The 288,358-nt window shown below is 47.1% G+C and overlaps 1 protein-coding gene and 1 long non-coding RNA gene across 14 annotated transcripts; one reads left to right on the top strand and one right to left on the bottom strand.

Moving 5' to 3' along the window:
- Positions 1 to 16,931: 16,931 nt before the first annotated feature.
- LOC112441878 (uncharacterized) lies at positions 16,932 to 102,285 on the bottom strand. Of its 3 annotated transcripts, none has more exons than XR_009490935.1 (6): positions 100,925 to 102,285; positions 95,596 to 95,646; positions 59,509 to 59,701; positions 55,800 to 58,801; positions 29,354 to 33,257; positions 16,932 to 29,185 (listed from the first exon to the last, which is right to left on the bottom strand). It is a non-coding gene; the product is annotated as an uncharacterized lncRNA (long non-coding RNA). The 3 variants fall into 3 exon arrangements; XR_009490934.1 differs by lacking the exon at positions 16,932 to 29,185 and adding an exon at positions 98,206 to 98,295 and having other exon boundaries at positions 31,186 to 33,257; positions 100,925 to 102,282; XR_003029840.2 differs by lacking the exons at positions 16,932 to 29,185; positions 29,354 to 33,257; positions 55,800 to 58,801 and adding an exon at positions 34,153 to 43,014 and having other exon boundaries at positions 100,925 to 102,268.
- On the top strand, positions 94,287 to 222,573 carry NR5A2 (nuclear receptor subfamily 5 group A member 2). 11 transcript variants are annotated; one of them, NM_001206816.1, is made up of 8 exons: positions 94,530 to 94,593; positions 106,188 to 106,325; positions 110,289 to 110,407; positions 111,923 to 112,064; positions 114,266 to 114,912; positions 171,134 to 171,253; positions 177,421 to 177,568; positions 219,355 to 222,573. In NM_001206816.1, the coding sequence occupies exons 1-8, from the start codon at positions 94,530 to 94,532 to the stop codon at positions 219,600 to 219,602; spliced, it is 1,626 nt and encodes a 541-aa protein (NP_001193745.1). In that variant the 3' UTR covers positions 219,603 to 222,573. The 11 variants fall into 11 exon arrangements, with proteins under 11 accessions (XP_005217439.1, NP_001193745.1, XP_024832210.1 ...); XM_005217382.5 differs by lacking the exon at positions 106,188 to 106,325 and having other exon boundaries at positions 94,287 to 94,593; XM_024976442.1 differs by lacking the exons at positions 94,530 to 94,593; positions 106,188 to 106,325 and adding an exon at positions 102,338 to 102,450.
- The last annotated feature ends 65,785 nt before the right edge of the window (positions 222,574 to 288,358 follow it).

A 288,358-nucleotide genomic window follows, 5' to 3' on the forward strand; every position in this document is an offset into this window, starting at 1 on the left:
TTAATCTGGTGAAGTATGTGGTGTTTATAATCTTTGGGGGGCACAATTTGGCCCTAAAAGTTAGTATACAATAAAAATGAGTGGTCAGTGAAGCCTCCCAGCTTGACCAGTGGAGCAAGGCTCTGCTTAGAAATGATGAATGGGATTTTGCTGAACCTCAGATGGAAAAGGGGTGTCTGATCAGAAGGGACAGGGCACAGCATCAACGAGGCAGGAGCAGGCCCAGGCAGCATCTGCCTGCGAGTTCTCCCAGCCTGAGCTGCATGGGGACCTCAGCCATTGGGATCCCTCCACCAGTGTCCCTCAAGGCTTCCTCAGGTGGAAGGGGTAAGCTGGCCAGAGTCCCCTGGCTCAGAACCCCAGCCCACACATGTACCTTAGAGAATCTCAGCAAATGACAGTCAAAGAAAATCAGTAGTCAGTTAGCTTTCAAATGGATAGTGTGGGGTGGCATGTGGGAGAGGGTGAGTCTGTTCACCTCCCTCTCTCCAGAGCATGAGTCCTCAGAGGGCTGTCAGAGACCCTGCTGAACAGACAGACGTGGAGACGCACACAGCACCGCTTTCCTCTTAGGAAGCCCCTCACGCAAGTGGGGAAACGTCCAAAGTGGATAAGTCCTTCCTTTCAGGACAGGAAGTGCTCTCCAGAAATAATATGCCATTTCCTGCTGCAAACATTATCTGCCCGGGGCTGATCCTGCTTCTGTAGAAATGGAACTGCCTACTTCCTTCCCTCCACCCCGGCACATCCCAAACCTGCCCCCTTCTCCACCCCAGAGATCTATCAGAAGACACTTGCCCAGGGACCAAACCTCTGACTCCTCTCAACTCACTGGCTCTCGCCTGCTGCTTCTCTCCACAAAGGGCCAACAGGGTTCATCCGCCAGCAGCACCACAGGCTTTATTTTAGAGCAAATCATGGTTCTTTCCAAAAAGAGAGGACTTACTCCATGGGAACCTTCACAATGGAGCCTGAGCAGAACCTCGTCCCCAGCACTGTTCTAATTTGGAGGAGATAGTTACATAATAGTCCCTGGGGTGGAAACCCTCAAGGAGAACGCCAAAGAATTAAGAAGGAGATGAGCCAACACTGAGCTGGGAGAGAATGAGAAGCAGAAGTAATTGTCTATTTCCCTCTGCTATCTTTCATCATTTTGTCCTGTAATTTTTTTTCGTATTCACTTTTTTCACACTGATGTTATAGATAAACATTATGGTTAACAGCCAAAACTTGGGAGTCAGAGTATTGAGTTCAACCATGGTTCAAAAAGACACATGCACCCCAATATTCATAACAGCACTATTCACAATAGCCTGGAAATGGACATGGACATGGAAGCAGCCTAAATGTCCATCAACAAAGGAATGGATAAAGAAGATGTATATATATATATATCCAGTTCAGTTCAGTCGCTCAGTCATGTTTGACTCTGCGACCCCACAGACTGCAGCACGCCAGGCTTCCCTGTCTATCACCAACTCCCGGAGCCTGCTCAAACTCATGTCCATCAAGTCGGTGATGCCATCCAACCATCTCATCTCATCCCCTTCTCCTCCTGCGTTCCATCTTTCCCAGCATCAGGATCTTTTTAAATGAGTCAATTTCTTTGCATAAGGTGGCCAAAGGATTGGAATTTCACCTTCAGCATCAGTCCTTTCAATGAATATTCAGGACTGATTTCCTTTAGGATGGACTGCTTGGATCTCCTTGCTGTCCAAGGGACTCTGAAGAATCTTCTCCAACACCACAGTTCAAAAGCATATATATACACAATGGACTATTACTCAGCCATAAAAAAGAACAAAACGGAGTCATTTGCAGACATGGATAGACCTAGAGACTGTCAAACAGAGTGAAGTAAGAGAGATAAAAACAAGGTATTAATGTATTATTTATTATTATTATATTAATTATTGATGTATATTAATATACATTATACGTGTATATACATGATGCAAAAAATGAAGATCATGGCATATGGTCCCATCACTTCATGGCAAATAGATGAGGAAACAATGGAAACACTGACAGACTTTATTTTCTTGGGCTCCAAAATCACTGCAGACAGTGACTGCAGGCTTGAAATTAAAGACACTTGTTCCCTGGAAGAAAAGCTATGACAAACCTAGACAGTGTATTAAAAAGCAGAGACATTACTTTGCTGACAAAGGTCTAGATAGTCTAAGCTGTGGATTTTTCAGTAGTCATGTAAAGATGTGAGAATTAGACAATAAAAAAGGCTGAGCACAAAAGAATTGATGCCTTTGAACTGTGATGTTGAGGAAAACTCTTGACAGTCCCTTGGGCTTCAAGCAGATCAAACCAGTCCCTCCTAAAGGAAATCAACCCTGAATATTCATTGGAAGGACTGATGCTGAAGCTGAAGCTCCAAACCTTTGGCCACCTGATGCAAAGAACTGACTCACTGGAAAAGACCCTGATGCTGGGAAAGATTGAAGGTGGGAGGAGAAGGGGGTGACAGAGGACTAGATGGTTGGATGGCATCACTGACTCAATGGACATGAGTTTGAGTAAACTCCAGGAAATGGTGAAGGACAGGGAAGCCTGGCATGCTACAATTCATGGGGTTGCAAAAAGTCAGACATGACTGATGGAATGAACAACAAATGAATACATGTGAAATCTGAAAAAAAGTATATAGATGATCTTATTTGCAAAGCAGAAATAGAGACACAGAGGTAGCGCACAAGTGTATGAAACCAAGACGGAGATGGGGGAATGGGATGAGTTGGGAGATTGGGACTGACATATATACACGACTAGCAGATAACGGATGAGAACCTGCTGTGTAGCTCAGGGGATTCTCCTCAGTGCCCCGTGCTGACCTAAATGGGGAGGAAATCCAAAAAAGAGGGGTGTGTGCACACATACAGCTGATTCACTTTGCTGTGCAGCAGAAACTAGCACAACATTGTAAAGCAACTGAACTCAAAAAATATATATATGTTTGTTTGTTTGCTTTAATATCGGGTTCAATTCTAGATCCCCTATTGACCGGCTGGTAGCCTTTGGGTTTTCTTACCTGTAAAATGGGGGTAATCAGACCAAGTGCCTCATCGGGTAGGAGATTCAGAAACACAATTCACACAAGCACAGGAAGCGCACACTTACATAGTACATGCTCATTAAAGATTAGCAATAAACATTTGGCAAACCAATTTTGGCAGATAAAGTGGAAAAACTCCACCCAGACCCCCAGCTCACAATCAGACCCGTAATCTCTCTTTCCTTGGTCCTCAAGGACTAGACTTGAAGAAAGGTGTGGGTCCCTCACGTGTGAAAGAGAAACATCCATTACCTTCTATGCCCTGTTTCAATCTGTGCTTGTTTAAATATATATTTTTATTCATAATGAGTTCCAAAGGATGATTTGAAAAGTTAGACTCTTTTCCATGCATATTTGAGACTTGCTCATGACAAGCTCTCCACCACACACGATACATAATTTGCAGCCCAATTTATATCACCATAATCATGTTCCCACAAGGAAATCTAGGAGATTCATAGGAGGCATTTGCTAAAAATTCTCACCTTTACCATTAACTTATCCCACATGCCAAGTTAGAAAGTCATCTAGGAAAGCTGAAGCTATGACATCATATGGGCTGAATATAAAGCTGAATTTACTATTTGACAGATGACATCTGTGGTTAAAACATGGTCATCGCACCTGGTTGAGAGAAAACTCATGTTCTAAGTAACACTGTCAGTAAGAAGCAGAGCAAACCTCACTGCCATCACGTGAACAAGTTGTAGTTATAACTAAAAGGGTTTTTTCTGTAACAGGGTTTTTACTGCATGAATAACCCAATATTCCAGAGATATAACATAACATGGAAAGAAATAGGCTTGGTTTACTAAGCCAGTCGTATTTTTAAAGTATAGATCTGATGTCAGATCTAACGACCCATGCTCTGGACTGTTTTATTTGAAAGGTTAATCATCTATAGCACCCAATTTGTTTAAAAATATTAAAACTTGAAAATTAAAAATGTGAACCAAATTAAACCATGAGAACATTAAAATATGATTCCTATAAATTAGGAGGAAGATGAATCCAGTTGGCTGATAATGATAAAAGCTATGCTTAATTTTAAATGTGGGATGGGCAGACTGACTGTGTGTGTGTGTGTGTGTGTGTGTGTGTAGAAGGGAGAGAGGGGGAAGACAAGGAAAAGGAAGGTGGCAAGGAGGGAAGTGGGGGGAAAGGGAGGAAGAGGAGCAGAGGGTCCAGGCCCAGGTTGGAGTGGGTCAGGACCAGTGTACACATCCTGGTTCTGACCCGGTGCGGGTCACTGTAAACTCCCACACCTGAGTTTCCTCCTTTGTAATGGGAACCACTGTTCCCACTTAGTAAGGCTGCATGGAGATCCCTCGCCTCAGCACTTGGCACAGAGAAGATGCCCTCCTCTGGTCCTGCGCTCCTGAGAGCATCCTCCTCTGAACGCAGGAGCTGGGTCCCCACTCCCTCCCCAGAGAGCTGAAGACAGCCTTCCACACCGAAGGCACCTTCACAACATGGCTGTGATCCTCACCCAAAATATTTTGTAAATGCCTACATTGTAGAACCTCATATTTGTTTTGAACTTTATAATTTTTTCAGGTTTTTTTTTATTGTAGTTGCTTTACAATGTTGTGTTAGTTTCTGCTGTACATCAAAGTGAATCAGCTATATGTTTACATATGTCCCCTCTTTTTTGGATTTCCTTCCCACTTAGGTCACCACAGAGCACTGAACAGAGTTCTCTGTGCTACACAGTAGGTCCTCATTCGTTACCTATTTTATACATAGTATCAGGAGCGTATACATGTCAATCCCAGTCTCCCAATGCATCCCATCCCCTCTTTCCCCCCACCGGTATCCATATGTTTGTTCTCTACATCTGTGTCTCTATCTCTGCTTTGCAAATAAGATCAACTGTGCCATTTTTCTAGTGGATTAATGTATGATATTTGTTTTTCTCCTTCTTCGTATGACAGTCTCTAGGTCCATCCCTGGCTCTGCGAATGGCACGATGACTGTCCCCGCTGCACACCTGGAAAATGGGGGCTCCGAAGCCCAGAGGCTCACCTCTGCCCCTTTGTGGCCGGTGGTCTGGCCTCCAGCCCCTGAAACCTTGTCCTCCTTACTCAGTCTGCTTGTCCTGGAGGATATTTTACAGAAACCGGTGCTCGGAGGACCCAGTCCTGCACTCCGTGGAGAGGGAGAATGTGAGCCCAGTTATTACTATGGACAGTGTAATGGCGCATTTAAAAAAGAGGACACCATCTCACTCTAATGATCACCTTTCTGCCTGTGGTCAGATTAAAATCCACAGGAGAAAAACACAGGCTATTTCAGAAGATGAAGCACAAACAGCATCCCTGGTTCTCAGCATTTGATGCCATTTTATTTCTTCTCCCCAACGCTGTCTGAAATGAGCACCCGGAGAAGCAGTCATTGCAGGCATCGTGTAATTGTTGAGGAAGTAACTATGTTGAATCTGTCTCAGCTAATTTATTGTCACGTACTATGCTGGGCTGAATCGCCACAAAGAGTGACCTTGCCGGGGTTGCACAGAGTATGGGGTCCCCAGGACACCCCCCTTCTGGTGCAGATGTTGACTTTTACAGGGACTTGTTTGAATCAAAGATTTCCTGGTTTTAAAAAGATAGGAGGGACTTCTCTGGCAGTCCAGTGATTAAGAATTGGTTTTGAAATGCAGGGGTCTCAGGTTTGATCCCTGGTTGGGTAACTAATATCAATAACTTCAGATATGCAGATGACACCACCCTGATGGCAGAAAGCGAAGAGGAACTGAAGAACCTCTTGATGAAAGTGGAAAAAGAGAGTGAAAAAGCTGGCTTAAAATTCAACATTCAAAAAACTAAGATCATGGCATCTGGTCCCATCACTTCATGGGAAATAGATGGGGAAACAGTGGAAACAGTGGACAGACTTTATTTTTTTAGGCTCCAAAATCACTGCAGATGGTGACTGCAGCCATGATATTAAAAGACATTTACTCCTTGGAAGAAAAGCTATGACCAACCTAGACAGCATATTAAAAGGCAGAGCCATTACTTTACTGATAAATGTACCTCTTGTCAAAGCTATGGTTTTTTCAGTAGTCATGTATGGATGTGAGAGTTGGACTATAAAGAAAGCTGAGCGCTGAAGAATTGATGCTTTTGAACTGTGGTGTTGGAGAAGACTCTTCAGAGTCCCTTGTACTACCAGGAGATCAAACCAGTCAATTCTAAAGGAAATCAGTCCTGAATATTCATTGGAAGGACCGATGCTGAAGCTGAAGCTCCAATACTTTAGCCACCTGATGTGAAGAAGTGACTTACTGGAAAAGACCCTGATGCTGTGAAAGATTGAAGGCGGGAGGAGAATGGGACGACAGAGGATGAGATGGTTGGATGGCATCACCGACATGATGGACATGAGTTTGAGCAAACTCCAGGAGTTGGTGATGGACAAGGAGGCCTGGCGCGCTGCAGTCCATGGGGTCACAAAGAGTTGGACACAACTGAGCGACTGAACTGAACTGGGTAAACGAAGATCCCACCAACCCTGTGCACCGTGAAACTAGAGAGCCCTCGAGCCGCAACTCCTGAAGCCCGTGTGTTCTGGAGCCTGCTGGCCACAGAGAGTCCAGGCACTGCAACGAAAGATCCCACGTGATGTGAGGAAGAGCCCTAGTGCCGCTACTAAGACCTGATGTAGACAAACAAACACATACCTAATGGGGAGGAGGACCTACTGTAGAGCGCGGGGAACCATATGCAGTGTTTTGTAATAACCTGTAATACGAAGAGTCTGAAAAAGAAGAGATGTTTATGTATAACAGGATCACTGTTTACACCTGGAACCAACACAATATTGTAAATTTACTTCTAACAGGATCACTGTTTACACCTGGAACCAACACAATATTGTAAATTTACTTCAATAAAAACAAATGGCTAAAGTTTATCCTTTTTTTATGTGTTTGAAATATTTCATAACAACAGGTTACAAACAGAAGAAATATAATAATGATTTTTAAAATAAAAAATCCTAGTTTTTAAAGAAATAGTTTTAAAAAGTGGGTTAAAAACAATTGTTCTAGACAATTATGGGTTTGACTAAAAGAAAAATTGGAAAGCAAGAGATTCGGGGTTGGGGGTAAAAGAAGCAGATATTGGATAATAAGAATAAATTTTTTGCATTTCTAAATTCTCTACTATTCAGAGCAGCTCAGTAAACCTCACAGATACCAGTTTATTCCTACAGTTTCTTTTAGAGAACACAAAAGTATCATTTCTATATTAGAGTTGTGGAAACAGGCCAATGAATTGCTGTCAGCCTGCAGGCATGTCAGGGACAGCTGGGTGATTCCCGCAGGAGAGCACGCAGGAAGGAGCTGGGGGAAGCAGAGCAGGCTTCCTGGAGGCAGAGGCGCCCAGGGCAGGCAGGGAGCAGGCGGGGCCAAAGCCCCCTCACTCAAGGCTCCCTCACTCACCCGGCCTTAGACAAACCCTGACCACAGCTTGTCAGCCTGTACAGAGGGAGGCTGGACCAGCAGACCGAGCAGCCGTGAGCTCATCTCCAGTCACGACATGGGTGGAGGGAAGGGAAGGCTGGCATCCTGCTCCTGAAGCCTGCCTGCTGCCATTCCCCACCTTCCCCCTCAAATCAGGTACGCTGCATTCTTATCTTAAGGCAGCCTTCGAAGAAAAGTCAATAAAATATAAATTAAAATTTTGTGCACATTCAATTCAGTTATTTGCTCACTTAGCAAACACTCCCCGCCTCCCTGGCAGGTATGAGTGGTGCAGGATCAGGATGCAGTAATAAGCAAAACGCAGGCAGCCCTGACCTCCAGAGGAATGATGTGCTAGGAAGAAACGGGCTGCAAATACTCGACCTTGGTTCAATTTTGAAGGAACACTCATTTTTAAGCAAATTGATACATATCGATTCGAGACCTATGTTAATGGGGAAAACATCATGTCTGAAAGATAATGCTGAAGAGTTTACATTTTCACATGTACTCTAAGGAATTCAAAGTAGACAGGTTCCCTGAGTTTCCTGCTTTTTTTGGTGGAAGAAATCCACCAAAGCCAGGTACCATTATAAGGTCCTGACCACCTCCATTATCTTACTTTAAGCATCTCTGATACTCCAAGACAGGAGTATTCAAAGTGTGGTCCCCAGACACACATGGTCGGCATCACTTGAGAACTCGTTTTATTAAATCTAGTCAGCCCAGCCTAGACCCACACATCAGCCCTCCAGGGGCGGGACCCAGCAATCCATGTTTCGGTGATCCTGCGGGGTGACTGACGCACTGAAGAGTGTGAAGCCACTTTTGTAAGATAATGTTGATCAAAGCAACCCTCAATGGCAAGCCCCTCGAGTCCACAGATTCCCTCTTTCCTGTTCCCCATACTTGGAGCCCCTTAAACATCTTTATAGGCTGATCTAGTCCTTAGGCAAGAAATACACTGGGATAAACGTTTGATGGCTCAGCATAAAACAGGCTTTACCAGTGCTCCCCTCTGAGCTTTGAATTCTCCTCTGAGCACCTGGCTATTTCTGTGCTGTCTCAGCCAGACCAGTAACCTGACCATGGTGCCCTTTCTTGAGCCACTGCCGAAGGTCCCCTCCTAATATCTTGACATCCTCATTTCCTAAATACTCCCAGTGACAGACCTCTCTGCCCTGAAAACAGGCTCAGACTCTTCAATTCCTCCCCGGTTGCCAGGCTCTCATCTGACTGACCGTTGCTGCCTGAGCCTTTGCCTCCAGCCCACTATCCGCATGGCATCACTCTTACATCTCCCGCCTGCCAGACACGGCTCCCCACAGTGGGACTCTCCTGACCACCGATGGCCCTCGAAGCTAGGGGGGCATCACCTAACAGTGGACAAGAGACCTAACTCATGTTTTGCTTCCAGATCTCAAGGATTCGTGGACAAACACCTTCCTATCATCTAAGTTAACAATGAAACTATATTCCAGGTGATGGAAACAGAGAGAATCGTGTTGCATAGGAAATTCTGTATCAAATATCTAACAATCTGCAATACATAGAAATCTTACAGGTAAAATGTACGTTGACAATCTAATAACCTACATCTTGTTAAAGGAAAAAAAATCAGCTCCAAGTGCCACCTTGACTCAGTTCCCACAGGCTCTGGTGGGTCTCTCACCCCCACTGGTCTGAACACCGTCCCAGTATTCAGCACATCACATGACAAGAGATGGCACTCAGGAAACAGGTGTTGAATCAATGGAGACATGGTAAGTCCGCCTTCTCCTGCTCTCCAAACAGTGATAAACTAGCTTAATCATCATGGTCACAAGCCCATTACACGTCATCGGGAGAAGTGTTAGGACTGAGAGCCACCACAGAAGCACAAAGAGAACAGAGGAGGCAGTGGGTCCCCCACCACACGTGCGCACTGTCTTGGGGGCGAGATTCACCCCACAGCTCAACCTCCATGTAACGAAGTCACCTGATGTGTGATGTAAGCCAGATGTCTCAATTTCCTCCCCTAGCAAAGGATGAAGGTGGATTTAAAAGTCTCGAAATCCCTCTCTGGTCTGGCTCCATCGTTCTAGGATCTCACAGTGGACCAATTTGCCTGACTTTTGATTCAGTTCAGTTCAGTCACTCAGTCGTGTCCGACTCTTTGCAACCCCATGAATCGCAGCACACCAGGCCTCCCTATCCATCACCAACTCCCAGGGTTCACCCAAACTCATGTGCATCAAGTCAGTGATGCCATCCAGCCATCTCATCCTCTGTCATCCCCTTCTCCTCCTGCCCCCAATCCCTCCCAGCATCAGGGTCTTTTCCAATGAGTCAACCCTTCATGTGAGGTGGCCAAAATATTGGAGTTTCAGCGTAAGCATCAGTCCTTCCAATGAACACCCAGGACTGGTCTCCTTTAGGATGGACTGGTTGGATCTCCTTGCAGTCCAAGGGACTCTCAAGAGTCTTCTCCAACACCACAGTTCAAAAGCATCAATTCTTCAGCACTCAGCTTTCTTCACAGTCCAACTCTCACATCCATATATGACCACTGGAAAAACCATAGCCTTGACTAGATGGACCTTTGTTGTCAAAGTAATATCTCTGCTTTTGAATATGCTATCTAGGTTGGTCATAACTTTCCTTCCAATGAGTAAGCGTCTTTTAATTTCATGGCTGCAATCACCATCTACAGTGATTTTGGAGCCCCCAAAAATACAGTCAGACACTGTTTTCACTGTTTCCCCATCTATTTCCCATGAAGTGGTGGGACTGGATGCCATGATCTTCATTCTCTGAATGTTGAGCTTTAAGCCAGCTTTTTCATTCTCCTCTTTCACTTTCACCAAGAGGCTTTTTAGTTCCTCTTCACTTTCTGCCATAAGGGTGGTGTCATCTGCATGTCTGAGGTTATTGATATTTCTCCCAGCAACCTTGATTCCAGCTTGTGCTTCTTCCAGCCCAGCATTTCTCATGATGTACTCTGCATAGAAGTTAAATAAGCAGGGTGACAATATACAGCCTTGAAGTACCCCTTTTCCTATTTGGAAGCAGTCTGTTGTTCCATGTCCAGTTCTAACTGTTGCTTCCTGACCTGCATGCAGGTTTCTCAAGAGGCAGGTCAGGTGGTCTGGTATTCCCATCTCTTTCAGAATTTTCCACAGTCTATTGTGATCCACACAGTCAAAGGCTTTGGCATAGTCAATAAAGCAAAAATAGATGTTTTTCTGGAACTCTCTTGCTTTTTCCATGATCCAGCAGATGTTGGCAATTTGATCTCTGGTTCCTCTGCCTTTTCTAAAACCAGCTTGAACATCTGGAAGTTCACAGTTCACGTATTGTTGAAGCCATGCTTGGAGAATTTTGAGCATTACTTTACTAGCATGTCAGATGAGTGCAATCGTGCAGTAGTCTGAGCATTCTTTGGCATTGCCTTTCTTTGGGATTGGAATGAAAACTGACCTTTTCCAGTCCTGTGGCCACTGCTGAGTTTTCCAAATTTGCTGGCATGTTGAGTGCAGCACTTTCACAGCATCATCTTTCAGGATTTGAAATAGCTCACCTGGAATTCCATCACCTCCACTAGCTGTGTTCGTAGTGATGCTTTCTAAGACACACTTGACTTCATGTTCCAGGATGTCTGGCTCTAGGTCAGTGATCACACCATCGTGATTATCTTGGTTGTGAAGATCTTTTTTGTACAGTTCTTCTGTGTATTTTCTGGAGAAGGAAATGGCAATCCACTCCAGCACTCTTGCCTGGAAAATCCCATGGACGGAGGAGCCTGATAGGCTACAGTCCATGGGGTTGCAAAGCATCGGACACAACCGAGCGACTTCACTTTCACTTTCTGTGTATTCTTGCCACCTCTTCTTAATATCTTCTGCTTCTGTTAGGTCCATACCATTTCTGTCCTTTATGGAGCCCATCTTGCAATTTCAGTCGTAGGCATATACACTGTGGTCCATACTATATAGGAGCATTGCAGTCATAACCCCAAAATGAAAAACCCCAATGTTCACAAACTATAGACTAGTTAAAGAAATTGAAGCTTATTTGTACAATGGAATACAGCAATAAACATAAATGAACTACAACTGTACATATCCATATAGACTAATATTAGAAACATAATGTTGAAAATGTAAACTAGTTAGAATATGCATAGCCAGGATGTGGAAGCAACCTAAATATACATCGACAGAGGAATGCATAAAGATTGTATATTAATGCACATATGTGGAATCTAGAAAAATGGTAGATATGAGCCCATTTTCAGGGCAGGAATAGAGAAACAGATGTAGAGAATGGACATGTGGCCATGGGGGAGGATGGGATGAATTGGGAAATTGGGATTGATGTATGTACACTCCCATGTATAAAACACATGGATAAGGACTTCCCCAGTGGTCCAGTGGTTAAGAATCCACCTGCTAATGCAGGGGACATGGGTTTGATCCCCAGTCCAGGAAGATCCCACATGCCATGGAGTCAGTAAGCCCGCGTGCCCTGGAGCCCGTGCTCCACAACAAAAGAAGCCAGCACAATGAGAAGCCTGTGAACCACAACTAGAGAGAAGCCCCTGCCTTGCCCAAACTAGAGAAATGAAGCAGCGAAGACCCAGTGCAGCCAAAAATAAACAGATGACCAGTGGAAACCTGCAGTGTAGCACAGGGAGCTCTCTGGTGCACATCAAGCTCTCAGCTCCGTGCCCTGTGGTGACCTAGAGGGGTGGGGTGGTGGGATGGTGGGATAGGGGCTAGGCGGGAGGTTCAAGAGGGAGGGGATGTATGTGTTACAAAACACAAATCCAGGTGCCTGACGCACAGTGAGGCCAAACAATGCCAAAACGTCGGACTCTGCTGCAGAGAAAGGTGTACAGAGGGCCCTGCAAGAAGGGAGGCTCGTGCCTTAAAAACTTTCCCAAATCCCGAAAGCTCTCAGCAAAGCCCTTTTCTAGGAAAGGAGGGGAGCGGGTGTGGGGAGAGGTTGTAAACGTCTGGGTGTCAGATGTTTTGTTCTGGAGGGCAGGTCATGGTCCTGTAACCAAACAAATGTTATTCCCTGTTCTGACAAGAAAGGGCCAGGTTCCCAGGCACAGGCACAGCTGCCTCCCTCTGAGGTCCAGTGGTGGCTGAGAGGAAGCAGAGCTCCTCTGGCCGCCCCCTCAGGGCCGGGTCCCCAGACCCTGCACAGCGTCATCACTAAGGGAGCTGGGCGCCCAGGACCCAGCAGGCCCGCAGGCTCCTCAGGCCCCCCGACTACCGGGTGCTGGTCTTGCAGACCGTGTCCCGAGCAGACAGCTGCTGCCATGAGGTCGCAGAAGTGGGGATGCGGGAGAGAGTCACCAGCGCCTCAAGGCCTGGGCCCGGCCGCGCTCTGGAGCCATCAGGACACAGCCTTCAGGCACCTGCTGGATGAGCTGGAGAGCCCCAGGAAGAAGCCCTGATCCGCCCCTTACCTCACTCTCCGCGTGAGGACCGCTGCTCCACCGACCGTTGGCTGAACGGTACACTAACGGTCGCTCACCCACAGTTGGTCTTGGGGGAGGGGTCCAGCGCAGCGCTGACCAATGGCTGAGCGGGACCATTAACGGTCACTCATTGACAGTTGCTGGCTTGGGGGAGGGGCCCACTGCAGCCTCAGCCAATGGCTGAGCAGGACCACTAATGGTCCGCGGTAATGGCTGCCTAGTAACCAGGGTGTTGGGTAAAGGTGCACAGTAACAGACCTGTGCGAAAGGCACACTAGAAGTCAGCAGACGCACAAGAAGCCAAGACAAACCCACTGCGGCTGCTAAGTCGCTTCAGTCGTGTCCGACTCTGTGCGACCCCATGGACTGCAGCCCACCAGGCTCCTCCATCCATGACAAACCCACAGAAGACTTAAAACCTCCGCTCACATCATAGACGCTAAGATTGCACCGGGCGACACATGAAAAGATGTTCAACATCAATAACAAAAAGGGGAAGAAAATAAAAATCACAATAAGTTACAACTTCACACCCACTAGGATGGTCATGATCAAAATGAAAGACAATAGCAAGCGCTGGTGAGGATGTAGAGGAATTGAAAGCTTCATATGTGCTGATGGAAATATGACACTCTCAAGAGAATTCGAAAATATGCTTATCTAAAAGTTAGTGTATGACCATTCATAACAGATTGTCCACAATAGCCAAATAGTAGAAACAAATCAAATGTCCATTAACTAATGACTGGGTAAAGGAAATGGTCCATCTATACAGTGGAATGTTCATTGTTTAGTCACTAAGTCATGTCTGACTCTTCTGCAGCCCCATGGACTGTAGCCCACCACGCTCCTCCGTTCATGGAGTTTCCTAGGTAAGAATATTGGAGTTATTTCCTTCTCCAAGGGATATTCCTGATCCAGGGATTGAACCCACTCTTATGTCTCTTGCATTGGCAGGCAGGTTCTTTGACTAAAACACCACTAATTAAGGATGAGAAACACTTGGAATTTGTAAGGCACCTGAACTATAAACATTCTTGAAATACAGATTCATTCCTTTCAAGTACAGGCAACATAATTCATGTAGAGGTAAAAAATCACCTGGTAGAGATTTTTAGAAGACTTCAAATTGCAACTAGCACATCGATTATCCATACAGATATTCTGTTTCTGAAGTATTTAGTGGAATTTTTTCAGTGCCTCAAAACATGAGCGAATTAAAAATCTCCCACGCTCAGGTCTTGTTTACAGATTTAATGGGTGGCATCTATAACCTGCCTGCTTAGCAAAAGGAAGCTCAGCACTGCTCCAACTCAACCATCGGCAGCTGGAAATCACCCAAGTTCCAATTCCATTTAGTTTTACGCACAGGAGATCATGGTAAGGTGGTGAAATGGGAAGAAAAGAGGGTTTCTAAAGTCGGGTCTCAGAATTCAGGCGCCTGGGTGTTCTGATTCTGTGCACCTGCCTCGTGCTCTGTTCTATCCATCAGGCTGACGCTGGCCCATCTCAACATAGCCTGCAAACTATAAGCCCTCCCACATGGAAATTCCTCATGAAAGCTTGGCTTTATCCAAAACAGATCTGATCCTGTTACACTCTGGCTCCTATCATGCCTTTATCTTGCCGTGACCCGACTATCCTAGGTAATCAGAAGAAAAGGTCTGCAAGCCATCAACATGTTCCAAAGGAATCATTCTTTGCATCGAGATCCAGCGGAAACAGAGTCTAATCCCCACTCCAGCACACATACACACACGTGGCCCTACTAAATCGCAATGGGTCCTCTTCACTTTTGTGCTCACAACCCAGCTCTTCAGATGGGACTTACCATGGCCTAGAGAACCTTCCATTTCATGGGTTACAAGAGAAAAAGGAGAGAGACAGAGAAAATGAGCCATGAAGACCAGGCAGAGAAGGCAAGCAAGGATGAGAGGGTTCAAAGTCGATCTGAGACTAGCAGGAAACAGAACAACTATTATGTTAACCACCACCCCCACCTCCCGCCGCCCAAAAATAGAGGTGGTGGGGGAGAAATAAACTACAAGTTTGGGATAAGCAGTTATTATACTACCACCATGTATAAAATACTGATAAACAACAAGGTCCTGCTGCATAACTCAGGGAACTGTATTCAATACCTTGCAATAACTTACAATGGAAAAGAATATGAAAAAGAATATATGTATAGTTGAATCACTTTGTGGATACTTGAGACTAAACATTGTAAAACAGCCATGCTTTGATAAAAATTTCATTTAAAAAAAAAAGTAGCGTGAGAAAACGGTCATAAAGCCATTGCTCTAACAGTCAAGCAAAAGAAAAGGTAGCTAAAGGAAAGAAAAAGGGAAAGAAAATGAAAAATTCATAACAGGGAAAACAATATTTTACATCATAAGCAAAATCCTGACAAAGTAGCTGATATGACAAAAACTCAGTAATGTTTGTTGAATGAATAGGTAAACGAGTCACTAATTTTAAAGTCACTGCAATAAAACCAAACTCATCATTTTCTCTCCAAAACTCATTACTTCTTCTGTTGATAATAAAATCATTTTCTCAGTTGCCTGAGCTCAGAACCCGGGAATCACCTGTACTATCCATTTTTCTCTGCTGGTCAACTTCAGACATTCAGGTATAATTAATTCTTTCCACACCAGGCTTTTTAACCCAACCATCCCCGTCCACTATGACCCACTCAGCCTGCATCTTAATTATAGATTCAGCAAGTGTTTGGTGTGGACCCACTAGACATCCTTCCCTAGTGGCTCAGTTGGTAAAGCATCTGCCTGCAATGCAGGAAACCTGGGTTTGATCCCTGAGTTGGAAAGATCCCCTGGAGAAGGAAATGGCAACCCACTCCAGTATTCTTGCCTGGAGAATCCCATGGACAGAGGAGCCTGGTGGGTTACAGTCCATGGGGTCACAAACAGTCGGACATGACTGTGCGACTAACTTTCACTTTCTCTTTTCACTAGACATCCACTAGACACAAGCATCTTACCACACGAGACGCTCTGGCCTGCAAGGAGCTCAAATCAGAACTATGAACACATAACGTAACGTGACAAAAATAATCTGGGAGCTCTTTACTAGAGACTGACTGGTCAGCTCACAGCTGACTTATTATTATATTCTCACTCTCCAGAGCCTCTTCCCTTTTAAGTAGTATTTTCAGCTCCCCCATCCTGAGGGATTAGCGTGTCAGAGGCACTAGGGGAGGGACCAAGTGCTTCACATACTTCATCTCATTCATGCCTCAAAATAACGCTGCTGCTGCTGCTGCTGCTAAGTCGCTTCAGTCGTGTCCGACTCTGTGCGACCCCATAGGTGGCAGCCCACCAGGCTCCGCCGTCCCCAGGATTCTCCAGGCAAGAACACTAGAGTGGGTTGCCATTTCCTTCTCCAGTGCATGAAAGTGAAAAGTGAAAGTGAAGTCACTCAGTTCTGTCCAACTCTGAGCGACCCCATGGACTGCAGCCTACCAGGCTCCGCCGCCCATGGGATTTTCCAGGCAGAAGTACTGGAGTGGGGTGCCATTACTAGGGTTGTTTAAAAATGAGGAACTGGTGTTTTTCACCACAGTTAAAAGTAAGAAGTAATCAAGTTTCTTAATGAGGGAACTGAGGCCCAGAGGAGTTGAACCGCTTGCCAAAGTTTACACAGCAAGTAAACCAGTGTCTGACTCTGCACCCGTGCTCGCCTCCTCTGCGGGGACTGCACATGGTCACCAGACATACTACCTTAAAACTCTGTCACTACAGCACTGAAACATACACATTACCATATGCAAAATAGATAGCCAGAGTGAATTTGCTCTCTGACACAGAGAGCTCAAACCCAGGGCTCCGTGATAACCTAGAGGGGTGGGATTGGGTGGGAGTTGGGAGGGAGGTTCAAGAGTGGAGGGGGTGGTGTGTATACCTACGGCTGGTTCATGTTGATGTGTGGCAGAAACCAATACGATATTGTAAAGCAATGATCCTTCGATTAAAAATAAATTAATTAATTAAAAAAAAAACAACTCTCCATCAGTCGCTTCCAAACCCATCGCCCAAAGGAACCCAGCCCTAGGAATCTTCATGCTTCTTTTCACCTGATCATAGCTTGGTATACTAGCTTGATTCTCCCCAACGCAAACTGTGTTCCCTTTAGGATGAACTCCACCTTATTCCCCTCATGATTTTCAGCTCATTCTAAACCATTGCTTCCCCAAACCCAATGTGGCTTCCTCTTCTCCAGCTGTTTACATCTTGCCTGTGCTGCAAGACCCAACTGAGGTCACCGTCCTCCCTAAAAATACTGTCCACCAGCAGAAGCCCACCCTCGTGCTCTCTTCTCTAGAATCTCAAAGTCTTGATATGTAATTAACTTGATACATAATCAGACACTGACTGGAATTGCTATTTAACTTTTTTTTCAATTGAAGCATAGTTGGTCTATACTTCCCTGGTGGCTCAGGGGTAAGGAATTCACCTGCAATGCAGGAGCTGCAGGAGACTTGGGTTTGATCCCTGGGTCAAGAAGATCCCCTGGAGGAAGGCATGGCAATCCACTCCAGTATTCTTGCCTGGAGGATCCCATGGTCAGAGGAGCCTGGTGGGCTACAGCCCATGGGGTCATGAAGAGTCAGACACGCCTGAAGTGACTGCGTAGCACAAGCCCTTGTAGCTGAGCTGCAGTGCTCTCAGTTGTCCAGCAAAGTGACTCAGTTATACAAACACATATGTGTTTTTTCCAGATTATTTGCTATCATAAGTTATTACAAAATATTGAGTATAGTTCCCTGTGCTATACGGTAGGTCCTGTTGGCTGCTTACTGTATATCGTAGCAGGTAGGTGTTAATCCCATACTCCTAACTTAGCCCTCCTCCCTTTTCCCTTTTGGTAACCGTAAGATTATTTTCTGTGTCAGGTTGTTTTCTATGTCTGTGGGTTTATTTATGTTTTTTACATAAGTTCATTTGTATCATTTTTTAGATTCCACACAAAAGCAGTATCATATGACACTACATCACTGAATCACTATGTAATTAACAAGCATCTGCCCTTAACTGTGAGCTAGAAGAATCAAGGATCCTAATCCTTACATCTTTTACCTGTGCCTTTTTACAAAGAAGGGGCTTCACAAATAACTGAATACCTGGACATCAATAATGACTCATAACTCAGCTGACACTCTTTGGGGGGTTATGGGAATCAGAAATATAAGGATTAACGCTTGTCAAAATGATAAAATGTTTTCAGGAAGAAAAATGCCACAAATATTGGACTGAAGTGTATATACTAAGTTATAATTAATTTTCCAGTAGATATAAACAAGTGTATTTTTAATATGATATTAGCATAACTTCACTGATGAAAAAACATCCAGCCTTAAAATAATATATAGCCACAAAGTTACACGTTTAATAACATCAAAATGTTCTCCACAATGTGCTAATTAACCTAACTCAGATTTGTTGTCAGCATCTAGATATCAGAAGAAAAGGAAAATAGAGAATGACTTCCCCAAGATCCTTTGAATTCTGACTCCACTGAGGACAGAAGAAGAAGAGAGGGGCCAAAGTGAGATGTCAGGTAGAACCTCCTTACCCAACTTGGTGCTTCTGAGAATCTATATTAATAGAAACAATTACTTTGAAAGTATCTAAAAATAGGACTTTAAGAAAAATCCTTTGAAACATCTAGAACATGGGTTAAATGATTTCTCAAGGACCTTCCCAAATTATTTTTTCTCTTTTTTTCCCCCAAAGACAGCAGAGTTAGAAACTGTTAAGATGCTGTACACAGGAGTTCCCTGGTGGTCCAGCGGCTAGACTCCATGCTCCCAAAGCAGGGGACCCAGGTGAGGTCCCTGGTCACGGAAATAGATCCCTCGTGCTGAAACTAAGTGCAGCCAAATAAACAAGCACATATGTTTAAAAAAAAAAAAATGCTGTGCAGCACGTCACCCCTTGCCTCCCTTTCCTTCCTGCTGCTAGTTCTCTGTCCTCAGCACCAGGAGAGCTTGATACTTCTGACGATACACCCACCCGCATCACCCCACAAACAGCGTTAGCTGAGTCGTGGACCTCTCAAAGTCCCCTGCAGCGAAAAGGCAACTCCTGGTTCTGATGTCAGACCCTTAGCAATTCAAGCTGTCGTCGGACCATGAAATGTGTGCCCTGTATACAGAGCCAACTTCCCGTGTAATATCCGCGCACTCTATTTGCACTGAAAATACCTTATTTCATCTGCAGGATGTGTTGCTGTTCAGCCTCTCTTGGAAAGTTTGCTTTCTATTTCATTAAGCGGTTAAAGACAGAGCTCTCACGACACGAAGGATGGATGTGCGCCCTCAACTACATCCTGAGAGCCATGAGTATGAAAATTAGGACATTACGGCCAAACTCAACAGCACATTTTTTGCAGTCATTGTCAGCACTGTCAACCTGAGAGTCATTCACTGACACAGGAGAGACGACGGTGTGATGAGGTACAAAGGCATATGGTACTGAAGTCAGGACCAGTCATCCATTTAAAGTGGAATCAGCCAGCAGAGTCCTGTTGTTAATATCAGAGTCTTTGTTTTCAAATACGTCGGAATTCTAGAGGCTCGTTCTACAGAGATTTAAAGGACTCTCCATAGAATCTTAGTCTACTTTGTACAGGATGGCTATTACTATAAAAAATATCCAGTACCTTGTATATTAGACACCCGAACTTTTAAAAACACCCGGACGTCTTTTGTCTCCGTTTCAGAACCATGCGTTAATGATAACTTCAACTGAGTTTGGTTTTACTTTCATGTGAAGAAACGTCCCTCTCTTGAACACCAATCTTCCATATCAGGATAATAAAAGGAATTCCTGTAAAATGAGAAATCATGCCTTTGTCGTTGACAAGGGAACAAGCGAGGCTCTGAGAGGCCTTAGAACCACAGCCATTCGTCCTGTCCAGGCTCAGGAAGGGACCACAGTGGGGTGAAAAGGAACAGATACGCAGGCTGTGGGCAGCAACACGACGGCCGCATCCCTCATTCTCCTGTGGCCAAACACTTCAACACGGCAGGTAAGACCTTTTGGAAGTGCCTGACTGTCTACTGTCTACCCTTATGACGTGGCCAAGAATTGTAGCTACTGAATGTCTCTTAAAAACAGAGCAAAAAAAAAAAAAATTTTTTTAAACAGACTCCCAGAAGAAAGCCTCCACTTTGTACTTTGTAGCAACGAACATCCACAGCTCAGAACCCACCAACAGCCAGTGGTTCCTTGGAACAGAGGGCTTTGTCACCGGGAGCCAGTCCTGAGAGGGTAAGCATCCCGTGGGGAGGCCTGCTGTGACGAGCTTCAGGTCCTGCTGCTGCAAGAATGTGCGGAGAGAGCCGAGATGCAGGTGGAAATTCAAAGGCGATGTTGCTAAACTGAAAGGCAATTATTTTGCCCCCGTGGCTACATTTCTAGGTTCAAGACTTAAGAACAAATTTTGCCCAAATGATTATATAAAATATCATGTATATACAAAAATTTTAAACCAAAAATTCATATTATTCATTAAGTATTTTTTCCTCCAAAAGAAGGAGTCCTGCTCTGTGCGGCTTCTGCACACTGACCCCGTGTCCCGGCCACCTCACAGGCCCTCCCAGCCCGTGCTTGCATCCTCAACAGCTGGCAACTCCTGGGTCTTCTGCACACTGTGCTGTGTGTTGAATGAAGTCAATCTCCCAGGACACCTCTCTCTGCCAAGGGCATGCCTGTATCCCTACCATTAGCCCCAGTGTTGACAGGTGTAGTCGTGTGAGTGCGTGTGTGTCTGTGTGTGTCCGTGTGCGTGTCTCGGGTCCAGATCCACGTGCTGTCACCAATTCCGTGCTGGTCTCCAGCTGAGATGCCCTCCTGCTCATCCCTGGGGAGTAGCCCCTCTCTCCCCTACACCATCAGTGATGTCTGGTACCGTCAGCCTCCACTGGTGCATTCCAATGGTCTCGGGAACACCCAAATAAAGACGCCCAGGAGGCCGTGGAAATTCTGATTCAGAAAGTTTCTGGAAGGCTTCAAAGTGCACAGCAAATCTGATACTGATGGGAATGACCGAGATAATCCAAGGAGAAGAAAGCTGAACTCCTGTGCTCTTACAGCCCGCTCTGTGTAATGGGTCCCCATCCTGAGTGTGGAGTCCAAGAGGGTAAAGAACATTACCGATAGATGTCCAGTTCCCCTCGGACTGTGCTCAGCACAGTCTCAGGCTCAGTAGATACCCAGGAAATTGAGAGCATTAGTCACTCAGTCGTGTTCGACTTTGTGACCCCATGGACTGTAGCCCACCAGGCTCCTCTATCCATGGGATTCTCCAGCAAGAACACTGGAGTGGGTTGCCATTTCCTCCTCCAGGGGATCTTTACCCAGGACTGAGTAGCCAACTGCTTCCTTTCCTGGTGAGTGGTAAACAGCAAGAACCAGTGGTCCCTCCTTCCAGAGTGAAGGGTCTCCCTTTAGTAGAGACGGTTGCTGTCTTTGTTACCTTCCCTTAAGGTGCTCAGGGACTAGCAACCTTGAGTGGTGTGTGGGGGTGACCCCAGGTGTGCCCTGGCACTTGGCGGTCCAGAGTCATGTCCTGACCTCTCCGGAATGAGTCACTCACTGCTTTTTTTGCCTGAGCCCCCTCCCCACCTCAACACAAGCAAACAGAAGCAGAAAGCTTCTCCTTTGTCTCAGTTAATATGCTGTGAGTGCTTCAGTGGTGTGATTTATAAACCCTTGAGATACAACATAACCCACTGCATAATGGCGAGGGAAGCTGCTTTGGATCTCGGTTTGCTTAACTCTTCAGAAAGCAAGAGACAGGAGACACTCGAGGGTATCCCCAGGAATAAATTGTAAGCAGGAGTCAAGCCAAAGCAGTGACTTGCCTCTTGAATTTACTCCTGCAGAATAGTTTGCATTTCCCCCAAACCTCTCCCTGCCCAAACTTTCACATGCTGCTCCCTCTGCTGAAAGACACTTAGGTTTCTTCTCTGGAAATTGCAGCTCATCCTTCAAGGCCCAGATCAAAGTTTCTCCCTCCTGGGCAGGCTTCCCCAGGCAGTGACGGTGATCCGTGGCACAGCGCTTCAGACGACTTTCTAAAAACATTACATACGTGTGCACGTGCTAAGTTGCTTCTGTCGTGTCCAACTCTTTGCGATGCCATGGACCGTGGCCCACTAGGCTCCTCTGTCCATGGGATTCTCCAAGCAAGAGTACTGGAGTAGGTTGCCATTTCCTTCTCCAGGGATCTTCCCGACGCAGGGACCACACGCACGTCTCTTTATGTCTCCTGCAGTGGCAGGAGGGTTCTTTGCCACTAGTACCGCCTGGGAAGCCCATTATCACCTGTTTATAGGGCTCCCCGCCTACATTTCCCCCTACATATTCCCCCTACACTTTGAGCTTCTTCAGCACTGAGACCAGATCGTTTATTTCTTTAAACCCAGAACGTAAATCTGAAAGTTAACGCACATTGTTCACAGGAAGTACTCGAGAGTTTTAATTACACCTTTGGTCTGTAGTCAGATGCCCTGAAATATTCTCACACAGAAGGAAACAGTGAATCCAGGCATGAACTGTACAACTCACTGGCTGGAAGCCCCCTCTCCCTTTGTGGGAAGAAATTAAGATACCAGGCTAAACGACCATAATGTAAATTTTTGGCACGTTCAGAAGCATCTCTGATACTTTTTCATGATTAAATCTTCTGAGTATGTGAAGACTATAGAAGGATGTTTCTGGCTTTATGTGATCATAAAGTTGTCGTGATGCATTCCGACATTTTCTAAATGTACTCAAAGCTGATGAAATGGAGATGTTAGATTCTGGCATTGGAGCGGGGCCTTGAGTTTCAGCCAAAGGGCTCCCAAGAGAAACAAAAGTGGTTTGTGTTGAAATCTAGGTAGGAAAATGTATCGGACGTCCGAGACTGATTTCCAGGTCCGTAACCATTGGCATCCCTGTCAGGGACTGAAACGTCTTCCTAGGGGTCCGACAGCTCATGGCAGTGTCACGTAGAGTGACCACCCTCAGCCATTGTCTGCATCGGAACCCATGGGAAGTGGAAGAACTCATCACAAATAACATGCTAACATCTGTGACTGGTGTTTTATGTTCAATCACTGTTTAGGATGCTGTCAGAATGATTCTTTGGCATTTTTCTGAGTTACAGGGGAAAATTATAGTTTTTTGGAGAATTCTCAAAGAATCAATGTGAACTACCACCTACGTTGTGCATGCAGGGTCCATAGTTAATAAGATTTAAAGGGAATTATGAATTATTTCTGGGCTTCACTTCTCCACAAATTGGTGGTAAGAAGAAGACTTCTCAAAATGCAAATATGCTCAGGAGCAAATGGTATACCTATGAGTGTTATTTAACGTGTATTAGGATAGAAAAAAACACGTACTTCTAAATTCCAGAAAGTCCACCAGGTTAATGAGAGAAAGGACGTGAAGAATGAAAATCTGCGCCCCCGTGGGCCAACATCCTGGGCCCAGGTCTCTAGTGTTTTTCGACTGGGAAGGAGAACCATCTTGAAGGAAGGTGTCCTAACTCGGTTAAAGTCAAGATGAGGTCTGCGGACGCTGGGACTTTCCCGGCGCCCACCGGTTAAGACTCTGCACTTTCGACTGCGGGAGGCAAGGGTTCCGATCCCCAGTCAGAGAAGTGAGATCCCGCATGCTGCACGGTGTGGCCAAAAAGAAAACAAAAAGATCTGCCAATGCCGAACACTTCTCCTTTCTCCCAAAAGGAAAAGCGTGTTTGGCAGCCATGCTTCAGCAGTTCTACACGAGCAGCAGCTTCAGAGTTATTTATAGGGGTCCTTGATGGACTCCTGTCTCTCTAAATCTGTCCATTCTCCTGAAAAAGACCACAAAGGCAAACAAATTTGATATGCTGGGAAGATGCTGTTTTTATTTTTCATTAATGATACTTTGAAGTTACTCATGCACTGAATAGGTCCCAGGTATCACTGTAGAAATGTCCCTTCCTCACTCTTCCGGGCTCTGCCCTTCAGCCTCATCCATCTTCGTCATCTTTGCAGCAGTAACATCGCTGCTCTCATCACCACTCAGCCCTTGCCTTTTAGTCAGTCATGCATCCTTTTCCTTTTTGATACATCCTTCCTGCTCTTGGTCTGAAATTAACAACCTCAAGCCCAAGTTATACCTCGACTCTTCACTCTCAATCACCCTGCCTTCTTGCGTCTTTTTTGCCCTCTAAATCCTGTATCTTCTATAAAATCTCTGAGGTCAACATTGAGGCTCAAGTGGCAAGAGATGATGAGTTTTAAATGTCAGATGTTCCAAGAAAAAGAGCACTTTAAAGTTGTATTTTGACTCAAGCTCTTCTTTCCTTGCTATTTTTCTGCTGTTGTAAGAAGTTATATTTTCAGATCTATTTTAATCCATGAGGGATGTCTGATCCTGCAGGGGTGATCAAGCCTGGGTGACCTAAGCACTGGGAGATAAACATGTACTTTTGAGAACATAATATAGATATTCAGTTAAAATCTAATTTTTTACATTTTATTCTGATCTTTGTTTATGATTACTACTTAAAACGTATTGATATTTCAACTGAAATTCCACCATGCAACAATCAGCTTACTTATGAAAGCCATGCTACTGTATACTGGTATACTTGACTCTATCCCTACATGGGACAAAGCCCTAGGAGGTACAAACACACAAAAAAATATATGATCCCAGCACTCTCAGTCTAATAAGAAAGACAGACCTGGGACATCCCTGGCTGAGATCCATGCTTCTGATGCAGGGGGCCCAGGTTCAATCCCTGGTCAGGGAACTAGATCTCACATGAAGGCAACTAAGAGTTTGCATGTCACAGCTAAAGATCTGTATGCTGCAACTAAGACCCAGCATAGCCAAATAAATAAGCATTTAAAAACAAAAATGAAACAAAACGAAGACAGCCTACAAATACATAAGCAGTGCAATGTGATACGTGCATAACCTAATATCTGCCACAACAGTGAGAGGACCACGGCAGGTAGTTTTTGGAGGATTCAGAGACAAATCAGATGTGAACATTGCCCTTAGGGAATTTATAGTCTAGCAAAGAAGAAAAGGTAAGTACAAGATGGATATAAAACAGGTTAAGAAAATGAAAATCTTGGTGAACACCTAAAGCTAAGGAGCAATGAACATTTGGAAGGGAACATTTTCATCCAGGGAAACTCAAGATTTCATAAAGATCATGGTATGGGAGCTGGGCCTTGAAAACATAGCAATGGAAATGCTCTGTGTTTCCAACTCAATTTTGCGTGAACCTAAAACTGCTCTGAAGAAGAAAGCGGCTCTGCAACTTCTTTCCTTCTCATAATCTTTTAACACAAGATATGATGAGCCCCACTCCTCCCCGTTCATTCCTGTATACAGAACAAATACGTCACTTTTCTGCGTGTGGCGTGACAACAAAAAAGGCTGAGAGTCCCCTGATTCACACTGACACCAACTGAAGGTAAGATCTGCAGGAAAGACACGGAGGAGGAGCACTTGAGTCCCCATCGGAGCACTCCAGAGCACACCCTCCTCTCTCGGGGAAACGAAAGAGAACCCTGAGAGTTACAGGGGAGCCTCGGTTCTTACCTTCCTCCTCCTCCGAACTCCTAAATGACGCCCTCTCCTCTGAAGCTTTGTGGCCCTTGCCAGTACTACCAGGAAACTAAATTAACTTACAGGAAACCAAGTTAATGCAGTTTCTGCTCATTAAACACAGCATCAACTATGTGTCACAGGAAGAATGAAAAGGAAGTAACAACACAGACATATAGATGCTGAACCACCACGAGGGTTACGATGTCCCAAAGGGGGTTCAGAATCCTCTAAGATGGAAAAGGGCCACAGGAAGAGGTTGGTCAGTACCGGAAGCAGCGGTACCAGAGGGATGAGGGCGAGGTGGTCCAGAGCACAAAGAGAAGCCTCGGAGCTCAGCCTGGATAACCTTCGTGATTCCAAGGTCAGGCAGATACCTAATAGGCACCAACAGCCTCCTTTGGGGTCATTTAAGCTGATCTCCTCCATGAGAGCCTCGAAGATGCCCCAACACCGCTGGGACCCGAGGGCAGGCGTCTGAGAGGCAGGCCATGGGCAGGAGGGCGGGTCGGGGAGCCTTCGTCTGATCCCCAAAGCTTTCTCCGTGGACGTCTGTTTGAAAACGCCCCGAGCGTGTCTGTGGACGAGTAAGGGCCAGCAGTTCCCAAATGGCGCTGTTAAATCCACTGGGGCGTGCTTGCTGTAGCTCAGACTCACTGGGGCGTTGGAGTGGGGATGCCGTCAGAGGTTACCATCCGGAGCAATGTGGTCACTCGGACCCCAGCCAGTGAGAGGCGGAAGGCTCCTCCAGCCCATTCCTTTGAAAAGAAGAAAGGATTCATGGCTGTCATTTGCATCCGTAGCTCTACCCACGATTGGACATGGGGCAGTGAACCCACCTCGGGCTGGGGGCTGATGACTTGAGGGGCTGAAGCCAGTGATCTTCACCCCGGTCTGGGGATCTCTTGCATCCTGGAGTGTGCTCTGAAGTTGGGAAATTGTTCACGGCTGAGGACAAGTTCCTCACACAGGCAAGCGATGCTGGGTCTTATAATCCACATCTCGGGAACTTCACGTGCCACTTTGCTAATCTGCATGTTGCCAAATGTAGTACTTCTCTGGGTGAAATACTACTTAATCATGATTGGGCCCCCGCTGACTCAGGTGAAATACTACTTAATCATGACTGGACCCCCACTGACTCATTAAGGCTCTACCAAAGTATATGCATCACATACCATTTAAGTCTACTTTTCCTATTATCAGAAAAAAAAGATAGTGATAGATAATAACTAGATTCATGGTAGTGATCACTTTGAAGTGTACACAATTATTATATTTTACACCCGAAACTTTTACATTATATACCAATTATACCTCGATTTCTTTTTAAAAAGGAAAGAAAAAAAAAAAGACAAAAGCACCCTGCTCTCTGTAGAAAGACAATGATATTCTCAATATTCTGTGAGTGAGATTCTTACAATTTCCTCAAATCCTGTGATCTCAAGTTGTATGCTATTAGTCACTTCATAGGAATAGAACTTACTTTATACTCATGTTTTTTAAATTTCGGTTCTATGTTATATAAAGCAAATGGCCCAAAAGATAGCAGACTATATCAAGATGGAAAATTAAAAAGTAAAAAAAGAAAAAAAATCGACCAATCATTTAGAAAACTGGCAAAGGCCATGTGACTCATCAAGATATTTCAAAATATTAATTTTTTACCTCCTCCCATATGGAATTTTGGTTTAGACAGATTTCTCTTAGTTGTTGTTTTGAGTACTTCCTTTCATCAAACAAATTTCAATAATTGTTTAACCGACTGCAGCTTTGTTTCACGGATCCCAGCAAGACTTGGGAGAAAGAATTTGAACACACTGGGATTTTTGTTACCACTGGTAGGTGGGGATGGTTGCTTCTGTTTAATTTCATTCTTTAAGAGGGTTTTAACAGCCTCCTGCATTCTGTCCTTCCATCTCTCTCTCTTGCTTCCTTCCTCGCACCCTGGTCTTCTCACCTTTGCTGTTCCTTTATATCCTTACCAATAACTATAAGACCAAATGCCTAGTATCATACAGCCACTTATGAGACAAGTCATTTATCTCAAGTAACATAAATGATGACAACCAGAACAAGTTACGTAACGTGACCAAAGCCATTAGCTTCTGAGCTGTCTGCATACAGAATTTGAACCCAGGTCCCTTTTACTGTGGTGCCTGGGCCATTTCTGCTTCTCTGTTTTTTCTATTTCTTGCCCTAACTCAGACCAAATACAACTCACTTCATACACATGTTCTTCTCAAAGAGTTTGTGTGAGAGTCATTGGAAGTTGGGAGGCTTGAAACACTACTGAAGAAAGAGAAAAAAAAAATCTCCCCCGTCCTCCACACCAGCCTTTACGGTGGGCCTGTTAGGCTCTTGAGTGTTAGATATTAGAATCATGCTGTGTTGCTAATGCATAAAAACAAAATTTTTGTGCCCATATTTTTAGTTCACAAAGAATTTTTGCATGTATCATCTAACATGGGCCACTTTTGATGTCCCCAAAAAGAGAAATATTGTTTATAAATTGAATTTTGTAATAAGATACTTAATAAATACCTTAAGATTTTCTTCTACCCTGGTAAATTGCCAGATTTGGCAAATAAAAATACAACATCCACTTAAACTTGAATTTCAGACAAATAACCAATGCCTAGTTTAGTACAAATATGCTCATGTGACATTTGGGACATACTATACTAAAAATTATCTGTTGTTTATGTGAAATTCAAATGTAACTGGGCATTCTGTATTTTACCTGGCAACCCTACTGGTAAGAAATAACTTAAGCCGGCTCTTCTCGCCAGGCTTTCTAACAAGCCATTGTTTTGCACAGGCAACAGCAACAGACCTTCTTTTTAAAGGGAGTCTGGGTAAGTCTTTTAGTGAAGCAGACTCCCTCTCTATGACAAGCCTGCCCCAAAGTGACACTTTTGCATGTTTGAATTTTTGTTTAGTATATTTCTCAAAGTATCCTACAGCTCTGAAAGCACAATTTTAAAATAGGAAGAAAGACTCTTCTTGTCTGTTCAGACACAACACAGAAACGCATATTCATAAAAGGACTTAGGCAGCAAAGAAAGCAATGAACTTCAAGTATCATAAAGACAAAGACATTAAAACAAATGAGGAAGAAAAACTGCCAGACATCATTTTAATCAGCCAGGATATGATGGACTCCATGGTATTCTGCTCTTTAAATATGATATATTAAAGTTTTACTCTGTTCTTAGCAAAAGATATAATATGTACATGAGATAAGCTTAAAGACTGCAGAAGCCAGGTGGTTCAGAAATGACAACACTGTATTTCAGGGCAGATCACTAGACAGGTCTTGAGAGGAGATCCAGAGCAACGTGGAGGTCGAAATACTCAATATGAAGAGTGAGGAGCCACTAGCAGAGCATCCCTGACCTCTGTCTCCATCGAATCCTTCCTCACCGATGTCGTCAGAAAAACAGCTTGCTGTGTGACATGAGGCTGAGTTCACCCAGCTTGAGCGCCAGTGTCGGTCAGAGTCTTGTATTCAGGTTAAAAGTCACGTTCACCGAAATGATTATCCTAGAATTCTATAAGCAGAACTGATTTGAAGAAGGAAGAACTGAGGTCACATTCACCTCAGACCTGCACAGGGTTCAGAAAAGATAAGAGCAATGCTGCTCCCCCAATGCATCCTTGGGAAAGCCAGCCACCCCTGGGGTACAAGCAGGGCCATTCCCACCGCCCCCAGGACTCACAGAGCCAGGCTTCGCATTTAACGTGCCTGCGAGAAGCTGCAGTTGCGCTGCTTTGAGGCCGAAGGTCATCAGTTCTTCTTACCAAACTATCACAGTTGTGATTTGATTTTCCTAGAACTTGGTTGTTTAGAGAGGCTATTCCATAATAATTTACATGTGTTTAGGACATGGAGCTCATGTCTGACCAACACAAACAACCAAAGGGCAGGTCATTCGTTAGAGATAAAACCAGAATAGGGGAAAAACTCACAATATTTAGGATTAAGATATCTGCTCTGTGTAACAGTACGAGACAGAACGGGCACTTGTTATACCATCATGTCTCTCAGGAATTTAAATCGTGGCTATTTCTGATGGACTTAATTACTTAAGCAATTGAATATATATATATAACCTCTTCCTTTTCTTCTTCAACTGTCCTTCTCTTTTCCTTTTGTTTTTAATTCTTGAAAGTTCCAATATGCCTGTTTCTGACTTACTAGGAACAGATAATGATCATAAAACCAACCAAAAAGTACTTTCCATGAACTTGGCCACAGGTTGGACCCAATGAGGGAAGAAAAGATAAACAAGATATAGTCCTTGGCCTTGCAGAGCGTAAGCTTACATTCAAGTAAAGAGTTGGCCTACAAAACAGAAATAATGATGGTACAAATTAGAACTTGGTAAGTGCCCAAGGAGAGAAGACTGTTACCAGAACATACCTAGGAAGCTTTCATTTAGGTTTTCCAGAGAGACAGGTTCTGAGCCCTAGGAAGTAGGTCAAGGTCTCACTTGGCAGGTTTATAGAGGAAACAAAAATTGTTTGGGTTTATATATATATATATATACACACACACACATATACACACACTATTTATTTACTCATTTTTGGTTGTGTTGGGTCTTTGCTAGTGTGCGGGCTTTCCTCCAGTTGCGGCGAGCGGGGGCTACTTTTCGTTGCGATGCGTGGGCTTCTCATTGCGGTGGATTCTCTCGCGGTGAAGCGCGGGCTCTAGAACACACAGGCTTCAGTTGCTCTGCCCCATGTGGAATCTTCCCAGACCAGGGATTGAACCCTTGTCCCGTCCATCAGCAAGTGAATTCTTATCCACTGGACCACCAGGGAAGTCCAGAATCAAAAATTCTAAATGTGCACTGGTTGCAAAGCACAGAAGTAATAAATGGTGGGGATCGGATGTTGGATGTAGCAAGACTAATAAAGAACAGGAAGGATCATTCTGACGACAGACTGCAGGTACCAGATAGGTTGTCCATGGGGATAAACTTTAGTGTGTCTGTTTTGTGGCGGTGGCGGTAGTTTGCTTACCCAGCGTCTGTTTCCATTTTCCTTATTCTGGCAACAGCGTTTGATCTTTTAAGGAACGTCTTCTCCCCAACATTCAGCCACGGTCCCAGTCAGCCTAAGAGCCGCACAGCGTGGGAAGAGGAGTGGTCCAGGGGAGGCCCCGTGCACCCCCCCCGCCCCAGCAGCTAACAATCCAGGCAAGAAGGCGACTGGGCGAGCGGACGGGGCAGGCAGCGGCAGGATCAAGGGGGCTGGAACCCTGGAGGCCACAGCTAGGAAGTCAACAGTCACCGTGGGTGAGAATCCCAGTGTAGTGACCGGAAAATATTCATCAGGCATGCTGACAAGACAGTCCACTGATGACGTCAGAGAGAAGAGGGGAAAAGGTGGTTCTACATGCTGCTAAGGCGGGAAGCAGCGTCCAAGAGAGCTGTCCTCAGTGGAGGGGAGGACGGGAGACTTTCCCATCTTTAATGTAATTTCACCGCAAAAGAAAGATGGCTGACCCAGCAGGCCGCGGAGGGACATGGGAGTGGTGGTGGGTTTTTTTTTTTTTTTAACAACTTGTTTTTATTGTGGTAAGAAGTCATATCATACAAAACATACTACGTGAACCACATTAACTGTGCAGTTCAGGGGCGCTAGGTTCCTTCACATTGTTGTGCGGCTCTCAGCATCACCCATCTCCCGAGTTTTTCACTTTCCTAAACTGAAACTCTGTCCCCGATAAACACTAAGCCCCCATCCCCCCGCGCCCCCCGCCTGGTATCCACCAGCGTACTTTCTGACTCCGTGAATCTGACGCTCCAGGTGCCTCCTACAGCAGAATCACACAGTACTTCTCTGCACCTAATGGATTCCCTGTTGGCTCCGTGGTAAAGAATCCACCTGCCAATGCAGGAGATAAGGGTTCCACAGCTGGGTTGGGAAGACCCCCTGGAGAAGGAAATGGTGACCCACTCCAGGATTCTTGCCTGGAGAATCCCATGGACAGAGCAGCCCTGGCGGGCTACAGTCCACGGGGTCGCAAAAGAGTCAGACGCGACTTGATGACTAAACAACAAGGTGTGATTAAAAACAGACGGGAAGACTGATCAAGAGAAAGGGCAAAGATGTCTGAAAAAGAGGAAATCGCTGAACTAATCAGCAGTGTGAGGTTCCTGAAGGTGGGAGGGGGCGGGATTCCACGCGGAGGTTGGCAAGTCCTTTGACGGGAGGGGGACGAGAAATGGCGCAGAGGTAGAGAGCAGCATGGCTGGCGTCAAGAACAGGGCGTCCTCCAACAACAGGGCCCACTTGCTCTCCGCAGCAGGAGTGGTGTGGGATCGGGGGCCACGGTGGCCAAGGGAGAAAAGAAGGAAGTACGTCTGGAGGAAGGGGGCTTCCCAGGTGACTCAGCAGGAAAGAATCCCCTGCCCCTGCAGGAGACACAGGACATATGGGTTCAGTCCCTGGGTCTGGAAGATCCCCTGGAGAAGGAAATGGCAACCCACTCCAGTATTTTCGCCTGCAGAATCCCATGGACAGAGGAGCCTGGTGCACTATAGTCCATGGGGTTGCAAACAGTCGGACACGACTGAAGGACTGAGCACACACACATGCACACTTGGAAGAAAGGAGTACGCCTTCAGAGGCTGATATTTTAAAGTTCAAGTTTTTGTTTGCACATTGACTTGGGATACCCCTCAAAGCAGCTGAATGGAAGAAACATACTTGGGGGTACTTAAGTGTTTCTCAGTCTTTAAAACAGCACATGTAGGAATGCCCTAGTGGTCCAGTGGTTAGGACCACACTTTACTGCCAAGGCCATGGGTTCAGTCCCTGGCCTGGGAACTAAGATAACACATGCCACACGGCACAGCTTTAAAAAAAGAAAGAAAAAGAAAATAGTACATGTGCTGCCAGAGCCAGAGGAACCCACTCTTGACAGAGGTTGAGTAAAATTGCAAGTAAAATAATGTTCTTAATCCTCTAGCTTTAGACAATGCTCAGAGATCTGGGTAAATGCAGGTTTTAAATGACAAACTGAAAATGAGCTTTGAAACCAACAACTAAAGTTAGTGTTGCCCCTTGGTTAATATTCTCATGTGAGACACCTTCATTTTGGTAAGTTATATGAACGATAGCTCTCGACAACCATATCAAGCATTCAAATTTAATCAGCATAAGGGTAAGTGGACTGCTTAAATAAGTAAATAAATAAATGAATGAAAGAATGGCTTTGTCTTTGGTGTTTGGTTATAAAAGCCTTATTCCATCACAGATATTTTAAAAGCATCATAAATGACCATCCAGTAACATAAAGCAGAGCAGATACCTTGCAAAGCAGTATGACTGATGCCTGTTATCTGCCTGTGATTATCTGCTTACCCCAGACTCATCAAGTGACCATCCACACTGCACACTGACAGCAGGTCTGGGTCTAAATTTAGGGGAGAATTAAAAAAAAAAAACCAATGCTTTCACAGGATAGAATTTTTAATTACTCATCTTAGGAATACTCACCATCGGGAATAAAGGCAGTTGTTAGGTTGTAGCATCATGGTGGCCAGAGTAACGTGGGAGATGGCCAGGGTGTCTGCATGGCTCTCTGGAAGGAAGTTCCTGGGACCCGCTCTGAAAAGCAGCTTTATTAATCTGATATTCAGTAAAGACCAATAAAGGGGTCTATTCAATATGCCAAGTTCATCTTTATCTCACTGTGTATTAATTTCTCACCAAATCAATCATCTTATCTCTATTTTTTAATCTGTCAATGATTGTGCTATATTGAAATGTCCTAACTCTTACTGTTCTCTCATTTATGCTTTTTAATTAAAAAAATTTTTTTTAATATTTGGCTGTGTTGGTCTTAGTTGCAACATGCAGGATCTTTGTTTTTTCCTTCTTTCTTTCTTTTTTTTTTTTTTACCTTTTGGCTACGCCATGCAGCTTGTGGGATCTTCGTTACCTGGCCAGGGACTGAACCCAGGACCCTGCATTGGGAGCACAGAGTCTTAGCCACTGGACCACCAGGGATGACCTTCTCTCTTGTTTCAATTCTTTAATCTGTCTTCTCACTCATGATACCTTTTCATCACCTGTGAAAACCCGGTTTAAAATGTCACCTCCTCCATGAAGCCTGCCCTAGCTCCAGTTAGTAAGCTAACGCCACCTCCTCCTCCAATGCCGCTATATACAGTTACACACTTCCCTCTGCCCCTAGGCCTTTCTGAATCCCAGCACTGATACTGTAATCTCAGTAAAGGGAGGATTTTGAAAGTCACAAGAATATGCGTGGGCACTAAACTGGGGCATGACCTCTCAAGCAGTTACTGTCACTCCCTCCAGGTACCATCATCACGTTCTCCTCACACCCTAAATGCAAGCCCTGTCAACAGCTCTGTATGCTCAACCATGCCATCTCATGTTTTCACCCATGTATCTCCCTCGCTCTCTCTCCCCCACCTCCCTCCCTCCCCTCCCCTTCCCCTCCCCACCCCCCTCCCCCCTTCTGTCTCTACCTCCCCCACAGAATTCAGGTCTCTACATCAGCAGGGAAGAGCTCCATATCCTCTTTCCTGCTTCTTGCTACTCTCAGACCATCACTTGGACACTTCTACCCATGAAACCCTCTGACCTGAAGCTCATGCTTCTCCCTCTCCTGGTCAGTTTCAATTACCTGTTTCAAGTCACTCCCCGGGAAAGTCATAGATGCCTTTTGCATCCACTTCTTCCTTTTATCTCCTACCTGACTGCAAGAGACTTCAACAATGGTATGCAAACGTTAAAAAGCAGTGAACATCCTGGCTGATATTCTGCGTATCTTCTATGTGCCAAGTGCTGTGTAAGTGCGCTCCTAAATTACCTTGTTTAAGCCTTCCTCCAGTCCCATGTGGCCTGTGCTACAATTAAGCCCACTTTACAGAGGAGGGAATGGAGGCTTACATGCTCCATTTGACGCTTGGCTAAGGTCACACAGCTCGTGGGTAGCAGAGCCAGAGTGAAGCCCAGGCAGCCTGTCCCCAAGCTACAAAATGCAAGAGATGCAGGAGACCTGGGTTCAATCCCTGGTCCAGAAGATCCCCTGGAGAAGGAAATGGCAACCCACTCCAGTATTCCAGCCTGGAGGCTCCCATGGAGAGTGGAGCCTGGCAGGCTACCATCCATGGAGTCAAAAAAGTCAGACATGATTGAGTGACTAAACAAAAACAATGGCTTAGTGTAGTCCCTGGCCCGTCATAAACACTCTGCTGATTCATCGATAAACACTGTCATCCTTGCAATTAAAGAAAGACTACACAAGTTGGTGATGGACAGGGAAGCCTGGTGTGCTGCAGTCCATGGGGTCGAAAAAAGTCGGACACCACTGAGCGACTGAACTGAACTGATGTGATTTATGATCTTACGTGATCTGTCAAGAGTCAAAATAACTACCTAGAACTCCACAGGCAGCATGTGTGTATTCCTCCCCCATCGTAAGCCCTAGATCACAGGCGTCCGGGGTGCAGGCCGCCCTACGCACGCTGCCGCCCCAGCTTCAGTCTGTATTTGAGAATTCACGGGGATTTGTGTACATTATCCTCTCTCCGAGCAAATGGCACTTCAGCTTGACCAAGTTTAATGTCCATATAAAAATCAGAAACGCTGCACACTGAGGCACGTGGACACATTTCCCATCCCTCTTTCAGGCTCCGCCGGCCGTCTGCATCCCGCATCGCCGCCGCGGCTGAGCACTTTCCGGCCAGAAACCTCATTCTCCGTGGAATACTTGAATCAGAACAAATTACAGCAATAAGGAAAATGGGCCTCTGGATGCACGCGCCTCACAACAGGCACACTCGGCTGGACTACTTAGCCGAGGCGCGGGCTCTCCTAATGGGCTGCGCCTGGCCTCCCTGCACACAAACCTCAGACGATGGAAGCCTGCAGTTAAAGTCACAGGAGCCCACGGAAAGCTGGAGGAATGGATAGTCAAATTCGTCCCCTTGGGACGAGGCTTTAAAACACCCGGCTAATGGGAAGAAGAAATTGAAGAGGTGCGTTTCTGCTCAGACGTCACGCAGAGCGCTGGGCTGGGTTTGTAGTCTCTGCTCAGTACTTGGCTTTCTGATGCCACCATGGCACTGCAGCTTGCAAAAACAACCTGAGACGGCGTGCGAGTGAGAAGCTGAGCTGGGCCTTGCGACGGTCAAGCTCCCCTTCCCTGGAGCACCCCCCTAAAATGGAAGGGGCGGACAGGGGCTTTCTGTGGCTCACTCTCTCACTCAGCTTAATTGTCTGAAGAGAAAACGGCCCAGAAAAGCTTAAATCAGGATGGTGTTGCCAAAGCATAGAAGTAACCGGCTTAGTTTTTAGCCAATTCCAGCATTTCCCAGGGGGCACTGGCAGTAAAGAACCCGCCTGCCAGTGTGGGAGACTCAAGAGACACACACAGGTTTGATCCCTGGGTTTGAACGATCCCCTGGAGGAGGGCATGGCAACTCACTCCAGTTTTCTTGCCTAGAGAACCCCAGGACAGAGGAGCCTGGGGGACTCCCGTCCATGGGGCCTCAAAGAGTCGGATGCGACTGAGGAGACTGAGCAGGCACATAGTGTGGGCTGCGCACTTTTCATCAAGACTCCTCCGGAAGGGACTTCTCTGGTAGCCCAGTGGTTAAGAAGCCACCTTCTCAATAGATGCAGAGAAAGCCTTTGACAAAATTCAGTACCCATTTAGGACTAAAACTCTTCAAAAAATGTGCATAGAAGGAACCTACCTTAACGTAGTAAAGGCCATGTATGATAAGCCTAAACATTATTCTCAATGGTTAAAAACTGAAAGCATCCCCCTGAGATCAGGAACGAGACAGTGTCCACTTTCACCACTGTTATTCAACATAGTTCTGGAAGTCCTAGCTAAGGCAATCAGAGAAGAAAAAGAAATGAGTCCAGAATGGAAAAGAAGAAGTAAAGCTCTGTAGATGACATGATACTGTACACAGAAAACCCCAAAGATAATATCAGAAAATTACTAGAGCTAATCAGTGAACTTAGCAAAGTTTCAAGATACAAAATCAATACACAGAAGTCACTTGCCTTTCTATATACTAACAATGAAAACTCAGAAAGAGAAACTAAGGAATCAATCCCATTCATCATTGCAACAAAAAGAATTAAATGTCTAGGAATAAGCTTACCTAAAGAGACAAAATACGGAATGAAGCAGGGCAAAGACTAATAGAGTTTTGCCAAGAAAAGGCACTGGTCATAACAAACACCCTCTTCCAACAACACAAGAGAAGACTCTATACATGGACATCACCAGATGGTCAACACCGAAATCAGATTGATTATATTCTTTGCAGCCAAAGATGGAGAAGCTCTATACAGTCAGCAAAAACAAGACCAGGAGCTGACTGTGCCTCAGACCATGAACTCCTTATTGCCAAATTCAGACGTAAATTGAAGAAAGTAGGGAAAACCACTAGACCATTCAGGTAGGACCTAAATCAAATCCCTGATGATTATACAGTGGAAGGGAGAAATAGATTTAAGGGTCTAGATCTGATAGATAGAGTGCCTGATGAACTATGGACGGAGGTTCGTGACATTGTACAGGAGACAGGGATCAAGACCATCCTCATGGAAAAGAAATGCAAAAAAGCAAAATGGCTGTCTGGGGAGGCCTTACAAATAGCTGTGAAAAGAAGAGAAGCGAAAAGCAAAGGAGAAAAGGAAAGATATAAACATCTGAATGCAGAGTTCCAAAGAATAGCAAGAAGAGATAAGAAAGCCTTCCTCAGCGATCAATGCAAAGAAATAAAGGAAAACAACAGAATGGGAAAGACTGGAGATCGCTTCAAGAAAATCAGAGATACCAAAGGAACATTTCATGCAAAGATGGGCTCGATAAAGGACAGAAATGGTATGGACCTAACAGAAGCAGAAGATATTAAGAAGAGATGGCAAGAATACACAGAAGAACTGTACAAAAAAGATCTTCATGACCCAGATAATCACGATGGTGTGATCACTGACCTAGAGCCAGACATCCTGGAACGTGAAGTCAAGTGGGCCTTAGAAAGCATCACTACGAACAAAGCTAGTGGAGGTGATGGAATTCCAGGTGAGCTATTTCAAATCCTGAAAGATGATGCTGTGAAAGTGCTGCACTCAATATGCCAGCAAATGTGGAAAACCAGCAGTGACCACAGGACTGGAAAAGGTCAGTTTTCATTCCAATCCCAAAGAAAGGCAATCCCAAAGAATGCTCAAAGTACCGCACAATTGCACTCATCTCACACGCTAGTAAAGCAATGCTCAAAATTCTCCAAGCCAGGCTTCAGCAATATGTGAACCGTGAATTTCCAGATGTTCAAGCTGGTTTTAGAAAAGGCAGAGGAACCAGAGATCAAATTGCCAACATCCGCTGGATCATGGAAAAAGCAAGAGAGTTCCAGAAAAACATCTATTTCTGCTTTATTGACTATGCCAAAGCCTTTGCCTGTGTGGATCACAATAAACTGTGGAAAATTCTGAAACAGATGGGAATACCAGACCACCTGACCTGCCTCTTGAGAAATTTGTATGCAGGTCAGGAAGCAACAGTTAGAACTGGACATGGAACAACAGACTGCTTCCAAATAGGAAAAGGAGTATGTCAAGGCTGTATATTGTCACCCTGCTTATTTAACTTATATGCAGAGTACATCATGAGAAACGCTAGACTGGAAGAAACATAAGCTGGAATCAAGATTGCTGGGAGAAATATCAATAACCTCAGATATGCAGATGACACCACCCTTATGGCAGAAAGTGAAGAGGAACTAAAAAGCCTCTTGATGAAAGTGAAAGTGGAGAGTGAAAACGTTGGCTTAAAGTTCAACATCTAGAAAATGAAGATCATGGCATCGGGTCCCATCACTTCATGAGAAATAGATGGGGAAACAGTGGAAACAATGTCAGACTTTATTTTTCTGGGCTCCAAAATCACTGCAGATGGTGATTGCAGCCATGAAATTAAAAGACGCTTGCTCCTTGGAAGGAAAGTTATGACCAACCTAGATAGCATATTCAAAAGCAGAGACATTACTTTGCCAACAAATGTTCGTCTAGTCAAGGCTATTGTTTTTCTGTGGTCATGTATGGATGTGAGAGTTGGACTGTGAAGAAGGCTGAGCACCAAAGAATTGATGCTTTTGAACTGTGGTGTTGGAGAAGACTCTTGAGAGTCCCTTGGACTGCAAGGAGGTCCAACCAGTCCATCCTAAAGGAGATCAGCCTTGGGATTTCTTTGGAAGGAATGATGCTAAAGCTGAAACTCCAGTACTTTGGCCACCTCATGCGAAGAGTTGACTCATTGGAAAAGACTCTGATGCTGGGAGGGATTGGGGGCAAGAGGAGAAGGGGACGACAAAGGATGAGATGGCTGGATGGCATCACTGACTCGATGGATGTGAGTCTGAGTGAACCCCAGGAGTTGGTGATGGACAGGGAGGCCTGGAGTGCTGTGATTCATGAGGTCACAAAGAGTTGGACACGACTGAGCGACTGATCTGATCTGATCTGAAAGAGACAAAAGAACTATACACAGAAAATTATAAAATAGATAGGCAATGGGAATTTGCTGTATGGCTCAGGGAACTCAAACAGGGGCTCTGTATCAGCCTAGAGGGGTGGGGTGGGGAGGGAGATGGGTGGGAGGTTCAAAAGGGAGGGGACATATGTACACCTGTGGCTGATTCACGTTGACGTGAGACAGAAAACAGCATTCTGTAAAACAATTATCCTTCAATTAAAAAAGAAAGAGAAAAAAACAAAGAAGCCACCTTGCAATGCAGGGGACCTGGATTCAATCCCTGGTCCGGGAACAAAGATCCCTCCTGCCACGGGACAACTGGGCCCACGAGCCACAGCCGAGCCAGTACACAGCACCTAGAGGTCCACCCGCCGCAGAGAGACCCTTCGTGCTGCAACTAAGACCCGACACAGCCAAACAAATAAGTAAATTTAAAAAAATACAGAAGGAAACATGGAATAAACAGAACAATGTCTCAAGACAGAGGCACATTACATGGTAGTTAATACGCTGGACCATGAATCAAAACAGCACTGGGCTTAAACACAGCTCTTTCACTTAAAGCTGTAAGACCTGACCGCCGCAGAGCCCTGTGGGTCTCTGTCTACACAGAAAGAACGGATCGCTGTGTACCCGAAACTGACACGACCTTGTGCGCTCAGCTGCTCAGTCGTGTCTGAGTCTTTGCGACCCCATGGACTGTAGCTCGCCAGGCTCCTCTGTCCATGAATTCTCCAGGCAAGAATACTGGAGTGCGTGGCCATTTCCTTCTCCAGGGGATCTTCCCCACCCAGGGTTCAAACCTGTGTCTCCTTCATCTCCTGCATTGGCAGGTGGATCTTTACTACCACACCACCTGGAAATTCCTAACTAACTCCTAGGAGTGGGGTGTAAAATAAATAATAATAATAATAAAAGGAATGGAGCTTTTAATTACATTCCAAGGAAACATATTCATCAATGAATTCAGATGCTCTTAGCGTCTCTTCATTGCTGATACAAGGTATCAAGTAGCATGTGAACAACAGTAGGGGTCTCTTATTTCTTTCTTTGGTGAATAACATGCAAAAAAAACACAGCTTTATATAAATGTTGGCCACTTGGCTCAGTGACAAATGCAAATGCAACAAACACCTAAAGAGGTTGTCCGGGCACCGTGTACCTCTTTCTGACTCCTGATTTCACCTTCAGTGAACCCTCAGTAAATACAGTCTATGACAGCCTTTTTCAACTTAATGATAAAGATAATATACTTGAAATGCTATTTCCAAACTTGGGCAACATTTCTCTGATCTTCAAACGCAAATTTCTACCAAATTATCATCAACACTAAGCAAGGAGAAGGTTAAAGCATTTCAGCTATCAAAGTTGAAGTCAGGAACTCAAACCAAATTTAATTTAGCTCTGATGTGAAAACATTTTGCTGTTATGGTTTTGTGGTTTTTAGAAGGGAAAAAAAATGTACTCACAACCAGTTCTGGTTGAAACAGGTCGAGTAGGTTAAATCTGAAATAGTTCTCCATTGGTTTGTGGTTAACCAATTCGTTTATTGTTTCAGAAACTGAAATTGGTTCACCAGCCTCTGGTTTGGGTCTCTGGTTCAGTTCAGTTCAAGATCTTGGCAAATGAATACTCAGAAAAACGGACAATTCCCAAATGACCCTGTGCTAAATACGCCAGCTTTCTCAAAACCCACATGTGTTCCGCAAACCTCTCCTCTGCGGGTAGGATTACAGAGAACTGTCCTCGCCGGAGGCTGCCCAGTGTAACCCAGAGTAGAGCTGAAGCATCTCTCATCTGAGAGCAGAGACAGTCCTACAGTCCTGCTTCCAACAGAGGGTGGTGACGGAGCCAAAATGGGCACCTCTCTCCGGCATCGGAAATCTCGGCATCGGTGGCTCTCCACAGCGAAGTCTGGCCGCAAAGGTGCATCTGGTTTAGTCATGCAGCACGTGTCAAGTGCTTGTGCTTAGTCGCTCAGTCGTATCTGACTCTTTGCAATCCCACGGCCTGTAGGCCGCCAGGCTCCTCTGTCTATGGCGATTCTCCAGGCAAGAACACTGGAGTGGACTGCCATGCCCTGCTCCAGGGGATCTTCCCAACCCAGGGATCAAACCCAGGTCTTCTCCCGCATTGCTGGTGGATTCCTTACCAACTGAGCCACCAGGGAAGCCCCGTAAGTGTCGAGTAGTCACTTATAAATAATTGGTGGATTTTTTTCAAGAGGATATATTGATACACACATGAACGCAGTATTCATACAGATACTGATTGTATATAAGGATTCATGAACAAATTCTTCTCAGTTACCTGTGCTCTGAATGATGTTCTTGACTAGGAGAAAAATACACGGGGCAACAGGGTACACGGCTAGGAATGTGACCCCAAAGGGGCATAAAGTGCTGTATGTAGCAAAAGAAATTGTGACAGCAGATACTTTTGTGACATTCCCTTCGTCCTGTTCACAGCACAGATACACTTGGAAACGACGACCTGAAATCTGGACAAGGCTAAGGACTGGGGTGTGTCCCCAGGCTCCCCAGGTCGTGGACTCCCTGAAGTCTGGGTGTAGCCAGGAAAGCAGCCCTGCTCCTCAACCCAATTTGCCCTGCAAACAAGCAGCGCCAACAAGACCGTGGGGCCTTGGCATGACCACCTGAAAGTCAATAAATAGGTTCTTAGTTTGATTCTGCTTAAGAGAAATCATGCTTGAATATTCATTGGAAGGACTGATGCTGAAGCTGAAGCTCCAGTACTCTGGCCACTTGATGCGAAGAACTGACTCACTGGAAAAGACTCTGATGTTGGGAAAGATTGAAGGCAGGAGAAGGGGATGACAGAGGATGAGATGGTTGGATGGCATCACTGACTCAGTGGACACGAGTCTGAGTAAGTTCCAGGAGACAGTGAAGGACAGGGAAGCCTGGTGTGCTGCAGTCCATGGGGTTGCCAAGGGCAGGACACGGCTTAGCAACTTAGCAACGACAAAGAGAAAAAATGGCAATGCTCCTCAGTCAGGTCCCCGTCTGTGCTTTCAACCAGGTTTCAAGTTTTCACCCTTGAGACGGGCACAGTGCCCAGGGACCTTAGTTCATGCAGATTTGCAGAAGCTCAAGCAATAAATACTGAGGAAGGAATCTTCTCCAAGTTCCAAATGCGAACTCTGGATGGTGCAGACAAGAGGGAATTTAGAAATCTCCTCCTCTAGTGGCTTCTAGCTGACCAACAGAATGAGATGCGCAGCTTTATTTAAAAATAAATAAAACAGAGGGTTCAGGATGGGGAACCCATGTATACCTGTGGTGGATTCATTTTGATATTTGGCAAAACTAATACAATTATGTAAAGTTTAAAAATAAAATAAAATTTAAAAAAATAAATAAAACAGTTTGACAGAAAACAGCAAAATTCTGTAAAGCAATGATCCTTCAATAAAAAATAAATTAAATAAATAAATAAAATAAAATGCCTATTGACTTAGAATCACCGGTGCTGCAACCTGGTAATCTGGGAATTTAGGAAGCTCCTCCCAAAATTCTGATGATCAGTCGTATGTGGACCCCATTGATCTAGCCCAGTTTCCTCCTTCCATTCAGAAGGAAGCAAATGCAGACCATGCCTCAGTTGTAGGAATAACAGCTGACATTCGGGGGTGCCCACTGTGGACCAGACACTTTAACATGCGTCATCTCCAGTCTTTACAGCCCCTCTTAAATTCATGCCGTGAGCAGACAGCTTCTTACGACCTCCTCTCTCCAGACGTTCAGCGCTGTTCTTGAGTAGTTACTCCTCGATGGACATTATGGGGTTTCCACCTGTTGCTCCTGCAAAGTCCTGCCACCAAACCAAAGAAGAGAAAGCAATTGAGTTGCATTTCTCATCAGCAGCACGTTCTCAGGGATGTTTCCCAGGACCTTCAGGAATCTATGATACTGTTCTCAGGCTGGTGGCATGGCAGCTCCCCAATGATCAAGGAGATGAACAAACTCAGAGGAAACTCACGTGCTCATGATTCACAAGCTGGTATGAATAACCCAGTGCAAACCCTCGTGCTCAGCCACGAGGCAGTCAGAGAAGCCAGGGCTCCTGGAATTCAACCACCCTGTCCCACCTTCAGCCATTTCCATGTGGGGTCAACTCATGATCTGAATTGATGGGACCACCCAAAGCATTAAGACTCCTGGCTATATGACTGGTTTTCAGATGCAAAGTGGTTTGGCTCTCATTAAAAATATTCAAAAGTTTAACTTCAAGCAGTTTTCTTGCTGCTTTTTCTACTGCTGCTTGTTTCCGGAATTTCTAGCAAAAAAAAAAAAAAACCAAAACCAAAACACGCTAATCAAAATGAACATGAATATCTCACTTTTCAAACTATGCTCAAACTTATTAAGCGTCGTTTCCCAAAATGATAAAATGAAGCAGGTCAGCATCTGACACCACCCCTGGCAGCCCTGCCATGAGATCCTGCCACTTGCCCTCAGCTCCTTTACCTCATTTCTGAACCCCAATCAAAGCTTCCTAAGGGAAAATTTTGGCAGCCTGAAGACATAGCTAATCCCCTCATAAATAGTTGTTCTTCCAAACTGCCAGAAAATTGAACGGATTATAACACAATAGAGTTATAAAAGTTAGTGCCTCCATAATAAATGTCAACTACACTTCTTGTGATTATTTATCTCCTTCTGTCAATTATATAGGTAACGCAATTTATATAATGACATTGTATACACAGAAACTAATGCCTGAAACAGGAAGGAGATATAAAAGATTCTCCTGCAAATTAAAAACTTCCTGAGCTTTACAAGGCATTCCTTGGCCATATTGCTGGTTTGTTCCAGACCACCACCCACAATAAAGCAAGTTACATGAATTTTTTAGTTTTCCTGTACACATAATAATTATGTTTAGGGACTTCCTTGGTGGTTCAGCGGCTTCCCAGGTGGCACAGTGGTAAAAAACCCACCTGCTGTTGCAGGAGATGTGGGTTCGATCCCTGGGTCGGGAAGATCCCCTGGAGAAGGACACGGCAAACCACTCCAGTATTCTTGCCTAGAGAATCCCATAGACAGAGGAGCCTGGCGGGCTACAGTCCTTGGGGTTGCAAAGACTCAGACACGATTGAGTGGCTAACACACTGGTGGTCCAAGGACAAAGACTTGGCCTTTCAAAGCAGGGGTTCAATCCCCGGTTGGGGAACTAAGATCACACTTGCTTGAGACCAAAAGAAAAACAAAAACAAAAACATAAAACAGAAGCTAAATTGTAACAAATCCAATAAAGACTAAGAATGAACCACCTCCAAAAAAAAAAAAAACTTTAAAAAAATAAAAAGTTGTGTTTATCCTATGCTGTAGTCTGTTACATGTGCCTTAGCATTACATCTTTTAAAAAAGGTACATGCTTCGATTTAAAAATACTTTATTGCTAAAAACATGCTAAACATCACCTGAGCCTTCAGTGAGTCATAGTCATTTTGCGGTAGTAACATCAAAGATTACGTGTGTGTGCTAAGTTGCTTCAGTCGTGTCCGATTCTTTGAGACCCCATGGACTGCAGCCCGCCAGGCTCCTCTGTCCACGGGATTCTCCAGGCAAGCATCCTGGAGTGGGTTGCCATGCCCTCCTCCAGGGGATCTTCCCAACCCAGGAATCAAACTCGTGTCTCTTAAGTCTCCAGCATTGGCAGGTGGGTTCTTTACCATCACTGATTACAGATCAGCATGGCAAATATAATAATAATGAAAATTTCAAATTTTGTGAAAATTACCAAAGTATGACAGAGACACGAAACAAACAAACGCTGTTGGAAAAAATAGCACAGATATACTTCCTCAACACAGAGTTGCCACAAATCTTTAATTTGTAAAAAGCAAAATAAAGCAAAGCACAATAAAATGAGACATGCCTGTATTTACAGAAACGTGTGGGGACTCCAGCATCACCGAGTCTTAGCTCACATTGCCTCCCCAGGCCCATCGTGTGGGGACTCCAGCATCACCGAGTCTTATTTCACATTAACTCTCCAGGCCCATTCATGGACGTTGGCCTGCTTGAGCCTCAGGCGGTTATCAAGGAAGCATCTCTGGATGAGAGGAAGGGGAGGACTTCTAATAGGAACCCTAAATTGGAGCCCAGGCTCCCACCGTACTTGCTTCGAGATAAACAGTTACAGTATTTAACTACCTGTCCATGGCCCTCTGTATCCACATGGAAAATATTCAGAAAAAAAAAATCCTGCAAAGTTCCCCAAAGCAAAACTTGAATTTGCCACCTGCGGGCATATATTTACATCTATTTCCATAATATTTACATTGAATTAGGTATTGTAACTAATTTCAGTTCAGTTCCGTCTCTCAGTCATTGACTCTTTGCGACCCCATGGACTGCAGCACGCCAGGCTTCCCTGTCCATTACCAACTCCCGGAGCTTGCTCAAACTCATGTCCACTGAGTCAGTGATGCCATCCAACCATCTCATCCTCTGTCGTCCCCTTCTCCTCCTGCCTTCAAGGAGTTGCTGGTCTTCAAGGAGACCCAGCGTCAGAGTCTTTTCCAATGAGTCAGTTCTTCGCATCGGGTGGTCAAAGGATTGGAGTTTCAGCTTCAGCTTCAGTCTTTCCAAAAGATACTCAGGATTGATTTCCTTTAGGATTGACTGGTTTGGTCTCCTTGTAGTCCAAAGGACTCTCAAGAGTCTTCATATTGTTCATGGGTTTCTCAAGAATACTGAAGATACCAAAAGATGACTGCATTTAATCTGACTGAGCCTCAGTGTCACTACCTGTAAAATGGGGGTGGTAATAGCTACTTTCATTTACTGGAAAGACCAAATGCCATGAACATCTAAAAGCATCAAGCTCAGGAGTCAATATATACTTTCTGGTGGTGCAAATCCCGGTGGGCAACTTTTTATCTTGACAAAATGACTCCAAAACATAACAAGTTTTCAGGAAGAGTCAGTAAAAAGCCTTAAAGAAAATTAACAACAGGAGACATGTTGTTACGAGTTACATCGTGGCGGTGCATTAATTACCTTAATGGCCCCAATTTCTCCACCCCTCCCTGCCTGCACCTTCTGTGCAAGGTGCCTCTGCAGTCTCTTCTATCAAAAGGTAAAGTAGATTTCCCAGCCCCTCAGGGCTGAGTTCAGTCAGGTGACTTGTTTTGGCCAATGAGATGTTAGTGAGCTTGCAACAAACAGAGGTTTGAAAACACTGTATCTGCTTCCTGTCCTGCCCTCTGCCCCTTGAAGTAGAAGCATGTGGGCTGGTACCTAGAAGATAAAAGGTACGCAGCCTGGTTACATGCAGCTCCTCAGTCCACGGCCAGCAAACCACCAGGCTAAGAGTGAGCCCAGCTAAAACCAGCTTCAGTTCAGTTCAGTCACTCAGTCGTGTCCAACTCTTTGGGACCTCATGAATCACAGCACGCCAGGCCTCCCTGTCCATCACCAACTCCCGGAGTTCACTCAGACTCATGTCCATCGAGTCAGTGATGCCACCAGCCATCTCATCCTCTGTTGTCCCCTTCTCCTCCTGCCCCCAATCCCTCCCAGCATCAGAGTCTTTTCCAATGAGTCAACTCTTTGCATGAGGTGGCCAAACTACTGGAGTTTCAGCTTTAGCATCAGTCCTTCCAAAGAAATCCCAGGGTTGATCTCCTTCAGAATGGACTGGTTGGATCTCCTTGCAGTCCAAGGGACTCTCAAGAGTCTTCTCCAACACCACAGTTCAAAAGCATCAATTCTTCAGCACTCAGCTTTCTTCACAGTCCAACTCTCACATCCATACATGACCACAGGAAAAACCATAGCCTTGACTAGACGGACCTTTGTGTCAAAGTAATGTCTCTGCTTTTGAATATGCTATCTAGGTTGGTCATAACTTTCCTTCCAAGGAGTAAGCGTCTTTTAATTTCATGGCTGCAGTCACCATCTGCAATGATTTTGGAGCCCCCAAAAATAAAGTCTGACACTGTTTCCACTGTTTCCCCATCTATTTCCCATGAAGTGATGGGACCGGAGGCCATGATCTTCGTTTTCTGAATGTTGAGCTTTAAGCCAACGTTTTCACTCTCCACTTTCACTTTCATCAAGAGGCTTTTTAGTTCCTCTTCACTTTCTGCCATAAGGGTGGTGTCATCTGCATATCTGAGGTTATTGATATTTCTCCCAGCAATCTTGATTCCAGCTTGTGCTTCTTCCAGTCCAGCGTTTCTCATGATGTACTCTGCATAGAAGTTAAATAAGCAGAGTGACAATATACAGCCTTGACGTACTCCTTTTCCTATTTGGAACCAGTCTGTTGTTGACCTAAATCAAGCTGCAGATTCATGAGCTAAATAAATGTGTACTGTTTTAAGCCACCCTTTCTCAATGGAGTCTCCATGAGAAAATTAAGCCCTATAGAAAAAATATTTGAGTGACTATTTTTCTAATCTTCCCCCTGGAACATAGTTAATTAGTTACATATAATAAATGCCTTAGGGTATTAGGGTTTAAATGCTTCTTGAAACCCTGTTTAAAAGGGCTATTTTAAGCCCTTGCATTTTGGAGTTTTTTCTTGGGTGGGGGGTTCTTCTTTTTTTTTTTTTGCCCCTCATGTAGGATCTTTGTTCCCGGACCAGGGATTGAACCCATGCCGCCTGCAGTGGAAGCACAGAATCTCAACCACTGCAGGGAAGTCCCCAAGCCCTTGCATTTTGGATGGTTATTATACAGCATAGAGGCTTCCCAGGTGACTCAGGGGTAAAGAATCCACCAGCCAGTGCAGGAGATGCCAGAGACGCCAGTTCAATCCCTGGGTCGGGAAGATCCCCTGGAGGAGGAAATGGCAACCCACTCCAGCATTCTTGCCTGAGGATGCCACGGACAGAGGAGCCTGGTGAGCTATAGTCCACGGGGCACAAAGAGGAGGGCACAACCATGCGACTGAGCACGCGCGCACGTGTCCAGCATAAGTGCAGCAGCAGGCAACCACACAACCATGCCGTGAACATGTCTATGTATGAATTGTATTCCAACGCTTTATCAAGTCACCCTGCTGCTGAAATACAGTTGATCCTTCAACAGAGCAACACATGGGTTTGAACTTGCACAGGTTCACGTATATCCAGATTTTTTTCCATAGTAGACACTGCAGGACCCTGTGGTGTGCGGCTGGTGCGACGCGAGGAAGTGTTGGTGCCCCTAACGCTCTGCGTTGTCCAAAGGTGACGTCTCTCGTGTCACCAAAATGGCAGAGCAACCGACCAAAATTAAACCTCAAACAAGGCTGAAATACACACAAAATAGACACCACCACTGGCCTGGTAAGTCTTTGGGGAGGAGACGGAGCATTCGCTGAGGCCTCTTAGGAAAAGGAGGCGTTATACAGAGAACAGCGGTGTCACTGCCGGACATCTCGCCTTCAGCTCCACTCCACCCAGTTAGGATTTAATATTGTGATAAAGAAAGAGCTCTATCATAGAAAGTAGGTAAACATTTATGTCATCTTCTAGTGAAAGAGGTCTGTTCAAGCATAGTATTAATAAAAGGAGCCAAAGCAGAAAGACTGACAGTCAATGATGTAAAAAATTTAAACATCAGTATGTATTCTAAGTATTAAGTCTGGCACAAAATGCTTATATTTTGATACGTAGTTGAAAGGCAAAGAAAAAATGGAATTTGGTCATGAAAAATAAGGAAGTGAAGTGGTAGACACTCAGTCGTGTCCGACTCTTTGTGACCCTATGGACAGTAGCCCACCAGGCTCCCCTGTCCATGGGATTCTCCAGGCGACATTGCTGGAGTGGGTTGCCACTCCCTCCTCCAGGGGATCTCCATGACCCAGGGGTCAAACCCAGGTATCTCGTGTGTCTGACACTGGCAGGCAGGTTCTTTCCCACTAGCCGCACCTGGGAAGCCCCTTGTATGTATGGACCACATCTATATCCACTCACCTCTGGACACACATTTAGGGAGCTTCTGTGACTTTGCTATTGAGGTAAATTTAACTTAAATAGCTAAATGAAATAAGAGACATAAAGTTCTTAGTTCAGGGCCTGACACAAATCCCCATCGTCCTCTCTTTTCTCTTTTTATGAATAATACTAAAGTCTAACGACAGCTGAAAACGCTTGTGTGATCAATGCTGACTGTCCTGCCTTATCAACACTAATCTCAACTGGATACACTCTGCTTATTTTTCTTCTTTCATACTCTGTTAGTACTCATACGCTTGTATTATCATTTATTTTAACTAATAGAGATTTAATAACCAAATATGTTACAAGATACTATTCAATAGTTTTGACTGTGGTGTTTTTTTTAAAAAGAGACACTGGGGGACTTTCCCGGTGGTACAGTGGTTAAGACTCTGTGCTCCCAATGCAGGGAACACGGGTTCCATCCCTGGTTGGGGAACTAAGATCCTGCAAGTCACACACTGCCACCAAAAATCAGTAAAGGCAAAAGTCAATTCTTTGGAAAGATAAACAAAGTTAATTTTAAAATAAATAAGACATTCAGGGCACAATTTATGCATCGACATACATGAGTGGGAAAACAGATCCACAAAAATATTTAACCTATCTAAGATCAATAATTGCACTCATCTCACATGCTAGTAAAGTAATGCTCAAAATTCTCCAAGCCAGGCTTCAGCAATATGTGAATTGTGAACTTCCTGATGTTCAAGCTGGTTTTCAAAAAGGCAGAGGAACCAGAGATCAAATTGCCAACATCCACTGGATCGTGGAAAAAGCAAGAGAGTTCCAGAAAAACATCTACTTCTGCTTTATTGACTATGCCAAAGCCTTTGACTGTGTGGATCACAATAAACTGTGGAAAATTCTGAAACAGATGGGAATACCAGACCACCTGATCTGCCTCTTGAGAAACCTGTATGCAGGTCAGGAAGCACCAGTTAGAACTGGACATGGAACAACAGACTGGTTCCAAATAGGAAAAGGAGTATGTCAAGGCTGTATATTGTCACCCTGCTTATTTAACTTATATGCAGAGTACATCATGAGAAACGCTGGACTGGAAGAAACACAAGCTGGAATCAAGATTGCCGGGAGAAATATCAATAACCTCAGATATGCAGATGATATCACCCTTAAGGCAGAAAGTGAAGAGGAACTAAAAAGCCTCTTGATGAAAGTGAAAGTGGAGAGTGAAAACGTTGGCTTAAAGCTCAACATTCAGAAAACCAAGATCATGGCATCCAGTCCCATCACTTCATGGGAAATAGATGGGGAAACAGTGGAAACAGTGTCAGACTTTATTTTTCTGGGCTCCAAAATCACTACAGATGGTGACTGTAGCCATGAAATTAAGAGACGCTTACTCCTTGGAAGGAAAGTTATGACCAACTTAGATAGCATATTCAAAAGCAGAGACATTACTTTGCCAACAAGGCTATGGTTTTTCCAGTAGTCATGTATGGATGTGAGAGTTGGACTGTGAAGAAGGCTGAGCGCTGAAGAATTGATGCTTTTGAACTGTGGTGTTGGAGAAGACTCTTGAGAGTCCCTTGGACTGCAAGGAGATCCAACCAGTCCATTCTGAAGGAGATCAACCCTGGGATTTCTTTGGAAGGACTGATGCTAAAGCTGAAACTCCAGTACTTTGGCCACCTCATGGGAAGAGTTGACTCATTGGAAAAGACTCTGATGCTGGGAGGGATTGGGGGCAGGAGGAGAAGGGGACGACAGAGGATGAAATGGCTGGATGGCATCACTGACTCGATGGACATGAGTCTGAGTGAACTCCGGGAGTTGGTGATGGACAGGGAGGCCTGGCGTGCTACGATTCATGGGGTCGCAAAGAGTCAGACACGACTGAGCGACTGAACTGAACTGAACTGAAGGTCAATAATAAAATTAGAAGAAGTAGTAAATAAGTCCTTTTCTCCCTGAAAACCTGCCTCAGCCTAAAAAGCAACAGGCATCTGTGAGTCATTCAGCATCATGAATGCACTTCATCAGGGGCCTCAGGCACAAGGAAATTGGATGTTACCGCTTTGCTGGTGTGTGTGTGCGTGCTGAGTCGCTCAGACGTGTCTAACTGTGACCCCGTGGACTGTAGCCCGCAAGGCTCCTCTGTCCATGGGATTCTCCAGGCAAGAATACTGGACTATACTGGACACAAACCAACACCACACTGCAGCCAGGCCCCTACAGAAGGCATCTGTCTAACCCCTTCCAGAATATCCTAAATAAGAAAGTGCAATAGGTGGAATCAAAGCTGTCTGGAGCTAGGGCACATTTGTATTTCTGACAAGTATAGATTATTCAGTAAGACCTCTCAGTGCAGCAGCAAGCAGGAGAGCATGGAGAGCTGATAAAAGTAATGAAGTCTTTGCCGGACATGAACTCTCTGCCATTAAATCTCTTCTGAGAAATGGGATGAGCCTGTCAAGTCCGCAGGGGCATAGCTGGGTCCGTGGGCCACAGAAGTGCAAATACCAAGAGCCTTGTGGTCTGTGTGGCTGAGATCATGGGTGTTCAAGCTCAGGGATGGAGCACTTTATCTAGCCTTCAATTTCATGGAGAAGCGATGACGACATAAAGCCGGGCTCATCGTAGTTGTACATTTCAGCGGAATGGAGAGATAAGGACCCGAGTTTGATAACATCCTAAGCTGGGTGTATCGTGTGGTTTGCAACCCTGAGCTGCGTCATGTAAACTCTGCATTCTTCACCCAGGGACTGAGAGCATTCTTCTCCCCCGTTTAAGGCCCACTGGAGTCCCTGAAAAGCCCCTGATGCTAGGAAAGATTGAAGGCGGGAGGAGAAGGGGATGACAGAGGATGAGATGGTTGGATGGCATCACCGACTCAATGGACATGAGTTTGAGTGAACTCCAGGAGTTTGTGATGGACACGGAGGCCTGGCGTGCTGCAGTCCACGGGGTCGCAAAGCGTCGGACACGACTGAGGGCCTGAACTGGACTGAACTGGACTGGAGTCCCTGAAAAGCCAGGATGAGGTTCAGGTCTGTGGAAGGGGGTCTGTGGAACAATGGAGGGGGCAGGAAAGGGCACACAGCAACTTAGGGCGGCTTAGTCTGCAGACCCGCGGGCAGAGAGCGGGGACACCTCGGGACGTGGAGGACCCCGGGGTGGGGATGCCAGGCACCCCTGTGACAGAAGTGTCAAGGAAGGGAGAGGTCGCCGCAAACCAGGGATAAAAGTGGCTCTGTGGAAAAGAACTCCCTCTGGGAGCTGTGACTTCAGAAGAGGGACACAAGCTGCCTGCGGGGTCGGGGGCGGCGGTCCCCAGCCTGTCTTCCCTCTGCTGCCCAGCAGGTAGCACTGACAACCCCACCAACATGGAGGGGAGGCAGGGAGGAGGCAGGCCATCTCCTCCCAAAAGCCACCGAGCAGGACAGGGCAGCAGGGAGAGCGGATCAAAAGGGCAAGTGTACGTGGGAAGAGAGAATGTGAATAACCTCTGGGGGGACTTCCCGGGTGGGCCAGGGGTTAAGACTTCACCTACCAACGCAGGGGTTGCAGGTTCCATCCCTGGTTGGCCCACTTGCCTAGTGGCCAAAAAAACCTAACCATAAAACAGAAGCAGTATTGTAACACATTCAGTAAAGACTGGATTCTTAAGAAAAAAAGAAACAACCTTCAATAAATGAATAAATAAATAACCTCTGGCGTCGCCTAAGCCTTTCTCTCAGTAATTCCCAAGGTGACACACTTGCTTGGTTCAGGCTCCAGGAGGACCAGTTTGAACACAGGAGCGAGTGAAGGATGTTGCTCTCCCCCAGTCAGTTTCCTTAAGCTCTTCCAGGTCACAGGCACATCAACCCCTGCTTCCTCCTTCCTCCCCCTCTCACCACCCACCCTGCCCCAGAATCAAGCATCATCACTTCAATCCCCCGAAGAGTATTTATTTTCCTCCTACAAAGAGCACCCACAGTGGAGTGGTGACATTCTTTTGAAGAGAATAATCAGAGCCCTCAGTTTTCCCTTTAAAACAAATCAGGTGAGCAGTGTACTTCCTCCGAACGCTGGCAGCTTTTTGGCTGCTTGGGAACCCTGGAAATATTGATCAGTTACAAATACTCGGACGCTTGCATCTCCTGAATTTGCTTACTGCAGCCCTTCTTCCTGGTCCGTCAGGAGAGCTCCAGCAATTTTGTTATCATGATAAATTATCCTACCCGGTAGGTCACTCTTTTTTACCTAAAGTCACAATTTGCTCTCTCCTCTAGGTCACAACCTGATTTTTCAGGGTGACAGATTTATTGCTTGCTTTGTGCTCCAAAAAACAAATAGCCAACATTGCTCAAAATACAGTCCTGTCATAATAACTTTGGCTGTTTCCCAACGGGAATGAGACCCAGCATTCATGCCTCTGTTTGCATGCGGTGGAGAGAGAAGCCATTTCCACACGGCTATGGATCAGGGCTGAAGGGGCAGGATTAGGTCAGAGCCACACTGCTAGTTCAAGCAACTGATAAGCAAGTATTTGTTGGCAAGGTCTTGGAGGAGCTTTTCTTCTCTGAAGGAAGCTCGAAAGACAGAGCAAGCAGCCACCTGTGACCTCCCAAGCAAGCCTTTTTGCTGATGGCACATTTTCCTCAGCCCTTGTCCCCATGAAATGTCCCTAAAAGCCAAGAATGATACTCTGATGTTTCCAGGGTGAGGCCAGGTCACAGAGCAGAGCTCACACAGTGGAATGTGGACCGAAGTGATGAGCAGCACTTCCAGGTCTGTACATCACTCAGCAACACTGTCTCCCAGCTTCCTCCTCAGCCTGCAGCCTGGGTGTGCCCCCCAGCACCTCTAAATGCACTGCCTCCGTAGGAAGTCTGCCCACCGCCCATGCACACGGGGCTCCAACCTGGCTGGTCTCTGACCCAGACCCTGCATTCTGTTCTCCATCCATTAATCCAAGTTCATCCTCTCCCCCCGGAGAATTCATGCCTTTCTTCCAGTCCAGATCTCCCATGGGTCACCAGTAACCAGAAAAAACTCTAGAGCCTTCTGGCTTCTTTTGATCCATCCATCTGAGAAGTTATCAGATGTCCCAACTCTGCCTCAGATCCATAAGGGTGTAGTGTGTGCGTGCCCGGCCGCTCAGTCATGTCTGACTCTTTGTGACCGTGTGGACTGTAGCCCACCAGGCTCTTCTGTCCATGGGATTTTCCAGTCAAGAATACTGGAGTGGGTTGCCATGCCCTCCTCCAGGGGATCTTCCTGACCCAGGGATTGAACCCGCATCTCCTCTATCTCCTGCATTGGCAGGCGGGTTCTTTACCACTGAGCCACTTGGGAAGCTCTAAAAATAAAGACTAAAATAAGTGAAAAATAGCAGCCTGATTAAATTGTGGAGGAACCTCAATAGCATAATAGTGAAAGGGAAAAAGACACAATTCATATGCCTGTCAATGCGAGGAAACACAAGAGAGACAGATTCAATCCCTGGGTCAGGAAGATCCCCTGGAGGAGGAAATGGCAACACACTCCAGTATTCTCGTCTGGAGAATCCCTATGGACAGAGGAGCCTGGCAGGCTACAGTCCATGGAGTCACAAAGAGTTGGATGCAACTGAGCAGACACACACACACACACACATATACACATATATACACACACACACATATATACACATATACACATATATACACACACACACACATACACATATATACACACACACATATACACACACACATATATACACACACACACATACACATATACACACACACATATACACACACATATACACATATATACACACACACACATATACACACACACATATACACACACACATATACACACACACATATACACATACACAAATTTATAGTAGGATTCTGTTTATATACAGGGTGAAACAGGCAAGATGAAGCTGTTTTTTTACTCTATGGTATGCATAGAAGGTTGGGTGGCAAAACCAAATAGAGATGGCCATTATCTGTATCTTTTCTTTTTTATGTTATTTCTGGATTCTTAAAAAGAGAACATTCTCAGGGCTCCCCTGCTGGTCTGGGGGCTAAGACTTTGCCCTCCCAGTGGAGGGGACCCAGGTTCAAAACCTGGTCGGGGAACTAGATCCCATATGCGGCAACTAAGTGTTTTCATTCCACAAATAAAGATTCTGCACGCTGCAACTAAGAGCCAGGACAGCCAAATAAATAAATGTATGTAGATAGATATAAAAATTTAAAACAACATTCTCTCCATGTTTGACACTAGTGTCCACGTAGGTGGCACCCTGAAAATTTAGAAAGTGAAACACTGAAAAATCCAGATAAACTCTTTATGTGATGCCATAAAAAGGAAAAACAACTCAAATGATAAAGTGATTAAAAATGAGTTAAGCTCATGACATGGTGTGGATAGACAGAATTCACATTATTTGCATTCCCCATGCTGTTCTCGAGCATGCTTTCTGCATCATCTTTCTAAGTATGTATTAAACTCCAGCACTGTGTCAGCCACCATGCCAGCTCTGATAACACAAATATGGTTGAGACAAATTTTCTTTCTCAGGGATTTACTGCTTCCTGGAAGGTGATGAGAAAGAGGCAAAAATATTTAAGAGTCACAAAAACTGGTAGCAACTGATGTAATAGAAATGCAGAAGGGTTCCATGGGAATACAAAGGAAAAAATACCTGATTCTTCCTGGAAATAGAGCTGGGAAGAATTCATAAGTGAGGTTTTGTTTTGCTTCCAGTTTGAGGTTTTTTTTGTTTTCTGTTTTGGGGGAGTTTTTTGAGTGATTTTTTTCGTTTTTTGTTGGAAGAAGTTCATCTGTAAGGAAAAGTGGAGGGGGACATTTAGGAAGAAGAGTTTGCACGGGAGTGTGGAAGGAAAGCTTCACAGTGTGTTAGGGAAATGAAAATATAGGAGAATGAGATCAGAAGATGAAGGGGCTTGTAGGTCATGCCTTTTGCTACTGCAGACCACAGACGAGTTAAATAGAGCCTGTCCTATAAATAAAGCTTTATTGGCATCCAGCCCTGTCCCTTCGTTCACTGTATCACCTGTGGCTGTAACGCAGAACTGAGTGGTTGCTACAGAGACCCTATGACCATGGAGAAAACATGGGTCTTGCTGTGCAGCAATGAGGAACAGAATAGCTGTGGGAGTGGGTGCATCCCACATAGGCCACCTGCAGGGCCTGTGCACAGGTGTGCAGGGCCGGGCATGCAGGAGTGCTGCAGTTGGGATGCTTCTCATGACGGAAGAGAGACAAGAGCTGTCATTAAGCCCACGCTGTAAATGCTGTAGAGGAAGAAGCCTACAACGTGAACAGACTCCAGCCTACCCACCTTTTCTGCTCTGAATGGACATTTGGCTTGTTGCCAAGTTTTTCCCTCTCTTTTGGGATCACTGCCACCCTGAATCTTTTACTCCAAATCTCTTGAGTCCGCACATGCAATGATGAGTTAGTCTGCGGTGAAGATGGGAAGAACCGCCAGGTCACGTGGTCTGCACACAGTCCACTTTCCTAGGTCACATCAAACTGCCTCCCAAACCAGGTAAGCGTGAATCATGCGCACCTCTCCAGCCTCCACACCGTCAGGGGGAGAGGCGAGCAGAGGTGAAGATTGTGGACTCTGGAACCAGGACACAGACCGTCAGTCCCTGGCTCTGCCACTGCCTTGCTGTGTGACCTCACAAACCCACCTAACCACCCCGTGCCTCTGTTTCCTCATCTGCTCAGTCAGTTCAGTCGCTCAGTCGTGTCCGACTCTGTGACCCCATGGACCACAGCACGCCAGGCCTCCCTGTCCATCACCAACTCCCGCAGCTTGCTCAAACTCATGTCCATCGAGCCAGTGATGCCATCCAACCATCTCATCCTCTGTCTTCCCCTTCTCCTCCTGCCCTCAATCTTTCCCAGCATCAGGGTCTTTTCCAATGAGTCAGCTCTTCGCATGAGGTGGCCAAAGTATTGGAGTTTCAACTTCAGCATCAGTCCTTCCAATGAACACCCAGGACTGATCTCCTTTAGGATGGACTGGTTGGATCTCCTTGCAGTCCAAGGGACTCTCAAGAGTCTTCTCTAACACCCCAGTTCAAAGGCATCAATTCTTTGGCACACAGCTTTCTTTATGGTCCAACTCTCATAACCATACACGATTACTGGAAAATCCATAGCTTTGACTAGATGGACATTTGTTGGCCAAGTAATATCTCTGCTTTTTAATACATTATCTAGGTTTGTCATAGCTTTTCTTCCAAGGAGCAAGCATCTTTTAATTTCATCTGGTAAATGGAGATAATTACAGAACATTCCCTATAGGATTGTTGAGAGAATTAAATAGCTACTGTGTGTAAAGCCTATAAAATAATGCCTTCCTACACAAGTGTTAGATAACTTTTTATAAATTTCATTTAATGGAAATAAAGTGGTATCTTCCTTGTAGTTTTCATTTCCCAAAATGACAACTCAGATCTTTCCCCACGTCTCTCCTCCATTCATTAGGCTTTCTCCTGGTGACTCACTGAGATTCTCTGTGTGGTATTCTGGACTCATCATTTGTCATTTGTATGTGTTCCAAATAGCTTTTCCCAGCTGTGGCCTGTCTTGTCCACTCTTTTTATGACATACAGAGTATAGATGTTGATCTTAGAAAAGCATGAATTTTTGAAAAAGATACCATAAATATTGGAAAGTCAAGGCCCTGATGACCAGAGCAAAGTTTTCCAAACAGATATCTCTCAGCCTCCATCACACAATTGCCAAACTCCCCGCCCTGGTTTTTTACTAAGTCAAACTGGCCTAAACAACACACCAAACTCAAATCAAAGTAAATTTATAATCACTAATCCCCCATACTAACACAGTCAGGGACACACAGAAAATAAAGCATAGTTCCTGCCTTTATCAGGTTTCATGTCCAGCTCTGATGAAAGAGCAGATGTGTGAAAAAAACATCTCAAATCACAAGGTAATGATATCACTTCGGTAGTGTGCACCACTGTATCATGATCAGTCGCTTCAGTCATGTCTGACTCTTTGTGACACTATGAACTGTAGCCCGCCTGGCTCCTCTGTCCATGGGATCCTCCAGCAAAAATACTGGAGGGGGTTACCATTTCCTCCTCCAGGGGATCTTCCTGACCCAGGGATTGAACCCGCATCTCCTGCACTGCGGGTGGGTTCTTCACCACTAAGCCTCTGGGAAAGCCCGCACCACTGCATGTATCGCCATAATTCATTCCTATGTTCAGGAAACTTATTCTGTAAGTCACACCCACAAAGAGAACAAGAGGGTGAAAAAGTCATTTTCTGCCCTGTTGTGGGGACCCTTGAAATATCACAGTGTATAATGTCCAAACCACAAAAGAACAGACTCACTAAATTAGTGGTCCGCAGATGGGGACGTTGCCATGGATTCCGAGTCTGAGGACCGTCACGCTGCAGCTAAGCCCTGCTGTCTCACCCTTACCATCATCTATGGTTTACGACACATTGTGCCTGTTGAGCAACTCCTGGCCTTTAGAGAAACCTCATTATCTCATTTCTTGTGGACATCGTGGTTTCTCCACGAGAGTCACTTGGGTTGTTCAAGGATCTTCCCATAGGAGTCTTCAGTGATAAATGCAAGTTGGTCTTAATAATTTGTATTCATCATTTTGTGATCCAAATATTATCTCTGTAGACCTGAAATATTTAAAGTTGACGGTGTTTGATTTAATCAATTCAACTCTGATTCTGAGGTCAAATATCAGTGATCAGAGCACAAGAAATGTTTCCAAACACAGTTTTCACTGGACATTTAAAATATCATATTTTAGTAGTCAGTATTTGTCAATCCCAATGTCCCAATTTATCTCTCCCCCACTCCTCCTTAACCCCTGGTAACAATAAGTTTATTTTCTACATCTGTGACTCTATTTCTGTTTCATAGAACTCTACTCAAAAACTCTGTAATGGTCTATATGGGAAAAGAACCTAAAAAAAAGAGTGGATATATGTATATGTATAACTGATTCATTTGGCCATACACCTGAAAGTAATCCAACATTGTATATAAACTATACTCCAAAAATTTTTTTAAATACCATATTTTAATCATCAAAACTTACTCGAGTCCATATTATAATTATTAGAAGCCAAAAGACTAGTAGGCAAAACTATTTAAATTCTGATGCATTTCTTCAATTCAAGTAATGGTCACAATAATAATAAAGATAGCTAATATTAAACGAGTGTCTTTGTGCACAGCCCTGAGCAAAGCACTTTATATCAATTATTTTTCTTTATTGCAACAGTCACCCTCTATGCAAGGTATTAGTAGCATTCCTGTTTCATGGAATCTATCTGAATTAGGACTTATCTGTTCAAGTCAATAAACATTTCTCTTGTACCTGCTGTGCGTGAAGCAGTCCCAGGCAGTGTGGAGACTATAAAGACTGCAGCACCAGTGACTGTGCTCCCAGATAGCAGCATAATCCTGTAGGCATCATGAGGCTTGATGGCATGAGGCGGCATGAGGCGTCGTAGGAGAAGCATAGCTGCTTTGGTAGCTCAAGACAGCAGTAACCGTATCTGCAAAGCAATCTGGAAAGGTTTCATTGAGCAGATGTTAGCAGATTATGGCTTTAAAACCAAGGAAACCCCTCCCAGTCTTTCCCTCCCCACTCAGACCACAGGGGCTCTGCCCTGGGCCTTTAGCGAAGGCCACACAGCACAGAAGATGACCCCCGGCCCTCCGTCGGGACCCCTGGCACGGGAGTCCTAATCTCTCTTCCCTGCCTGGATCACCCCCTCTCGGCGACTCTGATTCTGGGTCTCCATCCTGCCTCTTGGAGGTGTCACCTGCTCAGGAGTTGGGTCATGGCCCACTCTGACTTCAGCCCATCCCCCGTTCCCAGAAAGATCTGTTAGGACCCAACAGATCATGTCCATATATTTAGCTCTTTACATAAGGAAATATATAGAGATTTAAAGGTATATCATTTTACCCCCAAAACTATGTAATAAAAACCACAGAGAGCAAAAACCCACTGGACTGTAGTTGTGACATGCAAGACACTTGGGGGAGATTGCTTGGGCACACAACGATACCCCTGACTCCAACCCACTCATATTTTTTCCATTTCCATTTTGTAGACAATCTATAATAACATGCCGTCAAAAAAAAAAAAAAAAGTATTTCCACAGGAATCAGCAGAATTTTCCAAGGTCCCATCCAAACCGCTCTGTACACATTGAGAATCTGAATCACAGAATTCCTTTTCTGCTGTCAATCACCATGTTTGTTTTCTTTTTGTGGCCACCAGAAGCTACCAGTGAGATAACCCAGAAATCTTCAAGCACCGAGGAGCTGATTGGAGTGGACTTTGTTACTCCCCAGCTGGTTGGAAGAAGCCTGCCCGGGGCAAGGCACTGCAGAGGATGGAGCGTGACTCAACCAGCGGTGGTGCAATTCACCTACCCTGGGGCGGATCAGCTCACGAGGAAGTTACCCTGATCCTAGTTGGTAGGTACCAGGGCTCTGTAATCACTGCTCGGGAAGACTTGTGGTCCAGGCAGAGATGGGTGTGGCCCGGGGCAAAACTCAGAGCAGAAAGACTTGACTCTGCCATAATTCATCATTAGTCTTTTGTTTTCTTCTGCTACAAATGAGTGGGTAGTTCACTAAATAATCTTTGAGATTCCCTATCATTTTAACATTTTCTGGCTAGATTACTTTCCCTTCTAGACATGGCTACTCTCCTGTGACACTCATCAGGCTGGTTTCCCAATATACAGAGCAAGGGGCTCTTAGGAGTAGCAGAAGTTAAATTTCAGGTCACTGTCATTATTAAAAACTAGGGTTTCTCTCTGTGCACCAAGATAAAGCACCACCTCTCAATCTAACCTCAGATATGCAGACGACACCACCACAATAGCAGAAAAGTGAAGAGAAACTAAAGAGCCTCTTGACAAAAGAGAAGAGTGAAAAAGCTGGATTAAAACTCAAGAGTCAAAAAACTAAGATCATGGCAAATAGAAGGGGCAAAAGTAGGAGCTGTGACAGATTTTATTTTCTCAGACTCCAAAATCACTGCGGACAGTGACTGCAGCCATGAAATTAAAGAACGCTTGCCCCTTGGAAGGAAAGCTATGACAAACCTAGAGAGCATATTAAAAAGCAGGGACATCACTTTGCCGACAAAAAAATAGTCAAAGCTATGATTTTTCCAGTAGTCATGTACGGATGTGAGAGTTGGACCATAAAGAAGGCTGAATGCCAAAGAATTGATGCTTTTGAACTGTGGTGTTGGAGAAGGCTCTTGAGAGTCCCTTGGACTGCAAGGAGATCCAACCAGTCCATCCTACAGGATATAAACCCTGAATATTCACTAGAAGGACTGATGCTGAAGCTGAAGCTGAAGCTCCAGTACTGCAGCCATCTGATGTGAAGAGCCCACTCACTGGAAAGACCCTGATGCTGGAAAGATTGAAGGCAGGAGGAGAAGGGGACGACAGGATGAGACGGTTGGATGGCATCACTGACTCAGTGGACATGAGTCTGAGCAAGCTCTGGGAGATGGTGAAGGACAGGGAGGCCTGGTGTGCTGCAGCCCATGGGGGTGCAAAGTGACTTCATGACTTAGCAACTGAACAACAACAACATAACTTACCAAATAAAGATCCCTCCTGCAAGACTGCCCGCCTCTCCTTCCTGCGGACTCCAGGGCAGGGGTGGGGGTATGGTCCCTGGCTGCCCTTCCCAACACCCCATCCCAGGCCCCATCTTCACCTTCTTTATTTTCCTCTTTAGCACTTATTAGGGCTTCCCCAGTAGCTCAGATGGTAAAGAATCTGCCTGCCATGCAGGAGACCCAGCTTCAATCCGAGTCAAGAAGATCCCCTGGAGAAGGGAATGGAAACCCACTCCAGTACTCTTGCCTGGAGAACCCCATGGACAAGGAGCCTGGCGGGCTACTACAGGCCATGGGGCCGCAAAGAGCTGGACATGACTGAGCCATTAACACTGTCAGTACTTATCAGCATCTAGCGTGGGATACATTCTATTCACCTCACTTATTCTCTGTCTCCTCTCTATGAAAGTATATTCTGCTTTATTCGCAGCTGAATTTTTAGCACCTAGAAAAATACCTGGCACATAATAGGCACTCAACAAGTATTGGCTGAATTCATAAATAAATATTATTTACTGTCATGATATGACAATAGCCATTTTTAAAAGAGGGACATGTGTCAGGCATATAACCAAAATAAAGGCAGCCCCTGCCTCCTGGAGGTCTTCCAGCTTCAGATTACAGGAAAGGCCCATTTACCTTCTACTGAAAACAGCAACAACAACAGGAACACATGGGCAATCACGGCACAATCTGGTTTCTGACATAAATCAGGGGATGTGGACTCAGGATGATAAGAGAATCAGATAGACGCGTTATTCTAGAAGGCTTCCAGTGTGGGCTCGGGGGACACACAGAGTGAACAGAGGCATCTTCAAGGCTTTCCTGCCGAGAAGTGTCAGGCCACTTGCAGCCCGGGCTTTGCTGCTTAAGCCCAAAGGGTAGTGAATCACCCCACAGCTCCATAACAGAAGAAAACCAGAATCTCTCCTCCTGAACGACTCCCAAACCCCAGCGCCCGATGCAGTCTGAAGCGGGCAGGTGGTGACAGGCCCACCCCGTGTTCCTCTTTACTCTCTGAAAGCCACGCTTTCTTGCCTCCTTGTCTGTCTACCACTTCTGGGCTCATCCTTTGGGTTGGCATAATTCAGTGCCCTGCAGCTATGGGACTGGGCACCCCGTTTCCAGGCGGGTTGCCAGGTAGGGCCTGTTTCAGCTAGGATAGGCTACCCACCCGTGTGCCTCACAGCCCTCTGCGTCTCCAAGCCAGCGAGAGGGTGTCTGGACCGTCTCAAGTGTCCTGGGATTGGGAAACAGCCACCCACCACAGTCGCTCAAGCTGAGAGTTTGGCCATCTTCCTTAATTCCTCCTCACCCACCCTGCAAGTGTGTTTATCTCCACGTATGTATCAAGTGTACCCATTCAGCCCCAGTTCAGCTTCACTGCTCTGGCCCCAGAAGCCATCATGGGCCACCTGATATTATGCAACAGCTTAACACACTCCTTGCCTCCCCACAATCCGATCTGACTTTTTTTTAACTGCCTTCCTAACTCTCTGTTATCCCCAAGATAAAGACCAAAGTCTCTAGCCTAGTTTACGAATGGCATTCCCAATCTAGCCCTGTTGCTCTCTCTGATTTCATCTCTGGCTTCCCCTTCTGCCCTGCGCTCCACATGGAGTAAAAATCCAGGGATTTCCCTGGAGGCCCAGTGGTTAAGACTTGGAGAACCTAAGCATGCTCTTTAAGGGCCAGCAGGTTTCAAACAACCTCGCCCCTCCCACTGCTCCTGGGTGAGATGGACAGGAACCAGGGCAGCAGAACCGAGCGCCCAGCCCCTTCCATCTACAAGGACTGCGGCTTGGATCGCCTCTTAGCGTCCCCTCCCCAGGTCATCAGAGACCACACCTGCCTGGATTCACACACAGAAGGCCGCGTGACGGGGACCCGCGTAAATCACACACAGCCAGCCCTTCTGGGGCTCAGACCCCTGTCCCCGGTGTTCCCTCCTCCTGAAACCCTATCCCCAGATGTTCACTTAACCGGCCGCTCCTCCCGGAAGCGTCTAAAGCCCTCACTTCCGTGACCACTGATCTAAAGCGGGGTCTGCCCCCAGCCTCCCCGCTCATTGCGGTGAGACTGCGGCCACCCTCCTCACTCAGTCCCAGTTTCTGGACACAGTGAGGTCAAACAAGTGGAAACATCGCAGTCTGGAGCAGAGAAATGTTTATTGCAGGGCCGCACAAGGAGAGGTGGTTCAGGCCGTAAAAATTCCCAAACTCCCCAAAGGGTGAAGTGTTTCAGCAAAGCTCTTTTAAAAGCCAGGTTGGGGGGCAGGGAGGAGTCACAGGGTGTGTGATCAGCTCGTGCACAACTCTCTGACTGGCTGATGGTGTGGGAACAGGGCAGGTCACAGGAGTTCAGCTGTCAGTCCCTAGGCTCCAGAAGCCCTAGGGCCATGGTTATCAAGTAGTTAACATCTTCTATTGGAGACAGGTTTTCACATCTGCAAAACAACTCAGGAAATGTGCATCAAACACTATTATCTAACTCAACATTCAAAAAACAAAGATCAAGTCATCCAGTCCCATCAGTTCAGTTCAGTTCAGTTCAGTCACTCAGTCATGTCCAACTCTTTGCGACCCCATGAATCGCAGCACACCAGGCCTCCCTGTCCATCACCAACTCCCGGAGTTCCCCCAGACTCACGTCCATCGAGCCAGTGATGCCATCCAGCCATCTCATCCTCTGTCGTCCCCTTCTCCTCCTGCCCCCAATCCCTCCCAGCATCAGAGTCTTTTCCAATGAGTCAACTCTTCGCATGAGGTGGCCAAAGTACTGGAGTTTCAGCTTTAGCATCAGTCCTTCCAAAGAAATGCCAGGGCTGATCTCCTTCAGAATGGACTGGTTGGATCTCCTTGCAGTCCAAGGGACTCTCAAGAGTCTTCTCCAACACCACAGTTCAAAAGCATCAATTCTTCAGCGCTCAGCCTTCTTCACAGTCCAACTCTCACATCCATACATGACCACAGGAAAAACCATAGTCCCATCACTTCATGGCAAATAGATGGGGAAACAATGGAAACGGTCACAGACTTTATTTTGGAGGGCTCCAAAATCACTGCAGATGGTGACCACAGCCATGAAATTAAAAAATGCTTGCTCCTTGGAAGAAAAGCCATGACTAACCTAGACATCATAGTAAAAAGCAGAGACATTGCCAACAAGTCCGTCTAATCCAAGCTATGTTTTTTCCAGTAGTCATGCATGGATGTGAGAGTTGGACCATAAAGAAAGCTGAGCGCCAAAGAATTGATGCTTTTGAACTGTGGTGTTGGAGAAGACTCTTCAGAGTTCCCTGGATTGCAAGGAGATCCAACTAGTCCATCCTAAAGGAAATCAGTCCTGAATATTCATTGGAAGGACTGATACTGAAGCTCAAACTCCAATACTTTGGCCACCTGATGTGAAGAACTGACTCATTTGAAAAGACCCAGATGCTGGGAAAGATTGAAGGCAGGAGGAGAAGGGAATGACAGAGGATGAGATGGTTGGATGGCATCACCGACGCGATGGACGTGAGTTTGAGCAAGCTCCAGGAGTTGGTGATGGACAGGGAGGCCTGGTGTGCTGCAGTCCGTGGGGTCAGACACGACTGAGTGACTGAACTGAACTGAGGTACTTTAGAGAGAAGCTAAAGCAGAGGATCTGGGGGAGGGGGTCTGTCCCAGGAAGACCCTATGGGGTCCTGCTGGGTTACAAAATGATCTTGGTCATTCGGTTTTGCTATCTTCCTCAAACACAGGCTCCATGAAGGCACACAGCCACTCGGTCTGTCCTCCACTGCAGGGCTGGGTCAGCACGGTGCCCAGGACAGGTTTATTATCCAAAGAGCAAAGGCTGGTCCGGCATTGCATGAGTGGTCAAAAGTCTGAAGGTCAGTTTTCCAATTGCTGCATTTCAATGGGTGAGACTGTGGCAATTATCCGGAGTTCAGATGCAAAAACCCCCCTGGACTTCAAATCTCCATTTCAAGAGACAGTGCTTGTTTCCAATTCTGGACCTGACTTTGTGTAAATCTCCGCATAAGCTCCTTTCCTACTGCCAGTGGGCAAGAGGACTTCCTCCTCCCTTTCCAAGTGGGGAGTTTCAAATGAGTGAGGTGCTGATATATTATAGACTTGTGTGCAGATGGTTTGGGCGTGGGGTTTTAGTTCTCATTTCCACTCTTAACTTAGAAAAGAGGGCTTCCCTGGTGACTCAGACAGTAAAGAATCTGCCTGCAATGCAGGAGACCTGAGTTCGATCCCTGGGTCGGGAAGATCCCATGGAGGAGGGCATGGCAACCGACTCCAGTATTCTGGCCTGGAGAATCCCATGGACAGAGGAGCCTGGTGGGCTGCAGTCCATGGGGTCACAGAGTTGGACTGACACTTCCACCTTCACACTATATGTATAATAGATAAATAACAGGAATCCAGACACGACTGAGCGACTGAACAAGAATCCACTGTATAGCACAGGCAACTATACTCAACATCTTGAAATAACCCATAATGGAAAAGAATCTGAGAAATAGTATACATATTATTATATATAATAACTATTACTGAATCCAAGTTCGCTCTGCTTGGCAAAGAGAGTCGCTGACCAAGAAGATGGCAGACTGATCTCTCAAATAACCATCTTCCCTGGGTCTGATGCCAGGTTCCTCTATGGGTAAGAGATGGGGGGGCGATGAGGAAACAAAGGAAAAAGGCTAATAATCTTGAAAATATCTCCTAGAACGGCAAGCCTCAGGCAGGGGGATATGTTAATTTCTTTCTTCCTGCCATCCCCAAGGAGAAGGCAATGGCACCCCACTCCAGTACTCTTGCCTGGGAAATCCCATGGACGGAGGAGCCTGGAAGGCTGCAGTCCATGGGGTCTCAAAGACTCGGACACGACTGAGCGACTTCACTTTCACTTTTCACTTTCATGCACTGGAGAAGGAAATGGCAACCCACTCCAGTGTTCTTGCCTGGAGAATCCCAGGGACGGGGGAGCCTGGTGGACTGCCGTCTCTGGGGTCGCACAGAGTTAGACGCAACAGAAGCGACTTAACAGCAGCAGCAGCCACCATCCCCAAGTGGATAGGGTTCTGAACAAAGGCATTTTAGTTTAACAGTGAGGCAGAGGGGCAGGATTCTCTGAGGCAGACCAACCCGTGTGATTATAATAACAACAGCAATGGAAAGTAAGTAAAAGCAAGGGTTCCAACACAGAATCAGAACTGGCTTTTTCCTGCAACAATACCATGTATGTAGTTATATAATATACGTATACAGAATATATTGTACATATATATTAATACATGTACAATATAACACTATATACAGTATTCTCATATATTGATATATAGCTGCAACAATACTATATGGAGTGTTATACAATATTTTCTGCAACAATACTATATATAACACTATGTATAGTATAATATTACATATTAATATATAGCTGAATCACTTTGCTTTATACCTGAAACTAATACAACATTGTAAACAAACTATACTTTAATAAAATATAGAAAAAGTTTTACCTTGGTTATCTCAATTTAAATCTTTAAAAGAAAGAAATCTGGACTTCCCTGGTGGTCCAGAGGTTACGAATCCGCCCGCCAGTGCCGGGGACGTGGACTGATGCCTGATCCAGGAAGATCCCACACGCTTCAGGGTAACTGAGCCCGTGCACCCTAGAGCCCAAGCGCCACACAAGAGAAGGCACCACAGAGAAGACCACACACTGCAAAGAATGGTCGCCCCAGATCGCCACACTGGAGAAAAACCCGCACCGCGCCAAAGACCCAGCACCGCCAAAACGGTAAATGGAAGAAACCTACGCAGGTCTACTACTCTCGTGCTTTTTAAATCTTCTTCTTCTTTTTTTAACAGCATTTATTCTTGGAGCAGTTTCAGGTTAACTGAGTGGAAGGTAGAGAGATTTCCAATATGCCCCCTATCTTCACGGGCGACTGCCTCCCTGAACATCATTGTTGTTCAGTCATTAAGTCATGTTTGACACTTTTGTAACCCCATGGACTGTAGCCCGCCAGGTGCCTCTGTCCACGGGATTTCCCGGGCAAGACTACTGGATTGGGTAGCCACTTCCTCCTCCAGGGGATCTTACCCACCCAGGGATCAAACTTCAGTCTCCCGTATTAGCAGGGGAATTTTTTCCCACTGAGCCCCCAGGGAAGAGTCCTAGTTCACATTAGGGTTCACTTAGGGTGTAACACATCCTGTGGGTTTAGAGAAACATAACCCACCGCAGGCATCTCAGACAGAGCAGTTTCACTGCCCTCAATGTCTTCTGTGGTTTGGGGATCTTTTTTTTCCACTCTCTTTCATTCTTAAAAATTCAAACGAACCCTTCACTGTTAACTGTATTCAAGAAAAATATAAAGACAACGTTCCAAATGATATACAGTGATGTTTGGCATTCAAATCCAGAAAGCTGTTGGATAAGATTAAGTAAGTGAATAAACTTAGCTTTCCTTTAGTTATTTAAGGGGGACAAAAAAGTCTGACATTCAAGGTTGTTCAGAATCAGACTTCAAGCGCCCCCTGGAATCTCTACCCCAACCTGCCTCATTTCGTCACTGCCGCTCCAGCAGGTTTTGTTCATTCAAGCCCCCGCGTCTTTGCTCAGGCTGCTCCTCCCCCGAGCATCCCCGTCCTCCACCTCGTCACCATCCATCCTTCAAGGCTCAGGGGTGTCCGAACCTGCCCAGGAAGCCACTGCGGGTGCCCCCGCCCCTCCCGATGGTCCCCTCTCTGACCTCCTGCTCAGCCACTGCACCATCATTTGGTTTTGATTCATATCCTGGTTTTTACTGCTAGTTAAAATTTTATACGTGTCAGTCTCGTCTTCCCAGCTGAACTGTAAACAACTAAAACACAAGGGCCCTGTTCTCTCCATGAGAGCGAGCCTGGGTCGAGCTTAGACACACGGCTCACCGTGTTCTTTGCGCATTTCACAAACTGTCCTCAACCCACGCCTGTGGTGTTTCCACCCTAAGAAAACGGATTTCCCACGCGGCGCTGGTGGTAAAGAACCTGCCTGCCAATGCAAGGAGACGTAAGAGACGCAGGTTTGATCCCTGGGTCGGGAAGACCCCCTGGAGAAGGGAATGGCTACCCACTCCAGTATTCTTGCCTGGAGAATCCCGTGCACAGAGGAGCCTGGCGGGCTACAGTCCATGGGGTTGCAAAGAGTCAGACACGACTAAAGCAACTGAGCACGCCATAAGAAAAGTAGGTACGATCAGATCATAAAGCCCATCTTTTTTGTGCCTCAGTTGAACTAGAACAGAACCATAAACCTGACCTGCTTTGGTTCACAATGACAAATCCAGATTTATCTCCCAGCAAAGCTTCCACAAGATGGAATCAAGATTGCCAGGAGCAATATCAATAGCCACAGATATGTAGATGATACCATTCTAATGTCAGAAAGTAAAGGGGAAGTAGAGAGCCTCTTGATGAGGGTGAAAAAGTAGAGTGGAAAAGCTGGCTTAAAACTCTACATTTTAAAAACCAAGATCATGGCATCCGGTCCCATCACTTCATGGCAAATACAAGGGGAAAAAGTGGAAGCAGTGACAGATATTATTTTCCTGGGCTCTGAAATCACTGCAGATGGTGACTGCAGCCATGAAATTAAAGACGAGTGCCCCTCGGAAGGAAAGCTATGACAAACCTAGACAGCGTACTAAACCAGGGACATCACTTTGCTGACAAAGGTCTGCAGAGCCAAAGCTATGGTTCTTCCAGTAGTCATGTATGGATGCGAGAGTTGGACCATAAAGAAGGCTGAGTGGCAAAGAACTGATGCTTTCAAATTGTGGTGCTGGTGAAGACTCTTGAGAGTCCCTTGGACAGCAGGGAGATCAAACCAGTCCATCCTAAAGGAAATCAGTCCTGAATATTCATTGGAAGGGCTGATGCTGAAGCTGAAGCTCCAACACTTTGGCCACCTGATGCACAGTTGACTCATTTGAAAAGACCCTGATGCTGGCAAAGATTGAAGGCAAAAAGAGAAGAGGGTGGCAGAGGATGAGATGGTTAGACAGCATCACCGACTCAATGAACATGAATTAGAGCAAACTCCGGGAGACAGTGAAGGACAGGGAAGTCTGGAGTGCTGCAGTCCATGGGATCTCAAAGAGTTGGACACGACTTAGCCACTGAACAACAACAACAATAGATTCCCAAACAAGAACCAAGCACAGTGATTCCACCTTCTCTGGATATTAACGAACCTACAGCCAACCAAACTGATGTTCCCCCAAACTCCACACCCAACTGGCTCTCCATGTTCCTTAGGGGTAACTGGAATTATACATGGCAGATAAATTGTTAGCCCTGGGGTATATTCCCTCTAAACCAACTTGCCCTGACATACCAGTTCCTGGTCCTTCCGGAAAATAAAGCACATAAAAATGTTTGTGTACGAGTGAAGTCTTTTGGGTCTAATCTCTCCTGGAGTTGTATAGCATGGAAACAATCACAGCACAAAAGGACAGAACTGAGAAAGGTGTGTTTGTGTAATGAGGATAAATCTCTTTGGTTGACATAAGGCTATTTTTTGCTTAAAAGCTGTTTTAGTGCTGCTGTAAGATACCAGTCCTCTTTTTCTTTTTCAAGCCCATCCCTTAGAAGAAAAGAAAACGCAGTCAGTGATCATTAGCCAGTTTTATTTTATTTACTAAGATAAGATTTACAGCTCTCAAGCACGGCTAAGTTCTTGTGTACGGCCCACAGGTACCTTTGTGACACAGAATATGGTGGCCAAGTTTCTTTGTAAATGCTGGACTCTCCCAAGACAGTGAAAATTCCTGCATACCACTTGCCCCGGAGACCTCAAAGAAATAGTCAAATCACAGCTCATTACTGATTAGAACAGTCATATAACAGAAGGTAATGTGTGGAAAATCAGTTATCACAGGACAACAGAAAAGCAAAGATTATTTTTAAATGGCATTAGGATAACTAGATAACGTTGTGGACAGGAAAAAGGATGCAAGACCATGATTTACATTAATGCACAAAATCAAAGTCTAAACTAGAGCACATTAGTTTTAAAATCATTACAATTTAGCGGAAAACCAAGTAGGTCTTTGGAAGAACAATCACATGTTCCTCAGACTTGACACAACTGAAGGAAGTCTGAAAGAAAACAGAACTCTATCAATAAAATAAAATACTTGAATTTCTATACAAAAAAAAATCTAGATTAGAGGAAAATTAGTATAAATGTCAGATAAGGAGTATCATAAATATCTCATCTTAAAGTTTAAGAATAACAGAACTCAAAAAGCCAAAAGACAAAAGATGGAAACAGCTAAGTCAACAAAAGAAAACGAAAATTATAAAATAGTGCCTGTTGGTAGTTAAGGAACTAAAAATAAATACTTATAATGACAGTAAAAATAATGAACACTTGCTATGTGCTGAGCAGTAGACAATTCGGCTATCAAGCCCGAGCCCCTGGCAGTGGAAGCTCATGTTCCTTAGCCCTGAACTGTCCGGGAAGCCTGAAAAACACTCTCAGAGCAGGAACACAGAACAACATAGGAAAGTGTTAAAATATAAGGTACCACTCGAAAATAAGTGTTACCTTGATTACAATGATCTAAAATGTAAAAACAGAGATGGAAAGGAAAAACAAAAAAGAAGGGACCATCCATAGTATTTGAGTGTTCCTACGCATCTTAGCTCAGCTGGTAAAGAATCTTGCAGAGCAGGAGACCCCGGTTTGATTCCTAGGTCAGGAAGATGCCCTGGAGAAGGAATAGGCTACCCACCCAGTATTCTGGCCTGGGAACTGTATAGTCCATGGGGTCGAAAAGAGTCGGACACGACTGAGCAACTTTCACTTTCAAGCGTGCCAAAGTGACTTTTAACAATCTACACTTAGAATCTTTATCCAAATTTTATAAAATGAAAAAATTCTAAAAGTTTTCATAGAAATACAGATAAGTATGACCTTATATCCTAGTCACCCGTCTTGTTTCGTTTGAGCCAATGAATTTAAAAGCTAATGGGGATGGAGTTGAAGATCCTTTAAAACGCCTTAGGGTTAGTAACAGCTGCACCATCGCAGGAGACTGGGGTCACACTGTCGTCCATTCTTGTAAGCCCAACGGATCTGCAAAGCGCTGCAATATTTTTCTTCCTCTGCTCACTGAGGGAAAACTTTTTTATTAATTAGTTTTGTGTTTATTTTGGGTGTGAAGGGGCTTCATTTCTGCTCAGGGCTTTCTCTCGTTGTGGCGGGCGGGCGGGGGCTACACCTCAGTGTGGTGTGGGGGCTTCTCGCTGCGGTGGCTTCTCTTGTTGCAAAGCAAGGACTTGGGCACTTGGGCTTCAGCAGTTGTGGCTCTGGGGCTACAGGCATAGCTACTCCATGGCACGTGGGATCTTCCTGGACCAGGGATCGAACCTGTGTCCCCTGCACTGACAGATGGATTTTTATCCACTGTACCGCCAGGGAAGTCCATGGGGAAATCCTTTTAATTTGCTACAAGGGAAGACAGGCTGTGTCTGAGATCACATGCTAGAGAGCTGGCCTCTGGAATCCACTGAGAACAAGAACGGCAGCAACAACACTTGTGTGGGGATGTGTGTTCAGTCGCCCGGCTGCGTCCGACCCAGCAGCAGTATAAGCACCAATATTTTCAGTCTCCCAGATGCCGCTGATGAATTTCTAGGACAGCAGCATTCAGCAGTCCAATCAAGACCAGTATGCGTTAGCTCTCCTGGTACTGGAAGAACCATTCTCATCAGACTTGAGTCCAGTTTTGGATCCTTAATGTGAGTATAATATACACGTGATCCAATATATTGATCCCCAACATGTGCCAGCGTTCACAGTGCGGTGTCTCGATTCTGATCCCTTCTTCTGGCATCTTCTTCCATCTTTGTCGTCAGAATCTATCCATTCCTCTAATATACGATGTTGGCCATCATATTAAGTGTGAAAGTGAAAGCGGTCCATTGTTTGACACTTCAGCTCGGTTCCCCCTTGGCGGGGAAGGGGGGGCGGGCGGGAAGCAGCACAGTCCCCCTGAGCTCCCTCGGAGGCTGGAAATGTTCTCTACACACACTGTCCGTTACTGCAGCCACCAGCCAATAGCAAGAAACTACACCCTCCACGTGACAACCGGTCAACCCAGGAGTTCAGTGGGGAGCTGGCGGGCTCTGACCTGCGGAGGTGACCGTCTCGGACTTTGCAGCCAAAGTCGCTACATCTCCAGGACACTGAGACCATCTCCACGGATGGGCGTGATCACAGCACTTGGTTTCACTTGACGTGCTATTTATTTACTGAGTTTAGACTAAAGCAGGAAGAAGAGAGAAATGAAAACAGAACTCACTCTTAGGTATGTCGAAAACAGCCACCTAAGGAATCAATTGGACATGAGATGTGATCAATCAAGATTAACACCAGTGTGTGCTCAGTCGCTTCAGTAGTGTCTGACTCTTTGCGACCCCGTGGACTGTAGCCCACCAGGCTCCTCTGTCCATGAGAACTCTCCAGGCAAGAATTGTGGAGCGGGTTGCCATGCCCCCCTCCAGGGGATCTTCCTGACCCAGGGGCTGAACCCGCATCTCCTGTGGCTCTTGCACAGGCAGGCAGATTCTTTACCACTGAGCCATCAGTAAAGTGACTATATTCATTCCCCATAAGGGTTACAAACTCCTAGATCTTACTCCCTTTCTTAAAAGTCACCAAAGGGAAGGGGAACGGAGGCACCAGAGGTAAAGACCCTGCCTGACAATGCAGGAACACAAGAGACTCGGGTTCGACCCCTGGTCGGGAAGATCCCCTGGAGGAGGGCATGGCAACCCTCTCTAGGGATGCTTGCCTGGAGCATCCCATGGACAGAGGAGCCTGGCAGGATACCCAGGGGTGCAAAGAGTCAGAGGTGACTGAGGCAACTTAGCACATAAGAAAAGAGGATTAGCACGTCACGTTCTCTTCTCTGACAACTCTCCAGGATGTACATACAAATTCACAGATCACATCTCAGCCAGAAAAGCCTGCCAGAATCTATAAGCTCAGTTATTAACGACAGCAACAACCACCGCTAGCGAGAATTCTGATAAGAGTCCCTGTGCTGGGGCTCTAAACACACCCATCTTCAGCCAATCTTAAATTCTGCATGGCATCCCCATTCTACAGATGAGGAAACAGAAGTTCAAGCGTGTTAAGAAATTTGCCCAAAATCAGGCAGCAGGGAACAGAGTTAGGATTTAAACCCAGATCAGTATGATTCAAAAACCCATGCTCTTCAGACGGAACTCTGCTCAATGTTGTGTGGCAGCTTGCACGGGAGAGGAGTCCGGGAGAGAAAGGACACACGTGTATGTATGGCCGAGTCCCTGTGCTGTTCACTTGAAACTGTCACAACATTGTTAATTGGCTGTGAAAGTGAAAGTCGCTCAGTCGTGTCTGACTCTTTGCGACCCCATGGTCCATACAGTCCCATGGAATTCTAGAGGCCAGAATACTGGAGTAGGTAGCCTTTCCCTTCTCCATTGGATCTTCCCAACTCAGGGATCGAACCCAGGTCTCCCGCGTTGCAGGCAGATTCTTTACGAGCTGAGCCACTAAGGAAGCCCTACGAAACAAAAAGTTTTTTTAAATAAAACTCAGATGAGACAAATAAACAGAAAGACGATAGGTTTAAATCTAACCATATCAATAATAGTAATAAATGTAAAGAGTCTAAACACCCCAATTAAAAGGTAGAAAACAAAACAAAAAACCCATTCTCGTTCCTCAGTTTCACTCCATAAAGTGAAACATGATAGACACACACGAATAGCAACTCACATCCATGCAGCTGCTGGAGTGGGTTTGCAAACATGGTAAGAACAACGTCCACCATCGCCTCTGCTTCATAGAACCTGTGTTCTCCTCCTAAACCCAGACTCCTGTCCTCTGTCCCTCCTCCCCTCTTCTCTCTCCATCACGCATGTGGGTCTCCCGGGAGCCTCCCGCCCTGAATAAACCCAAGCTCCTTGATGCAAAAGTGGTCACGTCCAGTTCATCTTGTACCCCGACAGCACTAAGCCCAGAGATGAACCCAGTGCACTCACAGAGGCTGCTCAGTCCTCGGCGTGTCCCAGGAAAAGAGTCAGACATGAATGGAACCCTTCAAACTCACGACTATGATCACATATGTCCTTACTTCCCATGCTGGTTTTATGCCAATGCCTACTGTTTCCAGGGCCTGAGGACAGCTAACATTCATTGAGCACCCACTGTGTAACTTGAGAAACCCGGCACATTATACAATGAGTTGCTAAATGAGAGCATACACATGAATTTGTCAAAGCATTGAGGAAGCAGATTAAGCACTTCCATCAAAAGCAGCCCGTATGTTTGTGGATCACAGAGCTGACTCTAAAGGGGCTACTCGGGAACTGCTCTGTGACTCCGAGGGTGAACTCGGGGCTGGAACCAGAGGCGGCTCTTGCTGACTCCTGCGCTGTGCTCAGCCCATCACCGGCTCTCGCCGTGCTTCCATCCGAAAATTGGAGCCAGTGGGTTAAAGCAGCCCCGAGACAGATTCTGAAAAATAATTAGTCTACTAGAAGGACAGAAAAAAGGGCTTTTCTAATGTTGTAGGGGAAGAAAATCCTACACGATGGAGTAAGTGCAATGGATCCTAAGGAGCATGTGCAAATTACACCCCATTGAAAAAGCAAAAACATAGAAACTCTGGGAGATCCCAAGAGGGGCTCCTGTTTCTGATGGTATTTCATCGCCATCTGTATTAGGTCGGTTTCCCCACCTCAGTGGGATGGTCCTTTGTCTTACCTGAAACAGCAGGCACTATTGCGTTGTATAGTTTTCTGAAATCCACCCTTTATTTGGATTGCTGCTCAATTAAAAATAGATGAGAAAATTCATAGACATAATTATGAATAGGAGAGGGCAGGATTTCAGTGTTTATTTCCCATCATTTGAGAAAACAATGTGTCCTTTCGAGTCTCACCAGGAAGGGCCCTGAAAATAGATGCCTGACATCAAATTGTGCCTTAATGGACACTAAGTATGCACATGGATCGCCAGGTTTAACTCAATGAACCTAGATACTGCCACAATTTATTTTATTCTCAGACAGACCAATTTTAGAATACCTTATGATTTTCAGGGACGTGGGAATGTCAGCCGAACAGTGTGATCTGACCTGGCAGGTCCAGGCAAGCTACCTGTCCGGTCTAGGGGCAGCCTTGCCATCAAGTCCTTAACAGCCCAGTTCAACCTGAATCCTTTTCTTTTTTCCTCTGAGCAGCCCGTGGAAGCCCGTATAGTTCCTCTTATAAAAGAATTCCCTTGGAGGTGGCCTCAAAGTTAATGCTTAATCCCATTGTTTGTGGTCCCATGAATACAGGTCACAATAGGAACAAGCCTTTAGACAGAAGGTACACAGAGAGAGGAGCAGTTCAGGACCTTATTACAACATGTCTATCAAACCCAGGGGAACAAACAATGTGTCGGATTGATTTTTAAAAAGTCTGGCAGACAGCTCTCTCATTGTGCCTGTAGCCTCAAACCTTGCCCCAAATTAAAACTGGAAGCTGAAAAAAAAAAAACAGCCTTCCTGACTTAACCACCAGGACTCACTCTCTCGGGGCAAAACCCCTCAGTTCCACTCGAGATTCTCATCTTTCCTCTCGTAGGTTCAGGTGTGGGTGACCCAGAGATGTCTCCCCATCGGCGACTGTGCCAAGGGTGGAGAGATTTCTCAAGAACAAGACCCACCCACCCTGCCCCTGACCGCAAACAGAAAAGCTCCTTTTCACTTTGCTTATGTCTGTCCCCATCAGTCTCTCCTTAAGGTAAATGCCAAATACTAACAGGACAAATGAGTAATATGCAAGAAAGGCCCCTGGAGAATAATTCAGGGAGAGGAAGATAACATCTGAGCAGTAAGTCACATCTCAAGTCTCCCAATGCCAGCTATGCAGAGCTTCTGAAGTCCACAGTAATATGATGGTGGCTCTGATCACAGTACATTTTTGTCTCCATGTGACCGTGAACTATCTCCTTGCCCTTCTCATAACGGCCAGCGAGCGTCATTCCAAAGGTGTCCAGTCCTGTGCGTTCAGTGAACAGCTCTGCAGGCTACACTGCCATAAACTCAGCTGGTGGGGATTTCAGATTAAAAGTGCAAAGCATGTAGCAGATTGTAAAACAATATTTAGACTCAAACAGATAAAGGAAATGCAGCTGGAAACTGTGGAGGATTAATTAAAAGACACATGGAGGGGCGGTTTTTCTGGGGGTTCAGCACTTAAGCCTCCAAGGTGCCAATGCAGGGGGCCTGGGTTCCACCCCTGGTCACGGAGACAGATCTCTCAGGCCACAGCTAGGATCTCTCATGTCGCAACTAAAGATATGCACTGCAGCAACTAAGACCCACGGCAGCCAAATCAACACATAAAGAAACATTGTTTTTAAAAAAGACTACATTTGGGTCCATTCTAACAATCACATTTAAGATTTATAAAACTCCGGCAAGTGAAGGATAACAGTTGGATGTGGGCATTATATAAGCTTTCATCAACATTTCCAGTGTCCATATGGTACGAAAGAGGTCTGCGTTCATGATGACTTTTACGGGAAGAATCATCTTTCTGGACTTCCAGAGCCAAGGGAACCAGAAAGCAGATATCTTAGAGTACGGAAGTAGTCTATTTGGATATTGTGCTTACATTTTTTTTTTCTCACTGACTGGGTCCTGACGACACGAAGACAGGAATTAACTAGCTTAGCAAAATACCAAGCCAAATTCCTCTCCCCTAAAAACCAAAAATGAACAAAGAAAACAGGTTGCTTGTTTTATGACAGGAGGTAGGAGAGGACCGGCGTTCACTGGTGGGAAACAAGGGAAGAGCGTCTACGTGAGCGGGTTTTTAAGGTAACACTGCGGCCGACGTCACGGCCGGGTTCTCAGGGAGGCGGTCCCCCTGTGAGTCGTGTCTCCCAGGACAGAGGGGTGCTGGGCAGGGCCCCCCACCGTGGGTCCCCACGTACAGGCCCCGCCCCGGCACTGGCGTGCGTGCTGGTGTCCACTCCGTGGAGGTAGCACTGTCCACGCTTCCCTCCTGGTGCAGAGGGGAGCGAATGGAGCAGAAGTGTAAAACCCTTGGCAACCTAAAGACACCCTCCAGGCTTCCCAGAACACACCTCGGAAAGAAGCATAATATATACACACACACACACGCGCCAAATGGAAAGTCATCCCAAGTGACATCGAGTGAGGTTTACACTCCATCATTTAAAACAGAAAAGCGATTGTAATAAAGACTCTATCCCGTGTTATCACCTCAAATGTGGAATGGGAAAAAATGATACAATAGACTCACAGACACAGAAAACAAATTTACGTTACCAAAGGGGAAAGGGCGAAGGAGTTTGGAATTAACATATATAGTCCTGAACATATACAGAGGACTCTATATAAAATAGATAACCAACAAGGACCTACTGTATAGCACAGGGAGCTCTACCCAACATCTTGTAATAATCTATAATGGAAAAGAATCTGAAAAAGAAGAGCTATACATACATATGCATATATAACCGAATCACTTTGCTGTACGCTCGAAACCAACACAACACTATAAACTAACTGTATTTCAATTTAAAAATTAAATAAAATCAAACACTAGCTAGCTGAGCATCGAAGAATTGATGCTTTCGAACTGTGGTGCTGGAGAAGACTCTTAAGAGTCCCTTGGACAGCAAGGAGATCAAACCAGTCAGTCCTAAAGGGAATCAATCCTGGATATTCACTGGAAGGACTGATGCTGAAGCTGAAGCTCCAATATTTTGGCCACCTGACTCGAAGAACTGACTCACTGGAAAAGACCCTGATGTTGGGAAAGACTGAAAGCAAAAGGAGAAGAGGGTAGCAGAGGATGAGATGGTTGGATGGCCTCACCGACTCACTGAATCAATGAATGACATGAATCTGAGCAAACTCTGGGAGATAGTGAAGGACAGGGAAGTCTGGAGTGCTGCAGTCTATAGGGTCACAAAGAGTGGGACACGACTTAGCAACTGAACAAGAAGCTTTCAAAGTGGTAAGATTTTTAAATTCCAAGATAGTGTTTTGGTTTTTTAATACATACACACACATGCACACGTGTCTCTAGCTATGGAATTATATTTTAAACTAAGCCAAGGAGAATAAAATATTTAATGTAGATTATAGGTTACAAAAGCTGTAAAGAAAATTCCCTAAAGTCATAAAGTGTAACTTCTATGCTGAATACAGAAAAGTAACTAAACATTGCCCAAAGGCTCTGGAATCATCTCTCTCCCCGCTTTCAGGCTCTGAGACAGATTTGTAACTGTAACCAGTGTGTACAGATGAGGTAACTTAGAGCTGAATTAAAACAAAAACATTATCACAAAAAAATACAAATTGAAGCTCTTGAAATCCAGTTCCCCAGTGTTTGGGTATAACAAAAAATTCTGTTTTCAGATTCACAGGTTTATTGTGAATTTAATTAAAGGTCTTTAGATATTTAAATCAGCATTCAGCAATGGTTTTGAACTCTATCTTTTTAAGAAACTGCACATTTGAAATGACATGATAGAACATTTAGGAGGAGTTAACAATGCAGCTCACAGAAAACTTCAAAAGTTATCAACACAATCCGTCTTTTGTATCTCTTAGTGATTTTAGGACTGAGGCAGATCCTTGCAGTCAGTCAAAACTGTCCTAACTCCTTCTAGAACAATGACAGTAATCCGGCTGAAGCTTAAAGAACTGTAGATTCCTAAATTGGGCCAGCTTCAGATAATGCTTTCACTGATGTCAAATAAGATAAAACCAGAAATACCTAATTTGCTATCAAACTGTTTGGAAATCCATTCTTAAAAAAAATGATAATTACCTAACTTGTTTCACGCATGCAAGCGTTTCTCAATTTTCTGCTTTTTGTTTGTTTGTCTTTTTCCGGCTGTGTCGGGTCTTAACTGCATCTCGGCACTTGAGAGCTTCGTTCCCTGACTGGGGATGGAACCTGGGTCTCCTGCGTTGGAAGGTGGATTCCTAACACACTGGACCACCAGCGAAGGCCCTCCGCTTTCCACGCTTTGTCTTTTGTCTTGAAACTTGAGCAAACCTCCCGTGCCTTCCTTTGTCAAATAATGAACGGACGGGGACTTGCTATAGAAAATATAACCCAAACGTGCCGCTTGTGTTTTGCAACTTCACCAAGTTCCCACAAGCTGAGGCCAAATGAGCAAAATCAGTGACACACCCTTCCCTTCCCCGACAACGGGAAAAAAAAAACTTGCGTGTACACTGCCCCACTTCACAGACTGGTTTCCATATTCCATTATGCCATATCGACTTTGAGATCAGAAGGTCTAGAAAGCAGCTTTCACCAATCACAGTGACAACTCCCAGTATTTGTCCCAAGGAGATATTGAGGGTTTTTCTTGTAATTAATTTACATGTAGGTTTAAGATGAATAAGTGACTGTTAGAATCAATTTCAATCAATAGTCAATAATTTTCTAACTCTAGCCAAAAACATCCACCTTGGAAGATCTGAGTGGTTTGCAAACAATGGGGAGAAAGTACTAACTGATACCCATTGTTACTGTGTGCCGGGTTTTTTATGTAATTAGCTCATTTAACCCTCACAACAGCCTTAGGACACAGGTAAACCCTTCTTTTACAGATGAGGAAACCGAGGCGTCAAGGCCAGAGGAGCTTGCCCAAGGGCACCCAGCACAGCACACCAATGCCACTGGTCTCGGGCACCAACTCCAGCACCTCCCTGCCTCTGGGCACACACGCACGCACACCCTCCGCTCACTCCAAGTGAGCACCCTCTTTCCTGTCTGGTACTAGGAATGTAGTCTCCCAGCAGACATGCAGGGGACATCGTGGTCTAATAACACGTCAAACACGAGTAGGGAACGAAACTGTGACGGTCCTTCAGGTCCGAGGCCCGCTGCTCTGTTGGTCTGCCTCTGGGTGTCCCCCACAAAGCCCAGGACAGCTCTGGGAGGACCTCGTCAGTTCTCAGGACTGCCTACGGACTTGATTTTGATAATCCTGAAGAATGGATGATGGAACTTAGAAACAAAGTCAGCCCGATTGCTGGCACTTTGTAGCGGCTGGGCGTCCAGCCAGCCAGTCTAGATAATGCCCATGGCGTGGACAGAACAACCAGAGGGAGGGGGGTGAGATGTGAACGAAGGACGGCTTTCATTATTGTTCTCGTTTTTCAGAAAGGTTGTCCAGTGATTAGAGTTACGGCTCTCACACTGAAGTAAGACACTGAGAGAGTTACTTTCTGTGACTGAGTGAGTGAGCAAGCAAAGAAGAAAGTGGAGAGAGATGGTACCTGGGAGAAGAGAAGGAGGAGACAGTGTCCACACAGACCCAACACCCAGCACTGTGAATGTCCCCACAGGTCAACTGGAAGGCAAACCTCAACACTGTAGAAGGTTTGCATTTTGAGAAGAGAATACCAATTGGCATCCAACAGAAGGACGCTGCGTTTTTAGGCTGCTTAATTTGATTTACATCTAATTTTTTCTTTTTTTTAAACAGACTGAGCTAGCTAGGTAATGCTCAAAATCCTTCAAGCTAGGCTTCAGCAGTACATGAACCAAGAACTTCCAGATGTTCCAGCTGGATTAAGAAAAGCAGAGGAACCAGAGATCAAATTGCCAACATCTGACTAGATCATCGGAGAAGGAAATGGCAACCCACTCCAGTATTCTTGCCTAGAGAATCCCGTGGACAGAGGAGCCTGGCGGGCTGCTGTCCATGGGGTCGCACAGAGTCAGACACGACTGAAGTGACTTAGCAGCAGCAGCAGCCGACTGGATCATAGAAAATTTCCCAAAAAAGAGAATTCCCAAAAAAATCTACTTCTGCCTCATTAACTATGCTAAACCCTTTGTGTGGATCACAACAAAGTGTGGAAAATTCTTAAAGAGGTGGGAATACCAGACCACCTTACCTGCCTCCTGTGAAACCTGTATGCAGGTGAAGAATCGACCATGGAACAATGGACCGGTTCCAAACTGGGAAAGGAGTCCATCAAGACTATATATTGTCACCCTGCTTGTTTTACTTATATGCAGAGTAGTGCATCATGAGAAATGCCAGGCTAGATGAATCACAAGCTGGAATCAAGACTGCCAGGAGAAATATCAACAACCTCAGACATGCAGATGACACCACTCTAATGGCAAAAAGTGAAGAGGAACTAAAGAGCTTCTTAATGAGGGTGAAAGAGGAGAGTAAAAAGGCTGGCTTAAATCTCAGCATTCAAAAAACTAAGATCATGGAATCTGGTCCCATCACTTCACGGCACACAGATGGGGGAAAGTGGAAATAGTGACAGATTTAATTTTCTTGGGCTCCAAAATCACTTCAGCCAGTGACTGCAGCCACAAAATTAAAAGATGCTTGCTCCTCAGAAGGAAAGCTATGATGAACTTAATGTATTAAAAAGCAGAGACATCACTTTGCTGACAAAGGTTTGCATAGTCAAAGCTATGGTTTTTCCAGTAGTCATGGACGGATGTGAGAGTTGGACCATAAAGAAGGCTGAAGAATTGACGCTTTGAAATTGTGGTGCTGGAGAAGAATCTTGCAAGTCCCTTGGACTGCAAGGAGATCAAACCAATCCATCCTAAAGGAAACCAACCCTGAATATTCATTGGAAGGACTGATGCTGAAGTCAAAGCTCCAGCACTTCAGCCACCTGCTGCAGGATCCCATCAAAACAGGCTGACCTGCAGCAGGAACTGGGTGCCCCCAGCTCTAGTCTTGTTTTTTCAAGTGATCTTTTCATTTCTGGCATCTCAACTATGTCTTTCTTGAGGCTCACGTGTTTGAGATTTTTAAAAATATATTCTCAAGTGTTCTGGCCTTTATTTTTTCAACTGGTGAAGGTTCCTGGGTTCACATCCATGTTTAAAAATAAAATAGGTTTTGGTTTTGCTATTAATGTCTCCCTTCCAATTGAACCAACATTGTGCTACCCTTCCACCACTAAGTACGGGAAAATACCATCTCCTGTCCTGTGTCTGCTCGTTGTCCTCAATTTCCTTGACTTTTCACTGATGACTCATGAGCCATGAGACGACAGCTGTGACCGTGCAGGCAGGCCAAGCCGCACGGCTACGGAAGGCAAGGGCGCGACCACTGTGTACCTTCTGCTCGGTCCGCGCAGACCAGGCTGTCTCTGGCATCTCTCGGGGGACATGCTGACCTTCCTCATTTGGCTTCTACTAGAGGCCTCTGTCTCTTCACGGGTCACCGGGGAGCACCGTGAGAATGTCAGTGACCATATGCCCAACTATTAACAGAGAGGAGTACTGAGAGCTGGGCGGGCTGTGTAATTCACCACGGCAACCGACAGGACACACTTGACCTTACTGGACAAGCCCGGAAGCCAGGTCTGGTCCGAGCTCCTTAAAGGATGGGGGAAAGCAGAGTGACAAGTGTCCAGACTCCAGGACCAGACAAAGGGGCCAATCACAGCTCCATTCCCGAGCTGACTGACTCCGGGAAAATACTTTAGCTTCACGAATCTCCACTTCCCTCTTCTTTTTTAAGTATAGGTGATTTACAATGTTGTTAGTTCCAGGTGTACAGCACAGGGATTCAGAATATATAGTCTTTTTTTTCAGATTCCTTTTCCTTATAGACTATTATGAAATATTTGGTAGACTTCCCTGCACTATGCAGTAGGTCCTTGATGATTATCTATTTTATATATAGTAGCGTGTATATGTTAATCCTAAACTTCTAATTTATCTTTCCCCCACCCTTTCCCACAGACTTATTCATAAATCTATTTTCTATGCCTGTGGGTTTATTTCTGAATGGCCAACAATAGGAGAATCGTAAGTCACAGAGGAGCCATCTAAAGGAACAGCAACCAGAAATTCAGAATTGTTTTAGAAAGAAACATATCGGATGGAAAAATACTGATCATATAATGTAAATGTCTCAAAGTGCAGACTGTAAGACAATACATACGACACCAATTTCGTCTGTATTTCAGAACTTAACGACACTGGAAAAAGACTAGAAGAAAATATTTCAAACTGTAGGATCAGATCCTTGGAAGGAAAGCTATGACAACCCAGACAGTGTATTAAAAAGCAGAGACATCACTTTGCTGACAAAGGTCTGTCTAGCCAAAGCTATGGTTTTTCCAGTAGTCGTGTATACATGTGAGAGTTGGACCGTAAGGAAGGCTGAGTGCTTAAGAACTGAGGCTCTCAAACTGTGGTGCTGGAGAACATTCTTGAGAGGCCCTTGGGCTACAAGGAGATGAAACCAGTCAATCCTAAAGGAAATCAACTCTGAATATTCACTGGGAGGACTGATGCTGAAGCTGAAGCTCCAATACTCTGGCCACCTGATACAAAGAGCCGACTCATAGGAAAAGACCCTAATGCTGGGAAAGACTGAAGGCAGGAGGAGAAGGGGATGACAGAGGACGAGATAGCATCACCAACTCAATGGACCTGAGTTTGAGCAAAACGCCGGGAGATGGTGAAGGACAGGGAAGCCTGGTGTGCTGCAGACCGTGGGGTTGCAAAGAGTCGGACAGGACTGAGCGACAGTAACAAGGAAAGATCTCAGGATGCCAGGATTTCAGGTGACTCCCTTCATACCTGGCTGCATTTTCTAAGTTGTCTTCATCTCTTTTTCTGTACACGTATCTACAGGTACCTAGATTTTTTACTTGAGTGAATAAATGTGATCACACGCCCCTACTTTTTCTTCTCTTTGGCTTGGTTCTCCCACTCACGCAATGACCTGGCTTTGCTCGTCTACTATAAATCTTCACGAGACCCCCTCCAAGCTTTCCTGAGAAGGCTCTGTGTAGCTTTTCTTTAATGGCCACATTATAGCCAACGAAGTGGAGATTCTGTGATTTATTCAGCTATTCCCCAGTCGGTGGTTGGTCTCTCTGCTTGTATACTTCCATGCTCCCAGGACAGATGCTAAACACAGGCCAGGCTCTGCTTGGGTGGAATGGGGTTAGGACCCCGAGACCTCCACAGCCCCTCAGAAACCCCCTGTTACTTGGCCCACTCTGGGGTGCCCTCAAGGATGCTCCAGCCCCACTTCCGGAATGCTGCCTCTCATCCCTCCCAAGATGCTCTAGGGATGCACGGTACCCCCAGCATCCTAAACTCTGATAAAGCTCTCCTCCTTTCTCCCTTCCACCAGACCGAACTTCACAAGGTCTACTCTTCATCCCCAGCACCTGGTACAGCCTCCTGCACATTTTAGCTGATGAAGCAAACGGATGGATAGATAAATGAACACATGAAGATGCGAGTGAACAGACAGAGGCATGAATGTTAGGATGTTTTGAGGAACTACAAGTAGTTCTTTACAGCCAGAATACAGAATGAACGAGAAGGCAGGGGAGAAGACAGGTCAGAGAGGTTAAAAAAGAAAAAGTCAGGGGACATACGTATACCCATGGCTGATTCATGTTGATGTATGGCAGAGACCAGCACAATATCATAAAGCAATTATCCTTCAATTAAAAATGAATAATTTTTTTAAAATGGTCAGATCCTAAAGGGTCTTGTGTGATAAACAGTAAGACTATTTTATTCTAAAGAGTAGGGCAAACCACTGAAGAATTTAAAGCAGCAGAATAATTAATCACTTTAAAAAAAGAAATGTGTTAAGCAGGAGTGTGCGGAAAGGCCTGGAGGAAGCCAGAGCAAAGGCAGAGAACCATCGGGAGAGGACAGAGGAATCGGAGGTGGAAAGGATGCGCCGGCCACGGAGCTAGACCTCCTGTGCTCCCACTCAGCCGTCCCGCCATCCCCGGAGCTGTGGTCCATGCTGCATCTATGCTGAGGCACCAGTGGGAGAGGGGACACAGAGCCCACCAAGGGTCACACTGGTGACCAGTGAGGTGCCAGCCCAGACCTCGAGTCCCTCTGGCCCCAGGCCAGTGAGCTGTCCTGTCTGGATGTTGGAAACCAAGGCAAGAGCAGGACCAGAAGACGGGATGCCACTGAGGGATGTCAGGGAACAGAAGGGGCTGAGCTGGGCAACTGAATGGACACAGCAAGTTAATCGGGGAGATTTTTAGAGGGATACTCACATTTCTGATTTAGCAGTTTGACGGTGTCCTTCATTCAAAAAATTTGGCATTTGAAATGAAAGATGATGAGTTCCATTTGGGACACGCTGAATTGGATCTGCACTTAGGATTAATTGATATTTATGTATATATTTATATTATGTAAGGACACTGTGCGTTACCAATTCTATGTTTCTATGTTTCCCCAGCTTAAATCTTCTAGCCATCAATACTAATAGTGTTAGTGGATATTTATGGAATGTGTGACAGGCATATAAACCATTTCATTCATAATAATTAGTTTTAGGGTTAGATGATAGCACGTATGTAAACAGATTCAAGGGCCTAGATCTGATAGATAGAGTGCCTGATGAACTATGGACTGAGGTTCGTGACATTGGACAGGAGACAGGGATCAAGACCATCCCCATGGAAAAGAAATGCAAAAAAGCAAAATGGCTGTCTGGGGAGGCCTTACAAATAGCTGTGAAAAGAAGAGAAGCGAAAAGCAAAGGAGAAAAGGAAAGATATAAACATCTGAATGCAGAGTTCCAAAGAATAGCAAGGAGAGATAAGAAAGCCTTCTTCAGTGATCAATGCAAAGAAATAGAGGAAAACAACAGAATGGGAAAGACTAGAGATCTCTTCAAGAAAATCAGAGATACCAAAGGAACATTTCATGCAAAGATGGGCTCGATAAAGGACAGAAATAGTATGGACCTAACAGAAGCAGAAGATATTAAGAAGAGATGGCAAGAATACACAGAAGAACTGTACAAAAAAGATCTTCATGACCCAGATAATCACAATGGTGTGATCACTGACCTAGAGCCAGACATCCTGGAACGTGAAGTAAAGTGGGCCTTAGAAAGCATCACTACGAACAAAGCTAGTGGAGGTGATGGAATTCCAGTTGAGCTATTCCGAATCCTGAAAGATGATGCTGTGAAAGTGCTGCACTCAATATGCCAGCAAATGTGGAAAACTCAGCAGTGGCCACAGGACTGGAAAAGGTCAGTTTTCATTCCAATCCCAAAGAAAGGCAATGCCAAAGAATGCTCAAACTACCGTACAATTGCAATCATCTCACACTCTAGTAAAGTAATGCTCAAAATTCTCCAAGCCAGGCTTCAGCAATACGTGAACCGTGAACTTCCTGATGTTCAAGCTGGTTTTAGAAAAGGCAGTGGAACCAGAGATCAAATTGCCAACATCCGCTGGATCATCGAAAAAGTAAGAGAGTTCCAGAAAAACATCTATTTCTGCTTTATTGACCATGCCAAAGCCTTTGACTGTGTGGATCAAAATAAACTGTGGAAAATTCTGAAAGAGATGAGAATACTAGACCACCTGATCTGCCTCTTGAGAAATCTGTATGCAGGTCAGGAAGCAGCAGTTAGAACTGGACATGGAACAACAGACTGGTTCCAAATAGGAAAAGGAGTTCGTCAAGGCTGTATATTATCATCCTGTTTATTTAACTTATACGCAGAGTACATCATGAGAAACGCTGGACTGGAAGAAACACAAGCTGGAATCAAGACTGCCGGGAGAAATCTCAATAACCTCAGATATGCAGATGACACCACCCTTATGGCAGAAAGTGAAGAGGAACTCAAAAGCCTCTTGATGAAAGTGAAAGTGGAGAGTGAAAAAGTTGGCTTAAAGCTCAACATTCAGAAAACGAAGATCATGGCATCAGGTCCCATCACTTCATGGGAAATAGATGGGGAAACAGTGGAAACAGTGTCAGACTTTATTTTTCTGGGCTCCAAAATCACTACAGATGGTGACTGCAGCCATGAAATTAAAAGACGCTTACTCATTGGAAGGAAAGTTATGACCAACCTAGACAGCATATTCAAAAGCAGAGACATTCCTTTGCCAACAAAGGTCCGTCTAGTCAAGGCTATAGTTTTTCCTGTGGTCATGTATGGATGTGAGAGTTGGACTTGAAGAAGGTTGAGCGCCAAAGAATTGATGCCTTTGAACTGTGGTGTTAGAGAAGACTCTTGAGAGTCCCTTGGACTGCAAGGAGATCCAACCAGTCCATTCTGAAGGAGATCAGCCCTGGGATTTCTTTGGAAGGACTGATGCTAAAGCTGAAACTCCAGCGCTTTGGCCACTTCATGCAAAGAGTTGACTCACTGGAAAAGACTCTGATGCTGGGAGGGATTGGGGGCAAGAGGAGAAGGGGACGACAGAGGATGAGATGGCTGGATGGCATCACTGACTCGATGAACGTGAGTCTCAGTGAACTCCGGGAGTTGGTGATGGAAAGGGAGGCCTGGCGTGCTGTGATTCATGGGGTCGCAAAGAGTCGGACACGACCGAGCGACTGAGTGCCTGGCTTATTGAATGTGTTCAACAAATGGAGAAATGACACATGAGGACATAAAAGGAAAGAGAAGTTGAAAACGTAGCAAAAAATCACATACCTAGTTACAACTATTCTACATCTCACATATATTCTAATATTAATGTCGTTGATCGGAATAAAACTTCAAGATCACAATAACGGCCCAAAAAAGACACTAGATTTACGCACAGTTAAGTTTGGTGGCATTCTACTGGGTGGTAATAGAAGTTAGTGAAAAAGAGAATGAATAATTGAAATCTCACAACAATTCCAAATTTTTTATTTACCTGAAAAATCAACTCTCTTTTCTCTTAATTATTAGCTAAAGATAAAGATGGTTTGTGGCTATCTGGGAAATACAAAAGAACTGGAAAGATCTAAAAATACATTAGTATCTAAATAAATAATGGTTGAGGATATAACTTGTTAGATTCATGGAAATAAAAATAGCAGGTAGAAAGCCTGCCTCACTCTTTGAAACTCATTTTTGTTTTTCACTATTTCATACAGTATAAGACAACCTTTTTAAGTACTGGGTTGACAAAAAGTTCATTTGTATTTTTCCATAAACCTTACAGAAAAACCAGAACAAACCTTTTGGCCAACGCAATATCTTCAATTAATCCTTTCTTTTTTTGGTTTTATCTTTTCTTTCCCAAAACGTAACATGCATTTATGCCCTTATTTTATTACTATCAGTAGATCAATGATTGATGTTTTGACTAATCACAGATTGTTGTGTGTTCAGAAACCCTTTAAGGATTGCTTACATGGGTGTGTGTGTGCACGCGTGTTCAGTCGCTAAGTCACGTCTGACTCTTTGCAACCCCAGGGACTGTAGTCCACCAGGCTTCTCTGTCCATGGGATTTTTTTCAAGCAAAAATACTGGAGTGGATTGCCATGATATTTTAAAATCCTTCCTCATTTACCATTTTTTATTAAATGCTCTGTTATTTCACAAAGGATTGAGAGGGCAAAAAAATAACAATACAACAGTGTGTATAGAATAACTTCAACACAATCAAGATTGAGTTGTATGGCCCTATGGAAGATTTAGCCATGTGAATATTTCATTCTAGAGGAACACTTATTACTTGAAAGATCATTTCACTCATGCAGCTTACCAGACGATGTCAGGTAACATACAACCTTCAGGTCCATGAATTAAAAATGTCTGAGATCTGTTTGTGGCTCCATATCCTTTAGAAAATAATCACTATGTAATTTCTAGAGAAATCACTTTGGATGTTCCACATATCCAGCTTTTAAAAATAGTTTAGATAATTTAGTTATTTGCCTAAATGTTTTAAAAGGCCTTGAATGGAAACAAAATGGCACTGAATTTATTTCATTTACTCTAAATAAAGATATGAACCAAAAGTCATCAGACCCAGATCACAGATTGTGATAAACGTGGGGAACTCAACACAAGCCTACAGAAGAATCAAGTCTGAGAGATTTCAATTGCTGGAAGATTGACTAAGGCTCTGTTTAATTATTAGTGCTATAAAAAGTGAGTAATATTTACCTGGCCATAATAGTACTGTGTAAAAGTAGCTTATCTTTCCTGCCAGGTGCCCCATTTCTCACAGTTATTAAAAAGAATGAAAAGAAATCTTTGCATAGTCATTATTTCTCCAGATCCGCCACCCCATCATCTTATATGATTGGGGGCTTGCGGGCTGTTAAAAAAGCTGATTTTTTCTTTTTTTAAGTGCCAGTGGTAGCCCAGGTCTTAAATGAAATCAGTGACAAGTGGCTTTGTTAGTGAAGGGCACCAGCAAAAACAGCCCAGTGAGCAATGGGGTAGTATGTGGTATGTATGACCGTGGTAAAATATCTGCCTGCCAATGCAGGAGATGCAAGAGATGTGGGCTTGATCCCTGGGTCAGGAAGATCCCCTGGAGAAGGAAATGGCAACCCACTCCAGGATTCTTGCCTGGAGAATCCCATGGACAGAGGAGCCTGGCGGGCTATAGTCCGTGGGGTTGCAAAGAGTTGGACGGGACTGAGTGTCTGAGCACACAAACTCCCCAGTAACTGGTACAATCAGTCCCATTGAGTGATGAGTCATGTAGGGTGCTTGTTCTTAGTAAATCCAAATACAAACAGACCCATGGGGCTTTCTGCTATGTGCTCATGCACAGTGCTGACCAGAAAACTGATTTTACAAGACTATCAGTTCCTAATGGATATGTCATAATGTCTTGGAAGAGCATATTCAGGAAGTTTACAGCGACTGTGATTCATTAACCCAACTTCAACATCATCATGCAATATGGGTTCAGATGACATTACTGAATGCTTTCTGGATTTTGGCAAAGATGTCCAGGAGTCATTAGTTATCTGTCAATCATTTACAAATCCTTTCTGAAATCAGTTAGCAAATAACGTTTTATCAGTATAAACAAGGGTCCTTGTACATGTGAGTCACTGCCGGTCTGCTCTATGGTGGTATCTGATGAGTTCGGTGGGATAGCGAAGGTGATTAAATGCCCACATCTGCCCAAAGGAGAGAGTTAGACTGTGCCTTGATTGGGAAAAATAATTACTAAAAACTGAGGTCGTAATTCCTCTTTTGCTGTTCCCCCAGCCTGGTTGGAACCTAAATTGTTCATTAACCATCTCTCGGGCTGAGTTCCGTGCACCTGTTATTTGTATCACATGTGAATGTTATTCCAGCCTTCTTTCACAAAAACATGTTCATTTCTCACAAAGTTCTGAGTGTCTATTCCTAGTCAATTAGCCTCCTAGATAAGCTTCAGAAGACCAAAGTAACTCATTAATGCGACATTTCCTCAGCATGCCAGTAAGTTCTGCAGGACATGAATAAGACAGGCAAATGGCAAATTGTATTTTTTAAAGGTTCTAGTGGGACTTAAGGGAACCCAGTACTACTATCATCTTTCAATATTTTTGGTATATTTTGTCAATAAGCCTGTCTAATCAGATGTATATAACAAAGCATGGAATCCAGTCTTTTTTATCGTTCCGTGTTTTATTAGCCACACACACGAAAGAAGAGGGCCAGAGCAAAGAACGCCGCGACGCTACTGAATTACAGACCGTGGGAGGTCTTCCACAGGGTGTCAGGTCGTACCTGTGACTAAGAATGGGCGCCAAGAACAAAACGCAGAAAAGAAACTTGCATATATCTTCCAAAATTCCATTTACGGAAGATGAGTCTCTCACCCAAGACCCTGAGTCACATAGTCCATCACGGTTTTTAATGACATCAAAATGTGTATTGGAGGGCTTCCCTGGTGGTCTAGTGGTTAAGAATCCACCTTGCTATGCAAGGGACATCGGTTCCATCCCTGGTCTGGGAAGATCCCACATACTGCAAGCAGCTAAGCGTACGTCACGACTGCGGAACCCAAGCTCCAGAGCCACAGCTGTATGCCCACGTGTCAAAACCACTACCAAAGCCTGCTCGCCTCGAACCCAGACTGCCGCAAGAGACACCCCTGCAGCAGGAAGCCCACACACCACGATGGGAGAAAGCCCAGGCAGCAACGGAGACCCAGCACAGCCAAAAGTTTAACAGGAAAGTAGTTTTAAAAAATAAAATTAAGACTTCTGGGACTTCCCTGGTCCAGTGCTTAAGAATCCACCTGCCAATGCAGGGGACACAGGCTCAGTCCCTGACGACCCCACATGCCACAGGGCAACTAAACCCACCTGTGGCAACTACTCACGTCTGCACACGTAGAGCCCGTGCCCCCAGCAGGAGAAGCCCTCACACTGCAAAGGGGAGCGGCCCCCACTCAGCACAGCTAGAGAAAGCTGGCGCAAAAGCAAGACCCAGTGCAGCCAAAACACAAGTAAACAAATGAATCTTTTTAACTGGTGAAGATTGAAATTAAAAAAAAACAGTATATTACTACAGACTGAATGCAGCAGTGCAGGTGAGAAGGCAGCTTTCTATTAAGCTAGACATTAAAAAGGCTTCTGAAAATGCTGCTTTTTAAAGATTCTTTTCCTTTGGAAAATAGCTCTTTTCAATCCTCAATGCGTTATCATAATACACCTTGAAAACAATAAATTAATATACTTATAACTAATAATTTTTACTTTCTCAATTTTAATTCCAAATGCAATAAACACTAATTGATGTAATTTACATGAGCAAAAACCTTTTGGAGTCCTCATAAGTTTTAAGAGAATAGCTGCTTCTCAGGGTCACACGTCACATCCCTTAACATTTACACGGGTACATTTCAGGTACTGCACCACATTATTGTCTGATTGCTTAAAGAAATAACAACAAAGAACTGACATGGATAATTAATAATCACCCAATCCTTTGTAGCTTGAAATATATATTTACTTGTCCAGCTAAAGACTTCACTTCCAGCCTCCCTTGAAGCTAAGTGTGAAAGGAAAAAGTGAAAGTGAAAGTTGCTCAGTTGTGTCTGAATTTTTTGTAACCCCATGGACTGTACACTCCATGGAATTCTCCAGGCCAGAATACTGGAGTGGTAAGCCTTTCCCTTCTTCACGGGATCTTCCCAACCCAAGGATACAACCCAGGTCTCCCACATTGAGGGCGGATTCTTTACCAGCTGAGCCATAAGGGAAGCCCAAGACTACTGGAGTGGGTAGCCTATCCCTTTTCCAGCAGATCTTCCCAACCTAGGAATCGAACCAGGGTCTCCTGCATTGCAGGCGGATTCTTTACCAATGGAGCTATCAGGGAAGCAGCTAAGTGTGCGTATGTGTCAAATTTCTGCCTAGTGAAATATAAGCAAAGTGTTTACACAGTACTTTCAGGAGATGTACTGAAGAAGGAACCCATGTTTTCTCCCTTCATCTGTTCTGCTCCCCAGTAGTGATGGCTCCTAGTAGTGATGGCCGGCCCCTAGCAGCTGTTTTGGAACATGGGGACAAGAGACAGAGGACAGAGAAAGGGAAGGAGTGAGGTCCTGCGTAACTTCATAGGGCACGGTACCATCCCTACCTCTGAATCGCTTTCATAGGAGAAAAATAAATGTCTTATTTAAACCACTGTCTTTCTGGTTTTTCTATTATATGCAGTCAAATTTAATCCAAAAAATATATAATTTTGATGGGGAAAATGCTGTACATAAACACTCTGGGTTTTCCAATGGAATCTTAGGCCAAACACACACACACACACACACACAAAAACTGCTCCATTAGCAAAATCAAAACATACAAGAAAATGACTAACTGTTCCACAACATAGGAAGAGACATGCATTGTTCTAAGAATCCAGATTTTATTACTTTGGAAAACAATTGAGATATTCTACAAGAGCCTAAAACTAACCTTGGTCATTTGAATAATATGTCTTTCATGTGAGGAGTAACCCTTTTTTTCCCCCATGGATTCAAGGAAAGAATGATAATTTTTAAATTATGGCAAATGTATTTGCCAGCATTAACCTCAAAGTATGAAGTGTTACTTTTGGGGGGCAAAGAAATAGTCTGCCCTTTTAATCAACTGACCAATCTACAAACAAGCTAAGGTTAACTCCTCAGCTAATGAACAGGCAGGATAAAAAAAAAAAAAAAAAAGCTGGTTGACAAAACAAGAAGAGATAAATGAGCACAGGCTCAGCAAGCCTGCCTGAAGGGTTCCGAAGTGTCAATCATATGCCCGGTCATCACTTGGAGAATGAATGTCTGCCCACGTTATCATCTAAAATATATTTACAGAGGTCAGAAGAGCTACGTCCTCTTCTATGCAGAGAGGTGATGACATCCAGGGAGTATGTCACAAGCCTAAGTTTAGTTAGTGGATTTAAGCTGGTTTGCAGTTTTCCCCACTAAGTGTGATCTTCTGACCCCTCAGTTTTACAACCTTCTACTCTCTGCGCTGCACACCAACTCTCCACTTCTGAGTTAATCATTTCTGTGCCATTATCTGCCAAGAGTTCTTATCTCCTTTGCTGTCACTTTATAACAGGGTCCTCTTATCAACCTGCCTGGAGTCACATGATTCGTCCAAGCCTATCAAAAGTTTCCATGCCTCTGATTAGAAACCATCACGAAACTGGATACAAGGTTTACAGCAGATCACTAATGCTGGAAAAGTACAGAGTCCAGGGAAAGACGAGCTTGTAACTTTCTGGATTCTTGGAGGTTTTTTTTTTTTTTTTTCCTCTCTTTTTCTTAACTTTCACTCAGGGTTGTTGTAGTCTGATGTGTCCTGCCCAAGGCTTCAAAACTTGACAAGCTGCACTTCCTTCTTACACTCAATGATATCTGCTTTAAACCCAAGGACTGCCTATAGTTTCATTAAGAATGTCTTCTAATTCGGATACTGGGGATTTACAAGAATCTCTAAAGCACGGACTTACACCTATTGGTAAGTAGGAGTTGCTCTATTTATTATCTATTTATTATCCTGCTATGACACTAATACATGTAATTCAATGCCATTGATGTATTTACTATTATCAGTCACTGCTTTTCCAGTTGTGTTTATTAAAAGCACGTAAGTCCACGTATATATCACACATTTATCTTTCTTGAAGTTAAAGAGGCAAATGAATATTTCAAATATTCTTATAGCCTTTGTTTTTGGATGTCATTCCACCAGCCTAAAATAGCCAGAAAACAAAAAGTACAATATATTCATTTCATCCCTAATATTTTCTGATACTTTTAAATGAGAAATAATAAACTAAAAGTTGAACCAGTTGAAACAAGTTAGCCATATGGAGTCATCCCTGATCCAACCTTAGCAAAGGCTTTCAACTGTCTGTGGAGTTCGAAGCCACACCACCGTGCATCTCATTCATTGTAGGCACTACAGAAAATTTTGCTTTTCGTTCCAAAAGACAAAATCAAAACCCAAAATCATACCATCACTAGTTAAGAAGTTAAGGGTTACAGGTTTTCAAAATAATGAGTCTATCTTCTTTTTATAAACAGAATAAGTACACAAAGCTAATTTTCATTTTTAAAAAGTACAAGCAATGCCAAGTCACAAACGTTAATGTTACAGCAAGAACACTTTGAATTAACCCTAAAGGGTGAAAAAGAAAAGACTCCCAGACATCTGTCATTACTGCTTTGTGGGAAATCTTGCCTTTATTCCTCCGCACTCGTTTTTGAAGGCCCTAAGCCCTTTCTGCAGCACATTTCTTAGGCTTTGGAATGAATTGGAATGTCCCTGTAATTTGCAAAGGCCTGAGTTCCAGCTCTGCTGAGAAGGAAAACCAAGGTCTGGGTTTTTCCTCGTTCTCCCTTCATAACCAGCTGACTCCACTGAACGCAGTGATTGCTTTTTTATGGGTCAACTACACCCTAAAGCATATCAATTGAGGAAATGGCAAAAAAAAAAAAAAAAAAGTTCTGTACTTACGAAAAGGAAAACGCTGGGAAGGCAGGCAGAGTGCAACAGAATTCAATTGCTCTGCAGATAAAAAGAAAATACGGGTACAGAAATGAGCTGGAAGAGAACACAGGGGCGATTTCACATCTTTGCCCAGGGAGCAGCAGCCGGGCTCCTGGGCAAAGGGTCCCTGAAGGCGGAGGCCGCTGGGGCGGGGGCGCGGGGACGCGCGGCGAGGCCCGGAGATGCGGGGGCGCGCGGCGAGGGCGTGCTCGGAGACGCACCCACCTGTGGATGCGAAGTCAGGGCGCGGAAATCCGGGACCGCGCTCGGGGACCCTCACTTGGCGGCGCCAGCCCGGGGTGAATGAACCGGGTGCGGCTCGGAAGGGACCGCCTTCGCGTTGCCTCGGCTCCCGCCCGGCGCTCAGGCCGCGCGGGGTCGGTGAGGCCGCGAGGCTGGACCCCCTTCACGTCTGGGGTCCGCAGGGTCCGGAGCCCCGGCGGCCGAGGGGTAGGGGTGGGGGCGGCCGTCTAATCCCGGAGGGACCGCTGGAGGCTGAGCCTCAAGAAGGTCCTGAAGAAGAGCCCAGGGGCCCACCCCGGCCCCCGAAACCTGTGCGGGCACTTTAGGGCGCCTCTAGATCACAGGCCGACCAAGAACAGTTTTGCGTTCAAAGAGACCTCTCCCCGGACCTCATTCGAGGGCACCGTCCACTCCGGGCCCAGGAACGCTCCCCACACCCTCCTTACCCCCCAGGTGCCCGGGCATGGCAGCCCCGCCGGTGGCTGTGAGACGCCCTCTTTGGAACCCCCTGGTCACCTCGGGGAGGCTGCTGGCTCTGAGCATCATCTGCTCCACAGCGTAGCCTCCCGGGATGCTGGGTGGGGGGTGTCATTCCCGGGGTGCTGGGGGCACTTTCCGGGATGCTTGGCCAGACGGTCACTCAGGGGGACAGTGCTGCATCAGCTCCTTCAGTGCGTCCCTGAAGGCCACTCGCCTCTAGAATGGGGGGGAGGGGTTCTGACAGCCCAGGGCAGGCCCACCGAGGAGAACCCCCTGGCGCAGCTCAGGGTGTCTGCAGTCCCTGGGGCTTTGATGGCAAATGGCACTTTGCGACCAGGGAGAGAAGCCCCCCAAACCGAGCCCATTGTATGTACAGTGCAGTCAGGGACTGAATTCTGCCTCAGTTTCTCTGTTCTGCTGGGAACGTGCCTGTTTATCTAAAAAGCAGTCTCTGTGGGTCCAAGCTGGCATGACAGTTTTATGTATTGGTGGTGCCATGACAACTGCATGTAGTCTGTGCTCATATAGAAAAGTGAAAATAAGACACCGATCGGTGTGTCTTCTGCCTGCAGGGCTGTCTGAGAGCATGAGAGCAGCAGACCTGGGCTATATCTAGATTGTTCCCTTCAAGGGAACTGGCCTCAGATGCCCTCCAGACTCTCGGTTTCTGGCTTAGGTTTTTTACATTCTCATAAATAGGGTGACATTACAGAGTGCTATGCAGTAATAGTTTGAGAGAGAGAATAAAGTATTTGTCTATATCAGCAAAAGAGCCAAATCCGTGTCGTAGGAAACATGTCATCTAAGGAGTAGGCAGCAACCCTCCAGCTATGTGCTCGACATTATGGTTGATTTGTGTTAAGTTTATGTAATTCTTCTAACTAAGTGCATTTCAAAGAATATTTACAGTCTATATAATGTTGCATATGAGCCACAGTAAGTTCTGTGTAGCTAGGGTATATAATAGGGGTTCCCTAGTGGCTCAGATGGTAAAGAATCCACCTTCAATGCAGGAAACCAAGGTTTGATCCGTGGGTCAGGAAGATCCCCCTGGAGAAAGGCATGGCAACCCACTCCAACATTCTTGCCTAGAGAATCCCATGAACCAAGGGGTCTGGCGAGCTACAGTCCACGGGGTTGCGAAGAGTCAGACAGGACTGAGTGACTAAGCACGCACACACAGGGTACCTAAGACACGCGAAAGTGCTGCCTGGAGGCTGTGATGCCAGCGCTACTCTCTGGGCCCCTTGGTGCTCTCGGAGACTGATTTTATTCGGGTGATAAGCTTCGGCGAGCTCTGTGCCCTTGAGGGTCTCTGGAGCAGCGTCTCACAGTGGGCAGTAGACAGCCGGCTGTGTCGCCCTAACCTCTAGCCAGCTCCGTTCACAGTGCAGTTGAGAACACAGTCACCCACGCCTGTGCTCTGGTCCTCGAGCTGGGCTCAGGCGGCCAGTTTCGTCTGGGAAGCTGAGCCCCGGAGCCTCCTCTCCTCCCTGGCTCCTGCCCGCCTCCCAAACACTGCTTCTGAGATGCTCTGTACTGGCCTGGATCCGCAACTGTGATGGGACTTAAAGGACTTCTTTAATGAACCAAGAGAGATATACAGAGAAAGCGAGAACAGAGGCTTGGTGATGCTTTTTTCCTTTACTTGACCCTTCCACCCAGACACAATGTCTAGGGTTATCTTGGCTTTAGCCTTGAACTTGAACTGAGCTAGAGAAGGGCTCTGGGACTGTCTCCCTCCATGGTCCAACCTCCCCAAACAGCTCCTGGCATGCTCTATGCAGGGCAAGAAGCAGACATCTCGACCCCCAGTCCAGAACCTCCCTTTGAGGGTTCGTTCTTACTCCTCACCTTGTTGGAACTTCTCCGAGAAATCCACTTGGCTTCAGGGAGCTTCAGGAATTTGGGGGGCACTGTATCCAGGGAGGGCCTAGGGGAGAGCTGAATATGAATGGTGTGAATATGAGAGATGGAGTCTGGAAAACCCAAGTGGACTGAAACTGACCAGGACACTCAATAAAGTCTGCCTCCTCCTCAGTCTTTCAGGAAGCTCTGTTATGTATGTTTACATGATTCATAAGAAAAGATATATTTAACTTTTACAACTCAAATAAGCAGAACATCTGCAGATAATGTGACTGAGTCCTGAAGACAGTGTCAAACACTGTAAGACAGTGCAGTTGGCAAGAACCTTCCACTAGAAGGACCCATTTTTCATGGTCCTTAGAATGACTGGGCTTCCCAGATGGCGCTAGTGGTAAAGAGCCAGCCTGCCAAAACAGGAGACTTAAGAGTTGTGGGTTCCATTCCTGGGGCAGGAAGATCCCCTGGAGGAGGGCATGGCAACCCACTCCAGTATTCTTGCCTGGAAAATCCCATGGACAGAGGAGCCTGGCAGGCTACTGTCCATAGGGTCCCAAAGAGTCGGACATGACTGAGCAACTTAGCATGCAGAATGGCTAGTGACTCCCTTCCTAAGTGTTTTCCTTACAGAGGATGCTTTGGGGGAAATTAGGGGGAAAGGGAAAAAGATTTAAAAAACCGATATTAATAACAATGTGGTGGGCTGCTCTCCTGACACGATCACCTGCATGGAAAATTTATTTTGTTTAAAAAAAGGTTTTCTTTGTGAACCTTATTTTGTTGTTTAGTCACTGAGTTGTGTCTGACTCTATGCGACCCCACAGACTGTAGCCCACCAGGCTCCTCTGTCCATGGGATTCTCCAGGCAAGAATACTGGAGTGGGTTGCCATTTCCTCCTCCAGGGGATCTTCCCAACCCAGGGATCAAACCTGGGTCTCCTGCATTGGCAGGCAGATTCTTTACCACTGAGCCACCAGCGAAGTCCAAGTCTTCTTTTACTGATGGAAAAAAAAAAAAAAAAGAACTTAGAAAGGTCAAGTGATTTAGCCAAGGTCATTCAGTTTGTCAGAAGAGTGGGCTGTAAGTGGAACCCATGGATGGGGCTCTGAAAACCGTGCATTTTCCTCAAGGTTATACCTTTCGCCCCTGTTGAAATAAAGAAGTGATGATCACAAGCAATGTTGATCTATTCAGACTTTCTTCCGAAAGGCATTTTGGACTTAAGAAAGACACTGGTCAATGGCCCTTTGTCTTCCTCCTCCATCCACAGTGCAGATCAGGTTTAGAACCCCCAAGAGTTTGAAAGGGTGGGCTTGGGCGGCATCTGGAGCCCTGAGGGCAGAGCAGCAATGGGGAGTGGGAGGCGGTTGGGGGGTGGGGTTGGGTAGAGGGCTGTATGGGGGTGTGGGGGGAGGGAGGCCCTGCTTGTCTCAGACTCTGGAATTTCCTGAAAGGATCTTTGACGTTGAGCTTGCAGCTCTGTGGCCTCTGGTGACAACGCATGGGGCCATTGAGCGGATGACCAGGAAATAGAAAATTCACAGCATCCACTTGTTATCATCAGAGGTATGAGGAAGGCAGGGAAATCCCTCAAAATGAGGGCGTTTATAGAGGACTTTTTATTCCTATATATAATAAAGAAAGTCGTTCAGTCATGTCCGACTCTTTATGACCCCCACGGACTATACAGTCCATGGAATTCTCCAGGCCAGAATACCAGAGTGGGTAGCCTTTCCCTTCTCCAGGGTATCTTCCCAACCCAGGGATCGAACCCAGGTTTCCCGCATTGCGGGTGGATTCTTTACCAGCTGAGCCACAAGGGAAGCCCAATAGATCAACATTTTACTCCTAACAAACAAGCAAATGTCTCCTGGGGGGGAGGGGACAGGGAAAGAGTTTAAACACCGCCCCCCGCCCTTTTTAAGCGCTTTGACAAAGCCGGGTGTGTCTCCCACGCCAGGCGCTAACGTGCTTTCACAGTAAAGGCAGCTTCTGGCTGAGGGTCTGGGCGTCTGCAGCCTCAGGGTCCCAAGGCTCCATCGCCTCCACTGGTCTCTGTGGGCCTGGAAAGAAAACTGCTCGGAACCCGCCCCCCGCCCATCCCGTCCCCGAGGCGACGCCCCACAGTATCCAGACGAGGAACCCAGGGGAAAGCGAAAGGATTCGCCCCAAGGCTCGGCGCACCCTGGCCACCACCTCTTAATTACGAAAGTTGTTTTCCAGTTGGATGCAGGTTGGAAAAGGACCCTCTGAATCGCACGACCCGCGACCCCTTGGGGGACCCTAACTTGCCCACGCGGCAAGTCCCGGGGGGACGGTCCCCCCGCGAGCCCCGCCTTTCCAAACCCACACTTTGCTGGGTAAGAGGCACCCACAATGCTCGACGGCCGCAGCTCAGCGGGTCCGGCACCCTTAGATTTTAAGAACCCCCTCCCCGGGGGGCTTCCCTAAGACACAGCCTCGCGGCGGTCCATCCCCGAACGGCCCCAGCCGGGGAAGGGGAAGCTGGGCAGCACGTCACCCCTTCTCTCGTGAAGCTTCCAGTCTGGCCAGAGTCAGTGGGACGTCAGTCTAGAGTTATCTAGTGCTGGGATCCGAGTTCCTGCTCCGGGGGGCTCTGGGGAGTGGGATCGCCTGGGGAGCAGCTCTCACCCAGGGCTTGGTGGTCTGCTCTGGGCCAGCAACGCCCTCGTGAATGCCACTTACCGTTCTGGTTTGTCCCCAACAACCTGGACGAGGTGGTTCCCAGAGCTGAGTTGCAGCTCACTCGTGCTTCCATTTCAATTACAGAGAGGAAAGCTAGATTACATTGGCGGATTCCCAGGTGGCGCTAGTGGTAAAGAGCCAATGCAGGAGACGTTAAGAGAGGCAGGTTCGATCCCTGGGTTGGGAAGATCCCCTGGAGGAGGGCATGGCAACCCACTCCAGTACTCTTGCCTGGAGAATCCCATGGACAGAGGAGACTGGCAGAACCCAGTTCTTAGGGTCGCAAAGAGTCAGGCAGGACTGAAGCGACTGAGCGCACAGATTAGGTTGGACCAGCACCTACCCAAGATTAGGTCCCAGCCAGCTCCTTTCGCAAGACTGGATGTCCCCGTTCACCTCGAGGGCCACCGGCTATACCAAGGTAGAACGCGCCTGGATCCCTGGGCTGGGGCAGTTCTCTGCAAAGTAGAAGTTCTGCAAGGACGCCTTCATACCAAGGGCGGTAGGTTCTGATACTCCAGGCCAAAGTCTCCCCAACCTCACCTTTCCCTCGGGACAAAGATGCGAGTCTGTCTGGGGAGGGCTCGAGGGGCCTTGGTTACCCAGGAGTTGTGTCATCTTGCGTTTTCCTCGCTGGTCAAGAGGGGCCGGAGATACACTGAGATGCTCCCATAGTGAGCCTGCTCGCATCGCTGTTGGCGGCCACCCCACCAGGCAGTCTTCCGGGGTGGACGGTCTAAACTGGCTGCCCTTCTACCTCCTGGACTGGAGGTTGTTTTCGAGGATGTCGGAAGTAGCTATTTACGCAGGCGTCAGAAAAAGATAAAAAAAAAAAAAAAAAAAACACGACTTTTCACCTATTTCAGTTTATTTTCTGAACGCTTTGGCCAATTCCACGCTCTTCGGTAACTTACGTGTCTGCAGGAAAACTTAACTCTTAAAAAAAGTGCTTCCAGCGCGGGGGTGGGACGCCTCCACCCCAGCCACCCCCCCCTCCAGCTCGGGAGCGCGACTCCAAAGTTCTTGCTAAATTTAATTTTCAGAGGAAAGCAAAAGTGACTTCTGATGGGCTTTTCGAGTAGCAGGGGCGGAGAAATGAAACAGAGCCCGCGCTTCAGCGGTGTGTTCTGTCTCCCCCCAGGCTGGCCTGGCCTGGCCTCGGAGACTTTCTGGGGAAAGGGCGGAGGGATGGGGTGGGAATCTAGATTTCTTCTGAAGAGTAGACACATGCTCCGAGAAAAGTATTCCGGTTTCTCCAAAGCACCAAAAAGTCGGAATGGAGGAGGTGCTAGACATGGTTTTCAAGGATGCGGATTTGCAAGTTTTTGACGGGTTGGGATGGGTCGTGGCGGGGGGGGGGGGGGGGGTGCTTCCCCCACCCAGGCGCGCGAGGACAAGAATCTTCCTTGCTGTTCCTCCGGGGACCCGTGTTGTCGAGTCCAAGAAACCAGTCCTGAAAATCTTGACATTTTACGCCTTTGCAGACTGCACGCGGGAAGTGCGCGCGGCCGGCAGGCACGCCTCAGGTCAGGTCAAGGGCAGGCGGTGCCCGGCGCGCCCGGGAACGCGACGCCGAGCTGCGGGCAGGGGGAGGCGGGAGGGCCGGGCAGTAGCCTCCTCGTGGGCCGGGGGCGCGAGACCCCCTCCGCTGCTGCCCGCGGGCGCAGGGGGCGCACGGCCCCATGACGCTGAGCCTGGATAAAATATGCCGGGACTGCGCTTCTCAAGCTCGTCAAGGCTGCGGGAGCCTCCCCGAGCCATCATCTTTCGTAATTGCAACCGTCAATCAAGGCTTTAAGACAAAGTCAGAACCGGGAAGGGCGAGCCTGGAGACCGGCCCCGTAGGACGGGAGATGGAGGCGTGGGGGACGCGGGGAGCGAAGTTTGCAGGGGAGCGGAGAGCAAGTTGAGTATGTTGGGGGTGGCTGGAGCCGGAGCCGTCTCACTGGGCCTCCGGTCCCCACCAGTTAACTGCCCCGCAGCAGGGGTGGCTTCCCCGGGGCTCTCTACCGGGAGGCCGCAGAGGCCAGACGTCCCGCGCTGAGGGTGGGAGGCGTCCGCCCGCGGGCCCCGGCTTTGTGATTCCAAGGCGGTGGGTGTATACTTAGAGCGCAGACCACCCCCAGGCCTGGACTAGTAGACCACCCCGGCCCTGCCCCTCAGCCCCACCTCCCCGCCCTTCCTGGCGTCCGCGCCTCCCCCGCACTGCCCCCGGCCCCAGCCGCGCGCTGCGGCCTCTGCCACCTGGAACCATACCCAGGTAACCTTCCCGGCACCGCGGACCGGCTGGGCGCCTCCTCCCGGCGCTCTGCTTCCTCCAGGGTGTTCGGGGAGACGCCCAGGCCCATCCCAGGTCACAGGGCGAGCGGCTCCGGCGGAGGCCCCCTGCCCCGCGGAACTGAAGCGGCAAGGACCGGAGGGAGTGCGGGGAGGGGGAGGGGTGCGCCCGGAGCCGGCCTGCTGCCCAGACCCCACGCGGAGCGCCCGGGGGGAAAGATGACCAGCCCTCGGGTCTCTCCCGCGGGAGGTTTCCCGCATCGTCCACTAAAGGCGGGGTTTCCACGTCCCCCGGAGGGGTCGGCATAGCTCTGGCCCTCGGGACAGCCCTCTCCCGCCCCGTTCCTGGAACGAGCCCTCGGGGCCGGGGGTTCTCGGGAAGGGAAGTTTTCTCCAGGTCTGAGGCCACCTTCGCATTCGGTGCCCGTTGGGCTCGCAGCCGACCCGGCAGAGCCGTGGCCTGGACTCGAGCTTCAAAGCAAGGCGAAACCTTTCCGCTGTTACACGCCTGCGCATTCTTTGAAGAGCCGATTTTAAAAAACCCTGACCCGGCCGCCTTTCTCACCCCGTCGCCGCTCCCGTTTGTGAGACAAATGGGTGCGGGTGGCTGTCTGTCACCCTCATGCCACGCCTTTGGGGAGCGAGGAGAGGGGAGAGTGGCCTCCACACTTGTGTGGCCTCAACAGGCCCTCTCTGGGCTGAGGCTGCGCTCTGAACCTGACCCCGACCTCTGCCTGCAGCCAGGTCAGGCACTCCTCATGTGCGGGCAGAAACGGGCCATACTGCAACCCGCGGTCCTGTTAGACGCTCTGCATCCTTCTCTCAACCCTCCCGACCTCTTCCTCCTGCTCCAGCAACCGGCGGGCCTTCCCTCCCTCACTGGGGGGAGCACTAGAGCCCCCCTCCCCCAGATGCCAGCCTGGTGTTGGTAAGGAGGGTCAAAGTGCCCCCAGATGCTCTCTGCAGTGGGAGGGCTTCGTAATAAACTTATTCTGAAAGTTCATGTGAATCCACACGCAAGGTGCTAGCATTGACTTGAGCCCTTTCTGAGCTTCATTCACAACGATGCTTACAGCAACCAGGCAATACTGAAAATGACTGACTGTGATATTGTCACCAAAATCTGAGCATCAGAATGATCACTGATGTCGGCAACTGCAACCCACTCCCCTTTACCACCTAAGGGGCGGCCTTCTCACCAAGTTGAAAGGTTTTCGTGAAACCTGCAGATGCTACTAAAACTGAGGTCTGAATAACTTCGACTCTGAGTACTGTATGTTAAGCAGCAAAGTGACAGGTCAGTTCTGAGAGGCAGCAGTGTGTGAATGGCCAGGCCTGGGATGTGGTGAGCAACCCATTTCATTCAAAAGTGTGGATTATGTATGGCAGTGATTGGAGTACTTTTCAATTCATCAGATACTGGACTGGCCAGTTTGAGTATGTGATCTCTATGCCATTCACACAGAATAAATTCAGAGCCTTTGAGATTCAAATTCACCCCCTTGTGGGTGGACTCTCAGCTGATACTGAATATGAGGCGTTTCACATGCAGTCAGGAGGCTGGGGATAGAGTGTTTTCATCTTGTTGAGATGAGATCTGAAAACTTTGAAGATGGGGCTGGGCTGGTGTGGAAGAGCTTGCATAACAGATGGTTCTTTAAAACTTTTTTTCAAGTGCTGGGCCTCTGGGCCTCAAGTGGCCCGTCCCACCCCAGAGACCTGCGGATGAAGAGGAAGCCGGCGCTGCTCTTTGCATTCTGTATGGAAACACGGCTCACTAACATTTTAGGAAGTCTGTCGCCAGCCTGATCTGGGGGCTCGAGGAGGCGGGTGGTGTTTATAAATGAGCGAAGGAGCTGGAGGAGAATGGGGGGCTGGGGAGGGCCGTTCGGATTCGAGGCAATTGCGCCAACTCTCGGCGACACGGCTGTTCGCTCCTGAGCAGGTGGACCGCGCCGCTGGGCCCCTCTGGGGGCGGGGTGGGGGGCTGTGGACTCGTTGCCGAGGGGAATGGGGCCCGGAGACCCTGGAGCGCAGACCAGCTCTTCTTTTCTCTCCTGGTTTGTTGAAACGCGTTCAACTCCCCCTCACCTAGCGCGCACGGCGGGCGCACCCCCGCGGGCTTCCCCCCTTCGCGCCGACACCTCCAACCAGCTTCTCCTCGGCCGCCGCGCTCAGGCAGAGGTCGCCTCTCAGCCGCTCTAAGACCCGCCGCGCGCACATCCCCCGCCCCGGGCGGTGTGGGAGGGGGCGAGGCGGGGTGAAGAGGTTGGGGCGGCGAGGGGCCGGGAAGCCTGGGCCTCGTCCTCATTGGCTGGCGCCTGGGGTCCGACCCGAGTCCGGAACCCGCGTCCCCATCCCCGGCCCTCACCCCTCATCCCGGCCTCCCCCGACCCGGTCCTCCTCCCCTCCCTCTCCCCCACCCCCAGCCTCGCCGCCCCGGGGCTGCAGAGGACCGCTCCCGGACGGGAGTGGACTAGGCGGCGGAGGGAGGCTGGAACTTCCAGCTCCACGCCTGAGAGTGAGCGAGAGGGAGGCAGACACGGGAGAGGGGCGGAGAGGAGACGGAGGCCAGAGACCGCGCGAGCGGGAGACCCTGCGGATCCCGAGCGGAGGGCAGCAGAGGGCGGGGTGCGGGTCGCCGAGCCGAGCCGTCCGGGAGCCGTGGCGGCAGCAGCAGCAGCAGCTCGGCCGCCGCCTCCGCTGCGCGCCCGGAGCTCGGCCGGACGCGCCCCCGCGCCCCCGGCAGCTGCGCCCTAGCCGAGCCGGGCCCCCCGGCCCGGACGCAGTCTTCGCTCGGTGCCCGCCGCTTCCTCCTCGCGGTTCAGGGGCGGCTGAGGAGCAGCGAACCTGGACGGGGCTCCGGGGTCCTGACGGCAGCCCCGGAGGCGACGGGGACGCGCTCCGGAGCGCCTGCGAGAGAGCAGCCGGCCGGCCGCCCCCTCCTTCTTCCCGGCGGAGTTGAAGCCGTGCCGCCCGCATTCAGGTGCAAGGCTTCCGGACGGACACGGACCCCTTGCCCCCGCCCGCGGCCGCCTTGTCATGCTGCCCAAAGTGGAGACGGAAGCCCTGGGACTGGCTCGGTCGCATGGGGACCAGGGGCAGATGCCGGAAAACATGCAAGGTAAGGAGGCGCTCGCGGCGCGCGGCTCCCGCGGCTCCCCCGCCCCCGGCTCGCCCCGCGGGCTGCAGCCGCCGGCCCCGCGCGGGCGCTGGACTGACCGCCCGGCGCTCGCCGCCGCGGGGCTGCTGGGCTGCGGGGCGGCGCGCGGGCGTCGGGCCCCGTCCCCAGGGAAGGCATAAAAGTTTATGGCTCTTGAACAATGCGGGGCGGGGATTTTCCGAGCAATGCCTAATTGGCCGCTTCTAATTAAGAAGAGAGGCTTCGAGCTCCGGCGACCGAAGCCGGGGCAGCCTCTGTCTAGAGATCTAATTATTCCAACTATCCTTCTAAGAAATGGAACTAATCTCGGGAAGCCCGAGCAGGTTCCCGGTCACTCGAATCGGGGGAACTTGAACCAGTGCTCTTGAGTGCAGAAGAACCCTCTGCCTGGGAAAGTCAGCTGCAGAAAGCGCAGGACCTCGGGGAGAGCTGGCTTAGCGGTGTCAGGACGCCAGGGCACCCTGCAGCCCCGGCGCACCCGGGGAGTCGGCTGGCATTGGAACAACTTCTTAAAACGGCAGGCAGAACTGGAAAGAACCAGTTGTCTCCAGCCGGGCACTGCGGAGTGAGTGCAGGGCGGGGGCGGCGGCTTAGCTTCCAGCCTCTTCGGTCGGATACCTGGGAATGTGGAAGTCCCGTTTGTTTCCCAAGCTTTTGATTGCTAACAACAAGCGCGAGGCCGAATGGCAAATCCCGTAGGCTGTATTTTCGCCACGTTCCAAAAGAAGCGATTCTAGACCCTGGCCGTGTTAAGCCCTTCAGAAGTTTATCGCAGTTGCTCGGGGCCAGGGAGGGAACAATGCTAGGAAAAGTCTCCGGTGCCCTTCCAACCTCGCCCCTGCCAGCGCGCAGGATGTGCGGGCCGGCGGGCCTGTGATTCCGAGCGCTTCCTGCCATCCCCTCGAGTGAACTTGAAAGGGCCGGGGACGCGCCGAGAGCAGAGGTCAGGGCTGGCGCCCGCGGCGGTGCGAGAGAGGCGGCGCGGGACCCGGGGCCTGAGGTCGCCCCGCTGTTTGGAGACGAGGGGACGGCGGGAGGGCGTGCGTCCCCGCCGGTGGGGTCGGTCATGGCTAGAGGATCCTGGGGTCTCGCCCAACCTCCAGGGAGGGCCGTGGAAGTCCCCGGGGGCCGAGCCCCTAGAGTCTAACCTGTAGGCTGGCTGCCCCGGGGAGGACCCGGTTGGCCCAAAGAGGCTTTCCCGCCGGGCACCTGGGATTCTGCGAAGCGGGCCCAGGGGAAGCAGCCCCGGGGCGCCGCATCGGGCCCCTCGGCCGCCACTGCCGAGGAATGTCCCTTGGGCGCCCTCGGAGCCGGCGAGATGCTGGCGTCCAAGGGAAAGTTTCGGCTTCTCCTTCCCGTGCGCGATTCTGAGCGCCTCGGGAAAAGAAGCGCAGGGAGAAGTTGGAGCAGGAAGTCGGGTGGGGGTAAGACGGGAGGAAGATAGCACTGTGGTATTTTCTTTGTAAAATTCGAGAGGGCCGTTCCTGACCCGATCCAGCGCCTGGGGCAGAGAGCCGGCCTTCCCTGGTGCCTGGGGCTCTGGGACGTCGCCGGCTGCTTGCTCAGCCCTGGGGTGGAAAGCTGGTGGAAAGCGCCCGGCGCGGCTTCCTCCAGGCGACGCGCGGCCTGCGGCCCGAGGGGAGCCCCTGGGGACGCGGACTCCACGCCCTGGCCTGGGCCGCGCCGCGGTCCGAACCGTGGCGGGTGGGGGAGAGGTGCAGCAAAGGGACCCCCTACCGGGTCCCGGGACGGTTCGGGGAACTCGTCCACGTGCCTGGGCGGTCTCTGCCGTCCCAGGCGCCGGCGTCCCCCGCTGCTTTCTCAAGACCGGGACTTCTTTGCTCGAATGCGTTGGATTCTCTGAAGACTCACTCGAGCTACAGCACGTGGGCGCCTCTGAAAGATGCCCGGGTCTCGCACCACGGCGTCGGTCTCCCCACGCGGCCTCGGTCTTGGAATTTTCCAAGAGGGTCCCCAGCCTCGGTCTTTAGGATGTCGGATCCCGAGGTGCGCACCGGGTCCCCTACCTCTTCGCACCTCTCTGGGGCTAAGTGAAGAGTTTACTTTGCTGGGGAAAGGGGGAAGGAGAAAGGCGAAAGGCATACACTTGGAAAAGTACACTTTTTCCCCTGTCCGAAAACACGCCTGGAGACAACAGTCACGACCTTTCAGGAGAGTGAGGCTATGAACAAACTTCTGGAAACCTCAGCCTCAGCCAAAGCCCAGGCTCCCCAAACCCGAGCGGGGACCTCCCTTGGCCCCCGCGAGAGGACTGCGCTCTGTGTCTCTATTTCTATTTCTCGGAGCTCAGACGCCTGCCTCGGCTTTTCCCATCTTTTCCTGGAACCCCCCCTCCCCAAACTCTGGTAACTCATCCCGATCTACGCCCCAACCCAGGACTCCATGTCTCGGGAGAGGCTCCCGGTAGGGGGGTCAGTCGAGAAGCGCGGCTAGGGACCCCCCCCACCCTAAAGGCCCTTTCCAGAAGCCCCCAGAATCCGTAAAGAAAACAGAACTGTATTTAAAACACACACACACACACACACACACACAACTCTTTGGCCAGGAGGCCAAAGTGGTGCTGGAGTGTCCTGGCACTTTGGGGACGGGTGGGGGGCCTGTTGTCTCCCTTTCCTTTTCGGTAAACAAATCAGAGGAAACTCCTGCCGGCTCTCAGTTCCCCCATCCCCCGCCCAGCCCCGCCCCGCCCCCTGAAAATGCCACTGATTAACTTAAAACAAACTTGACTGGGGCGTTCGTGCGCCTGTGTGTAGCCCCAAGTTGAGCAAGGGGCGAGAGGCAAGTGCGCCCCGGGGTTCGCAGGAGGTGCCCGGAGGCTTCGGCGGCGGCCGGGCCGCGCGGACCTGCCCTCGGCGTCCCCCGCCTTCCCCGGCCCGTGGCCCGCGCTGCGAGGCTCCCCCGGCGTGGACCGAGTCTCCGGGAGGGGCCGGATCAGGTATTACCTGGGTCTCCCGGCCTCCGCCCCTCCCGCGCAGTTTTTCTCGGTCTTAGAGCTGCGAAGACGCCTTCCCCGGACTGCGTCCGGAGCTGGACGGTTACCCGATCCCTGCAGGGAGCCGCGCGAAGCTGCCGCCTGATTTCTGTTTAACAGGGGAGCTCGAGGTGTTTATATTTTGCAGTGATGATCGGAAACATGTGAAGTTCATTAAAGGACTTCAGTACTTCGCGACGAAACCAAACTCTCGTGTGTATCTTTTGCTTTCCTTCTTTTCCTTCTTTTTTTCTTTCCCTTTACGTCCGTGCTCCCTCCCCTTTTTCTAGTAATTTTTACAGTAGATTTTCAAAAGTGCAGAGATCAAAGCCCAACCAGTACGTAACTGGGTGTTTGGATTAATCTAACAGCTCTGAACGCTGGGAGCCTCGGGCTGTGGCTGGAACAGAGCTGCTGACGAAGTGTCCGGGGCTCCCCGTTCCCGGTGGAGGTTGGGCGTTGCTTTCACTCAGACACCTAAGGCTCGGGGAACTGTGGGCAAACCCGGTTCCAGTGAGAGGATGACGCTGTGTGCTGCTTTCTCTTCCTTAGGAAAAGGTGACGTTTTGGAACTTATCAGCAAGGCGATTTAAAAGGAATTCTAAGTTGTTACTTTATGCAGTTCGTGTTTCTTTTCTGGATCTCTTTTGCAGAGTTAAGAGACTTGTGTTCAACAGTGGTCAGCTTAAGAATGTTTAACAAAAGAATTTAGAATTATTTTTAAATTAAAATAATGTGAAGTGCTTACTCATTGATGCCAAAAGAGGTTTTGCTTTGACTGTAAAAATAACTCTGCGGTACACCTGTAAGACATTTGTATTTTCTGTTTTACCTGGTGATGTCTGCCCTCCAGTCACCAACCGCTTCCTTTTGCAGGATTGAAACCTACCTAGTAAGTTAATCGGGTGTGTGCATCCCTCTTCTTGTTTCAGTGTCCCCGTTTAAAATGGTGAATTACTCCTATGATGAAGATCTTGAGGAGCTCTGTCCGGTGTGCGGAGACAAAGTGTCTGGGTACCATTACGGGCTCCTCACCTGTGAAAGCTGCAAGGTGTGCTTCTGCGTTGCTACCTGAGAAATGTAATGTTCAAACCAAAATAAACCACTGGACCACTTCTTCAGGCTAAATGTAGGCTGTCTTTTTTGGACTCAAAAATGAGAGAGGGAAAGAGTGAGTCTTAGTGAGATGATTCTTAGAAATATGTGTCTGATTTAATCCCCAAAGCAAAGAAATTTATGCTGTTTAGAAAACTTTGCCAGTATCACGACTTTAAAATAGTTTATTGCAGGAAAGTGATGTAGCTGTAGAAAGGCTTCTATTTCTAACAGTCCGGAATATTGATTTTGCTTGACTTATATATATTTAAAGCATCGTTGTTCTTGAGAGCCAACATGACAAAGTATTTCCCAAATACATTTTAACTTCAGAGTATTCTGTGCTACACATCCAAACATTTTTTATCCACAGATATAAAAGTCTAAATTCCCAGCTGCATGATTTCATCCTGATTTATTCTAAAAATAATTTTTAAGACTTTGGGAATTTATATCAGAAAGAATAGAAACCAGATCTTAAGTTTATAATATGAGTAGTTTTAAGTATATGGTGACTTATTTAAATGCAAGAGTTTTTAATATGTGAGATGTACTGTATTATTACTAATAACATCAACTATACAGTAAGGATTTATCTCAGACTTTTTTCATATATTCTCAGTAAATTTAATACTCCTTATTTTTCAACATTTTTAAAAGTAGAAAACTCAGTACAATTACTAAACCACTGCCAAGAAAATCTCTTCTCTTTTTTTATAACAAAGTAAGATGGTTTCACTTTGTGGTCAGTAGGGCAAACAGAGAATATACCATCTAAGCAGTTACTGTGTTATAAAGCTACAGATTTTATTTCTGATTAATTCTTTTGGGTGAAATATAAGGAAGGCATACACTCTGCTAAAACCCAGTTCTCTGCTCTACATGCTTTTTTCCCTCATAAGTTTCACCTTTTTCTTTGCAGTTCCCCAACTTCACGTATTCCAATGGAATTATGAACATTTTCCACATTTTTCCATTTTATTCTTTAAATGCTTTTGCTTTTAACTCTGTAGTGCTGACGTTTATAAAACATCTGAAGTGTTTTGTTATTTCATTTTTTCTATTGGTATTTTACTGTAGTTTGCCACCAAAATTATATCAGACTACGTAAAAATAATTCAGCTCTCTAAAAGTACCTTGTCTGGAACATGAAGGTTAATAAGGAAAAAAAAACAACAAAACTACTGATCAATATAGCATGTATTTTCCCCTGAATGTTGAGATAAAACTGTGTAGACAAAGCTCTCCAAGATTTGATGTGATTCTTGTGAAGAATAACTCTGATGTCAGAAAAATCTCCACCATAGCCTGGTTTTGAAGGGTTGATCTTGTTAAAACGTGAAACAAGCCACAGAACCACATAAGGACTCAAACGGTGCAATAAAAAGATTTACTGGTGATTTCCTTAAAATGAAACAATAGAAGAGACGGGTGTTAGCTTTATAATATGTCTTACTGTTTTCTCTTATAGGGCTTTTTTAAGCGAACAGTCCAAAATAATAAAAGGTACACGTGTATAGAAAACCAGAACTGCCAAATTGACAAAACACAGAGAAAGCGTTGTCCTTACTGTCGATTTCAAAAATGTCTAAGTGTTGGAATGAAGCTAGAAGGTAAGTTTTTTCTAAAGACTGCTGCCTGTTCAAATTCTCCAAGGACATAGGATTTAAAACAACATTGTACTTATAACATGGTAACAGTATTTTCTTAGTCTTTTAACACTATTGACAATAATATCTTTTTACATTTTGTCAGCAGTATAGTCTGAGTCTCATTTAAAGGCTGGTGAAATCTACTAGGAAAAAAGTTTTTAACATTGGCGTTTCGCCTCCCCACCTCATTTTTTAGTTTGAGAAGCAGATGCATTTCATAGGGTAGATGAAAGCAAGACCAATGTGATTCAGCTGAGAACAAGTAAAAATAATTTGCCAAAATATTTTTTAAAGTCCTTTAAAGGTTTCAGATCAGGATGCCCTAGTAAAAAAGTTTGATTTTAATCTTTTTAAATAGGTTAACTTGTCTTGATTGTTACTATTAGTTTCATGATTCCTGAATAAGAGTTAAAACCTTTAATTATAAAGAGATTTTTCTCATGGAGAGTATCATTTTTGATTGTGTAGGAAAGCACAGTTTTTTTAAGATGATGACTGAGCCTGCAAAATTAAAAAAAAATTTTTTTTTGAGAATCAGGAAACATGAAAATTAATGAACTGTCATGTCGGTAGCAGTGGTTTGACGAGAACAAGAGAGTGGCTCCCCCAAAGCCACATTAAGCTTTGTGTTGAAAAAGGAGGATCTGCGTTTATACTGTACAGACTGGAGGAAGTAAAGTTAATATGTGACTGCTATAAATAACCTGTAGTTCATGGATGTTATGGTGTGTTGCTGGTTTTCAGTCTCTGACCCACTGACTTTCCACAGATTGCATATACTGTAAATAAAGTAATAAGAAGGGATACAGACCCCAGAGATGTGCCGGATGCGGGGGCCCATTCCATTTGATCAGTGAGACACAGACTAGTTGTCTTTGGGGCTTTTCTGTTGCATGGCACTCAGACTTGATGGAAATACTCAAAAAATTTCAAATACTCTGCAGAAATTGCTAATAGATTCCTTCCCAATAGAAGAGGCCTCGTGGGTTATCTGGGGACTGTGATGAGATTGAGAAAGGATGTAACTGCTTGTCAGTTTCTTCATTACCAATCACTTTATTATTTTCCAAACAGCAAAACAGTGTGGTAGATGCTTATGATAGTATGAGACTCGGAAGATAAAATGTTAAAAATTAAACGTTGTGACCGTTGATTAAAAAAGAAAAAGGAACAGGTTGCCTTTCTCTAGCTTAAAAAGTGTGCTTTCTTAATAGGAAGTCACTTGTGGTGCGTGTTCATACTTTGTTCACAGTGAGAAGAAACAGTCGAATATTCAATAAATACCATCCAGATGAAAAACTCTTTATTATCTTGTGTGGTATTCTGGGTGCCCAGCATTCACAATAAATTTTTAATGCTGTACTAATCCGAAGATAAAAAGCTCCAGAACTTAACCTCCAGCAATTTCACCATGTCACAGGCTGTCAGAGGTGCTGTGTCTGGTCTAATTGCCAGTGGTCACTGTGAGCCAGCAGAGACCCACTACGGATATTGCTGGACGTGGCCCCGGACACCGCCCGGTACCGGGACGGTGGACCGTTCTGACAGCTTCGCAAATGAATCTGCGTTTCGTTAGGTCCGGTTCTGCTTAATTGAAAACAATGCCCGGTGGCTACCTGGTGTGTGCCCGTCAAGTCTGGGTGAGGATGGTTTCCCGAGAAGAGCGTGTACCTAGCGATTTTGCAGCAAATTAGCCAAAAAGAATTTGAGAGAGGAAGCTGTTCTCAGGAGAAATAGTCACAATTTGATCCAGTAATGGCCCCTTTGATTTGGGGGGGTGGTGCGCCCTCTGAGTAGTTTGTGTTTCCATAACGAGAAGCCCAGCCTTGCTGGCAGGACAGAATCCGATCCTCGTCCTTAGCAATACCCCAGGGGTAGCAAGCACTAGGAGTCTCTTCAGTCCACCAAAGGGTTAATGTGTCCCCACATAGCCGAAATATTTTTTTGATGACAAACACACTTGGAGGAAAGAATTCATAAATAAAGAGGACATGGCTTTTTTTGGGACTCTTTGAGAGCTATTGTGGTGAAAATAACCACATACAGACCACTTCTGGTCCATTTTGAGCCTAACTATCCGGAGATCGGGACAGTGCTCAGGACTTACATCTTATTTATACCCTTACTTCCTTTTTTTTGTTTTTTCATGCCCACACCAACAGCGGTAAGGGCAGACCGAATGCGCGGAGGAAGGAATAAGTTCGGGCCCATGTACAAGAGGGACAGGGCCCTGAAGCAGCAGAAGAAAGCCCTCATCCGGGCCAACGGACTGAAGCTGGAAGCCATGTCTCAGGTGATCCAAGCCATGCCCCCCGAGCTGAGCATCTCCTCTGCGATTCAGAACATCCACTCTGCCTCCAAAGGCCTACCTCTGAACCACGCTGCCTTGCCCCCTACAGACTACGACCGCAGCCCCTTTGTGACCTCCCCCATCAGCATGGCCATGCCCCCTCACGGCAGCCTGCCCGGGTACCAGACCTACAGCCACTTTCCCAGCCGCGCCATCAAGTCCGAGTACCCCGACCCCTACACCAGCTCCCCGGAGTCCATCATGGGCTACTCCTACGTGGATAGTTACCAGACCAGCTCCCCGGCCAGCATCCCCCACCTCATCCTGGAACTGCTCAAGTGTGAGCCCGACGAGCCCCAGGTGCAGGCCAAGATCATGGCCTACCTGCAGCAGGAGCAGGCCAACCGCGGCAAGCACGAGCGGCTCAGCACGTTCGGGCTCATGTGCAAGATGGCAGACCAGACGCTGTTCTCCATCGTGGAGTGGGCCCGCAGCAGCGTCTTCTTCAGGGAGCTCAAGGTACGTGCCGGCCGCCGGGGCGCAGGGCTCCGCTTCCCTCCGCACGGCCCGGCCTTGTGCCGCTGCACAGGGTCTGGGTGCCGCGCACACGTTGTCCTTCCTTCCTTGTAAAGCGGTGTTTCAGACCTTGACTTCAGAACTGCCGCGGCTTCCCTCTATGCGCCTGTATTTTCTGCAGCTCTCCGTTTAGGGGCGTGGCATTTAATGTCACACACGGTAAACTTAGTTGGGATTTTTTTTTGCTGAACAGGAAAAATGCTATTCCCTCTCCCTTATTTTTACCTTATTCCCTCTGCCTTGGTTTATGGCTGAAACATTGAGGCCGATGTGAAACAGTGAAACAGAGCGCAGTAAACTTTTGAAGAATTACCAAGTAAGGGGCTCTATTATAATGGTGCCAATTGAGAAGGAAAAAATGCCAACATTTCGTTGTGTTTAGACGCTAGAGAAGCCAAATGGTACCGCTGGTTAAGACTATCAAGTAGGTATTTCCTGCCTGTTTACCTTGACATTAGGTTGGTAAACCTTTTGTTTTCAGAGCAGATTCCAATAGGATGTTTACTGCCTTTGGCTGCGGAATGAGCCCCGTGTGAGTGCTAGTCTGCTTGGCTGGGCTTTGGTTCTCATAATCTGTGTCTGTCGTTGATTTTAATGGATTGGTACATTGTAAACACAGTCCTTGTTTGTACAAGGATCTCTGTTTAACTACATAATTATTTTATTTCCTGAAACTGAAGACTGAATTAATATGGGAAAGTTGTAATGAAGTTTGGGATCATGGAGCAACTGCAGGACCGCCAGTAGCAGCGTTGGGTGGTCAGTGGTTTCATTCTCTGCGTTAAAGACAGAACTGAACTCTGGGCTTGATTTCTAGTCTCTCTGTTATAAAATCAATTTCTCCCTGTTACCGTGGCGGCTTCAGCCTTTAGGAGGAGATTTTAAAATCTCTGCAAGGAGGAGAGTATAAAGCAGACTTTTCATTTAAAGGTTCTGTCTAAAGCTGTGTGCATGTGGATGGGCTGGAGTGTGGAAACCACATCCAAATGGAAAACGCGGCTTTCCACGGCCACCTTCCCTCGACACCCGTGATCTGAAACAGGAGAGTTATCTGAACGGGCCCGGGCGAGTCGCTGGGCCGCCGTCGGGTCTAGCCCTGCTCCGGGGCGCCTGTCCCGCGTGTGCAGAGGGCCGATGGTGGGGTTCACACCGGGACTGAGCAAGGTGCCCTGTTGGCTGGCAGACCAGACCCTGTGGCGTGGAACCACCCTGGTGTCATCAGGTGCTTATCATCAACAAGCAACGCTTTCTTGATGGTGATCTTGGGTTCGCAACGTTGTCCCTTAAGAGAACAGGTAAGGGATCGGAAAATGAAAACGAAAATGATCGTTGCAGATGCAGCTGATAGGTTAGGAAACTCAGAAGGACGGAAGCCTCGCCTTCGCAGAGGGACCCAGTTGGCGTCAGATCCTTGCTGCTTAGTAACTGTCTTTGTTGGGCAGGTTGTCAGTCTCTGAGCCTGAGTTTTCTAGTCTGTGAAATTACAGGTGTGGTGGTGTGGGGGAGGTGGAGGTATGTAGGGAATAACAGTACATCTATTGAGACATTTCAAGGAATAAACGAGACTATGTGGGCAAAGCATCTAGTCCTGGGAACCCAGCATATATTATATACTTAGTAAATCAGTGCTATTTTAAAATTGTTCTTACTGTTTCATGACAAATGCGTGGAGGCTTTACTTAATACTCTTATGTTCAGGAAAAAAACATGCACTTTGTACTCTTTTTAGTTTGACGTTGAAAAGCAGAATTACCATCTGCATGATAGAGAAGTAAAATTCTACAATAGTAATTAATTACTTCCAGTTGAGGACCTCAAACTTGCCAGGCAGTACGTTGAGTGTGAGATGGATACAAGGTTGAATAAGACAAGATATTTGCTGTCGAAGACAATTTCAAAATATCCACGCAAAAAAAAAACAGAGCTGAAGTTTGTTTCACAAAATCATGAGGAAAGAAATCATGTGTTATTTACATGAAAAAAGAGAAAGTTGTGAAGTGAGTATAGAGAACCCCAGGTGGGACTTTAAGAGTGCTAGGAAAACATGCTCTCCAAATTTCGCCTTTCCTTTCCCTGTAGTTAAATTGCATGAGATTCTTTTCTAGGGCATGAGATTTCATATTTGGTTAAAATATGAACATTTGGGGGAATGGGACATATTAAAGCATTCTGAGTCCTTTCAGTTCAGTTCAGTCTCTTCAGTCGTGTCCGACTCTTTGCGACCCCATGAATCGTAGCATGCTAGGCCTCCCTGTCCATCACCAACTCCCGGAGTTCACCCAAACTCATGTCCGTCTGAGTCCTTCATGCTGTTGTTTAAGGCATTTATCATCTTCTGTGAGAAATGCTTTAAAGAAGAGAAGGGAACAGATGCAAACGCTGGCCTGGCTCCTGTAAAAGGCAGGGGTGACCCCAGGAGAGAAAGACAACTAGACCCTCTTCGCTGTTGGCCTTGGACTTACGTTTTTGAAAGAGGTATTACCCTTGAAGTATTTTTCAGAGGACTAAAAGTAGAATTCCAGAGTAACTTAGGGATTGTTTAAATACAGAATTGAGAGGTGACCATTTGTTTCGGAAGAATTCCTTTTCCTTTGTTTATAAAGTCGCTTTGTGGAAACCAGACCAAGGCGTTTGAAGCCAGCGTGGAGACATTGTGTGCTGCCCTGTATTTCTCCAGGGCAGAGGCTTGCAAACTTTTGAACTGAGGCCTACAGTAAGAAACATATTCTCCATTGGAACCTGGTGTACCAACACACACACACACACACACGCACACACGCACACACGCACACACACGCACACACGCACACACACGCGCACACGCACGCACACACGCACGCATGCTCAACTGAGCCAGAGTTCCACGAGACAGTGCATGCTTTTGTCCATGCCATACATGCTGATATTTTCTATTCTATTTTGCTTTAGTCAAATTTATTTCATGCTTTTAAAATAAAAAAAAATTCCCGGTTGCCACCCCCTGAGCTGATTTCCAGACCCGCTGAGGAGGCAGGCCCAGCAGTCCAGGAGTGGTTGCTCCTGGGCAAGGTCGTGGGCCAGCCACGGGGCATGGTCCACCTGCCCTGGCCAGGAACACCTCCTGCACAAGGCCTCCCCCGACCCCACCCCTCACCCCGGCCTGGCCTCCAGGGCCCCCTGGAAACCTGCAGCCAGATCTTCCACCTGCCTTCCTGCAAACCTTGTGATTTTACAATAGCGTTTGGGACGATTTATTTAGATGGACGGCCCCTTTTTCACAATTGTCTTTTTCTTGTTAATGTCACTGTAAGTTACCCATCAGGCGGTATACTTATAGAGCAGATTGCTTTTAGCTCCACAGCCCCGACCTGGAAAAGCACACATTCTCTGCAGGAGAAGTAATAAGACAATCGGGCGGTTTTGCAAACGGCCCCTTGCTCAGCCTCACAGGACGAGTTACACTCTGCGTGCAGAAGAGGGGATGCAGGTTTCATTTGTTTACTGTCTAAGGGGCCAAAAGGGCCGGAGGAAGTCTGGTGGGTTGTTTCGTTCACGGAGCAAAACAAGAGAAATGGTGTTCTGGTTCCCATTCAAAATATCGGAGTGGGAAAGAGCAAAGTTTAACTCCCATACGTGCATCTTGAAAAACAGTACATAAACAGCAAAAAAAAAAAAAAGACAATATAGAAACCGGACAATTTCAGAGCTAGGTGATGACCAGAGAAAAGAGAGTAAGTACCTGTAAGTGAGCTGTTTTGTTTCCTACGTGAGGGGCAGTTCTGATTTCCGTCCAAAGTTGTGGCATGGGAAAGGTGAACGAACTAGTTGGGGTAGCTGTCCAGCCAGCACCCATGCGTCCAGCGATCCTCGCGGCCCGGACACCACAGGCTTTCCAGAGCAGGACGAGATGGTGGGGGTCCTTGGACTCTAGCCCCTCTGTTTACATGTGGAGAAGCTGAGGCAGGGGGCCTGTGGCCTGAACGATATTGTACAGCTGTCTACTGCAGGGAAGAACTGGGGGGCGGGCCATTCAGGTTACAAGAAGCTGTGCTTCTCCACAGCCCTGCCCCTGTGCCAGGACACACACACATATGCACACACACACGCACACAAGCCCTGTAACCTTTGACTCCAGAAGTCCACGCCTTTCCCAGGAAAGCTATGGGAGACCTCCCGGTTATCAGAAGTCGGTCACTACTGCCCAGTTGCTAAATCACTGATAATCAGCGAGATGGATTTTCTCTGAGCCCAGACCCCTCCCTGGGAGGGAGGGAGTCGCTTTGGAAAGCGACTACAATTCTTGCAGAGCGAGTGAAGTGCGTCTTCCGCTGGCACTCCTGAGCCCTGGAGGAGGGTCCAGACCCCTCTGAGTGCCTCCCCTGTGCCCACCGCTCTAGGGAGGACAGGCAGCCACGTGGGGCTCTGCCCTGCTGAAAAGTGGATAAAGGAAGTCACGTCCTGGGTCCGGCTGGGTGCCGGGTGCATCAGCCTGGGCTCCTTTCTGTGTTTGTGAAAACAGTCAGGAAGGGAGCTTAGAATTGTAACCAGGTGGTAGATGGCCCTGAATTCCCCCAGCCTGACAGCATTTCTGGGGTCAAGGCACGCATTCACTACACCTTCAAATCTTTAAGCTCCACCTGTCTTACGGTGGCCTGTGTTCTTGACTTTAACTTGTGTTTTTGGAAAGCAAGAGTGAATTCCAGACCCTCTCACCCAACATCCCAGAAAGTGCTGTCGTCACAAGTCAAGAAGATGGTGCTCTTTTTCCTTCGCTCATTTTTCTCTCGTCTGTGTCTCGAGTATCTCACAAACACCAGAGCAGTGGGCAAGTAATTCCCACTTTGTTGAACAGCTAATGAATCTGCAGGATCTGTTTGATCGTCTAAGGAGACCAGATGTCTTCCGAGGATTCTGGGAATGGATGGAGAAGAACTTCCCCTCCGTGAATATTCTTGTACATGGAGGAATAAAAAAAGTCTAAATTAATCCTGACTGAAACGCATAACTAGCATTTCTGTGGAAAATAGGGCTCAGAGGCTCAGGGAGTCTGTGCCAAAGGAATTCAGCCACGCAGAAGCCAGTTTTCTCGAAAGCCAGCCGCCCTTTTTTCTCTGCTCTGGTGCGGATGCTTTTTGAGCAGAGTTTTAATTTATTTATTGTCAACACCCTAGATCCCTTTTCCCGAGCCTCAGTGGACTTCTCCCACCCAACACAGTCTGCAGCCTGCAGTTCGCTGGATTTGCCCCAGTTTGAGGCCATGTTCGTTGGTGGGCTCGCTCAGCCCTTCTTTTCTCCGTGTGTGTGTTCACCTGCCGCATCTGCCATCCTGCTCTCTTTAATGTCTCCCAGGTGGCTCAGTGGTGAAGGATCCGCCTGCCAGTGCAGGAGATGCAACACAGAAGAGGCAAGTTCAATCCCTGGGTCGGGAACATTGCCTGGAGAAGGAAAGGGCAACCCACTCCAGTGTTCTAGCCTCGAGATGCCCATGGACAGAGGAGCCTGGTGGGCTGCAGTCCATGGGGTCAGCTGTGCACACACCCCCACTGCTCCCTCTGGCCTCTGCCTGAGCTTTCAGGATCATGTACCCAGATTATCGCCCGTCACTTTACTTACCTGTGTTTTCATTTCTTTGGATGCAAAGTAGGTCCTCCTGGAAGCAGATGATCAGCATTTAATGTGATTTCCCATAAAGAGGGGAGAAGTATTTCTATTCGAAGGCAAATGAAAACATCTCTGACCATGAAACCTATTTCTCAAAAAGAGATCAGAAGGAAATAAATGGACCTTCCGTAGGTTTACAAGGAAACCGGAAAACTGGCTTTTCTTCCACTGGGGGTGGGCATGGAAGTTTTCTGCTGCCTGTGAGTTTGGAGGGAAGGTTGGAAGCTGCAGGTCTGACTCTGTGGCTCGGGGCTCTTCGGCATCAGACATCTGCTTCTGTGGCTCCTCCGGGCAGGCCTGGCCCAGAGCCTCTGGGCTGGTTGCTGGTGCTGAGATGTGGGTCTTTCTGGCTGTCTGTGCTTGTCCAGGCTTGTGTGCTCCTGCATCCACGTCACTTACTGACTGAGGAATCTTCCTGTAGCCGTTAAAGTCTTCTTGGTCACTGTCTGCAGGGTGAATCGGCTCTCCCCCATCAATACCTGTTTAAGGTAGAGGTGTTGTTCTTTGGCAGAAATGACCCTCCTGACTGTGGAGTGCTAGATTCTCCACTCTCTCAGTTCCATTTAAAGTGTTGTTGTTAAGTCGCTAAGTCAGGTTGAACCCTTTTTCAACCCTGTGGACTATAGCCTGCCAGGCTCCTCTGTCTGTGGGATTCTCCAGGCAAGAATATTGGAGTGGGGTGCCATTTCCTCCTCCAGGGGATCTTCCCAACCCAGGGACTGAACTTGCTTCTCCTGCATTGCAGGGGGGTTCTTTACCACGGAGCCACCGGGGAAGCCCTTGTAAGTATTACATTTGCTTTATTCAGTGAGGATACGCCCACAGGCTGCAGACTCGGCTTGGACTCCGGGTTTCCGGGTGACCAGATGCTGCTAGTTACTGTGCAGTGGGTGGGCGCCAGGGGGTCTGGTGGGAACAATGATCGTGCTTCATGCTGGTTCACATACCCGACGCGCTTCCTGTCCCTGTTAACCTGTGTGTTACCTGTCAGGATGGTGGGGAGCGTGGGAGAAGCCCGCCACACCAGGGCGCCGTGTTTAACTGGCTGGATCGCTGTCAGGCGTCAGGAAAGCACAGTGAGGGTGGGAAGAAAACGGGCATCTCCCTTGCTCTGCTCGAGGTCAGGTGGTGGAGGGAAGAGGCCCCTTTGATCGAGGGCTCACTCTTCCTGCTGCAGGTCTGGGTCCCCCTCCTCAGGCGCAGGTCGGTCCGCCCCTTCCCTCCTGGGGAGGGAGGGCGGGACAAGGTCGCCTCTTGCCCAGGAGGGGAAGCCCTGGACCCTTGCTGTCACGTAAAGTGGTCCTTTCCAGAGGACACGTCCGTCCATCCTTTCTGGATCCAGAGAGACACAGAGCTAACTGATCGATAAAAGTTTGCTAACTAGGTTTTTATTTTATATTTTTTTGAAGTTTATTTTATTCCCATATAATTGATTTACAGTGCTGTGTTCATTTCTCCTGAACAGCAGAGTGGTTCAGTTATACATGTATATATTGTTTCTCATATTCTTTTCCATTTTGGTTTGTCACGGGGCACTGAGTACAGGTCCCTGTCCTGTACAGTAAGACCCTGTTTGTCCAGCCTGCGTATAACAGTTTGCTCCTGTGAATCCCAAACCCTCAGCCACCCCCTTGGAACCCACAGGTCCGTCCTGTGCGTCTGTGAGTTTGCTTCATCTGTGTCATGTTTTAGATCCCGCACCTCCATGACGTCATATGGTATTTGTCTGCTTAACTTCACTTAGCATGGTAACCTCTAGGTCCATCCACGTCGCTGCGAATGGCATGATTTCGTTCTTTTTCGCAGCTGACTGGCACTCCACTGTGTGCATGGGCCATCTGTGTGCCCATCCTTCTGTAAATGGGCATCTAGGTTGTGTCCACGTCTTGGCTGTTTTAAATAGGCTGCTGTGAATGTAGGGGTGCATGCATTTCTTGAATTGCAGTTTTGTCTGAATATACACCCAGGAGTGGGATTGCAGGCAGCTCTATTTTTAGTGTTTTAGGGAACCTCTTGGAGAAGGCGATGCACCCCACTCCAGTGTTCTTGCCTGGAGAATCCCAGGGACAGAGGAGCCTGGTGGGCTGCCATCTATGGGATCGCTAGGAGTCGGACACGACTGAGCGACTTCACTTTCACGTTTCACTTTCATGCATTGGAGAAGGAAATGGCAACCCACTCCAGTGTTCTTGCCTGGAGAATCCCAGGGACAGAGGAGCCTGGTGGGCTGCCGTCTATGGGGTCGCACAGAGCCGGACACAACTGGAGCGACTTAGCAGCAGCACACCGTTCTCCACAGTGGCTGTGCCAGTTGGCATTCCCACCACGATGATGTAGGAAGGTCCCCCTTTCTCCACACTCTCTCCAGCACTTCTTATCTGTAGACTCTCTAATGATGGCCATTCTGACCAATGTCAGGTCTTACCTCATTGTAGTTTTGCTAACTAGGTTTTTAAACCACCAATTTTTTTTTTAGTCAAATAATTTGTCACTTCAGCCAGTTTGGGGAGGGGGATGGGAGGCAGGCAGGAGAGAGATGGAGGAGGAAACAGACGGAAAAATAAAAGCTCAGTAGGTAACCTGAGAGGTTAACAGGAGAGAGCTTAGGGAAGGCGCAAGGTCAACAGAAAATACTTTGGATAGCAGGTGATAATAGTAGCTGCCATTTACTGAGTTTTTACTGTGAGTCAGACGATCGTCAGTCGCTTTACCAGTATTGTATCTCATTTACTACTCATTACTCAGATGATTGTCAGTCGCTTTACCAGTATTGTATCTCATCTAATGCTCATTACTTCCTGGGCAGTGAGCATGTCTGCTCCCAGCGTGCAGCTGAGGTTCCGAGACCTAAAGACTTTCACTGATTTGCCCCAAGTCACGCGGCTGTTAAGTACTAACTGTGTCTTTGAAACCAACAATGCATATGACGGTCTTCTGTAAGCCACGCCCATCTGAGTACCACTTTGCAATGGGCCTTAAAGGACCTGTGTTCTTCTTCAGCGGCAGAGAGCCATTGCTTAACATGACCCAAGAATATGTAAATTCTTCCTCTTTTTAATTGGCGGTGACCTTGTAAGGCTGGAATACAGAACCGGAGAAGAGGAGGGGTCTGCCGTTGGTTGTAGACTCCGGAGCTTCTAAACCTTAATCTGTAAAAGCGTATGTGACTGCAGGGTCAGCAGGGGGGTGGTGCTCCCCACTAGGGCACGCCGGGCAGGCTCTGCCACCCCGGGTGCCCAGCTCTGATTCCGACCGCGTGGCCAATAGAGAGCAGTGTGTCAGCCTGTCTGCTTAGAAGTTGGTCCACACCTGTTTGCTGAGACTTCCCTGGGTCCCTGGTCGGTCCAAGGCCTGCACACGTCTGCCCAGCAGGACACACAGGCTGCTCACAGATCTTAAGAAAGTCTAGAACGTCTGCTCCTCAGTCTCGGGGAGGGGAGATCTCCGCCGGCACTCCGAGTCTGGTAGTGGGTGGCAACGCCGCAAACATGACTCACGTGTGACACTCCCTAACACTTTTGAAGGACTTTGCCCTCTGAACCTGTGAGGTAGAGTAGGTCTTTCTGTTTTCCAGGGCAAGTGAAGGATGACTTGCTCTGACTCATTCTTCTGCAGCTCGGGAAGTCGATCATACAAATCTCTGCGAGCTCCACATCCATTTGCAGAATGGCTGCATGGAAATCGCACGTCTGTGCTGTTGCTCACGTTAAAGACATTCATCTCTGACCCAAGAATGCCGCCGCCCTCCAGCACAGCACGGTCCGCAGCGTCCCTCTGCCAGCCCTGGGTCTTTCTTAAATACCTGATGCTTACCACCTGCTTCCTCTGGGGCTGCCTTCGCCACGTGCCAGGCGAAGCTCGGGCCTCCTGTGCACGGGGCCCCGGCCAGCGTCTCTGGAGACACGCTGACCTGCTGTATCGTCCTCTTGGTTTTCTCCCCTTTCCTTCGCCTCCATCTCTCCTTTCTATCTGTCCTGACCCCCTTTCTCTTTGCTCACTCACATGGCTTCTCCTCCTTCCCTGGGGTCTCTCAGCTCCCCACAGGCGCCTGCAGTGTTGTGGGTTCTGGGAGCCCGCCCCATCCGGGGCTGCGTCTGTATTTCCCTGCAGATGGGACGTGGTGGGCCAGGAGGGCCCCTGAGCCCTGGAGGTCTGAGGGCAGATGGAGAAGACATGAGAAACGGTCAGGTCGGCGAACCCAGGAGTGGGCAGCATTCGCGGGTAGTCGGTGGAACATCTGGGTGGCCTTGTCTCCGGGCGAGGGGACTCCACACAGTGGGGTTTCCTGTTGCAGAAGCAGGTCAGCCTCCAGAGCCAGGGCACAAGAGACTGACCGCGAGTGTGGGGACCCCTGTAACGCCCGCCTACACTGTGTAAGCGACACCTCCGCACGGTCCCGCAAAGGGCTGGCTGCCCGTGTGTCCCTGCCTTTTTACTTCCTCCATGGAAATCATTCTCTTTCTTTCTAAAAAATGTTTACTTGGCCGCACGGGGTCCTAGCTGCGGCACGTGGGAACTTCTCTGCGGCATGCAGGGTCTTCGTTGCGGTGCACAGATTCTCTGGTTGCAGGTCCAGGCTGTTGCTCTGAGCCGTGTGAGTTTTTAGGTCCTCAGCCAGGGATCAAACCCACGTGCCCTGTGTTGCAAAGCTATTCTTAACCACCGGACCACCAGGGAAGTCCCCTGGAAATCATTTTCAAACGCCATGTTTCCGACCTCCCAGGACCAAGCCTGGGTTATTCACATCCAGCAGCCTTGGAAGGAACAGCCAAACGCTTGGAAGAGAAATTGTACAGCTCTGAAGGGCACAGGACTGTAGGGCCCTGCTGCTCTCCATTTCTCCGTGAAGACTAAAAGAGCGCCCCATTATCTTGAATATTTAGAAATGTCCCCAGGATTACGCAACATTAAGGATTAACTTTGCAACCAACCGTGATCCGATTTCTGATGCTGTAAGAAGGCCTTCTCTTGACGTAGCAGATGGACTAACTGGGCAACAGGTCTAAAGTCTGTCTTTTATTGCACAAGACGAGGGTTGCGGGGGCAGAGGGTAACCCCTTCTGCCATTCATTTGGGGAGAGTGGAGGTAGCTGGCCTTCCATCCGTGCCTCATAGCATTGCTCTTTAAAGTCTATGCAGCAGGACCACCTCCTGTGAAATGACGATCACATTTCTAAATAGCCTGTTTACAGAATACTTTACCTGGGAAAGCAGGATAATTATTTCACTTAAATTAAAAACACATTTTTATGGAGGATGAAACATGGAGGATATCAGGTCCGTTTTGCAGGGATACACTCAAGATGGGGAGGGGCGTGGGGCTGGGTCAAGGCAGCACTGATAACAATTCCTGTCTTCACTTTTAAGCAGGATTAAATTCCTAACTGGTCATCAGAAAATTCCGAGGAGGATGTTTTCAGTGACTTCTTAAGCAGTGGCCCTGATGTGGTCGATACAGCCACACTCGCGTGCATTTGGTAGGAAATAATTTCACACACACGTAGGTCTCGGGTCCTCCGCGCTTCTCCCGGGCAGATCTTGTGTGTATGTATCACAAGTGCATATCCTGTTTTCAGACGTGCTCTCCGAAATGTTAGCAGATTCCAAGACCTGTTGTTTCATTTTGACCAGAGTATCTTGCCTCCTGTGAACTCACCACAAATCCTTTACCTCACACATCTCAGAACCACCCTTGTGCTTCTTTGATCCCAAAGTCGCGATGAGTAAGAGGCTTTTGCTTATTGCCTAATTTAAAAACTTACTAAATATTACATTTCCCCTTGTAAAATAATGATATAGATTAGTGTTTGTGCAGAAGTGTGGGCAACAGAATTCTTCAAAAGTTCTCCTTTGGGTGATGAAAGCTGTTAGATGATTCTGACTGGCTAATCAAATGTAATTGGAAGCTTGAAGTGCCTCAGATTTCCTTGTACGGTTATCAAAGCGGGAAATGTAACTCTTGGAGCTGATGAAAGACTGCTCTCACGGTATTCTCTCAATTACAGATCCGACAGAGGGAATGAAAGAACAGGGCTGTTGCTAAAAACTCCGGGCTTGAAATGCCCCTTAGCGTTAATTGCTGTATTAGCTAGTTAACACATTATTATACATTTTAATTGATTTTTGCTCCAGTTTCAGAGGAAAAAAAAAAAATTCTGGATCTGTTTGGCAAGCAAATGAAGGAGGGAAGATGCTTGGGCACAAAAATACTGCCATTTATATAAGGTTCAACTCATGCCAGATATTTACCCTGGAAACAATAGCCGTCACTTTTGTGGGGTCTAACTTGCTTTAAAAGCATTAATAGTTTGCGCTCATGTATTGGGATTTGTGGTTATGAATGTTTTCAGAGGAGTTTTATTCGACCGTAGAGAATTCCTTTTATGGTTTTATCAATGACGTGTCACAATCTTGAAAACATAACTTCATTCCAGTCACGGATTTGGTTGGGTACAGCTGATGGTTGGCTTTTGAAAAGAGCCAGAACACATTGTGCCTGCATTTCATTCACCAGGACGTAGCGGTTTTTTTTCTTTAGAAGTGAATCTCTAAAGAAATCCTTCAAGAATCTGATCAATTCAAGAAGGCTTGACTCCCTAGCCATTGGTAAAACACTTCTGGTGTAAATGATGGGCTGTGACTTAGGATCAGGGCAGATCTGAGATTTTATCCATTTAGGTCTTACCTGTTTATGCCCCCGTTCACACAGCCTTTACTGAGTTCTGACTGTGCGTCGATGCCTGTGCTGCAGACAGGACAGGTGGGCTCCCCGCCCCCGACACCAGCCGTGTCCTGCGGGGCGTTTTGCTCAATTCAAGTAGGAGCAACACCTGGGCCCCCAGCAGACGCTGCCTCTGGAAGCCTGTGCAGCTATGTGTGACGATGCTCGAACTGATGGTTGAAACGATCCTAAAACTGAAGAGACGATCGAATTCTCGTGGACAGCGTGCCAACCCTGAGAAACGCGGCAGGGGTTTGTAGTAGCAGTTGTGAATTGCATAAATGAGTACATGGGCAATTTATGCATCTTAAAGAGGGGACTCTATTTTGTATAAATAAAACTTAGGTCTAATTCTGTCACTGAAGTTTAAAAATAAACATTTCATGTTAAAAATGACATTGGGCAATTTCATATAACCACAGTTGACAGAGGTGAATATTAGAAGATATTTATTTATTCTTCAGTTCAGTTGTTCAGTCTCTCAGTCGTGTCCGACTCTTTGCGACCCCATGAACCACAGCATGCCAGGCCTCTCTGTCCATCACCAACTCCCAGAGTTTACCTAAACTCATGTCCATTGCATCAGTGATGCCATCCAACCATCTTACCCTCTGTCGTCCCCTTCTCCTCCTGCCCTCAATCTTTCCCAGCATCAGGGTCTTTTCAAATGAATCACCTCTTCGCATCAGGTGGCCAAAGTGTTGGAGTTTCAGCTTCAACATCAGTTCTTCCAATGAACATCCAGAACTGATGGATCTCCTTTAGGGTGGACTGGTTGGGTCTCCTTGCAGTCCAAGGGACTCTCAAGAGTCTTATTTATTCTTAGCTATAAATAATGTGGATGAAGAAAGTAAAGATGAGGAAAATGAAGTACCATTTATATAGTTCAGTTAATTGTATACAGTCCAGAATTTGAAACACCCCATTGATAAGTTTTGGGCTTCCCTTGTGGCTCAGTTGGTGAAGAATCTGCCTGCAATGCAGGGGACCAGGGTTCGATCCCTGGGGCGGGAGGATCCCCTGGAGAAGGAAGTGGCAAGCCGCTCCAGTGTTCTTGCCTGGAGAATCCCATGGACAGAGGAGCCTGGTGGGCCATGGTTCTTGGGGTCGCAAGAGTCAGACATGACTTAGCAACTAAGCCACCACCAACCAGTGGTCCATGGCAGTAGTCCAGCGGTGACTAGTACCAACAGAGGAAGGTTTGCCTAGAATGCAGGGTGAGCTCTTGGGGGCGCCTACCCCACGTGGAGCTGGGGCAAAGCTGGTCAGGGGAAGGGAGGTCTTGCAGGATGAGGAGGAGATGCCAGCCAGGTGAGCAGGTGGCATTGCGGGGGTCACGGGGGATGTCCCCAGCAGAGAGGGGCTGGTGCAGAGAGCATCAGGCTTGGGCCCTGTAATCTGGGGGCACCTGCCTCCTTTTGCAGGAAGTGACTGGGGGGGGAGGTGACCGGACAGGTGGCGGGGCCACCACGTGGGCTCCTGTGTGTGGATCTTGTCCTAGGCAAAGGGAAGCCGTCAAGGGAGCTCGAGGAGTGACCCAGGGGGACTGGAAATGTGCATGGTGACCGTTGGATATACACGCCAACTGTTTCTTTTTCTGAAGGGGGGAGTTACTTTTCTCGTATGTTTATTATATCTCAAAACCACTATTTTTCAAGCTTTATTTTTTATTTTAAACTTTTTTTATTTTTTATTTTAATAATATTTTATTATTCGAGCTTTTTTTTTGTTTCATTTTTTGCATTCAATTCTGGCGTCATTTTCCTTTGTTTTCCCAGTGTTTAGCTGAAATGCATCCCAGTGACCTCTTTTTATGTATTGTTAAACGTTGTTGTTGCCGTGAAGAAGGTATAAAGTCTTTCATATATACTAGGTTATTTCTGCTATTCTTTCCAAGGCCTTTTCTTCTAGGTAAAGTCCAGTCACTGGTGACGTGGATATATTCGAGGTTCTGGTTTTTATTTCATGTTTAAACCCACGTGACATTTTAAAATTCCTTCAGTATAACTCGTATTTTGACCAGGAAACTTTTCTTTTTCACCTCACACACATCTATTGCTGTTTGTTTCATAGCCATTGATTTAATGGCACCAAATCAGTTTATATTGAGTGTTGGTGAGAGGGTTCAGCTAGCCCAGTGGACCTAGAGCGATCACATACCACCTTTTAAAATTATTTGTTCAAATCATTCATTCATTCAGCCCATGTTAATTAAACGTCTCCAGGTCTCTTCCCTGGAGACCCAGCAGTTAAGACTGTGCTCCCAGTGCAGGGGTGTGGATTCAGTTCCTGGTCAGGGAACTAGGATCCCGCATGCCACATGGCGAGGCCAGAAAGTAAAGTTATCCACTGAGTGACAGGCCTTATTCTAAAGCAGGGGACGCAGTGGTGAGCAGGACCAAGAAGGACACCGCTTTTATTGGTGCTCACTTTGTGGTGGGAGGGAAGCGCGTGGAAACCGACAAGAAAGACAAGGTGAACAGAATAAATGAGGGAGGAGAGTATGGGAAGAGAGGGAACAGGGGGCGTCAGAAGAAGCCAGCATGAGGAGCGGACACTTGAGCTGAATCCTAAGCGGTAGGAAAGAACCAGGCTTGCTAAGCTCGGAGACAGTCCAGACACAGGGATAGCAAGTGCAAAGGCCCCAGGATGGAAACTAGCTCAGTATTTTCAAGAATCATGAAGAAAGCCAAAATACAGAGAGTCAAAGCGTTTGGCAAGGTCCAACCCACGTAGGGCTTGGATTTTGTACGGTTTGGGATAGGAACTCTTAGGAAGATTTTAGACAATGCAGTGTCTTCACTGCGTTCTTATTATGGGAAACATCTCTCTGGCCACAGGTAGAAGTGCTTCAGAAGGAAGCAAGAAGGGGGACGTAGGAGGTTCAGCAGGCCAGTGGCTTAGACAGGGTGTGACGATGGGACGGGAGAAGTGACAGCGTGGACGGACTCAGGACACAGGTTGAGGTAGAGTGGATAGATTTGCTGAAAGCGGCTTTCAGAGAAAAAGATGAGACAAGCACAGTTTGGGTTTGTGGCCTGAGCCACTGAGAGCCATTGTGGAGAAGGAAGGGGAACCGGCATCTCTGGGAGCATGCCTGCAGAGCGCCTGAGATGCTCCTGGAACAGGTAGATACAGGTGCCAGGACTGGTTCTTAGATGCTGCCTTGGGGACCCTCCGACGTTCTGTAGCTACAACATCCCCTGCAGACAAGAAGCCAAGTTCTTCCCAGAGACCCGGATTCTTGACACCCTCTGCAGTCGGCCTGAGTTCCACAGCAGTCAAGACGCTCTGTGGTTTGCAGCTTCGACCCTTCATCCTGCACAAGTGTCACCAGCCTGTCAGTGAGATCAAAACAGGAGGACACCCCGGCTCCTAACCTCTTACTGAGATGCAGCTCGTTGAGTTGCAGCTACATGAGAACTTACCAGTATTCTCTCCTTAAGGGATCCAAATGTATTTCAGTAATTAAGATAGGAGTCTGGTTAAGACCGAACCCCTCTGCCAAGAGAAACTGACCAGGTTGCAGATTCAGTCGGAGTGGCACGTTCGATGAATGGCTGAGGCCAACGAGACTCCCCCTCCGAGAAGGCAGAGGACGCTTTGGACCATCAGACCTTTGAAATTGTCTAGAAGAATTTGATCCCTGAGTTTGAGCCACCTCCTTGACATGGACCCACCTTTGTTTTCCTCCACAGCCTTGTCTTTTTTATGAGGAGAAAATTGCTGGGTATTTTAAATATTCCACCGAAGCTTTATCTCCAATCCTTTCATTATGTTTGTTGCTTTTGTAAGAACTTTCACTTTCTTTTCTATAGTAACAGATAATCCAAGCTACAGTCTCTCCAACGCTTCCCTCCCCACAGTGCAGACTGGATTGGATTATAAAACAGATCCAGGGATTTATCTACAGAATTATAGATGGGCATTAATATTCCACGGGCTTCCCAGGCGGCGCTAGGGGTGAAGAACCCACCTGCCAGGGCAGGAGACGTGAGACGTGTGGGTTTCATCCCTGTGTCGGGAAGCTCCCCTGGAGGAGGGTGTGGCCACCCACTCCAGTATTCTTGCCTGGAGAATCCCGTGGTCAGAGGAGCCTGGTGGGCTACGGTCTGTAGGGTTGCAGAGAGTCGGACATGAGTATGCCTGGCATTCCAGGATCGTACCCTGCCTACAGCAATGAGTGTTCCGTGTATTATAATGCTGACACCCCCTGATTCTCCGAAAGGACTGTGTGTACCTTGCACACTTTACTCCTTGACATTGAAAAGCATCTTGATATTTGTATAGTGTCTCTGCAGTTGGGAAGGTTTTTGAAGCTTAAGCTCATTCATTTCAGGAAAGAGTGCCTCTGATTTCTATTCCAATAAGGAATTTCCTGCATAGGATGTCACTGGGGTAGGAAGAAGGTGGGGATAAAAATCTACACAGTAGTCAAATAGGATTTAAGTGTAGACCACCCACACTGAATCAACTCTGAATATTCATTGGAAGGACTAATGCTGAAGCTCCAATACTGTGGGCGCCTGATTCAAAGAGCCGACTCACTGGAAAAGACCCTGATGCTGGGAAAGGTTGAGGGCAGCAGGAGAAGAGGGCAACAGAGGATGAGATGGTTGGACGGCATCACCGACTCAATGGACATGAGTTTGAGCAAGCTCCGGGAGATAGTGAAGGACAGGGGAGCCTGGCGTGCTGCCGTCCATGGGGTCGCAAAGAGTGACGACTGAGGGACCGGACAGTAGCGACCCACACTGAGTAGCACAGATGAGAAGCCCAGACACCTGCACTGAGTCTTCTTCCCAAGAAGGACGCCTCGCCGGGTATGGGCGGACGAGGGTCGTCCTGCCTGTGGACTCAGGTCGTAGCTGCAGTGTCAGCGTGAGAGCGCTGGGTGTTCTCCCGCTGGTCCACCTCCTCACCCGACTCACCGGCCGGCGCGCTCACGCATCTTCCTGTTTCCACGGCTCCGCTCTCCTTGCCCCGAGACATGTCTCACGTGACGACCAATTTAAATAGAAAGTGCCACAAGTTTTATGTCAGTTTTGCTGAAGCATTCGTAAAGAATTCGCACTCTCCAGTGACAGGCGTGCTGTGTGTCCACGTAGGGTCTTGGTGACCTGCTGAGAAGGGGGAAGGGTGTCCTGTGGTGACGTGGTGCAGCAGGGCACAAAGGTTTGAAGAGCCTCAGACTGCAGAAACTCAGCTTTTCTATTCTTAAGAGGAATAGCACAATCAACTATTGAGGAGTCATACATTTTCTCTTGGATTTTATTTACCCAGTCTTTAAAATTTTTTTTTTTGTTTTTTAAGTTGTTTGTTTCTTGGCCCTGCCACGCAGCATGTGGGTTCCGGTTCCCTAACCAGGGACGGAACCCATTCCCCCTGCGTTGGCATCACGGGGCCTTAACCACTGGACTGCCAGGGAAGTCTGTATTTACCCAGTCTCAAACAGTGGTCACGTATGGATGCGAGAGTTGGACTGTGAAGAAGGCTGAGCGCCGAAGAATTGATGCTTTTGAACTGTGGTGTTGGAGAAGACTCTTGAGAGTCCCTTGGACTGCAAGGAGATCCAACCAGTCCATTCTGAAGGAGATCAGCCCTGGGATTTCTTTGGAGGGACTGATGCTAAAGCTGAAACTCCAGTACTTTGGCCACCTCACGCAAAGAGTTGACTCATTGGAAAAGACTCTGATGCTGGGAGGGATTGGGGGCAGGAGGAGAAGGGGACGACAGAGGATGAGATGGCTGGATGGTGTCACCAACTTGATGGACGTGAGTCTGAGTGAACTCCGGGAGTTGGTGATGGACAGGGAGGCCTAGTGTGCTGCGATTCATGGAGTCACAAAGAGTTGGACACGACTGAGCGACTGAACTGAACTGAAAACATGTGAGTGAAAAGACTAGAATTCTTAGGGATTCATCAGGAGGAGCACTGAGAGATAGACTCTCCCTGGGCCTCAGTTCGATCCTGTGTCCGTGAGTGGTTACCTCTCAGCTGGATTCTCGTTGGCTTTCAAATGGGACCTTGGAGAACATTCTGGTGAAGAGTTTACTCTTGAGAGCTCAATGTTCAAAATAAATTTAAAATGTTTTGAGAAGTTTTTAAAAAGTGAATTTTTCTCACTTCTAATACTGCTTTAAAACACTGAAGTGAATTTCTCAAGTGGTTTTTGTTTGTGAGGTGGTATGGCTATGTAAGTTGTGCATAAGAACTTAAATGTCCTCACCGAAACAAAAATGAAGAAAGCATGAGGTGATGGATGCTAATTAACTAAATGGAGGAATCCTCCCAAAAGGTAAGGGGAGATTGGGATTGACATATTATACACACTCCTATATATAAAATAGGTAACTAATAAGAACCTACTGTGCAGCACAGGGACCTCTACTCAACACTCTGGTGATCTACATGGGAAAAGAATATAAAGGAGAGCGGAAATATGTGTATATATAACTGAATCACTTTGCTGTATAGCAGAAACCAGTACAACACTGTAAATCAACTATACTCCAATAAAAATTAAAAAAAAAAACCTAGATATAGATGTATCAAATCATCACAATATACACTTTAAGTATCTTAGAGAATTTGGTATGTCAACTAAATACATTGGTAAAACTGAAATAAATAATTTAAGGTACAGGGAACCAAAGGAGTGTGTGTTGGTTGAATGGGTGGGTGACGGTCCTTTTGCATTTGCTGTGAACTTTTGTTTTGAGGAGTGGCGAAGGGAGTGAGGGGAGGGAGTCCAGCAAACTCTGAGCCAAGTCATATTTTGGAATATCTTGTGGACTTTATATCTGAATAAACTATAAGAATGTCCTATTAATAAAACAATCAGGAGACTTCGTGGACTGTTTCTGCATAGTAACACTTGACAGAAAATCTGATCTAGAAATTGAACGTATCCGTGGGTCTGGCTTAGAGCTGATTCAGGTTGCTGACTCTCACTCTGCTGGAACGTGCCTCCCTCGTGACGTATAAACGGAGCAGTGGTGGTAGTCAGTAAGTGGGAGAACCCTGGAAGAATCTGTAAGGCAGAGGAGACACTCGTTGGCATCCTTTTGAGACAAAAGAGTGAGGATGAATTTAGTTTTAAAATTTTTATTGAGCATCGTTGACTTGCAGCGTTGTATTTCAAGTGTACAGCAGAGTGAATCGGTTATAGATGTACATAATCCACTCTTAGCTAGATTCTTTTCCCATATAGGTTACTGCAGAGTTTTGAGTAGAGTTTCCTGTGCTATACAGTAGGTTCTTACTAAAATGAATTTATGTTGTGAAATGAGAACAAACTACCTACTTTTCCAGATTCCTGTCCTTTTATGAGATTTTTTTTTTTTTTTTTTTTTTTTTTGAGCCGTTTTCTTCTTTGGTTTCGAACAATTTACCCAGATGGCTACCTGGTGAGAAATTAGACATCGGTCACATCATTTTTAGAACCATTTAGACTAATGTTCTTTGGTTTCCAAATCAAATGCGCCACACAGAACACTGTCACAGCCGGGAGCTTGGATCCACAAAGTAGAATCTTAGCAGTGAGGTTTTCCACGGTTTTGAGCCCTAATGCACTTTACTTCATGAGGTGGGAAAAAACCCCACTATATCAATTATTAGCTTAGGTTCAAAAGCACTTTGCTGCTCAGATGTAACATTTTATAAAGGTCTCTGAGATAAGGAGTATCTGTTTAGCTTTAACTTTATCAGAGTAAAACATGAGGCAAAAACATGCGGAAGGGATGCTTGAAACAGCAGAGGTGTCCGAAGGTGTCCGCAACCTGTTGCTCCTTTATGTTTGAGTGTTCAGTCCATGGGGTGGCTAAGAGTCGGACACGACTGAGCGACTTCACTTTCGATTTTCACTTTCATGCATTGGAGAAGGAAATGGCAACCCACTCCAGTGTTCTTGCCTGGAGAATCCCAGGGACGGGGGAGCCTGGTGGGCTGTGGTCTCTGGGGTCGCACAGAGTCGGACACGACTAAAGTGACTTAGCAGCAGCAGCAGCAGCAGGCAAATCCAGTTGTTAAATTACTCCATATTGAGATTGGTGAGTAAATGTTTACATAATTGCTCCCACTTTTCCTGACTCGCTTAGTCTGATCAGTTTTAGATCAGAGAAATAAAAAAGTATATATTATTAAAAGAGAGCTTTGAGATTGAGTCCTTTAACCAAGAGCTGGTTGTTTCGCTAAATAGACAGTTTTCTTTTTTTTTTCCTTGTAATATTGCTTTACTTTTTAAAAATGACTTCTTTTTTTAGGTAATTTTGTTTGTGTATGTATCTTTGGCCGTGCTGGGTCTTGGCTGCTCTGCGGGCTTCTCTTCCCCAGCACCGGCTCTAGGGTGCGTGGGCTCAGTGGTTTGCAGACTCTTCACCACCGAGCCACCAGGGAATGCCCTAGTTCACCTTTATGTTGAATAAACGATTCTTTCTACTCTACGGTCCTTTTGCAGTTTTCAGAAGCTTCACACACACGATTTCACGTAATTTCAGAATAACCCTTTGTTCTCACCTCTATATTACCCCCGCCCCCAAACCGGTAACCACCAGGGTGCTCTCTAGATCTGTGACTCTGCTTCTTTTTGTTTTACTTACTGGACTGTTGTATTTTTTAGGCTCATATATGTCATACCATACAGTGTTTATCTTCCTCTGTCTGACCTGTTTCACTTAGCATAGTGCTCTCCAAGTGCGTCCATGTCGCTGCAGACGGCGTCGTTTTCATTCTCTTTATGACTGAGTAGTACTCCATTGTGTGCGTGCGTGCGTGTGCATGCGTGTTATATGTGTGCTGTGTGTGTGCACGCGTGTTATGTGTGTGCTATATGTGCGTGCACATGTGTGTGTGTGTGTGTGTGTGCGCGCGCCACATCTTCTTTATCCATCATCTGTTGATGAACACTGAGGTTGTTTCTCTTAGCTGTTGTAAATAATGCTGCTATGAACACTGAGATATATGTATTATTTCAAATTAGTGGGTTCTTTTTTTTTTTTTTCCAGATGTATACCCAGAGTGGGATTTCTGGGTCAGCTGGTACTTCTATTTTTAGTTTTTGAGGAATATTCTATTTTCAGTTAAAAAAAAAAAAACACCTTTGTCTCCATTCTCATGGATTTAAGACTCTGATGGAAAGCAGAGCTGATATTAACAAAGACCACAGAAGCTGGTACACTTCTGTGACTCAGCATCTCCCCTACCCCCAGACAGAGCCAGGCACAGTATTTAGCAGATTTTTTTTTTCTGAATGTTTTGAGAGTTGACCAGTTTAAAAATACATGTACCCAGACTATCCTGACTTTGACTTTGTGATTAAAACAGTCTATGCTGTGTTATAAAGGACCCCGTGGACATGGGACACCGGTTCAGTTGACAGAATATACCTGTATGTTGTCTTAGATCTGAGGAAGAAATTGATTCATCTTTCCTATGACTGTCTTCCCAAGGAAATACTCATAAAGGGATAGGCTGTAACTCATCAAAAATCAAGATAGTAAATGGGAAAAGAATTTCAGAAAGAATAGATAAATGTACATGTATAACTGAATCACTTTGCTGTATGCTTAAAACTAACATAACACTGTCAATCAACCACGCTCCAATATAAAATGGAAATTTTTTTAAATCAAGGTAAAGAAATATTGGAAGTAAATCTGACAAAATTGATCTTCCTGATTCTGGGTGCTTTTTATACCAGAAAACCCATAGGGAATCCCTAGATGGGACCATTTATAGGGACTGTATTCCAGCAAGCAGTTTGGGGCAAGTGGGGGAGAAGATGAGGCATTTTTTAATATTATATTTTTTATCATACTATATAGTAATCAGATATGTTTTTAAAGGATAGTCTGTTCATTAATAAACTCTTTGTGGCTTAGTCTTAATAGCAACTTTGTTTCAGTATCAAAAGACAAAATTTGAATGATTTGAGGATACGTGAGCTACCACATAAAGTGAGGTTCTTTTAAATCAAAACGTTTAAAGGTCAAATAATAACATTTCATATAAAATTGAAAATAAAACACACCCCTCCCCCCACCACCATTGAAATCTGTTTTTAGTTCATAGGAAATGGGAGTAAAACATTTTATTGAGTCTAAATATAAGCTTTCATATATTAAAAGAAAAGCTATTTACAGGTGATTTGTTACTAAATACAATCTTGGAGGGCACTTTTAATTACCAGAAAGGTAAGGTAACAATAAACACAGGAAATATAAATGGATATAGAGCTCGCGGAGCCGCTGCTATAAATAACCCCTGCTCCATCACTATTATTAGCATGGATGAACAAAAGAAGATTCCAGAAATAGAAAGGGGAAGAGCTTCTTCAGGAGCCTTGTATTCCACGGAGTAGGAAACATTTCTAGCAAGCTCATGAATTTAGGGGTTAATTGACTTTTAAAAAGGACGTTTCCATGCTGTCCGTTTGCCAAGGAAATTCTTTTTACTGGCATGTTTGTGAAATTGGCAGGCCGACGCTTCCTCCGGTGACACAAGGTGTGATGAAGAATCTTATCCTGACTTTCTTACTTTCTTACTAAAATCGGTGCTGAGGGCTTGCCTTGTTAACTTATTTGGTTATTCCCACATTATTTCTCTGGGGGATCAGGTGATGCGACCGAAGCTGGGCAGGGGTGGTGGGCAGCCCTGGCCAGGGCTCGGGTCTGAGCTTCACCTGAGCCACCAGCCCTGAGCTCCGGGTCAGAGCATCTGTGGATGTGCCCCTGTGCCCGTTTGCTGGTTGATGAACGTGACAAGTGTGTGTCGAGCTCCAGTCCTCCGGGTACAACACGAAGCAGTGGGGTTACGGGGTAAATGAGAAAACCCGGTTCCTGCCCACAGACCACGCGTGGCTGGGGGACAGACCTGCAGCTGATGAGGAATACATCATAGAGACGATCTCTGTGCAGGAATACAGAGCAGGGACCTCCCTGGTGGTCCAGCAGCCAGCTCCGCACTTCCAGCGCAGGGGAGCACAGGTTCGATCCCTGGCTGGGGAACCAAGATCCCATATGCTGTGAAGCCAAGATGATAATAACAGACAAAGTAAAAATAAACTTGAATGTTTGTTTAAAAAAAAAAAAAAGGCAGGGCAGAGCTGTACTCTAAGGGCACTGGGAAAGCTTTGTAAAAATGGAGCCATCTGAATCAACTCCATCTCGGAGGCTGCCTCATCTATAGAAGCAGATGGAGGCGGCTGTACTTGCTTATGTGCCAAGGGTCTGGTGAGAAACCAATAGCATCATAAAAGTGAGTTCAAATGAAAAGACAGTATAAGCATAGGCTACTCTTGCCCCATATGACGCATACAACAAATTTCTAATTTGTATCACTTTTAATAACAAAAGATTCACATGCTTACATAGTACTTGTCCTTGTGAGCATGCGCAGTTGTGTCTGGCTCTTTGCAGCCCCATGGGCTGTAGCTCACCAGGCTCCTCTGTCCACGGGATTCTCCAGGCAGGAATACTGGAGTGGGCTGCCATTTCCTCCTAGAGGGGGTCTTCCCAACCCAGGGATCGACCCCACATCTCTTACATCTCCTGCATTTGCAGACCCTTTCTTTACTACTGTGCCATCTGGGAAGTGCTTGCTAATTTTCTTTTTCTTTTTTGACAACTAATGATGAGTGTAGTTATGTGCAAACTGACTATGAAAGTGTAGTTAAGTGACAGAAACACGACTCTCAAGTACTTTCTGGTTGTTGTTTTTGATCAGTATGGTCCAGAATCAAAAGAAGAAATGGTAATTCCTCCAAAATACAGATACGTTTTCCCATAAGTAATAATGATAGTAATTACTTCTGAAGTAGTTATATTTGTGGTGATTTTCAGGATGTGGAGTTATAACAATGTGGTAATTAGTATTAATACTAGATCGCTTTTAAAGAAAAGACAGATTCCTTATGCACAAGCTATGTGTTTTCAGGTGAAAGAGATCATCTTTCTTAGGCAAATTATATATCAGATTTATCTCTGTCCAGTAAATATTTGTTTTCTTATCCTCAGTTGGATAGCTGGCACTGTGATTTACTGATTTATTCCACAAGTATTTTTTGAGTGCCTGTTTTGTGCATTGTCAAACTGGGTGAGCAACATCTTATGGAATATGTTCCAATATGTCTTTTTATTTATTTTTTAAAATATGTATTTGATGTATTTATTTATTTGGCTGCACTAGATCTTACTTACTGCGTGTGAAATCTAGTTCCCTGACCAGGAATCAATGCCCCCTGCATTGGGAGTGCAGAGTCTTAGCCACTGACCACCAGGGAAGTCCCAAGCAATATGTCTTTTTAGAATGAAACATTTTTAAAATAATTTTTAATGGAGTACAGTTGCTTTACGACATTGTGTTACTTTCTGCTGTTTAGGAAGATGAATCAGTTATACATCATATACATATATCCCCTCTTTTTTAGACAGAACGAAACACTCACACATACATGCAAGTCAGTCATGGATTGCATTTCCCACTTAGCACCTCCATTCATGTAAGTGAATCAGTGTTTGACCACAAAAAAAGAAGGAAGCCTCTTTTTATTGCTTTGGCAGTATTCAAATTAATTTGGAGTATGCAAAGGCTTTGAGCAGACAGATTACCATTTAAAATTACCATCATGAATAACTTTGACTTCCAATATTGCGTTTGTTAAAAGTAGACAAGAAACAGAGAAAAGGGGGAAAACAGGAGGTCTGTGCCCTTGCTCCTTTACTGACAGGCTGGCATAAAGCTTCACCCTGACAGCCCAGGTTCAAGTTCAAAGTCACAGCCCCAAGACTGTGTCCAGGGTCCTGCCCTCCCTGTAGTCCATTCACACTGGCTTCTCTCCCGGAAGCTCTCTGCCTTCCTCCTTTTTGCAGCTCGCACTGAGCTGAGAATTCTCTAGTCAGGAGCCTTCATGAGCCCCCTGTTTCCAGGTTTCCAGTAAATGTAAGCATGGTAGTTTGAATTTAGAAAGAAAAAAAAAAAAACCAAAGTGTATATGAAAGCTCTTCTGCTTGCATTTGATTTCTTTTTGTTAAGAAACAATAGTGTTTATTTATCATGTTTGGCTTAGAATTTCTTTGGTATTCGGTCCTCTCAGTTTTTACAAGAAGCAAAACTCAGTCCCATCTTTAGCAAACAAAATAGTTTTCAGTCGAGGGTGGGTGAGGAAGTTATATGAAGATTGAGTGGGAACGTCAACCCAAGGACATAATAGACAAGAAACCATTTTTTTCCTCCTTTTCTTCAGAAGTAGTCTTCCGCATGGTTTAATGTGCTAACATAACCCCGGTTCCAATATTTCAAAAGATACAGAACTTCCCAGCATGATGATAAAGTTTTCCTGTGTTCCAATAATAAAGCCTCAGCGTACCAGTGGCTTCCAGTTCCTTTGTGGCAACTTGTGAAGACCAGGCAGGCCCGGCGTCCTCAGCCCGCAGTATCAGCGTGGGCGTCGGAAACAGATGTTCACGGGACAATGCCATTTGTTGTCACTGTCGATTCTTCGTGGCAACTTTCCCAAACGAAATTGTTTGTGGATGGAAAAGAATGTAAGCAGTGATTCATGCCCAGGAATTTTTTTTTTTTTTTTTTGGCTGCAGGCTGATCATATTTTTGTTTGTTTTAAATCGCAGACCATTAATGGATTAAAAATTTTAGGGTAACTTATTATTAGAGTATCTTTTCCGTTTTTGGGGTCCAGCATTTCCTTCTAAAAGGAGTGACTATTTTAGGTGCTTTACTGGAAATATTCAGTGCCTTGCTTTTATCTGAGGAGTCAGAGAAATGAATGCCTGACTCTCTTCTTATTTTTGTTCATAATTTGGAAGCATAGAGAACTCAAAGTAATCAAACATTAAGTAGAACATTTATTGCTAATAGGTAGCATTATATGATCTTGGTTTGAACTTTTCATGATTATTCCAAAGGAGCAGCCATGCTTACCGTAAGAGACAATGATTTTATCTGTGCAAATTAAATATTAATTTATAAAGAAGCTTAAAATATGCTTACAATGAAATAGGTAGTACAAAGCTACTTAAAAATTAGGCCCACTGTGTTCTATCTCTCTCTCTCTCTCACACAGACACACACACACACACACACACTCACACACACACTCACACACACACTCACACACATCTTTTTCAGGAAGGAAACCTAACAAGAATTCAAGGCATCATATCCATCATTCTACTGCTGTTTTTATCAAAACAAATTGTAATCCACAAAGGAAAGTCTTTTCATGTTTATTCATAACAGCAGATGCCTAAGGCCATAATTATAAAATGTTCTGTTTTTTTTAAAAGACATAGGTATCTCTTATAATTAGGTTTCTGCATCACAGAAAAATTATTTCAGGGGACATGAAACAAAAATCTGACTTTTAAACAACAGCCAAAGGAAAGAAAGACTGGGATCACACGTAGAGGAGTCCTAGGCTGGAAGCAGGAGTCTGCGGTCTCCTTCCACAAACTGATTTTTTAAACCGTGGCCTGTGGTGGCCTCATCTCAGTCTACATCGTCTCATCTGTAAGACGACGGGTCAGGCTGGGTGACCTCTGGGGCCTCTCCAGTTCTCGCAGTTCCAGGTTCTTGTTTGGTGGTAAAACCAACAGAGGGGCTTCAGGTTCTACTTCCTGTCAATCCTTGTTCACCTTCTTTGGATCACAGGCACCTCTGAGCATCTGATGAGGATTATCATGACTCTTCCCAGGAAATTGCACGAACAGGAGTTTGCATGCAGTCTTGGGGCTTCACAGACCCCTTGGAGCCCAGGGAGGGGCCCCAGGTTAAGAATCCCGAGACTGGGTAGCTTCATGTTTTTGTGAAAATTTGATGAGGCATTTAAAAATAGCTCAAAACTTTAGCAGCAGAACTTTGAAAATTATTATTTAGGTTAACTATTTTTATTGTCTAACGTTTCCACGTAGAAGACTGGACGTTGGTGTCAGCCTGCTTGAAGAATGGAAACTCGCATTACTCGGTCAACTAAAGAGCAGTGTGTATGGTACCTGAAAGAGACCCTGTGTGTGTGCACGGCTGGAGGGGAGGGTGTCACACATCCCAGCCAAGTGTGTGCACGGCTGGAGGGGTGGGTGTCACACGTCCCAGCCAGGGCTCTCTTCAGGGCAGGAAATGCATGAACTGAGGTCTGCTTGCATCTCCCAATCAGCTAATCGAGACTTCTGTTGTCGTTTTTAATTTATGAAGAAATCAAAATTAAATGCTCCTAACAAAGGACTTTCCGAGTGGTTCAGTGGTAAAGAGTCTGCCTGCAATGCAGGATCCACAGGAGACCTGGGTTCAATCCCTGGGTCAGGAAGATCCCCTGGAGGAGGGCATGGCAACCCACTCCAGTATTCTTGACTGGAAAATCCCATGGACAGAGGAGCCTGGCGGGCTGTGGTCCACAGGGTCACAAAGAGTCAGACACGACTGAAGCAACTTACTATGTAAGTAGGTATGTATATACCAAAGAGACTAGGAGCCTAGGGAGGACCATTTCTAGCTCTGTTCATTTTCTGTACTCTACACAGAATATGGAATGGACAGAGTAAGAGTAACGTCATACATAAGTACAAAATAGGAATTAATCCTAAAGCAGATTTAAGAATAGTGAAACTGCTAATTTCCTTCCAGCGTAGGTCTCTCTATTTTTAAGCCACCCGTGGGAGATTCAACATTTTTCTAAATTCTAATGTCATTTGGAGAAAGCTTTGGACTTTTTTTTAATTTTTGGTTGCATCATGTGGCTTGTGGAATATTAGTTCCCTGACCAGGGACTGAACCCAGGCCCTACGCAGTAAAAGCGCAGAGTCCTAACCACTGGACTGGCAGAGAATTCCTGGACTTTGTAAGGTACTTTCATGTAGGTGATCTTATTTGGTCCTTTAATGAGCTATCTTTTTTGGGGGGGGTGGGGGAGGAAGGAATACATACATCACTAAATGTGTGCAGTTCCTTTTAGTGAGTCACGTGAGTCTCAAAAAATCTACTCACCTGCTTCTTTCACCCAGCAAATTTATAAGCTTCGGTAAAACTTTGTTTTTATCGTCACAACCACAGCATTTAAGTTCTCAAGCTGACACATTCCTCATGGCCTTCCTTTTACATTTTTCGAATTCTATTAACTTCTCTGCGTTCAGGTCAAATTAGGCAGATGGATGTTGCCTCCTCTTGGCAGTCCCAGCCGGTCTCAGGCATTCTCCAGAACACAGAAATTCTAGTCCCGATGTTCCAGGAAAGCCCCCGCTCCCCTTGACAGCAGTGATCCCGAGGAGGGCGCCCCGCGCTCCTGTCCGTACTCTCTGGAGCAGATGTTACACGCTGGGGTACGAGTAACCCGCTCGGTCCGTGGCGCAGAGTCCTGGAGCTCCGCATCCCGGCTTTGATCTCCGGCGGCATTTTCCTCTGTTATGTGACAGAGGTCACCGGGCTCATGTGTGACAAACTGCTTGCATAAGTCACAGCGCCAGTGGCAGAGATTTGTAACCGTGCGCCTGGTCCATTGCTCTTGAATTATTTCACAGGCCCGCTGCTTTACATTTACACTCTGTCGGAAGATGAACAGGGGAAGGGAGTAAAACCAAGGGCAGGGTCTCATCCTGAAGGACAAGGAGAAACAGGTGGAAGGTTAATGGCCCTGGAGCGATTCCGCCAGCCGCTCAGCCTTGATATATGGGCCTCGGGCCTCAAACGGGCATTGGCTTTCAAAGATATATTATTTCATTTGAGGAGAGACATCCTGGAGTTCCTGCATTTGTCTGCTGATAGATGACCCCCCTGTCCACAATTGGTTATGGCGGCTGAGTTTTCCTTGGGCCCGCTCCCGTACATAAAAATTTTGCTGAGCTCTCCAACCTCTCACGGGCCCGGGGAGCAAGGGTGGGCCGCGTGCACGCCGGCTGCCAGGCTGCGGCTGGAATGCTGTTGCTATTTCAGTAGTTCCTTTTGAACCAGGAGGCAAGTGGGGGGTGAAAGACACCTCTCTTCATTCACACAGAACTTGATACGAGTGGCCTTGCCCAAAAAAGTGGAGCATGGAAGGGGTGGTGCTATCAGGCGTGTGTGAGGGTCATGTGAGACGAACCTGGAGTACTTGGGGGCACTGCCCTGGCTGGCCAGTGGTTAGGACACCTCATATCCCGTGCAGGGAGTGCAGGTTCGAGCCCTGGTCGGGGAGCTAAGATGCCACACGCCTTGCAGCCAGACAACCAGAACATGAAAGCAGAAACAATACTGTAACAAATTCAATAAAGACTTTAAAAATGGTCCACATCAAAAAAAAAATCTTAAAAAACACAAAACGGCGAACCCAGGGAGATGCTCCGCCGTTAGGATCTCATTGGAAGCCACCAAGAGCTTCAGACTTGGCGTTTTGCACCCACCCCTAAGCTTTGCATAAAGGGCTTCCTTAGTCTGCTTTATTATTTTGTTTAGAAAATTTGACTTGATTTGGGGAAGGGAAAGAACACAGACCAGTGATGGATTTGCCCAGTGAGAACCGCCGGACAGTGCAACCAAAAAATTTATCTCGTGGCTCAGATGTTTTTTGTGAATTGAACTTGGCCCCAGATTAATGCAACCAGTGCCTCTCGGCCTCTGAGAAGTTGTCCTACAGATTCTAGAGTTGCCAAAGCCACTCCTAGTATTCATAGATTTAATGATCATGAGAATATTAGGCATTCTGGTAGGCCTTAACGTGCAAGTCTTCTGCAATTACTTATTAACTCTAGTTGTGGGATGTGTCCATACAAAATCTTCAACTTTATAACTCCTGGTAACTGTTATACGAGCCTTGTCAGAGAGATAATGGTTGTTTTTATGGCACGCATTCAGGAAAAATGAGCTCTGTAAACTCACCGTCTAAACAAAAGGTGAGTTTTCTTTCCAGTTCTTTTGTGCTCCAGGGCCCTTGGGTTTGGTGAGTATATACAGTGTCAAAATTCCATTTGTAGACATTTTTATACTGAATACCTTTGTCAGAGGCAAACTCATTATCATCATAGATACGCTGGGATTTATAAGAAGTTAATATTGGGCACCCATCTGATAATATATAAGTGCCAGTAGGAATTTAATTTTTACGTGGGTGACCCAGCTGTGCCCCAAATCCACATGTACTTGACAAGGCACCGTTGTCCCAATCCTTATCCAGACACCCTCAAGCCTGGCCCGCAGTGGAAAGATACAGGGTCTGACCATTGGCTCTGCTAGTAATATGCTCATGTTTCTATTGTGTCATTTCTAAGTTATGTCTGACTCTTGGCATCCCCTTGGACTGTAGCCCACCAGGCTCCTCTGTCCATGGGGTTTCCCAAGCAAGAGTACTGGAGTGGGTTGCCATTTCCTTCTCCAGGCAGGTTCGTTACCACTGAGCCACCTGGAAAATACTGTAGGCTTACAGAGATGCTCTTTTCTTTTCCTCTGGAATATTGTAAAAGTGCAGGTTAGACCAGACTTGAGAGACCCACAGGAAGAAGATGCCCTGACTATTTTAAGGAAAGCTTTAAAATCAGAACCGCTTATTAGAGAGAGAGTTGGATGGTGAGTGGAATCTCCTTGTCCACTTGTTGCTTGGATAGATGAGTTCCCTATGGCTTCCCTGGTGACTCAGTGGTAAAGAATCCGTCTGCCAATGCAGGAGACACGGGTTCAATTCCTGGGTCGGGAAGATCCCCTAGAGGAGGAAATGGCAGACCATTCCAGTATCCTTGCCTGGGAAAGCCCATGGACAGAGGAGTCTGGCAGGTTACAGTGCATGGGGATCACAAAGAGTCGGACACAACTTATCGACTAAACAACAACAAACCAGTCAAGGGAACCATAGATAAAATAATCCCGGCAGAAGGGCAGGTCCCAAACCCCACTGGGATGCTTCCCGTCACAGAACATGAAGTGGTTGGTGGCTGTAGACTTTTTGCTCCTGACCTGACGCCTCCTTTTCACCTTTTGCAGAGTTGGCGACTTTGTTTCAGCCCTCTTCCCCTTCCTCCTGCTATTTCCCGCCAGCAGACCCCCGTCCTGTAGGTTCTGTCCCTGCAGAGATCAGATCAAAGGCTCTCACATAATGGGAGCTCACTCTGAATTAGTGAGGAGCCCCCACCCCTGCATCTGTCGGTCTCCCGCTCAGATGGACTCTTCCAGAAGGCAAGCGAGGAAGCCACATACTTGCAAACAGTCTCTTAATTGCTCATTTGCAGTTGGACAGAACGCTAACTGCAGAAAGACTTCAAAGCCAATGGAATCTGCATTGAAAACAGGATCTCAATACCCGAAGTCGCTTATTGTTGCAAAATTAGAATAACAAATGTTCCCAGCATGGAGCCAACATAAACTTGCCCGAGTATTATTCAACCTGAGACTGATTCAACTTTTTTTTTCTTCACCGCAATAGAAGTGGCACACTCTGCCCTGTTTGTTATTCTATACCGTTCATGTTAATGATATATCTAAGTCTCCATCACACTTTGGATTTTTACGTATAATTACCCGTATTAAAAAAACACTCATTAGCGTTCCGTTCCACTGACTTAATTATGCCCTTAATTAAATCCTGACTAACTGGGGGTCACTGCGGTGTCAGTGGGATTTGTCACTGTTCGTCAGCAGGTGTCTATTTGCTTCTATTTTTGGTTTTCCTCTGGTTTGAATGTATTCAAGAGCTTGCTTTTTCCTAAATACCAGAGTCCTCATTGGAGGAAGGAACAGCATATATTTGACAGGCAGCTGGAAAGCTTGTTTGTAGGAGGACATTTTTGTTATCATTTTTCTAAGAATACCCCTGGTTTAGGGGAAAGATGCAGAGAACAGAGTTGGATACCACAGATGCACTTTTTTAAAGATTAATATGTTTACATTCTGGAGATCATAATCATATGCACGTATGCAATTCTAAAAATTTCCTTAAAAAACAAAAAATGATGTTTTGTGGTGGTTATGAGATCATCACATTAGATGCTTTGCACCAAGGTCCTTTGTACTAGTTAATTATTTCACTGACATTTGTTGTTATAAAAATATAAAGCAAATTACAAAAATGGGAATCAAGCTGAAACAAAAAAGTGTCTTTCGTGTGTCTAATGTTCACATAAAAGTCAATTCATTGCTTGGAAGGACTTTTAATAATTAGACTGCTTATACCATCACGTTTGGTATTAGAATGTTGTAGGCTCATGATTTTAGTGCATTACTTAAGGGAGATATAATTCCCGTGTTTATGTCTGTAATAGGCACCTAATGTTGATCTGAGTAATTGATTAGTCCAGCCAGATTTGTATAATTAGTTGTTTTCAGCTTTTCAACATAAGCCCCCAAAACACTTGCTGTGAATCTACAAAGCTTTTACATTTATTATCAGTTTTTTCATCTAAAAATGTATGCAAGCTATCTGAAAAGAATCTATATATGTTTTTTCTGGAATTAGGATGGCTCTTCTAACATAAGCCCTTAGAGACTAAACTCAGACTGTATGTCTCTTAAGTTTTTCAGTCTAGAAATCCTGACTTTTTCAGTAGCATTTATTTTCATTTAAAGGTAAAAAAGTCACAAGTTTCCTACCAGTTAAGATGTTTTTCAGAACTTAAATTTCTAATGGTAACTTTAAATGAGACAATGGGTTACAGATATCAGACTACCAACAACATAAAACATATATTGTGATCTTATTGTCACTGTATTTTGATATTACATAAACAATTTAGATTTACCTACAATAGGGTAGGGCAGAGTAAGAAGGACTTTTTAAAGAGATATATACTATAATTCAACTCACTCTATTTCTCAAATCAATTAATTTCATCCTAAAGTATTAATTACAGTTGCCTTTTCTAGGGGCTTCTAGAGTAATGAATATTCTCTTTGTTATCCAAATTGTCAATGCCAGTGTCATTTGAGATTCAAGTTTTCTTATCAACTTTAAACGTAATTTAAAATCTAAATATGTGCTCATACAGAGTTTCTAAACCATTTCAATGATGAGATGAGATGAGCTTTTATGAATTCTGTGGGTTCCTATACAGCCCTGTAGTAGACCCTGGAGAATGAAAGCCTGGATCCTGTGTGTAACCTACAGTAGCCACCAAAGCAACACGAAATACGCTTTCCTGGCACGTCCACAGCTGAACTCATAAGCGTACGGTTGAATTGCCATAGAGTTGGTCAGATAATTTTACAATCCCTTCTTTCATTCAGTAAATACTTCTTAAGGGTCAGTTGTGTCCAGTTACATCTTAGGACTTAGAGAGTCAATATCCCTCCTTTTGAGAAGTATATTTTTTATATATTTTAGTGGTGTTGAATCTTTTTTGAGTAATTACACTGAGTTAATAAAAGCCTTTGTAATTTAGCAAGCCAGCCTAATCAAGGATTAAAGGCCCAAATCATGGAGTGTTTTTGCTCCCCCTCGCTTAAGTTTTCAAGAGACTCTGCAGCTTCCCCATTCAGTTCATAGTATGATTTCAAGTACATTCCTGGCTGTGTTCAAAGATAATTTTAATAGTTAGTGTCCCTTTCGACACTCAGAGTCAAGGTGAAAAGGAACAATAATGATTAAGGAGAATAATAATTTTTTTCACAAATTAATAGTAACTTTATTAGAGGAATCAAAGAAGGGTGAAACTCATGTAGGTAAACAGTGCTTTTAAAGCCTGATTAGAATCCCTAGAAATATTCTTTCCTGTGACAGCTGAACGATGCCCATTTGTGGGCTTTGATTGGTAACTCTCCAGAGCTGCATAAGTTATGTGGTTTCATTAAAAATGCATCGGTCCTTTTGGGATACCTTCTCTAATTCATTGATTCAATGATATAGGCCTAATAAACATTTTTGGCATCACAAAATGCAATATCAAAGTGTACTCTACCTACAAGTACACAGTGTGACAGGAAAGCAAGTGGAGAATCAGCTACGGGACAGTGCTGGGTGGGCAGTGCTGAAATCTGATATCGAAACTGAGCAGGACCCTTAGCTCAGTGGCGAAGAACCTGCCTGCCAGAGCAGGAGACCCAGGTTCAATCCCTGGCTGGGGAAGATCCCCAGGAGGAGGAAATGGCAACCCACTCCAGTATTCTTGCCTGCATAATCCCACGGACAGAGGAGCCTGGCGGGCTACAGTCCATGGGGTCGCAAAGAGCTGGACACGACTTGGTGACTGAGCCATCAGCACAGGACCCCTCAGGGCCTTTCAGGGCACAGGGCCTTCTGTGTGCCCTATATCAGGTTTGTGGAAAAAGGGTTTAGTGTCCTTGGTCTTCCCTGACTTCCAAAGAGCAGGCTCAAGCAGTTACTAATTAGGGAAGTCAGGGAACACGGCTGACAAGAAGCAGTCAGGGAACAAAGTAAAACAGAGCATGATTAGGATTGCCCACACGCCACGCCTTACCTCATCACCAACCCGTCAGGAGAAGGTCACACCCCCTTCAGCCCTCACCCTAAATGTTGGCTTTAAAAATTGTTCCCTGAAACCCAATGGGGAGTTCAGGCATTTTGAGCACGAGCTGCCCATTCTCCTGACTTGGTGCCCTGCAATAAACGCTGTGCTTTCCTTCACCACAACCCGGTGTCAGTAGGTTGGCTTTGCTGCATGCCCAGCAAGGGGATCCAAGTTCAGTTCGGTAGTGCTATTTAAGAATTCTATCATCAGGCCGTTTTGTAAGCTGTTTTGTTCCAGGTCAGATGACTTGAAGGTAGTGGGAGGCAGCAGCATCTGGACTGTGCCCCAGGGAGGCTCCAGGGTGAGTCACCACTGATCTGGAAACATCAGTTTCTTCTTTCCTTAATTGATACCGGAAAGTCTGGTGCTGTGTTTGATACGAATTCCCTGCTTGTTGCTGGGCACTGACTGAACTGTTACTTGCCTCTCATCACAGTGGGGGCCTCATCAAGTGGCCTCTGTTTCTTGGTTTTGTTTTGTTTATCTTTTGGACTTGCTGGGTGGTACGTGAGATCTTAGTTCCCTGACCAGGGGTGGAACCCACGTCCCCTGCACTGGAAGGCGGCTTCTTCACCACAGGACCACCCAGTCCTGCATGGGCTTTGGAGTCAGACTTGCCTCAGATCCTAGATCTGCCGCTTTGTGGTCACGTGCTCTCAGGAAAGGAACTTAACTTTAGTGTCCTTATCTACAAAACAGGGATTGTGTACTGTTGATGTGGTAATTTTAAATAAAGTGAGATCATATTTGCAAAGTGCACTGTGCAAGAACCTGGATGCACAGAGATGGAATGGTCTCCATCCTCAGATAGGAAGGCTCATGTGTGTAAGATGTGAGAACCAGTGCTATTTGGGAGGTGGGGGGAGAGGACCAGTGCGGTTTGGAGGTGGGGAGAGGAGAGAAGGCTGTCCCCCAGCAAGAACTACATCTCCAGGGCTCTGCAGTAGAGAGATCCCTGGTGTAGACCAGCAACCAGAAGGTGTGTTTATTTGTATGCATTTCATGTCTCCTCTTTAGTTGCCCAGACCTTTACAAGACAATTCTCTCGCGTCTGGATGGCTCTCTCTGCATCTCTTGGGTCTGATGGAAGGCCTGCTGTCTCTGGTTCTCACTGAAGGATGGAGGGAGGGGAGAGAAGCTGTGAGGCCATCAGCCTGTCCAGCTCCGCGGTCAGGAGACAAATGCTGGAGGAAGGGAGAAGGCCGGCAGGAGCCAAGGATGATCCACTCCCCTGAGCTGCTCTGTGACTCTGCTCCCCCGTACTCTAGTATGTCACACAGGCTGATTTATGCCAAATAGTTATGTCTGTTATTAATGGAGGGGCAGGAGGGCGGGGAGAGAATGAGTTCCGGAAACTTTTTTAGAAATTAAAAAAAAAAACAAAACAAAACCCTTAGATAATTGCTTTACAATATGGCAAGTGCAATAATAGAGGTCCCCCGAGAAGAAAAAAGTCTCAGCACATCTGAGTCCCTTTTTTTTCTCTGCAACCCTGACCTGGGTTAAAACTGGGGACAGAGAAACGAAGGGCAGGCAGGTTGCGGCTTCTGAAGAAGTTGAAGGGCTTGTGCAGGTGAGTTCTTTCTTAGCCCTGACCTACGTGCCCTGATTTAGCTACAGGTATTCTCCGTAAGGCACACACCTGCCCATCAACGCACTCACACACTCAGAAGCTCTCCACTGTGCCTGTAGCTCAGTGCCCCCTTCCTGCTGTGGAGCCAGAGGGTCCCTTCTCCTCTGTCTTTCCGCCGCCCTGTCTCCCACGTCCCTTACTCCTGTTAGACGTCTCATTGCCCGGCAGTTTTTCCAGCTTTCCCTCCACCAGGTTCCCTCACCCAACAGGCAGCTGCGAGACTCCACTTCTCAACAAACAAAGCCCATCTCCCAACCAGCATCTGTTCCCATCAGGGTCCCCCCGCCCTGGGCTCCACCGTGGGCGTCTGCAGGGTCCGCGGGGCCGCACCCCGCCCCGCAGGGAGACGGGTCTCAGAGCCTCCCGGCGCCCTTGGCCGCCTCGTCTCCGGCCTGTGCCTGCTTTCTCTCTTGCACCCTGAGGCGCCCCTGCAGCGACTCCTGATCGTTCCCTCCGAGGCTCCCCTGCCTTGACCCGCCCCAAAACAGTGTTTTCCTCTCCCTCTCACGCTGTGCGTCCTTGGGGATGCCGCCCACAAACCTTCTCCCCCAGACTGCTCTGTTTCCGGACACACGGGCTCATCACCCACATCAGCGCCCGGAGGCCTCCTGGGGTCACAGCCCCTCCAGCTCATTTCCTGGGTCGTGTGGTTTCATCACGGCGCTCTCAGCTGCCGAACAAGCGACGGCTCGCCAGCAGGCATCTCATCACCCCCGCCTTTTCACGTCCCTCCCCGACTCCAGACACACGGAAATGCTCACACGCAGCCACCGCTGTGCTGGCCCCGCGTGGGCAGCCCTCCACCGCGTTCATCAGAACCGACTGCGCTAAACTCCAGATCCGGGAAGCTTCCGCGGCGGCTCGGGGTGGAATTAACTTCCCTCCTTCCTCTGCGACTGCAGTTTCCCACTTGTTCTTTTTTAGCTGATCTGTCTGTATATTGAACACCGCCACCGCCAGACTCAAAGCCACTCGTGGGCCCAGTGTAAGCGTAGTCACGGAGATCTCTGAAACTGGGGTGTCAGACGCTGGGGCCTGTGGTGAGGCTCTCCGCTTCTTTCCCTGGGGGCGCTTACTTGTATGTCTGTCTCTGCTACTTGTCTGCACCCCTGCTTTGTCACTCTGAAGGATTCTCCCACAAAACCGAGCAGAGAGTTTTGAACTCACTGCATAGCAAGGTTCGTTTGTCAGAAATTCACCCATGTTCATATGAAAATGCCATACTGATTTAACTCAGGGCTCTCAAACTTTTAAAAAAGGTTTTTTTTGGCTGTAACATGTAGTATATGGGATCGAAGCTCCCTGACTAGGGATTGAATTCAAAGCCCTTGCGTTGGAAGCACTGGGTCTTGACCATTGAATCCCCCAGGGAAGTCTGGTCCCAGAGGTCTCAGCCGTTAAGACAGGACCCTTTGCACTCTTGAAAATGACCGAGGACTCCAAGACCTTTAGTTCATGTGAGTCTTAACTCTCAATGTTAATGTCTTTGGAGTTAGAACTGAGAAATGGTTAAAGCACAAGAATTCACCAGCCCAGTTTCCACTTAGCAGGAGAGTGATGTCATCTCATCCTGGGGCCTCGGCACAGTCCTGAGAGGCAGAGGGTCAAAGGGCGAGTTTCATCCGAGTGCAAACAGGAAGACCTTCTGACCGCACTTGTAAGCTGGTGGTTTAGGTATCCCTCCTGTGGGTATTTCCTCTCTCAAGGGAATTAAAGCATGATGCCAGCTGAATGCACTTCCCAAACCAGAATTTCCACATCAGCCAGGCAGTGGAGACCCCAGGGAATGAAATCTTCCCAGCTGCGGTGCTTGTGAAGTCGCTGTCGTGGAGTCACACGGCACGCGTCCCCTGCTGTGGTCAGCCCCGGCCTCCCCAGCACACGCTCACTCACCTGGACCATGACCCCTGGTGAGGGGCGGCCGGGCACCACGGCGCTCCCTTGCTGAGGTCGAGATTCTCTGGGTTTGTGCATCAGCTACAATTTCTGTCCGGTCACCCCCAGGACAGGGAGGAAAGTGAGCGGAGGGACCCCGTCCAGGCGAAAGCTTAGACTTGGTGCTTGGGTTTTCATTTTGGGTTGAACTCTCGGGTGGTAGTAACGACTGAACTGAGGATGAAGGACTGTGCCTGACTTTTGTAGAAAGAAGCACAATGGTGTCCTCTAAACACGGCGAGTATTTACTGAGCCCAAGCCTTGCCCAAAGTTCTAGGCATGTGCTAGCTTGGTGAACTCCCACCCCAAGTTCAAGGTGTCAGCATTTATTAGAGTCTGATTGGAGCTGGGGAGGGGCTAGGGATAAGTCAGGAGCTTGGGATTAATACACACAGTACTTTTGTAAAATGGATCGCCAACAAGGACCTACTGTGTAGCACAGGGACCTCTGCTCAATATTCTGTGATAACCCATGTGAGAAAGGAATCTGATAAAGAATGAATATATGTATGTGTGTGACTGAATCGCTTTGCTGTACATCTGAAGCTAACACAACATTGTAAATCAACTATACTCCAATAAAATTAAAAAAAAAGGATTTGATGGACTCTGGAGTGAAGGAAGGCCCAGGAAGTTAAGTCTTTGCCCAGCCCTCCTCTGTGGGCCCCTGGTGGAGTCTGCCTTTGCGTCAGGCCTGACCGACTGCAAAGCTCTCACCCCTCGCCATCGGGTATATTTCCTTATACTGTGTTTGTGGGCCCAAAATGTCGGTTTGTGAGTGTGTGTGTATTAGACTGTGTGTGAAGACACATTCACACTTGGAGAGGGGGCTGTATGTTTCCTGGAAATCTGCAAAACTTTTTATTCAAGAGGTGGTGATTCCGTCAGCACTGCATCATGGTCAGCCTGTTAGACGTGCTGCAGAGCCTGGTGAATCAGAGCCTGTGTCTTAGGAAGAGCCCTGCTAACTGGAGGTGCCTTGGCTTCTGAGACACAGGTGCTGCATCTCCTGACCTCCAGAATGAGGATGACGTGAGGCCGCTAGGGGGGCTTCCCGCTTAGAGACACATCCAGGAGCTTCAGTGAAAAAACGGAGAAAGGGGTGCTTCTTAGGAGAACGTGCTTTAAAAGCATGCATGTACGCTATCTCGTCCGTAATCTCAGACAACCTGGACGAATTCCTCAAGGCCTAGTCTGTGCAGAGGACGCACTGTAATTTCTCATGGTCATCTTTGAGGTCTGCCTGCAGTGTGCTTGATTAAAAGCCAACAAAGACGGAAGGGCCCCGTTGAAGAATGTGGTTTGTGGTGGAGTCTAATTTGCGCCATCGGGCAAAGGTCACGGAGAGGAGCTCGTTAATGCAGTCAGGCCGGGACGAGATCCATCTCCATACTTCACCGTATTGATCTGGGCTCGTGGGCGCGCCCCTCCTTGAACTGATCAGCTCACGGGTGGTGTGGATGGCCAGCTTTCCGAGCTGAGGATCCTAGCAGGGCAAAAGGTGGATGGGCAAACACCCTCGTTGTAGGTCTTCCGTTCGGTGCCTAGGGACTCGTTTTTTATTTACTCAGAAAAAAAAAGTAAGAGATGGGTTGCTTTTCTACTGTGAGGAGCTGTTTTTCTTCTGCAGTCTCTCTAAATCACGTGAGCCCAAAGGAGGGATTAGATGCATTTGAATATAGGCAGATGGTTTGCTTTCAGACATAACGTGGATGTTAACAAACAGAGCTCGGGGTTTTTTCATTAAATGATACCTGCTCGGCGTGGTCTTTAGGACCCAGGCGTCACCCTATCCGTGTCTCTTTTTGTCACAAGTCACGGCCATCCCTGTATTCCTGTCATCCTTTAATTGCTGGAGCACTGAGGAAGCAGTGGCTCGGTGGATCCAGCTCGTAAAACATTTATGTGACCTTTGTGTGCGTCTTCCTGGAAGTGATGGGCCTTGGGAATTCTAGAAGTGCAGTGGCAAACATTTCCTTTTTCTTCTGAAGTGTAGATTCCAGATTCAAGCTGGACGGGAACACGCTCAGCGCCCTGCTAAGCCTCAGACTTGGTTTCCAAGAGACTCGCCCCGCCCCCAGGCCCCCTCACCACCATCCACGGGGAGACAAGCCCCCTGAGAAGTTCCCTGGCCACCCGTGAACCCCTCCCGGCCCCAGCCCAGCGCCGAGCTCAGCAAGCAGCGGTCGGCTTCTCCTCGACTCCATTTTGCTCATTTTCTAGCCAAATTTTGCTTTGGGAAAGAGAGTTAAGCCTGTATCTGAGTCAAGTAGACGGGTCAGATTTTTGTAACATGAAAATTACACCTCATTCTTGGCTAGGGGTTTCTGAAAGGGACGTCTGTGAAATACCACTTTGAAACGGGTTTTCGTGTTGAAACTTCTTCACAGGGCGAGTCTCCTCTTCAGGCTTCTGTGAGATTCCCCGTCTAAGGCTTTTCCAGGCATGTCCCCACCCCCGCCTTGTGAAGGCAGGCCGTCACCAGAAGGAGCACTCTGCTCTGTGTTTTAATTTTTTATTTTAATTACTTTACAGCATCGTGTTGGTTTCTGCCGTACATCCCCACGAGTCAGCCACAGGCACCCACGCTCTTAAGCCCCCTTCCCCGTCCCAGCCCTCTAGGCTGGCACACGGTGCTGGCTTCACGTTCCCTCTGTGCGTGTGAGCGGAGTCCCTTCAGTCGTGTCCAGTTCTTTGGGACCCTATGGACTGTAGCCCGCCAGGCTCCTTCACCTGCATGGTACAGCAGGTTCCCACCGGCTATCTGTTTTACATGTGGTGACGTGTATGTTTCCATCACTGGAATAAACGCATGCACTGTCAGATCATCCCACCTTCTCCTCCCTCTGTACTGCGTCTCCACTGCTGCCCTGCGGATAGGCTCATCAATACCAGCGTTCTAGATTCCGGGAGCCCGTGCATGCTACGTCACTTCAGTTCTGTCCGACTCTGCAACTCTACGGACTGTAGCCCACCAGGCTCCTCTGCCCATGGGATTCTCCAGGCAAGAATCCTGGAGTGGGTTGTCATGCCCTCCTCCAGGGGATTTCCCCACCCAGGGATGGAACCTGAGTCTCTTGTGTCTCCTGCACTGGCAGGCAGGTTCTTTACCACTGCGTCACCTGGGAAGCCTCTAGACTCCATATATACGTGCAAATGTACGATACTGGTCTTTCTCCTGCTGACTTACTTCACTTTGTTTATTGGTGTTTGAGCTCCTTCTGAGCATTTGAAAACGCGAGGAGACCCCAGGGTCCTCCATCTGATCGGCCCTTCCCCGGCTGCGGTTCAGACAGGGCGGAGTCGGGCCCCGGGGAGCTGGGATGGGGATGGGCCCACCCACCTTGTGACCTGACTAGGTCGGTGAAGCTTCTGGGCCCTCTAGCCAAGGAGTGAGTTAGGATTATTCGGTATCTTCTAGGTTCTGAATCATAGTCAAGGGAAAATTGTTAATTTTTTTTTTGGCAGGGAAAAGTCCTAATCGGTCATAAAGACATAATGGGAAAAGTCTTGCATGTCACAGCTGGAAGGCCTTCGCTTTCTATTAATAACTCGTGAGCAGTGGCCAGCATCACTGAGACAGGCCAAAGGAATGGGAAGCGTGTTGTAAGGCCCACCCTCCTGATACAGGTGCAGAGAGCTCGGGACGCTGCTGCTAAAAATCTAGCTTTTGTGAATTTAATTCCAAATTCCATTACCGTGCAGCTTTGTAGGATGTTTTCCCCTTTTAACTAAAAAATTGTTGGAAACCAGTGTGGATACGACGTTGGGAAACAGTGTTTTGACGATGCTAATGTCCTTCATAGTTAGCTCTGGGCCCTTCAGGAGGTTGAGGAGTCCTTGGTCCTCCTCCCCCGCCGAGCTGCAGGACAGAGTTTCGTGGTGACTCAGCTCGCCTTCGGGTCCTCTGGGGCCGGGGCCAAGCCACGCAGGGGCTACCCGGCCTTTCAGTGGTGGCCCCGAGATACCGGGAAGCCGGTGCATCACTGTGAAGGTGCAGCCTGAGAGCTTTGACAGAGGTGAGCCCTGGTGCTGCCCCAGGGACACAGCCCGAAAAGGTGGTCCCCACAGACAGCTGGCCACGGCCACGCACTCTGTCCTGACCCAGGGGACACATCCTGAGGCCATATGGGGGCTGTTAGGGGAAAGGGGTCAAATAAAGCTCTTATTTGCCTGAGTGTCTTAAGAGGAAAACACAGTTAATGGCTGTCATCATTGTTCAGTCGCTCCATCGTGCCGGACTCCTAACTGCAGCACGCCAGACTCCTCTGTCCACTTGTCTCCTGGAGTTTGCTCCAATTCATGTCGGTTGCGCGATGATGTCAGTCATCCCAGACCGTAATTTGTGGATTTTCAAAAATGTGAAGAGAGGACGTTCTTTTTTCCCCCTCGGCCCCTTCTCCCTCTTGGGTCTACTTTACCCAGAAGAACCACACCCTTACTTCCGCTGAGGGCACAGAACAGACCCCCTTGGGATTAAGGAAATGCCAGGCCTTAGCTCTCCTTCCATTCAAGGTACCTTCATAGTCTTTCCACGGAAATAAGAAAGAACTCCCTTCTAGATTTTATGTCCAGATAGAAACTCCAGGCTTCTGTCATTGGGTGACTGTGTTTTTGTATGTTTCCAAAGGACTTTTTTTTTTTCTCAAATCAGCCTTTTTTTACATCTGAAATAGAAAAATTATATTACCTTTAGTGTATTTCCTTGCAGGAAATAAATTGAGGCAATTTATATTTAAAAAGAATAAAACTTTTAGAGGAAAAAAAGACTCGTTTTTAATTCCTGTATGAAGGCTCAGTGACAGGGCGCTGTGCTCGGATTCGGAACGCCTGGGTTCCCATCCCGTTTCTGGCCCCCGAGTCAGCTTCTGTGAACCACAGTCCACCCGGACAGAGTTTCTTCTCTGTAAAAATGAAGTCTTTGAACTAAGGGGCCTTTTCAGTGCTGGCCAAGTAAGCATTAACTAAGCAAAGCAGAAATGGTTTACCTCAAAATAATCATCCCGCACTTGAGGGCTCGCCCGTTGACTCCTGGGGTTTGGTTTTGGTTTTGACTGTTTATTTTGTCCTGGGGCATCGCTGATTAACAATGCTGCGTTAGTTTCAGATGAACAGGAAGGGACTCGGCCATATTACTTCACATGTATCATTCTCTCCCAAACTCCCCACCATCCAGCCTGCCACGTGTCGCTGAGCAGAGTTCCCTGTGCCTTATGGTAGGACCTCGTTGGTTATCCATCTTAAATGCAGCAGTGTGTCCATGTCCATCCCAAACTCCCCGAGCCATCCCTTCCCCCATCCTCGCCCCTGGCAACCATAACCTCATTTAGGTCTGTGAGTCTGTGTTTTGCAAGTAAGTTCATTTCTGTAATTTCTTTTTAGATCCCACATCCAGGGGGTATCAGGATATTTCTCCTTCTCTGTCTGACTTGCTTCGCTCGCAAGTAAGTTCATTTCTGTAATTTCTTTTTAGATCCCACATCCAGGGGGTATCAGGATATTTCTCCTTCTCTGTCTGACTTGCTTCGCTCGCAAGTAAGTTCATTTCTGTAATTTCTTTTTAGATCCCACATCCAGGGGGTATCAGGATATTTCTCCTTCTCTGTCTGACTTGCTTCGCTCAGCAAGTAAGTTCATTTCTGTAATTTCTTTTTAGATCCCACATCCAGGGAGTATCAGGATATTTCTCCTTCTCTGTCTGACTTGCTTCGCTCAGCACGCCAATCTCTAGGTCCATCCGTGTCGCTGCAAGTGACATTGTTTCGTTCTTTTTAATTTCTGAGTAATATTCAATGGAACTGAACATTCTCCGTATGTACATACCATGTCTTCTTTATCCATTCCTCCGTCGACTGAAGTTTAGGCCTCCTCCACGTCCGGGCTGTTGTAAACAGTGCTGCAGTGAACACTGGAGTGCATGTATCCTTTTGGACCATGTTTTTCTGTGGATATATGTCCAGGACTGGGGTAGCAGGATCCTGTGGTAGCTCTATTTTTAGTTTTTTGAGGAACCTCCATACCATTCTCCGTAGTGGCTGTACCAATTTACATTCCCCCCAACAGCGTAGGAGGAATCTGAAAAAAGACTACAAATGAACTTACCGACAAAACAGAAATAGAGTTACAGATGTAGACTCTTGAGGTTTATCTTTAGTTGTCACTAGCTCTCTGACGTATTTCTGGGCATCTCTGAAGGCACAGGTTACCTGCCACCTTAAGAGGGGAGTTGAATCATGGGAAGGGAGCAGGTCCTCCTGTGTCACTGGGGAACTGGGTGGAGGGATTCTCCCAGCAGCCTTTGTGCCCAGTGAATTCCCATCATGGTCCCCAGGGACCTCTCCTTTGCCTCTGCCTTAATTTCTATTGTATTTTTGGTGAGTGATATTTAGGCCACTTGGGTTCTTTCCTCCTTTCTTTGGCTAAAAGCCTGATTGAAGCAGCCAGCCAAAAAGGACCCAAGGTCATTTTTTAGCTCTAAGAACTTTTTTTTTTCCTTCTGACTTTGAAACACAGTCTACAGAGGGGATTGGAGAAGGAAATGGCAACCCACTCCAGTGTTCTTGCCTGGAGAATCCCAGGGACAGAGGAGCCTGTTGGGCTGCCTTCTGTGGGGTCACACAGAGTCGGACACGACTGACGTGACTTAGCAGCAAGCAGTAGCAGCAGCTACAGAGGGGAAGCTGCACCCGCAGACCTTAAGGGCGTCACAGAGCTTGCATCTTTCTTCTCCACCTGGTGTCCCAAGAACTCCAGCAGGGAGTCCATTTCACTGGGCGCAGGGCAGCCAAAACCTTCCCTCACTTATGCCTTAATCGCTGTTGTCCAGACAGTGAGCCCCTGCTTCCCCAGGATTCTCTGGCTGGTGTCATTATTGTCTTTAAGGCGGTGTCTAGAAAATGAAGATTACAATCTTAATCTTGTTGCCCTATTCTGAAAATGACCATCGAATTCACAGATGCCTTCCGGCCTTTCCAACCAGGCTTAAAGAGCTTTGTCCTCATGGCTGGACCATCCGCCTGGTCGGACATGAGAGGAACGTTGCCCTAATTGTACAAGAGGAGACTTCTAAACGAGACAGGAAACAGGCAGCAGTCATAAATGGAACAATACCTGCTAGCAGAAAGCGCTGGAAAATATTTCACATTAATCCACTTTAAAAGATTTCTCATTCATCAACCTTTTCCGTCACCTGAAGTTTTTCCCTGGTACTTCATTTAACGCCTCTTACATTTTGCCTTCCTTTACTTCATCAGATTCAGGTTTCCCTACTATTAGTCTGTGGTGTGCCAGCTGCCCAGCTGGGCACACTTGTGTTTCATCTTCATCTCATTTAACAAAAACAGTGGCTTGTGAGAACAGCTGAGGTTGAAGGAATCAAAGTTACATGGTGAGGAACTCAGGAGCAAGGCAGGAACCCAGGCTTCTGAGCTGTAAAGCCCAAATGTGCCCTTCACAATGCCACGTGGTCCTGAGCCAGGCGATAAATGGGCTTCCCCTGTGGCTCCGCTGGTAAGGTATCCGCCTGCAATGTGGGAGACCTGGGTTCGATCCCTGGTTTGGGACGATCCCCTGGAGATGGGGAAGGCTAACCCACTCCAGTATTCTGGCCTGGAGAATTCCATGGACGAAGTCCATGGGGTCAAAAAGAGTCAGACATGACTGAGCGACTTTCACTTTGACTTTCCCTCCTTTTCCGGAGTGTCCCAGTTTATCTTTGGAAGTCAGGCCCTCAGAAAGTCGTGTTCTAGCATCAGATTGTCAGCTCTGACATCGCTGACATCGCTGGCAGCTTTACCGGCAGCTTCACTGACTGAAGCCCGGTGCGGCCGGGATGCTGTCCTTGCCTGGCTTGCATGCCATCAAGAGTCCTCCTGTGAAAACGCACACGAGATTCCTCTCGGGAGTCCAGCAGTAGGGAAGCCGTGTTGGGTTAGACCGTCTAAGGGTGCTGCTCCGGCGACAGGACCCGCTGTGGCCCTTCCCCGCCCGCCCAGAACAGCCCTTGTGGAGCTGGTTTGGGGACCGATGTTGTCCTTGGCTTCGACTTCTTCTCCTCCCTTTATTTTCCCTTAGTCTCCACTTTCTCATTTCTGTCCTCGTCCATCTTTTACTCTATTCACGTAGAAACTGCTTCAGAAGTTTTTAAGGTTGTTGCATTTTATTTTATTTTCTATTGGGTAGAAGGAATGGCAACCCGCTCCAGTATTCTTGCCTGAGAAGTCCCACGGACAGAGGAGCCTGGCGTGCTGCAGTCCACGGGGTTGCAAAGAGTCGGACGTGACTGAGCACAACACCACAGTTGATTTATAATTTTGTGTTAGTTTCAGGGGTGCAGAAAAATGCGTTCAGTTCAGTTCAGTTCAGTGGCTCAGTTGTGTCTGACTCTTTTCGACCTCGTGGACTGCAGCACGCCAGGTCTAACTATCCATCACCAATTCCCGGAGTTTGCTCAAACTCTTGTCCATTGAGTTGGTGATGCCATCCAACCATCTCATGCTCTCTCATCCCCTTCTGCTCCTGCCTTCAATCTTTCCCAGCATCAGGTCTTTACCCATTGTTTGCATCAGGTGGCCAAAATATTGGAGCTTCAGCTTCAGCATCAGTCCCTCCAATGAACATTCAGGACTGATTTCCTTTAGGATGGACTGGTTGGATCTCTTTGCAGTCTAAGGGACTCTCAAGAGTCTTCTCCAAACCACAGTTCAAAAGCATCAATTCTTCGGTGCTCAGCTTCCTTTATGGTCCAACTCTCACATCCAGACATGACTACTGGCAAAACCATAGCTTTGACTAGACAGACTTTGTCAGCAAAGCAAGGCCTCTGCTTTTCAATATGCTATCTAGGTTGGTCATGGCTTTTCTTCCAAGGAGCAAGTGTCTTTTAATTTCATGGCTGCAGTCACCATCTGCAATGATTTTGGAGCCCAAAAAAATAAAGTCTGACACCGTTTCCATTGTTTCCTCATCTTTTTGCCATGAAGTGATGGGACCAGATGCCATGATCTTAGTTTTCTGAATGTTGAGCTTTAAACCGGCTTTTTTACTCTCCTCTTTCACTTTCATCAAGAGGCTCTGTAGTTCTTCTTCACTTTCTGCCATATGGTGGTGTCATCTGCATATCTGAGGTTACTGATATTTCTCCCGGTGATCTTGATTCCAGCTTGTGCTTCATCCAGCCCAGCGTTTCTCATGATGTACTCTGCATAGAAGTTAAATAAGCAGGGTGACAATATACAGCCTTGACGTACTCCTTTCCCAACTTGGAACCAGTCTGTTGTTCCGATTCTGGTTCTAACTGTTGCTTCTTGAGCTACGTACAGATTTGTCAAGGGGCAGGTAAGGTGGTCTGATACTCCCATGATTTAGTTACGGGTCATCACAGAGTCCTTGTGCTATTCAGCAGATCCTTGTTGTTGTCTATTTTATATGTAATGGTGTGTAGGATGTCATATTTTACACGCACAGACACCTATGTTTATTTTCTAATAACTGGCCCCACGGAGCCAGCACCGCACATGGTGCCTTGTGCCCTGATCACTCTGCATGGGCTCGTCACGTTTGGTTGGTTGGTTTGTAAGTTCCTTGAGCAGAAGAATTACATCTTATTCCATTCGAGTCTCAGTGGCACCGAGCACCCATCTGTGTTGTTTGACTGACTGCTGACTGAGAAATACCCATAATCTGACAAGATGAATGACTCCTAGGCCCACTGTGCCCCCATACAGACCATCCTTCTTACTGCCAGTCTCACACATCTGGAGCTGGATTGGCCATGAAATGCACCGATATGTTAATTCCTATTTGTCTACTTTGTAACCTGCTGCGAACTTAGAGAAGAATCACCGCATCTTGCTGAGTTTTCCTGTCAAAGCCACACTTAGGGAAAGGATGGACCCAGCTCACCTTTCACGAGTGGCAGAAACCCCTTCTCTTCCCATCTCTTTACGTATGAACAGGCTTTTGAAGCAGTGGGATGTGGTTGGTTCCAGAATAAAAATGGCCTTTTTACATTTTAGGGCTCATCTCAATCAGGTCTGATAAATTCTGTGTGCCCGCACCCAGAAACCTGAACAGAAAGCTCTGCCAGGACGACGGGGTGCAGACTCTTCACTGAGCCCACAAATGCCATGAACACACTATTAGCTTATAATTCATTCTCACTTTAGCAGGAAGCTTGTTGAAATGGGGGACGAGGAAAATTTAAGCAAAAGTTTTCCTTCCCTTTGACAAATTCTGAGAATACCGTTACCATTCTGTTTGAAAGAAATGGCTAGACTGTATTATGTTGATGAATAGATCTCAAGTGATATTTCACACTCACATACATTCTGCAGTCTTTTTCCTCCAAACCTCACGTATGTCTCTCACTTATTACCTCGTATGTATACAAATAAAAAGGTGGCACTGAATATCTGGCATTAGCACATCTTTCAGTAAAAGAATATTCCCTGGCAGTCCAGTGGTTAAGACTTCGCCGCCCAGTGCAGGGGCTGTGGGTTCAGTCCCGGGTCAGGGTGCCAAGATTGGGCATCCCTTGTGGCCAAAATCAAAGCATAAAACAGAAGAAATATTGTAACAAATTCAATGAAGTCTTTAAAAATGGTCCACATTTTTTAAAACATCTTTTAAAAAGATTACAAAGGAAAAAAAAGTATTGACTTCAGCATTCCTGGGAATTAATGTGTACCAGGAACCTGAATACTTTTGATAAATGCAGCAATTTCAGAAGTATCTGCCTTTGAAATGAATTTTGTTTTTGTTTTTGTTTTGGATGGAAAGCCTGCTGCAGAAGTCACAGGATCCCTCATTTCCAAACTGAGGATTTGCTGAGCCTGTTCTGATGGCTCGTGATGGTCACAGGCACCGGCTCTTGGATCCAGGGTTCTGGGTGGTCCCCTTAAGGGTTCCTGAGGTCTCGGGCCCCTGATGCGTCTCCTGCCTGGATTGAGATGTTCAAGAGGTAGATCGAGGGCTGCTCTGCTGAATCTTCTGTCTCCCTCCTCTGCTGACAGCTTGCATGTTCGTTTCCCAGCTTTCCCCCCCCACGCCATCGTGTGGAGGTGGCCCACGTCCCCAGAGGTTGAGGCTGCCTGGGCAGCCACTCGACCCCTCAGTTCCTGGATGGCGGGGCCAGTGGGCACACCGATCGGTGGTGCCCATTCCCCAAGCACTGGTCAGGGAGGTCTGCTTCGGGAGAGGTCCTCGGAGGGGAATCTAGAGAATGTGGAAGAGTCTTGTGTCTGAAGGAATAGCCTGACTGCAGTAGATCGCTCTGGTGACTGTGAATGTGATGAACTGAGGGCTTCCCAGATAGCTCAGACAGTAAAGAATCTGTCTGCAATTCGGGAGACCCAGGTCTGATCCCTGGGTTGGGAAAATCTCCTGGAGAAGGAAATGGCAACCCCGTGCCAGGATTCTTGCCTGGAGAATTCCAAGGACAGAGGAGCCTGGCGGGCTGCAGTCTACAGGGTCGCAGAGAGTCGGACAGCACTGACCGACCGACACCTTTCATGTGATGAATTACTTGACAAAGAAGCACGGGGACTCACCTGGGTCCTGACTTCCATGGAGCCTTGGTCGGGACCTGCATGGAAGGGACTTGGTGGGAATGGAAGCACGAGGCAGATACCCCGCAGTCAGACCCCTCTGCCTCCTGCTTCCCTCTCCGGGAAGAGAGTTTCGATGCCAAGGAGAGAAAAAAAATCCTTTGTTGCTTTGCTGGAGAAACGTGGAAAGGGGCAGAAGAGCTGAGGCCCGGGGCTGAGGGTTGCCAGGTAAGTCCTTGTGCTCCGCACCCGCGGCCACACAGTCTAGCAAGCACGCGAGAGTGACTTCAGTTGTCCTCCGAGAGAGGAAGACCTTCTGCTCATAAATCTGCTGGGTTTTGCAGCAATTGGCAGGGGAGTTTGACTGGCTGTTACTGCTCTTGTACGGTGGTGTTGTTCGTGCCTGTTTAATCATTGCTAATGTGAAATCATTTTTTCTTGGACTTTGTAGCAGTTTATTATAGAGGCTGCAGATAACCGTCAGTGTTCTCTACAAAGACAGTAAAGGGGTCGGTAGTTGTGTGTCTGTCTTGCCCAAAGCAGGTTCTCATTAGGAGTTGCTGAGTTGGTGCTGATTTGTTGGGGGGTGATTTTCCTTTCCCTGCATCTGAATATTCCTTTATACGTATCATCATTGTCACGAAGGGAAGTCCACCTTCAGCGATTTTTTTTTCTTTTGTCCAGAAACATTGCTGGATGTTATTAATAATGATTCTGAAGAATCTTTTTTTTGATAATAAGTGGTTTATTATTGACTTAATATATATAATAATTGAAAGTCGCTCAGTCATGTCCAACTCTTTGTGACTATACAGTGACTATACTCCATGGACTATACAGTCCATAGAATTCTCCAGGCCAGAATACTAGACTGGGTAGCCTTTCCCTTCTCCAGGGGATCTTCCCGACCCAGGGATTGAATCCAGGTCTCCCGAACTGCAGGCGGATTCTTTACCAGCTGAGCCACCAGGGAAGCCCAATATAAATAATAAGTGGTTTATTATTGGCTTATATAGCAGAAAATAGGTTAAGATATGTTGCAGTCATCATAATGAACTTTTTAACTTTTTATTTTGTATTGGAGTAGAGCCGATTAACAGTGTTGTGATAGTTTTAGGTGGACAGCGGAGCAACTCAACCACACACACACGTACCCATTCTCCCCGAACTCCCCTCCCATCCAGGCTGCCGCATGACATTGGGCAGAGTTCCCTGTGCCATGCAGTAGGTCCTTGTTTGTTGGTTATCCATTTTAAATATAGCCGTGTATACGTGTTATCTTTAGAATCGTCACACTGCTTTTTAAATCTTTTATTCCGAGTTCTTTTAATAGAAGCTACTGAGAAAAAAGAATGTGTATTATTAAATGATCCTACAACATTAAGACCTGCTTAAACACACTGTCCTTCTAAGCTTCCCTGAGCCGCTGGGAGTACCCCCAAGAAAGAAGCAGGATTGGGTTTGGGGGAGAATGGATACATGTGTATGTAGGGCTGAGTCCCTTCACAGCTCACCTGAAACCATCACAGTATTATTAAGCAGCTCTGCCCCAACACAAACTAAAGAGTTTAAATTAAAAAAGAGAAAGAAGCAGGGTGAGATGGCCCCAGCATCCAGTACACATGGGGTTATAATAACAGATGGACCCTCCGATGCTTCTCCTTGGAGTGTGACTTTTTGAAGGCAGGGTGTGGTCACCTCCGTTTTTCCCCCGAGTCTCTATTTCGAGGCCTGGTACGCACCAGATTTAATGATCAGAAATGGGAAATGGGTTTTCGTCGACTTTCAATTACTGACCCATGTCAGTTGAATATTTTCCTAAAAATGCCTTTCTTGAAGCTGCTCCACAGTGACTCATGACGGCGATTTTCAAATAAAGGCCCCTGGGAGAGGGAACGTGGACTCACAGTTCCGTGGCCAGACGGTGAGAAGATAAAGGGGGCATCAGAGAGGCTCTGATAAGTTCACTGTGGGCTTGAGAAAGATCCACACATTTTTCTTCTTCTAATTGTTTGCCAGCCTGACTGCACTTATGAGAAAGCACAGGTTTCTAATGATTAACCTCCTGGGTTGTGGGGAGGTGTGCGGGCAACCCCGTGAGGCCTGTGCTCGTTCACACGCTCATCTATAATGTCAGCCTGAGTCGTTGCCCGCGGAGCAGCTCGGCTTCTGAGATAAGCCCTCCCTTTTATTACAGCTGATAATGCAGGATCGTGTGAGGTGGCATTGCCAGCTAGTGCGAGGTTCTGATGTGTCCTGGAAATCATAGTCCGTTCGTCCACCCGAAAGTGTTGACGACATGAGTACCCAGAGAACTGACTCGAAAGGAGGAGATAGTTTTCCTCCTTCCCACCCCCACCGCCGTATCACCTGTAAGCTTGTTTTCTAAAGAGAAGTTATCTTTGCAATTGCCAACATCTCTTATCTGGAGATAAGGAAGGAGTCATATTTGCCTTGTCCTTTCATTCAAAGAGCTGCATACAAACTAGGACACGCAAAGCCCAGGGAAGTTGCCTACTCGCCAGTTTCAAGATAACATAAAATATCACATAATCAATTATGGAAATACTGAACTGGGATGTCAGCCTGGAAAGCCTCCTCAGAGAGCCTTAAAACAAGGGATCAGTTGCCTGAGAGGGGTGTTAAAATGACAATTGGTCAAGAAATCTTTACCGAGCGCCAGCAGTGGGTCCAGACCCGCCAGCCCGCGTGTGGGGTCATCTGAATGTTCAAGGGCCCTGCCTTCCGCAAGCACCTGAGGAGTGGCTCTGGCTGTTGTCAAGTTCCAGGGACTCAGGCTGCAAGCAGGCACTTACGGGAGTGAGGGTACCTCCATCAGTCCTGTGTTCCTCTGTTTATCTCACGAGCGTTTCTGCCGACGCGGCGCTGGGCCCCCCAAGAGCTGCTGTTTCTGGGCACCCCCAGCTAAAAAGCGGGGAGACAGGTAAACAAGCATGGCACTTGGTGGAATCAGAAGAAGTGATGACATGAACAGCACAAAGTACAAAGCCGGAAATGAAGTGCTGGCATGAGAGACCGACGTGCTCAATTCCACCCACTACTGCAACTCCTGACGAAGCTGTGCGTAGCTGCTCAGTCCTTTCTGACTCTCTGCAGCCCCTTGGACTAGCCCTGCAGGCTCCTCCGTCCACGGGATTTCCCAGGCAAGATTACTGGAGCGGGTTGCCATTTCCTCTTCCAGGTCCAAAGAAGCTGAGGACCCAGGAAACAGATTTCCAAAGCCAGTCTGTCCCCCTCCTGCCTCTGGATGTGAGCAGGGGTGGATGTGAAGACAGGCCCACGCCTTCTAGTACGAGCTGTGCTCAGAGGCCTGCGAGGTGGGTTCTCATCAGCTGCTGTCGCCCAGCCTGTACTCACAGCGCCCAAGGTTTCCTGTGAAGCAGGATCTGAGCTTCTGCTCTCCTGAGCCCACGCACCAGAGTTGGTGAGCGTTCTCCCTGAAGAGGAGTCACTGCCACGGGGAGGGCCTGCTTCTGCCTCATTCACCGTTACACCCTGGACGCGACCCTTACTCTCAACAAGCAGCCGACTCTTCACATGTTTACTCAAGGAGTGGAGGTCTCTTGGTCAGAGCCGACTCACCAGCTCAGATCATTTCTGATGGAGATGTTTCTGGGTCTGTTTTCCTAATCACAGAGTAGCCTCAATCTCTGCAGTTGCCTTTTTCCCTCTAAGTAGGGTCAATACGCTCTTCCAGACGGGAGCCTCGTGTTTGGCACTGTTTCTGCATTAATGTATTGTCTCACAGTGAGAGACATGAGGATATCTCTCACTCCATCCTCATGACAAGAGCTACTCGTGTATTTTTAGGTGAGAAGATAAGGCTTACAGAACTAAGTGGCTTGGCCAAGCTCTTGGAGCTGGAAAGTACACAGTTGTGCCCGGAATCCTTAGTCTAAGTTCAGTGCTGGCTTGACCACATTCACTGTTTCCTAGACTCACGGAAATAGTCCTAAGCTTATATCATTGAATAAGACCCTAATGCTGGGAAACTTCGAAGGCAGGAGGAGAAGAGGGCGACAGAGGAGGACGAGATGATTGGATGGCATCACCAACTCAATGGACATGAGTTTGTGCAAACTCCAGGAGTTAGTGAAGGACAGGGAGGCCTGGCGTGCTGCAGTCCATGCGATTGCAGAGTCGGAAAAGACTTAGAGACTGAACAACAAGCTCGTATAACTGCTAGTGTATGAGTGAAAACTTCCTAAGAATCCCCAGCCATCCAAATCTCATTGAATACTCACTTAAAAATGAGTGTTAAGAGTGAGTTAAATTAATTTGAAAAAAAAAAATGGTTTAGAAAATTCTAGCACCTTTTTAAAAAAAATTGAGTATGGTTGATTTACAAAGTTGTGTTAGTTACAGGTGTATAGCAAACTGATGCGATTATATATACATTGATATATTTTTTCAGATTATTTTCCATTATAGGTTGTTAAAGATATTGAATATTATTCTCTGTGCTGTACGGTAAATCCTTGTTGCTTATTTATTCTACATGTGGTGATTTAGTTGCTAAGTCGTGTCCGACTCTTGCGACTCCATGGACAGAGGAGCCAGGCAAGAATACTGGAGTGGCTTGTCATTTTCTTCTCCAGGGGGTCTTCCCAACCCCAGAATCGAACCTGGGTCTCCTGCATTGCAGGCAGATTCTTTACCAGCTGAGCTACGAGGGAAGCCCATTCTCTATGTAGTCGTGTGTAATATTAATCCCAAACTCCTCATTTATTCCTCCACCCCTCCCTTCTTAGCCGTTACAGGACATCTAAATGTTAGGTGTTATCTGTGTAAAAGCATGATGTATCAACCTTCAGGCCCACCAATTTCTTTGGCTGGTTACAGTTGCAAAATGAAGAGAAGCTGTTACAAATAGTCCTGGAAATGGATCCATATGCCCTCCACGTCTGAGTGTGGATGTGTGACTTGTACCTGCATAGGTGTGTGAAGAATGCGGTCCCCTGGGAGGGGGGTGGCATCGTGTGCCTACACGACTCACTGTGACTCAGCCCTCTGCATTTTACTCCACACTGCTGACGTGGGAGGGAGGTGCTGTTCTCGGCCCACGTTTCAGATGCCGAAACTGAAGTGGAGGTAGTTTGTGGGAGGATTGGCCAAATCTTAAAGCAAGTGCAGCTGAGCGTCAAGAGGGGCTTGGTGGTCGTTCCGGTCAAGGTCTAGTGTGACGTGGACTAGCTGAGACTGAGGACAACGGCCCTGGGCCTCTAAATTCGAAAGTCACTTGAACTGTTGTGCTGATTGCTTTTCATATAAATCCTCGCGGTTTGGCAGCTTGCAGATGTGTGTGTGTGCTCGGTCACTCACTTGAGGCCGACTCTCTGCGACCCCAGGGACCGGGGCCCACCAGGCTCCTCTGTCCATGGAATTCTCCAGGCAAGAATCCTGGAGTGGGTTGCCATTCCTTTCTCCAGGGGATCTTCCCCGCCCAGGGATCCAACCTGCACTGTAGGCAGATTCTTTACCCCGGAGCCACCTGGCGAGTCCTGACTTGCTAATATCCATATACTGGTTCAGCTTGGGCTCAGTGCATTAACCTCTAGATACTATACAAGTGAAAGTGAAAGTGACGTGGCTCAGTCGTGTCCGACTCTTTGCGACCCCGTGGACTGCAGCCCACCAGGCTCCTCCACCCGTGGGATTCTCCAGGCGAGAGTACTGGAGTGGGTGCCGTTTATACAAGCCTGGGCGATGTGAATCGTCCTCCTCCTCCTCCTCTTTCATGTCTTATTCTTATCTTGGCTGTGCTGGGCCTTCACTGTGATGTGCAGGCTTTCTCCCCGAGGCACATGGATCTTAGTATCTGGATCAGGGATGGAACCCAACTTGCCTGCATTGGAAGGCGGAGTCTTAACCACTGGACTGCCAGGGAAGTCCTATCCAGGGTCATTCAAGTGGGGTCCACTGAGGACTGTCTGAGGCGCCTGTCCCTCCCACGAGCAAACGCTAATAGATCTGCTGATGACAAGTAGACCCATCTGATGGAGTACCTTTTCCTAGCAGCTCATTGATTGCAGATACTTTGCTTAAGCATTTCTCTGTGGCCTGAAACGTATTTGTCCAAATGCAAAGAAGGACTTTCAGGAGGGAGGGTGTGAATTCATCTGGTGACCGTTGGTGGTTTTCCTGGCTTATATGGTAGGTTCTCTTGTGTGGGAAAAAAAATGCAAAATAAAAAATAGTAGTGAGTTACAGAGTCATTTTTTTCCATTTCTTTTACAGGTAGATGACCAAATGAAGCTGCTTCAGAACTGCTGGAGTGAGCTCTTAATTCTCGACCACATTTACCGACAAGTGGTTCACGGAAAGGAGGGCTCCATCTTCCTGGTTACTGGGCAACAAGTGAGTGTAGACGCCAGAAGGAAAAAAGAAGTGTCTTTTTATTAAGCATGTGCAGGATGGCAGGAATTCAACTAGGTCAGAAGCTCTTTTGCGCTTTGAAAGGGATATATATTGGCTGCATATAATTTAGAGACGCTGACTTGGGGCGCCCTGTTCCCGCTCGGATGGTTACAGTGAAACTTGGCCCAGACTGCCACCCCTGCCGACCTGCTGGGGTTGCAAGTGGTGCTCTGAAGGGTCAAAACAATTGCTGAGTCGGGATTAATGGTTGGTACCTTGGGTTTCTTCCCCAAGCTTCTGCATGAATCTATCACACTTGTTTGTTAGCTATTAAAAAAAAAAAAAAAAAACTTGGAAATGATGAAATCTTGGTATTTTGGAATCATGTTGGTGGGAGAGACTGATTCAAATACTGTATGTCAATCATCTGTATCTTTGGCCTAAAGGCAGCCAAGTGAGAAGGAAAGGCAGTGTTCATTTTCAAGAGTCAGTCACTGTTTTTTTCTCCCCCCTTCCACCTTTATTTTTTTCTTTTTTTAATTGGAGTATAACTGCTTTACACTCCTCTGTTAGTTTCTTCTGTACAGGGAACTGAGTCAGCTGTGTGTACATATCCATCCCCTCCCTCGTAGGCACCCCCCCCCCCTCCGTTCCCCTCCCCTCCCGGTCATCTCGGAGCACCGAGCTGAGCTCCCTGCACTCTGCAGCAGCTTCCCACTCGCGATCTGTTTTGCACAGGCCGGGGTGTGTATGTCAGTCCCACTTGCTCAGTTCGTCCCACTCCCCCCCAGCCAGTCATTATCGAAAAGGAAGATGGAAACAGGAAATTGCCGTGAGGTCCTACTCCTTTACGAATGGGTATTTGTTTGGTCCACGGGTATTTATTGAGCATCGTGCAGGGCCCCTCGCTCACTGTCCTGTGGCTTCGGCATATATTAGTGACCAAAACAGAAAAGTAGTCAAACGATAAAGGGGCTTAACGCTTCAGCAGGAGAAGCTGACGGTAATCAATAATCCTAATAAATGTGAGAAGTCAAAGTGCTATTGAATTTAAAAAAAAAGGGGCGTGGGGATGCCGTGTAGAGGGGAATCAGTGTCCTCCCCTGGCGTGTTGCTGTGTGACCCACGGCTTGCAGTGTTAACGGGACGGGTTGGCTGAGCCTTATTCAGAAGGTGAGATTTGAGCGAAGCCTTGAGGGAAGAAAGACACCTGGCCTTCTGGACACCTGGGAGGAGAGAAAGTCTGCCTAGTGAACCTGATTCCAGCTTTACCGCGTTCTGGAATGTCCCTCCTGGTTCTTGGCCTCCGTTTTCTGTTTTCTGTGGGTTGTTAAAATGATGGGAGGGATGCAGAGACCCGATTAGTCCGGGGGGCTGCTGCAGGCCTCAGGACCCAGGCACCGTGATCTTTTACTTCCAACCATAAATGTTTATGTGCTGTGAAAGCCCGGCAGTGCATATTTGAAAGTGAAAGGCTGTTTCCACATCATTTGCTGAATTATAGATAAATCACATGTTCCCAATCAAGTTAAAGGCAAGCACTGTCTCAGAGTTTTTGCAGATCGGATCAGCCATCATCACTGCCTGGCCCCTGCTTCCTGCACAGCTCCTGAGAAAAAGGCTTTCTAGGATCAAGCCTCAGCGGGTTTGACTTCCTGATCTTTTGAATTTCCGTTGAGTGTTTCCAGCCTGTGACCCGGGTCTGTGGAAGGAGTGGACCCATTTTCAGAGCCTCGTCACAGCCTGCCTCCCAACCCCCTCCCTCCCGGGCCCCACGGGGAGCTACATTAGAAGAACAAGACTCAGCCCACAAATTAATTTGATTTCGTCCTTCCGAGTTCCAGAAATCAAATGGGTTTGTGCCGTTCTTTCTCAGAGCACTTCCATTCCTGCTCTTAGAAATGCTCCTCATTTCACGTTTCATTTTGCACTAAGTGCTGACCCTGGTAAAGGCAATTACCATGTAAAAAGTAGAGAAAGTGCCCTCTTCCTCCGATTTTCCAAACCAAGAATGATCAAGGAGTGGATGGCGTTTCTCATGTTCAGTATCAATTATTGCTACTTCGTGTTTTCCATCACAACGGAATTTCTTACTTAACCCTGAAGTTAGCTATTTTAATTCTGTCTTTTCTTCTGGCTTCTCTAAGGGTACGTTAAATAGCCTTTTTAAGCCAAAAGGAAAAAAATGATTGTCAGTAACATTAAGCATCGCCAAATCAATTCTACATATCAGTATTTAGCATCTTATCACTATAAGAATTCATTTCTTATCAGGATTTTTAAACCACATGCACACAAAACGTATGGCTGAAAGTGCATATATAAAATAGCAACAGAGGATTTTGAAGTGGTTCCACTTTTAAGTGTTTGCACATTCTCGCTAATGAACAGCCGCTGTAACATTTTCCTATGGGAAGGGCCTGCTGGCACCTTTTTCATTATCTTCTGTTATTATGTATCGTATTAAAAAGACAGGCATCTTCCAGCATCCAAGTCATCAAAAATTGCAGCTGTCAGAACGGAAAGCAATTTAGCTAAACCTGTTGCTCCCTTCATGATGAGCGGAATTTATCCAAAGGGGACATCCACTTACAGTATTTCTTCAATATCTCCCTTGAATTTAATGGGCACAAAGATTCCAGGTAAGGCAGTAATAAATTAATTTTACTAAGTACATAAAAGACAAGGCCAGCTGCTCCTGCGGTGAGTGCAAACTCCACATTCGACAATGAAAATATAATTATGTTTGTAATAAAATGTAAAGAAGTTGCAGATCTGGGCGCTGTTTCAGGAATAAATCACTGCTCCTCCTTCAGAGCTGTGTGATTTGATAAATTATCCTTGAAGGAGAGGTTATCAGAGCCCCCACTTCATGAGCATGTTTGAGCTCTCACATTAGCCTGCATATAAATATATAGCGATAAAGTTGTCGGTATGCCAATTGATTTCCCGAAGTCCACCTCGCTAGTTTAGAGTCCCGTGAAACCATTTCAGTTCCTTTCTCTTAGAGTGTGTTTATGTTTCCAAGTATGAAATTCTGACAGTTGAACTTATTTCATACCTATTTGATCTACATACACCTCACAAGTTTTAACTTACCCATCTTTTTAAAAAATGAATTTAGAGTCCTTTCAGTTACAGTGTACTTCATTTGCAACTATGAAGTTTTAGTTTTGTAACTTTCAGTTCAGTTCAGTAGCTCAGTCGTGTCTGACTCTTGGCAACCCCATGAACTGCAGCACGCCAGGCCTCCCTGTCCATCACCAACTCCAAGTCCACCCAGACCCATGTCCATTGAGTCGGTGATACCATCCAACCATCTCATCCTCTGTCATCCCCTTCTCCTCATGCCCTCAATCTTTCCCAGCGTCAGGGTCTTTTCAAATGAGTCAGCTCATTGCATCAGGTGGTCAAAGTACTGGAGTTTCAGCTTCAAAATCAGTCCTACCAATGAACAGTCCTACCAATGATCTCCTTTGTAACTTACTGCCTACCTATTAGAACCACACACATAGCAGAATTGAATTAACCCCATCTTAATAATAAAAAAGAATCACATGCTCAGTCTCTCAGTCATGCCTGAGTCTTTACAACCCTGTGGACTGTAGCCCACCAGCCTCCTCTGTCCATGGATTTCCCAGACAAGAATACTAGAGTGGGTCGCCATTCCCTTCTCCAGTAGCAACATACTTGTGGCTGACTTTGGTACACTCTCCAGGTGTAGGGCTGACTAGTGATTTTTTTTTAACGTGTTATGTGCATTCTAAGCTGTAGTGATGATGCTTTCAGCTGGTGATTCCAAGTTTAACTTGGCAATGTTGTCCCAGCTGTTCTCATTTCTTAACGACGATGGGAGTGGGTGGCCCCTTACTGTTATCCAGCTGAATACCTCGCTGAGAGGAGGGCACGAAAGGACGGGGCCTTTCTGAGGCTTCCACAGGCCCCACCCACCCTCCTGCTCTGCCCCGGGTTTCCCCCACCTCTGACCCTGGCTGCCATTCCCTCTTCTACCCCACTTTGTCCCTGTAGGATTTACATTCTTCTTATTAGGAGTAGTTAGACCCTGTGCAGTCCCCAAGGGATTTGGAGCTGAGCTACCCCTGTTTAGTAAGAAGAACGTCCTTGGAGTAGGAAGTTCTCTTGGCGGGACCTGGTCCAGTGAAGGTTGGGGCATCCCTGGGCGTGCCCAGCGGGTGACCCTGCAGTGGTCATGGCATCCTTCTGCTGGGCCTCTCTGCCTCCAGCTCAGGCTTCAGGCTGCCTGTGTGCTGGCCCTTCCTTTTACACGGTCTGAGACAGAAGCACAGGAGCACTTAGCTGCTGATGTGTGAGTTTAGGGGGAGAGGCGGGCACCTGGCCCAGGCGAGGAGGACGGTGTGGTGGGATGCGGGGCCTCCCGAGGACACGCATGAACTGGGGCTTTTTCATGCGCAGTTGACTCTCTGTAAACTGATTGACACCTTTGTGGGGGTCGTCTTTCCACTGACTCATAATTTTTCTCACTCTCGAAAAAAGGTTTCTGTGCACCCAGTATTCTCTAGTTAGAGCTGAAAATTCAACTCATCATATTTACACACACACACACAAAATCCATTCTGCCTTGTTTTTAATTGCAAATTCTCCTCGAGGGACTCGTTCTCCTGCTTAGGAGGCAGCCCTGTGCCTTCTCCTAGAGAAGCAAGTGCAGTCAATTATGGTAATGAAATGTCAATAAATATAAAAATTTAATACAATCTGCTCCGGGTGAGTGGCAGATGAGGACTTGCCTCCCAGACAAATTTGCTGCTGCTGCAAATATTAAATGCACCTAAAAGAATATCTGGCTGCCTGAGCGCCCGCCAGTGAAGAAGAGGATGGGGCGGCAGGTACCAGCCGGGCTCTCCCGTTATGCTGTAATTGCAGCAGCACAGCCGGTTCTGCCATTGACGGCCACCCCAACATCTTAACTTACTATTGTAGGTCAAACTTCAGGTGTCCCTGTGAATAATCTGAGATGGATGATGCATCTGCTGCTCCGTTTTTTTTTTTCTTTTAACGGAGAAGAAAATAAGCCTTTTTTTGTTTTCCAAATCAAGAAATTATTCTTCTCATAAATAAGATCGTTGTGTCTTTAGAGAGTGATGTATTAATAATCGTGTGAGGGTAGCTAGTTGTTGTAGCTTTTTAGAAAGCAGCAAACTAAGGAACTGCAGAAGGAAATGGCAACCCCCTCCAGTATTCAGTATTCTTGCCTGGAGAATTCCATGGACTGAGGAGCCTGGTGGGTCCATGGGGTCGCAGGGTCAGACACAACTGCGTCACCATCACTCACTCAAATCAAAGAATAATCTAAATGTGATACCTTCATCACCTGTAAGCATAGAGTCTTGAATGATGATTACTTTAAAATGAAATCTCTTAATAATTTTATTAAATAACATTTAAAAAATAAATAAACAATAAATACATCTCTGCCTTCACTTGCCTCATTAATTAACTTTGTATACACTTGGAATGTAGGCTGCCCAGGTGGTGCAGTGGTAAAGAATTACTTGCCAATGCAGGAGATACAGGAGGCGTAGGTTCGATTCCTAGGTCAGGAAGATCCCCTGGAGGAGGAAATGGCAACCCACTCCAGTAGTCTTGCCTGGAGAATCCCATGGACAGAGGAGCCTGGCGGGCTGCAGTCCATGGGGTCTTACAGCGTTGAACACCGCTTAGCGACTGAGCATACATTTAGAATGCCTCTCTGGATTCACTTTTTATGGACAGTGTATTTTCCTTTAAACTTATTCATAAGTTAACAGTTTTCATCTTAGGTGGTAATGGCATGTCACAATAGGAAAAAAGTCACATCCAACTCTTTGAGATCCCATGGACTGTGGCCCACCAGGCTCTTCCATCCATGGGATTCTCCAGGCAAGAATACTGGAGTGGGTTGCCATTTCCTCCTCTGGGGGATCTTCCCGACCCAGGAATTGAACCTGTGTCTCCCAAGTCTCCTGCATTGGCAGGCAGATTCTTTACCACTGAACCGCCTGGGAAGCCCCATGTATTGTATATACGTGTGTTTATATATATGTATAATTTATATATATGTATAAACTCTAAATAAACAGTAAATACGACAAACTTGCCAGTTCTGCAGGTGCAGTTTTCCTACTAACACGCCGCGTTCTGTGTTGCAGGTAGACTATTCCGTCATAGCCTCACAGGCGGGGGCCACACTCAACAACCTCATGAGCCATGCACAGGAATTGGTGGCAAAGCTTCGTTCTCTGCAGTTTGATCAACGAGAGTTCGTGTGTCTGAAGTTCTTGGTGCTCTTTAGTTTAGGTAAGGAATCCTTTCCTCATCCAAGTGACTAAATGATCCCGATCTTTGAGTGCCTTGAAGTCCATCCATGTTTTTGTTTTTCCAGAAGAGAAGAACCTTCTTTTCTAATCATGACACCTTCCAGCTTGATCGTGTTTTCCTGTGTGGTCCTGGCTGAGTTGTAGCTCTGTAGTGGGTGGACTGGGGCGTGGAGGAGTCATGACTGAAGGCCGTAACAAGGGGGTGACCCTGATAGAAAGCTGCGGCAGAGGGCCCGGAAGGGCACGTGGGCCACATTTGGGCCACCTTAGCTGCTCTTGGTCGTCTCTCTGTACCTTTTGCTTCAGCTTGCAAGCTACTGCTGTTTTTGTTCTTATGAAATATGGAGAGTAATTAAAAACTTGATTCTTAAATCTCTATCAGGATTAACTAGAGTATGTTTATAACCAAATACACACTAGGCAAGCATAAAAGATGATGGTTGTCAAGGGGAAAGGATGCTTCTTTAGGAAAGCTTTGGAGAAGAAAGATAACTAAGCAAGACAGATTAGCTAAATCAAGGTTCCCAGTGAGTCAGCTGAGAAAAATCACCACTGCTTGGAATAAAAAAAGGATTAAGGAGATGGATTTTTATTGACTTCAAAGGCACAGATTTTTCTGCCTGTCCCATACTTGATTTCTGTATTTTGTTGGCTTAATAAAGCCAACTTAAATAAACTTTTTGCCAAGTGCATTTATTACTTATTGGCAGACAGCTGAGGGAGGCAACTTCCCTTGAATGAAAAAAATGCAGAAATCAGATTTACCAACATATGTTTTTTCTTTAGTCTTCAGTTATAAGATAGTTGTGAATTCATATCCTAAGAAATAAAACAATAAAACACACTGCAAAGTAAAACAGATGTGTCTACGCTCCAGATTTGGTACTTTCGTTTTAAAATTCTTCTTGACAGCACAGCACAACTGTGGCTAATAAAGGCATAGTTTGAAGTAATAGAACCAGAGTTAATTTTTCACATGTAGTCAACATTGAAAAGAAAAGGAACATTTTCATATTTTGGAAAATGTGATAAATATAGCAAAAAGAAATGTTACTGAAAATTTGAAAAGACAACAGAATTTCATAGATGTAGTGTTCAAAGGTTTACCATGCCAGCCCTGGGACCTGTGTGGTTTCTGTATTAACCACAAGAAACAGGAGAGTTCTATTCAACCAAGTCTATGTCCCAAGAGCATTTTTTTTTTTTTAACGGAGAGGAACATATAGCATAGGCCTGCTTGCTGTCATCTCACTATTTATTCTGCTTTATGGCAAGATCTTAGTCTTTTCAACTCATGCATTTGATCAGTAATTAAATGAAAAATGTGGTAATGTGTGTGTAAGAAATCTTACAGCATCTCAGTGATAAAATATTTAAAGAGAGTCATCTCACTTCAATGGTATTTTAAATTAGTTGAAGAACTGCGTGACATTTGAAGATGCGGAGATTAACCATCAGCCATGTTTCGTTTTCATCACTTTTATCTTTCGTTCATCATTTTTCAAAATTATTATATTCTCTGCAAAATCCTATGGATGGGTGGTCAGGGGCGTGGGCCCGGGGTGGCGGGGGAGGGGCAGTTCTGAAGTGCTCTAAACGCTCGAACTTGACAGGTTATCCTCCTGAACCGTTGGCCATGCGTTTACCAGAACTGCACTCTAGTGAGTATGTTAACCGTTTCAGGATCCTGAGCATCAGGGAGTACCCAGTTGAATGTCCCTTAAAACTATTCTTGTTTGTGGCTTAAGGAAGAAAGGAAAGCATGGCTTTCTGGTTAGATGTAAACCAAGTCTGGCCAAGGGTTCATTTTTAAAGAATCATGAATAGTTTCGGGCCATAAAGTCCAAGTAGTTTCCAATCTCTGAATGGAAAACGTTAGTCCCCCTTAGAAACAATAAATAATCAATCTTTGGAAGGGATGTGGTAATTCACCATTGGGCACCCACGCCAGCCCCCAAAGCCTGTTGTACCCAAGATGGATGTGAGATCACATCAGGGCCTCCCGCAAAAGCTGACCCTGTGCCCCTGAGTCTGAAACCTGCAGTGTTCCTATCCCAGGTTTATTCCTGTATTGCTGTGGTCAATATCCCTTGAGATATTCCTATCTCAAGGCTCCAGCCGTGAGCCTCTGGGATCCTGGAGATGGCTGGGGCTCCATGTGGACTCATATGAGGTCAGGGGCGGTGTGGACTGAAAGATGAGGTGGGCTTTCCAGGTGGATGTGGTGAGAGTAGGTGTGAGCCCTCGCAGGTCCAGCCTCCTAAGACACAGGATGCCACGCCGTGCAAAACACGGGAGGCAGGAGGGCAGATGGACTGGGGACCATCAGGGCACTGGCAGGGGATGTGGCTGGAGAGGCAGGCGAGAGGCACTGCCTGAGCTGAGCACTTCCTGTCCCACCACGGGGATGCAGTGGCCACCAAAACTGGGGACCACAGTCTTCATTCTGCAGAAAGTCTGGATTCTTTTTAAAGGGTTGGAGGCGTGTCACTGAAGGAGATTTGCCTTCCCTGTAGCGACGTGGAAAGTGGACTAGAAACTGTCTTCAGTGGATTTAACGAGCCTTGAAGACAGAAGTGCAATAGGTATGGACATGTCACAGGGCACAGACCTCGGGATGTGACTGATGCAGAGGAGACGCTGGGACGCATCTCGGTTTTCTGGGCTCCTCACCCAGAAGAGGAGATTCGACAGGAGCATCCCCTGACTGATTTCAACCAGTGTGTTGGCCGTTCAGTCATGTCCGACTCTTTGTGACCCCGTGGGCTGACCCCATGGGGCCCACCAGGCTCCTCTGTCCGTGGGATTCTCCAGGCAGGAATACTGGAGTGAGTTACCATGCCCTCCTCCAGGGGATCTTCCTGACCCAGGGATCAAAGCTGGGTCTCCTGCATTGCAGGAGGATTCTTTGCCGTCTGAGCCACCAGGGAAGCAGCTAGGCTTCTCCTAACAGTTGTCCTACACTGAAGCTGAGTCCTGATTTCATGAAAAGCTAATGACGGAACTAAAGTAAAAGCTGCAGCTGACCAAAAGTCTTCCAATCTGCTACCTGAATTTTTCCCCTTCAAATTGTGTCCATAAGCAGACATCAGTTGATTACGCTGGTTTAGAAAAAGAAAAAGTGAAAAAATGCCCTGTCTTCCAGGATATTTCTCTGTGTGTGATAGAGTAGGCTCCAGAGTCCCAGTCTTCGCTGGTTATTTTATTTTCTTAAAATCCTATTACTTATTTATTTTTTCTTTTTCTCACCTAACTATGCTCAGTTGTGTCCAAGTTTTTGCAACCCCATGGACTGTAGTCCCCCAGGCTCCTGTGTCCATGGGATTCTCCAGGCAAAAATACTGGGGTAGGTTTCCATTTCCTCCTCCAGGGCATCTTCCTGACCCAGGGATCAAAGCCACATCTCCTGTGTCTCCTGCATTTTCAGGCAGATTCTTTACCACTCAGCCACCTGGGAACCCTTCTCACCTTACTATGAGATAACATAATTTGCATCCGTGGAGAGAATTCTTAATTGTCCAGTGCAAACTGATGCCCCAAGAGAGGCCAAAATAAAATGTTTGTTTATTGGCTTGTACTCCCACCTTTTAAAGAGGAATCGAGGTTGCTGATGCCGTTTGCTGTCAGCCACCAGGACAGAGGTGACTCTCACAGAGGAGGAGGTAGGCGTGTGGAGTCATGATCCCAATACCGTCTTTACCGCGTGCCTTCCAAGACCAGGAGACCGGTCCCATCCACTGCATCACCTGAAAACACGTGCAGAGCTGCGAAGGTCCGAGCTGAGCTGAGAAGGTCACCTGGCCTGTAACTGCCGCTTCCTGGATAAGGTCGTTGCATGGTCCAGGCCAGCAGGGGCGTGAATGTGGTCTGAGAGCTCAGGGCAGTATCCCAGCTAAGAGGTCACCCTGGCCGGGATCTTCTCTGCCTCGGGGCTCCGTGCCTGGACTTGGTAGACTCCTGTTCGATCCCAGGTGGCAGGAGAAAATAGACACATATTGCATCCCATCTCGTCTGGTGTGTGCCCTTGACTGTTGTGAGTCATTCTCTTGTCTGGTCAGTATTTCTAACAGCACTTTTTCATACTCAGCTGAGTGGAAGAGATGGTTTCTTCTCTTTGAGACGATTTCCCTGACCTAAAAAGTTGATTGGGGTTAGAAGTTGTCCTTTATTTTTCTCTATATCCCAGGTTTCATTGCTTGGTACACAGCAGGGACTTAGGAAATGTCACTGATAAAGTAGATGCATCAATAGAGTTCAGTTCAGTTCAGTCACTCAGTCATGTCCGACTCTTTGCAACCCCATGAATCGCAGCACGCCAGGCCTCCCTGTCCATCACCAACTCCCGGAGTTCACTCAAACTCACGTCCATCGAGTCAGTGATGCCATCCAGCCATCTCATCCTCTGTCATCCCCTTCTCCTCCTGCCCCCAATCCCTTCCAGCATCAGAGTCTTTTCCAATGAGTCAGCTCTTCCCATGAGGTGGCCAAAGTACTGGAGTTTCAGCTTTAGCATCAGTCCTTCCAAAGAAATCCCAGGGCTGATCTCCTTCAGAATGGACTGGTTGGATCTCCTTGCAGTCCAAGGGACTCTCAAGAATCTTCTCCAACACCACAGTTCAAAAGCATCAATTCTTCAGTGCTCAGCCTTCTTCACAGTCCAGCTCTCGCATCCATACATGACCACTGGAAAAACCATAGCCTTGACTAGATGAACCTTTGTTGGCAAAGTAATGTCTCTGCTTTTGAATATGCTATCTAAGTTGGTCATAACTTTCCTTCCAAGGAGTAAGCGTCTTTTAATTTCATGGCTGCAGTCACCATCTGCAGTGATTTTGGAGCCCAAAAAAATAAAGTCTGATACTGTTTCCACTGTTTCCCCATCTGTTTCCCATGAAGTGATGGGACCAGATGCCGTGATCTTCGTTTTCTGAATGTTGAGCTTTAAGCCAACTTTTTCACTCTCCTCTTTCACTTCATCAAGAGGCTTTTTAGTTCCTCTTCACTTTCTGCCATAAGGGTGGTGTCATCTGCATATCTGAGGTTATTGATATTTTTCCCGGCAATCTTGATTCCAGCTTGTGCTTCTTCCAGCCCAGCGTTTCTCATGATGTACTCTGAATACTCAGCTTTATTTTTATTTTTTTAGAAACTACTTTTATTAATTTTTGCTTTATATTAGAATATCATTGATTTATAATGCTGTGTTAGTTTCAGGTATACAGAAGCATGATTCAGTTCAACTTATTCAGTTTTAAACTCAAGGCAAAGCCTCTACCGAAATAGTTTGTGATCTGTATAATAGGAGGTATTTCAGTCAGAAAGTTCTGTCTAAGTGCTTAGTTGAGTCAGGCGTGTCCAACTCTTTGTGACTCTATGGACCATAGGCCGCCAGGTTCCTCTGTCCAGGGATTCTCCAGGCAAGAATACTGGAGCGGGTTTCCATGCCCTCCTCCAGGGAACCTTCCTGACCCAGGGATTGAACCCACGTCTCTTATGTCTCCTGCATTGGCAGGTGGGCTCTATCTATCCAAGTGCAGGTTAATTTTCAGAGACTAGTTTTTCCAAAGTACTCTCTAACAACTACCTCCTCACAATTAAATTCTTTTTTCTTTAACTGAAGTGTAGTTGATTTACAATGTTCCAGGTGTACAACAATGTGATTTAGTTATAAGTGCACAGGTATATTTTTTTTCAGATTCTTGTTCAGCATAGCTTGTTACAGGATATTCACTGCAGCTCCCTGTGCTGTGCAGTAGGTCCTCGTTGATTTCCCTACTTTATGCCTAGTAGTGTGTGTGTGTTAATCTCAGACTCCTAACTTATCCCCTGCACCTTTCCCCTTTGGTAACCATAAGTTTATTTTCTTTGTCTGTGAGTCTGTTTCTGTTTTCTAAGTAAATTCATTTGTGTCCTTCTTTTCAGATTCCACATGTAAGTGACATCATGGGCTTCCCTAGTGGCTCAGACAGTAAAGAATCTGCCTGCAGTGCAGGAGACCCAGGTTCAGTCCCCTGGAGAAGGGAATGGCTACCCACTCCAGTGTTCTTGCCTGAAGAATCCCATGGGCAGAGGAGCCTCGCAGGTTACAGTCCGTGGGATCTCAGAGAGTTGGACGTGACTGAACAACTAACGCTGACTAACTAAGTATAAGTGATACCGTGCGCGGCTCGTCTTTCTCCGTCTGACTCACTTCATGTAGTGCGATAACCTCTAGGTCCGTCCATGTTACACAATTACATTCTTTTCTATTCCCAGTTTGCATTCTCCTAGGGTACGTGGAGAGCTGTTTACTTATAAGCTCTCAGGGGAAGCTAAGTCGGACACGACTGAAGCAACTTAGCAGCAGCAGCAGCAGCAGTAACATTAGAAATAATATCAGTGGCTAAAACCAGGTGGTTAATGCCTATCTGTTCCAAGCAAGTAAATGTGAGACGGTAGGCCTTCAGCCCTTGTTCACGAACGTGGCTGAGGACGGCTGTCCTTCTCGGGTGGACACAGTCGTGTCTCAATCCATCGTGGCAGCTCTTAGCTTCGCTCCAAGCGTCCAGGTGTTGACTGGGGTGCTGCTCATGAGTAACACCGCACGGGGAAGAGTCACGCTCGTGAGGGCGGACACCCCAGCGGAGGTGGGTGGTGGGGCCATGTGATGACTCGATATGAAATCCCCGGCCTCACGGCCGCCCTCATCCAGCTGCCCGTCCCGGAGGAGCACCGAGTGAGCAGAGGCGTCTCCTTCATCCCCTGGCTCGGCTCCTCCGTCCCGCGGGCTCAGCACAACCCCTGCACCTCCGGGCCGTCAGGCACAGTGTCTTAAACACCAACGACCGTCCAAGCAATTGCTGAGTGTTCAAGAACAAAACAGCATTAGTGTGGCCTGATCCATGGTCAGAAGGGGTTTTGACGGTGGCTGGGTAGTACCTTCAGGTCCGAAAGTCATTGAAAAATTACAATTTGAAAAGCAAGATATTTCTAAGGCCGGACAGAGTGGTTTTCTCCTATCTGTGTGGCTGCCGTAAGCTCTGCAGCCTGACCTGACACCGGGGGCCGGCCGTTGTTCTCGATGAGGTCAAGGCCGCCGAGCCCCCGGATTAACCAGCTCTCCAGCCCATGAGCAGGGGATGTGTATCTGGTTTGCTCCAAGCTTACTCTTGAACATATAGTAGGTTTTTAAGAAATATGTATTGCGTGGTTCACAGATGAAAGAATGCTTTTGCATCCAACTTCTGGGTTAAAAAGAAAGGGGTGAAACCTGGTGAGGGAAGGGATAAAATGGAATATTGGCGTTGACATACACACAGTACTATGTATAGAATAGACGAGCAACGAGGACCTTCTGTATAGCGCAGGGAGCTCCTCAGTACTCTGCAATGGCCTATGTGGGAAGCAATCGTAAAAAGAGAGGATATATATCTGTGTATAGCTGGGCTTTCCAGGTGGCTCAGTGCAAGATCCACCTGCAGTGCAGGAGACTCAAGTTCGATCCCTGGGTTGGGAAGATCCTCTGGAGGAGGAAATGGCCACCCACTCCAGTATTCTTGCCTAGAGAATTCCATGGACAGAGGAGCCTGGTGGGCTGCAGACCATGGGGTCACAAGAGTCAGACACGACCTGGAGCGGCCGCATGTATGTAACCAGCTCACCATGATGTGCGCCTGAAAATAACATTGTAAATCAATCACACTCCAATAAAAGTAAAAAATATTTATATAATAAAAAAATTTTTTAAGGAATAGAAACTTGAAAAAATTAGTTTTAAAAAATATACAAAGTTTCAAGGCAGGAGGCTAGAAAATAGATCCTCTGGATACATATTAGAGAATTTGACATCTTTTTATTTTAGAAATAAAGGATCTAAGTCTTCACATTGTGAGTGGAGTTCTTGTTAGGAAAGTAGAGACTAAACAGAATCTTCTCCTTTGGGAATAACATAGTCAATGAAGTTAAGGACCGATGCTCAGTATTCAGGTTCTGTTGAAACGGCGGTGCTAAGAGGCTCAGTGTCAACATGAGCCATAGAAGGAGGGGGCAGGAAGGCGTTTCTCCTCTAACGTTAACAATAAAGTACCCTCAGGACTTCCCTGGTGGCCCAGTGGCTAAGAATCCACCTTCCAACGCTGAGGACCTGGGTTTGATCCCTGGTTGGGGACCTGAGATCCCGCATGCCGCAGGGCAGCTAAGCCCGAGCGGTACAACTGGAGAAGCTTGCGTGTTGCAGCAGAGACTCAGCACAATTTTAAACATTTTTAAATGCCTTCAAGTGGGTAAACGTCTTACTGTCCCCCTTTCATTTCGTGTTTAAAAGAAGACCAGGTAGTCTCCCCCAGCATTTTAGGCTCAGAGCCACATCTGGAACTGACAGCCCCAAAGCTCGGTCTGGCACGACAGACTCTTCAGGGACCTATGAGCTTATCAGTGAATGTTTCTTAAACGCTCCCTACATCCTAAGGCACCATCTCTACAGACAGAATGATGAAGAGAATCAGGACTGTCATCTGAAGAATATGGACCAGGAAGAAGACCAGACTCTCTTGGGTAAAAGCAGGGAACTGCTTTACATGAATTTCCCATTTTTATTGACTATACTAAGTAATTGCAAAGCTTTTCACTCCCCTTGGTTTCTGTGTGTGTGTGAGAGAGAGAGAGAGAGATCGTATGTCTGTGTGCACTCTGGGCTGAGGATTTCAGCGAGCTTGTGGAAGGCATTGTGTCGTAGCCTTGGTACCTCCCTCTCGAAGAATCCCTCCTCGTAGTTTGTTGCTGTCTCAGCTTTGCCTCTTTTCTTGACCGCGAACCATACCTTAGCAGAGCCGCATGAGTGATCCCAGGCTTTCAGAACTCATGTGTCTGCTTTGTATCCCCCTGGACTCTGTGATGTTCACAGGAGACGATTAGCCAGAGTAGCTTGATGGTCGTTGTCCTCTTGCCCGTTGGTCATCAGCATCAAACACTCTAAACAGAAAAAGAGGAGGCTAGGAGATTCAGGACGTGACGCTCCTTGGTGGGGAGGCAAATTAGGACATTCTATCTTCTTGCTTTACTAAAGGGTCCACCCTGACTCTTGCAATATGATGTTGATTTTGTTAATAGTAAATAAAATCACACTGTGCTTTCTAGCTTGAGACTGTGGACGGTGAGTTCAGTCTTTTGGGTTAAAGAGACGTATTTTTGGTCACTGGTTTTCCCAAAGAGCTTATTCTTTGATAGGATGGATTTTCTCTTGTTTTTGTGTTTTAAATCTTGTCCGGTAATTCTTCTGCTTGGGGCTTTTAAATGAGGGTTTATTCTTGTTTCCTTCTCCTGCACACACCATTTCTCCTCCTGGCTTGCAGTGTCAGAACCTGGCCAAGATGCATGGTCAGTGCTCCCCAGGGAGCAGGTGGCAAAGAAAAACGCCAGGAGGGAGACGAGCCCCGTGCAGTCAGAGCCTCTGTGCAGAGCTCAGAAAGCTGTCACCAAAGGGGACTCGAGTCACTGTCAGGACCAGATTGTTTATCTATGTAGATTTCATTTGAAATGAGAGCGTTCTAATGGGCCGGGAATCGCAGAGCAACTGTTGCTCTCAGATCCCAATTAACCAGAGGCCACAGGACTTGCAGGGATAGTCAACACTGCGTGGTTAAGTGGCGCACAGGCAAGGCCCACGTGTCCCCGGCCCGGCGGCCCTAGCGGTTCGGTGCTGGCCTCCCTAACCGAGGCCGCTTCTCCTTCTTCACTGCTGTCGCTGCTGGATGGGAAAGACCACCGTGAAGCCATTGCCAAGGGTGGCGTGTGCCCTCCTGTAATAAGAGAAGACCGCCCCCCTGCACGCCCGCCTCCTCCCCTCTACTCGGTGTTTGCGGCCCTCAGGACAGACCAGGGTGTGCGCTGGTTGCTCAACTGCATTCCATTCACCAGTCCCCGTCCAGAGGTCACTGAGGCATCAGCGTTCAGTCCTGCCTCCTGCAGGGAGGAGACAGTTCTGCAGGATCCGGTGATGACTGGTGAGTTATGGGACGTTGGGTTGTTCTGGCCTGGGCTGTGCCCCCATGCCCTGCTGACCCCGAGCTGGGCAGCCTTGGCAGGGGGCACACGTACGGACACAGCAGAGGCCCCATGCTCCGCCCCCCGACTTCTAGACGAGTCTGGGAATAGTGACAGCCACCTTTCAAGGAGGGGATGCCAGGAGAGGAGCTGCAAAAGAAAGAGCTTGTTTTGCCGGCGTCTCCAGCAGAGGCCCAGCAGCTTGCTGGGTTTGAGGGGTTTTGCCTTTGGCCTGTGCGCCCCTGTTGAGTTGGAAGGGGCGCTGGAAGGCGGGTGAGAGCACAGTTCTAAGCAAAGCCACAGGAACCAACGGAAACACAAAACCCCCTTTGCTTTTTGGCAACATTAAATCTAATTCACGGAAGTGGCCCAGACCCAGCAGATTCGACGACAGTGGTTAACGCTGCGTTTGCAGCGCCTGGAGCAAAATGAACTGTGCTCTCTGTCAGTCAGACCACGACGCACGGGCGTTGGGTCAACTGCGGAGCAAACCCACGGCCGACCTGGGTCGTGCTGCTGGGCTCAGCTCACAGCCTCGGTCCACCGGGGGAGCTTGCGAAGGCTGGAAGCCTGGCAGACCTCCGCACGTGTGCATCCCCCTGTGCGTCTGAATATTAATTCAGTTCTGAAAACAGGCACAGCTGTCTGCAGGTCACAGAACTACTTATAAAGTACCTGAGAAAAAGATGGAACAGCAAAAACCAGTTTTCCATGATGTGGTCGTTGGTTTTCCTGAAGCTGGTCTCAATATTTGCCTTGTTGTAGCCTTCCAAACCCTCACCTGTGTGCTAGAGCACGCGTGCACACGCACACACACGCCATCCCTGACCGGTGGGTATATTCCCCTCACATCGTTCCCCAAGTGCACTCTTAAGTTGTTCCTTGTGAAACTTAAGGGAAAGAGGGCTCCCGGCTTCTTCCTACAATTAGCATTCCGTCTCAGTTTTTCCCTTTTCGTGTATGATATTATAATTTAGAAAAACACTCACCAGACACTTTCTAGATCTCCACAGGATTGCCCGGCTGATGGAGATGCAGCGGAAGGTAATGCTGGCAAATAAGCATTTCCTAAAATTTATGTAATCATTTGAAATTCAGAAAGGATTGATTAGCATTCAGGAGATGCCCCCGCTCAATATTTACACCATAGAGATTTGGCAGGAGCAAATAATGGCACATAAAGTTGATGCTTGTCTTAATTAAATGCGGTATAATAGGTGTTGTGTGGATTTTTTTTTTTTTTTTCTTTCAGTGAGCAAAGCAGTTTAGCAATGAGCAGATATAATTCATTTTGGAGTTCTAAGTTTGAGCTGAATCGATATGAATTTACAGCCGTGGAAGAAGTGATTATCATTTGTTATCTCCTGGTGCAAGAATATAATTGCCTAAATAGCATTTATTTAGGCATATTTCTGAATAGCTTATGCCTAAAAATATTTATCATTTTTTAGTTGTTCACACTAATATTGTCATTTTGCTAACTGCTGCCGTTTAGGGAGATGATTTTTCAGAGTGCAATTGGCCTGGCAAACGGAGTGAGCAGGGAGGGAAGTGGCGGAGTGCGTGGGGCATTCTGCCCAGGTGTCTCTTGCCTTGGTCCTGCCAGCTGCTCTGTGACGACCCCAGGACCAGCTGTCTTAGTCTAGACTCAGCAGAGGTTAGTTGGTTAATGTGGCCAGTTCAGGTCCGCACACTAGTTAACTCCAGACCCCTCGGGGGCATTCCAGAATGGAGCCAGTCTGTCAGTCACGGCTGAAGCACGCGTAAACCTTTTTCCTATTTGACTGATAAAATCCAATCTTGAGTTCTGGGTACATTTGGTTTTTGTTGTTGTTCAGTCACTAAGCCGCGTTTGACTCTTTGCAACCCCATGGACTGCAGCACGCCAGGCCTCTCTGTCCATCACCAAGTCCTGGAGCTTACTCAAACTCATGTCCATCGAGTCAGTGATGCCATCCAACCATCTCATCCTCTGCTGCTCCCTTCTCCTCCTACCTTCAATCTTTCCCAGCATCAGGGTCTTTTCCAGTGAATCAGCTCTTCACATCAGGTGGCCAAAGTATTGGAGCTTCAGTTTCAGCATCAGTCCTTCCAATGAATATTCAGGACTGATTTCCTTTAGGATGGACTGGTTTGCTTTAGGATATTTGGTTAAGACAGACCAATTCCAGCCAGGAACCAAGAGGAAATATAAAAGATAAAGGCTTTTCATCGTTTTGAAGCATTAAATGACAAAACACACCAAGTGCCTGCTACGTGTAAAACCATTGCACTGGGCCCTGTGTCTTCCCACAGTCTTTCCAAAAGGAAGGAAGCTTCCCATCGGACACAGAACCCAGGGACGCCGTTGCAGAAAAGGCCTTCCCTCGACCGCATACCCTGATGCCATGGCTCCCTCCCTGCCTGCTTCGTTCCTGGGACCCACATCACATGCCACACACGTGGCCGGCTCACCAGCCCTGTCGTGTCAGTGAGAAGGCCTTTGTCAGCCCTCACGTGGTGTGAGTGACCACCCGCAGAGGCAGGAGGAGCGGGAAGCCGGGCGTGGGGTCCAGTAGAACCTCTGGAGGGGACCCTGTCCTGCACCCTGAGCTGCCTGGATTTTTGGCAGAAACTGTGGGCCTGCCCCCCAAAAAGACACTGAATCCTAGAATTATACGCATAAAAGACCCTGCACTGAGTCCAAGGCCAAGCCCAGGCGCTTCTCCCCAGATGGAGAAATGGGCCGAGCAGCTCAGGTGGCCCAGGCCCAGGCCCATGGGCTCAGTCTGAACTGACGGGTTAGACTCCGCACACAGGCCCGGATTTCAGTAATGGCTGCGTTACTGCTTTTGCAAGATTTCAAAGTTAGACGGAGCTATTTCTCGTGTATCTTTCTTAACGAAATCTAAATTTCTTGGGTATCTTTCTAACAAAATCTGTCATCATTCCAGTTCACAAAAGTAGTTTTCCATGAAACTAAGGGGTGCTCATTGCCTTTTATTACACTCCTGGTGGCTCAGACGATAAAGCATCTGCCTGCCATGCGGGAGACCTGAGTTCGATCCCTGGGTCGGGAAGATCGCCTGGAGAAGGAAATGTCAACCCACTCCAGTATTCTTGCCTGGGAAATTCCATGGACAGAGGAGCCTGGCGGGCTACAGTCCATAGGGTTGCAAAGAGTCGGACACGACTGAGCAACTTCAGTTTCCCTTTTCCCTCTAATACCTGCAGTCATCATGCAGAACTGTTTTTATTTAGAAAGTACTCCTTCTATATAACATAACGTTACAAGTGGTTCAGAAACTGTGGCTGACATGCCCAAGGCCACACAGCTTGGAGTCTAAGAGCCTGTGACCCAAGCCAAGTTCTCTAATCCCAGACCTGTGGTCATCCATCTACACCCACAGGGAAGGTAGTCTTGGGTTCTGGGTCTAAAGTAGGAAAGGAGAGAAGGGGGAGGTGTTTGCCTGGAAAATCCCATGGACAGAGGAGCCTGGTAAGCTGCAGTCCATGGGGTCGCTAAGAGTCAGACACAACTGAGCGACTTCACTTTCACTTTTCACTTTCATGCATTGGAGAAGGAAGTGACAACCCACTCCAGTGTTCTTGCCTGGAGAATCCCAGGGACGGGGGAGCCTGGTGGGCTCCCGTCTATGGGGTCACACAGAGTCGGACACGACTGAAGTGACTTAGCTTAGCTTAGCTTACTACCTAGGCAGGGAAGGCTGCAGGCTTGAATCCACATTCCTAGGCAACTTAGCTCTCCTGTTTCCCCATCTGTAAAATCGAAATAATAATGGTCTCCTAAAAGCGCTGTTGTGAGGGCTAAATGCAATCATTATTATGAAGAATTTAGCTCAGCACCTGGTCCAGGGCCCCAGTAAGGTACCAATAATTATTAATATTGTTTAAAGCATCTCTTTTACATCAGCAGAAGTCATGTAAGTGAAGGTCCCTTATTGGGAAATGCCTCTTTCCAAAATGTAATCTCTGGTGAATAGATTATATGGAAAAGATCTTCCTCGTGGCAGCAGAAACTACTCTATTAATTCAGCACCAGGAGATAGTTTGAAATCTTCCATCTACTAACCCACGGCGCCATGATTACCTTGGGTATTTTGAAATGTGCCAGAAGAAGCAAATTCAAGCCACTTCGCTTCACTCCGTGTGCCACAAACCTTCAGATTCCACCGAAGGCACACGAAATAAGCAACCGGTCCTCTTTCTAAGCTGCTGGAGCCCGAGTCGTGATGTTCTGACCACGCAGAGGAGCTGGGTCAACACCTGCTCTCTACAAAAATGTTCGCTCCAGGAGATTCAACATTTCCCTCCAATTGTCTAAGATTATCAATGCTCTGTAGTTAACTTTACCTAAAAAGGTTGTAAGTTCTTCTTTCAGACGTATTGATACTTGGTCTCTCACAGCTTCCAGTATACAAACTGAAAGATTTCACTTAGAGAAAGAAAGCAATTTCTTTTGGAACAAAAATCCTGGATAACCTTTTCCCTCCAAGGGAGTCGTTGGAATTCACAAACTGAAACCTTTCAGAGAAGTTAACTTTGTTCTTTTGTGAACACATTTTAAAATAAGAGGAATGCTTTATTAATAACAATTATTAATAGTGATTCTGAGATGGTGAGGGACAGGGAGGCCTGGTGTGCTGCAGTCCACGGGGTCGCAAGGAGTCGGACATGACTGGGTGACTGAACAACAGTGGGAATATTAACAGATTCTCCCCCCTTTTTATATTTTTGGCTTCAAACTCAAGGGGCTCAGTGAAATAGGAAAAATGCATGTTTTAAAATATTTTCGGTTCGGAGTCCTGGGTTCTAGAAGCAGGTCGGGCTGGGGGTTTGGGACGCCCAGGCTGACGCTGGCAGCCTCCTGCATGACGTGCGTCTCCCTGGGGCTTCCTCCGCCTCCAGTGTAAACACTGACTCCGGGGTCTGCCTCGCGGGTGTGTGCCGTCACCCTTCACGTCTCAGGTCAAGATCACTGACTCCGAGGAGTCCTCCTTGTCTCCCAGACGGGCTCATGCTTCCTCCCCTGGATTCCTGTTGCTTTCATCTCCACCAACCACCGTGTTCCGTCATTGAACTCTATGTCCCGAATGCAACTCCAGTCTGTTTTTCATTCTGCATTCCTGGTGCTTAGCGCCACGCCTGGCAAGTCGTTCACATTGAAACCAGTACTTGCCTAACGAGTGTTCTCAGTGCTTAAGCGTGTAAACCATAAGGCTCTCTGTCAATGCTTGTCATTTAGGATAATGAGGACTCGTTCTAAGTGGACCAGTCAGGAATCTGGAGGATGTCTGATCTTCTACATCTTTCTTGGAACAAGAATGGATTACCTGCCGGACCTCCTCCTTGGCTAGGGAGTCCCCTCCCCAGTGTCCTGCTCAGGACTGCCACGCGTGGTTTCTTTCACCCAGGGCTGCTTTCTCCTGGCCCGTTTTAGGAAGTGGGTGGCAGATTTTCTCAATGCAAAGTCAAAGCACTGTTGACATTTCAGGACACTTAGCTTTCACACTGACTAGCTTTTAATGCGAAGGCACATCTGGTGTCCAAATCCCTACCTTCCAGGTCTTTATTGTGAACAGGATCGCACGATTTATCAGATATGGTAAGCTTGGGTCCTCAGCAGATTCTCCGTTTCCTACTATGGCTAGTTTCAAACTCAGAGGACCGGGCTTAGCAGAGCAGGAGAACAGGAAGTAGAGATGGAAAGACGAATGTGTATGCGTGTTTTAAAGAATTACCAAAATTAAAGTTTTATCATAAAAGTCTTTAGTACATTCCTGATACTCCTAGCCTGGAGTTTTAGTAATTATCAATTTCTTTTAAAATTAAAAAAAAAAAAGTTAGTGTCTTTATTGCTTGCTGCAAAAAAATTATGGGGCGAATTGCATAGCCACGTGTTCTGGCATTTGTCCAGAACAACCCATATCAAGAAGGACTGGGTCCGTGAATACTGTAACAGTATCGTTTCTAATTATAACTTCAGGGAACTTCCTCTCTCAAAGGGGTAGCTGCAGAAACTGAACTCGGAGCTTGCAAAAGAATGGAGGCTTTTAGGATTAAAAAGCATCTTCATTTACCCTTTCTGCTCCGTATTTTCTAGATTCCCATTTTGATTCTTGTGGCTCTAGAATCCTTCCTAAATCCAGAGCCTGGATCATCATTTTCACTGATCCATAGATGTCATTGTTTAATGTACCAGTCTGTTGACTCATTCTCCAGCTGTTGGACGTTTATTACAAACCACGCCATGCTGTGCTGCTCAGTCGTGTCAGAGTCTTTGCAACCCCATGGACTGTGGCCCGCCAGGCTCCTCTGCCCGTGGAATTCTCCAGGCAAGAATTCTGCAGTGGGTTGCCATTTCCTGCTCCAGGGGATCTTCCTGACCCAGGGAAATCAACTATATCCCAATATAAAATTAAATCATATTTTTAAAAATACTGTGAAATCCAAGATACAAGATTACTAGAGATTAATAAGGTTGCTGAATATTAACAGTAAACTTCTTGAGTTGCTAATTTAGTTGTGGAAATACGTCACTGGTTTGTGGAGAATTCTTCAAAGTACACGTGAGCTGTCAACAGCCCTCCGTGTGTAAACAAGAAAAAAGGGGGAGCTCTGCTTTCTGTCTCGCTGCTCAGTGGCCCCGTTGCTCGGATTCACCTGGTGGGGCTACCGCAGGAAGTGTGTGCGGGCAGACGCAGGACAGTGTTCTTGGCTTATTTGCTTTAACTTGATACAGCGGTGATGTTAACAGCCTGTGTGAGTGGCCGTCAGTAGGTACCATGGAAACGTCCCGCCCACCTTCGCTGCTGGGTACTGGAGCGCAGCTAAGGCAACTTACGATACGTTCAAGGTCTAGTGCTCTACTAGTAAAAAGATCTCATGGCTTTTAAATATTAAATAAAATCAAGTTAGAACGGTGGATTAACAACCGCTTATTCAGCTTGCTGGGAGAGGTGCAAAGCATGCCCTCCCTGTCCATCCTGTGAATCACGGCTCCTGGGGCACTCAAACCACCCCAGGTATTTTCAGTACTTCCGAAACTCCATTTAGAAACTGTACACTTACCTGCAGTGAGATCGCCAGGGCTAACACAGCCTTCCTTTTAACTTAATGACAGCAAGTCAGTGTACCAGGAGTCATCTCATGCTGAGTAGGTGTCTGATTGGAAGTTTTATCTTTTTCAGTGGTTATGAACAAATAGAAGGCTGGTTAATTACTAGTTAATAATCATGTTAGTAAAAAAATTTTTTTCAAGAATTGGGGGAGAAAACCGTACAAGAGAGTGGAAAGAAGCAGGGCAGTCCTGATACAGAAGGTGACAGTCTGATCCAGAGATGCCCGTTCACCTGAAACTCACTATTAATCAACAACACTTCAAGAATTACATTCAAAAAACGAAAATAAGATATACATAGGCTGTAAATACGAGCAAAAGACAATTTTTGAGAATAAAAATGTCCCTGGTAAACTTAAAATGTATTAAAAGCGCCATTTCTACGTGAGTGGCTTTCTCTTTCCTTTTATACATTTCCTTAGCTGAATAATCTAGGAACATGGAATAAAAGTTGACCTCCAGCCACGAGGAAGCGTGAAGGGGACCCTGTGGGCCTGTTCCGGCCTCATGAGGGTGGAGAGGATCCCTTCATCTTCTTGGTCCAGTCAGAGCACGCTTCCAGCCAGCCTGTGTGTTCATACTTCCTGGTGCTGTAAATTCTCACCCCTGTATTCAGAAGAGTGACTGTGGCTGATGAGGGGATTGTGGTAGCTGGCATGTGTGGTCGAGGGTGCTTCCCAGGCCGCATGGCCCCCAGGTGCCTGAGCACTGCCCACCTCGGGGCGGGCCCCTCCCTTCTCTGCCCTTGGAATCACATGTCCGGTGGTGCTGAGTCCAAGAGGCTCCTTGTTTCTGATCATGAGCACCAACTCAGCGTCAGCCACGGAGTCCCTAGGATTTCCCCACCACCCACAGCTGTGTTTCCACATCCACTCACACCCCCCACCCCTCCGCACACTGCAGGCACGTTGAGGGGGTCCAATTCGGGAGGAGGGGCCTTTCTCCCAGGGAGAGGCTGCGGGCTAGGGCTGCTTGTAGCAAGGACGAGCTGCAAATGCAGAAAGCCCCTGTTAGCAGTGTGTGCACCTCCCTGGGCTGGGAGCGCACCCACCAGAAGCTCCTCCTTCCTGGGAGCACATCTTTCTCTGCGTTATATCCCAAGCAGCGCTGGCCAAGCAGGAGGTGTACCTGCCTAAAGTTCAGTGGAACTTCCGATTCCACCCGTGGGCTCCTCTTCATTCCCTAGGACCCATCTAAGTGTTGCTTCTTCCCAGATCCCTGCCTGACTCCCCACGACATTTTTTCTACCAACTTCCGTGTAGTAATTGCAGTTATCTGTTTGTCTCGGGGTTTGCCCCGCTTGCTGAAGTCGTAACCCCAGTCTTGGCAGACGGAGGTGTTCAAGAAGCCTGGAATGGCTGGCTGGCTGGATGGAGGGAGGAGGGGATGGATGCATGGATGATGCATGGATGGATGGTCAAAACAGTCATCGATTAGCAGGCATGTCGAGCAGTTTGAAGCAGCACTCTCTCACACACACTTTCTAATTCATTCTATCCCCAGAATGACACAAACAGGGACCAAAATCAAATGAAAAACTAAGAACCTAACCCGTGTCTTGTCATGCTTGGTACGTATTAGTGGGGGAAATATGAAAGTGTGCTATCGCTTCAAGGAGTTATAGCTAAACCAGTTTGTCCATCACTGGGTTTGTTTTTCTAGCATCAGTGTGATGGAGAGTCTAAAATAGTCCTGGACGTTACATTAGTGAGTGTCATTTATATTTCATGCCTCTGTGTTTATAGCAGTAAGACCCTGGCTGATTATCAGCACCACTTAAAAATATGACTCCTTGTTAAATAATTGATACATGTGATGGGGAGAGCTTCAAACAATGCTCAGAGCTCCAATAATTAATGGACTGATTACAAGATGCTTGTAAGACGGCTTAAACACGAAGCGTACGGCATAGGTGTAATTGTTGCCGTGTTAACCCTGTGTATAAAAAAGTGGGCAAATGTTCAGTGAGGCTGGGGAAGGGTGGGAGACAAAGGGGAAGACAGGTCATGAGACGGCACATTGGTATAGAGGTCTCGGTGTCTCTTTTTGAGGATTACTCTTCCGTGGCTGTGCTGGGTCTTCCCTGCTGTGCACGGGCTTTCTCTGGTTGCAGCGCGGTGGCTGCTCTCGAGTTGCGGTGCACGGGCGTCTCGTTGCGGTGGCTTCTCTTGGGGAGCTTGGGCTCCAGGCGTGTGAGCCTCAGCAGTAGTTGTGCACGGGCTTCATTGCTTACGTGGGATCTTCCCAGACCAGGGATCGAACCCGTGTCCCCTGCATTGGCAGGAGGATTCTTTATGATTGGACCACGAGGGATGCTCTTCGTGCTATTAAGAATTTTTTTTAAGGCTCTATAAAGGCAGGATACAGGCATTGTTGATGCCCCAGACATTTTTTGAGAATGATTCTAGTGACATAATAGCATCATGCATGAGTCACAGTTCGCCGTCTACCTTTTTAAGAGGCAGAAACCGCCACAGTGCAGGTCCTTGCAGCCCAGGTACCTTTGCTGACCCAGTAACTAAAGCACTCTCACTCCAGCGCCCGGGGCCCACGGAGTGAAGGACTGGTGGGGTGCACTGTGATTCCTCTCTGTCGTTTGCCGTCCTCGGAAATGACCCACGCTCTCTGCCTTCTCAGAGTCTATGACATTGCAGCCCTTCTCCTTCCCAGATAAGTTCCTTTGGCATTTGTTGTAAAGCTGGCGTGGTGCTGCTGAATTCTCTCAGCTTTTGCTTGTCTGTGAAGCTTTTGATTTCTCCGCCGAATGTGAACAAGATCCTCGCTGGGTGTTCTTGGTTGCAGGCTTTTCCCTTTCATCACTTGAATAAATCATGCCATTGCCTTCTGGCTCGTGGAGTTTCTGCTGAAAAATCAGCTGATAACCTTATGGGGATTCCCTTGTATGTTATTCATTGCTTTTCTCTTGATGCTTTAATATTTTCTCTTTGTCTTTAATTTTTATGTGTTTGATTCCTATGTGTCTTGACATGTTCCTCCGTGGGTTCCTCCTTGGGACGCTCTGCACTTCCTGGACTTGGGTGGCTGTTTTCTCTCCCGTGTTAGGGAAGTTTTTTGCTACAATCTCTTCAAATATTTTCTCAGACCCTTTCTCTCTCTCTTCTCCTTCTGGGACCCCTATGATGCAAATGTTGGTGCATTTTATGGTGTCCCAGAGGTTATGACATTTCAGACCGAGAAAGAGGAGGGGGACGGGAAAATGGCCCTCCTGCCAGCCTACCACCCGGCTGAAGTGACCCCACCCACCCGCATCCCACCCTGAGGACTCAGCCCCACGCCCCCGCCTGCCCCCGCCCCGAGTGAGAGGAGTGTGTTGAGAAGATGAAGCACCTCCTGATCCTGCAGCAGCTTCGAGGGCAGCCCGTCTGTCAGGACACATTGGGCGGTCGTAGGACAGTCTTTTTCAGGAAAGCCGTGGGTTTCACGTTCGCAGGGACCATCCATCAATTCCTAAGATTATGGCGTGATTTACTGTCGGAGCATCACGCGGCCTCTGATTTTCTGCCTCTTGTGAAACATTGTGCTTTCCTTTTCTATTGATGTATCAACTATAATAGTTACAAGCAGCTACAGGGAAATCAATAGCGAGCTTTCATTACCGTCTACATCAAGCAAAGAGCCCCAGTGGCGGGAGCGCACCTGGCGAGACCCAGCTCGCCAGCCACGAAGGGGCACGTGACCGTTTTCTGCCAGGCTGAACAGAAGACGGTGGGATTCTGCACACCCGCTGTAGGGAATTTTAGAAATGCTGCTGTATTTGAAAGCGAAGGGTAGAGAGCCTGGGAAAGCCACGCAGACAGTCTGGAAAGTGCTAGCATCTTTCAGTGGACATAAAGATGTTGCTTCTGTGGGTTCTGTTCTGCAACTGGCCCTTCAGGTCTTCTGGGCCGTGGAAGGATGCTCCGGGTGACTGTGGCCCAGACTGACTCTCCGAGCCAGGAGTGACCGCTGCTGAGGTGAAAGGTACAAACGCCACACGCCCCCCAGCCCAGCAGTGAGGCCTCTGCACACCGTGTCCCTGCAAAGCGATGTCGCCAGAGTCCAGTCAGCCCCGGAGGCCTCTGCACACCGTGTCCCTGCAAAGCGATGTCGCCAGAGTCCAGTCAGCCCCAGAGGCCGTTGCACACCGTGTCCCTGCAAAGTGATGTCGCCAGAGTCCAGTCAGCCCCGGAGGCCGGACAGATGCGTGGATGAGTTGAATAGTCTTTCAGAGCACAGGTTGGAGGACCGAAAAAAAGAAATAGGATTTTAAAGCAATGAGAGGATCTTGGCTACCAGTCATGCTTGGGGGACAGACAAGACCTCGGCATCTCCAGCATTTCGGCAACATAAAGAGGCAATTTACAGAGCAGATCCTAACGCATCTCGAATCTGAACTGTGTGGAATCATAAGTCCTATTGTATTCCCAATCTCAGATACATGGACAGTGAAATGCTTTATCATTTATCAGTACTTCCTGACAGTGGCGATCTATACAGTAAGTCCCCCACACGCGAACTTTCAAAGGTGCACACGTGTGTTCGCATGTTCAGTCACATCAGTTCACATGTGAGGCGCACATTGTCACGTGTGTGCATCCGTTACGAGTGGCTGTGCTTTTGTGTACTTTATAGAGTGTGGTAGTGCAGTATCTCAAATTCAAGCCCAGCGTGTCCGTAAGCAAGCGTAAAAGCAGCAATATGTAGCCTGTCGTGTTAGTTGGACACGTAGGCTAACTTTGTTAGACTTGGAACAAATCAGACTTACAAACATGCTCTCAGAACACAACTTGTTTGTATGTAGGGGACTTACTGTATAAGGGTTTTTCATAGTTCGTTATTAATACTGTGTGCCAACTCCAAACCCCCACTATAAAAATTACCTTTAGAGATAATATATTTTATCAAGAAGGCAGAAACTCACACATGGATAATTTTTGAATTTGTGTAAGAGTCTTGAAGAACTACAAAAATATTTTTTGGAAATATTAAACAAACAACAAACCAGCAAAAACCCTGAGCAGGAGACCACCTTCCCAAAGCAGCATTTGAAGATGAATGTCAGCAAGGAGTTTGAGTTCTTGGGGTGGGTTTGTTTGGAGGGAGATGGGGGTGGAGGAAGGACTATTTTGATGATGGATTTTTCGAATATTCTCTTTCATAGTATTTCAAGTTTCTGGTTTTTTTCCTTCCATGTTTATATGCTACTAGATTTTGCATGAGAATGTTTTAAATTTCCTTTTGACATTCTGACAACAGGATGGACAGGCTCTGTCCTTCTGCCCGACGTCCTCGGAGCCAGGCACTCCCCTGCATGACTGGTCAGGTGGCCGTGATGTCCGTTTTTATTTGCGGTGGCCCCAACAATTAAACCTGCACAGGTTAATTCCTACAATGCCAATCTCTAACTGTATCCCTGCTCTCATTGTTTCTTTTTCTATTCTCCCCTTTACTTAACAGGCAGTATTTTTTTTTTAACCTGCTTTAGAGGTGCTTGTCCCTTCTATAACTGGAGATCTGAGTCAAATGGAGTATCATTTGTCACACCCGTGCTTTTTAATAATTCTGTCGTCTGGCAGCCAGAAAACACTCTTTGCACATCCTTTATCTTGCACAGTTAAAAAGCAGTCCTTCCACAACACACCTACCCCGACACCCAACCCGCTGGGGTGGCCCGCACGGCTGCTGGCGGCCGCAGACAGAGGGCACGGACCCTGGCAGGAAGCCCTGGAGCGGGGTGCGGTGCCAGGAAGGGGCTTCCCAGCCCAGCTTTCTCGGCCCCGTGGGCTCAGGTGAGGGGGGAGATCCAGAAGGACAGCACGTTTGCCGTCAGGTTCCCTGCTTCCCCACCAGGGAGGCTGCGGGCCAGACATCGCCACCCGTGGGCGGCATTGACTGTTCTAAAAGTAGGTACAGTGGAAGAGTACATTTTCAGCAGGAATTGAGGATGCAGTGAAAATGAGGTGATAATGTATGAGACGGTAAACAAGGGGAAGAGAGAAGAAGGAAGGAAAGAGAGGAGAGGAGGGATCAGTTAGAATTGCCCTGGCGTAAACATTAGTCTTTGATCCGGTTGAATTCTTCAATCGGTGCGTTCTTTGTCCAGGTTAGTTAAGAAAAATAACTTGAACATTTGTAATATTTTCACAAGCATTCTTTGCACTCTCAGCCCATCACGAGGTCTTCCCATCGCAGGGTCCCTGCTGGCCCTGCCCTTCCAGCTCCTCGGTGTAGAACCCCCGGGGTCTGTTGCAGCAAAATTCAACGCCCTTCAGGAGGGTGGGGGGAGCTTCGTCCCACGTGTCCACTCCCACCGACGACCGAGGCTCCCAGGAACGGAAGGCGAGCGTGAGTCAAGGCCCGGAGGGCAGACTGGAGACTAATCCAGCTCCCAGTTCTGCCACCAACTAGCACCAAGTAGAAGAATACAGATGACAAGCACACCATCAACCCACTGGAGTGTCTGAAGCGTTGAATGAGAGAGCGAGAACACAGATAGACACTTAAGAAATTTGCTGACATTATTGGTTAATAGGCCATTCATCATAAACATACAACCTCCACCCCCTTACAAGCTAAAAATGCTCAGACGGCTGTTAAAATGTATTTATTTGCATACATCCAGTGGACTTCCTTTCTGCCAGGACTTCTGTTTTAATCGGAGAAATAAGAACTGGTCTTGATTAGATGGTGAGGGATTTATTTGCTTTGAAATAGTGAATGTAAACAGTTGCTCTGTTCTCACACAATCTAAGGTTTATGCCTTTTTAAAAGAAACATTTCTATCCACAAATGTCAAGCATCTGGAGATTTTTCTTTTTTTTTTTTTTTTTGAGATGCGCTTGATGCTTTGTAGAAGTGTTTCTTTAAAATATAGGGAATGGAAGCGTCCTTGTTTCTTCACAGTGCTTCAGTGCTTAGTCACTCAGTCATGTCCAGCTCTTCGCAACCCTGTGGACTGTAGCCCACCAGGATCCTCCGTCCATAGAGATTCTCCAGGCCAGAATGCTGGAGTGGGTTGCCATGCCCTTCTCCAGGGGATCTTCCCAGCCCAGGAATCAAACCCAGGTCTCCTGCACTGAGGCGGATTCTTTGCCAGCTGAGCCACCAGGGAAGCCCGTGTTCCTTCACAGCTGGAGAGTAACCACAGCGCGCTCACCCCTGAGAGACCTTCCCTGATTCCACAGTCACTGTTACCTTTGGTCACGGCCAGGTCAACTCCCAAGTTTGCTGTTTGTGATCTACTGCGTGGGAATTTAAAAAATGTTCCCAGTTTTCTGTTAATGAAGGACAACACAAAGTCCGCAGATTTCCACAAATCGAGTCTTAAACAGTTACTTCAATCCTGCTGCACAAGATGAGACTTGTTGCTAATACCAGCCACATCTCCGAGAGTGGTCTGGAGCTGCCCTTGAACTTGTCGTGGGTCGGGTCCCTGGGCCACCGCCAGGCACGGGCAAGGCATATCCAGTGCTTTGTCACATGCTGGACACCCACTTAAGGTTGGAAGCGCCTGTGAGACACCACGGTTTCTCACCCCAGGCTCCTTGGGGCCCCGGGAGCAGCCCCCTCGCCGTGCGGATGAGCGCAGGGCAGAGGTTGGGCAGTGCGGCGTCCCGCTGACCCTGACTCTTACCAGAGCCGCTCCAGGTGCTGCTGCTCCTAAGTCACTTCAGTCGTGTCCGACTCTGTGACCCCATAGACTGCAGCCCACCAGGCTTCCCCATCCCTGGGATTCTCCAGGCAAGAACACTGGAGTGGGGTGCCATTTCCTTCTCCAATGCATGAAAGTGAAAAGTGAAAGTGAAGTCGCTCGGTCGTGTCCGACTCTTCGCGACCCCATGGACTGCAGCCTACCAGGCTCCTCCATCCATGGGATTTTCCAGGCAAGAGTACTGGAGTGGTGTGCCATTGCCTTCTCCGGCTCCGGGTGCAGGAAGAGCCTTCTCTGCGCTGGAGATGTTTCACAGCAGCGAAGTCATCACTGTGGGTGAAATGACTGAAGGTAGCTTACAGCCTTACAGGGGGTGTCCCGCCTCGTGGAATCACCGTTGGAATTCATTGCAAAGAAGAGGAACCTGAGACCTGGTGCCGTTTCCTCGTTCCAAGATCATTTGACCAGTGAGATGTTCACAGATTTAAGATCACCTCTTTAACTTTTTCCCAGCTGCGGAAACACACAGACCCATTATTCCCCTAAATACTCAAGCATTGGCTGTAATTCAGCCTCAGGGGCACCAATGTCTATTGACTCTGACATCCGTGATACCCAGTGGGGAAAGGTGAGGTGACCACCTCTTCCTCATTGTCTTGCTCTGCAGGCTTAGAGTTGAGCACAACACTTCCCAGAACAGATACGGTCAGATGTGAGTGTTGTGATACCAGCCCTATCACTGTCTCAGCAAATCCACAGTCACAGAGAGGGGGGCGGAGAGCTTCCTTTGCCAGTGTTTCAGGCTCTTAAAAGTTCTTCTTTTCCTTCTTTCTTCTTTCTATTTTTTCACTGGATCTTCATTGCAGCGCACAGGCTTTCTCTGGTTGCGGAACACAGGTCCAGAGTTGTGGTGCACGAGTGAAGCTGCCTCGCTGCACATGGGATCCTAGTTCCCTGACCAGGGGTGGAACCCGAGTCCCCTGCATTGGAAGGCACACTCTTCACTGGGCCACCAGGGAAGTCCCTGAAAAGTTCGCATCATTAAACAGAAAACAAACTGGTGATGGATTTTCTGTCTTTCACTAACAAATACATATCCCTAAGCAGTTGGGTGAATTATTAATTTATATCCAAACAATTGATAAGTATTTGTCTTCAGTGATCTTGTTAGGTAGTCAGTATCCCTTCCTCCCTGGTTCTCACCCCAAAGACCTCTCTTTTCTTTTTATATCAAATGATTCTGATATGTATCGGTCAACTGAATGATTTTTCCCCCCTTCATTCAACCTCTGATCTTATTGAGCAGAATTTTAATAAGCTGAGGAAAATGATGTAATGCTAAGTAGCAAGTATATCTAGCTCTTGAAGGGTAGTTTTATTTTAATCCTACAAACTAAAGAGAAACCTTGGCTATCTTGATCAGATGTATATAAATAACAGTTCTCGTATGGACCGAGGGTTGCAAGCATTTTTAGTACAGGTGGAAAACAGAACATGCAAACCACAAGAAACCTCACTAATTCCTAACAATTCAACAGGAAGCTGAGTTCACATGCAATTAAAGAAATGCCGTTTGGGGACCTCACTCCGATGCTTCCTCTAAAATAGCGGTCAACGCGGGAGGGTGGGGTCCTGTGAGGAGAGGACTGGAGGCACCAGGTGCAGCATTTAAAAAATCCCCCGTTTTCCTTCCAGCCCTTGCATTCGCCCTGGTGTCTCAGAAGACGGGTGATGGGGGAGCCCCAAGTGCTGCAGGGGGAGCTAGAGTAGACGGAAAGGCTGTGGTAAAACGTCAAAGAGCAAAACAAGTACTTCATCTTCAGAGACTGTAAAACGTGACGGGCCTACATTTCATAAAATGCCTTACAGAACGCCTTTAACATTTTAAAATTGGGTTTTAAAGTAGATGACACATTAATAGTAGGTTTTTTGGGGTTTTTTGTCTGCGCTGGGTCTTCCTTGCGGTGCTGGGCTTTCTCTAGTTGCAGAGCCGAGGACTCTAGAGCTCATAGGCTTTGTTGCCTCAAAGCGTGTGGGATCTTAGTTCCCCGACTGGGGATCGAACCCACAGCCCCTGCATTGCACGGGAGATTCTTAACCGCCCGACCACCAGGGAAGTCCCAATAGTGCTTTTAATTCCTTGAATTTCTGATTCTGCTGCTGGTTTCAGATAGAATTTATTTCTCATGAATTAAGATATTTACACTGTGAAACAGAAAGTAAGTGTTAGTCACTCAGTCGTACCCGACTCTTTGTGACCCCATGAACTGCAGTCCACCAGGCTCCTCTGTCCATGAGATTTTCCAGGCAAGGATACTGGAGTGGGTTGCCATTTCCATCTCCAGGGGAACTTCTAAACCCAGGGATCGAACCCAGGTCTCCTGCACCACGGCAGATTCTTTACTGACTGAGCTACAAGCGAAGCCCTGTGAAACGGAAAGGCATCTTTTAAACTTCTTATCAAACATAAAGCCCAAATACAGCCTCTGAGCGCTGAAGAATTGATGCTTTTGAACTGTGGTGTTGGAGAAGACTCTTGAGAGTCCCTTGGACTGCAAGGAGATCCAATCAGTCCATTCTGAAGGAGATCAGCCCTGGGATTTCTTTGGAAGGAATGATGCTAAAGCTGAAACTCCAGTACTTTGGCCACCTCATGCGAAGAGTTGACTCATTGGAAAAGACTGATGCTGGGAGGGATTGGGGGCAAGAGGAGAAGGGGACGACAGAGGATGAGATGGCTGGATGGCATCACTGACTCGATGGACGTGAGTCTGAGTGAACTCTGGGAGTTTGTGATAGACAGGGAGGCCTGGCACGCCACGATTCATGGGGTCGCAAAGAGTTGGACACGACTGAGCGACTGATCTGATCCGATCTGATCAACTTGCTGAGTCTTCATTCGGGAACCAACCATGAATAGCAGTGGAGGTTCTCAGTCCCTATTTCTGGCTGCTCGGGAGGCAGAATTCCTTACCTCGTCACACGGTCTTGTATTGGCTTAACTGTCATGGGTTTCATCCTTTTGAAATAACCGGTGCTTATTCTTCCAAATGACGTGTGTGTTCCATTCACGTCTTGGTTTCTGTTGAAATGAGTGAGAGGAGAACTGGTCCCGGGGTGTCTGATTCGTTTCTGTCTCGTCCCAGATGCCACTGGGGACACTGAAGCTGGGCCACGGCCGTGATGTCCCCAGGGCCACGGCCGTCAGCCGGGGAGTGGACCACAGCTGGGCAGCGGGGACACTCGTGTTTCTGACCCCGGACTGCTCGTGGATGTGGTGCCCTGGGAGAGTCCGTGAGGTTCCTGCCCAATCAGCCAGGGGCCCTGAGGTCTGCGTGCTGCAATTTATACGGAATAAACTGCTTATCTGGGGGAGGATCCTGAATGCCTTTTTCCAACATTTCCGCCCACCCTTTAGTTTGCAGTCGGCTCCTTCTCCCCGTGGACCCTCGGCCGTTCGCACCCCTGGCCCCGTCTGCCTCCTCCCGGGCCTGGAGGATAGAAAGCAGGCTGGAACGGGTCTGGACGGGGAGCAGGCCGCCCCTGGCCCTGCAACCACCCTGTGGCCTGTGGACTAACAGCAGTTTAGAGAAAAAGCATTTCTTTCAAATGCTGAATTATGAAGGAGTATTGATTGTACGGTGGAAATATCTGGAAGATTACATCTTTTGTCTTCTGGACCAAGGCTCTAATGTGCAGAAAAGCTTCAAGTCAATTGCGTATTGTGAATATAACATTGTTTACTAGATGTACATTTATATTCTGAAACGTTACCCTCCCCTTTATTTTTTCTCTTAGAAATAACCTCTTCGAGAGTTCATAGGCAAGTTCTAAAACACTAACCAGAGCTGAGTAGGTCGGGCTTTTTGCCCCTCACTCTCCCTCCAAATAAGATTTTAATTGGCTAAGCTAATATTGGATCCAAGTTCATAAAAGTTTGAAACCAGATCATTAAATGCAAATATGGTCTTCATCCCAAAGACGATAAGAATGCCTTTAAGCTAATATTTTTAACAAGAACGGTTGGACAGCGCTCTCTTGTAAATTTTATCATACCTGAGGCGGTTTTCTTCATTCGATTAGCTGGAAAGCTGAATTTATCCCCAGGCAAACCAGACAGCAAGCCCGGGCTAAATTCAACAACTGGAGCTTAAATTTGGCTTAATATATCCCCACTTGGATCTGCCTGTTTAATTCTCTTTCATATGATAACGTTGGTTTATTCATAGGCTTGACTTGCCACCTGAACAAACTGAAGACCATAACCTTACTCGAAGAGAGTAAGAAAACTTGGCCAAAACCACAGAAATTCCTGAGTCAAAATCAAAACTGCAAACTTGTGAGTCAAAACCTATTCTGGGCCGTGACTACGAGAGTGGGGGGAGGAGCTCTGCTCTGAAGGCGGACAGGTTTTCGTGCATGTGGACGTCTTCCGAGCAGACAGACGGTCTTTATAACAAGGTAAGGACAGAGGCTGCCAAGGCTGGCTGGCCAGGGCCGCTCCAGCTAGAAGTAGTTCCTGTTTACCAAGCACCGTATGCGTTTGCCCTAAGGATTAAGTCCGTCTGACACACGGTTTCATTTGAAATTTAGGAGGAGACCAGAAAATTGTTCTATCCTGTGCCTCTTTCAGTTCTGTTTCCTGGTTCAAACTACTCCGTTAATTCCCAGTCAGAGATTTTTCTCTTTTTTTGCCTTTCATTCTGCATGCATTTAACTTGATAAACATTACAACCTGCTTCAATTCTTGGTCTTAAAACCCCTGTAGTATGGCCTTCCTTCCGCGTTTTTATCCCCTAGCATTCCGGAAAACACGCTGCAAATGTGTGTAGAGAAGGAAAGAATGAATGCCCTCTGTCAGCAGTGGTCCGGACTTGGCTCACAGTGCCCAGACAGGCTTTTCTCAACATCCTCAGATGACGTACCGCTTCATTATACCAGGCAAACCAAATGTTTTCTGAAGTTCACCGAGCTCAGTTTCATCTCTTTTTCCAGAGCCGAACAATAGGAAGGTGTCCTGCTGTTGTATCTGAGGTTGGTGGTGACTTCACGCCGTGAGGAGCTCTGAAGGCGCCTAGGGCTCTAGTCGCCGGGGCTCTGGCTCCGGCGGGGTTAGCAGGCCCTTCTTAGGGAGTTAGTCGGCACATGGTTCCTGCTCGTGGGAGCTTGGTTCCAAGCGGCGAGTCTCCTCAGGTCTGTGCTGGGCGTCTTGCCTTCCCCGAGGAGGCAGACCAGCAGGGGAGGCAGGACATGGGCTGTGGGTTAGGGGGTCCGATCAGACGTGTTTAGAGGGACTTCAGACACAGCAAGGCGAAGAGGGATGTGTGCACTAACGTGAGAATGTGTCCATTCACTGAGTGTGAAGGGGGCTCTGACTTTGCCCAGGCCCCGTGGTAGGATGGGGGAAGGTGGTCATTGCCAAGGTCAACATCCCATCGCCACGATTGACAGGTAGGTGACCAGATGGTGCCAGATGCCCCCTGCGATGGGCAAACAGCACAGTCCACAGAGATGGGATTGGAGAGGCCCCCTGGAGGCCAGGCTGTCTGGGCCGAGGCCTGGGGACGTTGGCTGGTGATCAGAACAGGGAAATCCGGAGGCAGAGAGCAGGCTTGGGTACCCAGGGAATGGAGGGCGATGTTACCACCTGAGCCTGTGATGCCCACTCGCCATTCGGGCAGGAGGTGCAGAAGCCAGAAGGTCCAGAAGCGGTTGGATCTACTAAGTCACGCCCGGGAGCCGTCGTCCTGGGCCTTGAGCACACGGCGAAGGTGGAACCCCGGCAGAGGAAATAAGTGCTCTATACACGGAAGGTGCGGAGGAGCCCGGGGAAGCCGGCGGGCCTGGCGCTGCCGTCAGGGCACACAGCCAGCACCCGGTTCAGAATCTGTGTCCCTAGAAAGCACAGTGCACAGTGCGGTTGGTGCTTTTTGCTTCTGATTGCAAAACGGTTCTACACGAAAGAGAAACACAGTCTGGTGTGAATTTGATGTGGAAGCACGAACGATGTGTCAAAGGACAAAAGAGGAAGAAGGAAGTACTTTGGTTTAGGGCCACACAGCATCAAGGCAGGAAGTGTATGTACTCTGCAGTCACCCCTTCCGCGTCGGGGAGGGCGTCCCGTGTGCTGCCCCCAGCCTGGGTGTCCCCGCCTTCACAGCGCGCCTCGTGAGGGCGACAGGCAAGCTTAGAGATCAGGTAAACACTTTATGTAGAATTAGACAAGTAACTGTATCCTGAGAAGTCGGTCAAACGGGCATCAACAGGAAGGTGCAGCGTAAGGATGTGAGCGAAGGGGAAGCGCAGAACGGGTAGCAGTCCCCCTTCAGCTGCGGGCATCTGGTCCGTGGAAGGAACACACAATGCCAGTGGCCTGGAGAGCGTCGGGGATGGTCTGGTTCTGCAGAGCGGTGGTTCTCCGGCCGTTGTTTTATTATGTTCAAACACCACACGGACAGTACGGTTTTCAGAGTTTAATTGTGGTGAAATACACAGCACATAAAATTTCTTGTTTTTCATCGAATTACAGTTGTGTTAACGAGGCTGTGTTAAAGTCTGCCGTACAGCAGAGCGGCTCAATTGTACATGTATTCTTACATGCATGTTTTTCATCGTCTTTTCCACTGTGGTTTACACAGGGCTTTGAATACAGCTCCCTGTGCTCGGCAGTAGGACCTCGCTTATCCATCTGCTAACCCCAAACTCCTGATCCATCCTTCGCCCTTGGCAACCACACGTCTGTCTACGGAGCATAAACTTTCTCACCTTCACCATTTTTAAGTGGGCAGTTCAAGGATGTTAAGTGCATGTACACTGGTGTCCAGTCAGTGTCCCGAACTCCTTCCACTTTGCAGAACTCTGAACCCGCCAGACACCCCAACCTGCCGTCCCCTGGGCCCTGGCAGCCCCGCGGAGGCCTGCGTTATCTGTCCCTTTGTGACTGGCCTCTCGCACCCGGCATGGTGTCCTCAAGGTTCCCCCACGTCGTGCCCTTGTCAGAATGTCCCTCCTTCCTAAGCGGTCACTGTTTCACTGAATCTACAGACCCTGCTTTTTATTCCTTTACCCATTAACAGGCACTGTGGCCTCTGCGTATGGATGTACACACAACTCTTGCAAACATTGTAAATATTTTTAAGGAAAAGTAAGGCAGAAGGAAGGGCCAAAGTGATTTGATAGGGAGGCAGAGCTGTTTTAGAAAAAGTTGTCAGCAGAGGCGTCCTGAAGGGGTGACGTGTGAGCAGAAACTGGGGTGTTCTGAGTTTCTGAATTTCCTGGAAAAAGTCCACAGGATCGAGAAGAACCATCCGGACTGTGGGAACAGCACGTGTGAGGTCCTAAGTCAGGAGCAAGCGATGAGACCAGCATGTCCGGAGAGGAGCCTGGCAGAGACGTGGGTTCGGGGTTAGACCGGGACGAGGATGTCGGCGCTGTTCTGAGAAGGGAATGTGCACGAGCTCAGGGGAACAGTGGTGTGTTTTGGCTGCGCTGGGTCTCCATTGCTGGCGCGGGCGCTCTCTAGCTGCAGCGAGCAGGGCCCGTTCTTTGCAGTGCGCAGGCTCCTCGTTGCGGTGGCTTCTCTCCGTGCGGAGCTCGGGGCCCTGGGCTCGAGGGCTTGGTAGTCGTGACGCAAAGGCTTAGCTGCTCCCAGGCACGTGGGATCTTCCCGGACCAGGGCCTGAGCCCTGTCCCCTGCACTGGCTAGTGGATTCTTACCCACCGCGCCACCAAGAAGTCCCCAGAATAGTGTTTGCTTTGACTATTTAAATGAAGCCATTTAAATAGCCATTTAAATAGCCATTTAAATAGCCATTAAATAGACCATTTACTCAATTGGTCTATACTCTGTAGATTCCCGACCAGGCTGCCTGACCTGGGTCAGCACCCCGCAGCCCGCTTTGCACCGTCTGTGAGCTTTGTGGTCAAGTCCACACAAAAACTACTCTCCTCCCCCTTGTAAAGGGGTTGCCACGTGGATGTACATCGGTTCAGGCGCCGTTTTCCTAACGGACATTGTGTCCACTTTCTGCTGCCTACTAAACAGAGTTTGAAATAATTTGCGATTCAAGCCCAAAACCATCTCGGGGAATCAAAGCCAAGCCCGGACAGTTGAGTGAAAACGCAGCTGACCAGGTGGGCGCAGAGAGATACACGTCACTACTTGTGTTCACGGCGCGAATCCAGCGCCTTCCTTCAAAGCTTGGACTCATAGTCACGCAGCTGTGGACTCTTAGGGCTGGGGCGATGGGAGATGGTCAGGTGCAGCCCTTGCCCTTCAGGGACCGGGAGACTCAGGGCCCCAGAGAGCGACGTGCCCGTGATCTCAGAGTTAGAGACAGGGTCGGGGCCAGAAGCATGACGTTTGGTTAGGGCGCGGTGTTCTTTTCCGTTGGGGAAAAAGCTGCTGCCCGTTAGGGGGGACAAACTCTGAACGCAGAGCTGACACATGCGTGGCCCCCGCAGGGGACGTTCTTTATGCAGCGGCGCTTCCTGAGCCTGCGCTTTCGGCAGCCCCGGGAGGCACTGCTTTTTGTGAAGTGTCATACATGTTTGGGGAAATTGCACTTCAAAATTAAGAAAAGAGAGTGGAAAGTAAGTCTCTAACTGAAACTTAGGGCTTGGCCATGTTTTCCTGAATATTCTTTGTGATTGAGAATGGGATAAATGTGCAAGGAATCCTCTACCTTTCTCTGATTTTGGAAAACATCAGAGAGACTGATTTGTCCATGAAACAGCCCCGATGTCAAGGGCTGGTGCGCAGAAAAGCCCTCCAGGAGGGTACTCATGACTCTGGTCTCTGCTCAGTGTCACTGCGACTGTTTATGACCATGACCTGGGGCATTACGACGACTAAGGTGTCTAATGCATAGATATGGGCTAGTGTTAAAGAGCCCACCTGTCAGTACAGGAGACATGAGAGACGCTGGTTGGATCCCTGGGTCCGGAAGACCCCCTGGAGACGGAAATGGCAACCCACTCCAGGATTCTTGCCTGGAGAATTCCGTGGACAGAGGAGGAGCCTGGCGGGCTGCAGTGCATGGGGTCACGAAGAGTTGGACATGACTGAAGCCACTTACATGCGTCAGTATGGGTGTCAGGGGTACGTGACTTCATTCACGTTCTCTGAAAACTGTTCGTTCACAGACCTTGAGACCCTTTAGAAGCTGAGCTATGGGACCACCCGGTACGTCCCATTCCGAAACCCCTTAGGTGGCAGGAACCTGGGGCTGTGTGACACATTCCCAGTCTTAAGACGTCTGTGAAAACCTCCTTTGCAGGTTGACTAATGCGGCCGAATGTTAGCCATTCCCGCATTCTCTGGGTCTGTCCTTAACTTAGAAATCGTGGAAAAGCTATTTAATCTTTCCGAGTCTAAATCTCGTAACCCACAATGCCTTCTCACGAGAGAATCCTTGGCGAGTTGGTAGTCTCCCGACTCCCAGCCCCGGCCCCTTCTCGTCTCTCTCCACACACTCCCCCGACTCCTGGGGTTTCATCCTCACTGCCCACTGATGGCTCCCGCCTCTGGACACCAGTCCAGCTTCCCTGCTGAGCCTGGACCGCCCCCTCCCCCGTCTCCAGCCGTTCGCCCTGCATCCCTGGGGACACCCACGTGCCCCTGGACTCACCACGTCCTGCGCCTCGTCCTCTCCTTCTGCCGGGGGGCACGGGTGGAGGTGCCCACCACTCTCCCCCTGGACGGACACCCAGACCACCAGCCAGGGCCTCTGCCCTCTCCCACTCCGGAATAACCCGGGGCCGGCGCGCCCTGTGGCGTGACTGCCTGGATGACCCTCACGCGCATCCCCACCGCTGTGGCCACCGAGCTTGCCACTGTGGTCCTGCACACACCCGCTGTTAACCACTCAGAGAGCTGACCGCGCCCTTCCTTCCTTCACATCTTGCAATGCTTCTGTGTAGCTTCCAGAACAAAAGACAGACTCTTTGTACAGCACCCCCCACCCCAAACTTTACAGTCCACCCTTCTGTACCCCCTCCCGCCGCCGTGCCCACTCCCTGCCCCCCACAGCCCTTCACAGAAGCTGAGCTGTTCCGGGGACCCATTCCCTGTCTCTGGGGCTCTGAGTGCAGCTTGCTCCTCTCACTTCCCCATGATGCTCAGCTCCCTCTGCCTCGTTTCTCGAAAGCTCTCAGACGTCACCTCCCCCGAGCACTCTCTTGCCCCTCGGCTCTGTGTGTGCCTGGGGCACCCACTGTTTGTGTCTAGCACTTGACCCAGAGTCTGTCTTTTATTCCTATATCTCCATCATCTCACGCACGGCTGAATGAATGAATGAATGAATGAATTCATAGACGGTGTATACATAAAGTGTGAAGTAATAAAGCAGGGTCGTGTGCTTTGTCATTTATAAAGCACCAGCTAGTTGTAAGGAGATCCAACCAGTCCATCCTAAAGGAAGTCAGTCCTGAATATTCATTGGAAGGTCTGATGCTGAAGCTCTAATACTTTGGCCACCTGATGGGAGGAGCTGACTCATTTGAAAAGACCCTGATGCTGGGAAAGATTGAAGGCGGGAGCAGAAGGGGACGACAGACGATGAGATGGTTGGATGGCATCACCGACGTGATGGACATGAGTTTGGGTAAACTCCAGGAGCTGGTGATGGACAGGGAGGCCTGGCGTGCTGCAGTCCATGGGGTCGCAAAGACTCGGACACAACTGAGCGACTGAACTGAACTGAGCAAGTTGTACAGGCTCATTTCTATGTACAAAAATAATACATATCCTGTATGCCCACATTTTTACATGCAGTTCCCGCCAAAGACTTGGATTTTCTTATTCTGTGAAGACGCTGGTTTGTCTGTTCCAGTCACTACGAATAGTTCGTGGCTAATAATCATACACATGTGTACACATACAGAGATTTAGACAAAGGACTTCAGTTCAGTTCAGTCTTCGCGGGACAAGTCGCGAGCCAGTTTAGAGGTAGCCCTCCAAAAGCCTCAAGGGGAAGCAGTATTCTCCGGATGCGAAGTGGTACCTCTTCCCCCCCACTTTTGTATCTTTGAAAGGACTGGATGAGATTTCTTTTTTTCCCCCAATGTGCAGAAAGTTAACAAAGATAATAATATTCTCCGGCCGTTTGAGCCCCCCAGCCCCCAGCCCCCTTGCTCTGCAGAGAACCAGTCTCCCAAAAGAGCATGCTGTACGGGAGCCGTGCCATGTGGCAGAGACCAGGGAGGCAGAAACCGGCGTCTTTAGCTTCAGGAGGAGGCTAAAAGCTGTGTGCGACCAAAAAGCCAGCTGTAATGTATTCAAGAAGACCTAAGGGTTTACTTTCCAATAAGGATGGAAGAGACTCTGGGCCCCCACTGTGAGCTGATCGTCAGGCTGCTCCATATAACTAGTTGGTAATTAGTCCCTGAGTGAGTAAAGTGGAATAGATGATGGGAGATTGATACTTAGACGAGAAGCTGAAAATGCTTTTTTGCCGGTCATCAAAATTTAAAGGCGGGGGAGAAAGGGTCGGGGGTGCCTCTGCCTGTTTACGTACTGTTTCCGACTCAGAATTTGTAATGATGGGGTTCATTAACTTGCGTTTCTAAATTGTATTAAGATGAAGCTTACATCAGTTTCAAAGAAACGTGTAGCGTGCCAAACGCAGGAGGCTCAGGGATCTGGCGTGACGCCCCAGAAGAGCTGGTGGCGGATTTTGGTCTCCTGTCGATCTCCCCCAGCTGGGTCTCCTCAAACCCACGTGTGGGGCAACGCTCTTTCATCTGGGAACTGAAGACCAAATCCCAAAAAGCAGATTTCCAAGGACCCCAGAACATGGAATAATTTGTCCAAATTTTGCTTTCTCATATAATTAGCTATCAGTTCATTCACGAACTTCCAGCGTTACGGACTCCTGCTAGAGGTGAGTTAAGACCCCCGAGGCATGCCAGCACCCATTCGTTACTTGTAGAGTGGGGCTTGATTGGTAAGGCGCATCACAGAGAAAATGATTAGCGTTTTAAAGGTATTTCACGTTTAGTTTTTTAGGACAGGGCATGAATTAGCCTAAAAATGAATTCCACGGGCACAGTTAAATCTGGTCTCTTCCTATAAGGTGCACACAAGTGACCCGCGTGAAAGAGAAAGTTCCAGGTCTTCGGAGACGTGGTGGCACTGCGTTGAGGCGCTTTTCGTCTCTGCTTGCTTGCTTTTTTTTTTGAATTCACAGTTTCTGAAGGCTATGTTCCATCCTAGTTACTGTTAGTGTAACATCTGGCTGTGCTCCTGTGTTGTAGGGTGTGTCTCGGCCCTCCCGTGTCCCTCTCCCCACTGGTAGCACCAGCTGGTTCTCTGCATCTGCAAGTCTTTCTCTTGGTTGGTGTTACATTCACTGGTCTGCTGTGTTTTAGATTCCACGGATAAGTGATACCACACAGTGTGTCTTTCTCTGTCTGACTTACTTCACTGAGAATAATGCCCTCCACGTCTACCCATGTTCTTGCAGATGGCAGAATCTCGTTCTTTATCACTGGGCAGTGTTCCATTCTTCACTTAGTTCAGTTGCTCAGTCATGTCCAACTCTCTGCGACCCCATGGACGGCAGCACACCAGGCTTCCTTGTCCATCACCAACTCCCAGAACTTGCTCAAACCCATGTCCATCGAGTCAGTGATTCCATCCAACCATCTCATCCTCTATCGTCCCCTTCTCCTCCTGCCTTCAGTCTTTCCAGTATCAGGGTGTTTCCCAGTGAGTCAGCTCTTTGCATCAGGTGGCCATAGTATTGGAGTTTCAGCTTCAGCATCAGTCCTTCCAATGAATATTCGGGACTGATTTCCTTTAGGATTGACTGGTTTGATCTCCTAACAGTCCAAGGGACTCTCAAGAGTCTTCTCCAACACCACAGTTCAAAAGCATCAATTCTTTGGTACTCAGGTTGCTTTATGGTCCAACTCTCACAGCCATACTTGACTGCTGGAAAACATAGCCTTGACTAGATGGACCATTGTTGGCAAAGTGTTCCATTATATGTATGTTGTTCAGTCACTCAGCCATGTCCGACTCTTTGCAACCCTGTGGACTACAGCATACCAGGCTTCCCTGTCCTTCACCATCTCCCAGCGTTTGCTTGCACTCATGACCTTCTTTGTCGTCTGTTGATGGACCCCGAGGTTGCTTCCACATCTCAATATTGTAAAGAGTGCTGCTATGAACATTGGGGTGCGTGTGTCTTTTCCAATTATTGTTTTCATTTTCTGCAAGTACATACCCAGGAGTGGAATTTCCGGGTCATATGGTAGCTGCATTTTAGTTTTTTGAGAAACCTCCATGCTGTCTTCCACAATGGCTGCACCAGTTTACATTCTCCACGTGGAAACGCCAAGTTCTGCCTGTCGGACGGGAAAGACGAGAGACTCAAGAACAAAGGGCCATATCCCACACCCAGATGAAGGCGTGGGCACGTTCTCCCTAGAGCAAAACTGACCCCCGTTGTCAGAACACGTGAACTGAGCCTTGGTTATTAAGATCATAAAAAGGCTCACCACTGGATTCTTGAGTAGAACACACTATTACATTTAAACTATTTTACTTCAAGGAGAGATGTATAAGTCCATTTTTGAAAGCCAGTGTCAAGCTAGAAAAAGAAAGGAAATCAACTTAGAAGCTACAAAGCGGCTCAAGGATTTCCCAGGTGGCTCAGTGGTAAAGAATCTGCCTGCCATTGAAGGAGATGCGGGAGAATCAGGTTTGATCCCTGGATGGGAAGATCCTCTGGAGGAGGAAATGTCAACCCACTCCGGTATTCTTGCTGGGATAATCCCACGGACAGAGGAGCTTTACGGGCTGCAGTCCACGGGGTCGCAGAGAGCCAGACAGGACTGAGCACACACACAACAGCATAAAAATATGTAGCAGCTAACGCAATAGGTCATTTTATAATTAAGCGATTTTTGGACAAATACAGCTAAATATAAAGCAAACAATCGGAGACATCTCTGGGGAGGCCGTGACTAATAGATAATAGTGCTGATCCCAAGATGCTGGAAGTTTTCATGGGGAAATGGACGGTTAATAAAAGAGGACAAGATGCTGTGAGAGGGACACAGAGCTGAAACAGATCAGCCGGAGCTGTGATTTGGGAACTTCTTGGTCAGTGGATGAGAGGAACTCAGTCAAAATGCTTTTCTTTCTTTCCTTCCTTCCTTTCTTTCTCTCTCTCTCTTTCTTCCACTATATAGCTTTAATATCAGAATCATTGCCACTGAATTACAAACTGCCTGTATAGACATAGAAACAGAGTGGACATGCAGTAAGTAGTACCTTTGGGACAACCAGCAACGTAACTTCTGTTATAGTTAATGATAAACACGTTAAACGGGATTTTCCTTCAGAAGGACAATTGCACGTGTTTTTAAACTTTAGGGTTTGAGATAGATGGAAAACGCATTACTGCTGGTTCTCTGCCCTGATGCTTTAGGAAGGACCAATGTCTGGAACCAGGGTGTGCACCTCTGAAATTCGAACAGTGTGGCAGAGAACCAGGCTGACATGAACGTGCATTTTTCTGTCATCTGTCTTGGTACAGCATAGTCAAGGGATTTCCAGTTGTTCACATCTTATAGTTTTGAACCAGATATAACTAGTAAGTATCTTAATTGAATTCTAAAGACCTGAAGACTTCAAATGTTTGTCTGTAACAAGAGCACGTGATTTAACCAGAACTTATGATCTGTCCTTTGTCTTCTGTTTCTTAGCAGTTCATTGTGTTTTGTTTTGCTTTTATTAAGAGAGTGGCATAATTTATCACAGAAGGTTGAACCTTATTCTCAAAAAAAGGTTTCAAAAACAACTTTCTGAAAAGACTATTGTTCGTTTATCTTGCGTTTTATACTGTGCAAATTCCTGCATCCTCCCTATGAATCTTGGTGACTTTCGTTAGCTTTTCTTGCTGTGACAATATCTGTCATTGTAGCATAAAATAATACTTCGATTTTTTTCCTATGATTGTGTTAAAATCACTATAACACTGGAATTTGCTTTTTTTTTTTCTTTCAACTTCTTAGTAGTATATAAAAGAAAAAACTAAGTTATTCCTTAGGTTTTAGGCTTAAATGTTTTCTTTAGGTTGAGCGGGAGGGTAAAGAGAAGCAGCACTAAGAAGCTGGTCAGAATTCAGATGAACTGTTTTGGAATTACTGGTTCTCTGCCATGATGCTTTAGGAAGGACCAATGTCTGGAACCAGGGTGTGCGCCTCTGAAATTCGAACAGTGTGGCACAGAACCAGGCTGACATGAACGTGCGTTTTTCTGTCATCTGTCTTGGTACGGCATATTCAAGGGATTTCCAGTTGTTTACATCTTATAGTTCTGAACCGGCTATAACTAGTAAGTATCTTACTTGAGCTCTAAGCCGTCTTAGATGCGACAGATGGAAAGCGCATTATTAGGGGTTGTGCCACCTGTGTCGTGTCCGGTGGGCAGCACCTTGGAAGGCGAGGCGCCTCATCGGGTAGCATTTGTCTGTCTGTGCATCTCGTTAATAAGTAATCGAGTATTTTTGACTCCCCCGTTGCACTTTGAAGTAGATGTGATCGTACCAGTGCCCACGCTATTTCGGTACTAATTCCCCACTGTTTTTAATTTGGGGCAGAGATTTGGGGACGGAATTGGGGAAGCATGCTTCATGCAAAGTTATGGCTCAAAACGTAAACACCGAAATCATCCTGGACACGTTTCGACAGCACACGTGAGGCAGCCTGTTGTCGCAGCGTGTAGAGACACCAAAGGGACCGTGCACATGCGTACAGACTCAGCCTCACGACGTTCGGTGGCAGATACATGGGACGCGAGTCATCTTGGTGACTCAGCGGGGTTTGGTACGTTTAACCTTTTAGCCAGGGTATTAGTTGGTGTTCTATGGAATCGTTCTTATTTATTTTTGTCCAATTAGAAGACAAAGCAGGGGGAGAGGTGCCTGCGCCTGTTTGCTTTCTTAGCACAGATGACGTATGTAAACACGCACACACGTGTCTATAGATTTCTCCCAGAGGCGTCTGTCTACACACCGCGAACACGTTGCACAGTTCACATAAACCAACTCCAGGAGAGAAATCCCACCATAACTGCTTGCCCTGGCTCAGGGTCTGTGTGTCTGTGTGTGTCAATCTGTCTTTCAACTCTGTTTCCCTCTTCCTCTACATTATGAGGACCCGCAGGGCGAGGATCCGTAGGAGTCAGGCCAGGTGGATTGTCTGAATCCATCTCCTCTGTGTGAATGGCTTGTGTCTAGAAGGGAAAATCAAAAAAAAGCAAAGTATCAACTGCAGAAACCACATTCAGGTTAAAGGGCACCGGCCATCCTGCTTGAACTCTGCCTAAAGGACGAAGCTTTCATTTGATAAAGATCATTAGTCACCAAGACATATATTTTAGAGAGTTCCCAGCAGCGACAACTCCGCTGGCAGTCACTGGAGTGTACCAGATGGTTCATTAGCATAGGCTAGACAAGTCAGAGGCTTTCAGAATCATTTAGAAAATGTCAAACAGAAACAAGAACCCTGTCACTTTTTATTAGAATTAACTACATCATAGCCTGGACACAGATTTCACCTTGGGTCAGAAAAATTAATACAGAGTTCCGTGCACCGTGTCATATACTGGGTTAAGATCAGTCTTCCTCAGGGGACTCATTTGCTGGCAATATATTACGATCCTTCTACTTTTGGAATCCTCAGACCTTTTCTTTTGTGAGATATGAAAAGAACTGACCTTGCTCAAAACCCACTGGTGTCTAGCTGACCGGAGGCACAGGCAGAATTTCCACAGGACATTGTCCTAAAGCACCTTTGTGACCGTCTGCTCAGGCAGTCTCCATGAGTGGGGCTGACCGACCGTCTGGCGGTGCGTCAGGTGGGCTGAATGTCAGGAGGAAAATGCAACCCTGAATTGAACAGGCTGCTATAAACAGGGATTAAAACACCATTGAAATATTGTGGTTTTTTTTTTTTAATCCAGATGTCAAAAACTTGGAGAACTTCCAGCTGGTGGAGGGCGTCCAGGAGCAGGTCAACGCCGCCCTGCTGGATTACACGGTGTGCAACTACCCACAGCAGACGGAGAAGTTCGGGCAGCTGCTGCTCCGCCTCCCGGAGATCCGGGCCCTCAGCATGCAGGCCGAGGAGTACCTGTACTACAAGCACCTGAACGGGGACGTCCCCTACAACAACCTGCTGATCGAGATGCTGCATGCAAAGCGAGCGTGATCACAGCCGCCGCGGGCTCGGCCTCCCAACAAAACACAGAGATGGGTGGGGTGGGGGAGGAGAAGAACAGGAAGAAAGGGAAAAAAGAAATACTCTGAATGGCTCCAAGCAACATGAATTAAACACTTGGTTTAAAGATACTGAATTTAATAAGGCATAGTAGTCAAGTGCTGAATGGCCAATAAATGATGTATCAGGGTATTTGTATCGCAAACTGTGAATCAAATGTGTCACATCCCCAGAGCGTTCTGTGCAAAAGACACTGGAACGGAGTCGACTGAACCCACAGACGGACCCGAACACCGTGTCAGGCTGGAAACGGACAGACGCTTTCCTGTATATTGAAACCGATCTCCGCTGTGAAGAAATCTAGGAACTGATCTATGCTATTCGTTAGGCTTACGTGGCAGGGAATTTGAGCTTACAGAATTCCTCCGTGGTAAAGCGGAACTGGAACCATCCTCAAGAATCCATCAGCTGCACCGATAACAGCCCTCTCCTCTTCCTTCCAAGGACCCGGCACCTTCTGTCCTGGGATCCCGGAGTCTGTAGCGAGGACCTGTGCTCAGCTGCACCCCCCAGGAGCTCCGCCACCAAACCTTGAAAAGCCTATTCTTGACTGTCTGTATCTTAGACCTGCCAACAGCTAATAAGAACAGTCCATTGATATGTGAGCTTGCCATTTTGACTATGTTCTGGATTGTTTTGTCACGTGTTCATAATGTTTGGGAAAAAAAAAAAAAAAGCAGGCAATGTCCCTCTTCTGATCCTATTACAAGCGTTCATTAATATTAAGGGCAGCGACTACAAACTTGTAAAGCTTTAGCTTTAGCATTACTGGATTTCATAAAAAATCCCAGCAGAAAGGCTTATTAGGATACATCAGCCTTTTTAACCATCAAGGTTTGTAGTTCATTAAAAAAATACAATAGGAAACATATTTTGCTGGAATGTCAAATAGTCACCGTTCTGAACAGAAAAAGAACACGGAAGCATGTTAAGCTATGCAATATCAAGGCGGGGGTGAACACACACGATGAGTGGCGTGTTGCAATTGATCATCCCCTGAACGCAGAGAGGAAACGGTGAGCCTGGAAAGATAGCAATGTGCTTCAAATCTTCCCCAGTAGGGAAGGGAAGAGAGCGATGGTGACCTTTCTGAGTCACTCTATAGACCAAAGTCTGCTATAGAACAAATACTGGAGGACAGAGAACTGCGAAACAGTCTCCAGACCACGCTGTCAGTATTATCAACAGGCGATGCCAGAGATACAGAAGTCTTGCCTTACTTCACAATTCTCAAAGGTAGCAGATGTGGATCAACACTTGTTTAAAATAAAGTATTAATACTTTAAAGTCAAATGAAATAGAGTGTTTACATTCCTTAGGGCCTCTGGGGGGCGGGGGGGGACTGTGATGTGACGAAAGAGCTGGAGTAGCAATTTCTTAATGTTATTTTTCTGATCGGTAATTATTTTTAACAGTACTTAGTTATTGTATGTCGTGAGACACTAAAATCAGAAACGGGGATCTCATTTAGATTTTAATTTTTTTTTTTTTTTTTGAGATTATTGGCGGCACAATCACTTGTAGAAACTGTAAAAAAATGAAAGTATCTCCTAGTCCCTTAATTTTTTCATAAATGTTTCTGGCTTTTGAATAGTTTATTTATATTGTATATCATAGGTTCAACTGTAGACAATTATGATGCTAATTTATTGTTCCTTGGTTTCGCCTTTGTCTAAAATAGAGCCAAGGCTGAAGAAACCAAATCTGTGGTTCATTGTAGCATGTCAAGTTAGTGGGACATAGTTCAGAGACAGAGAGGCGTCTTAATGAATTTAAATCATTCACTTGATTAAATGTCTGTAAATCTTCATGGTTCTTACCGTAGTTTATTTAATGTCTATTGTAAATTATGTGACTTGTAGCTGCCTCTGTTTTCTAGTAAATTTAACAAGGGTGGAGTCTTATCTGGTTTTCTTTCCAAGCGTTGTAAGTTGTATACCAAAGATATTAGTTATTACTTCTGTGAGTACAGAGAAGATTATTTTATTATTTTTATTAATCACCTCTAACACACGTCCAAGTGAAGGGTACCCATAGCTAAGCCGGGCGTCCATAGCTCGTCACTCAGAGGTCACCTATGTTGTCTCCATGGCTCAAAGGACAACAGGAAAATAGTTGATCAGTCCATACCCAAAGCAGTAAATAGAGCAGCATCTTTACTCTCCCCAAGTTGGAAGAGAAAAGTGTCGGCAGTTTATGAGATGGCTCCATCACTGTATATGGAACACGGGATGAGACGATTTCTAGATCTGGGACATAGTTGTTTGGAGGGTGCTTAACATTGCAAAAAAAAAAATTTTTTTTCAAAAACAAATATATCGATCCCAAAAGTCCAAGTTTTATTTTAAATGTACAGTATTCCCCACTGACTATTTTATCTAAACAAGGGCACATATTATTGTGTTGTTAACCTAATAAATTACACCATGAGAACAGTTAGAAAGATGGGGAACATAGAGACTTCAGCCACGCTGATGGTGACATTAAAGACAGAAGCTGACAGAGTGCTGCTTGGCGTCCATGGCACGTGCAGACTTTCTCTAGTGTCTGCCAGTAACTGGGTTTCAGCCAGACACTGACTTAGCCGCTGCCTTATCAGCTGTAGGATTTACTAGGAAAGGCAGACTCAGATATGGAGGTTCAGGGCTTGGCCGGGTTCACTGTCATTGGTCTATGTTTATAAACAGACAATCTGTCACATCTGGGTATTTATCTTACGGATCTTCTGCTGCCCCCTGGATTTGAATCCACGCGATGTCGAGAGTGTGAAGTCAGTTCCTCGTTGACGTTACTTAACTGTATCCGTGAAATCAAATTGTCATGTTGGTTCTTGCCAGGAATTTCTCAACAAAATGGAATTTTTTTTTCAGTATTTCAATAAATATTGATATGCCCAGCCTGATCATTTTTAAAAGTTTTTATGGTGTCCTCATTCTACAGGGTTCTAAAGCATCTAAAGTAACTGAGATCCTTGACTAGGAATGGAGTCAGAAGACTTCCACACGCACAGACATGCCTCAGGTGGCCCACTGTCCTCAGTGGGAAATGAAGCATTGAACTCAACCTGTGCATCACCGCTCCATACATAAAATACAGCATTTTGCATCACTCACTGTTACAGCTGACGGCAATATCCTATAGTATCTGTCTTTGTAGCCCTCCCTGTGCCCTAGTCATTTCCCCAGGTGTTCGGTCAATTCAGTTGATCCTTGGATCAGCTCCAGAGTCTGACTCAGTGGACACAAGTTTGTGCAAACTCCAGGAGATGGCGAAGAACAGGGAAGCCTGGCATGCCGCAGACCACGGGGTCGCAAAGAGTCAGACACGATGAGCGACTGAACAACAGATCAGCTTCACGAGGTAGCATCCTCTTCCTGACAGTTTCTTGCTCAGAGTGATGTGTTAGTCAGTGGGAATTGTGGATCCAAGACTCAGAAGCCCTTAAACACAATCCTGCATTTGTCTCTGGGCCAGGATGACACTTAGGATTTGCTTCAAAAGGAAAAGGTATGTTAGACAAAGTCAGGCATCTGGTACTAAGTTATTGGTATTTGATATAAATTTTATCAATGATATTATCCAGATGGCGCAGTGTTACCACTGCACCTGCCAGTACAGAGATGTAAGCAACGAGGGTTTGATCCCTGGGTGGGGAAAGTCTCCTGGAGAAGAAAATGGCACCCCACTCCAGTATTCTTGCCTGGAAAATCCCATGGGCAGAGGAGCCTGGCAGGCTACAGTCCATGGGATCACAAAGAATTGGATGCCATTGAGCAACTACCCACACAAAGGATGCCAAAGAATCAGAACGCCATACCTAAGGTCTAGTTGATTATGGAGCTAAGATTTTTGATCAACTAAGAAATGGCAACCCACTCCAGTACTCTTGCCTGGAAAATCCCATGGATGGAGGAGCCTGGTGGGCTGCAGTCCATGGGGTCGCTGAGGGTCATACATGACTGAGCGACTTCACCTTCACTTTTCACTTTCATGCGATGGAGAAGGAAACGGCAACCCACTCCAATGTTCTTGCCTGGAGAAACCCAGGGACAGGGGAGCCTGGTGGGCTGCCGTCTATAGGGTCAAACGGAGTCGGACACGACTGAAGCGACTTAGCAGCAGCAAACAGTGGCCCACAAAAGACATCTCCCTTGTCAACCTCTTACTAGGAAGAACTTACAAAATTCATGCCGACATTGCATGAAATATGAAAAAAATGTATATATTCATACATTGTCTACATCCATGCATGCAAATATGTACATAGGTTCATTTGTGACCTATAACTTAACACACAGAAAAGTGCAGAAACTTTTACATATGTATACGCCCAGATAATCATCACACAGGTCAAGGGAGTCATAGAACATATTTTTTTTTAATGTTTTTTTTTTTCTTTTCTTTTTTTTTTCCTTTTCTCATGAATGGCATTTATTACCTTGGACTTTTCTTTTCTTTTTTTTTTTTTCTTTAATAGAAAATTATTTAATTAGTATACATGTGTTCCCCATCCTGAACCCTCCTCCCTCCTCCCTCCCCACACCATCCCTCTGGGTCGTCCCCGTGCACCAGCCCCAAGCATCCAGCATCGTGCATTTATGTTTTTATAAGAGGCTATATACATTTTTTTTTTTAATTGGTGGAGGGGCTGTTTTTCAAAAAGCCCAGCCCGGCGGCCAGTGAAGGTGATTCTGATAAGCAGAGACCTCACTCCCAGCCCCTAGGATAACTCTCACAAAGTTGCTGAGTCCGTCAGCATGAACCAGCCCTGGGTTGCAGGGTTGGGGGTGGGGGGTGGGGGGCGGGAAATGGTTCTTGCTGATGTGCATTTGATTGTTATATTCGATATTCACAGTAACTTTGAAGGGGTTTGTACCTTTAACGAAGTTTGACGTTCGGTTTGAAGCCACCTCTGATGTATATTTTTATGAGAACCATGTGGAGGGTTTGTTCTCTGCAACGTGGGTCAAAATGCTCCGACATTCAGTGATCTTGACATTTCCCTGGAATAATAAAGACCAATTTTCCTGCACGCCGAACAGGAAGTGTATAGTTTAGTCACTCAAAATAAATATTCCTGCAAGACTTTAACTGCTGCACACAGGCATTTGTTTTATGTTAAGTGAGGAATTAATAATTCAGTGACTCAGATCAGTCGGTGGTGGTGGTTTTGTTTGCAGGAAAGCTTAGAGCCAGTCTGTGAAACGTCACATGTTTAATTGTTGCTGGAAAGGAGGGAAGAAGGGGGTGTCATTAGACTAATCGCTGAGCATCCCTGACGTGAGTTTGGCACTAAATGATCAGGAAGCCAAAAGACTGGAGACTGCAGGCCCTCCTGCTCCCCTCCTGAGCTGAGGGCGGTGTGGGGCGGACCCTGGACTCCCCGGGAGGTCTGGTGATCCCCAGACCAGCCTCCTTGGGCCACTGTGTCTAAGATTGTTTTCAGGACCAAGTCAGTGAGAAAGAGCCAAGAGGAGATGGGAGGTGTCCTTGCAAGGACAACTTTTTGAAAAATTCTGTAAATTCATTCAAAACTGCTTCTTTAAGGGAACCCTCCTGCACTGTTGGTGGGAATGTAAATTGGTGCGGCCACTATGGAGAGCAGTATGGCCTTTAAATAAAGCTGCCATATGACCCTGAAATCCCACTCCTGGGCATATATCTGGAGAAAAACATGATCCAAAAGGATATATACACCCTAATTGTTCACTGAAGCACTGTTTACAATGGCCACGACATGGAAGCAACCTATGTCCATTGACAGAGGAATGGATCGTGAAGGTGTGGTACATACATACGACGGAATATTCAGTTCAGTTCAGTCGCTCAGTGTGTCCGACTCTTTGAGACCCCATGGACTGCAGCACGCCAGGCCTCCCTGTCCATCACCAACTCCCAGAGTCCACCGAAACCCATGTCCATTGAGTCGGTGATGCCATCCAACCATCTCATCCTCTGTAGTTCCCTTATCTTCCCACCTTCAATCTTTCCCAGCATCAGGGTCTTTTCAAATGAGTCAGTTCTCCACATCAGGTGGCCAAAGTATTGGAGTTTCAGCTTCAGCATCAGTCCTTCCAATGAACACCCAGGACTGATCTCCTTTAGGATGGACTGGTTGGAGCTCCTTATGGTCCAAGGGACTCTCAAGAGTCTTCTCCAACACCACAGTTCAAAAGCATCAATTCTTCGGCACTCAGCTTTCTTTATAGTCCAACTCTCACATCCATACGTGACTACTGGAAAAACCATAGCCTTGACTAGATGGACCTTTGTTGACAAAGTAATGTCTCTGCTTTTTAATATGCTGTCTAGGTTGGTCATAACTTTCCTTCCAATGAGTAAGCTTCTTTTAACTTCATGGCTGCAATCACCATCTGCAGTCATTTTAGAGCCTAGAAAAATAAAGTCAGCCACTGTTTCCACTGTTTCCCCATCTATTTCCCATGAAGCGATGGGACTGAATGCCATGACCTTAGTTTTCTGAATGTTGAGCTTTAAGCCAACTCTTTCACTGTCCTCTTTCACTTTCATCAAGAGGCTTTTTAGTTTTTCACTTTCTGCCATAAGGGCGGTGTCATCTGCATATCTGAGGTTCTTGGTATTTCTCCCAGAAGTCTTGATTCCAGCTCGTGCTTCCTCCAGCCCAGCGTTTCTCGTGATGTGCTCTGCATAGAAGTTATTACTCAGCCATTAAAAGAATGAAATAACGCCATTCACAGCAAGATGGATGGACCTGGAGCGCGTCGTACTGAGTGGAGTAGTCAGGGAAGAAGAAATACCACATGACGTCCCTCATACATGGAATCTAAAAAGAAATGATGCAAATGAACCTAACTTACAAAGCAGAAAGACACTCACAGACTTTGAGAATGAACTTATGGTTGCCAGGGGGAAGGATGGGGGGAAAGGATAGTTAGGGAGTTTGGGATGGATATATACACATCGCTATATTTTAAATGGATAACCAACAAGGTCCTTATAGCACAGAGAACTCTGCTCAGTGTTATGTGGAAACCTGGATGGGAGGGGATTAGGGAAGAACGGATACATGTGTATGTGTGGCTGAGTCCCTTTGCTGTCCACCTGAAACCATCACAGCATTGTTAGCTTTACCCCAAGGAGAAGAGGGTGTCAGAGGATGAGACAGCTAGATGGCATCGCCGATGCAGTGGACACAAACTTGGGCCAACTTCAGGAGACGGTGAGGGACAGGGAGGTCTGGCGTGCGGTAGTCCATGGGGTCACAGAGAGTCGGACGTGACTGGGTGACTGAACAACAGCATGCAGCAATACAATATAAATTAAAAAAACCTGCTTCTGCAGCATCTGCCATTGAGTGGAGGTGAGTTGTGGTGGTGGAGGTGTTGGCTCTCCAACATACCTTCTCTGGGGGCACAGTGGGTCCCAGAATGATCTGATGAGGCGTGTCCACTGACCAGGCTCAGATGAGAGACAAATGAACTGCTCTCATTTAAGCCACTGTATGATGGGGTCTCTCTGTTTCAAAAGCTTGATATTTCCTCAAATATACAAAAATGATATTGCCAAATCCTCACGGCAACCCCATCTTCACAACAAGGAAACCGGGATTTACAGGAGTTAAGTAATTTGCCCAAGTCCCAGCCAGGAGGTGGTAGGGCAGGGTGCACATGGTTCTGATTCCAAACCCCACGCTTTGAACCCCTGGAAGCACAAACCAAGGCACCCCAGGACTCGTGTTCATTACTGACCCTTTTCTTTAGGACTCAAAAGACGCAATGGTGACGGACACATTTTTTAAAATAGTGGCACCCAAAACCCAGAAACGTACTTTGTCTCAACAAGAGCAGGAGTGATCAGTTATCAGATATCACTGATATCTAAAACAGGTGCTGCCTGACTTAGAGGATGAACTTACGGTTGCCGGCGGGAAGGATGGGGGAAGGGATAGTTAGGAAGCCTGAGATGGACATGGATGGACACGCTGCTCTATTTAAAACGGATAACCAACTAAGTCCCACCACACAGCTCAGTGTCACGTGGCAGCCTGGACGGGAGGGGAGCCTGGGGGAGAATGGACGCATGTACGCGTGGCTGAGTCCCTTTGCTGTCCACCTGAAACTGTCACAGCACTGTTAATCAGCTGTACTCCAATACAAAATGAAACGTTTAAAATGAGAACATAAGTAAAACAGGGGTTGACTGCCAAGCGCCTCAGGGACCCCCGAAACCTACAAATTCTTTGAGCCTTACCCACAGGAGAACCAGGGGTGGAAACCTTTATTTGTACACCTTCTCGACAGGAAGCATCGCCGTCAGCACCGTCCACCGTTAGTCCTGACCACGTTACGACTTTAAAAGCTCCCACACTGTAGTCCGACGGGTAGTCCCCCTATTTAGTGTCACCACGAAACCATTCGAGAAGCGTCTTATGCACCCATTGTTCATAACGTCCCGTCTGTGGGACTTCCCTGCCGGTCCAGTTGCTGAGACTCTGCACTCCCAGTGTCTGGGCCAGGTTCGGTCCCCGGTCAGGGAGCTGGACGGCCCATGCCACACCGACAAAAAAAGAAAAGGTTCCACGTGCTGCAGCTGAATATCCTGCATGCCCCCACTAAGACCTGACACACCCAAATAAATAAATATTAAAAAAGTATATTCATAGACAGCCTATCCGGGAATCCAGGCAATGTTTATGAAGAATAAACATTTGGTGCATGTTAATTCAGCTCACTTCCTTCGCCATTAGCCCACTTACTAACGTATTCAGTATTTAAAAAAAAAAATTCTTGTCCCAAGGATTTTCCCCAGAAATAAATCAGGACTGTCAAAATCTCTGCCCCCGCGGGGGAGCAGCTTCTATAAATAAGTGTGGAAACACGTGTCGCCCTGCCCCTGGTGTGGCCGCGACAGGTTTCATTTCCCCTCTGCTCCTCCGTGGCCTTGTGTTATTCCTGTGTCAAATGCTCCTACAACTATTGTGTGGCCTGGATTGCGGCCAAGTTCCCCTGGCAATGCCCGGCCGGTGCTCACCCGGCCTCCCACCTCCCTTAAAGGAGCAGAAAGTGTAGGAGTGCCCATCCCGTGGGAGAAGAGGTCTCCCCCTCCACGACCTACTCCCGGTGTCACTGGTGAGAAAAGGATGACGATGGGGAGCCACGACTATGCCCTGAGACAGGCTGAGCAGCGCTCAGTCCAAGCACCTCCCCTGAGTCTCACAACGAGCCTACGAGGTGACCTGTTTGTCACCATCGAGTCGCAGACGAGGAAACCACAGCTGAGTCACAGTAGTTTCCTGAGGTCACACAGCTGGCGAGGCAAGGCCAGGATGCAAACCCAGCTCCACTTGTCCACGCAGCCCAGCAGCTCACCCAGATCAACACAGACCCTCGAGAGCACACGGGGAGACAGGTGCTCAGCTCCTCACCTGCTTTTCCATCTCACCATCATGCTGCCTAACTCTTGGGGCAAACATCCCTTTGCCCAAGTTCAGTTGAGATCTAGGTCCATATCAAGAAACAGCAAGACAACACACTCTGGTCACGTGATAATTTCACGTCAGTAAAAACAGCCACCTTACCATAACTAAACATAGAAGTAAAAATAGTAAGCCTGGGTGATAGTAAGCCCCTGCTTTTTTGCTGCTTTTTTCCCCTTTGCTTTTGCTTTATTTCATTTTAATGTGTTATTGTTCAGTCGCTCAGTCATGTCCGACTCTGCAACCCCATGGACTGCAGCACGCCAGGCCTCCCTGTCCATCACCAACTCCCGGAGCTTGCTCAAACTCATGTCTGTTGAGTAGGTGATGCCGTCCAACCATCTCATCTTCTGCCGTCCCCTTCTCCTCCTGCCTTCAATCTTTCCCATCTTCAGGGTCTTTTCTAATGAGTCCACTCTTCGCATCAGGTGGCCAAAGTATTGAAGTTTCAGCTTCAGCATCAGTCCTTCCAGTGCATATTCAGGACTGATTTCCTTTAGGATGGACTGGTTTGATCTCCTTGCTGTTCAAGGGACTCTCGAGAGTCTTCTTCAGCGCCACAGTTTAAAGCATCAGCTCTTCGGTGCTTTATGTAAAGGGACTGAAACGAGGACCTGGGTTATTTTCAACACTAAAATGCAGGCACTTTCTGCAGCCACATTGGTGCCTAGAATTACTGGCCGAAGAGAATCTGGTGGAAGGTGCAGTATTTAGACGCAGACGCTGCTCACAGAGGCATGAAAGGCTGAGCACTGGTGACGACTGAGGGGTGAGAAGTGGGAGCCGGATGGTGTGAGCGAGACTTAGACAAGGGAGACAAGGGCGACATAGACGAGAGCCCCACTGGGACAGGAGGGTGGGCCCAGAGTGGGGGGGCGGTTAAAGCAGGGGTGGGGGGCACCCCACCCTGCAAAAGAAAAAGTGTGCAATCTGGGATCTGCCGGGTAACAATGAGAAGGGTCATTGTTCTAACATTAAACTGTCACTGCATTACCTCATTCTGTGGACAACCATGGCCAAATAAGGAGCTGGGGTGTTGGGAGGTGACATGGAATGGTCTCACCGGTGTGTGGTTTGCAGCTCTGCTGAAGCACCCTCAAAACTTCCTGCGTTTATTTTCTCGGGCAGCAGCAAGTGATCCCCTGGTGCAGAGAGTCAGGAGAAGGGGGTTTCCACCCAGCTCTGATTTACGACCCTCGGAGGTGCCCAGTTCCTGTTTTTCCAGCCCTGCGGGGAACTTTCCCAGATACGATCTGCTGGGCAACAGAGCCCCCAGCAGGTGTGGGCGGGAGGGGGCGGCTGCGGACCGGGGCTGCGAGTGTGTTTATATCGTGAGCACAGTGCCGGAGCGTCCCGGGGCACAGGGAAACCCCACGCCCGCTTATTTTATGATCTGTTGACAAACCACTTATTCTTTTGTGGTTAATCATCTCTGCTTGCTTCGAAGCCTCCAAGCAGAATAAAGGCCTGGGACCTCCTCCTGTCTCTCACCAGAAATTTCTCAGGGGGTCAGGAGTGGAAAGGAGCTACCATCGTCCCCCTAGGTGCCTCCCCGGGGGTCCCAGCTGCCTTCAGCCCCTGGTCAGAAGTGTGGACTTGTCTTAGGTGGGCAGGGGAAGTGCAGTGGCTTTGCAAACATGGGGGCTACACGCCTGCCCCTGTATACCTGGGTACACGGCAGAGAAGGCAGAGAAAGTGTCGCTCTCCCAGAGGTGGAGGGGAGGGGGAGAGCAGCAGGCAGGGGGTCCCCGCTCCTCCGCCCTGCCTCACCTTCCTGCTTTGTCATCAGCTCCCTGTAAATCAGATTACAGGGATGTGTGCGCCCCAACCTGCCCTGGACCTCGCCCCCAGCTCTCCTGGGTCTTTCTCTGCATCTCGGGGGCACAGTCTCAGACCTGGGCTTTCCTTGGGCAGAGGAAGGTGAACAGGCGGACCACCCACCAGTGATCAGGGCTCAGGGCAGCAGGGGTCCCGGTCCTGGCCCAGACGTCCTTCCCATCCCCCGCCCCCAACTTCCTTTCTGACCGTGCTGTGCTCTCCGAGAAGCAAGCCTGCAGAGCAGCAGTCACAAGTCTCCAGCAGGGAGACGTGCCCTCACGTGGGCCTAAAGAATTAAACAGGGAGGTCTAGCAACACCCCCGAGTGTTGCTTTCGGGGGCCAGGCTCTCCGCCAGGGACCTCCACGCCTGTTCACACCCTTGGTGTCTGGTAACTCCATAAGTGAAAGTGAAGTCGCTCAGTCGTGTCTGACTCTTTGTGACCCCGTGGACTAGCCCAGCAGGCTCCTCCGTCCCTGGGATTCTCCAGGCAAGAATACTGGAGTGGGTTGCCATTTCCTTCTCCAGGGGATCTTCCCAACCCAGGGATCGAACCCGGGTCTCCCACATTGCAGGCAGACATTTCACCCTCTGAGCCACAGGGAAGCTCTTGTAACTCCCTACCTACTCATCAGTTCAGTTCAGTTCAGTCGCTCAGTCGTGTCCGACTCTTTGCAACTCCATGAATTGCAGCCGCCAGGCTTCCCTGTCCATCACCAACTCCCAGAGTTCACTTAAACTCACGTCCATCAAGTCGGTGATGCCATCCAGTCATCTCATCCTCTGTCATCCCCTTCTCCTCCTGCCCCCAATCCCTCCCAGATCAGAGTCTTTTCCAGTGAGTCAACTCTTCACACGAGGTGGCCAAAGTACTGGAGTTTCAAGCATCACTCCTTCCAAAGAAATCCCAGGGCTGATCTCCTTCAGAATGGACTGGTTGGATCTCCTTGCAGTCCAAGGGACATTTTAACATACGTTTGAAAACAAATAGTTTAAAAAGCAGGATTAATGATCGTTCACCGTGAAAAAGACAGACACATCCTGAAATATAAGAAAACCCTCCTTCTCACCTTTCTTATAACTGCTTTCAAACAGAACCAAACACTGTGCTTTCACAATTCCTAATTTCTATGTCAGTAGAAATTTCTATATCCTAATTTCTATATCCTTTATCTAGGATAAAGGGAAAAAAAACTTAGAAAACAACTCTTTTCTTGATTTTTAAAAATTGTTTACTTTTAATTGGAGGATAATTGCTTTACAATGTTGTGTTGGTTTCGGCCATACCTCAACATGAGTCAGTCATAGGTCCCATCCCTCTTGAACCTCCCTCCCCTCCCACCCACCGCACCCCTCAAGGTCATCACAGAGCACTGGGTTTGAGCTCCCCGTATACAGCAACTTTCCATCAGCCATTTATTTTACATGTGGTAATGGGACAGATTACCTTTTCTTGGACTCCAAAATCACTGCAGATGGTGACTGCAGCCATGAAATTAAAAGACGCTTGCTCCTTGGAAGAAAAGCTATGACCAACCTAGACAGCATGTTAAAAAGCAGAGACCACTTTGCCAACAAAGGTCCGTCTACTCAAAGCTATGGTTTTTCCAGTAATCATGTGTGGATGTGAGAGTTGGATTATAAAGAAGGCTGAGCACCGAAGCACTGATGCTTTCGAACTATGGTGCTGGAGAAGCGAGTCCCTTGGACAGCAAGGAGATCAAATCACTCAATCCTAAGGGAAATCAACCCTGAATATTCATTGGAAGGACTGATGCTGAAGCTCCAATACTTTGGCCACCTGATGTGAAGAGCTGACTCAATGGAAGAGACCCTGATGCTGGGAAAGATTGAGGGCAAGAGGAGAAGGGGACGACAGAGGATGAGATGGTTGGATGTCATCACTGACTCAACGGACATGAGTTTGAGCAAAGTCAGGGAGACGGTGAAGGACTGGGAAGCCTGGTGTGCTGCAGCCCTTGGGGTCGCAAAGAGCTGGACACAGCTTGACAGCTGAATGACAAATGTATATAAGGGGCTTCCCAGGCGGTGCTAGTGGGAAAGAACCTGCCTGCTAATGCAGCAGACATAAAAGACACGGGTTTGATCCCTGGGTCGGAAAGATCCCCTGGAGGAAGTCATGGCAACCCACTCCAGTACTCTTGCCTGAAGAATCCCACGGACAGAGGAGCCTGGCGGGCTACAGCCCATAAGGTCGCACAGAGTCAGACACAACTGAAGCGACTAAATGACAACAAAGTACTTTCTTAGGTGGAAGAAGTGTCTTTCATCAGCTGCTGTTCCTAGGTCGGCTCTCAGCCTCTGTGCTGTGTCCGGAAAGAACCCGCCCAGGGTGATGCTGTCCCCTGGCCTCATCCAACCCTCTCTGCCTTTTCATGAGCAATCCGCTCCCTTGAATATGTATTACAAATACCTGACATTTGCCATGACTGTCACAGTCAGCTTCTGAAAACAAGAACATTTTTACTGGTATGAATACACTAGTTTCCAGCTGCATTTAGCTGAAACCAAAGGTACAATTCCATTGATTTGAACAGTTTCTTACGAATGTACTCAGAGAGAAGGTCAGTAAAACAGGACTGGGAGAATTTCGCCGGTACCCATTATACTTAGAAGTCAAGAACTTTCAAGTATCAGGACAGAATGTTCAGCATTTTCATAATTAGCTCACCATAACCTGGAAATGAAGGGGGGAGGGAATAAAACAGCGCACTCAGAAAACAGAAGTAGCGCACTTCGACTCCCGAACTGCAGCCGAGCTGCACACATCGGGCTGAAAAAAAATTCTGAGACCGCGTGTTAAACATCTTCTATCAGTTATAGTATTTACAATTCAAATGCACTCTTTTCCACATCTGAACTCCCTTTTTTGCTTTCTGATGTAGATTACTTTTAACATGCAGTGTAAGCATGACGTGGCCGATTGTTCCTATTTTGCTCATTCTTTTCCTCAAAATCAAGTTTTTATTCTAGCAAATGGAAAATTATATCCATCCCTTTATAACTTAGAGTTATAAGTTCTTTAATTTTAAAAATATAGTCTTAAAAAAGAAGACCTAGATGTATCTAAACCAGAGGGATGGTATGGGGAGGGAGGAGGGAGGAGGGTTCAGGATGGGGAACACATGTATACCTGTGGCGGATTCATTTTGATATTTGGCAAAACTAATACAATTATGTAAAGTTTAAAAATAAAATAAAATTAAAAAAAAAAAAGTCTTGCTCCTGGAAGGGGAAAAAACAAGGAGACATAGTGGAGACACAGAAGTCTGGGGTCTATGTACTTAGGGTGCTTGGATTAAAGTCTATGGGAGATGAATTCTGATTTTTAAGTCCCCCTAATGATCAGCTCAGATTTTAGTAATCATTTAGGGGTCCTCTAAGCAATGTATGGAAGAGAAAATTCCAATTTCAAGACTGAAATTAAATGAGGATAATTTTATGACGAATTTGGGATAGCTCTACAAAGATGAGAACATAGTATGATGTTTTAGACTTCTTTTTTTCCTGTAGCTGTTTTATTATATTAAACAATCCATGAAAACCGTAAAGACAAGAGTGAGATTATTGATTCCTCTCACTTGATTTGTCCTGCGTTGGTGTTGAGTGAGCACTGGAAGCTCTCTGTCCCTGAACTACAGCCCCTGACGTGCAGGGAACTTCGCTGCTGTACTCAGAGCAGTTTAACACTCACGGCAGACACATCCAGCCTGCGGGACCACCAGACTGTGATCAAATACGCCATTACCCAAAACATGGATGGACAAGCTGGCTCACTGGATCGAGGTTATAGTCAAAAGAAACTCTTTGGGATGTTCATAGATTAAAATGAGTGCTTTCAAAGTCCAAGAGAGACCTCTCGTTGTCATCAACAGCAGAATAAAAGACCTAGGGTACATCCCGGACAGCACAAGTTCTGGTTCTGACCCAGTCTCCGATCTTGGACAGTTGAGTTTGCTTCCCTGGACCTCAGTTTGTTTACCTGGAAATGAAAATGCATCCTGGCATCATCTCAAGAGTTTCTCTAGCTCTAACATCCTGGGATTTGATGGATAGTAAATCTACACAAGCCATACAACATGACCAGGATTAAATGAACTCTCAAGGGGAAAACAGAGTAAGAAATAATCCAACCATTAGTACCTTGATGATAGTATAAAGAACAGACTCTAAATTCACAGATGTTAAATACAGAATGGCTAAACATATATATTAAAAAGACTCTCAACTTCATTTCTAATTTTAAGATGCAAATAAAAACAAGGATACACCCTTTGACCAGTCAGATTAGCTAAAATGAAACATTTAGATTCCCAGTGGTCACTGGGTGTCAAGAAACTGACACTCCAAATGCTCTGGGTAAGAATGGAAATTGGTGCAGACCTCTCAGAGGTCAATTTATTAACGTCTACACAAAGTTAAAATGCGTAGACTCCTTGAATAAGTCCATTTTTAGGAAATTAGCTTATAGATATACTTGCAAAAGTACTCCATGTGTACAGGACAGTTCATGAAAGAACAGTCACTACTTAGCTCTCGAGGTGAATTTCTCACTGGTGTAAACACAGCCATCCAGCCATCCCAGAAATGTGGCTGCGGGAAACGTCACAGCTCAGCTCAGCTCAGCCGCTCAGTCACGTCTGACTCTTGGTGACCCCGTGGACTGCAGCACGCCAGGCTTCCCTGTCCATCACCAACTCCCAGAGTTTACTCAAACTCATGTCCATTGAGTCAGTGATACCATCCAACCATCTCATCCTCTGTCGTCCCCTTCTCCTCCCACCTTCAATCTTTCCCAGCATCAGGGTCTTTTCAAATGAGTCAGTTCTTCGCATCAGGTGGCCAAAGCATTAGAGTTTCAGCTTCAGCATCAGTCCTTCCAATGAATATTTAGGACTGATTTCCTTTGGGATGGACTGGTTGGATCTCCTTGCTAGCCAAGGGACTCTCAAGAGTCTTCTCCAACACCACAGTTCAAAAGCATCAAGTCTTTGGTGTTCAGCTTTCTTTACAGTCCCAACTCTCACATCCATACATGACCACTGGAAAAACCATAGCTTTGACTAGACGGACCTTTGTCAGCAAAGTAATGTCTCTGCTTTTCAATATGCTATCTAGGTTGGTCATAACTTTCCTTCCAAGGAGTAAGTGTCTTTTAATTTCATGGCTGCAATCACCATCTGCAGTGATTTTGAAGCCCCCAAAAATAAAGTCTATCACTGTTTCCATTGTTTCCCCATCTATTTGCCATGAAGTAATGGGACTGATGCCATGATCTTAGTTTTCTCAATGTTGAGTTTTAAGCCAACTTTTTCACTCTCCTCTTTCTCTTTCATCAAGAGGCTCATTAGTTCTTTACTTTCTGCCATAAGGGTAGTGTCATCTGAGGTGCATATCTAAGGTTATTGATATTTCTCCCAGCAGTCTTGATCCAGCTTGTGCTTCTTCCAGCCCAGCGTTTCTCATGATGCACTCTGCATATAAGGTAAATAAGCAGGGTGACTTCACGGACCCCTGGAAAACGCCCCCAGTTCTCTCCTTCTGGGTTCAGGCCTCCCTCAAGGCCAGGAGCTCAGGACACACCGCTCACTCAGGACTGATCCACCGAGATCAGGGCCAGCACACTTTCCACTCACTCTGCACCTTCATTGCCACCAGCTCTTCCAACCAGCCATAAATCTTGAGGGATTTGGGCCCTGCCAGGGGCCAATCCAGCAGGCAGAGACACCATGTCCCCTGCCACACCTATCACAGTCTCAGAGCCCCCGACACGGCCTGCAAGAGAGGGTGATGGTCTCCGAGAAGCCCCTTGCAGCTCAGATCAAAGGGAACAGCGAGAAGGCATCTGTCAGTCCTGAACCCGACAGGCGGGCTGTGACCCCGTGGCGGCCGGGGTCTGTGGCAGCGCCCCGACCGTGTCTGGCTGCCAAGGCTACAGGGCTCCTGGGGACCCCAGAGCCTGCAGGCTTCATGTTTCACTTAGATTTTTTGGTCTCAATAAACTCCAAGGCAGGTGCACAAATGAGGGTACAGGAAAGACCTAGAAGACACGTAGCACTGCCACGTTTCACGCAGCTGTTCCTATGACTGAACGGCACTTAACCAAGGCCCCTCCGGGTCCTGGTGGCAGCCTGGTGGGTTCTGGTCGTATGTGACTAATAATAGCCGGAAAAAACATAGCAACCCGGGGGGAATGACGACATGCTGGCCCAGAAGGAAGAGCTGTTACAGTGCATCTTTGCTTTTATCTGTTCATTCCAAGTTTATCCCTCCTCCCTTCTCCTTTGGCAACCATAAATTTGCTTTCCACGTCTGTTGAGAGTCCGCTTCTGTTTTGTGAAGACGTTCGTGTGTGTCAGCGTTACGGACTACACGTGAAGCGGCGCGTGGCCTTGTCTTTCCCTGTTTGCCCTGCTTCACTTAGTAGGACCATCCCCAGGTTCACCCATGTTGCCGCACATGGCAGCACCGCGTTCTTTCCTACGACTGAGGGATGTTCCGTTGTATGCGGGTCCCACGACTTCTTAATCCACAGCAGCGCCCCTGCTCCTGTTTCAGGGGATTAAACGCTCCGCGCGTCCTGATTCGCTCCCTGCACTGCCTCGACTCCGCCTCCCAGGCCCTCTGTGGTCAGAGCTGCCTCCGACGCTGCTTCTCCATCACTCACCTGAAAGCATGGGACCAGGCGGCCCTGGATTCAATCGTGTTATTTTCCTCAAGATAATGGATGTGCTTAGTGTGACGGGTAGAGGTGGGGAGAGCACAGAAGAACATGTGTGCTCATGGTATTGAAATGATTCCTAATTGGCTCCATTGAGGGCAAGAGGAGAAGGGGGGCAGGCTGAGGATGAGATGGGCGGATGGCATCACCAACTCACTGGAGTTTGCCCAAACTCCGAGAGATGATGCGGAGAAGGCGATGGCACCCCACTCCAGTACTCTTGCCTGGAAAATCCCATGGATGGAGGAGCCTGGTGGGCTGCAGTCCATGGGGTCGCGAAGAGTCAGACACGACTGAGCAACTTCCCTTTCACTTTTCACTTTCATGCACTGGAGAAGGAAATGGCAACCCACTCTAGTGTTCTTGCCTGGAGAATCCCAGGGACGGGGGAGCCTGGTGGGCTGCCATCTATGGGGTCACACAGAGTTGGACACGACTGAAGTGACTTAGCAGCAGCAGCAGCCGAGAGATGATGAAGGACAGGGAAGCCTGGTGTGCTGCAGTCCAGGGGGTCATAAAGAGTTGGACACAACTGAATGACTGAACAACAACAACGCTGGCTGCAGGGGAAGAAATTCTGGAAGGCCCTTAGCCATCCACACTTGGGCTTCTCCTAGCACTCAGGAAATTTCCCTTCCAGGCAAATCAGCTCCACGATGGCCCCCTAGTCCTGCAGCTCACATGATCCCATCCCCTAGGAAGCCTCCATCTTTTTAATTACTATCCCTATTAGACTGAAAGTATCTTGAAGGCAGAAGTCATTTCATATTCAGCTAGCCTGATGAGAGATAAGATATAAGCATCTAAAATAATAGGGGACTAATTAATAACCTCTTGAACTGGTTGATGGCTCCTCCTCAGCCTCGGAAGACAGAGCTCAGATTCCAACACCTCCATAAAGCTGCCTGACCCTTCTGTCCTTCGGGGTCCCTTCATCCTTTATTCCTCAGCTGAAAGAAAGGATGCAATGATGCCATCTGCGGCTACATGGCTGAACCCAGAGAGTGAGTCAGAAGGAAGACAGGTGCCAGGTGATATCACTTGTACATGGAATCTAAAAGGGTGATACAGTAATGAACTGATTTACGAAGCAGAAACACGCACAGACATAGAAAGCAAACTTACGGCTACCAAAGGGGAAAGGCGCAGGGAGGGATAACGCAGGAGCTGGGGAGTAACATACGCGTGCTGTGTATGGAACAGACCACCAAGGGCCTGCTGTACCACACGGGGAACTCTAGGCAGTGTTCCGTAGTGACCTATATGGGAAGAGAATCTGGAAAAGAGTGGGTGTTGCAAACACGTGACTGAATCACTTTGCCGTACACTCGAAGCTAACGCCACACTGGAAACTGACTATACACCAGAATAAAACTAAAATTAGATAGAAACTACCCTAGCATGTTCATCTGTACAGTTAACTTTTTAGCAACCAACCATGAAGTGCAATTGTTTTGCTATTTTTTGTGCTGTTGTTTCTATTTTTGACGAGTTAGGGCTTTATCTCTTTAGGCACCATGAAATGTCTTCCCTACCCCACTCTCCCAAGTCCTAAATAGGTCTCTCAACAAACACAAATAATACTTACCAATTTCATTTGCTCATGTGAATTAGACACACTTAGAATTATACACAATTCTATAATTCACAATAATTCACAACTGTGAATTATACACAATTAGAATTGTGTAGTTGGTGATACACAGGGAAGCCTGGCGTGCTGCAGTCCATGGGGTCACAAAGAGTCGGACACGACTGAGCGACTGAACTGAATTATAGACAACTAATAGTCACTGTTAGTTAAGGCCAGGGAAGTTTTTAAAGCATACTAAAATTGTGTAACCCTGAATTGTTTAATATTAAAGTCAAACGCTCTACATTTTCTAACACTAGCGAATAACATGTAAAACATGACCATTTAGGACTAAATTGGAAATTGGAGTATAATTCCTACAAGCGTAATTTTAAGGGACACGGCCTCTGATTTGAGTCACTGTTAAACTCTCAGCAGTTACCACTCAGAAGACACCCAACAAATTGACTTAATTATTTAAGCTATTAATAAAGGGGCAGTCAGAACCTCCCTTGAGTTGAGGGACCCCTAAATGCTTCCTGGCGGTGCAGCGGTTCAGACTCCACGCTTCAAAGGCGGGGCACAGGTTCAATCCCTGGTCCGGAAGCTAAGATCCCACATGCCTCGGGGCAAGTGATTCTTGGAGTCGCAACTAGAAGGGACCCCTGCACCGCAATGAAGAGCCCACATGATGGGACGAAAGATCCCACAGGCTGCAGTTAATACCCAGCGCAGCCAAAAAAAGAGTGCCCAGAGGTCTGGGATGGCCTCTCTGAGACGCTGCGTCTGAGGGGAGACCTTAGAAGCAGCCCCCAGCGCTGGTCCAGGCTGTCAGTGCGTGTAAAAGCCTCGGGCAGCAGGAAGAAGCCCCACACGGGTCAGGGCTCCAGGGACCGAGGTAAGGAGTTCGATTTTCCTCTAAGTGCAGCAGGGAGCCTCGAAGGGACCCAAGTCGAATGGCTCTGCGATGGGATTCACATGTTTAAATGATGACGCTGGCTACCGTGCATGGGATGCATCTGTCCCGGGAGCCAGCGTGGACGCTAGACCCCAGGGAGGAGGCCGGTCAGCAGAGCCAAGTGGGGCTTCAGGCCGCCAGCTGAGCCGCCCTCCGGGGGCCACCCGCCCTCAGCCGGGGGGCAGGCACTTGGCAGGACCCTGAGGAGACGCGCCAGAGGCCCAGCACATTGCCTGAGCCTCCCCAGGTCTGTGCCTTCAAATCCCTCCTCCCGACACAATACATCCACAAGTGGAGGCAGGGAAGGTGGAGGGGAAGATGGGAAGGCACCTCATTCTCCAGTCCCTCTTCAGGGAGGGCAACATCCTTCCTCGAAACGGGGGGCACGAAATCAGAAGGAGCCCCGCCCCCACCAGGCTCAAGAGCCAGGCAGACAGCGTTCCCACCACGGCCCGGTCACTCCGGGCAGTCACTTCACTCACTTCTCAACCCCGGGCTCCTGATCTCTAGCACCAGGTGAGTAACATCTGCTATGCCTCTGCAGGGATGACACGAGGTCACGGCTGGGGCGGGCAGAGCGGAGGCCTTTTTCTCCCCCGCCTCGTGCCCACTTGGCCCCGGGTACAGGTTCCATCACTGTCAGAGCAGCCGCGCACCCACCCCTCACCTGCAGCACAGACCACCGAGACACCCCTGAGAAGTTCGATTCTGTTTTGGTCCAGAAGCATTTGCCATTCTCCTGTCCCAAACACACAGGTCCCTGTGTGTTGATCTAACCAATTGGTAGTGTTTTGAGTCATACATCATGGGGCCAATGGCGCCTTAACCACGAATTACATTAATATATCATCAAAGCTACGGCACTGGTATGATGTATGGCTTCAATACATCATTGGGGTGCCAGGCTGTTAATGATGTATTACTCAAAACCATAGCAACAGCTAGAAAGATCAAGATAAGTTTTGTATTTTTCAAACTTATTCTCAGTAAATGCGATTTTTTTTTTCAGTTTCCACAATAAAATACATGTGCCAAGGATATACGGGACGCAAGTGCTCCTGATGAGTACCCAGACGTTCCCCGGAGGGTTTACTTTGTGCTCAGTCACTCAGTCGTGTCGGACTCTTTGTGAGCCCATGGACTGCAGCCTGCCAGGGTCCTCTGTCTGTGGGATTCTCCAGGCAAGAATACTGGAGTGGGTTGCCATTTCCTCCTCCAGGGGATCTTCCAGACCCAGGAACTGAACCTGCATCTCCTGTGTCTCCTGCACTGCAGGTGGATTATTAACCCATGGAGCCATCAGGGAACCCCATTTACTCTATACCTTGCTCCTAAGTTCACTTTGATATACTGAAACCAAGTCTCAGAAAAATCGTTATCACTGATGAATGTACGGTCCTCTGCATTTTCCAAGGGTCTCCAGTCCAGGGTCCCAATTGCAAGTCGGTAGAGCAACCGTTTTGCTGATGAAGTTCAAGCATTTTCTCCCCACGCCTTCCGAAGGACCTAGACTGTCAGGGCAGAAACGTCCTTCAGTCAGCTCACGGGCAAGCTTGCTTCACTCAACCTGACACAGCAAATGCCTGAACACCTCTTCCTTCTCCTCCTCCTCGCCTGCAGAGGATGCAGGCGCTGTCCCTGAGAGAGTTCCACCGTGTCAGAGGGATTTAAATCTAAACCGCAAGCCTCCCACCTGGCAGCCCTGGGCCGTCGCTATTTTTAGCACAAGGAGAACTGGGAAAGAAAGGGGAATCGTATAACTGCACCCGCTGCACCAGTAACTCCATAGCTAACGGGGAAATCTTTTAATCCAGATTCTCACTGCAAATCTCAGCTGTCTGACACCAGTTCCATTCACTCAAGAATGGTCTGAAGAGCAAAGAGGCACTCAGCGTGTGCACACACACACTCGCGGAAGCACACAGATGCACACCACATACCCACAAAGCAGGAGAACGAGGCATTAGAGCCAGGGAGCTAAGCCCAAAGCAGGCCTTCTGAAGAAGACGCTGATATTCTACCAACCACGGGCCCTCGGATTTGACTTTTCAGTTTAATTCCTAAGAAACTTCAGGAACTTCCCTGGTGGTCCAGTGGCTGAGATTCCGTGATCCCAAGGCAGGGGGCCCAGGTTTGATCCCTGGTCAGGGAACTAGATCCCACAGCCTCAACTAAGAGTCTGCAAGCCGAAACGAAACATCCCGTGTGCTGAAACTGAGGCCCAGCACAGCCAAATACGTAAGTGTTAAGAAGAAACTCTCAGAATCAGTGTCACTTAGAGGAGGGAACTGGGGTGTTGGAGAAGACTCCCGAGAGTCCCTGGGGCTGCACGGAGATCCAACCAGTCCATCCTAAAGGAGATCAGTCCTGAATATTCACTGGAAGGACTGATGTGAAGCTCCAATACTTTGGCCACCTGATGTGAAGAGCCCACTCATTAGAAAAGACCCTAATGCTGGGAAAGATTGAAGGTGGGAGAAGAGGGTGGCAGAGGATGAGATGGTTGGATGGCATCACTGACTCAACAGACATGAGTTTGAGCAAACTCCAGGGGTTGGTGATGGACAGGGAGGCCTGGCATGCTGCAGTCCATGGAGTTGCAAAGAGTCGGACACGACTGCGCCCAGTTCTACACAGAGGTGGGAGCACGTCTCTAAAGTCTCTGAGACAGACGTCTGTGCTCTCGGCACTCGGCATGTCCTGAAACTCAGGGCAGCATCCTGATCCCTAAGTGGGGTGCCTCTTGCCATTTTCCCAGGCAGGCGGGAGTCCGTCGCCCCAGATCCCTCTGAGCCCCTCAGGGCAGGAAAGCAGGCCCTCATTCCGATGTCTGACATCGGAAGTGAATCCTCTCCCTCTTCCTCTCTTCATCTGGGCTGAAGCCTGCGGGGAAGCCGGCGGTGTGAGGATGGATTAGGGAGAATTGATGATTCAGCACCTACGCTTCCTGCCCGGAGCTCGGTGATCACTGACTGTCTCGATCAGCAGATAGAAAACGAAAGCCCCAGAGAAGAGACAGGAAGATTCACACCAGAAAAGGCAACAGTGACAAGGATCCTCGGCTCAGAAGTGGGGGGTTTGTGATGGGCTCGGGCTGAAAAGACTCTACCAGATGGGCTTATACTTCGTTCCTGAAGGCAGTCAGAGAAAGGGAGCCTGGTTACCTCTGAACCACAGTTAACCACAGAGCTCTGGGGGGGCCCCAGACTGGAGTCCAGACCCTGGTTTTACAAATGAGGCTCATGAAATGCCGAGGGGATCTGTGATTCCTGGACCATTCTGGAAGCATTTGTTCATTATTACACTCCGTGGGGCTCAGATAGGAGTGGAAGCTTTTCTCTGTCCAGAATGACCATTTTCCTCGTCTTCTGCAATTGGTCTGAGTCCAGCTCCTACTTTAAAATCCAAGCCCAAGTCTCACCTCCTCCAGGAAGCCTTCCTGATTTCCCCCAGCCTGTGTTGCTTCCCCTGGAGGCTGACCGTCTCTGAGCTATGACAGAGTGCTGCTTTGTATAACTACACACGCTTTCTAAGAGATACCCAGTAAGCTCAACCTCAGCCACTTCAGAAAAAATGCCCTTTGAGGACCACGGACCTGCTCCAGGAGCAGGGGTGTGGGGGTGTGGAAGGAGGGTGGAGGCAGAGGAGCAGGCACCTCTTAGGGCAGCTGTCCAACTCAGGGTGTTGATAAAGGTGGGAAACAGACGGTGTGATACAATCTCTTGTAAAGACTGAAGATAGTCCTAATGCCATTGTGTATATTTGCCTGCTTCCTGCCTTATGGTCAACCTAGCTATGTGCCTTATTTGCAAAGAGGAAGGAAGTTCTGTAGCAAGTCCCTTAATCAGGGTGCAAAATAAAACTTTTGTGCCCCTTTCACCAGTATGCAATAATCACTTCTTTCTAAGCTTTTAAGCTGAATTGGCGCTGTATCATTTTTATGCATAGGTAAATATATGAATGGAAAAAGACCCTGATGCTGGGAAAGACTGAAGGCAGGAGGAGAAGGGGACAACAGAGGATGAGATGGTTGGACGGCATCACCAGCTCCTATGGACATGAGTTTTAGCAAACTCCAGTGAAGGACAGGGAGGCCTGGCGTGCTGTGGTTCAGGGGGTCGCAAAGAGTTGGACACGACTGAGCGACTGAACTGAACTGAACCATAAAGAATAGTTTGAAACACACACAAATAAACATAACAAAGTCTTTGGTCATTTTTGCCTAGATCCTTCAAAGAAAATTAGAAATTGATGGCTATACCAGAATTCTTATTAAGAAACATATTATTATACGGTTTCTTGAGGAATCTTGTCTTTTTATTTTTTTGTCAGTGCCACACAGCTCGTGGGATCTTAGTTCCCCAACCAGGGACTGAACCCGCACCCTCAGCAGTGAAAGCCGCAGTCCTAACCGCCAGGAACTTTCTAGCAGTCTTGTCTTCAACTGCTTCAAGTAAACAAGAGTTGCTCACACTCATCCAAATAAAATGCTTCCTAATTCTTCTAACTGTTCCCCACAAACCATCCAGAGAGAGCCTGGGGCTCCACTGAGTTTTCAAAATATGCGAAAAGGCATGTTCATTGCAAATCTTTCAGAGCCGTAAAGCATGCCTTTAGGAGATGCACCTTGGGAAGGGATCTGCCAGCTACTCCATTAACATAGTCCATATATTAACAGAAGACCAAATGGCGTGGTTTATCACGTAGATATAGAGAACAGCGTAGTGGCAACCCCAGGGCTTCCACTGGGGTGGCGGACAGGGAGGCCGGTGGAGGGGATCAACGCTGATGGACAGATATGCTCAGCTTGTGGCCGTGAGCGTCTGGTAGTGTCAACAGCACTGGAAGGACACCACTGCGCACAGGAAACATGCGACGCTACAGACAAACGTTTACTAAAAAAATAAATTGGAAATAAACAAGTACGTGTGTCTTGTTCACCGGTGCAGCAAGGCAGCACAGGGAGTCGCTTTCCCTTAAATCGAATTCCATGAACCGCACCGAGAACGTCGCCTCCTCCCCCGGAGTCTCCGGCAACACGACTCGGGGCCTCCGATCGGAGCCCGGACCCCCGCCTCACGGACGGTGCGCGGGCCCCTCCCTCCCTCCGGGCCCGCGAAACACACGGCGCTGCCGAACCGCCCCGTCGGCCCACGTGACGCCCTCCGAGGCCAGACCCGTCTCCCCAGGAAAGCGCGGCCAGGCGTGATGTGTTTCCCCCGGCGCTCCGGGCGCTCCCTGACCTTCCTTCCTGCCCGCGCCGCATCCTTTGTTACCAAGATAACTTGTTTATAAAAGGGCTGGGGGTCGGTTACGGAAAACAGGGGCACGCGCGCTGCCTGGGCGTGCCGGGAAAGGGCCTGCCAGGGCGGGGCCACACCAGGCGGTGCGCCTTCCTCCATCTCGGCTCCCAGAAACGTCGTGTAGACGCGAGGACTGCCCCAGGGTCAGAGTTTCACTCTGCAAACTGCAGATAGTTCCCTTCTCTTTCCCTTCTGTGATTTGTATCTTTCACAGCAGTGTAGTCGCTTGTTTCTGAAGTTTAAAAAGGCATTTGTACGCATGCCTGGCATGCGTACTCATCCTGTGTACCACGCCTTGACTATGAAGAGTAAGTGAAATGAGAAAAACACAGCACACTCTTCAACTGGGTACATAATCACATGTGAACGGGGTTTCATAACAGAGTTCTCTCTGAAGATTTTGTTTTCTAACATTTCTATTTTGTCCATCCTAAAGTATGGATGTGAGAGTTGGACTGGGAAGAAAGCTGAGCGCCGAAGAATTGATGCTTTTGAACTGTGGTGTTGGAGAAGACTCTTGAGAGTCCCATGGACTGCAAGGAGATCCAACCAGTCCATTCTAAAGGAGATCAATTCTGGGTGTTCTTTGGAAGGAATGATGCGAAAGCCGAAACTCCAGTGCTTTGGCCACCTCATGCTAAGAGTTGACTCATTGGAAAAGACTCTGATGCTGCGAGGGATTGGGGGCAGGAGGAGAAGGGGACGACAGAGGATGAGATGGCTGGATGGCATCACTGACTCGATGGACGTGAGATGGGTGAACTCCGGGAGTTGGTGATGGACAGGGAGGCCTGGCGTGCTGCGATTCATGGGGTCACAAAGAGTCAGACACAACTAAGCGACTGAACTGGTACTGATACTGAAATTGAATAAAGATCCCATTTTAACCAAAAAATAAAAATGCATTTGTGTGTTTGGGTATAATGCATATAATACAACAGATATTAACTAGACTTTCTGTGGTGATCATTTTGCAACATATACAAATAGTGAATCATCATGTCCACCTGAAACTGATATGTCAATGATACCTCAATTTTTATTTTCTTGATTTTTTAAAAATTCACATTTTACTGGCGTGTAGTTGATTTACAATGTGGTGTGAGCTTCAGGTGTACAGCAAGTGATTCAGTCACATATACACATATATTCACTCATTTTTAGAGTCTTTATCACAGAATATTGACGCCTCATTTTTAAAAGGGCAATCATGCAGGGCTCTGTCATCTACAATTTGCAAGTCTTGCGAGCCCGCCGTCTCACCGCCTGCTGTGTCCACACAGCACTGCCGCCCCATCCTCCCGCGACCCCTGACCCCACGTGGGTGAGTCCCTGCACCTGGAACCCCCTTTCCATCCCTTGCCCAGCCAATCACTGCTTGTACCCCACGTCTCACCTCAGTCTCCCCTTCCCCAGCAAGTCTCCATGACCCCAGGTGTGACACTAGGAAAGGAGTGAAGGGGTGACGCTCGGTGCCTGGTGCAGGAGCTGACCTGGGGCGAGCGGAGCCCTCCTCACCGAGAGGCTCCCTCGTCTTACCGGAGCACGTGAAGACCTGAGAGTTCACCCAGGCTGCTGTGCAGAAGCCCCAGCTCCTGAGGAGGCCTGGTGTCTAGCATAGGTGAGGTTCCTGGCAAGAAGAGCAACTGGCAGGAAGTTGAGTTCTTCAAAGACCCAAGAGGACTTGAATCTTACCAGTATGTCTCCTGCTAAGGCTGAAGGTCCACTTTGGCCACCTGATGCGAGAGTCAACGACTCACTGGAAAAGCCCCTGATGCGGGGAAAGATTGAAGGCAGGAGGAGAAGGGGACGACAGAGGATGAGATGGACGGATGGCATCACCGACTCAATGGACATGAGTTTGAGTAAGCTCTGGGAGTCAGTGATGGACAGGGAAGCCTGGCGTGCCGCAGTCCATGGGGTCGCAAAGAGCTGGGCACGACTTAGAGACTGAAGAAGTAGATCTCAAATCAACAAACAGGTTCACATATGTACATCCCTAGGCATTTCCTCGGAGAAGGCAATGGCACCCCACTCCAGTACTCTTGCCTGGAAAATCCCATGGACGGAGGAGCCTGGTAGGCTGCAGTCCATGGGGTCGCTAAGAGTCGGACACGACTAGGCGACTTCACTTTCACTTTTCACCTTCATGCACTGGAGAAGGAAATGGCAACCCACTCCAGTTCTTGCCTGGAGAATCCCAGGGACAGGGGGAGCCTGGTAGGCTACCATCTATGGGGTCACACAGAGTCGGACACGACTGAAGTGACTTAGCATAGCATAGCACGGGCATTTCCTGGATCTTATGAGGCATAAACTCATCATGTGGATAAATATGCTTCCCACTAAGGAGACGTGGAGGACCCTAGGAGCATCTGAGGGTTCCAAGATCTGGAGCAGCTCCCAGAGACCCACTGGCATGATACCCAGCTCTCCGGGCAGTCTGTAGTCAAATTATAGAACTCAGTCCTTTTGGAGTTCAAGGGCCAACCTGCCTCTTTCCTGCAAGAGTATCTAATACCCTTGAAAGCTTCAAGGGACAGGAAAATTCAGTCACACTGAGCCCCAGAACTAGGAGTGGCCCAATTAGCCATCTCCAAATAGGATGAATGATATTGCACAGACTGACTCGGGTTTGAATCCAGGCTTCCCCACTTATTAACTGTGTGACCTTGGGCCAGTTCCTTAACCTCTCTGAGCTACCATTTTCCATCTATTATAATGGAATGAGACTCTCTCAGGGTAATTGGCAGGTTATATAAACCCCTAAGCAAAGAGTGAAGGTTCAGTAATCACTGGCTATGATCATTAATAAATACAAGTGGTTGTCATGGAGACACAAGTGTTGCAGAGTAGAGGACTGTGACACAGAATTTTCAGTTACGTACATCCATTTACAAAAGAGCCACCAAAGGATAGTTCCAAAGCCCAGATTGTTACCTGCTGGCTCTTTGTCACACGTCCCTTTTTTAGAGAGCCCTTTGAGATTGGAGGGATATACACTAATATGGCCTGGTATTAACAACATGTCATTGCTTCTCTAAAAGGAATTATACTGCATATCCGCAGGATGGGACTCAGCACTCGGGGCTATAATTAGTCCGTGTCTATTAAATAGCAGTTGCACAACTTCCTAGTAATTTACAGGAATCCTAAATTATAAGGCTGCTTCTTGAAAATGTTTTTGCCTCCATCATCTCACCCTCCCAGTCTCGTTAGGCTTGGGGCTTTTAAACCAGAAAGAGAACTAGCTGCTTTTAGCATAGCAGAGAACGGATTCTAAAAGCATCCCTCTAACTCTGTCCTAAATTTCACCAACAAGGGGGAGAAAAGGTTTACGTGGCAACTGAGAAAGTAATACAGCAAAGGGACCCACACGAAATTACGTCTAACAAGCTTATCTTCCCCCCGTAACTCTACAGGAACACAGCTGGGAGAAATATCGTTCATGTGTGTGTGTGATAGTCCATGACGTTAAATTGATTACAAACAGATTGACTGGGTAGAGTGTGCTGTGTTGGGCAAGAAAATTTAGTATATGTGCTGCTGAAGCGAGCACAGAGCAAGAAAATCTAAACCAATGGCAGACACCATCCAGAGGTCTTTAAAGAGACCATCACTTTGTCATAATAAGAAAACAGGAGCGCACGGATTGCCCTCATTCCAATGCTAAAGCAAGAAAGCGGACTTTAAAAATCTTAGATTAAGATGGATTGTGGGTGGGAGACAGAGTCCTTCTTAGGAAGAGAGAGTATCTCACAAAAAAGTGATATAAATTTGCATTCATCTAGAAAATCCAAAGTAAATCAATATGACATAAATTATAGGTGCTGGAAATTGTGGAGCTGGTTTTAAAGGAAGATAATTTATACTGTTCTTTACTCTGGGATTAAACAAACATAACCAGAAGGTACAACCTGGAAATCAAGTTCGTTGCAAAGCACACTGGGGGTCCTATGGGACGGGTGCCCCTCGAGTGAGCCGGAGCGATGTGACTGACATGCAGGTAACCGGGGGGTAACAGGTGCTCTAGGTGGTCAGTGGCCAGGCCTGAGCCTCGTTCCTGAAGGTCAGGGGGAGGGTAGGAGGGCCTCCTCGTCTCTGTCCCCCATCCGCGCTGCTGCCCTGATCCAAGTTTCATTTCCATTTTCTCATCCAATTACATCTTGCTCAGTTCCTCACTAAAATTTATAGCAAACTTTGCAAAGCTTTTGACCTGTAGCATCTTATTAAACTTTTATGAAAAATCAATGCCGCTCCATCCTACGGAGGGGCTGTTCCTCACGCCATTGTCAGGGGTGACTGAAGCCTATTTACCCCCGGATCTGACGAGAGAGATTGAAACTGCAGGAAGTCTTCATCTCACAGGCCAGGTGGCCATAAAGAGGAAATTCTCATATTCTTCTAAAATATGGCGTTTCCAGAAATGCCACCTTGGGAAAATGAGTCTGGAAAGAAAGCAAAAGCGTAAGTTTTTAATCATTTGTCTTCTTTTTATTGTTGTTTTGATCGCATCGTTCTCCCCCAGAATAGCATCTCTGGGCCCCCTGGCTCCCCTCTGGGTTCCTCGTGTGGGACACACCAGACCCTCTGGACAAGGACCCGACCCCACCATCCCCCTGCTCCACAGCTATTCCAGTGACACGCCCCACCGGTCAGCCGGTCAGAAACCCAAGAACTGGCCCAGAAACCTCTTGACTAGTAAATGGTTCTTGATTCTGTACCCTGGCTCCAATCCACTCCCCAGCCTCCGCTCTGTCCTTACGTCCAACACGGCAGCCCTCCGCTCTGTCTCCTAGACCCTCACCAATGGCTTCCTAACTCTTCTCTCGGCCGCCCATCTTTATTTTAAATATGAGGCAGTAAGTACTTTTTTAAAGTGCAATTGATTTTATTTTTTTAACTTATTTTTATTTATTTTGGGCCACACCACACTGCATGTGGAATCTTATTTCCCCAGCTAGGTATCGAACTCATGCCCCCTGCATAGAGTATTAACCACAGAACCCCCAGGGAAGTCCCTCCACCTCCCATCTTGGCCACATACATCCATGATAAACTCTGACTCCATAGTGATCTACCCTTCCCCACATTCTGACCACACGCTCCCCACCACTGAGGTCCTTCAGAGTCCCTATCAGCCGTCTTCAGCACGAGGCCCAGCTACTCGGAGCCGGGAGCCGGGCCCCCTCCACGACCCCGGGCTTAGCTGCCATTTCCTGAGTGCTCCATGTGTGCAGGGCCATGGGGCTTGGGTTTCCCCCCATAAAATGCTTACAAACATATGGACTCCTGGGCCCCTTACAAAAACACCTCCCTCTTGAATCTGGAACTTGGGCACTTGAGCTGGGTTTCTGTTGAGATTGAACACATAACAAATGACAAGGCGACCCCATGGCCTATACAGTCCCTGGAATTCTCCAGGCCAGAATACTGGAGTGGGTAGCCGTCCCCTTCTCCACGGGGTCTTCCCAACCAAGGGATCAAACCCAGGTCTCCCGCATTGCAGGCGGATTCTTGACCAACTGAGCTTTCAGGGAAGCCTTAACAAATGACCAGAGAGGGTGAGACCCACATCCCATCCTTCTTTGACCAATGGTTTCTCTCAACCTTTCTGAGGGAGAAACAGCTGCAGTGAAAAGAATAGCTCAAAGCCCACCATCAACTAAATCCTCCAGAGTTGACTGAAGGCAATGGCTTGAAAGAAACCGGAGACTCAGTTAGAGGCAGCAGGTTTTCAGTGAGGGGCTGGCTTCCATCCTCAGGAGAGAGGAGAGCCGTGCTGGGAACACAGACTCTGCAGACAGACCCCGGCACAAGCCTCCTTGCCACTTCCTAAGTGTGCGGCCTTGCCGCCTGCTCACCTGAGGAGCCTCAGCCTCCTCGCCTGTAGATGGTGATGCTCACAGGAGTAAGTCACAGGGTCACTGCGAAGGCTTAATGAGACCCTGACCAGCAGAGAGTAAGAACTCAGGCAAGGCCAGGTATTGTTAACATACCACCTCACAAGATGTGCTACCAGCTACCGAGATTCTCTGTACAGGATAAAGTTCCTTTCTTCTCCGTGACCTAGTTCCTATGTTAATTTTATCCATCAGCTCTGTCACACGCAAGACAACCTGCTCAAATTGAACCAGAGTCAAACAGAAGTTAAGCTGTGTTTCAGGGAATTCCCTGGCCATCCTGTGGCTAAGATGCTGAGCCTCCACGGCAGGAGGCATGGGTTCAACCCCAGGTTGGGGAACTAAGATCCCACATGCCTCGAGGCATGGCCAAAAAATATGTATGTGTGTGTGTGGAGGTGGGGGGTTTCCCAGGGCTGCAGGGGTAAAGAATTCAGCTGCCAATGCAGAAGCCACAGGAGAGGCAGGTTCTATCCCTGGGTCAGGAAGATCCCCTGGAGGAGGAATGGCAACCCACTCCAGGAGTCTTGCCTGGGAAATCCCACAGACAGGAGCCTGGCGGGCTACAGTCCACGGGTTGCAGAGCCGGACACAAATGAGCAACAGCATGCACGTGTATGCGTGTGTGTTTCCGTGATTCAGTTACACATACACACATACACACACATACACATATATCTACAACCGATTCATTTTGCTGTACACATGAAACGCTGAAAATCAACTATATTCCAAACAAAATAACAGGGACAGGATTTGACCCACCTAGTGCAGCACTCAGCCATCGCACTGCTGTCTTCTCATGTCACTTGATCACCTAAAATCTCCAGGGCCTCGAATTTTGCCTAAAGAGCCGTCACATTCAAGCCCCACGGCCCGAGGGGGCCCTCCTCCCTTCTCGCCCACACACCCTACGGTTAGTTTCTTGGGATTTTGTCATTGTCGTTTTTCACATGGACCGCTTTTAAAGTCCTTTACTCAATTTGTCACAATACCGCTTCTGATCTATCTCTCGGCCACAAGGCACGTGGGATCTTAGCCCCCAACCAGGGGTCCAACCTGCACCCCCGCATCGGAAGGTGACGCCCCGACCCCTGGACCCCCAGAAAGTCCCTGCAGTTCGTTCTGGACGTGGCCCTCTTCCCTCACACTTTGCACAGGCCGTTCCCTCCGCCAGGAGCCTTCACACCATGCCGAGCACAGTCAGGGAACCCACTCCTGCTCCAGCTCAGCGCGGGCGGGCTTGCCCCCGACTCTCGCAGCTGTTAAAGCCAGCCCCTAAAGCCAGCCCCCACGTCTGGGTTTCACACTGTAAGATGGATGTTGGTCACCTCCCTTCTTAAACACTAGGCTCCCCGGATGGTGACTTACTCCACCGTGACCCTAGCGAACGGCATATAGGAGATCTAAGTAAGTACTTGTGGGCTGAATGAATTCATTATACTTGCAGCTGTCCAGAGGACAGGAGCACCTCATGTTGGATGCAAGATTAGGAGGCCTGACCATTCTCAAGAATTGATCCATGAATGCACGCCTGTGTACTCGCTCCGTCACTTCAGTCACGTCCAGCTCTTTGAGATCCCTTTGTGATCCTATGGACTGTGGTCCACCAGGCCCCTCTGTCCATGGGATTCTCCAGGCAAGAATCCTGGAGTGGGCTGCTATGCCGTCTTCCAGGGGCTCTTCCCAACCCAAGGATCAAACTCGCGTCTCCTACAGCTCCTGTATTGCAGACAGATCCTTTAACGCTGAGCCACCAGGGAAGCCTGACTTAGCAACACTAGAATACTAAAAGTATTTTACAGCTTCAAACACATTATCGTGTTACCAAAATCTGCTGAAACTGTGAGCATTGAACCAAACAAATGTTACAACAATCTTTACAACAAGCAATTGAAGAAAGATAAAGTGTAATAATAAAAGAAATAGTATACTCTGGCCTCCAGGCAAAAGGCATTAGAAATTGATGTTTTTTTCAAGAAAAAGTCAACAAACATCTTGGCAGTGAAACGGGAAAGTCAAATTTAGTCAAGTTTAGTCAAGACGATATCATCGTGGAAAGACATTGATCCAGTAGGCTCATCTTCTAAAACTATTCAGCTCTATTCAGCTCGTCTTCTAAAACTATTCAGCTCATCAACTATTCTTGAAGGGAATATAATTTTTCTCTGGCTTGAACCTTGATGACCATGGGGAAAGGCTTTAACTGGGATGTTCTTTTGGTGATAGATAAAATGTGTGTGAAAGGGTCACAGAACATGAGCAGGATTCTCCAAGAAGTTAAGGGTTTAGTCATTCTACGGCCAATGGAATATTTTTATGAAGCTGTGTTTATAAATATGGCTGACTGGTGGCTCAGGTGGTAAAACGTCTGCCTGCAATGCTGGAGACCTGGGTTTGATCCCTGGGTGGGGAAGATCCCCAGGAGAAGGGAATGGCAACCCACTCCAGTATTCTTGCCTGGAAAATTCCATGGGCAGAGGAGCCTGCTAGGCTACAGTCATGGGGTCGCAAAGAGTCGGACATGACTGAGCGACTTCACTTCACTTATGGAGTACTTGCTGAGATGCTGGATTTTTACTCTTTTAATCAATTAGCCATATAACAGAGAACTATGACGGTTCATGAAAATGTTAAGGAAAATAAAAAGGGAGTGTAGGTAAGCAATATTGCCCAGTAATCTAAAAATAAATCATTACAAGCTGTGGATAATAGGAAATGGTGGTAGAAAAGGGCATTTGGGAAAGGACTGTGGGCATCGAAAGATGAGGGTGAGCAATTTGAGAAAGTAACCAAGTCATACAGCGTTGGAAAGAGAAGACTCGTTACAGATCACTAGACCTTGATTACTAACCTCATTCCCAAGACCCGGTAAAATCAAGTACCACGTGCAGTGGTATTCCAGCTACTAGCGTTTCAATCCTGTAGAATCTTATATCCAGACTTGGATATATTTCAACCCTAGTCGATAAATAACAGCCGTTTTTTTAATTCTTTGCAAAGCCACTAAGTGTCTGGTATTTTTAATTACACTGGGATAAACTCCCTTGACTGCTTACTACGTGTTTACTGGTATCGCACCGTGTGTCAACTACGTTATAGGAGAACCTAGCGTCAGACTGATCCAGTCTTCCCAGCTTTAGTCTTGTGCTCTTTTATAAATCAGAGAGCAGTGTGTTGAAAGATTTCTCCATCAATTACTAAAAAATATATATATATATTTCTATTAGTGTAATAATTAAGGCAGAAGCTACAAATAAATATGGCAAATGTTATAGAATCAGAGTATTAATAAGCAACAATCTTCAATCAGAATGTTTATTTTTTCAGCTTTTCAAGAAAAATCTATTATCATTTATTTTACATGTTTTATACTCTTATCCCCCAAATATCTGAGTGAAATTTGATGCCAGGACAGCTTATGGAAGTAGGTGAACAGAGGAAAATTGGAAACTGGAATGGCATTTAAGTTCTTTGTTTAAAAATAAGTATTTTTGTTAAGCAACTATCAGTTCAGTCACTCAGTCGTGTCCGACTCTTTGTGACCCCATGAATCGCAGCACGCCAGGCCTCCCTGTCCATCACCAACTCCCAGAGTCCACCCAAACCCATGTCCATCGAATCAGTGATGCCATCCAACCATTTCATCCTCTGTCGTCCCCTTTTCCTCCTGCCCTCAATCTTTCCCAGCATCAGGGTCCTTTCAAATGAGTCAGCTCTTTGCATCAGGTGGCCAAAGTATTGGAGTTTCAACTTCAGCATCAGTCCTTCCAATGAACACCTAGGACTGATCTCCTTTAGGATGGACTGGTTGGATCTCCTTGCAGTCCATGGGACTCTCAAGAGTCCTCTCCAACACCACAGTTCAAAAGCATCAGTTCTTCAGTGCTCAGCCTTCTTTATAGTCCAACTCTCACATCCATACATGACCACTGGAAAAACCATAGCCTTGACCAGACAGACCTTTGTTGGCAAAGTAATGTCTCTGCTTTTTAATATGTTATCTAGTTTGGTCGTAACTTTTCTTCCAAGGAGTAAGCGTCTTTTAATTTCATGACTGCAATCACCATCTGCTGTAATTTTGGAGCCCCCAAAAATAAAGTCTGACACTGTTTCCACTGTTTCCCCATCTATCTGCCATGAAGTGATGGGACCAGATGCCATGATCTTAGTTTTCTGAATGTTGAGCTTTAAGCCAACTTTTTCACTCTCCTCTTTCACTTTCATCAAGAGGCTCTTTAGTTCTTCTTCACTTTCTGCCATAAGGGTGGTGTCATTTACATATCTGAGGTTCTTGATATTTCTCCCGGCAGTCTTGATTCCAGCTTGTGCTTCCTCCAGCCCAGCATTTCTCATGATGTACTCTGCATAGAAGTTAAATAAGCAGGGTGACAATATACAGCCTTGACGTACTCCTTTTCCTATTTGGAACCAGTCTGTTGTTCCATGTCCAGTTCTAACTGTTGCTTCCAGAGCTGCATACAGGTTTCTCAAGAGGCAGGTCAGGTGGTCTGGCATGCCCATCTCTTTCAGAATTTTCCACAATCCACACAGGCAAAGGCTTTGGCATAGTCAATAAAGCAGAAATAGATGTTTTTCTGGAACTCTCTTGCTTTTTCCATGATCCATCATCATCAATCTTGCCTCGAACACCCCACAAACAGTATGAAAAGAAGCAACTATACTCCAATAAAAATTAATTTAAAAGATAATACATTAATTAATTATTAAAAATAAACAATAAGCAATAAAAAGAAAACAGGCACTTTTTAAAAAGTCAATAAATTTTTTAAAAGAATATAACATTCATAAATGATTTTTGAAATTCAAAAATGTTTGAAAGGATGGTCTATTTTAGGAGAAGTGAGAAAACAAAAATAGGGGTTCCTTTCTGTTGAGACAGAATTAAGAAATAAGGCCATCAGAAGACTTGGGGCGGGAGGAAACAGACCTCGCAGGTGTGTAGTCTCTCACTATGTGAGACTGAATGTGGACTGCATCTAATTTGAACTTTTTAAAAGCCGTCTATACCAGCTGATAAACAGAAGAGAGAACAGTGTCGACCTGGCTTTGAAGAAACACAGTTTCATTGATTTGATTACAGGGCCACTGACAAGTCTCTTCACGCTCGAAAAATACCCTTCCTATTGAGTTCATTGAAACCTAAAATTCCAAAATCTTATTTTCCCAGCTTAGAATTTTATCTTATTTTCAAACACAATACTCCTAGGAAAGGTGGACTATTCAACTATTCAGCAAACTGTCATTTATACTTGAGTGTAAGCTAGGTTATCATAATCTCTCTGAGTGTTGCTAAGAGACTAGCAGAAATGATGGAGAATCTGGATGCAGAGGAGGAAGACAGAGGCACTAAAGAGGAGGGCCACACAGGCTGAAGTGCAGCTTACTCGATATTTGGCTGAAGCTAAAGAGATCTCTAAATTTTGACCACATTAGTCAAGGCAAACCCTAGAACGTCTTCAAATAACTAGGCAGTCTTTAACCACCGTGCATTGTCAGGTTATAGACCCAAAGGCCTGGAAGGGAATCAACTTGGCCTCCATCTTGGCTGACTCCCTGATCAGGTTTGTTTTGCAAAGGTCACTTAATTAGTACTCTGGGTAACAGTTATAAGTTAACATTATCTTCCCCCAGATAATGATAGCATTTTGCATGTGCTAAGTCAAACAGGAATTAACAAAATTCCAATGGCTTACTTAAATGATAAATAATGAGCCATTTTAAGGAAGCGATCTCCTGGGGTGTGCGGAAAAGCCTGCCGCTCTGCTAGACGGGAAAACAGGAAAGGGAGCAGCCCATGCTGGTTCAGGAGGAGAGGCAGCGGGGAGTGGGTCCCCCAGGATGGGCACAAGCCCACACTCAGGCTCTGTTACATTTTTCTTTTTCCCTTTTCTGTGCTATCCTTTTTTTTTTTTTAAGCCTATCACTCTTGAGACATCTATGAAAATACCACACATACCAACAGCCAATAAAATGATCTCCCTAATCCAAATTACAGAGGTGTGAATGGCGTCTTCACCACTCCCAGGCTGCCTTCCTGAAATAGCATGTGACAGAACTATTATCAGTGCAAAGTTTCAAACGCTTACCAGCTCTGTAAGGAGGACCGCCTCATTTCATCACGATCACGAAGTATACCAGTGCAGAGTAACTGTTTTATATATGATTTTATTCACCTTTGGTTGCACTGGGTCTGCCTTCATTGCGGGGCGGGCTTTTCTCTAACTGTGGCAAGTGGAGGCGACTCTCCAGCTGTGGTGTGCGGGCTTCTCACTGCCGTGTCTGCTCTTGCTGAGGAGCAGGGCTCCAGTAGCTGCAGCCTGTGGGCCCACGAGTTGCTTCTCCTGGGTTCTAGGGCACAGACTCAGTAGCTACAGCTCGCAGCACGTGGGATCCTCCCTGACCAGGAATCAAACCCATGTCTCCTGCATTGGCAGGCGGATTCTTTACCACTGAGCCACGAGGGAAGTCCTAGATTAACTTTTTATGGACAACATCTTTTTCTTGCTCGAGCTTAAAGCTTCGAATTTCAAGTGATAATATAAAGAAAGCCTATAACCCTATAAAAATATAGGAGATCGAAACCTGTTTCTTATCAAATTTATTGAAATGATCTGCTCCAGCAGGACGGTGGTGAAGATGAGCTTGGTCCCCACTCATAGAGGAGAGCCTGTCTTTGCTGTGTTCCTAACAGCCCACATCAATCTTGCTTTGAGGACCTTACATAGCATCAGTAAAATTCAGTCCTGTGACACGTCGTACAACCTCGTTCCCTACCTATCTTGATCTTAAAGGTTATTTCTGGAGAAAACACGCCAACAAATCATATTTTCTTAAACATGTTACTTTAGTCATTTATGAGCTCACACATCTTAAAAAATACATCAGAAAACTTGAAGCATGGTAACTCAGAAATGACACAACAAATAATGCATGAAATTTAACCCAAATATGACATAAAGCTAAGATTATTTATGTAGAAAATAATGATTTGAATTATTCCATTGAGGCTCTTTTCTGTTCTTGTGCTAGTTTGAATGTCAGGGCAAATTAATGTACAATACACTTTCGTGTTTATTCACTTTACAGGTATGTTATAATAAGAGAAATTGGCAATGGTGAGCATACCCTGTTAAACACAGGGACAGTTTCTCAGATTCTTCTTTAACAAGAAATGAGTTGGACTTCCTTCCCGGGGATAGTGTTGTGAATGGCAGTATGCAACAGGACGCGATGGCGATACACAACGGCGGCCACACACCCCCCACACCACGAGCGATGCATCGCGCCGCAAAGACTAGCAAAGAAGCAGAACGCAGATCGGCCACTCGAGTATATTAACCCCAGCAGCACAGGGCCTGATAGCACAGCGTCTCAGAGGAAGAAAACAAGCATTCACGGCCTAAACACCCCCATGGGGAGCAAGGAGGCCCAGAGGCCTGACTGCAGGGCAGGTAGGGGCCCAGCCATCCACCAGGCCTACCACCACCACCAGCGGGGAGGGTCCGCTGTATGTTTATTGGGTCTGGGGCCGAGGCTGCGATGGACCATCAATAAAACAGAATCGGGGGCAAGTCACTGAGAGCGCCTGCGGTGGCGCTCTAGCTGACATTATCCTGCCTCCTAGGTTGCTGCCTCATTTCGTCTCCACGGGGTGTGGAAACGTCAGCAGTAAGACTCTGTAAGAGGCAGTCCCGGCCACGGACCTACGCACCTCGGTGGAGACAGAATATAAAGTTCAATCCATGAAACCCTGGAAGCTGATGTAAACAGCTTTTAATAGCAGTGAACATTTGTCGGCTTTGTTTAGACCATCTGGATGTTCCATTGTGTTCGGCTGAACGCCGACTGCCGCTGGGTGACAGTTGATGTATGTTAAGTACAAGCAAAGTGCGTGGCCCGCGCTGGGGCCCGGAGAGGGAGCTCGCAGTGTTTTGTGGAATATCCCCTCAGATCGCCTGCATCCTTCGTGGCTCCGTGCCAGAGTCCTCCGGCTTTTTTTTTTTTTTAATAATCAAAGGAGAGTTTTGTTTTTAATGTTTGAAAGGTTAGGAAAACCATGCCAAAGTTCCTGCAGGCAGCTTGGAGAGCCGCGGCACACAGGAACGACTTTCAGCGTGGAGGAAAAAGGAAAGGCATCCTGGGAGCAGGCAGGCTCTGCTGGTCTCACGCGCAGCGTGCCTGACAAGCCAGCCAGTAAAGCGCCACCGAGAAAACCTCGCCAACGAACACGGAGCCGCTGGAAGTCTGCAGAGAGAGTACCCCTTAAAAGCTCACTCTCCTTCCCCTGCACAAGCTGGCTCGAGGTGCATCTGTGCCCAGGGAGGGGCCCCCGCTCACCCAGCGAGGTTCCTCCCGTTGGCCCTGACGCTGCAGGAGTGGGAAGAGCGGAGGACTCCCCACATCACCCGGCCCCGAACAAAATCGCCACAAGCACAGTGGAGACCCGCGGAGCACCGGGAGGGCTCAGAAGTCTCCCCGGTCACCCCCCAGCCCGACGCCTCCCTGGAGCCCCTGTGAGGCGCGTCACACGCCCTCCTGTCGCGCCCACCGCTGGTGCTGCCCCCGCGTGAATCCGGGGATGCCGGCCCTGGAGCCCCGAGTGCTCGAGGTGAAAACACTGCTCCGCTTTTTCTTTTTTCACTATGTCAGTAAAAAAATGGTTTAATAAATGGAATTCCGCGTCACTGCACAAGACAGAGAAACTGAATGACAGACATGAAGACCTGACCTCAGGTTGCTCACGTGGGAAACACCGATACCGTCCTGTGTTTGGAGCACTGCCACATCTCAATGCACAGGAGACGTGAGGGGCGGAAGTTCTACCCACAAGTGAAATCCATGACTTGTGTAACCCTGGATACAAGAGTCACATAACACCCGGTTCTGACAAGGACCGAAACTGTGGCACTGCCCTTCTGCATACTGGAAGGCTAGATACGGGCCTGGAAAACGCCTGCAGGAACAGGAGAAATAGTGAGGACCAGATACACTCATCTGTGAAATGGGCATACTTATCCTTTCTGAGGATTCCACTGAAAGTCATGCAAAGATGGCGATACAATAGGGGAGATAAATAAATAAATACATATATGTATGTATATATATAAAATTGGGTGGCTTCCCAGGCGGCGATAGTGGTAAAGAACCCGCCTGCCAATGTAGGAGACATAAGAGACTCAGGTTGAATCCCTGGGTCGGGAATATTCCCTGGAGAAGGAAATGGCAGCCCACTCCAATATTCTTGCCTGGAGAATCCTATGGACAGAGGAGCCTGGCGGGCTACAATCCATAGGGTTGCAGCGGTACACGACTGAAGTGACTGAGCATGTATATATATATGATTATGACTGCTTCAAGTTGTACGGCAGAAACAGCACAAAATTGTAAAGCAATTATCCACCAACAAAAAGTTAATAAAATTTTTTAAAAAGATGTCACATATAATACAATGTAATGTATCTCAACAAACTTTGGCTGAAAATTATTATTAGAAAATCTATACTGAAAATTTGATTATGCAGAGTTGTTACATGGGCTCTGGAGGGGCCCAGGTTCAATCCCTGGTTAAGGAACTAGATCCCCCTTGCTGCAACTAAGACCAAGTGCAACCAGATAAAGAAATAAAAATAAATAAACACTTTTAAAACACCTTGATAAATAGCTGTGTATGTTGTCTTCGTGAGGCTGTGCTCTGTGTTCTTTAAAACAACTTACACCAAACATCCTAAGTTACACTTGTGGATTAATTGTGTATCAAGAGCAAATTACACCTTCTGATGGCTCCTAAAAATTGCCTTTATTTCTCAATTCTTTTCCTTATTACAAATTAAAGAGGACTTCCCCAGTAGCTCAGTGGATAGGAATCTGCTTGCCAATGCAGGGGAACACAGTTTTGAGCCCTTGTCCAGGAAGATTCCACATGCCGCGGAGCAAGTAAGCCCATGCACCACAACTACTGAGCCTGGGCTCCAGAGCAGACGGACTGCAGCCACCGAGCCTGAGTGCTATAAATACAGAGCCTGAGTGCTGCAGCTACCGAGCCTGTGTGCTGTAACTACTGAGCCTGAGTGCTATAAATACAGAGCCTGTGTGCTGCAGCCACCAAGCCTGTGTGCTATAACTACCGAGCCTGAGTGCTATAAATACAGAGCCTTTGTGCTGCAGCTACCGAGCCTGTGTGTTATAACTACGGAGCCTGTGTGTGGCAACCACTGAAGCCCATGTGGCCAGAGCCCGTGCTCCCCAACGAGAGAAGCCACCGTGATGAGAAGCCCAGCACCCGAACGAAGGGCAGCCTCGGCTCACCATGACTAGAGAAAGCCTGCACAAAGCAACAAAGACCAGTGCAGCCAAAAGTACATCAACAGATAATATTTAAAAACTAAATTAAACAAAGAAACTCTACTCCATGGTTCAAAAGAAACGAGCACAGAGAAACGTATTACATCTGTTAAATAAAATTTATACATACATCATTGTGTACATTGAAAGTTCCACTCTGAGAATAATTTCCAAAGTGCCTAGAACACTGGCTGGTTCAGGATAGAAGCACAACAAAAATTCACTGACTAAAGGAGAGAACTCTTAAAGACCCTAGATACATAATGCTACAACATAGCCATCTCATCTCGATGTCAGCAAACATCAAACACGATTATCACAGCACGTGAGCCTCTAAAGTAACAACATACAACCAACCTGACAACAGTCAGAATCTGGGGAAAGAGTGTGGCTTCTTTTCCTCAGAACCTAACTAATTTCCAAAGGATGATGAAGTAGATATTGACTAAACAGTGGTTATATTTTTTAATTCATAGTTTTTATTTCCCATAGAATCTTACCTTATAGATGATAGATTTCAAAGTACTTTCACACTCATTATCTCATTAGAAATGTCCTGTGTTAAACTTAACACATTATAAATCAACTGTACTTCAATAAAATAAAAATATTTGAAAGAAAGAATGACCTGCCTTTATTCCCTTTTCTCTGAAAAAAACAAAAACAACACAATTTAAAGTATGCTGTTTAAAGAATAACTACAGTTGAATCATTAGAATCTTGTTTGATCTTGTATTCATTTTTGCCTCTCTCAAATCACACCCAAAATAATAAATGTTATGCAACAGGATGGAGTACAGGGCTTCTGCGGCAAGTTGTATCATGCAAACGTGACTTTGGCATCTCTCATTGCACAAGCTCTTCTGAAATCTGACGCTGATGCTCCCCCTTCAAGGGGTAGGGTCTCTGTCCCCTCTCTGTGAACCTCAGTGGACTTTTATGCCTATGTCCGCCAAGAGTTTGGCACAAGCCATGCTGGGACTTCTGAGGCTAGAGGTGATAAACGCCACAGTGTTGTTCTCATTTAGTCGCTCAGTCGTGTCCAACTCTTTGCGACCCATGGACTCTAGCCCGCCAGGCTCCTCTGTCCACAGGCTTCTCCAGGCAAGAATACTGAAGTGGGTAGCTGTTCCCTTCTCCAGAGCATCTTCGCCACTCAGGGATTGAACCCTGGTCTCCTGCACTGCAGGCAGATTCTTTACCATCTGAACCACGTGGAAGCCCAAATGCCGTGTACCTCCACCTTATTCTCTTGGGACGCTCGCTCTTGGAACTCGGCCAGGCAGCCTAGAGGAGGCCCATGAGGGGACGCCACCGCCCTGGCCGAGCTCACAGCTCACAGCCCACGCCAACCTGCCAGCCATCTGAAGGAGCTGCCTTGAAGAGGGACCTTCAGCCCCTGGCTCAGTGGATGAACTCAGCCCAATGTGAAAACGCAGGAGCATTTCGAATAAATGATAATACAATAAATGATTTCTCTGTTTCCGATGACTATGTTTGTATGCAGAAACATACAAGTACATGTTCTGACACTAGAATTCAAAGACCCTGCAAAAGCTATTCTACGTCTGTTATTTATAATATTTTGCTTCAGTGGTTGATTGAGTACAGCGATATTTGTAGAGCTCAGAAATAGTGGGCTACTTCCCGGATGGCCCAGGGGCTAAGACTGCACTCCCAGTGCAGGGCGCCTGGGCTCAACTCCTGGCCAGGGAACTAGATCCCACGCGCTGCAGTTAAGCATTCCCACACGCGCTGCAACGGAGACTCATCACAGCCGAATAAATATACATTTATTCTTAAAAATAGTAGGCTAAATTTTAGTAGTAAACAAACCACCCTGAAGCTTTTATCCGAACTCCCTTTCACCTACAAAACACAAGTGACCGTGCAGGGTTCACTTACGCTCTCCAGAAACTGTGAGACAACAACACAGCCTCAAATAATTAGAGCTTATACATGTTATTATTAAGTCAGCTGAACAACCCATCCAGAAGTGTGTTTCAAAAATTATAAAACCTTTTTGTACAATCTAAAGTTTGGTTGTTGATCCAATGAAGGAATATAAATGGAAAAACACTTTGTGAACTATATATAAAACATTTTCCTGAGAGAAGTTGAGATTTTAAAAAAGCTTATCACTTCAAAATCTAACAGTTAGCTATAGTTAGATATACATGATCAGAACATTGTAAATAATACATTTATAAATTCATTAATCCTTTTAAAAATTCCAGGCGAATGAAAAGTTGTGCATTTTTAAACAGCTTCTTTGCCAAGAGGGGATTGGATTAGATGACCTCTCAAAGTTCTTTTCAGGGCCCATGAATCTGAGAGATGCAAGCTGCCTTGCCATCCGCAGACACCAGATCACAGAGGATTTTGAATTTAACTGCAATTACTTAAGTTCTGGGTGTTCTGCAAAAATGAAGGAGCTCACCTCAATGCCTGTATCAGTGAAGCGATAATTGAATCGTTTTTCATAACAAACAGCACAAATGTAAAAATCGTTTGTTCCTCAAAAACATGAATATTATTTGCCTCTGATTTTATAAACATGAATATTATTTGCCTCTGATTTTAGTATTTTTAATTTCTAAAATGCAACACTCTTACAATAGCTACAGAAGAAAGTGAGACTATAAATAAAGTCTTCAAAAGAGCATTGCCTAAATAAGCATATTTCATGCAGGTCCCCAAAACAAGAGGTTAAATGTTTCTCAGAATCACAGCGAAGATATTTACAAAGGGGATTTTGACTGTGTTCAGTGGAATCAAATTAATATTCATGACTTCATCTGCATAAGCACTGGAAGGGCCTTATTTGATTCCTCAGTTTTCTGTATAAATATGTGTTTAAATATTTGCTACCTTGGAAACAAAACCAGCAACTCATTAGACACTGGAAAAATTAAAGAAAAACATAAAAAGCAAATTTTGATCAAACATAGTAGAGGGAGCAAGCCAGCGATCCCAGAGCATCTGTACGGCAAAATGGAACGCCACCTAGTTTTTTAAAAAGTGAAGATGCTAATTCTGCTGATGAAGACATTGTCTTCCCCTCTCGTGCCCTATTCATTATGCAAGGCTGCAGAATATGAAGCGTGGCTGTGTGATCCGGCCGATCTAATGATCTCCCCCACCTGCTCATCTGGTACAATTTTAATTAACACTCCAAGGAGGTTTGTCAAGAGTAATCAAAAACATTGTCGCTTATAAAGCTGTGGCAAGAAATCAATAGTTTTCATCAGAAAAGGTAAGGTCTGGCATAACTGAAGCATTTAATTGCTTCATTCCAATAAACAAAAACTGCACATTGTAATGACTTGATTCGGGAGATCAATATGGAGCCGCAGCTCGCGTTGGACAGCAACATGTGGTGGGGCGCCCGCAGCCCTTCGCCTTCCGAAAGCTGCATTTCTCTTTTTTATTTCATCCCCGAGCAGCACTGGGTGGCTGCGCCCACGCGGGCCGTGATTTATATGTGCGGGGTGACCTCCAGGGCCGTAAGACGGGGACGGGTGACTAGTTCTCAATGGTAAGCTACTGGCACTTGACAAAGTGCCTGAAGCAGAATGAATTTACTTCTCTTTTCCTCCGTCATCAACAGGCCCTGCCCTGACCCCCGCTCTGACTCCTATAACAAGATCTCCTGTCGCCGCCGGAAAAATTTACTGTCTCCTCTCCTTCTCATTGAGCCCGAGTGAGGGCTGCCGTCACCTTCAGTGAACTGAGTCCACGGGAGATTTAACTAAATGCCAGCCCTAGTTTAAAAACTAAGGCAGTGCATTTCCTGTAAAGCAGGAGGCGTTCAAAGGCATCTGTTTGCCCAAGGCATGATTTTCTAACAAGCGAAACCTTTCTTTGGGCTACGTTTAAGGCAAAGCCACGCGTGGGCCCCCAACCTCGCTATTTCAACGCGGTGCCCTGAACGTGAAGCTCTCGTTAAAATGACACACTTTAAGAACTCTGTTCATCATCGTTGCCAGAAGAAGACGGATGTCCCCACGGCACTGAAGTCATTTTGAAGGTTACTCAAAAACAGAAATTCTTAACCGTGCAAAAATATCGTATGTGATGTGCATAAACAGAACCCCGTCCAATTCCACTGCGATAACTATGCAGAGATGCAAGAGGAAATAAAGACATCAGATTAAACATTCTAAGCAGAAGATGTGCTCTGGCAACTTTCTTCACGGCGATATTTTCAAATACCTTGTCAAAAAGGACTTTTCAGCAGTGACTTCAAAAATATCCAGATAATAAGTCTCAGCCTATTTGAACATTCACGACTGAAATACAAGCATGAAGCATAAACCCACATTTATGAAATGTACCCGATCTTAATAATCAGCTTAAAATACTTAAGCAATCAAAACGAGTATTTGCAAACGCTCGTGTCAACAACACGGCAATTAAAAGACTGACGTGTGATGGTTTATTCCATCTCACTAAAGCCTTAACGCCAAATTTCCACTCCCTCTTTAATTTTCAATTCTTCCACCCTCCCTGCTTCACAGCTCCTGGCTATTGGCTTTTACAATCTGTCCCCAGAGAGTGAGGAGTTATTACCCCTGTCGATGGAAGAGAAAGGGATGTTATTCCCTTGTCACCCTCTGCGGCTCCAGCAGATTCGGAGCGCTGATGGATAGCCTTCATTGGAGAGAGGCTGCTGAGGCGCTGTGAGTCCTCGGGCCTGTCAGATCCATCCACCTGTGCTCCTGGCATTACTTACTGGAGTCGGAGTGACACTCGGTGTCCCCAGAGACGACCAAACACCTCCAGGAGCAAGCCCTGCACGGGCCGCCCCGCTGCCCAGGAGTAAAAGCCATGCAGGCGTCCAGGGCGCCCAGCAGAAAGGAGGCTACACCTTGGCATCTTTGGCATCATGGTGAACGCAAGAGTGGACGGGCCAAGTCCCTCACAGTGGCACCAAGTGTATCTCCTAAGGCACTGAGCATGTACAAGAAAGCTGAGGGGAGCTGGGGGACGCGGCCACCCTTGTCAGACTGCTCTCCAACGTTTGATTCTTCTTGTCACTGTGCCTTCCTCGTTCCATCCTGACAGTCAGGAGACTGGAACTCTCTACTTAATTCATAACTTTCAGGACCATATTTCTTTCTCTCAGATTCAAAACAGGAATAACTGCTTCCATCGATTGTCAAAAAGTCATTATTTACAGAATGATTTTTTAAATTTTATTATGAAAAATATAATAGATTACCTGGCCAGAAAATATCAGCCAGGGGTACCCCATCCCGAGAAAGTCAGGCTCTAAACAGAAAGATGTTTCCTGTTGTTGTTGTTTTTTAATCAAGAGAACAAATCTACACTCTTACATATTTACTTTTCAATAATTTTAAATCCTTGAAGGGGACAGCATCCCATGGATTCTGTGTCTAACGGCCTCAGCAAGAAGGTGCTGCGCTGTGCTTAGTCGCTCAGTCATGTCCGACTCTGTGTGACCCCCTGGACTCTAGCCTCCCAGGCTCCTCTGTCCACCGGATTCTCCAGGCAAGAATACTGGAGAGAGTTGTCATGCCCTCCTCTAGGGGATCTTTCCGACCCAGGGATCAAACCCAAGTCTTCCACATTGAGGGCGGATCCTTTACTGTCTGAGCCACCAGGGAAGCCCAAGAATACTGGAGTGGATAGCCTATCCCTTCTCCAGGAGATCTTCCCGACCTAGGAATCAAACCGGGGTCTCCTGCATGGCAGGCAGATTCTTTACCAGCTGAGCTTCCAGGGATGCCCAGCAGGAAGGTAGCTTCGGGACTTGGCAGAAACCATGCCACTGTTCCATGCGCAGGAATTATCTTTCCCCACATGACTCTGGTTTTGTGAGGACCTCCCCCCAGAGTTGCTATTGTGCTTCTCATTGTACACATCAGCCAGCACATCTCTTGCCTAGGCGGAATTCAGTTTTCTCTTTAGCATACACACCCTCAATTTTCAGGAGAGCTGCATGTTCCCTCTGGTTCCTTGGATCCAGCTTATAACAGGCAAACTTGGCCCACACCTTCCAGACACATTTGTCGTGGTAGGGGTCCCGTTCCCGGTGGGGGGCCCTCCAGCTGGTCCAGCTTCGAGCCACATTGCCCCTTTGCCGAGGCACACAGCTGAGCCTGCGTCCGCAGTTCAGCTGCTCTATACTGTGAGAAATTTCTTTCTTTTTAAGAATATTTATTTATTTGAGTGTGTCGGGTCTTAGCTGTGGCGCACGGGCTCAGTTGATCCGAGGAGCATGTATGATCTCAGTTTTCCAACCAGCGAACCCAAGTCCCCTGTGCTGGAAGGCAGATTCTTAACCACCGGACCACCGCGGGGGAAGTCCCAGAAGCTTCTCAACCGAGGTGCGTAGAACTTTTATCCTCTTTGTCTCTGGTTTGCCCCACACAGTTATCCTCCCTGCTGTCTTTACCCTGAGATGGGGGGGGTGGTCAATAAGGCTCTGCAATCACCACTCGGGAGAACTGGAGACCTGCCCCGTGAGTCAGGAGGTCCCCATCCACACGAGGTCAAGGTCAGAGACCCCGGCCTATGTCTGGACTCCAAGACCCTTTGGTCACAAGACTTACCAGGACCTGATTCCTCCACCTGTACATTTATTTGTTTATAAATTAGACACAACCAGTGGTCCCAAGGATCCTCAGAACCAAACGTGCTTCGGAATTTTCCGATTTCAGCAAGGTCACAGGGCGCCGGTCATCACACATTCCTAGGACTCCAGGGCACACCTTTCCCACCCCACACGAGGAAGCGCAGGACTTCTACAGACACGCGTGCTTATGCTGATGACTCGGACAACTGTGCTCAGTAAAAGCTACTGAGTGGATGGCTCCACTCAGTCAGCTCAGGCTGAGTCCACAAACGAATTACAAACTAGCTTGTGCATTTCAGAGCTTTTGGACATCACGATAAGGGATTGCGAACCTCAACTGCCACACAGTTATGGGGTAAAACTTAGGTCAAAAAGATAGGCTAAAGGGAGGTGAGATAAAAGCAGAAAAGGGAGCGCTCGCGTTCCCCTTCAGCAGGCCCACAGTATGCATACTTTATCTTGGAAACCGCTGGACACCAGCAGACACAGTGCTCTCAGGCTCCAGGAGGGGTGTGCACAGCTGAAAACTGCTCCAGGCAGAGGGACGTGGGGCCACTTAACAGTTTCCGTGGTTCTCCCTCCCCCAAGAGGAAATGCAAAACTTCACCTTGGCTACACTTAAAAGCCAAGGCCCAGGGACTTCCCTGGTGGTCTGGCGGTTAAGAACCCACCTTCCAATGCAGGGGACGAGGGTCCGATCCCTGGTCTAGGAATTAAGATCCCACATGCCACAGGGCATCTAAGCCCCCACACCACAACTAGAGAAGCCTGCTCACCGCAATGAAGACCCAGTACAGTCAAAACAAGCCAGTGTCCACGCCAACCCGCCCAGTCTCTCCCTCCTAAGGACACACAGTGCCTGCCTATGTAGACTTACCGATAACCCGGACGGAGGAGGAGAGGTCACAACTTGAGGTAAGCAAAAGTCCCTTTGCTAAACCAACTGTTTATTAATGACGGGAACACACGCACAAGTCTTTGCCTGTGTGTGTACTAGAACTCTTCCAAGCATTAACAACCGATTTTGTTTCTCTAGAACTGACTCAGTCTTACCAGTTCTCACGGTAATATTGGGTTGGCCAAAAAGATCATTTGGGTTTCTCGTTAAGGGAAAAACCTGAACCACATTTTTGGCCAACCCAATATTTTAGTAGGGGTCAGTAATCTTGTTTCCCACTCTGAGCGCTGCTCTCCCCGTCCCCAGGGACCAGGTGAACCGAGGTGCATAGATAAGGATAGGCTTTTGCCTGCAGCCCTCAGTGAAGGGTTTTAAACTGTAGCATAAAGCACTTTCCACAAAGAGCTACCATGCATCGCAAGGGCTCTTGCCGCAACCCTGATGGTCAAGCCCTCGCTTGCTCTTACCCACATTTTCTTTTCATGAGAAGAACAATAAGGAGACCAAGTGAGGGGTTGGTGACGTCAGGGAACACCTAGCGTACTCCTAAAGATGGTCCCTGTCTTTCCTCTACATTTTCCCTCGGACGCACGCTTAGTTTGCTTCCACTTAGCCCCCGGAGCCAGCGCTTTTCCCACCACGGGTCAGTGCCCCAGCGACAGCACTGGGAGCTCAAGCAGAGAGTGGACCCTACCCCCACCTCCACCGCCCCCCACTCCTCCCATCATCTCCTACGAGGGGCCTGGGTCTGATGGGACAAAAAAGCATCTCTGTCGATTAATGCAGAAAGTTTTAGGAGCTCACGCCAGCTGTGCTCTTATGCACAAGTACCTCAGTTTGACCCTCACAAGTACCAATTAAAGGAATGATATTACAAAGCGGTTTTAGCTCTGGAGTCAGTATTCCATGCCCGGAGGACTCCCATTTGCATATAATTTGTGCTTACTTCATATCAGCATTTATCAAAATGTCCTGAGCCTCTTTTTCAATAAAGACAGGCTTCTTATACCCAGAGTTGTGAGATTCCCCAAAGAGGGCTGATCCATCTCAGATCCAAGTTTGAGAACTGCCCTAAATAAAAACTCTCCTAAATATCAAGGAATACAGAGATTTAAATTCATCAAAATTTCCCCTGAAAAGACATTCTTTGTCGCCTGCATTGTGAAATGTGTTTTGTAGTTTATTATATATTTGTCTCCCATTCACGTCATAGGTTCAGCCAAAAAAAAAAAAAAAATCCCCATTGTGTAAAGACCGTGTCTAATTCAAACTGGACGGTCCAGTAGAATCCTAGCTCAGGACCTCTTCAAAACATCAGACCGATTCCAGCCATGTTGCCAGGAGGTAATTCTGTGCCCCAGTTGACAGAAAGACATACAAGTAAACAAGTCACCTTATCCACAGCGCTACTTTTGACTTCTAGAGCAGCCCTGTCCATCAGAAACACGCCAGCCACATACTAAAGTTCACGCTTTCTTGTAGCCACTTTAAAAAAGGGAAACAGAAACAGATGAAATTTTACAAATATATTGTTTCACTTAAAATGCTATTATCCCAACATGTGATGTACAGAACAAAATTATTAATGAGGTGTTTTATGATCTTTATTTCATAGTAAATCTTTGAAATGCAACAAGGTTTCTCAGTTTGAACTACAAATTTTCATCAGATATAATGGATATGTTTAGGTTTTACAAAATTTAGAGTAAAAAATGTAGACTCACATACTTACTCTGTTCCAAGTCACACTGAAACTTTTCCGATAACTGACTTGAGTCACCACTTTTTCCTATTTTACTTTTACTTTTAATTTGTCACAACTTAAATTTGAATTTTCCAAGTTGTAGGACCCCCTTTGCAAGCACATGGTGGCCTCGTGTGGCCGAGCGGGACTGAGCTGGACACAGCGCCTCCTGAGCAGGCGACAGGCTGGGGGCGGGAGCAGGCGACAGGCTGGGGGCGGGAGCAGCCTCAGGCTGCACACCCAGGGCCCCACAGCTGGGCAAGCGGCCGGTCCACGCGGGCTGTGTCCTCAGCTCTGCAGGGGGATCCCCTGCTGCCACGTCGCCTGCTGGGGGTGGGAGGGCGGCTCCCGTCCTGCCATCCTACCCCCTCGCAAGAGCCCGTCTCACTCAAGCTCTGATCGGGAAATGGACCCACAATGAGGGTCACAGGGAGGGGAGTGACTACAGGACCCAGATGGCCCCCAGTCGGGGAGGGCGTGAAAGACCAGGGGAGCATCAAAGCCAGCACAGGTGGACACAGGTGGGGACAGGTGGACACAGGTGGGGACAGGTGGGATTCAGGGTGCTTAGAGAGCCAGACACCGGGTAGACCTTGCTGCTGCTGCTGTTTGATCACTAAGCCGTGTCCAACTCTCTTGTGACCCCATGGACTGCAGCACACCAGGCTCCCTCCCCTCTCCTCCACCATCTCCTGGAGTTTTCTCAAACTCATGTTTGAGTCAATGATGCTATACAACCATCTCATCCTCTGTCATCCCCTTCTCCTCCTGCCCTCAATCTTTCCCAGCATGGGGGTCTTTTCCAATGAGTCGGCTCTTCACGTCAGGTAGCCAGAGTATTGGAGCTTCAGCATCAGTCCTTGCAAAGAATATTCAGGGTTTATTCCCATTAGCATTGACTGGTTTGATCTTCTGTCTCTTTACTGGAAGGATAAAAGTCAAGGTCTCCAGCAGATTCTAGCAATTACTCTCAGCAATTCTAATGGCCAAGAAGTTTGATGCCTTTTTAACTGCATCCAACTTTCTTGCTAGAGGTTCCCACAATTACATCACAAATTAAACAGTCTGAGAATATGTGTATTAAGATCAACAAGTTCACAAAATTGTTTAAAATGTATGTAGGATACATATATATATAATTATGACCGATTCATGTTGATGTATAGCAGAGACCACCACAAAACTGTAAAGCAATTATCCTCCAAAAAAATAAATAAAAGAAAAAAATGTATGCATAAAAGGATAAAATAAATACTGTGTGGTTCTACTTGTATGAGGTCCCCAGAGAAGACACATTAATAGACAGGAAATGGAAAGGCGGTTGCCAGGAGCTGGGGGAGGGTGAGAGTTTGAGGGGGTGGAGCTTTGGCTTGGGAGGAGGAGCTGGGGGAGGGGTGAATCAACTGATAAACAACTAATCTCAAAAATACACAAGCAACTCCTGCAGCTCAATTCCAGAAAAATAAACGACCCAATCAAAAAATGGCCCAAAGAACTAAACAGACATTTCTCCAAAGAAGACATACAGATGGCTAACAAACACATGAAAAGATGCTCAACATCACTATCAGAGAAAGGCAAATCAAAACCACAATGAGGTACCATTTCACGCCAGTCAGAATGGCTGCAATCCAAAAGTCTACAAGCAATAAATGCTGGAGAGGGTGTGGAGAACAGGGAATCCTCTTACACTGTTGGTGGGAATGCAAACTAGTACAGCCACTATGGAGAACAGGGTGGAGATTCCTTAAAAAACTGGAAATAGAACTGTCATATGACCCAGCAATCCCACTGCTGGGCACACATACCAAGGAAATCAGAAGCGAAAGAGACACGTGTAGCCCAATGTTCATCGCAGCACTGTTTATAATAGCCAGGACATAGAAGCAACCTAGATGCCCATCATCAGACAAATGGATAAGAAAGCTGTGGTACATACACACAATGGAGTATTACTCAGCCATTAAAAAGAATACATTTGAATCAGTTCTAATGAGGTGGATGAAACTGGAGCCTATTATACAGAGTAAAGTAAGCCAGGAAGAAAAACACCAATACAGTATACTATCGCATATATATGGAATTTAGAAAGATGGTAATGATGACCCTGTATACGAGACAGCAAAAGAGACACAGATGTATAGAACAGTCTTTTGGACTCTGTGTGGGGGGTGGGGAGGGATGATTTGGGAGAATGGCATTGAAACATGTATAATATCATATAAGAAACGAATCGCCAGTCCAGGTTCGATGCAGGATACAGGATGCTTGGGGCTGGTGCACTGGGATGACCCAGAGGGATGGTATAGGGAGGGAGGTGGGAGGGGGGTTCAGGATGGGGAACACGTGTACACCCGTGGCAGATTCATGTTGATGTATGGCAAATTAATACAATATTGTAAAGTAATTAGCCTCCAATTAAAATAAATAAATTTAAATTAAAAAAAAATAAAGAAAGGCGGTTACCAGGAGCTGGGGGAGGGTGAGAGTTTGAGGGGGCGGGGCTTCGGTTTGGGAGGGGGAGCTGGGGGAGCAGTGAAAGTTTGAAGGGTGGGGCTTCAGTTTGGGAGGAGGAACTGGGGAAGGGGGCGAGCTTGAGGGGGCAGGGCTTCGGTTTGGGAAGAGGAGCTGGGGGAGGGGTGAGAGTTTGAAGGGCGGGGCTTCGGTTTGGGAGGAGGAGCTGGGGGAGGGGGAAGAGTTTGAGGGGCGGGACTTCCGTTTGGGAGGTGGAGCTGGGGGAGGGGGAAGAGTTTGAGGGGCGGGGCTTCGGTTTGGGAGGAGGAGCTGGGGGAAGGGTGAGAGTTTGAAGGGCGGGGCTTCGGTTTGGGAGGTGGAGCTGGGGGAGGGGGAAGAGTTTGAGGGGCGGGGCTTCCGTTTGGGAAGAGGAGAAAGTCTGGAGATGGACGTGGTGACGGCTGCACAGGACTGAATGGACTGAAAGGACTGACGGCTGAAAGGACTTACAGCCACTGAACTCACAACACCTAAAAATGGTTAACATGCTAAGTCTTCATTCACCACAATAAAAAACAGTGGGTGTTCTCGAACCTGCCTCACTACACAAATGTACTGTTGCATAGAACTGGACTTGCTTGTTCAACTCTTTGTGGTCCGCTAGACCATAGCCCGTTAGGCTCCTCTGCTCGTGGGATTCTCCAGGCAAGGATACCGGAGTGGGTTGTCATGCCCTCCTGAAGGGTATCTTCCCTACTCAGGGACTGAACCCGTGTCTCCTGCATTGCAGGCGAGTCTTTACCGCTGAGCCACCAGGAAAGCCTGGGAAGCTGGATGATGGCCCAGAGAAAACACCCAGGCCCTAATCCGTGGAATGTGAGAATGTTTATTGGCAAGATGGACTTTGCAGGTGTGATTCAGATAAGGATGCTGAGATGAAGATCCTGGATTAACACAAGACTGCTGGATTGTCTGGGTGCACCTCACCTGTGATCACTGTACCCTTATAGGAGACAGGGAGAAGATCTGACAGAGAAGAAAGTCACGGGAGGAAGAAGAAGCAAGTGGAGCCGGAGGACAGCCGCTCCCTGCTGGCTCCGAAGGTGACAAAGGTATCCGGAGCTCCGGAATGCCAGAGTTCCCTGGAAGAGGCAGGGACCTGGACTCCTCCAAGGGGCCTCGGAAGGACCGCAGCGCTGCTGGCAACTTGACTGTGGTTCCCTGAACTGACTTCAGACCCTGACCTCCAGAAGAGTGAGAGAAGACGTGTGTGCTATTTGTATGCTCCTGGTTTGTAGTCGTGGTTTGTTACAGCAGGAAGCTAATACATATATGATGCTCATATATTTATATAACAAATATCTTTTTTGCAATACAATGTTACTAACTATAGGCTTCCCAGGTGGCTCAGTGGTGCAGAATCCACCTGCCAACACAGGAAATGTAGATTCCATCCCTGGATCAGGAAGATCCCCTGGAGAAGGAAATGGCAACCCACTCCAGTATTCTTGCCTGCAGAATCCCATGGACCGAGGAGCCTGACAGGCTACAGTCCAGGGAGTTGCAAAGAGTCAGAGCACACACTCATGTTATTAACTGTGGTCTCCATCATTACATCCCCAGGAATTATTTATATTATAATTGAAAATTTGTACCTCATATTTTAATAGTGAAACTATATTTTTGATACAAAACATCTTATATATTAGTTACAGTCCCATTTTTCATCTTAGAAAGCTTTGTATTAAAGGTGTTATATTAAATGGTATTGGTATCTTCAAATTATAATCAAATAATTCCCTTTGAAAACCTGAAATGTAAAATACTCAGCATAAGCAGAATACCCTTTGACATAAATCAGGCAGTATATCGGGGGATCTGTCTCCTAAGTCTAAAGAAATAAAACCAAAAATAAACAAATGGGATCCAATTTAACATAAAAGCTTTTGCACAGCAAAATAAATCATCAACAAGATGAAAACACATCCTAATGCAGGAGAGAATATTTGCAAATTGTATGACTGACAGTTCACAGCAGTATTATTTACAGTAGCCAAGACATGGAAGCAACCAAAATGTCCATCAACAGAGGAACAGATTAAGAAGATGTGGTACACGTACATGACGGAATACTACTCAGCCATAAAAAAGAAGGAAACTCTGCCATTTGTGCCAGTGTGGGTGGACCTAGACAGCATTCTGCTTAGTGAAATAAATCACCCAGAGAAAGACAAATACTCTATGTTATCACTTATTTGTGGAATTTAAAAAAAAAGAAACGAATGCGTATAACAAAACAGATACAGAAAACCAGCCAGTGGTTACCAGTGCGGAGAGGGAAAGAGGAGGGCCAAGACAGGGGTTGGGGATTAAGAGATACAAAGTATGTGTGAAGAATAAATAAGCAACAAGGATACACTGTACAGTCCAGGAAAATATAGTTATTATTTTCTAATAACTTTAAATGGAATCGATAAAAATATTGAATATATTATACATTGGAACAAATATAATATTGTAAATCAACTACACATCAATAAAATAAAAAATAAAATGCTCAGGAAAAACCCACCAGAAGCAAACTATTCCTAACCCATTAATCACCTAAAATAGTCCAGTATATCTCCAAAGGCATTTAAAGTCAAAAATCAGATATCCTTGAAATGGAAGAGGCGAACAGAATATAGGTAAACTCCCTTCAATTTGCATTCATTCCAGGTTTAATACACACGTAGGTAAGAACAGATTCCAAGACTGGGGAGCATTCACTGAGCAGACCGCTAGATCCCAGGAAAGGGCCTAATACCCTCCTAAACCTTGGAAAGGTAGCACGAAATTCACCCCGCGGTCACGCCGGAAGCCCGCAACCCTGAAGGCACCGTCCGGGCTCATTCCGTATTCTCCGTGTGAGCCGCCATCCCCTCCCGGAGATCTAAGACGACAACATTTCCGAAACGGGGAGTTTTCAGTCCCCGCACTCTGGACTGTAGGCCCTGACACTGTCGGGTTCCTACCATTTCTGGATGAGAAGCGCCGGGGCAGACCCAGAGCGCGGCCGTGCAGCAGGGGCTGAGCCATCGCCTGGGCGTCCGGCTCACTGGGGCAGGGGGGAGTGGGGGGGTCTCCTCCCCAGCCTCAAGGAGGTGTCGCTGAACCAGAAAATCACTCTCACCTCTGAGCTCTGGGGCTCCACGGGGAAGCCCACCGGGGAGTGGGGTGGGGGGCACCAAGGAGTTACACATAAAATGTTGTTTTCGGCAGAGAAGCTGAAAAGCAATACCAACATTCTCCCCAATCATTAAGCTCTGCAGACTTCACCTCCCAACACAGCTCAACTGTGCGCCCTTCCGCCCACCACCGCCCGGGTCACCCCAGCCCCTCACTGGGATTCCAGGCTGGGCTGACTGCAGGAGCCCCCAGCCCCTACTGACGCCTCATTCCCCCCGGCCCTTCTGACTCACCAGCTGAACTCCCCCAACTGAAGGTAAGCTGGTGGGATCACCCATCCCCCTCCTACTTGATGCCCTGTGATGGCTCTTCCTCCTCCTCAGTGTTAATCATGCTGACCAGAGTTCCTGGCCTTCCCCAATCAACAGAAACTGAGGAGAGGCCTGGAGCTCAGGCCCACGCCATCCACACCATTTAAGGGCCCAACTCAAGGGACATCGACTGCCAGTCCTCTGACCAAAGCAAGCCACGTGGCCAAGTCCAAAATGAATGGGACAGAGAAGAATCTCTGCCGCTGGCCCCAGCGAAGGGCAACGAACGCTTGCCAACAGCAATACACACTCTCAGGCCCGCCTGCCGAGAGCCGAGTCTCGGTCACATGGCACCGCTGTCCCCCAGCTCGAGGGCCCGCGCGGACTCTGAAGCCACTGCGATCGGAGAAAACAGGGGCCCAAACACGAGCCCCGGTTCTAAGTCACCAATCAGAGCCGCCGCTGAAAGGGGACTTGCGCCTCTCTGGCAGCTAGCTCCTCATGCGCTCCGGGGCGGGTAGCAGCTGGGGTTTCCTTAGCTGTGGGTAACGAGCACTGAGGCAGCGCTTCACCTCCACAGGGACTAAGAAATGAATATGCAAGGAGAAGCAGGATGCAAAGTAGAAGAAATAAGTATCATTGAAGCAAGAGAATTGTATTTCTCAAGTCATCATGCACTGAAATTTTCTCTGTGATAGCTTCAGAGTCACTCCGGTCAAATAAAAAAAACATTCATTTGTTTTTTTAAGTTTTATGAGACCACACAGCAACTACCCAATCAACCCTGCTGTCTGTGGCCACAATGATTATTTGAAAATGTAGATCTGATCATGTCCCCTCCCTAGTAAAAACTCTGCAAAGCCTTCCAATTGCCTCTGGGTTAAAATCCAGTCTCCTGTCAATGGTGTCCTAGAACCCTTTCGCCCCTCCAGCTTCACCTCCCAGCCACCCTCCTCCTGGGCTCCAGCCACCAGGGACGTTTTTGTTTTTAATAAAAAGTCATCAGGACCTCCCTGGTTGACCAGTGGTTAGGCCTCCCGGCTCCCACCGCAGTGGGCTTGGGCTCCATCCCTGGTCGGAGAACTAAGATCCTGAACACCGAATGGTGCGGCCATTTTTTTTTTTTTTTATTTTAAAATTAAATAAGAATAAGACATCAAGGTCTCATTGCTAGCCCTCTGCACTTGCTGTTTACTCCTCCTGAGAAACTCTTCTCCTTCCCTTCTTTGGCTAATTCCTGACCAGTGCTTGGGTTTAAACAGAGAGGAGGCTTCCGGGACCCACTGCCTCTGTGTGCCCCTGGAGCCTCCTGTCACCCGCCATCACGATAGGCATCCCACGCCTGTTGCTCTTGTGTCTTCCTCCAGTCCCCTTACACCCACAAAGGCAAGGACCATGTCTCTGACCCACTCCCCACTAATTACATGTCCTCAGAAGGCTGCTTTCCCCTGTTTACACTGGAATCCTCTGCTGTCTTCATCTCAATAGCTGCTGAATCTAATACTAGAGTTTTCAGCAAAAGAAATTCTGCTGAAACTTTTTGAAAACTATACCAACTCGGTGTGTGGTTGGTAACGAGCACTTTGTCTCCAACTTCCGTGCACCCTTCAAAGTTCGGTTCAGATTTCACCTCCTGGGCCAGGAAGTCCTCTGTGACACCCCTGCAAGTGAGGCCTGAGACTCCGCCCCTGGGCTTGCGGGCTAAGAATGCACACCTGATCTCAGCACCCACCACACCTTGCTCTCGAGTTTCTCAGAAAAGATATGCTGATTTTGGGGAAACTGGACACACATGTGACCGTTACCAGAATCCTTTTGGCCTGATTGACTGCTGGTTCTTTTCTGAAAGCAGTGTTCAGTTCAGTTCAGCTCAGTCGCTCAGCCATGTCCAACTCTTTGCCACCCCATGGACTGCAACATGCCAGGCCTCCCTGTCCATCACCAACTCCCAGAGCTTGCTCAAACTCATGTCCATTGAGTCAGTGATGCCATCCAACCATCTCATCCTCTGTCGTCCCCTTCTCTTCCAGCCTTCAATCTTTCTCAGCATCAGGGTCTTTTCCAATGAGTCAATTCTTCGCATCAGGTGGCCACAGTATTGGAGTTTCAGCTTTAGTATCAGTCCTTCCAGTTAATATTCGGACTAATTTCCTTTAGGATGGACTGGTTTGATCTCCTTGCAGTCCAAGGGACTCTCAAGAGTCTTCTCCAACACCACAGTTCAAAAGCATCAATTCTTCGATGCTCAGCTTTCTTTATGGTCCAACTCTCACATCCATACATGACTACTGGAAAAAACACAGCTTTGACTAGATGGACCTTTGTTGACAAAGTAATGTCTCTGCTTTTTAATATGCTCTCTAGGTTGGTCATAGCTTTTCTTCCAAGGAGCAAGTGTCTTTTAATTTCATGGCTGCAGTCACCATCTGCAGTGATTTTAGAGCCCAAGAAAATAAAGTCTGTTACTGTTTCCATTGTTTCCCCATCCATTTGCCATAAAGCAATGGGAAAGCAGTGAGGTTGTCTCAAATCAAAACACGCATGAAATAATATTCCCATAGCTACACACTCTTTATATCAGTAAAATTATAATAATCTTTCATAAATGTATTTTGGCATATACCCTCCCACCAGAGAATGGCTATTAAGTATTTACCACCACATCACAGGATTTACCAGATGGCTCAGTGCTAATGCAGGAGACAGAGGTTAGATTCCTGGGTCAGAGAGATACCCTGGAAAAGGAAATGGTGACCCCCTCCAGTATTCTTACCTGGGAAATGCTATGGACAGCGGAGCCTGGTTGGCTACAGTCCCTAGGGTCGTAAAGAGTCAGACAGGACTGAGCAACTGAGTGCACAAATGCACACAGAGCACACACTCCCTCCAATACACCAGGACTTCCTATATCCACACCTCCAGTACACCAGGACTTCCTATATCCACACCTCCAGTACACCAGGACTTCCTATATCCACCCCTCCAGTACACCAGGACTTCCTATATCCACCCCTCCAGTACACCAGGACTTCCTATATCCACCCCTCCAGTACACCAGGACTTCCTATGTACCACCCCTCCAGTACACCAGGACTTCCTATGTACCACCCCTCCAGTACACCAGGACTTCCTGTATTCACACCTCCAGTACACCGGGACCTCCTATGTACCACCCCTCCAGTACACCAGGACTTCCTGTATTCACACCTCCAGTACACCAGGACTTCCTATGTACCACCCCTCCAGTACACCAGGACTTCCTATGTACCACCCCTCCAGTACACCAGGACTTCCTGTATTCACACCTCCAGTACACCGGGACCTCCTATGTACCACCCCTCCAGTACACCAGGACTTCCTGTATTCACACCTCCAGTACACCAGGACTTCCTATGTACCACCCCTCCAGTACACCAGGACGTCCTGTATTCACACCTCCAGTACACCAGGACTTCCTATATCCACACCTCCAGTACACCAGGACTTCCTATATCCACACCTCCAGTACACCAGGACTTCCTGTATTCACACCTCCAGTACACCAGGACTTCCTATATCCACACCTCCAGTACACCAGGACTTCCTATGTACCACCCCTCCAGTACACCAGGACTTCCTATGTACCACCCCTCCAGTACACCAGGACTTCCTATGTACCACCCCTCCAGTACACCAGGACTTCCTGTATTCACACCTCCAGTACACCAGGACTTCCTATGTACCACCCCTCCAGTACACCAGGACGTCCTGATTTCACACCTCCAGTACACCAGGACTTCCTATATCCACACCTCCAGTACACCAGGACTTCCTATATCCACACCTCCAGTACACCAGGACTTCCTATATCCACACCTCCAGTGCACCAGCAGTTCCTGGATACCACGCCTCCAGTACAGCAGGACTTCCTATATCCACACCTCCGGTACACCAGGACTTCCTATATCCACACCTCCAGTACACCAGGACTTCCTATATCCACACCTCCAGTACACCAGGACTTCCTGTATTCACACCTCCAGTACACCAGGACTTCCTATATCTACCCCTCCAGTACAGCGGCACTTCCTATGTACCACACCTCCACTACACCTGGACTTCCTATGTACCACCCCTCCAGTACACCAGGACTTCCTGTATTCACACCTCCAGTACACCAGGACTTCCTATGTACCACCCCTCCAGTACACCAGGACTTCCTGTATTCACACCTCCAGTACACCAGGACTTCCTATGTACCACCCCTCCAGTACACCAGGACTTCCTGTATTCACACCTCCAGTACACCAGGACTTCCTATATCCACACCTCCAGTACACCAGGACTTCCTATATCCACACCTCCAGTACACCAGGACTTCCTGTATTCACACCTCCAGTACACCAGGACTTCCTGTATTCACACCTCCAGTACACCAGGACTTCCTGTATCCACACCTCCAGTACACCAGGACGTCCTGTATCCACACCTCCAGTACACCAGGACCTCCTGTATCCACACCTCCAGTACACCAGGACCTCCTGTATCCACACCTCCAGTACACCAGGACTTCCTGTATTCACACCTCCAGTACACCAGGACTTCCTGTATTCACACCTCCAGTACACCAGGACTTCCTGTATTCACACCTCCAGTACACCAGGACTTCCTGTATCCACACCTCCAGTACACCAGGACTTCCTGTATCCACACCTCCAGTACACCAGGACTTCCTGTATCCACACCTCCAGTACACCAGGACTTCCTGTATTCACACCTCCAGTACACCAGGACTTCCTGTATTCACACCTCCAGTACACCAGGACTTCCTGTATTCACACCTCCAGTGCAGCGGCACTTCCTATGTACTGTACCTCGAGTATTCCAACACTCCCTGCATAGCACACCTCCAGTATAGTGACACTTGCTACATACCACACCTCCAGGATACCAGCTGCAAAGAACAGTGTAGCATCCCAGGAAATGCCCCTCCTTGTGTCACCGGCTGTCTGGTACCCACCGCGCAGATGAGCAAAGTGGCAGCCCTCGGTCCTGTCCAGTCCTGGCTCCTGCGATGCCCCAGTGGCGCATGAAACACCAGACGTTAAGTTCAGAACCTGGAGACACCAGCTCCATCTCCCACCATTGATTTCATTTGCTACACGATTTTCTTCTGAGTAAAGACCTGGGTGTTGGAGAAGGCTCTATTCCCTTAAACAAACTATTCAACATCATTACAGATAACAAAGATAGAAATAATCACACCAGCCTCCTGGGAGACCGCAGACAGGAGGTGAGAACTAAAACAGCGATGGAGCGCGAAAGCTTCAGGCACTCCTCCAGAAACACCACTTCTCTCTGCACAGCTTCTTGAAAGGCATTGATGGTGGTGAGTTTGAGATTATAGTTCCTAACAAAAGAACCTAGAAAGCAATGATTCCAGGGATCCAGTTAAAAGCAAAATAGTTATCTGATAAGCATAACCTGATGATGTATGTGTATATTCAACAGGTAAAAATACTCTGGAAAGTAATTCTGAATAATAAAGCATGCCCTTCTTTCTTTTCTCAGTCATCACAAACACCTACCTATTAATTTCTCTAATCAGCTAAAATAACCACTCATGCACCACCTTCTATGTGCTATGACAGGCCACTCAATGCCACTTCGAAAATTAAATGCACAAGCAGCGATAAGTCGTGTGAACTCCTGTACACAGTAAAGTAGTTAACAGATGGCATTTTGCAGGATTCAACACTTGAAGTTCAAACCAATCATTTTATAAACGAGGGCAATGTTTCGCCGTGCTGTTTGTAAAGGCGCTGATTTTTAGAAGAAACTTAGTTTCCAGAGATGGACAGTCTGCAAAGACGTAGCGGATCTGCACTGAGCAGTTAGCACGTCCGTGTCCTGTGCCAGAAGGTTCCCCACACCCCGGCCCACCAGACACTGACCTCTGTGAGAGACAGAGAGGTGCAAAAGGGGATGTGGCTCAGGTGTCACCCAGGAATTCAAGAAAAACGACCAGCTTCCCTGGAGGCTCAGTGGTAAAGAATCTGCCTGCCAATGCAGGAGACATGGGTTCAATCCCTGGTCCAGAAAGACCCCACAGGCCACAGAGCACCTAAGCCCACGTGTGAGCACTCAGTTGTGCCCAACTCTCTGCAACCCCATGGACTGTAGCCCGCCAGGCTCCTCCATCCACGGGATTCTCCAGGCAAGAATACTGCAGTGGGTTGCCATTTCCTCCTCCAGGGAATCTTCCTGACCCAGGGATCAAGCCCGGGTGTCCTGCACCTCCTGCATTGGCAGGTGGATTCTTTACCACTGCACCACCTGGGAATTCAACTAAACCCATGACTACTGGACCTGTGCTCTAGAGCCCGCGCTCTGCAACGAGCAGCCTGAGCACCGCAGCTAGAGAGCGGCCTTACTCGCCGCAACTAGAGAAAAGCCCGCACGGCAACGAAGATCCAGAACAGCCTAAAAAATAAATAAAATTATATATATAGATATACATATAAATATGAAAAACATGAAGACCATGGCAAGGCATTCCGTCATACACCAAGGGCACTCACCGCCAAACTGAGCCCCGCAAGCCCATTCACTTTCTTAAACTATAAGAAACCAGACCTCAACAAAACGGTACCCGTGTCTGGGAGGTGAAAACTCCCATCACCGTCACTGAGAAAAAAGCCGTTACACCCCGGACCTGTACTCCTGTGCTCGGGCAGCCCTGTTTCAACTTCCCTCTAAAGAAAGATATCTGCTAAATGCTTCCTTTTGTTTTCTTAATTTACATCTGATATTACAGAAAGGGTAACTGAAAGAATGATTTGTCTTTGAAGAAATAAAATTCTCAGGTAAGCCAGCAACGTCTGTGAACTGCATGATCAATTCCGTGATCAGGCAGAGTCCTGCGCGTCCACATTGATCTTAAAATGCAAATCTGGACACAACTAATCTTCACACAAATATAATAGGTAGAGCATTGATTTTTCCCTCGCGATCATATGAAAAATTAACTACAGTGATGGTAGTGAAGCAATATCATGTTATTTGAAGGTAGACTGTGATGAGTTAAAGAAAGAAACATATTGTAATCTCTGAAGCAACCACACACACACACACACAAGGGTCTAGCTAAAAGTCAACAGAGGAGATAAAATGAAATACTAAAAAATATTCAGTTTACCCTGAATAAGGAAAGCAGGAAAGGAGGAGGAGAGGAACAAAGAATTGTTGGGGCAGGTACAAAGCAGAGATGGTAGACTTGAATCCAGTCGTACTGAAAGCCCCATAGCAGAGGATCTGCGGCAAAGGTATAAGTTACAAAGACACTGGCCACCATCGTCTTATTTAAAATAGACCAATGGTGGGACTTCCCTGGCGATGCATTGGTTAAGACTCCATGCTTCCAATGCAGGGGGAGCGGGTTTGATCCCTACTTGGAGAACTAAGATCCCAAACGCCATGTGCCACACCCAAAAAATAAACTAGAATTTTTTAAGAATATTAAACCTATGTCAGTATATTTTAATGTGTGTTTGTCTCAATTTCACATGTGCCAAGTGGTCACTGGCCACACGTGGAAGGAAAAGCTCACTGGATAATTCTCAACTCCAGTTACATCAGCGAAGTTCCTCAGTAGAGACGCGGGTGCATGCGCACCGAGGCTGGCGTCGCAAAGGCAGAAGTTGCGCCCGTATATACACCCCTCCTAACTGCGCTTGTGAGCCTGAGACACCTACTTGGTGCCCTAAAAAGGCAAGATTGAATAAAGAAAATGTACGGCGTTAGCCACAGGGCTTCCCAGGCGGCGCTAGTGGTAAAGAACCCGCCTGCCAAAGCAGGAGAGAGCATTCGATCCCTGGGTCGGGAAGATCCCCTGGAGAAGGAGAAGGAAATGGCAACCCACTCTGGTAGGCTTGCCTGGAAAATTCCACGGACAGAGGAGTCTGGTGGGCTACAGACCATGGGGCCAAAAAGAGTTGAACACAATTGAAGCGACTAATGTCAAGCTTACTGACTTTCCTGTGTACGTGAGTGTGTGACTAATGTCTTGTGGGCGTGCTGCTGCTGCTGCTGCTAAGTCGCTTCAGTCGTGTCCGACTCTGTGCGACCCCATGGACTGCAGCCTACCAGGCTTCTCCACCTGCTGTCTATGGGGTCGCACAGAGTCGGACACGACTGATGCAGCCTACCAGGCTTCTCCACCTGCTGTCTATGGGGTCGCACAGAGTCGGACACGACTGAAGCGACTTAGCAGCAGCAGCAGCAGCACGCCCACAAGACATTAGTCACACACACACGTACACAGGAAAGTCAGTAAGATTGACATTAGAAAGAACGTTGACATGATGTCCACACAGATATTTAAGAATCAATTTCCAGATCTCCTGAACACAATAATACAGCAACATTTTATAGCAAAGCAGACTGAATCCCCGTGATAAATAACCCCCAGTCCCACACAGGCAGGAGTCTTGACGAATTTCTGCTTTAATAACTAGAGGGTTTAATTACAAAGCTGATGAGTTATGACCCTCGCTCCCGGACTCCCCCTTCTCTGCTCCCGACCCCCGGTTCCACCGCTACATGCACAAGTAACTCCCCTGGGACAGCAGAGGTCAGAGACTGTGCCTGGACGTCCTGGAAAGTCACATGATTACCGAGGGCATGCTTCTTTTCCATTTGCTACGAACATGGTCAGAACCAACTCCCCACCCCAGCAACTCTGAACAAAAGCGATTGCTGGGCTGTTCGCCTGTTACTAGAGTTTGGGGCTAAAACAAATGATTGTTATTACCAGGTTATAAACCCTTAAAAAAAATCCCTAATGGAAATGCTAACAGCTCATTAGCTGTAATGAGGGCCATCCTACAGGACGTGTGCCAGCAGACAGACGGCAACTGCACTAACACAGCCCTTCAGCGACGAGGAGGGCGGGCGGCCAGGATGGTCAGCACTGGCCCTGATGTCAGGACCCACCCCTCCTGGTCCCCAGGTCAGCCCTGCACACCAGCTTATTCATACCACCTCCTTGTAGCCAACGAGAGGTCAACACACCTGTGGGGCAGCTGATAAAGAGAGGGCTGCAGGGACTTCCCTGGCAACCCAGAGGCTAAGACTCCACGCTTCCACTGCAGGGGACACAGGTTTGATCCCTGGTCCGGGAACTAAGATCCTACAAGCCATGAGGTGTGGTCAAAAAAAAAAAAAAAGCCAGGACCTCAGCTCTGGGCACCAGCAGGCTTGAGACGTTAGTCTCAGACATCAGACAGCAGGCCGGGCCTGTGATTCTGAAGAAGCCACTCACTGTCAAACCGTTTCTGGAGACTGTTTACCTTCATGAAAGGACATCCCCTGGGGCAGGGCCAGAGCTCAAAGGAGACGTGTAGTCAGCTGCTAGAAGGATGCGCGCCTAGGACACAAGGGGTAAGAACCGTTAGACAAGTCCCAGGAAAGAGTCTCAGGGCCACAAGAATGATAACGTGTTCTTTCAGAGCATCGATTAATTTTAATTCCAAAAGCTCAAAGCCACTGTTTAAGGGAAATAATTGCTAATATTCCCCAAGGAGAGATCCCCCGGAAGGCTGGCAAGGGCAGGTGTCCCGCGGCTCTGACTGTGCCGGAACGGAAAGGTCAGAAAGCAGAGTAAGGCTGGTCTGCGTGCCCCAGGCCAGGTGTGGGGACCCGCAGGCCGGGCATGGTGGCCACACGCAGTAGGTCTCTCCCAGGCCTTTCCTGAATCATTGTTATTCCGTCTGGGAGGACTTTGCTCATGACAGTCACCCTCGGATTACAGCCACGGCCACCCTCAGGCTCTGACCTCAGTCACCCTTGGGTTATGACCACAGTCACCCTCACCTTACGTTCAGGAGAAAAGCAGACCCCCAGCCCGGGGCCTGTCCCCACATGGGAGCTCTGTCACACTCTTCTCACCGACGTCTCCAGGGAAAGCCCCTCATGTCACTTTTTAACCTTGGGTGCAGACCGTGGAGTCCTGAGATGCCACAGCCCGTGGTGCACCATCAACCCGGCTCCACACACGTGCCCGCCCTTTAACTTCTTTAAAATCACTCCCACCCACCTCCCTCCCACCCACAGCAGCTGCTGAGGGGTTGAGCGTGGATTTCGTTTTTCTGGATACTCAGACATTGCTGTTTGGGCTCACACCTTTTTCTTTTTGCTCAGACGCCTCTGACCCAGGGTCTCTTGTGCTCATTTACAAGGCGGTCCGTGTCTGCTTCTCGTCGCCTGCACATTGTAAGTGAGGGCGGAGGTAGCATCTCTGTGTTCTCAGTTTCCGACTCACATTTCTCTCGTGGGTTTTCTTCCCAGTCTTCAGTCATCTTTTTTTCTTATCTCCCTGCACCCCCAGCAGGTGATCACTGCTCACAGCACGGGCAAGGCCTGTGTACACAACTCCTCCAGATCACCCACTCCCTTAAATTTATGGATATGTAAAGATGTGCGGCGGCGGTGGTGTTCGTAAAGATGTGTGTGCGCACGCCGTAAGATCTGGTTCATGAAAGTGGGTTCACAAGCCACATCTCTGCCACTTGCTCTTCTCACGTAGGATTAGTTCATGGCCACCCTTCTAGGTTAGTAGATACATCCCTCATGCATCCTTTTTAATCATTGCATAATATTTCTTGGTACAGATGCCCAACTGTTCAGTCCACCCTTCCCTTACAGACGGGCAGGGGGCTTGTGTTCAATGTTTCACCACCACAAGCAAAGCTGCAGTAATATCTGTGTGTGTGAACTCACACATATGGGTCCTAGGAATCTATCCTAGGACCCTGCATGCGTATTTCACTGATTCGGCGGTATTAGGTTATATACCACCTCTGCTCCTTACTTTCTCCACCATGCCCCAGGCCTTTGAGAGCCAGCGATGCGGTAATTACAGGCCTGATCTGTTGATGCTACAGGGTGCCCATCACCCCAGCTGGCTTAACACTGTAGCAACACAAGGCATGCGGTTCTTTCAAAAGAACTGCTGCTGAAAAGCTCACGTGCTTAACAACAGAGCACCAAAAGGAAAAACAATAATTCTGCCTTTTTTCAAATTCTCAGCAAGTTCAATTTTGGAAAACTTCTATGACCCGGGGCACAGAGAGAAGAGGGAGACAGCCAAGGAGGGCTCATACTTGTTGAGAATCTACCGTGTGCCAGCTCTTTAGAAAAGTCTTATTCGGTGCACAACACAAGCCTTAGGGTGTTATCTTATCCACTGATCCGATGAGGAAGCTGAGGGGTGGAGGTTCACTGAAAGTCCTCTTAGAGCTGGGGCGGGGGCGGCAAGGGTTCCAGGCCGCGCCCACCTGTTCCAGAGCCTCTAGGCTTCTCGAGCCTCGTCCTGAGCTTCCACCCAGACAAACGCCTCACTTTTCTGAAAAGGA

The sequence above is a fragment of the Bos taurus genome, chromosome 16 (assembly GCF_002263795.3).
Source record: "Bos taurus isolate L1 Dominette 01449 registration number 42190680 breed Hereford chromosome 16, ARS-UCD2.0, whole genome shotgun sequence".
NCBI lineage: Eukaryota > Metazoa > Chordata > Mammalia > Artiodactyla > Bovidae > Bos > Bos taurus.

Coding starts and splice junctions, on each gene's coding strand:
- NR5A2 (NM_001206816.1), top strand. CDS start 94,530: ATGTCTTCTAATTCGGATACTGGGGATTTACAAGAATCTCTAAAGCAC. Junction 112,065..114,265: donor TGTTGGAATGAAGCTAGAAG/GTAAGTTTTTTC, acceptor CCACACCAACAG/CGGTAAGGGCAGACCGAATG. Junction 177,569..219,354: donor CTTGGTGCTCTTTAGTTTAG/GTAAGGAATCCT, acceptor TTTTTAATCCAG/ATGTCAAAAACTTGGAGAAC.